This window comes from Crassostrea angulata, chromosome 10, assembly GCF_025612915.1.
Source record: "Crassostrea angulata isolate pt1a10 chromosome 10, ASM2561291v2, whole genome shotgun sequence".
Taxonomy (NCBI): domain Eukaryota; kingdom Metazoa; phylum Mollusca; class Bivalvia; order Ostreida; family Ostreidae; genus Magallana; species Magallana angulata.
In genome coordinates this window covers 40,987,652-41,276,009 of record NC_069120.1, presented here as the reverse complement: position 1 = coordinate 41,276,009, position 288,358 = coordinate 40,987,652, and the positions used below count along the sequence as shown (strand labels likewise).

The 288,358-nt window shown below is 34.3% G+C and overlaps 22 protein-coding genes, 1 long non-coding RNA gene and 1 pseudogene across 35 annotated transcripts in view; 13 read left to right on the top strand and 11 right to left on the bottom strand.

Annotated features, from left to right (window-relative positions):
• Positions 1-6,292, bottom strand: part of LOC128167835 (autocrine proliferation repressor protein A-like) — a 13,334-nt gene extending 7,042 nt beyond the window's left edge. Inside the window, exons 1-6 of the mRNA XM_052833763.1 lie at positions 5,889-6,292; positions 3,918-4,032; positions 2,678-2,789; positions 956-1,069; positions 774-866; positions 526-615 (exon numbers count right to left, since the gene is read on the bottom strand). Of these exons, the coding sequence (XP_052689723.1) occupies positions 526-615; positions 774-866; positions 956-1,069; positions 2,678-2,789; positions 3,918-4,032; positions 5,889-6,069 (705 nt within the window). The 5' untranslated portion in view covers positions 6,070-6,292. The remainder of the gene's footprint in view (positions 1-525; positions 616-773; positions 867-955; positions 1,070-2,677; positions 2,790-3,917; positions 4,033-5,888) is intronic.
• A 1,563-nt stretch (positions 6,293-7,855) lies between these two features.
• LOC128166369 (intraflagellar transport protein 140 homolog) lies at positions 7,856-25,643 on the top strand. Its single transcript, XM_052831480.1, has 31 exons — positions 7,856-7,943; positions 9,254-9,415; positions 9,783-10,004; positions 10,330-10,460; positions 10,908-11,056; positions 11,214-11,389; positions 11,527-11,615; positions 11,725-11,831; positions 11,927-12,069; positions 12,238-12,330; positions 12,427-12,537; positions 12,765-12,843; positions 12,961-13,052; positions 13,160-13,287; positions 13,377-13,494; positions 13,746-13,897; positions 14,209-14,386; positions 14,815-14,946; positions 15,328-15,536; positions 15,765-15,942; positions 16,289-16,479; positions 16,668-16,763; positions 17,115-17,247; positions 17,360-17,503; positions 21,215-21,347; positions 21,716-21,894; positions 22,217-22,423; positions 22,753-22,965; positions 23,299-23,465; positions 23,656-23,797; positions 24,015-25,643. Exons 2-31 carry the CDS (start codon positions 9,272-9,274, stop codon positions 24,225-24,227), a joined length of 4,449 nt encoding a protein of 1,482 aa, XP_052687440.1. The 5' UTR covers positions 7,856-7,943; positions 9,254-9,271; the 3' UTR covers positions 24,228-25,643.
• Positions 25,644-46,237: 20,594 nt separating this feature from the next.
• On the top strand, positions 46,238-47,475 carry LOC128166314 (26S proteasome non-ATPase regulatory subunit 14). The gene has a single exon (XM_052831407.1). The coding sequence runs from the start codon at positions 46,302-46,304 to the stop codon at positions 47,235-47,237; it is 936 nt and encodes a 311-aa protein (XP_052687367.1). The 5' UTR covers positions 46,238-46,301; the 3' UTR covers positions 47,238-47,475.
• A 1,385-nt stretch (positions 47,476-48,860) lies between these two features.
• On the top strand, positions 48,861-54,405 carry LOC128167346 (uncharacterized). The gene is made up of 4 exons (XM_052833022.1): positions 48,861-49,910; positions 50,761-50,896; positions 52,607-52,736; positions 54,296-54,405. The coding sequence occupies exons 1-4, from the start codon at positions 49,201-49,203 to the stop codon at positions 54,379-54,381; spliced, it is 1,062 nt and encodes a 353-aa protein (XP_052688982.1). The 5' UTR covers positions 48,861-49,200; the 3' UTR covers positions 54,382-54,405.
• Positions 54,406-70,173: 15,768 nt separating this feature from the next.
• Positions 70,174-78,209, top strand: LOC128165973 (uncharacterized). Its single transcript, XM_052830901.1, has 3 exons — positions 70,174-70,889; positions 77,714-77,849; positions 78,111-78,209. The coding sequence occupies exons 1-3, from the start codon at positions 70,189-70,191 to the stop codon at positions 78,207-78,209; spliced, it is 936 nt and encodes a 311-aa protein (XP_052686861.1). The 5' UTR covers positions 70,174-70,188.
• Positions 78,210-81,421: 3,212 nt separating this feature from the next.
• LOC128166290 (growth factor receptor-bound protein 2-like) lies at positions 81,422-93,202 on the bottom strand. 2 transcript variants are annotated; one of them, XM_052831371.1, is made up of 5 exons: positions 93,060-93,202; positions 87,547-87,644; positions 86,463-86,606; positions 84,256-84,415; positions 81,422-82,982 (listed from the first exon to the last, which is right to left on the bottom strand). In XM_052831371.1, exons 1-5 carry the CDS (start codon positions 93,135-93,137, stop codon positions 82,806-82,808), a joined length of 657 nt encoding a protein of 218 aa, XP_052687331.1. In that variant the 5' UTR covers positions 93,138-93,202; the 3' UTR covers positions 81,422-82,805. The 2 variants fall into 2 exon arrangements, with proteins under 2 accessions (XP_052687331.1, XP_052687330.1); XM_052831370.1 differs by lacking the exon at positions 84,256-84,415 and adding an exon at positions 84,024-84,189.
• A 3,723-nt stretch (positions 93,203-96,925) lies between these two features.
• On the top strand, positions 96,926-105,539 carry LOC128167631 (mitochondrial uncoupling protein 4-like). The gene is made up of 10 exons (XM_052833450.1): positions 96,926-97,211; positions 98,097-98,207; positions 99,765-99,827; positions 100,034-100,118; positions 101,061-101,183; positions 102,273-102,385; positions 102,529-102,613; positions 102,897-102,986; positions 103,906-104,008; positions 104,431-105,539. The coding sequence occupies exons 1-10, from the start codon at positions 97,109-97,111 to the stop codon at positions 104,500-104,502; spliced, it is 948 nt and encodes a 315-aa protein (XP_052689410.1). The 5' UTR covers positions 96,926-97,108; the 3' UTR covers positions 104,503-105,539.
• An 8,760-nt stretch (positions 105,540-114,299) lies between these two features.
• LOC128167853 (polymerase delta-interacting protein 3-like) lies at positions 114,300-119,836 on the bottom strand. The gene is made up of 8 exons (XM_052833791.1): positions 119,735-119,836; positions 118,102-118,615; positions 117,765-117,836; positions 116,939-117,460; positions 116,616-116,687; positions 116,319-116,448; positions 115,805-115,904; positions 114,300-115,137 (listed from the first exon to the last, which is right to left on the bottom strand). Exons 1-8 carry the CDS (start codon positions 119,797-119,799, stop codon positions 115,020-115,022), a joined length of 1,593 nt encoding a protein of 530 aa, XP_052689751.1. The 5' UTR covers positions 119,800-119,836; the 3' UTR covers positions 114,300-115,019.
• A 969-nt stretch (positions 119,837-120,805) lies between these two features.
• LOC128168077 (protein fem-1 homolog CG6966-like) lies at positions 120,806-123,983 on the top strand (annotated as a pseudogene).
• A 1,603-nt stretch (positions 123,984-125,586) lies between these two features.
• LOC128166272 (calmodulin-A-like) lies at positions 125,587-133,087 on the bottom strand. Its single transcript, XM_052831335.1, has 5 exons — positions 132,560-133,087; positions 131,408-131,447; positions 130,053-130,196; positions 127,625-127,867; positions 125,587-125,836 (listed from the first exon to the last, which is right to left on the bottom strand). Exons 1-5 carry the CDS (start codon positions 132,560-132,562, stop codon positions 125,808-125,810), a joined length of 459 nt encoding a protein of 152 aa, XP_052687295.1. The 5' UTR covers positions 132,563-133,087; the 3' UTR covers positions 125,587-125,807.
• Positions 133,088-134,123: 1,036 nt separating this feature from the next.
• LOC128166273 (troponin C-like) lies at positions 134,124-138,765 on the top strand. 2 transcript variants are annotated; one of them, XM_052831338.1, is made up of 5 exons: positions 134,124-134,244; positions 134,370-134,403; positions 135,441-135,584; positions 136,957-137,199; positions 138,082-138,765. In XM_052831338.1, the coding sequence occupies exons 1-5, from the start codon at positions 134,242-134,244 to the stop codon at positions 138,108-138,110; spliced, it is 453 nt and encodes a 150-aa protein (XP_052687298.1). In that variant the 5' UTR covers positions 134,124-134,241; the 3' UTR covers positions 138,111-138,765. The 2 variants fall into 2 exon arrangements, with proteins under 2 accessions (XP_052687298.1, XP_052687296.1); XM_052831336.1 differs by having other exon boundaries at positions 137,597-138,765.
• Positions 138,766-141,611: 2,846 nt separating this feature from the next.
• Positions 141,612-150,675, top strand: LOC128168329 (tolloid-like protein 1). Its single transcript, XM_052834560.1, has 18 exons — positions 141,612-141,956; positions 142,846-142,933; positions 143,778-143,899; positions 144,171-144,288; positions 144,388-144,566; positions 144,655-144,882; positions 145,264-145,476; positions 145,566-145,679; positions 145,775-145,920; positions 146,191-146,386; positions 146,956-147,078; positions 147,791-147,951; positions 148,746-148,926; positions 149,019-149,144; positions 149,242-149,586; positions 149,808-149,988; positions 150,147-150,219; positions 150,397-150,675. Exons 1-18 carry the CDS (start codon positions 141,854-141,856, stop codon positions 150,505-150,507), a joined length of 2,808 nt encoding a protein of 935 aa, XP_052690520.1. The 5' UTR covers positions 141,612-141,853; the 3' UTR covers positions 150,508-150,675.
• A 391-nt stretch (positions 150,676-151,066) lies between these two features.
• LOC128168332 (IQ domain-containing protein K-like) lies at positions 151,067-162,153 on the bottom strand. Of its 3 annotated transcripts, none has more exons than XM_052834564.1 (8): positions 162,030-162,153; positions 155,593-155,683; positions 155,185-155,439; positions 154,583-154,680; positions 154,384-154,436; positions 154,180-154,257; positions 153,748-153,832; positions 151,067-151,345 (listed from the first exon to the last, which is right to left on the bottom strand). In XM_052834564.1, exons 2-8 carry the CDS (start codon positions 155,645-155,647, stop codon positions 151,142-151,144), a joined length of 828 nt encoding a protein of 275 aa, XP_052690524.1. In that variant the 5' UTR covers positions 155,648-155,683; positions 162,030-162,153; the 3' UTR covers positions 151,067-151,141. The 3 variants fall into 3 exon arrangements, with proteins under 3 accessions (XP_052690524.1, XP_052690522.1, XP_052690523.1); XM_052834562.1 differs by lacking the exon at positions 162,030-162,153 and adding an exon at positions 155,833-155,872; XM_052834563.1 differs by lacking the exon at positions 162,030-162,153 and adding an exon at positions 155,775-155,829.
• LOC128168328 (uncharacterized) lies at positions 159,014-176,703 on the top strand. Its single transcript, XM_052834559.1, has 24 exons — positions 159,014-159,197; positions 159,359-159,493; positions 160,615-160,782; positions 162,039-163,410; positions 165,437-165,618; positions 166,599-166,772; positions 167,184-167,330; positions 167,655-167,782; positions 167,992-168,132; positions 168,528-168,674; positions 169,132-169,269; positions 169,352-169,454; positions 169,562-169,782; positions 169,986-170,195; positions 170,287-170,737; positions 170,952-171,127; positions 171,286-171,519; positions 171,947-172,117; positions 172,290-172,450; positions 172,818-173,475; positions 173,785-173,911; positions 174,219-174,469; positions 174,568-174,742; positions 174,862-176,703. Exons 3-24 carry the CDS (start codon positions 160,674-160,676, stop codon positions 176,208-176,210), a joined length of 6,825 nt encoding a protein of 2,274 aa, XP_052690519.1. The 5' UTR covers positions 159,014-159,197; positions 159,359-159,493; positions 160,615-160,673; the 3' UTR covers positions 176,211-176,703.
• LOC128168330 (E3 ubiquitin-protein ligase SMURF2-like) lies at positions 176,269-192,913 on the bottom strand. Its single transcript, XM_052834561.1, has 18 exons — positions 192,747-192,913; positions 190,120-190,158; positions 189,796-189,904; positions 189,468-189,601; positions 186,060-186,225; positions 185,013-185,096; positions 184,020-184,252; positions 183,302-183,386; positions 182,734-182,904; positions 182,267-182,447; positions 181,787-181,890; positions 181,380-181,494; positions 180,838-181,016; positions 180,411-180,548; positions 179,461-179,581; positions 179,113-179,314; positions 178,919-179,003; positions 176,269-178,805 (listed from the first exon to the last, which is right to left on the bottom strand). The coding sequence occupies exons 1-18, from the start codon at positions 192,793-192,795 to the stop codon at positions 178,706-178,708; spliced, it is 2,295 nt and encodes a 764-aa protein (XP_052690521.1). The 5' UTR covers positions 192,796-192,913; the 3' UTR covers positions 176,269-178,705.
• An 8,764-nt stretch (positions 192,914-201,677) lies between these two features.
• On the bottom strand, positions 201,678-211,483 carry LOC128167427 (G protein-activated inward rectifier potassium channel 3-like). Of its 3 annotated transcripts, none has more exons than XM_052833146.1 (2): positions 211,384-211,483; positions 201,678-205,898 (listed from the first exon to the last, which is right to left on the bottom strand). In XM_052833146.1, exon 2 carries the CDS (start codon positions 205,774-205,776, stop codon positions 204,376-204,378), a length of 1,401 nt encoding a protein of 466 aa, XP_052689106.1. In that variant the 5' UTR covers positions 205,777-205,898; positions 211,384-211,483; the 3' UTR covers positions 201,678-204,375. The 3 variants fall into 3 exon arrangements, with proteins under 3 accessions (XP_052689106.1, XP_052689107.1, XP_052689108.1); XM_052833147.1 differs by lacking the exon at positions 211,384-211,483 and adding an exon at positions 207,789-209,525; XM_052833148.1 differs by lacking the exon at positions 211,384-211,483 and adding an exon at positions 206,026-206,968.
• A 2,479-nt stretch (positions 211,484-213,962) lies between these two features.
• LOC128165297 (uncharacterized) lies at positions 213,963-217,669 on the top strand. The gene is made up of 4 exons (XM_052829692.1): positions 213,963-214,036; positions 214,278-215,934; positions 216,414-216,594; positions 217,008-217,669. The coding sequence occupies exons 2-4, from the start codon at positions 214,741-214,743 to the stop codon at positions 217,136-217,138; spliced, it is 1,506 nt and encodes a 501-aa protein (XP_052685652.1). The 5' UTR covers positions 213,963-214,036; positions 214,278-214,740; the 3' UTR covers positions 217,139-217,669.
• Positions 217,670-217,718: 49 nt separating this feature from the next.
• Positions 217,719-222,145, bottom strand: LOC128165298 (2-(3-amino-3-carboxypropyl)histidine synthase subunit 2-like). 3 transcript variants are annotated; one of them, XM_052829693.1, is made up of 7 exons: positions 222,039-222,145; positions 221,551-221,800; positions 221,226-221,338; positions 219,171-219,388; positions 218,372-219,076; positions 217,984-218,157; positions 217,719-217,879 (listed from the first exon to the last, which is right to left on the bottom strand). In XM_052829693.1, exons 2-7 carry the CDS (start codon positions 221,695-221,697, stop codon positions 217,743-217,745), a joined length of 1,494 nt encoding a protein of 497 aa, XP_052685653.1. In that variant the 5' UTR covers positions 221,698-221,800; positions 222,039-222,145; the 3' UTR covers positions 217,719-217,742. The 3 variants fall into 3 exon arrangements, with proteins under 3 accessions (XP_052685653.1, XP_052685655.1, XP_052685654.1); XM_052829695.1 differs by having other exon boundaries at positions 222,022-222,143; XM_052829694.1 differs by having other exon boundaries at positions 221,952-222,090.
• A 9-nt stretch (positions 222,146-222,154) lies between these two features.
• On the top strand, positions 222,155-230,266 carry LOC128165299 (N-alpha-acetyltransferase 60-like). Of its 2 annotated transcripts, none has more exons than XM_052829696.1 (6): positions 222,155-222,305; positions 222,884-223,114; positions 223,929-224,058; positions 224,163-224,259; positions 225,235-225,469; positions 225,884-230,266. In XM_052829696.1, exons 2-6 carry the CDS (start codon positions 223,005-223,007, stop codon positions 226,005-226,007), a joined length of 696 nt encoding a protein of 231 aa, XP_052685656.1. In that variant the 5' UTR covers positions 222,155-222,305; positions 222,884-223,004; the 3' UTR covers positions 226,008-230,266. The 2 variants fall into 2 exon arrangements, with proteins under 2 accessions (XP_052685656.1, XP_052685657.1); XM_052829697.1 differs by having other exon boundaries at positions 222,162-222,287.
• A 1,551-nt stretch (positions 230,267-231,817) lies between these two features.
• On the bottom strand, positions 231,818-240,526 carry LOC128166858 (RNA exonuclease 5-like). Of its 2 annotated transcripts, none has more exons than XM_052832289.1 (15): positions 240,391-240,526; positions 239,156-239,254; positions 238,313-238,495; positions 237,978-238,141; positions 237,423-237,549; positions 237,102-237,192; positions 236,760-236,975; positions 236,539-236,624; positions 236,296-236,414; positions 235,558-235,696; positions 234,634-234,734; positions 234,266-234,354; positions 233,272-233,502; positions 232,403-232,596; positions 231,818-231,974 (listed from the first exon to the last, which is right to left on the bottom strand). In XM_052832289.1, the coding sequence occupies exons 2-15, from the start codon at positions 239,231-239,233 to the stop codon at positions 231,831-231,833; spliced, it is 1,962 nt and encodes a 653-aa protein (XP_052688249.1). In that variant the 5' UTR covers positions 239,234-239,254; positions 240,391-240,526; the 3' UTR covers positions 231,818-231,830. The 2 variants fall into 2 exon arrangements, with proteins under 2 accessions (XP_052688249.1, XP_052688248.1); XM_052832288.1 differs by lacking the exon at positions 240,391-240,526 and adding an exon at positions 239,388-239,474.
• LOC128166860 (ERI1 exoribonuclease 2-like) lies at positions 239,525-244,220 on the top strand. The gene is made up of 9 exons (XM_052832290.1): positions 239,525-239,678; positions 239,841-239,914; positions 240,108-240,188; positions 240,687-240,814; positions 241,081-241,231; positions 241,537-241,637; positions 241,887-241,968; positions 242,399-242,490; positions 242,789-244,220. The coding sequence occupies exons 1-9, from the start codon at positions 239,653-239,655 to the stop codon at positions 243,842-243,844; spliced, it is 1,791 nt and encodes a 596-aa protein (XP_052688250.1). The 5' UTR covers positions 239,525-239,652; the 3' UTR covers positions 243,845-244,220.
• Positions 244,221-244,811: 591 nt separating this feature from the next.
• Positions 244,812-249,058, bottom strand: LOC128166861 (kelch-like protein 24). Its single transcript, XM_052832291.1, has 2 exons — positions 248,930-249,058; positions 244,812-246,890 (listed from the first exon to the last, which is right to left on the bottom strand). Exon 2 carries the CDS (start codon positions 246,868-246,870, stop codon positions 245,137-245,139), a length of 1,734 nt encoding a protein of 577 aa, XP_052688251.1. The 5' UTR covers positions 246,871-246,890; positions 248,930-249,058; the 3' UTR covers positions 244,812-245,136.
• A 1,232-nt stretch (positions 249,059-250,290) lies between these two features.
• Positions 250,291-259,755, top strand: LOC128166508 (monocarboxylate transporter 13-like). 2 transcript variants are annotated; one of them, XM_052831715.1, is made up of 3 exons: positions 250,291-250,433; positions 252,879-254,901; positions 256,198-259,755. In XM_052831715.1, exons 2-3 carry the CDS (start codon positions 253,059-253,061, stop codon positions 256,416-256,418), a joined length of 2,064 nt encoding a protein of 687 aa, XP_052687675.1. In that variant the 5' UTR covers positions 250,291-250,433; positions 252,879-253,058; the 3' UTR covers positions 256,419-259,755. The 2 variants fall into 2 exon arrangements, with proteins under 2 accessions (XP_052687675.1, XP_052687676.1); XM_052831716.1 differs by lacking the exon at positions 250,291-250,433 and adding an exon at positions 252,527-252,768.
• Positions 259,756-270,631: 10,876 nt separating this feature from the next.
• Positions 270,632-282,844, bottom strand: LOC128168157 (uncharacterized). 2 transcript variants are annotated; one of them, XR_008241302.1, is made up of 4 exons: positions 282,614-282,844; positions 274,043-274,196; positions 273,762-273,821; positions 270,632-271,737 (listed from the first exon to the last, which is right to left on the bottom strand). It is a non-coding gene; the product is annotated as an uncharacterized LOC128168157 (long non-coding RNA). The 2 variants fall into 2 exon arrangements; XR_008241301.1 differs by lacking the exons at positions 274,043-274,196; positions 282,614-282,844 and having other exon boundaries at positions 273,762-274,028.
• Between the last annotated feature and the right edge of the window lie 5,514 nt (positions 282,845-288,358).

Genomic DNA, 288,358 nt, shown 5'->3' with positions numbered 1-288,358 from the left:
GAATACAGATCATATATTAGTTTTGCTCTTGACTGGTGAAATATTAAAAGCAGTATTTTTATATACTCAATGCCATTCTCACTGGTACTGAAGGTATTTCAAAACAATAACAAATAATTAGATGAAGTCAGGACTTTCTACTCCGTGTATTGGAATACAATAAAGGAAATCTACTCGTGTCAATTTTGAATTTTATCGCGTGAAATGTTCGAAAGATATTGAACGGACAATCACCTTCTTATGTCCAGATAAATTTCATCCTTGACTTTTGACATTTGATTTAAATATCTTCATATGATAAAGGAGTGTATGTTGAGAGTTTGTTCTGTCAAGCGAACGGTTTTCAAACTATTGAGTGGGCATTATCTTCTTAAGCTCGGGGTGGTTTGACCTTTGATCTTTGACCTAATAATCTCAATACTCATTAGGGAGACCAGTGCACGACGTTTGATGTTGCCAAGAAAAGGAATCTTAAAATTTATATGGAGCAGACATGGGGGCATAAAAATGATCAAAGTGATTTACTTTAACCATGTTTAATAAGTCCAATACTATGGGTGCCATGGCAACCACTCTTTTGTCTACAGCCGCTGTTGTCCATGTTGTCCACCCTCTCTGTTAAATAGAAATAACTCATCATCATCATCATCATCATCATCATTCCAATTTCTAATATCACAGTCGCCATCATTTTCAATCATTTGATTGCAATAGAATTTAGTGTGTGCTCTTATAGGTGAAATACGTCTACGTTCTATATACAGAATACTTGCCTTTGAGGCACCGGCAATGAAAAATTTTTCAACCTGATTTCCCAGTTTAGCCTTTACAAAATGTTGAATTGCATCCATTGCACGAACAGCTGCCTGTTTAAAAAAAATAACATTCAATATGGCAAAAAACTTATGGTTTTGATAAAGAATATTAAATAGGTGTGTCATCTGCTATCATATACTTTTGTCATGGGCATGCGCAGTAGTATTTCCGGATCAGACGTGTTCTGTATAAATTTCTTCCACGTCCAGGCGATTATGGCATCTTCTTTCCTTTTTCTTTTCTCAGGGTCATCCTTCAAAATATATAAAGGATAAAATCAGAGTTATTTATTGATTAACTTCTTTGTTTGATGAAAACCTCGACTTATGCCTGGGTTATTAATATAAAGCCGAAGGCTGTCGGTGTTAAATTGATGATTATAGTTTTTCATGCAGTTACTCGAAATGATATACGGATACAAAATCAATTCATCAAGCCATTAATACACTAATTATATTCGCCTAGGACATACTTAACAGGTTATTTGCATCATTAGTGACATTACATAATCCGTTTATTACGTAATATAAAGAGGCGGCGACTAGAGCGATAAAAGTGGCTGGACAAAAGAACCCGTTTTGGAAGACTGGTCAATGAAACTGAAGTCAATGGATGTTGAAAGTTATCGTGGGATATAATGACTCGGCTAAAGCTTGTTGGCATTTGGAAAATGTCAAGGGCAGATGACGTCACTAATCAAACCTTGACGAAATGGTCGCCAATTGAGAAAAGTAGCAACTCTACCGCTGACATTTTGCTGCCTTTGCTGAAATGGTCACTTCGAAATGTCATCGGCTGAACAGGCTATTATGACAACTTTACTGTTGGAAAATCCGATATTTTTTATCGTTTGTACATCTGCTGTCTCATTTACCAACATATTTGTTTTTAATTAAGAACTTCGAAGTGTGCAATTTTTACGTGTTTAAAGAAGAAATAAGATAGGGTACTGACGGTAAATGAAAAGATTTGTATATACATTGTAACATTTTCCATTGCAGTCCTTGTCCTAAAGGATATATACAATGAATTTTGTTCATAATTTATCATAAAAAGTAAATCTCTTTTCAATACATTAATACTAGTACTTTAGAGTATTAATGCAAAAATTGTGTTTACTACATTTTTTATTTATACATGATCACACATATATGGAAGAGGTGACCTTTAGAAACTAGAGTAATGAAATCTCGGTCAACATTATTTTTTCAGGCGACACAGTACAACAGTAAAATCTTATTCTGCGTATTTGTTCGATGTTTTATGGGGTGTTTTTAATGCAAAAAATGTTGAAACAAATACCCATAAATTTAATGGTTTTTTTCCTAGATGTAATTTGTGAAATGTTGATGATTAATGCGTGTAATTAACAAAAAAATAAAAACAATAGGCATCAATAATTTCAAAAGTGCGATTCATAAGTGATACAAGTTGTCGTTTTTTACATTAATTTGTGTTTTGTTATTCAACATCCATATTTTTCAGTTGACATGCAATTTGATAAGATATGCATTTGACATCTTTTAAAAGTGAAGAAAGGGAGGGGGAATAACCCAACATATAACAAGCGGGGGAAAATTCAAATGTCATGCCTAATGGCATGCAATAAATTAAATTGATTCGCAAATATCTTCAAATTCTTGATCCGTAGAGGAGTGAGTGTGTAGTAATTTAAGCCTTAAACTTATGCGTGGTAACTTTACTATCTGCTACTTTCCATGAGGTATATACAATTTCTAAAATTTCTAGTGTATGGTCCTGGTCAAAACTTGTTCAACGTTTGATTCGCAATTGCAGTTTTTGTAGACTTGTATAGTAACCATTCTAAATATTTAAAAAAAAAAAAATCAGACATGTCTACCTTAAACAGGATTGGCTGATTGGGAATCATTCGCAAATCGGCGCCAATGGTACATGCGCTGACAGCTACTACCGTTGTCAGGGCCACGAAGTTGTTCGTAATCTTTGGCGGACTGAAAGCAAATTAAACAAACGAAATATCTAAATATTTTAAAACAATCAGATTTAAACATTTTTTTTTCAAAAACAAAACTAAACAAATTAAGTTTTATTATTCATATATTCTGAGAATTAATTGTTCCAAATGACGTTTAAATGCAGCCATCGATTTTACCCCAAAAACCCGCTGAACATAATGAGGCTGTGTTTGGTTACCACAAAGTGCGCATGCCAGTATAGCGTCACGTGACCAAGGTGATGTATTGCTGCACAGCACCGCTCTCATTGTTGCGGGCCATTGTATAGTACACTGTTTGTCAATGGAGTTAGTGAAGATGAATAGGTTTGTCCTAGAACTTAATGTTTTGTGCATTTTTTTTTAAAAACCTTTGTTTCGTTTGAGTCTAAAGTACGTCTTCACTGTTTTAAAAATGTGTTTGTTGTTATGGCTGCCGTTGTAAAACCATTGACAACAGACGTTTCTTTTATTTACAACACCTGACTCCCTTAATGTACACTTTTCCTCAATTCCTGATAAAGTTTTCAACTCAACTTTAATCCTCCCTCAGTAAAATTCCACAACCAACATTTGTGGAAAATACACTATGTCATAAGTATGTTCCATAAAAATCGGAATAATTTCAAATTCATTTCAATTCAAATATGTCATTTCAACTGCTGCGGTGTTAACACGGCCAATTTTATGTGTGCCATCTTAAGTACCTATACATTTTTCATAATCTTTGTATTTTTTTCATCCATACATATATTTGCACTGGTATAATACGCATTACTTTTTCAAATCAATATTATTTATTCAAATACATTCAAACATTTATCAGAATTTCATCACATTCTATAAATGTTTTAGAATAAATACAAATTAATGCCGTTTTTTTCTGAGAATTCTATCTATGTACAGACACCACCTGCCCTAACTATAATTTAGATTTTTGATAATAAAAAAAAAATCTGCACATGACAGATTTTGTTTATCAAAAATCTAAGATTTTTAAAGGACCACACTTTTGTTTTCATTGCAAAGCTTTCAACCTTGAATATTTAGGGTTTCCATAATCAATACCACAACCCCTTCAAATAAATTCATAGGACTACATGAAGTCAGTCAAGAAATGTATTACTCTTCAGTGTTGCTCCCCCCGTCGATAAGCATGAATGCGGCCTGGGTGTAGTTGATTTTGTCAGGGATGGTCACCGTCAGATAGTGCCACCAGATTGGGCTATCCGTTTCCGCCTCTGCAAGACCATAAAAAGAAAGCAATGGTAAACTATCACTAGTGATTAAAATTAACTCATCATTGGTATTTCTATTTTATGATATTTTTGTGGTTTCCTGTGTTGTGGGGGGAAGGGGGTGAAAGTAAAGGCAAATAAAACAACGTACAATTTTACAGAAAAAAACGTTATTTTTTTCTGAATGGAGTTTCTTCCATTTGTTTTGAGAAAAATAAAATCAAAATTTAAAAGATAGTGTAATGAAGAATGAAAGAATGATGTGGTAGTGGGAAGTTAATAGTATTCTTGTAACACTATCTTTAATTTAACGACGGCATTAAAATCATTTAATGTCTTGGGCATAAAGACACACTGCCAGATTTTAATCCTACTATTATATATATAGAGAGAGAGAGAGAGAGAGAGAGAGAGAGAGAGAGAGAGAGAGAGAGAGAGAGAGATCTGGGATTTGTTCTTTCTCAAAGAAAAGTGCACAGTGAATGATATAATGATATAACACACACCGTATAGAGTGCATTATTAGCATAGAATAGATTTGCATTCCTGATTAGCATTCAAAAACAAATCTTGAACAATTTCACTCTCTATATGTTTTAGAATTATCCCAGAAGCTACGCTAATAGCATAAATCAAATTAAAAATCATACATCAATTAATGGAATGAAAGTCGTGATTTTGGTAGCGCATAAATCAAACATTTTTGGCCGGCCTCTTTGTCAATTTAGTTACATAACTTCATTATATTGTATGACCAACCATTCATCTCCCTTCAAAATGAAATTCTTTTTATTGTTATTTAATACACTGTATTATTTCAAATAATAAGTGACGAAATTGTGAATGTTTCCCGATGAATTCTAATTTGTTTTGAATTTACGACATCGTGGCATTTCTGTCTGGAATGGAAAGTTTCGTGGAACAATATAATTAATAACAATTGACATGTAATAAACTTTAAAAACTAACTTTGCGGTATCTCCCATTAAATTAATTAGTGGCATCGTCTCCATTTACGTGTGTTTTGCGTAGGTGCATAACCATGGGTTAAAGATGGGGAATTTATGACAAGCATATTTTAATATCAATGAAAATTCAACTATAAGCAGAATTTTGGAAATGAACCTTAAACATATATTTCTTCTCTGACACTTTTTACATGTACATGTATACATACTTAACCTATAATTAGCGTATAATTAACTGCAGGTTAATTGTAACGCGCAACACACTATTTTTGAAAACTGCTAAATTTATATTCACAATTAAAATTTGTTTATGGCGAGTTGTGAGTCGTGTAAATTAAGCGAAAATCAAGATCTCGCGATATATAATGAAACTGGTATTCAATATATTGCCTATAATAAATCTTGATTTAGCTTCATGTTATCTGTAAGTAACTATAATTTTGTTAATTGTTAATAACAGATTGTCACATTTTAACTGAATTGTCATCGTTACAAGGTATAGTTATTACTAGTAAAGTAAGTACAGTTAAGGGGTCTCCTTTTGAAAATTTAGCAGATAAGTATATCTCAAACTCCGTTATCAAGTTTTTGTTCTACTTAAACAACATTGAGATCCATTTCATCATAACTATTAATTGAGATGCTCTGAGATATGCCCTCCAATAAAATTCACAGGCTCCTTCCTCTTCACCGCAACCAATCTCAACCATGCAGTCCCCCTCCCCCTCCCCGAAAAATTGAAATAACACCCAAACAAAACATCCCTTACAACAAAGCCGAATCAAAAATTTCCCGAGGACATTCTATGAATGTGCATCCATTCATTGACTAATGCATTTAAGTCTTCCTATTTTTTTAATATCATGCATTTTGTAAACAATCGAAACCTACCCGTTTTCCATTTCTGTGATGTCATATTCAGGGTATACATGGTGTATTCGGGGCCGCGGTACGACCCGATCTCCGAGTACTTGTAGTGGGGGTCCTCACGATGTACATAGTCGTCCAGGGGTGTGGCACGCATTGGGGACACCGCCCATAGGGCGACCGCTGTAGTAACCAAGATCCACATGCTGGCTGAGGGGGGAGGTGGTGCATCTATAATCTCTAAGTCATTTGATGGTCTTGTGACCTAATTATCTCTGATTGAGATATCCTGGAAGAAATACAAACATTTCTGATAAACTGTGTCATCATACGATAGGGTATATATCCTCAAAATTCTCCGAAGACCAAGTGTTCCTGAATTAGGGAACTATCCGATCACTTCCTGTTTATTTGTGTTGTGAGTTTTAAAACCCCAAATCAAAGCTTAGTTTCGATATCATTGGTTGAGTGTTAGTTATGACCTTTCCTGTACCTTTAATACTTCTATACACCAGGTTGAACAAATAAGGGAAGTATATAAAACTATAAGCAATAATAAAAATTTATCTATATATATGAATTTTGGTTCCTTCTGAATTGATAGTTTTTTATTCGTTCTGGGTAATGTTTCGTGAACCATGTTTCAATTAAATTTTATAGACAAAAAAAACAACAACAAACAAACAAAAACCAAACAAACAACAAAGGAAGGAAGGAAGGAAAGAAAGAAAGAAAGAAAGAAAGAAAGAAAGAAAGAAAGAAAGAAAGAAAGAAAGAAAGAAAGAAAGACAATATTAAGGGGGAAAATGTATAACGTACAAATTATATGAACACATTTTCTTGTGATTTAAAGATATCGGAAAATTAATTAATTGAGCCATATTGATCAGTACTTCTGAAACATAAAATATTTTGTTAATTTAGTTGATTACAGTACATGTATATATATATATATATATATATATATATATATATATATATATATATATATATATATATATATATATATATATATATATATATATATATATAATATAATATAATATATATATATAGATGTTTAATTTCCCATCTCAGTATTCATTTCCGATATAAAAGGAAGCAAGTAAAAACAATTAAACCCATGAAACAATCTTTGTAAAAGTTTATAATTTGCATTGAAATATGGTGTGAATTTTTGGTATTGGTGTATTAAATAATAGGGATGGGGGTTTTCAAACTATAAAACCCTTCAATCTATCTAATTCACATCTATAGAGAGAGAAGAAAACAATCATTATAAGTTATCATCCCTCTACATCTACGTTAAGTAATATCTACTGCATACGTTTTTGTAGACAGTAATTTCAGTATCCACTGGGGATCCAATAAAATGTTCAGCACATGTCGGTGCATTTTTGGAAATTATTGAGGATTTAAAAAATGTTAATTAACCTAAAATACATGGGAGCAGAGAAACCGAAGGAATGAATGCCATATACAGATGTTGAAGTTCTTTAATTTCAAACTAACTAACATAGAGATATTTTCGTTTGTTGTTGATTTCGTTTGTTAGTTTCTACACCCTTCCCCTGTTGTCTTTTTTTCTTTTGATAGAATTTTTAAAATATAAATATACCCAGGATTATTATACATCATAACAATTTTTCCATCGGCTGTTAAGGAGGCTGGGGGTTCAAAATATAATATAATATAAAACCATCAGATTTATTTGAAAATTTTATATGCGGTTTCTGAAGCTATCAACTACTATTTGATAAAGAAAAATTTCATATATCTTATTATAAATTTTTATCATTTTCCGTTATCTTTATATGAAGCTCTTCTTTTAAAGGAGATCAATATTGTCTAAAATGGCAGTCCCACCCCAGCCCCCTTAAATGTAGAAACGCACAGCATGTAATATAAAAGTATATTTTAAAATCAAATCATAGCTACGTTTCATTTTCATCGGGCTCAATATTCAGTGGCAAGTGTCCACAATCCCAAAATGCATTGCGAACCAAATAGTTTCAAAATGGAGCACATAGCAATGAGAGTTGTGATCCTTGGATAAAATATTTTTTAATTTTGCCCTGTGTAAGTTATTGGGACATGTTATTGTGACATATTTATGTTTTAAGGCTTAATTCCAGTTGATGAATCTATTAATTTTGCAATCTATTTGCAATTTACAAGTTTATAGACGAAGAATTGTTCATTATTTCTTGTTTCCATGCAAGCAACGTTTGACATAAAATAGCTTTCTTTTAAGGGTCGAGATGCACAATTAATAAAAGACTACAAGTATTAGCATATTCTTCAAATATTGCTGCAATTAATCTTTCTAGTCAATGAAGATTTAACATTGCATATAATGATTATATTAATTTTTTGATACATTTTTACATCTTTGTAAATTGTTCTCTTTAATTGAAATTATGAGCCCGTCCTATGATATCGTGGTAGTTCAATAACTTTGTCGAAAAATCTGTCAATACGGAAATATTTCCAAAAACTAATGTTTGTGAGATTCCTCTATCATATACCTCAGTGATGTTCAGCGTACCTCTGGTTTACTATGCCTTAAAATATCCCGACGTCAAATGTCAATTTCAGCGCGTGCTACTATACTAAAGCAGAAATACCACAATACCATAGAACCAGCGATATGATAGGAAACAAGTATGAAACTGCCTATTTATATAAGAATATTTTGTTAAAGATGGTTTACAAATTTGGGACACACCTCTATGTAATTCAAAATTATGTAAAGCGATTTAAGTAATACATCATGGTGGTAAATTGGATTTTATGTTTGAGTATATTGCTTTAAGCATCTGGTCTTCAAGTAAACACACATAACCTCAGACCCTATACCATGTGAAAACTGTGATAATTAATCTCAGTTAGAACCTCAATATCTTATATGTCTTTTTTTTCTTTTGACTAAGCAGTAATACTGCTTAGTCAAAAGAAAAAAAAGACATATAAGATATTGAGGTTCTAACTGAGATTAATTATCACAATTTTCACATGGTATAGGGTCTGAGGTTATGTGTGTTTACTTGAAGTCCAGATGTTTTTGTTAGAGGAGTCTCATATGTTCTAATCATACATATAGATCATAGACCATGAAGGACAATATGAAATCTCCATGATTTTCATATCCCATTTTCAGCTGTACATGTCCAGTTCTCCTTTAGTTACCTTAGATAATTATTGCAAAAAGGCAATCAAGGGAAATATTTCAACATTTTTTACATGTTTGGCAGTACCTTCAAGGTCCTTGGCTTTATGAAAATTAATTTGATGTTTCATTTGTAGATTTTTGTCTTTTGAAATTTTTGTTTTAATGAATCATGAAGGCTGTTGTATAAAAATGTGGATTTTCTTTTATTTTTTTGTAGATTTAAAAGTAGACAATCATGGCTGTGTACTTTGATCATCGATTGGATACTGACCGCAGTGGAATAAACATTGACACACAGTGGTATGATGGCAGTCCAATTCTCGCAGTGAATACATACAGTGATGACACTGGGGGATCCGTAAATCTCTTTCTTGATGAGGTATATATATTATTCTGTCTTTTCTTAAACTTTCTAAACAATCATCTTAATAAAAAAATGTAATTTTGTGAAGAAAACATTGTTTAGAATATGTAGCAATTGTATAGCAACCAGACAAACCTGCAAAGCTTACACTTTATTTGTAACTGTTTCATTGTCTAGTTGATTAAAATATTGAGTATAATTTCGTCAAGTACATGCCATTTGTTTGCTGTTTTGTCCATTCCCACATATTAAACCCCTTCAAAATCAATTATCTGACTCTATTGGTTTGTTTCAAATGTATTAATTACTAAACATATGTTAAACTCTGCAAGAAATGAAATTCCCTTGACTCAGCTCTTAAATTCATGTTATTATTACTCAGGGAGAGAAGCTGCTAAATATTCCACTGACCCGCACATGTCAGGCCACCGCCATGGCGTGGCACCCTACAAAGAAGATCCTTGCGGTAGGCTGGGACAATGGGGAACTGTTGGTGTGGAACGAACATGACCACGAGCTGCACGAGTCACTCCCTCTACACAAGACCAGCATTACTGTCCTTGGATGGAGTTCAGCGGGGACCAGACTTTCATCTGGAGACAAGGTTAAAATATGGAACATTTGGGATCCATATCATGAAATACACTCAAATATTTTGAAAAGTCACAAGTAGTTGTTAAATCATGTTTCCATAATTTCAAAAGAGAGGGCAAGGAAGGGGCAGATTTATAAGCTATTTCTACTCTGTCTCTTTTGTAAAATTTTTTTTATGGAAATGAAAAAAAATTAAAGAGGTTTGTATCTTACTATAAAAGCTTTTACAAGTTTGTTATTTGCTTTATAACACAGAAAAAGAAAAACTCATGAAGATATTAATGCTATGTAAGGTGCCTCTGATTTCCAATCTTAAAAATCTTCTGTTTTTGTAGGCTGGGGTTTTAATGGTATGGAAAGCTGATGCCAAAGGCCGGCTCCAACAGAATCCTTTACATCAGCACCACATACAGGAGCCACTCAAGATCATGTTGTATAGACCGGTCCCTCCTCCAGATCCTAATAAGTAGGTCAACACTTGAAAAAATAAGGGCATTTATAAGTCATAAGTAAATAAGGGCATTTATTAGTTATAAACAAAGATAGTAAACTTTAATCATAGTTTATGATAAAGAATTGAACTATTATCAATTTCATGTAAAACAAATTTTTGCCTGATTTGAATGTCAAATCATACAATTATTACATGTTACCTATCCCAATGGTACCTGGTGATACAATAGACTGTTACAGAGTCTGCTGTTTGGCAGATTACTCTCTGGTCTTCTTCCATGATTTTCATTCTGCTTCTATTTTCTTTGGTACCATGATGGTATTGGTCATCGTTTTTGTTATTCTACCTGCGGCCATTTTTAATATGATGGGTCTTGTCTTAGCATGTAAACTAAGAACTTCTATCTCCACCTCCATTCTATAAATGTATTCAAATTAAATGCAATGATTTTGATTACAGTGACATAGCACAACTTGCCCGGGCTGCTGTTAGTGGGGATGAGAGTGCTTTAGATATGTTTAACTGGAAGAAAGGAAAGAACAATGCAAGAGGAGGGGCACCTTTTGGGGCCCAGGAGGCTCTGACCTTCTTTGTTGGTGGAGCGACAGGTTTGTTCTATAGGTATAAGGGGTAGAGGGTGGGGTTAGACCGTTAAAAAAGATTAGCACATACAGTGAGAAAACTTTCCTTATGAACAATTGAGAGATATTTTTGTTAATAAAAGACAATTTTACCAATATACACCTCTCTTTCTCTTTGCAACAGGTGGTGTGTACTATGTAAATGATGCAGGCCAGTGTGCCCAGATCTTCAATGTAGATGGACCTGTTTTGACCTTGCTGCACTATGATGAAAAGAACATTCTGATCACGGTCACAGAAAGCATGTTGCTGACTCAGCATTTCATTACTCCTGAGGGAGAAGCCAGGGAGGTTCTGAAGGTTTGTTGGTGATAAATAATTCTGATAATGAATTTTTCAATTATTATGTACATTTACAAGCAAGAAAATGTACAAGAACTAAAAGACTCTACATATTCTTTTGGTATAGCTATTGAAATTGGTTCCTATTATTTTAGGTTAAAATGAGTGGAAGAGGAGATTCAAAAACCATCGTTTGGGCAGGGCTGGGAATCTTGGCCACATCTCTTGGAGAAGGTGTTGTGAGGTAAAGTGCAATGACTTTGAAAACCAGTAAAATTACTCATCTTTTATATTTTTGATATATTGGAAGTGGCAGGTTTTGATTGCTCCTAAACCTTCTGTATGTATTGCAGGATGTGGGACTTGGAACATGAAGATAATTACATACTGAGCCTAGAAGGCCACAACAGTTACGATCATAATGAGAGCATCACTTGTATCTCATACTGTCCCGAAAAAGGTAAGACGAGTTGAGTGTTTGAGCTTAAGTACTTTGGTTTGTGCTTTAATGAAATAGTATGCTTGTTTATGTAACATTTCTGCTGTTTTTCACAGGAACTTTGGCTGGAGGAACCAACATGGGAAATGTTGCTTTATGGAAGTATTCTCCACCTCTTACTGGGAAAGTTGTGGATGGAGAGATGAAGTGGAAACTACAGGCCCCAGCCACAGTGGAGGGTCCCATCAAACAGATAAGGGTAAGGTTTTATATATAAAGACTTACCCTAACCCATATAAAACAAAGAAAAGTTCCTGTACAAGTAACATTTTTATTATGAAAAACATAGGTATGCAGCAAGGGTTTCATTTTGTATCACAGATTTTAAAGCAGTGTTGTTTAAATGATGTTCTATTCTTTATTGCAGTGGGGATCCAACAAGCACCTGCTGGCAGTAAATACAATTGCCAATGTGTTCATGCTTAATGAGCAAGTGATGAGTGCAGGCTTCAAGGAGCAGGTTAGTGTAAAAAATGTATAATTCACTACCGGTAATTCCTGATTTTCAGTAGAATGGTTCCAGATATTCATAACACATAAATGTGTTTTATTTCAGACTGCAGTTGTTCAGTATGGACCTAGCTCCTTATCTGTGGAGGTGTTCTCCAACATGGCCCATCACGATCTAAAGACTGATATTCAAGTGAAGGGCATATTCACAACCAAAGTAAGATTTTCACTGTAATTCAGGTTAGGCTTGACAATCATTGAACCCAAAATTATTTTAAGATTGAAGATTTTTTTTTATGAATTGTCAATTTTCAAACTATATCAGGTTTATTAATAAAGAATGGGTGAAGGAATCTTGATGTTTTTTGAGAACTTGTGAAATTGTTTGACAAATCTATTGATAGAAGAGGTGAGGTAATTAGATATAATGTTAAATTTTGTCAGGATGCTTTAGCAGTGTGGAATGGTCGGAGAGTGATTACATATGAATATTCTGCTGACAAGTCTAGCATCAAAGCGGCTGGTAAGTTGATTTGGGGTGGGGGAGGGGCACTTTCTGGAAGTAGAGTGAGGACAATATGTGACAAACAAGTTTTATGAGACTGAGAAAAGTGTGCTGTGAGTATTTTCTTTATTACAGGAACATTTACCACAGAAACCATGAATGTTTGTCTCCATGAACAGAATGTCTACTGCATAGAGGCAATGAAAGTGCAAGTTAGAACCCATCAGGTAAAAACAGAGTCATTTTTAAGAAGGTGGATCAATTTGTATCATTGTTTTCCCCTAGCTTTAACCATCTGTAAGATTTATACGATCTGAAATATTCTGTTTATCAGGGTACAGTCAAACAGACTATAAACTTTTCGGAGCCCGAGGGACAGCCGGTCAGTATAGATGTATGTGGAAACTACCTGGTCATTGGAACCAATATAGGATTGGTCAGAGTGTACGACCTTTCAAGAAGGTAGATCTGAATTCAGTACCATAACAAAATAATATTTGAATATACATGTAGATGCCAAATCTTAAATCTTAATTTGAATCTCTTTGTAGAGAGGCCAAGCCCCACAGTCAGCCTAGAAATCTAGGGGAAATAATTCCTGGATTTGGATCCATTATTTCCTGCAAATGTAACTGTAGTGGAACTAGAGTCAGTGTCTTGGTCAAGTCGGTAAGTTTAAATTCTAAATTGATGCTGTACCTTGTTTAAACTACACAGCGTATCACTGTATATATATGAGAATGTTCAATGAAAATATTTTATTTTTTCAATCAGTGATAGGGAAATTTTATGTGCCTTATTTATTAGGCTTTAGTATATTCATATGACAGTGAAAACCTTTGGATCTCTTCTTCATTTAATCAGTTACTTGTTTATTTTCAGTAGTTTGTTTTCGACTGAAATTTAATTGTACTTTTCAGACAAATGATGCTGTTGACCCCAAGCTATATTTCTGGGACACAGATATAGACCAGGTATCGTACTTTAACTTTGAGACTGGGCGGGGAGAGCAGGATGACTTCCCCCCGGAGCAAGTGGAGGGGGTGGAGGGGGACACCAATGACGCAGAGAGGTAAATCTCCAAATAAACTACTTTAGATGATAGTGTCAGTTCCATAGCTTTATTGTAAGTTTAAAGTCAGAATTTTTATGCTCAACATGTGAAAAGGTTTTTAAAGTCTTGCTAAATTTACTGCCATAATGATATACTTTTGTCAGTCAAAGTCACTGTAGTATACTTAGGGAAAAAAGTCCTAAAGCCGGCTTAATATTCAAGATGGTTATCCATGATAAAATAGTTGAGAGGGTGAATTTTTGCCATTCACTACTCTACGAACCACAATGGTAAATTAACAATGCTACTGATAAACTATGACTTTGTAGAGGAAAAACTCAGGCTGCCAAAGACATTGCTGGACGGTCTCCAATGACCCACTATTGGGATGCTCATGACCCCAAACTCATTGTCTGTGAAGCTAAAATTCTAATGGATATATTTCATAAGAAGGAGAAAGAGGAGAAGAAGATTGTATCCTTGTCCAAGACCATGGATGATGGACCAGTAAGTTCTTCTGTGTTATGACAAAGGATGAAAAAGTTTTTACTCATGCAAAGTACAATGTACTGAATTACAAATTCCTGTTAATTTATAAATCAATGATGTATCAGGTGTAACTGGTAATCATTTTATCAACAAATGTTTTTGTTGTTGACGGTTCATTGTTCTTGTTATGATTTTGATCACATCTGCATCTAATTGTCTGTCTGACAGAAAGATTATTTAGTATATACTATATTAAGGTTATCTTGTTTCAAGCCAAAACATTTTATAGTTATGAAATGTGTGAAAATTGTATTCAGAAATATCTCTGCTTGACTCGCTCTCAAAAAGATAGATTAAATGGTTCAACGGGGCATGACTTGAATGTCTGTTGTGCATTGATGGAATGCACTGAAGTATGAGATTTATCTGATGCTGTCTGTTTTTAGGTGGAGGTGATGATCGTATCTTTGTTCAGCACCCCAGAGAATGGGATTCTGATTCAGGACAGCTTTCCCCTCCCCGAGCAGTACCAGACACTGCTAGGCATAGAGGTCCCCTATCACTACTTTGTCAACAAGGTCAGTATACCCTTGAATGGTTATGTAAGTTGGTATTTCCTCCAGAAGGATACAAATGTTGGCATAGAGATTTAGATCACAGTTATTTTTATATGTCAATGAGTATGTTTGGTTTTGGTGGATATTAAAGATTGTTCAAATGTCCTTGGCATCTTAAAAAATAAAAATTTAAATGAAAATGTTCTAGAAACAAAGTTCATGAGACTAAAAAATTGGAAAATAATATTATTGTTTCAAACTGATTTGAGATCAAATTTAACATGAAATTTTTACTGTGACAGCTCTTGTTATAAAGTTACATGTAGCATTTCATGGTTATGTAATACAATAAGGTAGCGTTTCATGGTCAGATAAATTGCGTTCCCATGTAATACTTGACAGTCCGAGAACACGAGTGATGACGACGGACAGGGAGATGGTCCCCGCCCAGAGGCCGTGTCCCCCAGGATGGTGGCCAGGAGGACAATGAGGGATTTTGTGGGGCTGGAAGACAGCGACAAAAACACCAAGGACGCCATGCTTAACTTTAGCTACTACCTGACCATTGGCAACATGGACGAAGCTTTCAAGGCGATCAAGCTCATCAAAAGGTAGGCATCCTATATTGTAGGTGCTAAGAATGGATACATTATGCATTACTGATGCGTGTATTATTAGATTTAATAAAAGTTTTTTTAAAAACTATTAAGCTCCAAAAAAATTTGGCAACCAATTTTTTTGGTACATGAACTAAGGATAGCTATATTGATGGTGTATACTTTAGAAATGTTAAAGCTTGGAGAAATTTTATCGATTGGTCATTTTTTTTTCTCTGACAGTGAGTCTGTATGGGAGAACATGGCCAAGATGTGTGTCAAGAGTCGCCGTCTGGACGTGGCCAGTGTGTGTCTGGGCAACATGGGCCATGCCCGGGGTGCCCGGGCACTGAGGGAAGCCATGAAAGAGCCAGAACTTGACGCCAAAGTGGCAGTTCTAGCCATGCAGCTTGGACTCAAGGTAGGATTATCTATAATCAATGAAAATAAAAAGATTGCATACCAGATAGTGATGCAATAAAGAAAGTTGTAGAGACTTTGCTGTTTTTGTTCTTCTACAAACACTTAAAAATATTTAGATACATGTACAGACATTTTAACACATATAAATTTGTTGATACATTGTAGTTTAATTTCTATATGACTAAAAATCTATTAACAAGGTCTAAATATTTCTTGTCATGATTTACATTTATTTACTATGTAACCATAATATCCTTTATTGAAAATATGATGCAAAACCACTTTCAACATATTTCAATATTACAAGAAGTTTGAAATTAAAATCCTATTTTTGCTCTTTGTAGGAGGATGCGGAGAGATTACTGAAGAACTGTAAGCGTTATGATTTGTTGAACGAATTCTACCAGTCTATTGGAGATTGGAAGAAAGCCCTGGAAACGGCCGAGATGTACGACCGCATTCATTTGAGGACCACTTACTTTAACTTCGCCAAGCACCTAGAAATGAAGGGTGAATACTCTGAGGCTATTCCAAAGTAAGTATGGGCGTAAGAAGTTATAACTGCTCTTAATGAATAAAACTAAATGTATTATTTTATATGTTTACAATTTTATTGGTAACTTTTAAGAATTTATTTGATTTCTATGACATAAGAATTGTGTTATCAATGCGTTTATTTTAAGAATACATGTACTAAAAATGCAATGGGTTTTTTTCTGCCAGCTATGAAAAATCAGACACTCACCGATTTGAGGTCCCTAGAATGCTGTTTGATGAGCCAGAGGCTCTAGAACACTACATCAGCATGCATAAAGACAAGTTAGTATAGACAGTCCTAAAATATATCAAAGTTTTTTGTAAAGTTGTCAAAGAAAATATCAGACTCCTCACAATAGATATTCATAGAAAATTTCAAAGTCATTCATTGACCTCTCACCTAAAATATGTTTTTTGCTGCGATATTCTAGAAAGGAAGTTGGATACAATGTGCCCATATATTTTTTTTTTTTATTAAGTGTTTATATTAGTTTGTGAGCATTTGATAGCAAACTATGATAATTGTTCACAAGAGGAAAAAATTATCCTGAATAATGAAATATTTATGGCGACTACCTGTATTGTCATATTAAGTTTTAGAACAGAGAATGAACTTGTGTTTCTCTTTTTCAGAGCATTACACAAATGGTGGGCTCAGTACATGGAGAGTACAGGCGATATGGAGAACGCTCTCCAGTACTACGAAAATGCCCAGGATTATCTCTCCTTAGTCCGCGTCTACTGCTACTGTGGTCAGATGGACAAGGTAGGTTTCCTTTTCTTTCCTACATTACCTGTGACTGATCAATTGGTTTTACATACCTCTAATTCCTTGTTATGATCAGAAAAGATAAAAGTTTATATCTACACACTTTTAGGCAGCCGAGATATGTAACAACACTGGTGATCGTGCAGCCTGTTATCACTTGGGGCGACAGTATGAGAACCAGGACCAGATTAAGGAGGCGATTCACTTCTTTACCCGGGCCCAGGCTTACTTTAATGCCATCAGACTCTGTAAAGTGAGTCCACTCTTCTGGGTCTATTCATTCTATATATCTAATTTTTATTAATGTGTATATTATTTTCTTCATTGAAAAAAAATATATCACAATGTGTATAGACCCAGAGATTTAGAAAATTTTGTTAATTTGTTGACTAGTTATTGCTGTAAAAGACAAAAATGTTGAATATTATTGAAGCTCTGCAATAATTTTGAATGTTGATGTGATAGTGATAATATCCATAATTTTAATTTTGTATGTGATTAAGGTGGCTCTATACACCACTTTTTGATGAAGCAGTATGCAAAAAAGTAAATCTGGAAACATGCATTTCCGGTACTGGCTGATTTAAACTGAGGTGAATTGTATGGGAACCGCTATTTTGAAAAATTTGTTAAATGGATAGATTTAATTTGATAATTGGAAAATTCATTACTTACAAGACCATACTTGCCAACTGACCCGCTTTCGTCGGGTCACACCCGATTTTTCAACCCTTCACCCGATTATTTTTTATGACCCGGCGGGTCATGCTTTTCACCCGATTTTTGTCGAACAACCCGAAAATCTCCCGATTTCCGGATTTGGTTCGTAAATTACGTTGCGCGTTTGACTTCCAGTTATGAACCCAAGCTAAGCTGGTATCAGGAGAAAACGTACCCAAGAGAAAACGTACCCAGGAGAAAACGTACCCAATCTCTAGGGTACGTTTTCTCCTGGAGAAAACGTACCCTATGAAAATCATAATTATACTACTTGATAGTTTTTAATACTTTTAAATACTATTTTCATAATAAATATACAGAAATGTAAGAGTTTTATAGATACATGTATATGAATTTAATACTTTATAATTTTAAACATTAAAGGGGTTGGACATATTAAATAATTTTTTAATGCTACTTTTATGCATATTTCAATGCATAGATGTATAGAAATATATTCATTTTATGAATAATATCTTTATAATAATTGTAGCAACTTTTATTTTAGTACGAAATAATTACCTGTCATAAAGTGTTTTATCAGTCTACTTCTTCTAAATATCCATTTTCTCAATGCGAGATCCTCTGATTTTAATTATAGTGATAATGAATTAAATACCTGAGCAGTTAATTTATTATGTAATATTATATATTGCCTCCCCGCGCAGGAGGTAGAAATATTCACTCTCCACACATTATACATGTCAGTGGCGTCGGAAGAAAATTGACATCAATGTTACATTTCGTAGTAGTTTCCATATATATGAATCAAACAAATATTTAAAAGACTTCAGTAGACTTGGTTAATTAAGCAAAGTTTGTTCTTTAGATAAATTTCAAAAAAAATGTTTAAAATAACGCGATATCGACTTCTTGACATACTCATCATTTAGTTCTCCAAATGAGATTGCAATAAAAACTTATTATTTAACGGTTTCTTTTATGGTGTATTAATTGTTGACTAATTAAACTGCTCATGTTCGTGTATGTGTATTTTACAAATATTGTCTTAATAATTTACGTACGTGACCATGGTGACTATGCATTAAAAAACAACAACAACAATTAAATGATACAAATGTTCATTTTAATTTTATTTTGTTTCATTTAAGAATATCTATGAAAACCATTATTTATTATTTTCATAGGGTACGTTTTCTCTTGGAGAAAACGTACCCGGGTACGTTTTCTCCTGGAGAAAACGTACCCTATAAATTGGGTACGTTTTCTCCTGGGTACGTTTTCTCCTGGGTACGTTTTCTCCAGCATTCGCTAAGCTTGGATTTACGTAACGCGTCAACAATGCCGATGGCTATAACAGACACATTATTTAATAAGTGTAATTATTATCGTGAGTTGTTTTGACTAAGCGAAGGTTTAAATCATTAAGTGTGATGGCTTCCAATAAGAAAAGGTCTTCATCGGGGCCAACGGAATCAAAACCAACAAAAAGAAAATGATATTTTTGTACCTATCAACATATCTGGGAAAATGAATTCCCATAGGTAAAACAAAGTAATCGAGTACAAAACGAGGCTTTTGCGTTCTATGTAACGCACATTTGAATATTGGATTTTGTGCTCAAAATGATCTGACTAAACATTCATAAAAGCTAAGTCATGTATAGAATGCTTTTTAATACACAAAAGTCTTCCAAGTCGCTTACAACTTTCATGCCATCATTTACAGAGTTCAAAAGCAAGGTTAATGTAGCAGAAACTCTTTTTGCATTTTTTTTTTTAGCTGAACACAACCTACCATTTTCTGTGTCAGATCACTTTACAAAATTCAAAATCAGCAACTGTTAGTTAAAATGCTTCTTTGCAATAAAGTACATGTATTACACATAAGTTTTAACACATATTTCTATTGTATATACCTTAGTGAAATGCATGATAAATATGTCGTGAATGTCGTTACGCGCTATGACCAGATTTTTTACTTTCCAAATCTGGTCATGACCAGATTTTCACATGTTGGAGGTTGGCAAGTATGACAAGTAATGTTGTATGTGACACCTTCACGTTGTGTGGTATTATTTATCGAAATAAACAATAAAATCAAGTATAAATTTTTAAAAAGTTTCTTTAGCATCATCGATATGTTACACCGTAGCGCAGTGGTTTAGTGGGTTCACTACAAACCAGTAGGTCATGAGTTCGATTCCCGTTGAGATCAATAAATTAACTTTCCAAAAATTTCTAAAACGTATTTTTTGGTTGAATACCGTGAAAGAAAATTCTAAACAGGTGAAAATATTTCAATTATAATAACCTTCAATGCACATTACCGGTAATATCGACACCTAACGGGGATGAGAGGGTTGCTTTGAATTTCTCTCAGGTTGGGAAACATAAATCCTATTAGCCTAGTCAATGTTCCCCTTTATTTATTTAACTTAGTTTTACATTAAAGGGAATTTATTCACTTATACAGGGCAAAGTCTATAATGAAATATGTATGTATTTATCATTCCAACATTATATTTAGGAAATTTTCTTCAACTCAGAAATGAAAAGTCCCCAAGGTGTTTGGGCCTTGGGACTTAGGAACGATAACCCTTACATGAGGATCTTTCATACCAAATAAAATTTAAAAAAAAAAATTGTGTTTATTTGCAATGGTTTTCATTCAATTTTTTATGTCACATTTATTAAAATACATTTTCTTATAACATTAAGCAACTTTTTCAGATGATTTGTCAACAGAGTAAGAAAATATGAAAAATCATGTTTTGGGGAAATACTAAAAAAAATTGCAATAATAACATTTTTAAATGTTAAGAAGTGTTATATTTTTTTTATGTGTCCGAAGGAAATATCCATCATATGACAAAATAATTTCTCTCAATTTGTTGATAGCTGTCTTTTTTAAAAATATTTTACAAAAACATGAAAAAACATTAAAAAATTCTTTAAAATTACCTATAGTATCCCTATCGTCATTTTAATATTTGATAAGTATATGTTTTGTGGTCGGCTATTGAAAATTGGAATAAACTGTGGGTGTATAGAGCCACCTTAAGTATTATTGGTAAATAATGATATTATAATTCCCAATCAAATGTATAAAAGTTGATTAAAAAATGTAATACACAGGAAAATCCACTTTTGTTTTCTAAATGTTGACTTGCTGATGTATACTCATTCTCGTATTATGATTCTCAATCGAATGTATGAAAGATATGCAAATATTCAAGAGAAAATTCACTTTAACTTTCTAACTGTTGACTTGATTTCTATAGGAGCATGGTATGGAGGATCAGCTGATGAACCTGGCTCTAATGGGACGTCCCGAGGACATGATAGAGGCAGCGCGCTATTACGAACAGAAGCCCGGGGCCCAGGACAAAGCTGTCATGTTGTACCACAAGGCAAGTCTATTAATGTACCCTCAATGAAGGAAGCGTGCTGTCTGATTATATAGGGAGTGAGTGAGAGGATTGCAAAGTTTGGTGTGCTGGATGAAAAAATGGTGTGAAACAGTGAACCTTTATAAACTAATCAAACAAGTCTTTTTCCCCACATACTCAATATTTTATGAAATAAAATATGTAAAGCAATATAATAGTCCTTCCTGTTAGTTTAAAATCTGTAAAATACATATAATTTGTTGTATAGAAACCAAGCCGCATATTTTACAATTTCTCTATTGAAAAGAATACCATGATAGTTTAATAACATTTTTCACTAAACCCGATTTTTGTATGACTTAATCATGACAATTTATTACGTTTCTTAGGCAGGAAATTTCTCCAAAGCTTTGGATCTCTCATTCCGAGCCCGCCAGTTTGGAGCTCTGCAGCTTATATCTGGTGAGCTTGACGAGAGAGCGGACCCAGAACTACTGAAGCGGTGCGGTGATTTCTTCATGGAGAACGGACAGTACGACAAGGCGGTAGATCTACTTGCCATCGGTAAAAAGGTCAGGAATCCAGGCAGTTTCTCAGTTTAAAATTTTTGAAATTTATTTTATAATATTGTTCCAATTCATATGCATGTGTATATTGTATTTATATTTTTTAACAAAGATTAAAATACTATGAATTAAAAAGCAAAATTTTCTGAAATTCCAGTTTAATTTTCACGAACCATTTTGTCATGGTATTGTTATTGATAAGAAGTTTCAACTTCACTATAAAAATTTTTCTAGGATTGTTGGGTTCTGTGTAGCACTATAGGCTATACAAATTGAAATACAGTAAAATTTGGAGGAACTTGACATTGTTTCTGACTTTTGATTGCAGTATTGGGAGGCTTTAAAGATCTGCATGGACCAGACAGTAGAGATTAACGAAGACTTGGCAGAGAAACTGACTCCAAGCAAGGATGATGCAGGAATCGACACGATGGAGCGGGTCAAAATCTTGGAGGCCATCGCGGAGGTCTGCATGCATCAGGGAGAGTACCACTTGGCTACAAAGAAGTTTACACAGGCCGGAAATAAAATCAAGGTCGGTACTCTTGTTTGGAACATTTTAGTCATATATTATTGTAGTTAAATTTTTTTTTTAATCAAATGTAAATTTGTAGTTGAAGATATAAATAGTGTATTAGAGCTGCATGTAAACACAGATTTAAAAGCCAAAAAATAATGCATGATTTGATATTAAGCATTGATATAATTCAGTGCCTTGATTGGGACCAGCCGTGCTACTGTGTGTGTTTGTAAAGCTTATCATCTGTTGCTATGCTCATCTATCTAGGAACATTAAATACATCATATGTTGAAGAGTTTTTAATTAACTACATGTAGTATCATTGAGTTTATCATCTATTATAGGCAATGAAAGCTCTATTGAAGTCTGGAGACACAGAGAAGATCTGTTTCTTTGCTAACGTCTCCAGACAGAAGGAGATTTACATCATGGCTGCCAACTACCTTCAGTCGTTAGACTGGCGAAAAGACCCCGAAATTATGAAGAACATCATAGGGTTCTACACCAAAGGGAGAGCACTGGACTCCCTGGCTGGATTCTATGATGCTTGTGCACAGGTAGGAGAGGTTTTGATTTAGGGTGTTGCAATTAGTGTTGATTGAATAAAATGTAATGTCATTATCCAAGAATCACAATAATTAATGCAGTATGCTATGTATTAAATGTGCATGTCAAATTGATATATATAATTTTGCGTACCATATTAAAGATGTGCTTTATGTTTTATTTAAATCAATGCTAAAATGCTGTAAGAGACTAGTAAGCTGAACACACAGTCTCTATATATGTGTAGGAAACATGCCCAATTGATGAACGGTTTTTCATCCTGTCCATCCTATATCTCTAAAATTGGCATTTTGGTTTGCATTTAAATGGTTTATGCTTTCTAGGTGGAGATAGACGAATATCAAGACTATGAGAAAGCTTTACGTGCATTAGGAGAGGCCTACAAGTGTCTCACTAAGGCCAAGATGAATGACGAAATGTTACTGGAAGAAAGATTAGCTCAGCTGAAAAATAAGATGGCACTGATAAAGAAATTTGTCACTGCTAGAAGGTAAGTTTTTTATCCAAATTATCTTTTACATCTCCTGTAAACATTTACAGGTAATGAGAAAAATTTGAATAATGACCAGAATCATCAAATGTTTTCATTGCCCGGTTTTTTACAGACTGATATTTCTTAAAAGTTACATGTTCATGGAAATGGAGATTATAAGTTATACATGATTTGTACATTTTTTCAGGGCGTTTGAAGAGAATCCTGAGGAGGGAATCAAGCAGTGTCAGATTCTGTTAGAGGAGCCTGATCTAGAGTCAGGGGTGCGTGTAGGGGATGTGTATGGGGTCATGATCGAGTATTACGCCCGCAGGGACAGATGGAAAGCTGTAAGTGTCTTAGTCTTCAAGAGGTTTTCTTAAAGCTCAATGTATTTAGGATAACAAAGTTTCAAATCTGTAATTAAATTTCATTGTACATGCTCTCTCATTTTGAATTGAGAAATACACCTGTCTTTGAAAATGTTTTGTTTATTATAAAGTACATATATAAGCAGTATTTGTTCATTTGACAAATAAGAAATATGAAATTTTCTCTGTTTAACAGGCTCATGCAGCAATAGAAGAAATGAAGAGTAGGATCCCCAATATGAACATAGGTTATTATGTTAATATGAGAACTGTAGAAGCAGTGTATCGTGCTTTGGACATTCCCATGGGGGATATGAATAGAGGAAAGATGAATGGAGTGATGGATGAGGAAGATGGAGAGATTGTAGAAGAGGAAGTGGATAATATTTATGGACATGATGAAGTCTGATCTCCAGTGCAAATGCTGCCTGCTAGGTTTTCATTCCAGCCATTTTCTGTGATACTCGACCATGTTGTAACACAGTTGTGATTAATACAGTACTCTTACTGGGGCCACACGCCAGATAGTCAGCTTTACAAACACTAGTATATGAACTTTAAACTTTTACTGGAATTTCTTGTCTCCATCCAAAGTACAGATATTTTTTATGTGTACCCTTGAAAGATGTTTATTTTCTAGACATTTCTGATTTTTTATCATCATAGTTTGTGGAAACGTGTGACATTTTTACATATTTAATTTAAAAGTTGTATTGGTTTTAAACCCAATTAAATTTGCAAGGCTAGTTGTATCTGTAAAATGTGTACATTTGATGCACTGCTATGTAATTTGCTGATTTTGTGGAAGTCCAAGAAAAAAAATATCCCTCTATCTTTACATTTATTCCAATGGTTATAACCCTTAAAAAAGTTTGAAGTGAAGCACTCAGGAAAATATATTTATGTTTTAATAAAGAAGACGAAAATAATGAAGTACATTGCTACAATGTATTGAACTTTATCTCAGTCATATGTGATATTTCATCTTATGAGTTATATTGTGTGTAGATCATGACTGAACTAGTAGATTCTGTTTTTCTGTTCCAATGTCCACCCTTTATACATATATATATTTGTGATGAATGCAGAATCTCACAATGCATATCAGTGGTTGTGTCTGGTGATTGTTAATGTTTTTTGTATTTGACCATTTTTGCTCGGAATTTTTTGTTTTGTCTTTTATGTTATTCTATTTTTTTCCATATATACAACACAGATTTTAATTTCAAGATTTGATTTGGTACTGCATTTGGATTTCGATCTAATGTTCTCAAGTCTATGCGAGAACCTTTCTCTGTCAGTGATTTTATATCCCCATCCCAAACCTCCCTAACAAAATGTTTGAACAAGAATAGGTTACATGTTGTTTCTGTCAGCTACTGCTTTTCACATTTCATAAAGAATCCAGGTATCAAGTAAATTGATTCAGATAATATCGATTTCCTTTTCTTTCTTTTTCCTTTCATTTTATGTGTTCACCATTTTGATATGTACCCATGGATAATGCATTAATAAGTAACGTGATTTTTTCCTCGATGTAGCTACATGTAGGTTGTTGAATGTCCTATTTATATACAATGACAGCATCCTTGTTAGTGTTGTGATCTAATACCATGTGATATGAGGATTCTCTCCTGGTTTGATTTTATAATTATTATCCACTTAGTGCTGATCACATGACCTTTGTCACCAGAAATGTGGTCACATGATACATATAATTGAATGTGAAAGTGATTTATATAGCTCTTAAATCTGGTGCCGTCCATTTTCTTATTGATTGAACTGAAAGTCTCATTGATGCTGTAATAAAAGCTTAAAAAATGAATGTCTTCTTTATATTTTTTATAACAGAAAAGTAGCAGCAATTTTGAGAGTGATCCCCCTTTTTGGTTATGAAGAAACAAGAGGTCCATGGGCATTGACAGTCACCTGAGTAAAATGCTTCCCAGCAATCATTCCAATGTCATATCAGTAGTTACAGTGACACCCGTTGCCATGTATAATTGTAAATGATGTAAGAATTATTACATTATTTGAGCTCACTGGCAGTAAATGGCGTCAGATGGACGTGATGCTGTTTTTGCAAAATAAGACAAAATTTTGATTTTTTAAAGTCTTAAAAATAATTGTTGGTGAGTACTTTGACTCTTATTCCTTGATGTTTTCGAATTCAGACGTATTTGCAAAAACAAAACTTGGAAGAAGTTGAAAATCGGTCAATTATGCATTTGAAAATTATATACTTATAACACAGTTTACTATACACAGGGAAATATTTACTCCCGTTTTATTTTCACCCAATTCTCCCTAGAAAATATTGGTATTTGCAAACAAAAAATGGTTTTATTCAAAGTCATCTTACGCATTTGAAGACAGCAATCTCATACGCTATGAAATAAACTGGGGACTTATCAGAAGCTTGATCTTCCTATTTTTTCATGCAATAAAAAATTATTTAAAGTACTCGATGAATAATGAAGGGATGTTGAACAATTTTGGATCATTTAAACTACATTTAGTTAGATATGAAGTGTAATCTTACAATGAAAGTGAAAGAAAGCAATTACATATTTGAAGCATGGCCATTTTGCACCTATTTTTTTTCCGAAGACTTATTCTCCCTTTATGAAAAGAGAAAAAATCAATTTTGAAAAAGAACATCTGCGGTAAATAATTAATTTTATTTTATATTTCATTAAGGAGAAAGTTTAAGCATTTATTCACCAAGAGGTGTGTATGAAGATCAAATTACTTTTTTTTTAATATTACCTTAATAAAACATGCGCTGTCTATAGATTTCAATGTACAATAAAAGTGCAGTTAATTAAACAATATTGAAAATTCCTTTGGTGGATTATTTCTATCTGATAACACCTTCGAATTGATACCGTGATTTAAAAATATTGACCGGTACAAAGTGTGGTCGTTTTACACTGAATACCTTAACATCTAATGTCCTTGTTTTGCCTGCAGATGATTGAAGTCGCGGATCTCTTAACGATCCACTAATATGCATCAATTCTCACATCATGCAGGATTTTATGGACAGGTCTTTAAAGAAACCCAAATTAGAATGAACGTTTTCACCTCTGGGTGTGACGTACATTTATTTTGAACACCTTAATTACACCTGATACCGCTAGAACTTGGTTTATTATTAAATACATCATCTTTATCAAAGACATACAGGGAAGAGAGTTCTACAGAGTATGGGTTTTCGTACCCAATTACATGAATATGCGAGTTCTACCATATGAGGAAATACTGAAAATTATTATGTGAAACTCATAAGCCAATAAAGACCACATACAAATGACATTGCATAACACGCGAAAGATACGATTGGTAAAAATTTCATTGTAATTAACTCAAGAACTATTATTTTGTTTAATATTTGATAGAAAAAAAAAAGAAAAGAAAAACGCGAAAAATAATATATTGGGTTTCACTTTTGATGATAAAAAGAACGCAAAATTCCTTTAATTTTCATTGAAATAAAAAAAACTATATTAAAATAACTTGCATCTACTGAGTCTTAAAGCTTTAAAATTTGTTGCTGGGTTTCCCTTTTTAAAAGGTGGTGTTTAGACATGTTTAAAAACGTGCGTTATGCCGGTGTTGTATAGCAGTTTTTCCCCCATAGCTTCTCCCCCCGGAAAACCTACTATATAGTAGCCTTCCCCCTGGGGGGAAAAGCTACTATATAGTAGCTTTTCCCCCATAGTAGGGTTTCTCCCTCACGTTTTTGGTTCAGATTTTATAAAAAATATTGATGGAAATCCAGTAAGGATTAAAGTTAATGTTTCTACACTCCCAGGTTGCATACATGTACAACTGCATTCATCTACAAAGGCTAAGTTTCGTTTTGCCGATTTATTATTTTTATAGACTATGCTGAAAATTGAACATGTGTGTAATGGAATTACACATAAAACTTAATTTAGGTAATGAATTGAAAAAAAAATACTTGGTTTTACAAGTTATACACTAATATGCATAATTCTGTGTTCTGAAATTGTACTAAGCGAGAATCTTTCAAGAATTTTTTGATAAATCTATCAGACTGTCTGTCTGTTTTTGAAAATTTCATCCAGGGTAAACCTCTGTTTTAAAGAGATTTTGTTTCCAATGTTTCAGAGCCCGATTTTTAAAATCCTATTATAATGATTATAGTGCATATTTTTAAGGGTCCAATGTCTCATAAACGTCAAAATCATCATCAAAATCGGTCAAAAATTGACATTTTTCTTATCCGTTTACGTATGGGAAATATAGAGCGCATGCTTGAACAAAGGTATTTTTTGTTACTTATTAGTCTTGGCTATGTATATCTCTGATTAAAATAGTTTGTTTGTTCAAGCATGCGCTCTATGTTTTCTGAAAGAAAAACTGCTTGAAAACAAGCTGTTTTATGCTAAAATTGCAAAAATGGCGGGAAAAGGTTGTCTTTACGATGTCATATTTCTTAAATGTGAGCACTTGAATCAAAATGAACATTATGTATAAACATCACATATATATCTGTACAAAGAAAAAAAAAAGAACTGAAATAAAACGACGATGTTCATTTTGGGGGCCATCTATGGCGCCCATATCATATATAGTCCAAAGTTTACGAACAAATTTTTTTAAAAAGGTACGCAGGTAAATTCATTATTCTTCAAAACATTTAATCAATTCATAAGATGACTAATGATATAATAAATAACTAGATAAATAAATCAATAAACTTTTATTCATAAAAGGAGCAACCGAAAATCAAAAATAAATAAACAACCTAAGCGCATACATGTATACGACTTTTTTAACTTGTTAGTTGATTAGAAGACCAAGCTTATATTTAAAAAAAAAATAGGTCAGCTCATCACAATAGATGTGTTGGTTTTTTGGGGGGTTTGAGGGTTTTTTTTAATTACCCTTGTTTCATTGTTCGAAGAAATAATATGATACACAAGTAAATCTTTATTGCAAAAATATGAAAAAAATAGTAATATACGATTTTTAGGTAAGTGAATCGTATATCTTGGTTTATATGGCAACGTTTTCAAAATTGTATATTTATAAATCACGTTGCAAACTTAAAAGTAGAAAATTAGCAAATACTGAGTGTAAATATATACATAAGGTTAGTTCAGGCTCCATTTCACATTTTCCAAAGTAACCAGCAAAGATACCGACATTGTTCTGGTTGTGAAGACATTTCCTTTTTTTTAAACAAAATGTTTACATCATAAAATCTCGCGTTTCGTAAAAAATGTGCTAAAAATATGAATATGCGTAACTTTAAAACAAAATTGGAAATACTAACTTTTGACATGCTTTTAATATATAATCAATTAAAATACCCCTTACCCATGATTTAGAACCCCATCAATCAATATAAAACTAAAACATTTCAGTTCTCATCATATCATTGCACCCTGTCTCCCGTTTGATATTTAGAAGAAGAAATATATAATTGTTTTTAAGATCGTCAATTCGAACGGTATTAATTTAAAATCGATAGCCTTTTGGACGAAGGGAGAAATACATTTCCACTTTTTATTCCCTTCCTCTACAAAATTAAGTCAAGATTGTACAGTTAGTTCCCTCGTCGGAGCTTATACAGAGATGGTAATACATTGGAAAATTAAAGTTCCAAACCAGCGTATTTTTACTCAAATGTGTTCTCACGTGTTCATAACATCGAAGTCAAAACTGTAGATAGGCATCGATTAGATGAAAAAGATTCGAGGTATTCCGAAATCCGTGTAAAAGGTGTTCCAAAAGGGTGTAAAAACAGGAGAAATAAACGATGATGACACATGAATGTTATGGTGGCGCGTGCCTTAGTTCATATTTGGGGTTAAAAAACCATGAAATACTATTTTATTCTATGTATTAATAAATGCCATAATTATCCTTTTTTATGAGAAATTAATATCATATCAATTATTGCAAATTATTGCCACGAATGGTCCACCATATACATGGCCGGAATGTAAAAAAGGGGGGAAATCCACTATAAAGTAGGTTTTCCGTGGGGGTAATCTGGCTATAAAAAGGGGGAAAGCCCACAATATAGTAAGTTTTCCCTGGGGGAAAAACTGCTATATAGCCATTTTTCCGGGGGGGGGGGGGGGAAGAACTGCTATATAGCCATTTTTCGGGGGGAAAAGATGGCTAGGGGGAATAGGCACTATATAACACCAGGCTGAAGCTAGCAGCCACTAACAGCAGCCACTAAGACCGTAGAAGCTAGCAGCCAATAAGGAAATTCATCAAAGTACTGAGAGTACTCGAACAAAAGTTTTTATTTTACTTAATTATCGACATATTTTAATTAATATCAAAATGATTAATGCTCAATAATTTGTACGAGCATTGGCGACTTCCGAAGCAGTAAAGCTCGCCTGGATAAGAGTTATAAATGCGTCTTTGTTGGATAAAAATGAAATACGTTTATACGGGTCATAAGTTATGAAAATAATGTTATCCTAATGTGTAGTCTTATTGATACAAATAGAAAAACTATATACATCGTATAAAGAGATTAAAAATTAAAAAGACATCGTATTATTACAAATATGAGACAATAGAACACCCAGCATTGTGATTTTATTCTCATAAAAAAAATTATCATATGTAGCAGTCAAAAACAGCGAAAATCATCAGGTAAAATTGGGATTATTTTGTCTCAGCCATGTTTTGACGTGAACCTTCGAATACGTGAACCTTCGAATACAACATTGACAATGAAAAGGGTCGGGTTAGCTCACCCGAACTTTGTCATATTTTAGCATTTCACACTGCTATATGGGTGAGCGGCGGGCCATGATCTCTTTTATCTTTGAAGTGTGCATTAAACGGATACCAGGGCAGTGTAGGGGACCTATGGGGCTATTATTTCCCGGTGTCAAATTTGGGCTGTAGGGGTACCACCAAGTGGCTCCCAGGGGTTCTGGCTCATTTCAGGGGTTTATATCTCACTTAAGATCGACCACAAGAACTTGATAACACTGGGGTTAGGTAGAGGACCTCAAGAGGTATTCATAATAAGCGTTAGAGGGCACCTATGGCCCCTGCAAGGGTCGGTTTAGCTCACCCGAACTTTGTCATATTTTAGCATTTCACACTGCTATATGGGTTAGCGGCGGGCCATGATCTCTTTTATCTTTGAAGTGTGCATTAAACGGATACCAGGACAGTGTAGGGGACCTATAGGGTTATTATTTCCCGATCTCAAATTTGGGCTGTAGGGGTACCACCAAGTGGCTCCCAGGGGTTCTGGCTCATTTCAGGGGTTTATATCTCACTTGAGATCGACCACAAGAACTTGATAACACTGGGATTAGGTAGAGGACCTCAAGAGGTATTCATAATAAGCGTTAGAGGGCACCTATGACCCCTGCAAGGGTCGGTTTAGCTCACCCGAACTTTGTCATATTTTAGCATTTCACACTGCTATATGGGTTAGCGGTGGGCCATGATCTCTTTTATCTTTGAAGTGTGCATTAAACGGATACCAGGGCAGTGTAGGGGACCTATAGGGCTAATATTTCCCGATCTCAAATTTGGGCTGTAGGGGTACCACCAAGTGGCTCCCAGGGGTTCTGGCTCATTTCAGGGGTTTATATCTCACTTGAGATTGACCACAAGAACTTGATAACACTAGGATTAGGTAGAGGACCTCAATAGGTATTCATAATAAGCGAAAGAGGGCACCTATGACCCCTGCAAGGGTCCAGTAAGCTCACCCAAACTTTGTCATATTTTAGCATTTCATAATGATAATTTATAGGGGTTAAAAGTGGTCCATTATCTTCCTTATCTTTGAAGTGTGCATCAAACGAATAACAGGGTAGTGTAGGGGGCATATGGGGCTATCATTTCCAGGTCTCAGATTTGGGCTGTAGGGGTACCACCAAGTGGCTCCCAGGGGTTCTGGCTCATTTCAGGGGTTTTATATCTCACTTGAGATCGACCACAAGAACTTGATAACACTGGGATTAGGTAGAGGACCTCAAGAGGTATTCATATTAAGCGTTAGAGGGCACCTATGACCCCTGCAAGGGTCGGTTTAGCTCACCCGAACTTTGTCATATTTTAGCATTTCACACTGCTATATGGGTGAGCGGCGGGCCATGATCTCTTTTATCTTTGAAGTGTGCATTAAACGGATACCAGGGCAGTGTAGGGGACCTATGAGGCTATTATTTCCCGGTGTGAAATTTGGGCTGTAGGGGTACCACCAAGTGGCTCCCAGGGGTTCTGGCTCATTTCAGGGGTTTATATCTCACTTGAGATTGACCACAAGAACTTGATAACACTGGGATTAGGTAGAGGACCTCAAAAGGTATTCATAATAAGCGATAGAGGGCACCTATGACCCCTACAAGGGTCCAGTTAGCTCACCCAAACTTTGTCATATTTTAGCATTTCACAATGATAATTTATAGGGGTTAAAAGTGGTCCATTATCTTCCTTATCTTTGAAGTGTGCATCAAATGAATAACAGGGTAGTGTAGGGGGCATATGGGGCTATCATTTCCCGGTCTCAATTTTGGGCTGTAGGGGTACCACCAAGTGGCTCCCAGGGGTTCTGGCTCATTTCAGGGGTTTATATCTCACTTGAGATTGACCACAAGAACTTGATTACACTAGGATTAGGTAGAGGACCTCAAAAAGTATTCATAATAAGCGATAGAGGGCACCTATGACCCCTGCAAGGGTCCAGTTAGCTCACCCAAACTTTGTCATATTTTACCATTTCACAATGATAATCTATAGGGGTTAAAAGTGGTCCATTATCCTCCTTATCTTTGAAGTGTGCATCAAACGAATAACAGGGTAGTGTAGGGGGCATATGGGGCTATCATTTCCCGGTCTCAGATTTGGGCTGTAGGGGTACCACCAAGTGGCTCCCAGGGGTTCTGGCTCATTTCAGGGGTTTATATCTCACTTGAGATTGACCACAAGAACTTGATAACACTGGGATTAGGTAGAGGGCCTCAAGAGGTATTCATAATAAGCGTTAGAGGGCACCTATGACCCCTGCAAGGGTCGGTTTAACTCACCCGAACTTTGTCATATTTGAGCATTTCACACTGCTATATGGGTGAGCGGCGGGCCATGATCACTTTTATCTTTGAAGTGTGCATTAAACGGATACCAGGGCAGTGTAGGGGACCTATGGGGCTATTATTTCCCGGTCTCAAATTTGGGCTGTAGCGGTACCACTTCAAAGATAAGGAAGATAATGGGCCACTTTTAACCCCTATATCATTGTGAAATGCTAAAATATGACAAAGTTCGGGTGAGCTAACCGAACCCTTGTAGGAGTCATAGGTGCCCTCTAACGCTTATTATGAATACCTCTGGAGGTCCTCTACTTAATCCAAGTGTTTGCAAGTTCCTGTGGCCAATCTTAAGTGAGATATAAATCCCTGAAATGAGCCAGAACCCCTGGGAGCCACTTGGTGGTACCCCTACAGCCCAAATCTGAGACCGGGAAATATTAGCCCCATATGCCCCCTACACTACCCTGTTATTCGTTTGATGCACAAAGTTCGGGTGAGCTAACCGAACCCTTGTAGGAGTCATAGGTGCCCTCTAACGCTTATTATGAATACCTCTTGAGGTCCTCTACTTAATCCAAGTGTTTGCAAGTTCCTGTGGCCAATCTCAAGTGAGATATAAATCCCTGAAATGAGCCAGAACCCCTGGGAGCCACTTGGTGGTACCCCTACAGCCCAAATCTGAGACCGGGAAATATTAGCCCCATATGCCCCCTACACTACCCTGTTATTCGTTTGATGCACACTTCAAAGATAAGGAAGATAATGGGCCACTTTTAACCCCTATATCATTGTGAAATGCTAAAATATGACAAAGTTCGGGTGAGCTAACCGAACCCTTGTAGGGGTCATAGGTGCCCTCTAACGCTTATTATGAATACCTCTTGAGGTCCTCTACTTAATCCAAGTGTTTGCAAGTTCCTGTGGCCAATCTCAAGTGAGATATAAATCCCTGAAATGAGCCAGAACCCCTGGGAGCCACTTTGTGGTACCCCTACAGCCCAAATCTGAGACCGGGAAATATTAGCCCCATATGCCCCCTACACTACCCTGTTATTCGTTTGATGCACACTTCAAAGATAAGGAAGATAATGGGCCACTTTTAACCCCTATATCATTGTGAAATGCTAAAATATGACAAAGTTCGGGTGAGCTAACCGAACCCTTGTAGGGGTCATAGGTGCCCTCTAACGCTTATTATGAATACCTCTTGAGGTCCTCTACTTAATCCAAGTGTTTGCAAGTTCCTGTGGCCAATCTCAAGTGAGATATAAATCCCTGAAATGAGCCAGAACCCCTGGGAGCCACTTGGTGGTACCCCTACAGCCCAAATCTGAGACCGGGAAATATTAGCCCCATATGTCCCCTACACTACCCTGTTATTCGTTTGATGCACACTTCAAAGATAAGGAAGATAATGGGCCACATTTAACCCCTATATCATTGTGAAATGCCAAAATATGACAAAGTTCGGGTGAGCTAACCGAACCTTTGTAGGGGTCATAGGTGCCCTCTAACGCTTATTATGAATACCTCTTGAGGTCCTCTACTTAATCCAAGTGTTTGCAAGTTCCTGTGGCCAATCTCAAGTGAGATATAAATCCCTGAAATGAGCCAGAACCCCTGGGAGCCACTTGGTGGTACCCCTACAGCCCAAATCTGAGACCGGGAAATATTAGCCCCATATGCCCCCTACACTACCCTGTTATTCGTTTGATACACACTTCAAAGATAAGGAAGATAATGGGCCACTTTTAACCCCTATATCATTGTGAAATGCTAAAATATGACAAAGTTCGGGTGAGCTAACCGAACCCTTGTAGGAGTCATAGGTGCCCTCTAACGCTTATTATGAATACCTCTTGAGGTCCTCTACTTAATCCAAGTGTTTGCAAGTTCCTGTGGCCAATCTCAAGTGAGATATAAATCCCTGAAATGAGCCAGAACCCCTGGGAGCCACTTGGTGGTACCCCTACAGCCCAAATCTGAGACCGGGAAATATTAGCCCCATATGCCCCCTACACTACCCTGTTATTCGTTTGATACACACTTCAAAGATAAGGAAGATAATGGGCCACTTTTAACCCCTATATCATTGTGAAATGCTAAAATATGACAAAGTTCGGGTGAGCTAACCGAACCCTTGTAGGAGTCATAGGTGCCCTCTAACGCTTATTATGAATACCTCTTGAGGTCCTCTACTTAATCCAAGTGTTTGCAAGTTCCTGTGGCCAATCTCAAGTGAGATATAAATCCCTGAAATGAGCCAGAACCCCTTGGAGCCATTTGGTGGTACCCCTACAGCCCAAATCTGAGACCGGGAAATATTAGCCCCATATGCCCCCTACACTACCCTGTTATTCGTTTGATGCACACTTCAAAGATAAGGAAGATAATGGGCCACTTTTAACCCCTATATCATTGTGAAATGCTAAAATATGACAAAGTTCGGGTGAGCTAACCGAACCCTTGTAGGGGTCATAGGTGCCCTCTAACGCTTATTATGAATACCTCTTGAGGTCCTCTACTTAATCCAAGTGTTTGCAAGTTCCTGTGGCCAATCTCAAGTGAGATATAAATCCCTGAAATGAGCCAGAACCCCTTGGAGCCATTTGGTGGTACCCCTACAGCCCAAATCTGAGACCGGGAAATATTAGCCCCATATGCCCCCTACACTACCCTGTTATTCGTTTGATGCACACTTCAAAGATAAGGAAGATAATGGGCCACTTTTAACCCCTATATCATTGTGAAATGCTAAAATATGACAAAGTTCGGGTGAGCTAACCGAACCCTTGTAGGGGTCATAGGTGCCCTCTAACGCTTATTATGAATACCTCTTGAGGTCCTCTACTTAATCCAAGTGTTTGCAAGTTCCTGTGGCCAATCTCAAGTGAGATATAAATCCCTGAAATGAGCCAGAACCCCTGGGAGCCACTTGGTGGTACCCCTACAGCCCAAATCTGAGACCGGGAAATATTAGCCCCATATGCCCCTACACTACCCTGTTATTCGTTTGATGCACACTTCAAAGATAAGGAAGATAATGGGCCACTTTTAACCCCTATATCATTGTGAAATGCTAAAATATGACAAAGTTCGGGTGAGCTAACCGAACCCTTGTAGGGGTCATAGGTGCCCTCTAACGCTTATTATGAATACCTCTTGAGGTCCTCTACTTAATCCAAGTGTTTGCAAGTTCCTGTGGCCAATCTCAAGTGAGATATAAATCCCTGAAATGAGCCAGAACCCCTTGGAGCCACTTGGTGGTACCCCTACAGCCCAAATCTGAGACCGGGAAATATTAGCCCCATATGCCCCCTACACTACCCTGTTATTCGTTTGATGCACACTTCAAAGATAAGGAAGATAATGGGCCACTTTTAACCCCTATATCATTGTGAAATGCTAAAATATGACAAAGTTCGGGTGAGCTAACCGAACCCTTGTAGGGGTCATAGGTGCCCTCTAACGCTTATTATGAATACCTCTTGAGGTCCTCTACTTAATCCAAGTGTTTGCAAGTTCCTGTGGCCAATCTCAAGTGAGATATAAATCCCTGAAATGAGCCAGAACCCCTTGGAGCCATTTGGTGGTACCCCTACAGCCCAAATCTGAGACCGGGAAATATTAGCCCCATATGCCCCCTACACTACCCTGTTATTCGTTTGATGCACACTTCAAAGATAAGGAAGATAATGGGCCACTTTTAACCCCTATATCATTGTGAAATGCTAAAATATGACAAAGTTCGGGTGAGCTAACCGAACCCTTGTAGGGGTCATAGGTGCCCTCTAACGCTTATTATGAATACCTCTTGAGGTCCTCTACTTAATCCAAGTGTTTGCAAGTTCCTGTGGCCAATCTCAAGTGAGATATAAATCCCTGAAATGAGCCAGAACCCCTGGGAGCCACTTGGTGGTACCCCTACAGCCCAAATCTGAGACCGGGAAATATTAGCCCCATATGCCCCTACACTACCCTGTTATTCGTTTGATGCACACTTCAAAGATAAGGAAGATAATGGGCCACTTTTAACCCCTATATCATTGTGAAATGCTAAAATATGACAAAGTTCGGGTGAGCTAACCGAACCCTTGTAGGGGTCATAGGTGCCCTCTAACGCTTATTATGAATACCTCTTGAGGTCCTCTACTTAATCCAAGTGTTTGCAAGTTCCTGTGGCCAATCTCAAGTGAGATATAAATCCCTGAAATGAGCCAGAACCCCTTGGAGCCACTTGGTGGTACCCCTACAGCCCAAATCTGAGACCGGGAAATATTAGCCCCATATGCCCCCTACACTACCCTGTTATTCGTTTGATGCACACTTCAAAGATAAGGAAGATAATGGGCCACTTTTAACCCCTATATCATTGTGAAATGCTAAAATATGACAAAGTTCGGGTGAGCTAACCGAACCTTTGTAGGGGTCATAGGTGCCCTCTAACGCTTATTATGAATACCTCTTGAGGTCCTCTACTTAATCCAAGTGTTTGCAAGTTCCTGTGGCCAATCTCAAGTGAGATATAAATCCCTGAAATGAGCCAGAACCCCTGGGAGCCACTTGGTGGTACCCCTACAGCCCAAATCTGAGACCGGGAAATATTAGCCCCATATGCCCCCTACACTACCCTGTTATTCGTTTGATACACACTTCAAAGATAAGGAAGATAATGGGCCACTTTTAACCCCTATATCATTGTGAAATGCTAAAATATGACAAAGTTCGGGTGAGCTAACCGAACCCTTGTAGGAGTCATAGGTGCCCTCTAACGCTTATTATGAATACCTCTTGAGGTCCTCTACTTAATCCAAGTGTTTGCAAGTTCCTGTGGCCAATCTCAAGTGAGATATAAATCCCTGAAATGAGCCAGAACCCCTGGGAGCCACTTGGTGGTACCCCTACAGCCCAAATCTGAGACCGGGAAATATTAGCCCCATATGCCCCCTACACTACCCTGTTATTCGTTTGATACACACTTCAAAGATAAGGAAGATAATGGGCCACTTTTAACCCCTATATCATTGTGAAATGCTAAAATATGACAAAGTTCGGGTGAGCTAACCGAACCCTTGTAGGAGTCATAGGTGCCCTCTAACGCTTATTATGAATACCTCTTGAGGTCCTCTACTTAATCCAAGTGTTTGCAAGTTCCTGTGGCCAATCTCAAGTGAGATATAAATCCCTGAAATGAGCCAGAACCCCTTGGAGCCATTTGGTGGTACCCCTACAGCCCAAATCTGAGACCGGGAAATATTAGCCCCATATGCCCCCTACACTACCCTGTTATTCGTTTGATGCACACTTCAAAGATAAGGAAGATAATGGGCCACTTTTAACCCCTATATCATTGTGAAATGCTAAAATATGACAAAGTTCGGGTGAGCTAACCGAACCCTTGTAGGGGTCATAGGTGCCCTCTAACGCTTATTATGAATACCTCTTGAGGTCCTCTACTTAATCCAAGTGTTTGCAAGTTCCTGTGGCCAATCTCAAGTGAGATATAAATCCCTGAAATGAGCCAGAACCCCTTGGAGCCATTTGGTGGTACCCCTACAGCCCAAATCTGAGACCGGGAAATATTAGCCCCATATGCCCCCTACACTACCCTGTTATTCGTTTGATGCACACTTCAAAGATAAGGAAGATAATGGGCCACTTTTAACCCCTATATCATTGTGAAATGCTAAAATATGACAAAGTTCGGGTGAGCTAACCGAACCCTTGTAGGGGTCATAGGTGCCCTCTAACGCTTATTATGAATACCTCTTGAGGTCCTCTACTTAATCCAAGTGTTTGCAAGTTCCTGTGGCCAATCTCAAGTGAGATATAAATCCCTGAAATGAGCCAGAACCCCTGGGAGCCACTTGGTGGTACCCCTACAGCCCAAATCTGAGACCGGGAAATATTAGCCCCATATGCCCCTACACTACCCTGTTATTCGTTTGATGCACACTTCAAAGATAAGGAAGATAATGGGCCACTTTTAACCCCTATATCATTGTGAAATGCTAAAATATGACAAAGTTCGGGTGAGCTAACCGAACCCTTGTAGGGGTCATAGGTGCCCTCTAACGCTTATTATGAATACCTCTTGAGGTCCTCTACTTAATCCAAGTGTTTGCAAGTTCCTGTGGCCAATCTCAAGTGAGATATAAATCCCTGAAATGAGCCAGAACCCCTTGGAGCCACTTGGTGGTACCCCTACAGCCCAAATCTGAGACCGGGAAATATTAGCCCCATATGCCCCCTACACTACCCTGTTATTCGTTTGATGCACACTTCAAAGATAAGGAAGATAATGGGCCACTTTTAACCCCTATATCATTGTGAAATGCTAAAATATGACAAAGTTCGGGTGAGCTAACCGAACCCTTGTAGGGGTCATAGGTGCCCTCTAACGCTTATTATGAATACCTCTTGAGGTCCTCTACTTAATCCAAGTGTTTGCAAGTTCCTGTGGCCAATCTCAAGTGAGATATAAATCCCTGAAATGAGCCAGAACCCCTTGGAGCCATTTGGTGGTACCCCTACAGCCCAAATCTGAGACCGGGAAATATTAGCCCCATATGCCCCCTACACTACCCTGTTATTCGTTTGATGCACACTTCAAAGATAAGGAAGATAATGGGCCACTTTTAACCCCTATATCATTGTGAAATGCTAAAATATGACAAAGTTCGGGTGAGCTAACCGAACCCTTGTAGGGGTCATAGGTGCCCTCTAACGCTTATTATGAATACCTCTTGAGGTCCTCTACTTAATCCAAGTGTTTGCAAGTTCCTGTGGCCAATCTCAAGTGAGATATAAATCCCTGAAATGAGCCAGAACCCCTGGGAGCCACTTGGTGGTACCCCTACAGCCCAAATCTGAGACCGGGAAATATTAGCCCCATATGCCCCTACACTACCCTGTTATTCGTTTGATGCACACTTCAAAGATAAGGAAGATAATGGGCCACTTTTAACCCCTATATCATTGTGAAATGCTAAAATATGACAAAGTTCGGGTGAGCTAACCGAACCCTTGTAGGGGTCATAGGTGCCCTCTAACGCTTATTATGAATACCTCTTGAGGTCCTCTACTTAATCCAAGTGTTTGCAAGTTCCTGTGGCCAATCTCAAGTGAGATATAAATCCCTGAAATGAGCCAGAACCCCTTGGAGCCACTTGGTGGTACCCCTACAGCCCAAATCTGAGACCGGGAAATATTAGCCCCATATGCCCCCTACACTACCCTGTTATTCGTTTGATGCACACTTCAAAGATAAGGAAGATAATGGGCCACTTTTAACCCCTATATCATTGTGAAATGCTAAAATATGACAAAGTTCGGGTGAGCTAACCCGACCCTTTTCATTGTCAATGTTGTATTCGAAGGTTCACGTCAAAACATGGCCGATACAAAATAATCCCAATTTCACCTGATGATATTCGCTGTTTTTGACTGCGACATATAATAATTTACTTATGAGAATAAAACCACAATGCTGGGTGTTCTACTGTCTCATATTCGTAATAATACGATGTCTTTTTAATTTTTGATTGATGTTGTTTCCGGGGGAGTAAAAAGGCCCGAGGATAAATTTTTAAACATGCACATGTTCAACGTCGATGTAAACAAATTATCTTGCCACACTGAGTTGGCTTTGAGTTTTTAGTGTATTTGTATCGTTTTATGCCTTTTAATTTACTTTAATTTATCATTTCTTTTATATCACAATACGCTTGCATATCACTCAATACGATGCATATAGTTTTTTATTTGTATCAATAAGTCTACACTTAGGATAACATTATTTTCATAACTTATGACCCGTATAGACGTATTTCATTTCTATCCAACATAGAAGCATGTATAACTCTTATCCAGGCGAGCTTTACTGCTTTGGAAGTCAGCAATGCTCGTACAAATTATTGAGCATTAATCATTTTGATATTAATTAAAATATGTCGATAATTAGGTGAAATATAATTTTTCTGTTCGAGTACTCTCAGTCCTTTGATGAATTTCCTTATTGGCTGCTAGCTTCTACGGGCTTAGTGGCTGCTGTTAGTGGCTGCTAGCTTCAGCCTGGTCTATATAACACCGGATCCATTTATTCATGTGAAATTAACTGAAGCCTTTCGGCTGCACGACCGCTTTTTTGTTGTTTTCACATTAATTTTTATGCACTTGGAACCATGTGTCCATTGTAACACATGTCCTAGAGCTTCACTGCATCGTCTCTTAGTTCGATGACGGTTTTGTAGAATTCTTTTCTGCTGTTTTGATAAAATACATTGAAAAAAAAGATCGACATTTTGTTCGCTGCTCTTATTACAGTGATTCTCATGCACCTAACAGGATGCTTGGTTTATAGCCAACACGATTCTTAAACATTTCTCTTTTTACTTACCTTTTGGGAATCCCTCGCCCCCTCGTCGTTTTGCTGGATCTGGTGATTAATATCACCGTTAAGTGTATTTTCTTTTAGTAAAATTATAGTTAATATACATTGCTCAGCAGAATGAAATTGAATATTCTTTTTTTACTAATGGCTTCGTAGATTACAACGATGCATTTTTGTTATGACGAAGCAACAAGAATAGATGGTCTTCAAAAACAGTCTTGAAATTGAATACAATTTATTAATTATTCAATCAATCATTTTGCAAAAATATACCCACTTGGTTCAAAACAAGACAATTATTAAAGAAAACATTCAGTAAATTAAAACAAAAAGTAAGAACTTTTGTGAATGCTGACTCACTTCAAGTTATCCTTTGTATACGATGGTGTTCGAGACAACGAAGTTTAAAATAGAATAGAATGGAATAATTTTTTTTTTCCAAATTAAGGCCTCGTAAAGCACGACATATTACAATTGTGATTACATATAAAAATAATAAATATACAAACATACAGTAGGTTCGTTTTGTACTATAATAACATAATGCCATCATGTTATGTAGTTAATGTATGAATACAATATGCGAAAGTGATTTACTCCTATTGATACACCGAAGGTGAAGTGGAACTTTTATTTCTTAACTGTAGTGATAGTTTCATAGTGCTTAAATGGGGTAGGGTACCAATGTTAGGTTGAGGTACCCAACTCCATTCCTGTTTCAGCGAGTCGTCAGTTTTTCATTTCATTACAGGTGTCGTAGAATAATCAACTTTCCATTACTACAATCGCCACAGGTATAAAAGCCAGCTAGAATCGTGATGCGGACCATCAGACTCAATATCCGTGTCTGGATATTTATTCTCAACTTGCCGTCATTTGGCCTAAAGTCTTCGGGTGATGGAGGGAAAAGGTTCATCAGTAAAGCATTAAGAGTTGCCGTTTGGGTTGTCACATGCAAAAATCATGTTACATCCACTCGTGTAATGACGCAAACAAGATCTGTAGCCGGGGCATATATCAAAGGGAGCTGGCTCGGCAGTTAATGCAAATTTAAGACATTTTCCGTTTGGCGCAATAAATAATATGTTTAGCAATTAGTTTGCATAATTACAATGTGCTTGGCAATAATTTTTATCGCTTGGTGGAAACCATAGATTTCGAAAGAGATTTATTGAGCTTTGATTCCAGGTCCCATTGACGCACCCTTTCGTTATCTCATGGAAATGAGAAAACACTCAAAAAGCCTAATGCCATAGAGATAACAACAATTTCTAATCAGTCACTGACATGTCGACCAAGGCTTTTTTTTCATGGCACGAAACATTCTATTTTTCAGTAACCATCCTATTATTTTCTCCGTGGATTCGTTTCAAATTGAATCTTTTTCTTTCCCTTTTTGACGACTTCCCAGGGAGCATAGTGGTGTCATGGCTAGAGGGCATGTTTCCTCCTGTTCCTCTTTTCTTGATTAGCCATTAATTCCTGCTTTATTCTATATTAGCTATCTTCGACGTTTTTAAGTAAAAATGGCCAAAAAGAATTCATCGAATGACAATTTATGATGAGACTATAATGTATAAATCACAAGACAGAGGGTCGTATTTATATGAAATAATGCAGTATTTCCGAGGAACATTTTGATGATTTACACTATCTTTTCCATAATCTGTATATAGCAGTTGACACGTTGCTATGAAAAATAAATGTACATGTACGAGAATACAGTTCAGTGTAATAAAAGCGTTAGTTTCCTATATTTTCTGCAAAAAGATCGCAATAAAATATGTATCAAATAACCGCACAAAAATCATCGCAGTATTTTGAATGCATCAAATCATTATTAGTATTTGGTATCTGGGACTTTAAATTACTTTTTTATACTACTACTACATGAGCATGAACATTTGTAAACTGACTGTGTTTTGTTCTTTGAACGTTCCTTGCCATGTGACCTTTGAAAGGTTACCAGCACCTTTGGTGTAATTGTCGAAATATGTCATCAGCACTGATCATAGCAGCGGGCATTTCCATGGTAATCAGTTCAAGTTAATTGTTTTTATGTTAGTATGTTTAATGTATGAGGATAAGTTTTAGAATGTTGTTATTTTTTACTTTGTTCCGACAAATTACAGAAAGAAATGCCCATAAACAAACTCTCTCTCTCTCTCTCTCTCTCTCTCTCTCTCTCTCTCTCTCTCTCTCTCTCTCTCTCTCTCTCTCAGTTAATATCATCACTTCAATTCATGATTTTGAGTTTAAAAGCACTTTATTAAAACCTAATTGATTAGGGTATTCTGATAGAATTAAAAAAATCACTACACGACCCTCTAATTCATAGAAGAAATCATAGAGATTTGATTTTTACTGCAAAATGAAAACATTTCCACTGTTTTATTACATTTCGTTTCATCGAAAAACATTTCAATATTATTTTACTAAATGATGCCTACATGAGTTGTTTATATATCTTCCCTGACAATTTGTTATATCAAATTAAGAGTGCATGCACATATTAATTAAAGGACATGATCATTGGTTTGTTTCTGTTTGGTTGATATAATAATATCCCTGCTACTGATAATAATTATAATAATAATACTAATAATCTCCTTTAATTATTCATTAACTATTAGAGTGTTTTCAAACTGATCCTGAATCCCAATTTTATAAGTGCGTACATGTATGTTGATTCTTTACCATGAACCCTTAATTTATGTATGGGTTGTTATTTAAAATGGAAGTAATAACTTTTTGCAATAAATTCAAGCAATGAATCTTTCAGGAAACCTTCGATAAATCAATAATAAATGCTATCAAAAATTATCAAATTGAAGCGGTTGCATAAATTTGAATAATATTAATTTTTAGAATTACACAATATTATTTCAAGTTTGCAGCTTTTTAAAGTTAAATTGGATGATCGATTACTAAGATGTATTTAAAAAAGTTGGCTTAACATGTATTTAAATCCACCGTGAGGGGTATCAGACACGTACGTAGTACCCCCCCCCCCCCCCCCCCCATTCCCATTTTCTCACAGCAAACATTTTTACGAAAGAAGAATAGGGCAGATTAAAAATATTTTTATCTCGTAATTACGAGAAAAGATCTCGTTATTACTAGTTAATTATCGCGTAATTATGAGAAAAGATCTCGTTATTCAGAGAAAAGATCTCGTAATTACGAGATCATTATCTCGTTATTACGAGAAAAGATCTCATTATTACGAGAAATGATCTCGTTATATATTTTGTTATTACGAGTTAACTATCTCATTATTACGAGAAAAGATCTCGTTATTACTAGATAAAGATTTATTTAAAATGGTGCGTTTTTGAAAAGACCTCCTAGTCGACTGCATCCCCCTTTCAGTCTATCTTTTTCTTTCTAGAAACGTTTATTTAATTTGGATTAATTTTTAAATAACAATGATCATTATCCATTAATTTCTATATAAAATGATCGGATTTGACATTTTATGTTATATGAATAAGTGGAAAGAGTTTTCAACTTTTATATTATAATCCCACTCTGAAGTAAATACCAGGTAGTCCTATAGTCGTAAAAACACAGTTTTATTAGTTACAGATTACTTTAATGACTATATAGTTTCAATCATGGATAAACAGGATTTACCCGAATTGTGTTTTATATGTCCATACACAACTTACATATATATTGAAAATAATTGATTTTGGATATTAACATTTTTGAGTCTGAAAACAAATTACATGCATCCTTTTTATTAAAGGGGCATGGAAACGATTTTGGTCAAATTCTATTTTTATTTTTTTATTATTACAATGCTTTAGAAATGTTTTTCTAATGACCAATTACCAGTTTACCAATTACTTCAATGTTCAAAATGTAAACAAAGGGTTTGTTTACATAGCAAAGAATTTCAAGCTCTGTAACTCGCATTAAACACAACAAATGATACTCAAATTTCGGTTGCATATTAAAAATGCCTTTCTGAAGCATTTTAAATATCAAAATCGAAAAAGAATTTTTGACCAAAATCGTGACCATGTCCCTTTAACAAACAGTTCAATGAATTTATTTATCAACCTGCTTTGCTACTTCTTTTAAAATTTCTTTAAAACTGCTTGGTCCAACTTTATATCAAATTAAATGTACGCTTTCAAACGATACTTATGCTAAGGATTTGTATAATAATAAGTATTGCAGTAGTTCATACACTAAAAATACATAAAAGGGAATAGAAAAATGAAATGCACCATTTTAAATAGATCTGTTCTCGTAATAAAGAGATGATTAACTCGAAATAACGAGATCTTTTCTCGTAATAACGAGATAATTAACTCGTAATAAGTTAACGAGATCTTTACTCGTAATAACGAGATAACTAACTCGTTATTACGAGACCTTTTCTCGTAATTACGAGATAATTATCTCGTAATAACGAGATCTTTTCTCGTAATTACTAGTTAATTAACTCGTAATAACGAAATCTTTTTTTCAGTATAATGAGATCTTCTCTCGTAATTACGAGAAAAGTAACTCATAATAACGAGATTTTTTCTCGTAATAATTCAGATCTTTTCTCGCAATAACAAAATAATTAACTTGTAAAATCGAGATCTTTTCTCGTAATCAATATTACGAGATAAAAATATTTTTTTATGGGGCCCTATCGTCTTTCGTACATTTCCCCTAAATTTACAAATAAAAATAAAATGAAGACGTATATACCAGAGACATAATTATATATACGTCCCTGTTATCGTTATTATTACGCTACTCCTCTCCAAACCACCACCAACGCCACCGCGGATTAAGATTTTCATGATTTTGATAAGTTGTCTTTTTTCCATGTCAAGATTTTTTGGATGAGCTCAAAACAGACGCTACGTACGTGCCTATCAATATCCCGTTAACACTCCGACATAATGTTTTTTTTTCCGGAATTCTTTTTTGTGTCCACCGCTCCTCTACTATTATTGTCATGAAAATAATTCCGGTGTTGAATGACTCGGGGAAAATTCTTTTGTCGTTTTGAAAAATCATCAAAATGGATAGATTGTTACGTTTAAGTGGTGGAATGCCAGGTTTAGGCCAGGGTGCCCCACCAACAGACGCACCAACAGTTGACACAGCAGAACAAGTCTACATTTCATCACTCGCTCTGTTAAAGATGCTTAAACATGGCCGAGCCGGTGTGCCTATGGAAGTGATGGGACTGATGTTGGGTGAATTTGTTGATGATTATACTGTCCGAGTAATTGACGTGTTTGCTATGCCTCAGTCAGGAACAGGAGTAAGTGTCGAAGCTGTGGATCCAGTTTTTCAAGCAAAGATGTTGGATATGTTAAAGCAGACCGGCAGACCAGAAATGGTGGTGGGTTGGTACCATTCTCACCCTGGCTTTGGTTGTTGGCTCTCAGGGGTGGATATCAACACACAGCAAAGTTTTGAGGCGTTGTCAGAGAGAGCTGTTGCAGTTGTCGTTGACCCGATCCAGAGTGTCAAAGGAAAGGTTGTCATTGATGCTTTCCGCCTCATTAACCCGAATATGATGGTACTTGGTCAGGAACCGAGACAAACAACGTCAAACCTTGGGCATCTGCAAAAACCGTCAATACAGGCACTGATCCATGGATTAAACAGGCATTATTATTCCATTGCTATTAATTACAGAAAGAATGAACTGGAACAAAAGATGCTCCTGAATCTCCATAAGAAGAGCTGGGTGGATGGGCTGACTTTGGATGATTATAATACACATTGCACTAACAATGAAAATACAGTGAAAGAAATGCTGGAACTTGCTAAGAACTACCACAAGGCATTAGAAGAGGAGGAAACCATGACCAAGGAACAGTTAGCTATAAAAAATGTTGGGAAAATGGACCCAAAACGTCATCTTGAGGAACATGTGGATGTACTAATGACCACAAACATTGTTCAATGCCTGGGTGCAATGCTGCACACTGTTGTTTTCAAGTGATTCATTATGAGCCATATAGATGTACAGTACAATATGAACTTTTGATTCACTGATTGAAAATGGGAAATGTGAGACTTACAATTAATGGTACATTTTGATTGTGCTGTATGTTATTTCTTGTAACATCATAACATTTTTTCTTGTTGTGATATGTACATTTAATTTTATATTTTCTGAAGTCATCACAGTTTGGTTGTGTTATGGCTTTTGTAATGTAAAATAAAAAAATTTAGATGTTGATTTGATTATTTCACCTTTATGAATATATATTGTTCTTAATAAGAAAGGATTAGAAACCTATATTGTTTAGGTGGGTACATGCATGATTTTCAAAACTATTGTGATCCTTGACACACATTTCTTAAATGCCCCATTTTACATTGCTTTCAAAATTGGCAATAATTTTTATAAAAGCAATATTTCTTTATAATTATACATATAAGACAAAATGATGAAAAAGGCATGTAGCAGTTGGGACAAAACTTTGACATCCCCGCCCCCCCCCCCCAAAACCCATAAAAATGACGACAATTGTCAAATTTTCAAAATCCAAATCCGTATGTGTAAAGTCCGGGGGGGGGGGGGGGGGGGGGGGGGGGTATAGCTCGTAGTAGTTAAAATTCTATTATTATGTTAATATCCTCTATAATTATAAATCCCCCCCCCCAAAAAAAAAAGGGGTGGGTGGGGTCTTTTAACATTCTCTCTCTCTCTCTCTCTCTCTCTCTCTCTCTCTCTCGTCCACTTCTACTTTTGAAACATCCACGTGAATAAAGTTAGATATGTTAGTGATCACATTTTTATCAATTACTTTTCAGGATATAATATGAATTTCCATTCACTACAAATATTTCAATTTTCGACTACGTGCAATTTTTTGTAAAAGAAATATTTCTCCTTTTTTTTCATATTAAATGCACCTATAATGTACATCGTGGTTATAATAATATATTGTAAGGTTTTCCTACAATGTGTACTCGAGAACCGTATTAATGCTTTAAGAACGTTAACCTTGAAACCGTAATCCTTACCGTGTATCGACCCTTAGAGGCCGGGTACACTATCCTCCCAGAGTAGTTTATCAATTGTCCCTTAACATTTTGCCCCCCCCCCCCCAAAAAACTAAAATACAGTCATGTAGATAAATAAACAAAAACAAATAGGGCGTTATTATATACTTCTTATTTTTGGATACCAGTGTACCAAGTTTAATGTTTATCCTGAAATGGCTCAAGATTACGATATCTGCGAACAATACCTGGTCTGCCGACCAAGAGGTGCAAAAGAATACACATGTATGCCACTGAGTGTATGATTATGGCGCGGCAAAATTGTGAGGAAAGTGTTTTTAAAATTAGTGTTTACTACGCATGTATTAACATGCATTAGAGTGGAAATTCCTAGTTTCAAGACTCTGCGTCAAAATAATTTGTAACACTTGACACTGAAATATGCTTTTGGTTTAATAGATCATTTTCTGGATCCGTATCCTTAAAGTAGCTACATTACGCCGGATCAGGTGTAAACTTGTGCTTCTTTCGTGTTTTTAAATACCAGGAACACAAACCCATTCAATTCTCTATTGATCCATAACCGAGTACTAAGAATTCTATTTAATCTATTGCCACATATATACATGTATATAGCGGCTAGAAAACAGGTCGTGTGAAGTTGTCCACGGTGGAACTCTTTATCGTCTCGAGAGGTTGGTGACGACACAGTGAGAGGTCAAGGGTGAGAGAATTTATAAGTTCCTTGTAGCCGATATAGTTTATATAAACACATGTTAGTGAATGGCGAAATACCCACTGATCACAACATTTACTCGACACAGGTGAACGACTCTGGACTTCTAGCGCTGTGACGGTGTATGATTAAAAATTTATGACAAGTGTTAAAAGTTATTTATAAGGAGGCGTACGTGTAGAGTCTCAGTGCCATACCTGGAGCGAGAGAAGGAAAGATGAGAAACAGGAAGGAAAATAACGGTGATTCGGATGGACAGAAAGTTAATAACAACGACACCAGCAATGAATGCCGGGAAAAGTTCTATTCAAAATTGTGTGAATTAAGAGAACGGGCTCGGAAAACGGGACTCGAAAAAGACTTTGTTGCCCATGTGTTTAGGGCTCGTGGAAATCTAAAATTCCAACCCCAAGAACAAATATCATGGCCAAAAACCATAGCAATGGCCTTGACCGTTTCATTCCTTGTAATGGCAGGGGTCGCGACCTTTGCTGGGGTTATCATAAAAGTTACCGGGTGGGATGAGGAAATATATGCCTCCTTTCGCGAGTCACATTGCCTTCTAGATAATGGGGGATTTACGATAGAAATCGCCAGGCCTCTGACGAACTGTGATTGTTGTAGAAATCTCAAAGAGTTTCCCATTGAAAGGAATATCTCCGCGGACGATTTTGTGAGGAAATACGCATACACCGCGGTGCCTGTTCTTATTAAAGATGCTACTCAAAACTGGACAGCAATGAGAAACTTCAGTTTTGATTTTTTCAAAAATTTGTACACAACTACGAAAGACGCTTTGACAGTAATCGAGGAAGAATGCCAGTTTTTCCCTTACAAAACAGAGTTTGAGACCCTGGCCGATGTATTCAATATGTCGGTTGAAAGGGCCAATTTTACCCCAGGGGAAAAACCCTGGTATGTCGGGTGGTAAGTGCTTTTTTTCCAAAATAATTACACTGAATTAAATTATCAGATAAATCTCTACATGTTTTTGCATCCGCCGGTCTACGAATCGTATCATTTTTAATCATTTTTCAATGAACGACTTTCAAACAATGGATGAATTAGATTGAAACCCAAAATACAAATCCCCTGATGATGTCATGTAGAAATGACTTTCTCAACGTTAAATTTTATTTGTATATTTATTTTTAGGAATTTTTGTTAGTTTATAAAATTAATAAATTTGAAATTCAGCTTCACTATAATTTGATCCTGGTATGATATTAAAGATATTTCTATGCTACAAATTAAATAGTGAAGGTAAAAGTAGACAGACACCTGTTACAGTTTAGTGTGAACAGTGACTGTGTTTGACACGTAATAGTCAACAGATGCAGAAATGTCACGTATAATTCTCAAATTTTCAACACAATCAATGATCGAATAAAAAACTCGAAATAAAAATTTCATCTAGAGAAATAAAACGTCATGCAATTATTACAGTGCAAAGACACCTTTACAATTGTAACAACATAAACCTTGAAAATATGAAGATGTTTTGAGGTTTTCAAGTTATTTTGCGTGTATACAATACGCCCACTCTAAACCCCTGAATACCACCAACTGTGTTCATAACTCCATAAACGCAGTTACTTCAACCGGCGTTATCATGATTATGAGCTGGCATGTTATAGTATAACATGATGTGCACCATGAAAAATGCAGCAGGTCATTTGCATTTCACAACACCATACCTGAAACATGTTATGAATAAATAAATCCTTTAGGACCATATTCCCAATAGTGATAATATAAATAAGTCCCGTCTTTTCAGGAGTAACTGCCACTCGGACGTGGCGACCGTCCTCAGACAGCACTATAACCGGCCCTACTTCCTTCCTGTGGACTCCGAATCAAGTCAGGTGGACTGGATCTTCATGGGCGGACCTGGACTGGGGGCATTCGTTCACGTAAGTGTGCGGCATACACGAACAAAACAGACTTATACTGTGTCTTTTATATATGTTTTAATGTTACTCTAATTTTTTTAAAGCAAATTTGCACATTTACAAACAACATGAAGTTGAAATCACACTTTAAGCAGATTATATATAATGTGAGACTGTAAAGTACTTTCGAGTGGGTGAATTGAATGTGTGATCAGCAGATGTGCTATTTTTTATGTCAATGTTATGTCTTTATACCAATGGTCCATCAACGTCTCAAAAACCGTTGATTTTTTTTTTTCACAATTTGAAAAATAAGGCACTCCATAAAACCTTTGCTCAGAAATAGATTTGCGGTCTATAGGGAAGAATAGCATGTATTCAACGAGGTCGTTATTTAATCTACCTTTCTTCACCAAGTCTAATGGATTCGCTCGATGCTCGTAGAGCTCTGCGGATTCTCAAATGACTTTTAATATTTATCTTATAAAAGAGAAGTAGCCACGCAAACTTTCGGCAAAATGGTGATAAAGCACTAACTGTTGCCGTTAGGTTTCATTCAAACGCAGAAGTTTTTTCCCCATGCAGCCCTACTCTGAGGAATGGATTGAATTAACAAGTAAATGGGAGAATTCGATAATTCGGACGTGTGGAACGGTTTTTCCCGTTAATGATATCCACAAATGGCTGATTTTCTTTTCGATCTCGCAAATAATGGAGCTCATTGAGGATTTTTCTCCAGAAAATTTCATTCATATCATTTTAGTGCATTTTAGAGTAACTTATTTTAAGTGTGTTAAATTCATGTTACAGAATTATCGTAGTGGGTTTTTTCTGTAAATACAGAAATTTTGTATGCCTGACATTGGAAAGTTTCTATGTATATGATCTAAATACTGCAGTTACTTACAGTGTACCTATAAATTAGAACACACGTATTCTACTTTTGAATGAAAAGAAAAGAAATACCGGTACGTTATTCGCCACTGTAGATAAAGATTGAACTAAACATGGCTTGGTATGGCATGGTAATGAAATAATGTTGAAGGGGGTCCATATCTTCCTGTAATATAAACTGTATTATTACAAAAATTAGAGTCGATCTTCTTTTGACTTTGAAGTTTTCGATTGTTGCTGATTTTTAAAGAAAAAAATATAAAGAAAATCTCATACTCTTCGTGTGAGCAATGCAACCCACGGGCCAAATCCTTTTCGCTCATTAGAGGAAATTTACGCCCACCCACAGACAAAGAGTGCTCTTTAATGAAGAACCAATGTTCCAGGAAGTGACGCAATTAAACTCCACGATAACTTCCTGTTGAAGGTGATGGAAACCGTCCAATCAAACCTTTTCACCAGGAAGTAAGGGGATTATATCGAGCATTCGGATATCACGAATGCGCCGCTCAATTTGATGATTTACGTGACTAGTTACTTGTATTCCAATGTGCATAAATATTGGCATAATTTACGCAATATGTGAACTGTTTTAGTTTTACAAGAGCTGGGAGCACCTGTTCCGCCATTATATTAATGTGTGAAGTAGAAAACAATAAACATAAATCTCAGTTTAACAAACTGTTGAGCTCTTTACTACAAAAGAAGTCATAACTACATCGCAGAGAGTCAAATCGAGTTCATCACGATACAGCTTATCTATATATGCTTTTGAAATTATGATTGATTATAATTTTCAAACTCATCATTGTTATTCTTATGTATAATATTTTACAGCTTGACTACGTCCAGCGACCGTCATGGCAAGCACAGATATCAGGACAGAAAACCTGGACTCTGATTCCAACCCCCGAGTGTGAGCACGTGTGTACGGCGCTAAACGTCACCGTCAGTAAAGGAGATATCAGTAAGTATCGATATCTGGAAGACAGATATCTAATTGGTATCTACTTCTAATATGTATAAAAGCCTTTAAGTTAGCATGCACTTCAAATATGAAAATATATATGATTAGGAAGATATCGTGTGGGGGTTGTCGGTAAGTATCGATATCTGAAAGAGAGATATCTAGTTGACATCTACCTAAGATATTAAAAATCTTTAAGTTAATATTATATACTTATGACGATATGATGCACTTCAAATATGACGAAAGGATGCATATTTATTACGTATCCGTATTGCATATCACTGTGTGTGTTCATATAAAAGGGGCTGGGTCGATATCATGGACTCCATATACTACAACCACAGGGCTTGTCTTCTTTAAATGGTACTTTGCTTCAGCAATCACAGTTAATGTCTCGGTAGATTAAAAATCCAACGAACGATTATTATGTTATACGTTTTCTTATAACATGAGTCAAGACCCAAATTACAGAAGGAGTATTAGTATAATACTCAAGTACATCGGACCATGAAATATCATTAGTTAACTTATCACATTAATAAGTTATCAGTATCAATGACTCGATTTGTACATATTTTTTTTAAGAAGTAGCAATTTTGTTCTTAATTTTTACTTTATGCGAAAAAAAAAGGGAATGACTGTATATAATTAGGCATATAACACATATAGTCTATACTATTCTGTGAGAGTAATATTATCTTGAACAAATTTTAAATCCTGTATGTTGGTGTACAATAAAATACAGTACTATGTTGAAATTATTTGGCAAGAATTTGGTTGTAAAGTAATCTAAGTACATACATGTCATTTTAGAGGTTTAACTTCATCAAAGATTTGTTAACGAGATATGTTAGATACGCCATGCATACTCTGCCAATTAAATCAATACATGTACAAAAGGACACAGAACTCAAGTGTCACAGTACACATACAGTCTGCATTATTCGTCCTTTTTATTTCCCGTCTGATATCGTATTGCATGTCCCAGATACAAGTCAGATAAACCCCGACAAGAACGGAAGTATTTTCTTGTAAACACTTGAAATCACGCAAGACAACGAACAGCCACAATCCCACCGCGTACTTACAACACTTATTAGTATGTACAGTGTATATATACAAAGTACAGACTAGTACATTTTGAAGCGTATTATGATCAGGATCTATGTAATACATTTTCAGAAAGCTGTGTTCTCTTTTTATTTACACTAGATCTTGACCTAAAAAATGAAAAACCATTCCTTTTTCTATGATTTTTGCTATTGTGTCCTTGAAAAGATAAACAGACATTCTGTACTAACCAAACTTATGGAACAATATTCAAAAGACAGTGATATTTATTTATTCAAACACGATTTCACAGATTTTATCTGAACCGGAAACACGACTTTCCTACGGCAAGATCACGCTGAATTATGATATTGTTATATAATTTACATGCAAAAAAATTTGAGTTACACACTTAGGCCCAATTAGTTTTATTATGTCATGTTCTTTTCACATAGTACTTATAATTTCTCTGAGATAATTTGTTGGGGTTTTGTTTTTTTTTTCAGTTGTGTTAGACACGAACCAATGGTATCATGCCACTTATATCCATCCTGGAGAAATAAGCATCACTATTGGATCCGAGTACGACTAATTAAATAAAATGTTATCTCCAGAAAACCTTTCTTAATTTTGGTTTGTTGAGAGAGAGAGAGAGAGAGAGAGAGAGAGAGAGAGAGAGAGAAACTAACAAGGTGTGAATTTGTCATACACGTCATTCTCACGATTAATGGAAAGTACGTCCGTTTTCAAAAAATATTCAGGGTTTTCTTAAATCATTATTCAACTTTGCTGAAATTATCATAATACAGTAATAACAACAAAACAAGAAACTATAATTAATTCCTATTTCCCGTTTTTTTATTTTGAATAATAAAAGGATATTTATCTATGAAACTACTGCATACATCATCGAATTCTATTTACTAAAATATTTTTACCTAACCGTTATGCATTGACAATATATTGCACATATGCATACAATTATATTGTTCGCCTCGAAGCAATTGCAAGGTCTCCCACATGACCGCTCCTCACACACGCACTTATATTGGAATATGATGCACTTTCACTTTATTGTAAACTATACGGTGTCCCATGCATGCTTATGGGTGACAAGCTAGCTAGAGTTTAGCGATGGGTCTGTCACTCAATTTATTTTCTTCTTGTAAGTATGAGCAACGTTAAAAAAAAAACCGAAAGAGCAAATTTTAGGTTTAAAATATGGTCTCCATTTTCTAACGCCCAAAATCACACCAAGAATTCTCATAAATAGCTTCTCATAGAGACATGTTACACTTATTTGTTAGTTTAAAAAAAATGATAAACTAGGCATCCAGTGGTTAAATTGTTATTCGTGATTATATATATCTACCATAAACATTTGATAGTCTTGCTAAAAGGCTTCATCATTATACGCTGAAACTTAAAATCATATACAGATTTAAACCAGGTGGGTTAAGTGATGACATCCCTCAGGATATTTTAACATGACATAAATTTAAAATAAATTAATTAAAGTAATCCCGGATTCTAGTTAACAAATTAACCAGGTACGACTAATTCACGCTGTGCTTTTTGTTGTTGACGATTAATGGAGCTGTCCAGTGCTTTGATTTATGGCTAAATTCTGTATATATATTCTATTTATTGGTACTTCACAGATCTATGGATATAGACTGTAAAGGGCTGTACTCTTGGCGATATGTTCTTTTAAAAGCAAAGGTCTTTACAAATTTAACCAAAACATATTGTGTTGTATATTCAGTTTATGAACTCTGAAAATAAGACAATAAATAGACAGATATGTTCAGTTAATGGTCCAATATACCAGCATTTCTACTGACCCATGGTTAAGTATTCAACATATAATGTATTTAACATTCTGAATTTGTAAATATTCTATTTACAAGTTTAGTTTAAAATGATTTTCATATTCTTACCCTTATAATTTACCATTAGATAAAAAACCATCTACTAGATTTAAATACGTAACTCAAATCTTGGTCAGATTTGAATAGTAATCGAACCAGGTTACGAGAAACCCCAAGCTTGTTGCAAAGGACTCTTGACTTTGTAGTCTTAGGTTCTACTGAATTTAATAAATTTATTGCATGATGGTGAGGGAATTAGGAAGATTTATTTCCCCAGGGAAAATTATATTTCCGTCGGCCATTGCCCTTAGGGAAATACATGTATGATTTTCCATGGGGAATAAATCTTTTTATCTCCCTCACCATCATGCAATAAATTATTTATCATGCCACTTAATACTAGTATTACAATACCTGAGAAGTTGAAAAAGAAACTGTCTTTCCAGCATTTATATTGTCACACCGACAAATGTTTTGATTGTATTGCATTGCAATAGTGAATTTTATCAGAAAATAAAAATTAACATTCATGACAATTGGTGCAATAAAGTTACCAATATATTAAAGCGAGTTTATTCAGGATAATAAAACAACCAATCAAGATACAGTTGTAGATGATCAATCAGATGATTACGACTCGGATAAATTCTGTAAATTTGAAAGCAGTGGACAGGATGAAAATTGTGGTACGCTACTAGATAATGTATTGTATAATATGAATCAAACTTTCACATTTGATCGATGACAGGGCCAGCGCCCATTAAGTTTGTATCAAGATCAAATGGCTGAATATTTTTCAGTTCAAACAATATTTTGCGGGAAAGTAAGAATAGAAGATGATCAACATCAAGTACATGTATCATAAGCTGATATTGCAAAATTGAACGTGGTAGTTTTGATATAAGGGTTGCATAATCAGTTCCAAACCTGTTTATCAAACTGAAAAAGATTCAACTAAAACAAATTACAAACAAATGCAACTTGACACTTAAAAATTGCTAAAACAAAGAGGGGAAACTTATACTGCAAATAAATGAGAAATCCTGATCCACTTAATGACACTGTAGGACATATTGAGGGATTTTATGTATTTAAACAGTAGCGAAAATCTCCTTCTTATCTTCAAACAAGACAGAAAGAGATGTTTTTGGAATGGTACGACAACTTGATCTGTCAGCATGGTTCATGTCGTTTTCTGCTGCAAATACTTAGCGTCAGGAATGTTAAACAATCAAAGGGATGCATATATATGCTAAAATTGAAACCATGACTTTGGCTGAAAACTCGCGGTTGATGCAGAAGAATCCAGATACATGCATTAAATATTTTGATCATCGCTTAAAATGATCTTCATCCCAGTGGCAAAGTACAAGACTATTTCTACAGGGTTGAGTTTCACCAGAGAGATGACCACATGTTCATATGATTGTTTGGATCGAAAATGCTCCAAAAACACTTTAAAAATGATAGTCAGGAACTTTGTTAATAAATACTTAAAATATGTCAAAAGAATTCAGAAGATAGGTAGTTAGAGTTACATGTGCATAAACACTAACAATCTTGTAGAGAAAGAAAAAAGGCTGTATATAGATTTGGATTTCCATTGCCACCTCTTCAGACAGCTTTGATACTAGAAACTTTTGACAGTTATATTTGATAAATACAACAAAATGCATAAAGCTATGCAAGGAAAAATGAATGGTTTGATAAATGGATATGACGAGAAATGTAGCCCCCAAAATTTTTTGCATAATGTATTACAGTCATCAGAAAAAGATTACATCAAATGCATCAGAAGTTCTTTGAAAGGACCCAAGGTATTTCTGAAGCAAAAACGATGTGACATCAAAGTCAATGCTTACAATAGAATACTCCATACTTGGTCAGCTAATATTGACATCCAGTTTGTTTTGAACCCTTATGCTTGTGCAATGTACATTGTCACCTAAATAAGGGGTATGCGTGATCTTCTGAACAGAGCTGCTGAAGAAGCAAGGGAAGGCAACCTTGACATATAAAGACAAGTTAGAAGCATTGAAAAAAAATCCCTAAACAGTGTTGGTGTTGGAGCAAAGGAAGCAGCATACCGTTTTGCAAAACCATGTACAAAGGCATCAAGAGATACTATCTTTATACATACATCACCAATTGATGACCGTGTAATACTTGTTAAAAAGGATACAGAGCCTAAAAAGTTGAATACTAACTCTACATGTATTGAATGCAGTATTATTGTAAAATGATATTTAACACGTCCAAAGCAACTTGTAAATTATTGTTTAACTTACTAGTATTATGTCTCTCTACCAATTAGATGTAGTATTCCCCAAAGAAAATGTAAGTATGTCCTACAATTTGGAAATAAATGATGATGAGAGACGTGAATCAGAGAATGATGAGAGCGGACGTGATATTGGAAGTGAATTCAAAGATGACAGCACTTTTATTTTGATGAAAAATAGAATAAAAATCAAGCACAGAAGAAAGGAAGAGTAATCAGATATGTGCGTTTTAATCTAAAAACAAACACAGGCAGCTACTACAGAGAGAACCTAATGCTCTTCACTCCATGGAGAAATGAATCTTCTGACCGAGTTGCTTTCTCGATTTGAAAAAAAGTCTTTCTAGCTAACAAAAATGAAGACTATAAGCACAATGGTGATATGCTTGACCAGGCAGAACAAATGGTACAAAATGATTTGAATGAAACATATGATGAATTGGCCCCTGGTACCCAACAAACAGAAATGAATAATAAAATTAACGAATCAGAAATGTTTGTGCACTTTAATGCTGGAACAGAGAGAGAGAGAGAGAGAGAGAGAGAGAGAGAGAGAGGTTATAGTTACGTCAAAAGACAACTGACTGAGCAAAGTTCTGATAGATTACCTGATGATGATGATGATCAGGTAAAGTTGCATTTAACATTGGTCCTTCAACAACTGCACCTGCTTGTTACCATAAAATTAATCAAAAGCAGCATCTTATGCATTGTGATGAGTTTAACAAATTTACGTGTAGAACTAAGTATAAAAACTTGTCAGTTGTCATTATGATGAAATATCAATGGTCGGGAATGCAAAATTTAAGTTTATCAATCATTGACTTCAGCTTTCAACATGTGTGAAGAGACTATTTGGTGACATGAACATTATTGCTGTTGGAGTGTCGGAGATTTTTTCAACTTTAACCAATTATGGATGACTGGACTTTTCAGAATCTAAAACAAAAAGGTGAAATAGTAGTAGAATTGTGTCAGTCAAGAGTGAAGAAAACCTCACACAATCATTAATTGGCTCCTAGTAGAGTTAGGTCTGTATATAAGTTGAATATTCTGAATTTCATCGAGAAAGCATTAGCCGTGGATGAAGAGGTTTTACAAGAAATAGAAAGAATGTGGAAGGCAGCGCTTCTGTGTTATGTTCCATTGTACAAAGCAGGAAAAAAACAACTAAAAAATAAGGTTCAAAAATGCAAGATCACTTTACAAACATTTTAATGAAATAAAAACATGAACCCATTAGTGTAGGATGAGATGTCATAATGTTTATTTTTTCAGAAACAAGATTGACCAACGATAAATTCAAGATGATTTTATTATGGAAGGTTACCAAACATTGTTCAATCATGAAGAGAGAATTGACAGAAATTGTCCTCATCACAGAACAGCGTACTATAAGTTTAACGTGACCATTTGATGGCATGCATCTAAAAAGCAACAGTTTGCTGCCTGAATTTATCATAGCTTAAATAGAGTTAAGAGCGTTTTGAGAAAACAAATTGTTTTTCCTACAAGGTCTACAGCACGTTCTCTTAAAGATTTTGAACATGAATTTATGGTACACCTGAAACTTTTTCTAGATACAGGAAGCAAATTGATTATTTGTGCAGATTTCATTTTCGATTTGTTTACAGTGACAAAGATTTTCTTGATTTTATGACGTTGAATTTAAAATGTGAACAAATTGGATAAAAAAAAACTTATGATGCAGGATCACAGCTTGATTTAATTTTCACAAACTCCCTTATCGTAAAACTGAAGTTATTGAGGCATATTGGACTAATCACAAAGTTATTTATTGCACTTTTAAAATCTGATACATGAGCCCAAGTATATTAACATGGGGGAGATACTTCAATTGTTCCCTCTTCCACAGACCAATATGCCAATGTCACTTAGAGTGATATTGTGTTAAGCATATATATAGTATATATCTTTCTGATGATACTACTACTTGTTGATGATTTCCATGTTTAATGCTGCATTAGTATAATCATCATGTATCTTAACACCTAGAAAATTGCGGTACATGTACGTTAAAATTATTCAGTACATATAATAAGTTGTACAAGTCCAAGAGCTCAAAAATGTTGATTTTAACCAAAAGAAAAGTATTATTACAAGAAATATACACATATGTAATATAATACTAGTAGCCCGAGTACCAACCATTCACAAAATATATGTATGGCCAAGAATGGTTCATGATGTACAGATATTCATTGTTTCTGAGGGATTCTGATCGTGGTGATGCACTGATATACATGTTCACGAAGTAGCACGATATACTAATTCTAGTTGTTCTTGAACAATTGTAATGAACTTTCTTTAAGTATTTGGTGCGCCTTATTGTTCACAAATTCTCTATATCTTATTTTGCGTACTGTAAGCCAATTACTAGTATATCAAATATTCATAGTTAATGGATTTATATTCATGTAAATTTAATCTGGGATGAAAATTGTCAAAACCCAAAAGTTTATGAATTGAGTTGAGACCTTCAGTTATATTTAATGTCAATTTCTCCACCTAAAACTTTGTATTTCCCTTTTTTTTCACTATTCGCAATAAATAACGAAAGTAAGTTGCGCTATCTTATACAGCTTATAGAAATCCAGTGAAGTTGCAAAAGATAGTGACACAGCTTGTTACTAAAGGAAGCATTTTTATTCGTAGGGGTCAATGTTCGTAGGTAGCCAAAATTTTCCTGGTTCGTGGAGACGTAATTTAGTTGATAGAGTAATCGGGATAAATTTATTGAATATAAATCAGAAGATTGAATATAAGTTCGCGGGGATGTAAATTCGTTGGCAAGGATTACCCACGAAAGCCACGAACATTGACACGGTCCCCAGGAACAATAATGATTCAACAGTATACATGGTAAGGACCTGGCAATGCCAATCTTTATAGCATTCAACAAAGACACATGTTAGGATTAATGTAACTGAATGTATTTATTTTTGCTATTTCATCAATTTACATACTATGCAGAATTCGAATTTATTTCCTAAGTATTTTTATGATTATCTTGTACAATATGAAAATTGGGGGGTTTTTTTTGGCAAAATTGGAATACCAGATTTACGTGAAATTTAGATATGTATAAATAATGGAAAACTTTGTAAAATGTATAAACAGTTTTATTCAAATTTTTAAGTTTAATAAAATGTGCATAGCAAAATTTATGTAATAAAATAAAAGATCTTTATGTACATGTATTATCTTTTGAACAGAGAAGATACATTTATTCAATTATTATAAATCAATTTCAACAAAATATATAAAATTTTCAAGTACATATGCAAACTTATCTTTTTGTAACAGTAAAAATCATCACAAACTTAGCCTTTTCTCTCGTCTTTCCGTATAAAAGGAATTCAATAAAGTGATTTAGCATGTTATATTAAAAATTTTTAAGGATGGACTTTGATGGTACAAATTTATTCAACAAACATGACAATGTACATATTTTTGATCATTTATTGCCAAACTCAAACAAGAATCCAATGTTTGATGAATTAATGCATGCAATTAAATGCACATATGTATATACATGTATTTTGAATTCTTTTAATGAAATGATCCCTTAACACCAACCCTTTGATGTATTATCAGCTTATAGCTTAAAAATAATGTAATCTCATAAATGAAGGTTAACAGCATAGTTGTCCGAAAAATGAAATATTTCAGAGATACTGCTTTAGATCCGCCACAATCTTCTTTATTTGTGTCTTAAATTCTGACACATTTAGCCACCGGACAGAACAAAACTACCCCTTGTCACGCTTTATGTACGTTTTAACAGCTTTTTTTTTATGCCACTGGATTCTTTTACCAGCTCATCAGATATTACCTTTCTGTGTCCAAATCAGCTGTTGGACTGCCCGTTCGGGAAGTTGCCTCCCTTTTATCTGCCTTGTCTGTAATATTTCTATTGTTGATTTTTCATCCATTCGATTGACTTAAACTCATTCGATCAATCCAAAAATCATTTTTACCACCATTTATAGACGTTTAGATCTACAGTGCGTTTTGTGCTGCTACTCAACAAGAGTGGACACTCAATTTGCAAAAGTATGATAAGGCCACCGAACATATTACCTCACTCTATTTCGAGCTTTACATAGACATGATAACCTCTACTTATTGATATTGTAGACTTACACCTTGGCATGCTTTGTCAAAATAATTCGATGATGAGTTATGCAGTTATATGAGTTTGACTTGAAACGAGAATAGATGTCAATGAAAGCTGAACTGCTGTTGTACAATAGTCTATATTGTATTCAAAGTGGAGCTATAGTTTTAATCTTGTAGGATGTAATCTTGTTTTGCTCCACAATAATAAACTATAGTATCATAAAGTTTGTCATCTGTTGTAGACAATGAAGGCATATTGTTGAACTCAGTAGATACAGAAAAAATCTGTTTCAAGGAATTATACATCATAGCTACCAACAACCTTTAGTCGTTAGACTGGCGCAAGGATCCTGAGATCATAAAGAAGAAATAGGGTTCTACACCAAGGGGAGAGCACTGGACTCCGTGGCCAAATTCTATGATGCTTGTGCACAGGTGGAACATTTTCTAATGTGGGATGTTGTAATAACAAAGTAAATGATGATTGTGTAAAATGAAATTTCTTTTTTTTTCTTCAAGAATTTATGCAGTTTGCTATTGAATTAATGTGCATTATACCATATTGAATATGAAAGTAATGTTTTATGTTAAATCAGGGCTTTGTTGCTGTAAAAGACCAGGAAACTGAACATGCTGGTTTTGTTTGTTGGAAAATTATGATGGACATTTTTACATCCTATTTGTATTTAGCTTATATTTTGAATTATGAATGTTTTCAAGGTAGAGATAGACCCTGACAAAGCTGTCCGGGTATTAGGACAGGCCTACAAGTGTCTCACTATGACTGGTGAATGATTAAAAGTTACTGGAAGAAATATTACCTCAGTTGAAAGATAAGATGGCATTGATGAAGAAATTTGTCACTGCTAGAAGGTACGTTTTTCATTAAAATGTACTTTGCAATGCTTTAACATTTACAGGTAAATGAGAAAAAATTGAGAAATCACCAGACTGTAGAAAAATAATCAGCAAATGTCTTCATTATCTAGATATTTTCAGACTCACATTTCTAAAGATGACTAGAAATGTGGAGCATAAGTTAAACATTGATTTTACTGAGCAATCGATCGAAGAGGGAATCAAGATTCTGTAAGAGGAGCCTGATCTAGAACTAGGATGCGTGTCGGCGATATGTACGTTGTCATGATTGAGTATTACGCCCACAGGGACATATGAAAAGTTGTAAGCGTATACAAGAAGTTTGTTTTTGAATATTAATGATAACAACGGATAAGACAAGTCCATCCTTTATGTAAAGAACCATTTTAACAAGGCCTTGGACTTTCACAGGACGTTATAATCTATTTCTTGCGTCAAAACAAGTTAAAAATGACGCTGGTTTCAAGCGAAATATACACCGATCGCGTAGTCTTAGCTCAAAAGCCAGACAAATCTTGTTGATTTCAAAGAGCCATGGCTGAGTGGCAAACAATGAAACTGACATGCCTACGTCGCATTGCTATTTGACACAACTACCCAAAGTCCAAGCTTGTTAAAATGGTTCTATTTGTGACGAATACAGAATCTCTAGATGCACATAAACGGTTTTGTCCAGTGTTTATGTGCGTTTTTGCATGGAACTTTTTGATTTGTCTTGTTTGCAATTCTGATTAAATTTTTCATATACAACACGGATTTTTATTTCATAATATTTGTACTGTATTTTTGAGCTTGATTGAGTGTTTTTGCAATACGATTTTAAGTTAAAAAAAATGACATCCTTTTCCTACCCCCACCCCAATTAAGCAAGAGAAAGGGCTACATGTTGTTTCTGCAAGCTACTGCTTTTCACATTTCATAGAGAACACATGTTATCAAGTTCAGTTTACCCTAAATTGGCTCAGATAATATCAATTTCTGTTTCTCTCTCTTTTCGTTCTATGTATGTGTTTACCATTTTGATATGTACACATGGATAATGCATAACTGTGGAATCATTTTTATTCGCGGGGGGGGGGGGGGGGGTCATTGTTCGTGGGTAGCCAATTTTTCCTGGTTATGGTATCGTAATCGGGGTAATTTTATTAAATATTAAACAAATGATTGTTCGTGGGAATGTAAATTCGTGGGTAAGGGTTAACCACAAAAGCCACGAACATTGGTCCCCCACGAACAACGGTGATTCCACAGTAAATGGTTATTAATTTTTCTTAGGGTGCAAAACAAAGTTTTATATGTAACGTTTTAAGGATGTTTTCAGATGAGGGGCAAGCAAAACTGACCCCTAAAAAAATAAATAGTAAAAACATGTTACATATATATCTATATATCAATAGAAAGATAAAATGGTGAATTTTTAAATTATTTAAAAATAATGCACATGTAACTTAATGCTAGCATTTATTTGGCACTCAAAACATGCGGAAAATAGACAAAAAGATGCCTCTAAATGCAGTACACCCATGCATTTTAGGCTCCCCCTAAAAGCAGAATGCAACCAAATCAGCCATTTCAATTTCTGTACATTTTCAAGAACAAGTCCTTAGGCATCATTTCATAGTATTTTCAGGGTACATTCGCCAGCTTTTTAAAGAGCTACGTTACCCGCTAAAAAAATCATGAAATTCTGCATGTGTAAAATCCGGATGTTTTTGGAGTTACCTCCCTTTATTTTAGAGTCTCACAAAATTAATTTTTAAAAATTTTCTACATACTTTTTCATGTATTCGAAAGATAATCCACTATATTATGCAACTGAGAATTTAAAGAATTGATTTTCATGTATACCGCATAAAAATAGCAGGAAAACCCTTACCCATCATGCTTTTCCCCAGAGAAAAACCCCCTGGATTTTATACGAAACTGTGTTTAGCTACCTTAGAGTAGATAGTTTGTTGAATTTCATATTCAATGACAGCATCCTTGTTGTGATGTGATTGAATACCATGTGATACAGTATTCTGTTCTGGTTTGATTTAGTGATTATCTTCCTTGTGCTGATCACATGACCTTTGTCACCAGAAATGTGGTCACTTGATTCATATAATTATAATTGAAGTGATTTATATATCGTTTTTAAATCTAGTGCTGTCAATTTTTTTTATTGATTCAACTGAAAGTTGTTTATTTTTTGATGCTGCAAGAAAAGACTAATTAAAGATCGGATTTGGCATAGCTGAATATCCACACGGACGCAAGGCAATAAGGCATATTAGGGCGAAGACCACATCTCCAACTAATAAGACAATAGATTGAAGCTATAAATGGATAGTTGCATAGCACAGACACGTGTTAAATAATAAGAGAACTGTGCATGATTTCAATATTTTATTCTACTCTTTAAGTACACTTGTTTTATATACCGCATCCATAAATTATTTCTAAAATTAAGTTGTTATAGTTCTTTACGCCCTTTAGGTGCCTAGGAACTTTTGGGTCGGCGTAGAGTGAAACTAAATTATGTTCTCTGTTCGCATGTTCATGCCAGTGCAAAGTTCCAAGAAAAGCTCAGGATTTTGTTATTGATTACTTGTTTCAACAAATCGCAAAATCTTTCTGAAGACTGAACTGCCAAAATAGGTCATTGATATTGTTCACTTAGAATGGATACATTTCTGTTATGGAGATCATCACATACAAAACTGTATGTGACGTTTCATATATCACTGCTTATACATATCTACTCGATCAGTATCTAAAGGGACTTGGACACGATTTTATATCAAAATTATATTTTCTGTGTTTTTTTTGTGTATAAAAGGGTTTACTTGGGCATTTTGAATGATTGACAATTTAAATGTTAGATGTCAAGTTATAAGAGAGATACAGAGGTGAGAATTCAATTATGTAAACAAAGCTCGAGTCTTATATTTGTTTACAAATAATGTAAAGTATGGACTTACAATTTCTTTGACAAAATGACTCGTGGCAAACAAGATAAACTGATTAAATGTGTTCATGAATAATATTATCAACAGAAGAAATCCACCAAATAATTTTAACAATTTATGTTTATGATTCCCTGCCAATTTGTTTGATCAAACGAAGAGTAAATACAGAGATTAACGGACATAAGTATTGGTTTGTTTCTTATTGGTGTTTACTGATAGGAATTAACTACCACTACTACTTCTACTACTATTTCTACTACAACTTATAATAATAATAATAAAAACTAATAATCTTTATTTATACTTTATAACACTGAACATTAAAGTGTTTACAAACTAATGAAAACTGTGATCCTCAATACAAATGTGAATGAACTCTTAATTTATGTCGCAATTAAAATCTTAAAATAGAAGTAATAACGTTCTTACCATAGATTTAAGCAATAAGTTATTCATGAAACCTTTGGATAAATTAAAAATGATTTATGCGGTTGAATTCATTTAAATAACATTTCAGGATTACACAATTATTTTATTTTTAATAGCTTGATAAGATTAAATTTGTGGATATTACAAAGTAATATGTATTCAATAAAGTTGCTCAACATGTATTTAACGCCACAAAGGATATTATGGATTACCATATTTCCAAGATATTATACATGTTGATACTCCTACATCTCGCAAGTAGCTCAAGGTTTTCCAGATTAGTTTTGGTCACTGTTACTTTTTTCATATCTTATTTAGTTGTTGAAATTATATGGTTGGCTTCTGTAGTCTGCTTCCAATTTCTTTTGATGTTGCATTGCTTTTACTGCTGACATTTCCTAGATTTGTAAAATCCTCTACTTCTTCTTACATAGATGTGATTGTCCACCTTATTTCTCTCCGCTTGTTGCCGACTGTTTTCCTCATGATCCAGTCTATTGCAACAAGGAATAGCAATGGTGACATGATGCGTCCTTGTCTTACTCCACTTGTGATGCTGAACCAATTGCTTAATTTGTTGTCTTCAATCACGCTGCATGGGAAGTTATCGTAGAAGGCTTTAAAAGTTAGTTTGCCTGGGCATTCATATACTGAAAGTATCTTCCATAGGCTCTCACGATGTACACTATCAAACGCTCTTTCAAACTCGATAAAGTTCAGTTGCAGTTTGCTGTTCGTTCGATGTATTGCTCCATAATGTTGTGCAGATTAAAGATATGGTCTATGCATCCTTCACCTGGTCTAAAGCCGGCTTGCTGTTTCCTTATTTTGCTATCGAGAGCTTAACTTTGCCGCATGCAAATTATTTTGCAGAATATTTTACTAGGGATCGAGAGAAATGTTATACGACGCCATTTTGAACAGTCCATTCTATCACCCTTCTTTGGCAACTTTACAATAAGTCCCTTACACCAATCCTTTGGAAGCACCTCCAACTCCCATATTGTATATATCTTGATATCTATTTTAGATTAGTTCACTCTCCAAGCTGTCTATGCCAGGAGCTTTGTTGCTGTTTTTAAGTTTGTTAATGGTTTTCTTAATCTCTTCGAAGGTGGTTCAAGTTCTACATCTAATTGATCACCAAAGTTCTCATCAACAGTTGCAGTTTCTGTTGGTTTGGGGCGATTAAGGACTTTGGTGAAATGTTTTGGCCAACGTTCATGTTTAAGGTTTTCTGATATTATTTCATTGCCGTTTTTATTTTTTACAGGACCACTGCCTTTCGAGTAGCTACCAGGTAGTTCTCTTGTGATTCTCCTTTTTGGGTCTCTCTTTCTCCCCCATTTGATCTTCTGTCTAAATATGATCAACAATCCTGCCCAAGTGTGTGTTTCATTACCTTGTTGGTTTGAAACACATTCTACTTGGAATCTGTTCATAAGCAAGGTGGTAAACATTTTGCTTATAAAAGGATCTTTCAGTTTGGTGGTATTAAATCTCAGTTTTGTTTCCTATTTCAATTTCGTCATGTTTAATTTGACCTTGACAAGAAGTAGATGACGATCATATCCAAAACTTGCACGAGATTTCCAATTGAGTGTCTCCATTGAAAAATGATGATGATATGGTCAATCTAATTTTGGTCCCTTTTTTGCGTGAGATTCAAATTTTCTTGTGGATATCTTTATGAGAGAAGACTTTCTTTCTCCATTTGCGTTCATCTCTCCACACCCATGTTTCCCCATAGTATACTCTCTACTTTCATTGCAGCTTTCAACTTTGGCATTAATGTCGCCATTATTGAGTAGAAGATCATTAGCTGGTGTTGCATCAATTTCATTATGCAGTTGTTAAAAGAAGTTGGTTTTAAACTCATCCTCTGCATCATTTGTAGGCGAATAACTATTATGAAAGTGTGTTTTGAATGTCTTTCATTAAAGCGATATGTTATAATTTTTTCGGTGACACGTTTCCATTTTATTATGCATTTCTTTGTTTTTTGGTGTCATTGATGATGTCAAAGCCTTCTCTACGATTGTTATCTTCTCTTCCTGAGTATAAGATGGTATTCTAGAGCTTGTGTCATCGCCCAATTTCCTGTCCATCTTCTTTCCCTTTTTATAGGTGTTAAAATTTCTTATTTTTCTTTCTATATATGCACACCTTCCTCCCTCGTACATGTTTTGCACATCCCATGCCCTAATGTACTGGGAATGTTTTGGGTGTAATAGTGATGATGGTGATAATGATGGTCTGTACGTGCTTTTATCATTTTTGAAATGGTGATCATTAGTATTGCTTATGTTTTAAAATTTCCCTGATTAGCAGTTTTCGTAACTGCATGCTTTTACTGGGAAGAGTAGTTAGCTGTCTGTTTGACCGGGTTTATTCTCTTGGAGTGACCTTTCCATGGACGATTGCAGGTCAAACTGCTTTCGATCTCCATTTGCCCTGGATTCTGTCTTGATTTACTCCCACAAGGCAGTGAGTCTATTCAACCCATAACGGGGGGGGGGGGGCAAGGTTGGTGGGAGCCAGGGCGTGTCCACACACCAATGGGCCTGCAATCCGCACCTCGGTGGTCTTTGATACTCCGATATCACTACAAATTTCGCCTGAAGTCGCCTAAGTTTCTTGTGCATTGCGACGTAGAGGCATTGCAGGAGTCTAGGTAGCGGATATGCTATATACTGGCAAGGAAAGATTTACGTACTATACTACTCTCCATTTTTGACGAAGCTAGCCAGCGGCGGAGACAAAAAAGTAACTGCACAAAACGCATACCACTACCGTGTGACCAGGTCACCAATACACAAGTGGATGTATTGATAACAACAAATATTGTTCAATTCTTGAGTGAAATGCTACACACTGGGGTTTTTTCTTCAGTGATCTATTTTGAGCCATATAGATGTACAGTTAAGTATGAACTTTTGATTCACAGATTGAAAATGGGAAAGAAGATATTCAGAATTAGTAGTATATTTTGATTATATGCTATATCTTGATTTATTTTATTTATTTGTTTTTTGTTATTGATATTTTACATATTTAATTTCTCATATCCTCTGAAGTCATCACAAAATGATTTGTTATGGCTTTGTACTGTAATCTAGATAACGTGATTCAATAGGGATAATATACGCCTAAATGGGTTGTAGTTTAGCAGGGTTTTTTCTAGCAGAAATATTTTCAAGTTGTTGTCAAGTGCTTCCAAATTTAAAACGGTCGTCTAATATATATGAAAAATAAATTTTAATTGTAAATGTTTTCAAGATGTTTAGGTTAGTATATACATGAGTTTCAAAACTGCATAACGGCTCTTAAAATAATTTCCTTAAAAACTCAATTTGAATATTGCATTCAAAATGGGCATCAATTTAAGTAATGTTTCTCTATAATTAGCCGCTTAGCCAAAATGAAAAAGACGTAGCAGTTGGGACCAACACTTACCCCTGTCCAACCTACCTCCAAACATAACGACAATCGTCCATCGTTTGGGCTGGGTGGTTAATTTCCGCAATGATTTTAAACTCTTTTTTTTTTTTGGCTCTCGAAAACTCGTAGAGGGGGAAGGGGCAGTTCCTTCAACATTCAATCAACGTTCAATTTTCTATATATAAATTTAAGGAATATATGTCAGGGAAAAGTTTACATAAACACATGGCAGTAAATGGCAAAATATCCACTGATCAAACATTCAGCACAGGTGAGCGGTTTGGGACTTCTAGTGCTGTAACGATACATGATTAATAATTCATGACATATGTTTTAAAGTTGTTCATAGGGACGTGTGCGTTTAAAGTCTAATCAGTGCTTTACCTTGAACAACAGAAAGGAAGATGAAAAACAGGATGGAAAAGTACGAAGATCTGGATGGACAGAAAATTAATAACAACGACGCTATCAAAGAATGCCAGAATAAGTTTTATTCAAAATTGTGTGAATTACGTGAACGGGCTCGGAAAACGGGCCTCGAAAAAGAATTTGTCGCCCATGTGTTTAGGCGAGGAAAATTTCAACCACAAAAACATAGATCATGGCCCAAAAAAGTACCAATGGCCTTGACCGTATCGTTTCTTGTCATGGCAGGGGTCGTAACCTTTGCTGGGGTAGTCATAAAGGTTACCGGGTGGGATGAGAAAATATGTACCTCATTTCGCAAGTCTCATTGCCTTCTAAAAAATAGGGGTTTCACGATAGAAATCGCAAGGCCTCTAATGAACTGTGATTGTTGTAGAAATCTCAAAGAGGTCCCCATGGAAAGGAATATCTCCACAGACTATTTTGTGAGGAAATATGCATACACCGCAGTGCCTGTTCTTATTAAAGATGCTACTCAAAACTGGACAGCATTGATGGATTTCAGTTTTGATTTTTTTAAAAATGTGTACACAACTATGAAAAATGCTTTGACAGTAATCGAGGAAAAATGTCAGTTTTTTCCTTTGAATACAGAGTTTAAGACTCTGGCTGATGTATTCAACATTTCCGCAAAAAGGGCCAATTTTACCCCAGGGGAAAAACCCTGGTATGTCGGGTGGTAAGTGCATTCTTTACATCACTTGCATTCAATTCCCACAATTAAGTATGTTTGTACAGCATGTATTTGCACCAGCCAGTCTATGAACCGTATCCTTGTCAATAATTTCTCAATGAAAGTCTTTCCTACAAGGTTGAATTAGATTAAAACGCAAAATAAGAATCCTCGATGCAATCATGTTGATATGAATTTTCGAACGTCAAATTGTATTTGTATGTTTTGTTTTTAGGAGTTTTTGTGGCATTATCATAAACGTTATCCTGACATTCGTATATTACAGATGATTTAGTTAACAGTATACAGCACAGACAGTGAACTGTCTAAAGAGTTATCCAAAATAATCACACAAAACACATATTTCATAGGGCAGAAAAACATGCAATAATACATAACAAAACCAAAATGATAAGGCAAAGACAATTAATACTTCATTCCTAACCCCTTGAATTAATTTCATAATGAATAATATTGAGTATACACTCAGTTGTGAATAAAACATCCAAATGCTATATAATGCCAATATCGTTCAAAAAACCAATTCAAACCATTGTCATACCGTTAACTCAAACAGTTCAAAGATGTGTTCAAACAACATAAACGGTCTACCAAATTACACAAAATCCGTCCCTTTCCTTTAAGCAGTTTGTTTAAAGAGTTACTTAGTCGTCAAGATAGGTCCATTTTTAAATAGAACAAGATGATCTGCGTAGAATGGCTACAGGACCAGGACGATGGTGAGATGGTGGATAATGGTAGAGTAGCATTGCCTTCGTTTAGGATGAAGGAGTCTCACCTACGTATGTCTGTATATCTGCTTTCATCAGGATTGTATGGTATCACTGAGGGCTTGAAATATCTTTGTTTGATATAATCGACTTGTCTAGTAGCGCGATTTTTTTAATACTGGTTCCGTTGTTATATAGTGCCTTTTCCCCCTAGCCATCTTTCCCCCCGGAAAAATGGCTATATAGCAGTTCTTCCCCCCGGAAAAATGGCTATATAGCAGTTTTTCCCCCACGGAAAGCTGACTATATAGTGGGCTTTCCCCCTTTTTATAGCCAGATTACCCCCAGGGAAAACCTACTATATAGTGGATTTTCCCCCATTTTTACTTTCCGGCCATGTTTATTGCGGACCATTCGTGACAATAATTTGCAATAACTGATATGATAGTAATTTCTCACAAAAAAGGATAATTATGGCATTTATTAATACCTAGAATAAAATACATGGTTTTTCAACCCCAAATATGAACTAAGGCATGCGCCTTCATAACATGCATGTGTCATCATCGTTAATTTCACCTGTTCTCACCCCTTTTTGGAACACCTTTTACACGGATTTCGGAATACCTCGGATCTTTTTCATCTAATCGATGCTTATCTACAGATTTGACTTCGACGTTATGAACACGTAAGAACACATTTGAGTGAAAATACGCCGGTTTGGAAATTTAATTTTCCAATGTATTACCATCAATGTATAAGCTTCTTCCAGGGAACTAACTTACCAATCTTGACTTAATTTTGTAGTGGAAGGGAATAAAAAGTGGAAATGTATTGCTCCCTTCGTCCAAAAGGCCATCAATTTTAAATTAATACCGTTAGAGTTGACGGTCTTAAAAACAATTACTAGTATATATTTCTTCTTCTAAAGGCAATATCAAACGGGAGACAGGATGCAATGATATGATGAGAAACTGAAATGTTTTAGTTTTACTTTGATTGATGGGGTTCTAAATCATGGTTAAGGGGTATTTTAATTATGTATTAAAAGCATGTGTAAAGTTAGTATTTACCATTTCGTTTTAAAGTTACGCATATTCATATTTTAAGCACATTTCTACGAAACGCGAGATATTATGATGTAAACATTTTAAAAAACAATGAAATGTCTTCACAACCAGAACAATGTCGGTATCTTTGCTGGTTACTTTTGGAAAATGTGAAATGGAACCTGAACTAACTTTATGTTAATATTGTCACTCACTGTTTGCTAATTTTTCCCTATTTAAGTTGGTAACGTGATTTATAGATATACAATTTTGAAAACGATGCTATATAAATCAAGATATACGATTCCATTACCTAAAAAAATTATACTATTTGTTTCATATTTTTGCAATAAAGATTTACTTGTGTACCATATTATTTCTTCGAACAATTAAATAAGGGTAATTAAAAAAAAAACAACCAACACATATATTGTGATGAGCTGACTTTTTTAAATATAAGCTTGTTCTTCTAATCAACTAACAAGTAAAAAAAAGTCGTATTTGCGCTTAGGTTGGTTTTTGATTTTTGATTTTCGGTTTCTCCTTTTATGAATTAAAGTTCATTGATTTATTTATCTAATTATTTATTATATCATTAGTAATCTTATGAATTGATTTAATGTTTTGAAGAATAATGAATTTTACCCACGTACCTTTTTAAAAAATTGTGTTCGTAAATTAAAAAGAAAGCAGCAGAATTAAACGTAATTTTCAATCATTTTGATAAAGATATTTGAGTGATTGTGTATTTTTAAATGATGTTTTAACTTTTAAATGACCGTAAAAATATGTTCACGTGGTCATCTATAGTTTTTGAGATATGGGGCCCTAAAAAATACATATTCTTTATAATTGGATTTCAAACATCAGACTCAAAAACAACAAAGGCTCGTACCCTGCATGGGGGCTTAAACTTTCGGTGTCATCTACTTGTGGTATACCACTATCACTGTGAAAATATGGTTAATTGGTCATCTCTAGAATTTGAGATTCGGGTCCCCACTTATAGAACACTATTCAATCATTATAATGGGGTTTTAAACTTCGGGCCCAGAAACATCAAGGGCCCCTACCCTGAGGGCTGAAATTTTCAGAATCATCTTCAAGTGGTAAACCACTGCCACTATCAATTATGGTGATATGGTCATCTCTAGTTTATGAGACATTGGACCCTAAACAATATTCACTATAATTATTATAATAGGATTTTAAAAATCGGGCTCTGAAACATCGGAAACAAAATTTCTCTAAAACAGAGGTTTAGCCTGGATGAAATTTTCACAAAGAGACAAACCGTCTGATAAATTTATCAAGAAATTCTTAAAACATTCTCGTTGAATACAATTTCAGAACACAGAATTATGCATATAAATTGTATAACTTGTAAAACTTTTTTCAATAAATTACCTAAATTAAGTTCTATGTGTAGTTCCATTACACACATGTTAAACTTTCAGCAATGTCTATAAAAATAATAAATCGGCAAAACGAAACTTAACCTGTACAAATGAATGCAGATATACATGTATGCAACCTGGGAGTGTAGATACATTGATTTTAATCCTTACTGGATTTCCATAAATATTTGTTATAAAATCTGAACCAAAAACGTGAGGGAGAAACCCTACTATGGGGGAAAAGCTACTATATAGTAGATTTTCCCCCCGGGGGGAAAGGCTACTATATAGTAGGTTTTCCGGGGGGAAAAGCTACTATGGGGGAAAAACTGCTATACAACACCGTCTTTTGAGTTATTTCTCCTCATTTTCACTGTCTATCTGGAAAACTTCTATTATAAAGGCATCTCCTTTTATAAATGTTCGTCTGCTTGCAAATGAATCATGGCAGTGCTTGAATTTCTTTTGTCGGTTTTCCCCTCGTTCTCGAGTTTCGGGCATGACCAAGTCTAGCTTTGTACGCAATTTCCTATTTATGAGTCGTTCGGTAGTTTAACAAAAACTTTTGCAACCTGGCCATTAGTGATCGAGGGCCTTTAACCATCTTCTTCATATCTTACTAAAAAAATTCAAACCGTCTGCTCCGCCAACCTATTGGAGGCTGGATGATACGGTGAGGTCTTCACATGTACAATACCATTCTCCTTTGTAAAACAGGAAAATTCATGACTTGTAAAACAGGCCCCATTTTCCTTGACAAGTATATCAGCATAGTTGCAAATGCCTGTCTGAATTTTTCGATGGTCACTTCAGATGTAGACCTGAATGTAGACCTCAATGAACCCTGAATGTAGATGTAGACCTCAATCCACTTGCTATAAGCGTCAATTAGGACAAAAAATAACATGGATCCAACAAAAGGTCTTGCATAATTTGCAGGTGTCTTAGACCATGGGAGACCTTTACATACCCGTACCTCGGTCTCAATAGCTTCATCAATTCCTGCCTACCATAAGTGGCTCCTTGCCAGGTTTTTCATCTGTACTAACCCCGCATGTCCCTCATGCAACAGATTCAATACTTTCTCCCTTCCTTATTCTGGAATCACCAAGCGAGCCCCCCCATAAAATACATCCGTCATGTGCACTAAGGACGAAGTTTCTTGTCGTTGTTCTTCTATGTCCATTAATTCTGTATATATCAAATAAGTCACCTGACGCAGGAATTGGTCAGACCTTAGTGTCTTCTTCAAATTCTCACCAGGTAAAGGAACCTCAACACACTTCAACCAATCTGCAATACCATTCTTTTTACCTTCCTTGTCCAAAATTTCAAACTTGTAGGGTCAGAGCATATCTCTGAATTCCAGCTGCATTTATCGTTAGGATGGCTCAGTCATGTTTAAACACACCAAAGAATGGTTTGTGGTCAGAATATATTACAAATCTATGACCATACAGGTACTGGTGAAAAATTTTCCACTCCGAATGTAATTGCACGTTGCAATTTTCCAGCTGAGAGTAGTTCTTTTCTGCTGGAGCAAGGGTTCGTGACACATAATCTATTGGCTTCTCTCCTTCTTCTGTAATGTTTGGCAAAACAACATCCAACCCGATTGGAGATCATGACAAGCTTCTTGGTAGAATTAAAATGAACCACATCTGATGAAGATCTAAAAATGTTTTTCGACTCTTGCATCACGTAGAAACGTATTTTCTAAACGTTATAGTCACCATAAATACGTACTGTCTTGTCACTTACTCTTGCATGGTACAATTGGCTTCGCTCACTATGAAAACTTTTCAATGGTAACAGTTCCTTCACTATCTAATCTGTCAAATTCTTGTTTAATTATATCTTCCTAAGCAAAAGGTGGTGGACGACTTTTGAAGTACATGTGTCTCACTTCTTCATGAGATTCTACATGTATATTCGCTATCACACCTTGGACTGTCTCCAATCCTTTCTTGAACACAATTTCATACTTCTTCAGAATCTGATCCATATCAGACTGCACTTCTGTTTTAACCTGAAATACATGTACTTCATCTCAGCATAGTTTAATGACATTAAGCCAACTACGTCCAAGTAAAGATGGTGTCTTTCCTCTAGCACTTCCGCTTTGAGGTCATACCACTGTTTATCTTTGTAGGTCCATTCAACTTTACTGTTCCTGGAATGGGAATAAGTTTCTCGGTTAGCAAATTGTACAAGACGGTTCTAAGTTCAACCGTTTTCCTCACTAATTACGGTCTTACTGGCTCCCGTACACTCCAACTCCATAGACTGATCTTCTCGTTTCAATGCTATGGACACACGGCTTGGTGGATTCTTACCTGGCTCCATCATGTGAGACTAGGTATACTCAGTATGGTCCTAGCTTTTCTTCATCAGATGTGTCACCTACATTATGCACATTTTCCATTATGAAATAATTCCTTGGTCTGTAACTTCCAAAATGAACTCTCGAGTTTCCTCTTCCTTTCCCTCGATTAGCAACTTGATCGGCCTTCCTTTTCCTGCACTCTGCGGCAAAGTGACCGATCAAGTGACAATAATAACAACACTTCATAATGCTTTTGTCTTTTAGTGGTTTTTCATCATCATTCACTTTGTTTATTGTTTCAACATGTGCAGTTCCACTCTGTAGATAAAGAAATCCCTTCGCTGCATTTACCATTGATATTTGGGTTTTATAAAAACCTTCTCCGCTAACAGACGTTTCTGTATCTTATTGCCATGATCCTGCAAACCAGACGATCCCTAACCATCAAAATTGCAATGTTCCGTTCCTTTTTCGGAAACGGTCATAAAATTTAAACCTTTGGACTATTTCCGATGGTTTAGGTGTATGATGATCTTGCACGAGACTTGCAAGTTCATCGAAGGTTTTAGTACCTGCTTTTTTACTGCTAATAGAACACCCGTCAACTCTACATTTCACTTCTATGCCCCCCCCCCCCCTTGTTTCTTTTTCTTCCTCGAAGGAATATATCTTCCCGAAAACTGCTGCGATATTGACGTTTTAGTCCTCGTCGTCACTGTTTCGTCTAAAAAGTTAGTCAGAATGATCACACAAAAAACGTCGTTTATTTCATAGGGCAGAAAAACATACAATGATAAATAACAGACAAAACCATTAAGATAACGCAAAGAAAATAACCATGTGGTATGTTTACCTTAAAAGTTTGTTCTCTTACAACATAAGAGATGCAATAATGTCACAAATATCATTCTTATATTTTCAACACAATGAGAGGATGAATAACACGAAATAAAAAATTTCAGAATACAGAAATGAAACATCAGCTTATCAATAAGGTGCAATGGCATTTTAACAACTGCTATGTTCTTTACATTTTTCTGTAAGCCTTGACAATATGAAGATGATATGAGGTTTTGAAAGTTATGTTACATCTACAATACCCTCTCTCTTACTTACCTTTAAACCACAACCTGCGTTCATATTTTTATGAACGCAGTTACTTGCAATGGCGTTACTATGATTATGAACTACAAATGCTCCGCTGGCATATGATACGACATGATGCTTACCAAAGAACATGCAATAGAGTAAATGCAGCTCACAGCACCATATTACTCAAAAAATGTTACGAATGAGTAAATCCTCTATAAACAATTCCTTCTTTTAGGAGTAACTGCCACTCGAAGGTGGCGACCGTCCTCAGACAGCACTATAACCGACCTTACTTCCTTCCTGTGGACTCCAAGTCTAGTAGGGTTGACTGGATCTTCATGGGCGGGCCTGGACTTGGGGCATTCGTTCACGTAAGTGTGCAGTATATACCAACTAAATGGACTTATTCTGTGCCTGTTATTTCCTCTTTTTTTATTTTAACAGAAAACTTTTTGAAGGGGGTTCATATCTTCCTGAAAAATAAACTGTGTTATGACAAACAGTCTATCATGTATTTGAATTTTATCAAACGCTAGTATTGCTGACCTTTTCAGAAAAAATATTCATTTTGAAAAAGTTATACTCCTCGTGTGAGCAATATTGCACACGGGCCAATCTGTTTCGCTCATTAGAGGAACGTTAAGGCCACCCACGGACAGAGAGTGCCCTTTAATAACGAGCCAATGTTCCAGGAACTGACGCAATTAAACTCCACGATAACTTCCTGTTGAAGGTGATGGAAACCGTCCAATCAAACCTTTTCACCAGGAAGTAAGGGGATTATATCGAGCATTCGGATATCACGAATGCACCGCTCAATTTAATGATTTACGTGACTAGTTACTTGTATTCCAATGTGCATAAATATTGGCATAATTTACGCAATATGTGAGTTGTTTTATATTCACTGGGAGCTGCTAACACCTATTGATGCGAGAAGTAGAAAACAACAAATATAAATCTCGTTTAAAGGGGCATGGTCACGATTTTGGTCAAAAATTATTTTTTCGATTTTAATGTTTACAATGCTTCAGTAATGCATTTTTAATACGCAACTAAAATTTGAGTATCACTTGGTGAGTTATAAGCGAGTTACAGAGCATACAATTCTTTGCAATGTAAACAAAGCTTTTGTTTACATTATGAATGTTGAAGTGATAATTCCAGTTTTAGACCTAAAATGAATGTATTAATCGTTAGGAACTGTTTAATTATGCTTTAAATGAATAATCAGATAAACTAACCAGCCTGAAAAAGATTTTTACTGGTATATTGAACCTATATAAACAAAAACAGGGCACGAGCCTTGTTTACATGACGAAGAATTGTGAGCCCTGTATCTTGCTTAAAAGTCAACGACTGGCACCCACATTTCATTTTATCATTAGAAATGCATTCCAAAAGTATTGCGAATAATAAAACCAGAAAAATAGAATTTGACCAAAATCATGACCATGCCCCTTTAACCAACTGTTGAGCTCTTTGATACACATTTAGTCATAATTACATCACAAAGCAGTAGTCGCGTCAAAACGAGTTCATGGCGATTTAGCGTATCTATATGCTTATGGAGTTATGATCCGGATTAGGATTTTCAGGATTTTGGAAAGTAACATTTTCCCTTTTATTTTTTATTTTTGCTTGTAAAGATTTTTTGGATGAGTCTGCCCCCCCCCCCTCCCCCCTCCACCTTCAAAAACGATGCTACGTGCCTGCAATTGATATCTACCAAAAATCTCGTTAAGTTAGCATGTACTTATGGCGATATGATGCAATTCAGATATAACGGTATGATGCATATTTATTAAGTATCCGCATTACATATCAATGTGTGTTCATATCAAAGGGACTGGAGTTCAATAATTGGGACGATATCATAGACTTACAGTTCTTGTCTTCTTTATAAGGTACTTTGCTCCAGCAATTACAGTCAATGATTTTGTATACGAATGATCATCATATTATAATTTTTGTATTCTTATCACGTGGGTCAAGATAAGTCAAGAAGAAGTATCAATATAATAACCAGTATATAATACTTAAGTAGCGGTATCAATCACTGGATTCGTTGTATTTGAATTATTTAAGATTTAGCAGTTTTGTTCTTAAAGTTTTCACCTTATTTTGCGCACGTTACAAAAGAACGTAAGGACTATATGTAACACCATTGCTGCCTCCACTATTTTGTAGGAGTAATTAATTCACGTGCTTTAAGAAACAGCAAAGTTTTCATAACCTGCATTTTTGTGTACAATAACATACAGAACTATGTTTATAATATGTGGCAACGATTTGGTTTAAAATTATCTGAAGTAGATGCATGCATGTCATTTTAGAGACTAAATTTGTGACTGAGATAGTTAAATAAGTCAGCCTCTGCCAGTTGCAATTCAACCGAATAGGAAACAGAATACACATACAATCCACGTTACTCTTCCCTTTTTGTCTCCTCTCTGGATGTCGTATTGAACGTCCCATATACATGTCGGATAAACCTCGACAAAGAACGGAAGTCGTCTCTTGTAAACACTTGAAATCACGCAAGACAACAAACATCAACTAACTCGCCGCGTACCTACCCTATCCTACTTACTATTGTGTACAGTGTATATACTACTCAGTATGTACAGGGTAATGCATTTTACTAGGATCAAGATCTATATAGTAAATTTCCTAAATCATTTACTAGATATTGACCTAAAAAAAGAACCATGATCCTTTTTTCTGTGATCTTTGCTATTGTGTCCTTGAAAATATAAACAGACATTGTGTTCTAGCTAAAATTATAGAACAATTTTTTTCTTCTTCAAAAAACATTTATATCATTCATACACGAAATCAAGAATTTTATCTGAATCGAAAACATGACTTTCCTACGAAAAGATGACGCTGAATTTTGAGATCATTATATAATTTAAATGTTAATAGATCTGAGTCTCCACAGACATAATTTATGTCCAATTAGTTTTATTGTTTCATGTTCTTTTAACATGCTTATAATTTCTCTGAGATAATTTGTTGGGGGTTTTTTTTTCAGTTGTATTAGACACGAACCAATGGTACCACGCCACTTATAACCATCCTGGAGAAATCAGCATCACTATTGGATCTGAGTACAACTAAAAAATTAATAAAATTTTATCTCCAGAAATCATATTTGTTGTTTTGTTTTGGAGAGAGAGAGAGAGAGAGAGAGAGAGAGCACTTGCAAACTAAGTATGAATTTGGCATGCACTTCACACTTGGTAAATGGAAAGCACCTCCGTTTTCAAAAAATATTCAACTTTTTGAGAAATTCATTATTTAATTTTGTTTTGCAAACTCTGTCAGTGATCTTGATGTTGATATCCTCATACATCGGAACAAAAACACAACCCTTATATATTCTTACTTCTTGTTTTTTTTTTGTGCGCGTTTTTCGTTGTTTTTTTTTGGGGGGGGGGGTATTTTGTTTTAGAAATTAAGAGGATATTTATCCACGAAACTATCGCAAACATCATCAGATTCTATTTACTGGAATATTTTTACACCAGGCTGAAGCTAGCAGCCAAAAGTGAACAGACTCGGGGATCAATTTTTAAAGTATACGTATAGAACAGACTCGGGGATCAATTTTTAAAGTATACGTATAGACAAATACCAATATTCAATTGAATTTCATTAGACTCGAGCACAAGCACATAAAAAATTATAATTTCATCCAGGCGAGCTTTACTGCCTCCGAAGTTGTCAATGCTCGTACAAATTATTGATGCATTAATCAACTTGATATTAATTAAAGTATGCCGATGATAGTTTAAAATATAACTTTCTGTTCGAGTACCCTCAGTATTTTAATGATTTTCCTTATTGGCTGCTAGCTTCTACGGGCTTGGGTATGGCCATAAGCTCTCCGAAACTTTGTATCAGTTAAAGCCCCCAAAAAACGAAAAAAGAAAAGAAGTTAAAAATTGCTAAAATTTATTTAATGACATTTGTTTGTACAATGTTGTTAAACAATCTTGTGTATAAAACATGGCAGAGGACACATTGTTTCTCAGAAACTAACACCTGACCACCAGTGTCACTATCGGTTACAGCACTTAACAAGTGCAGAGAGGTCATGACCAGCATTCTGATAATGGAAGAGCAAAGAAGTCGAAATCAGAAGTTCCGTCTGCCAGACAAAGTATTAAATCAAACTGCAGAAGAATTTCACAACTTGGATATCAAAAGAAATGAAATTAGAATAACAAGATCACATGACAAAAAAGGTATTTATAGTATATAAATATATATATTCATATATCAACAGCAACACAAACATGTCAAAAATAACCAGTGACAGATTTCATTTCGTATTTCTTGGTGAAGTCAACGCTAGTTAAGTCTCCAATTCAAAACAGTGATTGCGATGCATACATAGAAATCTTTCCTATTTGGGTACCCATAATGCAAGGAATCCCTTACAGAACTTCCCTCTAAAAATTTGTACACATTAAAAAAATATATGTGGAACATCTGATATCAAATTGAATATAAAAGCATATTTAAGCATTAAATCAATCGTTAAAAAGACTACGAGAAACACTGTTAGACACTAAAATATTAGGAAGGAGAAGTAGAGTAGAACTTTTACTACTACTTTGATTTTTTTTTAAAAGAAATTATTACAAAAAAAAAAAAAAAATCTTGGTCTACAAGTTATCTAATCATTCTCGCTTCATCAGATCTACATCAATTTTCAGCACTAACGCCAGAGCTTTGTTTTGCTTTTGACTCTCAGCAATGAATTCTGGATATCTTGTCTTAAAATCATTACAAAATCAATGCAAGATTAAGACGTCACAGCCTCGAATCAAATGATTGTTGAATTTCAAATGATTACAAGACTTTCCTAATAATCATTATCAGAGAACACAGCTTACAGATGAACTAAGCAACATACACTGTTAATTATGTTCTATTATGTACAATGAGTATCCATGAGAAATGAAATATACAATTGTGTACGCCGTTGATCCTTTAAGAAGAGAAAAAATAATCTTAAATAGTTGATTGGAAAGGAGTCATTCTCTGAGACTTTTGAAGGGAAAAAAGCCTTCTATGGTACACTATTTGAAGATACATCTATGCAATAAGGCTGGCACACGATGGCTAACAAAATAAGTTTATTCCTGGAGCGCCAAATTATATCACACACTATGCCGACATATTGGACCAATGGTTATCCATCAGAAAAGACGGGGGGTGAGCAGCTTGTCCTTACAAAATGATGACTTTACGAAAACAGTTATTCAAGCTGATATTTCAACATGCAAGAGTCATGATTAATGGAGAGGGGACTTTTAACTGTCCAGAACTCGGACGTATGCGGCAGGAAACAATCCTTCTTGGCCGTGAAGCTCGCCTTTCCACCAGTTGCTATCCACTTCCTCTAGAATCGTAACTACGTCCCCTTTGCTGAACCCTAACTCTTCCTCTGTCTCTGCTTTGAATTCATACTGGGCCGTTGCTCGCTTTTTCTGAAGAAGAAAAATCAAAATGCAGACTTGTGTATTTGTTATTCTCTCAATGCTAAATCATAATGAATTAAAGACACTACCTAGCTATATTTTCAAAAAGACATGAATGAAAATTTGGCATAATTTAGAAATTTTAAACAATGCTTCCTCAAATAAATAAAGTTTGATTTAAAATATGTCATTCAACTACATGTATTAAAATGTGATCATCATAATGAAAAATTAACAAATTAACTTAGAATTTGGCATTAAAAAGCATAACGCTAATTAATGTAATATTCATATTTTAATAAATGTAAAATTCATATAAATTTTGACATTAAGGCAAATGAAATATTCATATACATATTTTTTTTTATAGAAACTCTGCATCAACCAATTCAAATTGAGATCAAGATACAAAATATAAAATTAATCAACAGTAAACTTTTGAAGAAAATACAATGAAGCTAAGAAATATTGAACAGTGATCAAAACACTCAACAACTTGTATGAATATAAAAAAAAATGCTAATGTGTACACAAAGTTATGCATACTTATTTGCTTTTATATTCATTTCACTTGGCTGTAAACAAAAAGGTGCCCATTTATATCAATACAGCCTTCAAAGAATACCTTAGTTATTCCCAATTTCATTCCCACTGTCTGTCACCAGATGGGGAAATTCCAGACAGGAACGACTTACTAACAACTGGATCAAGCCGAAAACTTTCCCACTTAACATTGATTGGATCAAAATTTGATCATATCATTTCTCTATAAACCCTGGGCACAATGCTAATGCATGCATGCACACAAAAACAATACAACGGTAACTACCGGCATGACCAGGAAACTTTAAAACAATTAAAATTAGTCAAAAGGAAAAAGGCACAAAGGTCAGAATTAACAAGAGAGTTAGGAAACAACACAGTTTTCGACAAACTAGGGAAAAGGAAGAGATCCCAGCCCCAAAAAAAGTTTCCATGTATCAGTAAACAACACATCAGTAGAGGTCCAGCTACTCTAGGAGTCATGCCAAGGGGTGTGATGGTACCAACCCTGTTAGTCGCCATATCTTTGAGTACAATGGTCTGTCCGCGATTGACAGATGACATCCGATGATATTCAATCAGTTCGTTTATAGAGTTGAACTTGACAACCCATAGGAAATATTTGCCTGCTCCATCCCTTAATACTTTAAAATGCTGGATATTTTCTTGAAACCTGGAAGAAAAAAGCATGCACATTTTGAGAGAGGAAGGAGAGAATAATATGCACGTATATTTTTACCTTGCCCAAATCAACAAGCTTTATATTTTGTCCTCGGACCACAGATGAAGTTTTGTGAAACTCTATTAAATCATTCACAGAGTTGTACTTGTCAACCCAGAGGTAATATTTGCCCACTCCGTCCCGAAGGACCTTGAAGTGCTGCACCGCCTCGCGAACTCTGAAAGATAAGGTGCCCATGTTTGCATTGGAATACATCTCAGTAAAGCTCTTCCAGGTGCGGAATTAACACAAAGAATAAGCCATGCAATATAATGGAAGTATCTTTCTGAACACAAAGTGATAAATAAGATGAATCAAAACAGTGGGTTTTTTTTTTCCAGATAATGCACTGGTAAAAATGTTGTTTTTATTGAAGAAAAAACACCCCTGTTTTAATTCAACTGGTTTATAACAGTAAGTTCAGGAAAACACTTACATCCATTAAATTTCAATTGATCCTTAATCATCTTTACATTTAAAATAACAAAAGGCCATAATGCGATTCAAATTAACTGAAGTTTGACAGATAATCTACTTACCCAGAAGTGCTCACTTAATGTATAAGCATTACACAGTGTGCACTTTGGTTGTAGGTAAAACTCTCTGTGCATGATCATCAAATTAACATTCATTAACAGTGACAGAACACATGTATTTTTTACAATTTTTAAAATTCCTAGGAGTTTTGAAGTCCTGTTATGAATATAATCATGTTCTGACTTTTTGGTACTTTTGGGCTTATTGTTTCTTTGCAAATATGATTGTCCAGATTTCTAGAAAGGGGCCTGTGACATTTGAATCGAAAATTCTGGTCAAACTGGGAATTTTATTTTTTTTAAAGTTGTTGGGGTGAAAAATCAGTTCATCTTTTCAAAAAGGTACTGAAATTCTGACCTCTTTACTCGTTTTAATTTGCTCCTGTTTGTCAATTAAACTGCATGTTACAATCAAAATCTATTCATAAAATGTCCTATACTTGAAGATAATAATTGGTGATTGCTGTTTCAAGGTTTCAGATTTATTAGTTTTAAACAGACCACTTACTTTACCAGTTTCCTTCTGACTCATCAATACAGTAAAACTGTACCGGTAATAATATATTTTTTGTCAGTCATCATTTCATGATCTATAAATTGCCTTTAGCTTATCCTATAGAGACATCTAACCTCTTGGAGGATAAACATTTTTATAAATTTAAATACAACCCCTTCCAGATACTCATGGCGATATTTACAATTTACATTTACGAGAAATATACCGGTATATATAAAAAAGTTCAGGCTTGAATACTTTTGAGCATATTAATGTAATCAATGACTTAAATTGCTGGCTATTTCCTTGAGATATTGCACAAGTTAGGGAAATTCAACATAAAAATAGACATAATTTGGTTGATTTTAATTTACCCATGATGTAAGATTTTATTGATCAATTATAATATTTTGATAATGTCCTGGTTTTATAATGACATTTGACCAAACCAAGGAAATGTGAACAGTACATGTACTTAATAAAATTCCAAAAGTACATCGCTCAAAATCAGTCACATTAGTTTCTTGTTGAAGAAATCTCTGAGTCAAATGAGACGAGATAAAGTAAAGGAAGATCCTGTTTTCAAGTACATATAGATTTTCTGAATGTGATCAGCATGACCTAGCCTTGTGTAATAATATGTTCAGTTATGGGCCATTTCCTCACAAGTGGCTATTTAAAAAAAATACCATTCATATAGAACATCTGAAGACTGAAGGCTGATGTTTCAGAAATGAGGTCAGAGATATACACAGACACTACACATAAACTATATTTTTAAAATGCATTGGATTTGGAATATACATCTGTACAAATATCAGCTTATTATGGTCAGTTCTTGATAACCAGTACTGGTAGTATATATTCATGTTATCTTTGTATAGTAAACATCAATTGAACTCAACTACATGTACTTCAATGGCCTTAGCATTAATCAAGAGATCCCCCACCTATTTAAATTTTTTATTAAAAAATGCAGGAAATTCCTTACATTTTAAAAACCATAGTGTATGCATAAAATTCAAAAAATGAATTAAGTTAAAGCTGGCAAACTAACTCCCAATCTTAACTATGTTCACTTAGTTATTATGACATTCAATTTTCGATGTGGCAGATTTTGAATTTTGAATTATAAGTTTATAACACCCAAATTTTTTTTTATAACAAAACAATAGCAGTACAATAAGACTTACTTTACTGAGATTGAGAATTCCCCTGGGGCACTCTCACTGTTTCTGAGCAGGAATGCCCCATCTGGATGAATGTAGTTTCCCCTGGCGTCTTTCTCCAATAGCCTCCTCTCTGCTTCTAGTCGTGGAATCTTTCCAGCAAACCAGCTAGAAAATCAAAATTACAATTATTACTTTTCTTCTAGAGCAGGAGGCACATGAAAAATTTACATCGCCACAATGCACAGGAATCTGGTTGAAATAGTTTGAATGTCATAATATCCATGCATGTTAAGGGGATATCAATAGCTCAAATAAATTTATCTGGTGACCAAGAAGAAATTCATACACACATACAATCATTAGCAAAACAAGACTAAAGGGAAACTGTGAATTTGAAGATACACTTCTTTCCGATTTTCGTCAGTGTGTCAACTGTATTTTTTTTTTTTTTTACATCTTTCTACTATGAAAATTTTATAATCATTAAAGATAACAGGCATCATAAACTAATTATGACTGTCACCTATATTTTGCATTTATAGATACCCCACTTGAAAATGATGCAAACATTTCCACATCTCATTTATTAATTATAGATTAGCAAAAAACTTATTTATACATATAATAATAGTTAACACCCTATTGTGTCATTTCCATACTTGGAATTAATATTTCCCATTTTCTGTTAACACCTCTATGTGTCTGTAAATAAGTCTTAGTTAGATCCTAATTTTGTTTTCCCTAACCTTTAACTTTACTGCATTCATTGAGGAAATGAAGCTTCTTTATATGTCAAAGTGTCCATATTTGGTATCAATGAAATGTTCAGATAATAATAACAAATCATCTGGACACAACATTAGCTGCAATGATTTCAAGGTGGTGGGGTGATTTCAATGACATTTTAAATCACTGACCAAAATAGAAATAATTGTGAACAATTTGGCAGACTAAAAATTTATGAATAATGTTGCATAACTAATACTTCAAACTTTCAATTGAAAGGGTACTTAATTTTCAACATCAACTTTATTTATATTTTTTTTGGGGGGTGGGGGTGTCCTCTGAAGGGAGTGGTGATGTTTGCAAGCTATTTCATACTTACGGGTGCGGTTTCATTTCTATATAGTTATTTGGTACATATCCCTCTTTACCATCTAGTTCTGCTTTGAACCAGTTCTGATCATCATCCATACTTAGTATCTGTAAAAAAAAGAAAAAAATCATCTTTAATGTTCAAAAGTTAATCAATCCCAATACCTGTATGCATGTATCAAGATCATGAAATTAAAATATACAGGATGCCTCTTCGATCATTTGACATAGACATGCCCTTAGTTTGCCTAGTGCCCAGAAGAATAGATTTTTAAGAGCCCTTGGCCCTGCGTCTGTAAACTCCACAGTAAAGGCCTCTTCTTTGCTCATAGCTATGTGCTTAATTTGTCTTCTGAATGTCCAGTTGTACAGAGGAAGATTTAAGAAGAAATGCAAATTCACTTTTTGACCCAAAAAAGCACCACATTAACATCAGAAACCCTGACCCTACTGGCGTGCGACCAGTTCTCGCCGAGTACCATTTCTCGCCAGTACATTGTGACATCATTAAGGTCTTCCATTTCCAACGGAAGACCTTCTAGTAATTGTAAGGTTTTTTATTATTATCATTATTTTTTTCCCATTTTTTGTCCACAAGATTTCCCAGAGATGGCTGGATAGATTTACTTTAAGTTTTCAGGACTGATAGAGAATGATAATATCTCGAGGTGTTTTTTTCATTTATTAAAAATACATTTCCTGTCCTCCGTTTCCTGTCCCGCGACAAAAAGCTTGTCACATCGAGATAAACGATAAAGACTTGAACATCCAAACTTTGAGGAATGATAGACCTTTAGTTATAGATGTGTTTAAACATTTTTGCTTTGTTTGGGGTAACTTCCGGTCATCACCGGAAGCACTTCAAAAATTTTTCTTTTTACATATTTAATTCATTTTCCGTAGAATAAAGATATTAGTATAAATCCTTACATATGTCATCTATGCAATGTTAAATAAACAAAAAAATTCTACTTCCGGTAAGATATCTCGATTAATATCTCACGAAACTTTTTTAAAACATATTTTGTACCCGCAATATCTCAGAAACTGTAAGCGATCAAAGCACGAAACTTTCACTGATGATAGACATTTGATTGAAGATGTGTTTAAACAGTTTCATTTTGTCGACCGTCACTTCCGGTCCGCACCAGAAGAGTTCAAACAAATCAAGCTGTTTATTTGTTTAACTGTTTTTATTCGATAGTTTTAGTTACTGCGATAAATAATAATGTAAGATAGGCAAGTAAACAAGAAATATTAAATTCATTTTTCATTGAGCACTTCCGTTTGCCCGTTTCTTGTCCCGAGACAAAAAAAACTTATTTCGACGAGATCTCATAAACGGTAACGACTTGAACAACCAAACTTTGTGGAATGATAGACCTATGTATGTACATGTGTTAACACTATTTTGTTTTATCCGGCGTAACTTCCGGTCGTCACAGGAAGTACATCCAATTTTGATTCTTTAAAAATATTTTGGTTATTTAGCATGGAAGTAACATTTTAGCTAAAAAAATACAAAAGGTCATCTACACATGGTAGATATGTTTTGTATGATCCGGCGTAACTTCCAGTCCTTGCAGAAAGTACTCAAAAATTGACATTTCGTCTTTTTGTTTTATTTATTTTTTGGGAATTCCTTTACAGTATATATTATATCCATTTTTCTGTTTACAAGAAAAACGGATTTTTTTTTGTACAGATTAATACATAAGGAACGGAAGACCTTTTTCTTGCTATAGCAACAAGTATGTGTTGATAAAATGACGTCACAATGACTGGCAAGAAATGGTACTCAGCGAGAACTGGTCGCATGCCAGTAGGGTTATACAGTGTACAATTTTGGTAGAGACCCCCTTGCTCATCACATCCATGCATGTGCTTTGTTTGTCTGCTGAAAATTAAGTAGAAGAGAAGAGGGTTATTTAAAAATTACATCAGTTCTTTTCATTTACAATGTTTACCCAAAATTTATAGCCCCATGGGGAGGGGAGGGTCAGGAATTATACAAATTTGGTTTCCTTCTTCCTATAGAAGCTACATCACAAACCAAATTTGTTCATGAAATTACTTGTCGTTTAAGATCATAAAAAGTTGAAAATGTTCAAATGCTTATGACAATTCACATGGCCGAACAAAAATTGATAGCAATAGGTCACCTGTGTGACTTGGGTGACCCAAAAATTCAATTTTTCCTCTTCACTCAAAGAAAATTTGTGTAAAGTTAAATTGAAATTGGCCCATTAGTTCTATTTCTAAAAAAAAATTAGTAGACAGTGGACAGGCGGATGGTGGACAACAGGCGATCAGAATTGCTTACTCGACTTTTTCAGTTCAGTTGAGCTGGAATTTCTTTGATCTACATGTACATATGGTTCCTGACTATTTAAAATCTAAATATATCTACAAAACTGAATACATCACTTGTTGTTTGGAAGTAACTTGGTTAAGTTACGAGAACAAAGCATTTGCATATACCAGTGCAGTGTACATATATGGTGAAAACTCCTTTTTCCAATGAAAAAGCGCTTTACATACTACAAATACTTGTACATCTGTACTCCAGTTCATGTTTCATATTCTGGTATAAAACTAAGGAAGTGAATACAATACCACATGAACAATAAAACCACAAGTGTGCAACTTCAAAGTACACAAACATTACTACACGTCTAAAAGTGTGTACATGTAATTAGAAGATCAAAATCATCAAAACAGACACGTACATGTAGCAGTTATCTTACACAGCTGATAAAAACATGTACACTTGACTGAGATCAGAAATGAATGGATAAAGCTATCTTCTGTGTTGTGTACATATTACATAAAGCAGTGCACTGTCAGATTTTTCAATCAGTTACTTAAAACTGGGCCAAAAGATCACCTTTCTTATCAAAGCCACTGAAACGAAAGACTTCCTTGATGGTTTATTGTAACATTAGAAAAATGCTGCATGACATAATCAGGATTGTTGCCATCATTTATTATCAAATCTTGTAAATGGGGAGTAAGACTTCTGCAGCTGATTCCCACAAGGAAAAAAAGATTCTGAAGATATCCCCTTAAAGGAGAGCATCTTGAAGAAAGATAACTCTTTAAAAATCCAATTTTTGTACCTCATGAAAAATTATCAAGCCGGTGTGTAATTTTTTCAAACACTTTGATCAGCAGTTTTCACAAAATCTTCTCAATCTTCAGGCTTGTTATAAAAAATTCAGAGCACATTTCCACAAATATGTACATTAGAGGGAATTTGTAATGCTGACTAAAAGACAACATAATTTTATGACTTGAGATCTCCTAATGTTAATAATTATGCTTATCACTTCATACTAACCGAAATATTAGCTGCAGGTCTGTAGCTCCCAGTCTGAAAAAAATTTTGATGGACGACTTGGAAGCAACAGTTCCATATGTGTTAAAAAGTTGCAGTTTTATCTCCCAGATTGTCTATCCAATATTTCTCAGACCAGGAGCTACAGACCTGCAGCTAAATGAAATATGTACATATACAAAGAGATTCTTCAACAATTAACAGTGCCACTAGTTATACAACATTCACCTAATAATTTTATTACATCCTCATGAAATTTGTGAAAGTCATTACCTGTAGTTTTAAAATATCTTGCCATAAATTCCACTGTTTTTATGTAAACAAAACTTGAAACCTCTTTGATGTCTTGCCAAGGAATTAATAAAATTGGACTTTTCAAGAATAATCCATACCAGGACAAATACTGTGTATCTAACCAGTTATTTTGGTATCATATTGTTGGCATGATAAGAGACCCCATTTTGCCAAGCACTAGATTTAGCATTAATTGTCTTAAATATAAAAACATCTGATTTAATTTTTGTTTAAATCATGTCGACAATCAGGTATAAGAATTAAAAAGATGACAAAAACTGAATTCAACAACATCCTTACAGTTGTTTTAAGTGTTTATATAGTTCTATGTCCTTCCTCAAAAGCTGAGAAATTCTAGAAAATCTTTCATGATGTCTTTCATCGCATCTATTTTTCCACAGATTTTATAAATATACAGTTGTAGTGCATTTATAAAGAAAATTTGTTTCAAACATCACTTGAAATAAACTTCAATATGTAACAAGACTAACAGTCACATATGCCTACACAGCTTTGATATTTAGGATACCAAATTGTTGCCTTCTCAATAATCATGATTCAATGCCATACACTATCAATAACCACTCGCATCAAGACTTTGATGAAAGAAGCCAGTCTTAGACTTTACATAATGACAGTACTGAGAGACACTAGTCAAATAGAAATTCCTGTTAGTATCAAAATAAAGGTTAAACATATATATATACATTTTCCATTTAAAGCTGCTTGGTCTGAATTTTTTTGTTATTACAGTCAGTATCAATTTTTTTTCCATACAAACCATTTATCTTAAAAAGTTATGGACTTTCTCCTATTTACATGAGCAGAATCAGTCTCCTTTCAAAGTTAGAAATATTCAAAGTAAATAAAAATAATTTCTGTTTGGGCAAACGAAAAAACAAACCAAAGTGCATCAGGGGAATTTTTAGAAAAGGAAACCGTCTGGTTTCATCCCCCGAATGATTGGAGTTACTAGTATTCAACCCGCATGCTATGCATCGATTGTAAAGAAAGCAAACTTCAGAAATATTAGCGAACAAAACGTACACATGTTTATTTGTATTTTGTCTGATTATTTCCACCTTTATTTAATACGATGTCAAAGTCGTAATACAACCATGATACCCGTCTCATCGTCAGGGGTGAAATTTGTTAGCAAATTTTGTACCTATTTTTCTTCATTGAAATTTGGCATAATTGACTAGAAAAAACTACTGCAAAGTCTACTATTAAGCATATACTAAGCATAACCATCGTTTAAAAGAGTGCATAAAATTTGATATAAAATCGGACCAAGCAGCTTTAATTATATGGACTAAAGATCTTCTAGTTTTTTTTAAAGTGCATCTATAAAACTGACACAAACCAATCTCAAATAAAACAAGCTTCATGACAATACCATCCCACTTTCACAAGTGTTACACGTTCACTTGTACTTTGATCAGTTTGGAGATGTAATTGTATTCGTGCATATAGTTAATCACATCAAAATACCTCTAATTTGACCTGCTATTGTTGATATTTGATCCAAGTTGTTAAAAAATGCACGATGTTTCAGTTTTATGATGTACATGTGTATTAACTATAGTATAATTGCGTACCCTGCCATTACGTTATTGACGAGTGACTCATAGTGTTATTGTTCCCCAAATATCATTAGAATCAATCATAAAGAGTCAAATCATTTACAATACAGGATCATGTCAAAACAATTCATTCAAAGAAAAGATATCAACAACGATAATTAAAAATAGGAAACTATTTTTATGTCATATTCTTCCAGGAAGTCAACTCGCCCATACATCCAAATCTGATAATTATCATAAAAAATGACACCGGCATGTGTGGTTAAAATATTGTAAAGTATTCAAATTATTAAAATATATCGATACCTTTAAGATATTATTTTTGGCAAAGCTTAATTCATCATCAGCAGTTGCTCTGAAGTCATGTTTCGCTATCGCCTCCATCTTGACCCTGATATGGGGAAATTACTACGCGGATTGGTGCTTCAACACAATCCACTTTTCCTTTTGACTCCTTGGGACAACAAAAATAAAAATTTGAAATATTTTGAACTGTAAAAAGAGTTACAAGAAATAAATCAATTTCAATCAATTAAAACGTTGCTTTTATTTGTTTATAAAATTTAATAATAGTGTTATTTCTCATTTCGGAAGGTAGTGATTAGTTCAAGATGATTCAACAAGCATGTCGAACCCGATTTCATTATTTTCAAAGGGGAGGAGGTGTAAGCAATTAAAAACTAAATATGCGCTCTATTTTCCCCTTTGATACAATTATAGATTACACTTTCATTTTAAATCGATATATCAATCAATCAAGAAAAAAAATTATAATTTAAATCAGTCTAGGCCTAATATTTAATTAATTTTTAAAGCATTATATATACATGTATATTATTTTATATCCTAAAATCAATTTAATAATTATTTACTAGCATGTGCAATAAAATTTCACAAGTAAATTTAGTTATAAAAACAGATAATTAAAAATAGAGTTAAATACATCGGGCATATAGGAGGGGAGACGGGTCTGATATCCCTCGGACCTCTTTTCAAATATATTTTTTTTCTTATTTTTATACAGTAGATAATCAACATTTTGTCGTTTATTTGTGTTTATTATTAATTGAATGATGATTTAACATTTACTAGATTGAGGTTTGCTGCTACTCTAAAGGCACTTAATCGACGATAACCGGTTACAATTCAATTCAATTTAATTTCTTTATTAACCAATTGAGGGCCCTCAAGGGGCAACATGAAGACTGTACATACAACATCAAATGTACAAGAGACATGTATTACGGGAGGTAACCCTTCCTTAATTATACATGTAAACACAGCATGTACATTTATAATACAGCCTATACTGTCAGTGTCAGATGCCAACTGCTCACTGTCACTGCTTCCTGCCTTCTTAACAATGGTTGCACAACCAACATGTATAATAACAAAGAACATTACAATAAGGCCATTCCAAGTTTTTTTCTTTGTGCGTCCCACCAAAAGTTTAAAATCTGAAAAGTGTCACGTTGATGGCTCTTGATGAGTTCGCGTCATATGGGGATTTACTCGATATTTTCCTTATTTGGTCATTAAACCAGCTCTACATGTAGGAGCTTTCCAAATCTAAAGTAATCAATATAACTTTTATTTTCAAATAATCATTTGTGTGAAGACAAAATTAAGGTCCATATTCCCGTTTTGTCAAAATTAAGGTACTGAGCCCACTAGTGGCAGTGGGAGGACAGCATCTAATGAGTGGACTCAGAATCCCTAGCCAGCTCACGCTGTAATGACGAAAGATTTTAAATACGTTTTGTTTAGTGTGGATTTTTTTATTTAATTTTTTTTTATCATTACCCATTATATTGTTTATTGTATTATATTTACACATGTATTTACTTTGAATATATAATTTTAAAAGGTTTTGAAAGATTGAAAAAAAAATCTTTCCAAGTTACATTGTAACTTTACTATACAGTGAACTTTATCTGACTTATTTACTCAGTTATTATCGGTAGTGACTTGTTCTTAAAACACCAAAAATTTGAGTGATGAATTTTACTTATATAGTTTTATATCTATAACCAAATCATAATCAATTCGATCGCAAAGGTATATTTTCTTATGATGTAATCATATTTACAATTAATATTATCTTCATTAAGAAAGACTGACAGGAACGGTGTAAACAAAAAACATTTTATTTTCCGTTTAGAAATGCACTAGGCATTATGCAATTTAAATCAAAGCAATGGCAACATTTTCACTGGTGCATTGTCTCAGAAAAAAAAGCTTAAAGCTGCTTGGTCCAATTTTTAAGTTTTTACAGTATCAAATAATTTTCCATACAAATCAATTATCTAAGAAAGTTATGGACTTTCTCCTATTTACACCAGCAGAATTGGTCTCCTTTCAAAGTTAGAAATATTTAAAGTAAATAAAATAATTTCTTTTTGGGCAAACGAAAAAACAATCCAAAATGCATCATGGGAATGTTTAGAAAAGGGAACCGTTTGGTTTCGTCCCCCAGATGATTGGGTTTATTCAACCCGCATGTTATGCATTGATTGTAAACAAAGCAAACTTCAGAAATATTAGCGGATAAAATTTCCCCCTTTTTTTAATTTACCTGAACATTACGACCTTTATTTATAGCGATGTCGAAGTCGTAATACAACCATACCGGTCTCTACGTCAGGGGTAATTTTAACATGAGGCGAAATTATACGAGATGCCCTTTATTGTTGCTTGTTTTGATCACAAATTTTGTACACATATTTTTCATTTAAATTTGGCGTAATTGACTGGAAAAATTTTTGAAATGTCTATTATTATACACAAACTTAGCATAACCGTCGTCTAAAAGCGTACCCAATTTTATATATTAAAATCGGACCAAGCAGCTTTAAATTTATATCGCAGAATGTACTAACGATCGAGAGTTTATTACATTAAATGCATTTTTATTGCATTTCAAGTTGCTACATCGCTACATACATCAATGATCGCTGTTCATAACCCGAATGAATTACCAATTAATGAAATCTCTCTCTCTCTCTCTCTCTCTCTCTCTCTCTCTCTCTCTCTCTCTCTCTCTCTCTCTCTCTGTGTTTTTTATTATATACAATGATTTTGCATTGTATTTCTAATGTTCATGTGAAATTTGAGAGTCAGGCATAGAGATGAGCAAGATATTACTAATTCTTTGTCATGTAAACAAGGCCCGTGTCCTGTTTTTCGTTTACGTCAATTCAATGTAACAGAAAAAAAATCTTCTTTCAAGCTGATTTGTCTTTTTCCTTATTCATTTTAAGCATAAATAAACAGTTCCTAATGTTTAACACATTAATTTTCGGTCTAAAACTGGAATTAAACAAAAGCTTTGCTTACAAAGCTAAGAATTGTAAGCTGACAGTAACTCGCTTATATAACTCAAACACCTTGCTGGATAATTTGCCAGTGCCATATGGTGACATTTATTCCACCCAAAATGCAGTTTCGGGAAAATCTATATATATATATACAAAATGATAGACCATTGCCTTGAGAGTTAATAACCACTTTTAATTGTTTTTAGTGTGCTTCACCTGACAGATGAGATATTTACATATATATATAACTTTGAAAAATAATATCCCATAGGAAAGTGATTATTCCTTTAGGAGAAATGATTCTCTTACAGGAAATATTGACAATCCTTCAGAATTTTCTAAGATTCCTATAGGATCGAAATATATTTCCTTTACTGAGGAGAAGGGGTTTTCCAATAGGAATTGATTCAGACAGGCCGTTTTCTAAATTAAGGGGATGTGCGGCCATCTTGTACATTTGAGGATTAGAATATACATGTAAACATTTCTTGAACTGGCTTGTTTCTGCCCGAAACTGGCCAAAAATGTTGCCAAAAGATATAAAAATAATATATGAATTTTTCGATATATGCAGCTTAAAAGGGTGCAAAAATGCCATAGATCTTGGCACTGGCATAATTATCCGGCACGTACAGTGTTCTCAACGACTGATACTCAAATTTTGGTTGCCTATTTAAAATACCTTACGAAAGCATTGTAAACAGGGTTAACATTTAAATCGGAAAAATAATTTTCGACCAAAATCGTGACCATACGCCTTTAACCAATTGAATTTTAGAAATCAAGTAACAACCGGACGCTGAACCGGTTGTAACTCGAGTCCTATACAGTTGTACATTTTACCCAATTTTACACAGTGCCCTCGATAACAAAAATCACTTCCGGTTCAGTTTTCCCCATTATTGCTACACGTGAAATGGTATAGACGATGACACTATCTCGTAGTGTTTGTGTAACAGAAGAGAGTGTCATATCAGTGCCTACTAAAAGTATAGATTTAGCTTGTGTTGTAGCAGAAGGCGAAACCAGTGTGTCAAAATGACGGGCGGGAGCAAGCTAGCAACAACAACAACAACAACAGCTGATTCCTTTTGGTTCAAATACGTCCTGTCATCACTGGCTGCAGTCTGTGCAGAGACAGGTCTGTCGTGATTTTGCACCATTGATTTCAAGTCATAAATTTCTTCTGTCTCTTTTCTTGGGGAAATTTTTGGCAGTATATTTAAATGATTTATTAAACTGTTGTGTTCAAGGTCAGCTGTTTATCAAACTAGGCCTATATATAGTGACACTAGGGATTATATTTGGTTTCACTGATAAGCATGCATGGTGTTCTATAGTGATAGGAAAATATGCTGTACTTTTAAATTTTTTCGTGGCAAAAGTTTTAAAAATATCTGTATTTTCCATAGATCATAATTTTTTAGAAGCTCATGCATGTAGATGATGCAATATTTAATTAGCCCATTCTGTTAATTAGAATATGTATTTTTAGTAACTAGCAAGTAGAACAGAGAGCTTTTCAATATGTACATAATAAACAGATGCAGATTTGGAATTTTGGTGATTTATTCATACAGGGAGGTCTGGACAGGTCATGGGGTTTTTTTTTTGGGGGGGGGGGGGGGGGGTGGGGGGGGTGAGGGGTTTTGAAAGGTGTTGAAACTTCCTAAGTTTTTAAAACTGATATTAAATAACTGACTTTCCACCCCCACATACCAACCCACACACACATTAGATTCATTTATAAATATAAATCACTGCACAATTTGATTTCATAAATACGGCTGTAGATATATGGTCTTTTAAAATCCAGATGTGTATGTTGCCATGTGCTAGATTGTTTGCACATTTAATTTCTGACTTCGTGATATTGAAACCAAATTATATAATAAATTCTTTAATTGCAATGGAGAGTAGATGTTATTCAATCCTGGTGCAAAGGCTGTTACAGGAGTTGAATGTCAATGTACATTGTATATTTTGTATGAGAGTTGTGTTTCGATTTCTATATCTTATTTTACAGCAACGTACCCATTAGATCTGACCAAAACCCGCCTACAGATCCAAGGGGAAATATCAGGGGATGGAGCCATTGGGGCACGTAGAGGAATGGTCAGGACAGCAGTAGGAATAGGTAAAAGTAGTGTCAATTATAAGTAACTTCAATCAGTTCCTAATTAGTGATGTAGAGCATTATTTTAACATCACTATTACAGTTTTTGGGTTGGATACCTGTAGATGTGTTAAATGCTTTTTGAAGAATGGATTTTGGAAGATTCATTGACTTGTGTTAGTTGTGTACGCTTCATGAACACTGCCCTAATAAATAAAAAACAAATATTTTTGAAGTGTGAAGTGGATGAATAATTCTGATAGATTGGCAGCAATCAAATGATCTGTATTTTTAGTTATTGTAAATTGTGCATGATATATATAAGTTATAATTTTATTTTAAAATCAGTGTCAGTTTAATTTTAATTTAATTAAAGAGAGACCAGGAAGTGTTATTTTTAAGCGCAAAGTGCTTCATATGAAATATTGTCTAGCCTTTCATAAATTTCCGGTCAAGCATAATTTATACATACGCCTATAATGTAATCATCAGACTGGAATCTTATGGAGACATTTGTGACGCAATACATGTACTTTGTATGCATAAAAATTGGATTCATCACATTTACCAGAAAATATGTTCTTAGGGATGTTTGTTGTATGAAAGAACCTTGATCCGATACATCTGGTCAATTAACTTGAGAATACAGAGGTTCAAATTGCAATGGATGCTTATAAGGAAACATGTGCTTAAAAAATCACATGCTGTTCTATGACTATATATATCCACAAATATGACATACTTGACCAAGAAATTATACAATAGATTCATTTACCATCATTATCTCTACCACACGTCTGCCACAAGAACGTCATTGATCAAAAAATGTTTACTGCAAATGATATTGCTGGAAAATGAAGCATTTCCTCCATGGTATTTTTACATTCTGAAAATTTGGGAACATTGGCTAGGATCTTGATGGCACAAAATCAATTCCCAAAAGACTTATTGCCCAGAAAAAAATGTAATCTCTTAATGCAAGTTTTTTATAGCAAAATTATAGGAATAGATGCACTATGTTTTAGATGAATTGTCTGCATTTATAAGAACAGAGTAGCTGTTTTCAGAAAAAGATTAATTACAAGAATGAAGTAATAATGTTGGTTTTGTAATACATGTATTGCTATTCAAGATAGGAGCAGTTACATGACTTCATAAATTGTACAGGCGTTGAAGGAAAAAAAACAACAACATTTTATGTAATAGAATATGAAATATCCTTTGTAGAAAGTAGTTATCACACAATGCAACAATGAAAACTGTAATCCATAGATGGTTTGTTAGATTTTTACACAACTGTATATTCAATTAGTGATGAAAAATAAAAAAAATATTTAGATATTTAAAGCACAAACCGAAATCATAATTATACTGGAATAAGAATGTTAAGTTTGTGACAAGTAATGTAAATGGATTTCATGATTCTGATGATCCTGACCTTGAAACCAGCATGTACATGTATAATGTATGTTATATCTATTTGAGGAGGGTCTGGGAATATTTTCAATATGATGGCTTATTGTTATTATGTGTTTCTTTATAGATGTACTGTATTTCTATTGTCTGGGTTTTTTTCAGTGCAGGAAGAAGGGGTAGCATGTCTTTATCAGGGTCTACAGCCAGCATTAATACGTCACATAGGTAAGTCAGAGAGAGAGAGAGAGAGAGAGATCTGATATAATTACCAGTACACTTAATAACTATTCTTCTACTGTATTCCGTATTTGCTGTCTGAATTTTAGCTTTGAAATACATCGCGGTTGACTTAATAGCTGGATGGTTACAAAAATCTGCATGAAATGCTTGCAATTAGGTTTAATTGATTTGTGTTGTTCTTGTTTTGGCAGTGTACACCGGTAGTCGGATGTCTATATATGAACTTTTTCGAGAACACATTCTACAAAGAGAGGCAGATGGAAGCTTCCCAGTCTGGTAATGTGACATTGATCTTTCAATGGTATTTATTACTGGTACATAATACAAAGAGGTTTGATTGAGCTTATTACTTCATGCTAATCATGCTCGTGCAGGTGCAAGGAGAAAATTGCATCGGTAAAACCTAATTACATGTAATAGCTAATTCTATGTTGCATATTATGGATCTTTAATTTCTTAAAAGTCAATTATCACTTCGAAATGTTGACAGAAATTCTTTCTTTTCTGTTTTTTTAAATCTTTAATCAGCAGCATTTAGGTAGTCATGCATGTATTAAGACCCAGATATGTTGCATAATTTTTAACCAGGTTTTTCAAGATGGGGCAGACGGCTGCCAAAAGGGTACCAATACCCCTATTGTACAGATAACTCCTCCTACAGTTTTCTCGATAGAAAGTTGTTGTTTTGCAGATCAATTGAAGATATATCAGAAATATGCCTATTACTTGGATTTTGACTTTTAATAATTCATGAAAAAAAATACCTCTTGTTGATTTTAGTCATTTTTTGGCATATACATAGGGTACGGATTCAAGTTAGGATATTGTTGTTTTGCTGTTCAATTGTACATGTATCAGAGACGTCATGTTACTTGGATTTTGATTTTTGTTATTTTATGAAAAAATACCACTTTTTGAACTTAGTTTTTTGGGGGAAAATATTGCATATGTAGAGTATATTCTCTCTGGATAGGTCGTGTTTATCAATTCAGGGTTGACAAATGGGTTATGGATACTGTTCACTCTTGTTTATTATAGTGTGATTGCTTTGATTGAATGAATTGACCTGTATTTTACACAAAAAACATTTGTTAGTTATTACCTACATGTATGTTGTGAACTGTAGCATTACAAAGCAGAAATTGTGAAGGTCATTTATTATTTAGACAGAAAGTCTGGAATGCATGAATTCTATGATCGGTTTTCAACATTTGACAGGAAAGCCTCAGTTGGGGGTTTATGTGCTGGAGCGCTGGGACAACTCATAGCGAGTCCAACCGACCTAATTAAAGTTCAACTGCAGATGGAGGGCAGGCGAAAGTTGGAGGGGAAGCCTCCGAGGTAATGAAAAATCTAGAGAAAAAGGGAATTATTTTTTTTGGAAAGCATTTTTGTTAATAAAGTGTATAGAGATTGTGTGGCCCACATGGGCGATCAGAGTTATGCATAGGTATTTAAATCTATACATACCCTGGTAACTGCAGCAAGTTGTTCTGGACTGCCCATTATCTTAAGTAAACAAATCTCTTGCATACTGTACATTCATACTGAAATTCTCAGAAATATAATCATAGAATGATATTTTGAATCAACTGCAATGTAAGCATTGCCAATTAAGCCCAAATTTTTTTTTCTTAAAGAAAAATCATAAAAAAATTATATAAAACCAGTTTTATAAATAGTAAATTCTAGCAAAAGCTGTTCACATGAAATCTATACATATACAAAAACTTGTGCCTCTCTGCATTAATGTGACTCGGGACTCCTTCTCAAAGTTTACACTGTTGTTTGGACAATTTTCTTTAGAAGAAATAGCTCAGTAAATGGAACTAATGTAAATGTAGGTTCTGTGCTGAAAGTTTAAGGAATGTATGCTACTCGGTAAACATAACAGCAATGACAAATTTGACACAGGTCATCTCTAAACTTTGCCAAATTGGAATCAGGAAGTAAATTTCCCTCTTTACAATGCAGTGTCAAAGAGAAATTAAGATTGCATTTGCATATTCAGTGACTTCACAACAGAATATTACATAAACTTTTACTTGTAATGCTTCTATATTGAAGAAATCCTCTAAGCTGTAAAAACTTACAATGATGTCATTTAGGTCGCTTATTGTAAACCAACTTTTAATCGTGACAACTTTATTTTGCAATCTACACAAGATAAATGGGTTTATCGCAGGCAACTAATTTTCACAATTAAGATGTAGATTATCTAAATAATAAAATACCAAATAGATTTAATAAGTGGTTTGTGATGAAAAATATTCTTGATGTTGGGCGAGGCTTAATTTACAAACCTGGCAAAAATCTTCCTTGTGGATGAATAAAAGTTGATTTTCATTATTCAGAACCATTTAATGTTAATTGTTTTAGACCAATTTGACGATACAAATACAATGTACTGCTAACTATATCTCATTTCAGAGTGAAGGGTGCATTAGATGCATTCAACAAAATCGTGGCAGAAAGTGGAGTTAAGGGACTTTACAGAGGAGTGATTCCAAATGTGCAGAGGGCAGCACTAGTCAACATGGGAGGTAAACACATTTTTCCTGTGAAGAGCTGTGATGAGTTACAATGCAGAGCAACATTATTTTCAGATTTTCTATGGATATCTTTTTCATACATATATATTGATGCTATATTTTTATTTTCTAGCTATGTTATAGTGTCTTTTTAGACTTGTGCACTTATGATACCGCCAAGCAAAACCTCTTGCGGCACACTGATCTACAAGACAACTACGTTACACATTCATTAGCAAGGTTTGTATTGACAGTTAAAATGTTTATTGAAAACTACTTTCTATAATTTAGTAATGTATTGTTTTTCTATTCCCCCCTTTCCCCCAAACAATCAAGCTATCATAATCTAAAGATTCAAGGCTTTAATGTAGTATGTATTTATGCCAATAAGATGGTCACTTAATTTAAAGAGCTGTCTTAGTATAAAGGTTTTAGTTTATGATTGATCTTGATACCTGTATTATATATGTACGGTACACCGTTGTTTGTTTTCAGGGTTGACTGTATATCTTTTTTTCTGCAGTGGTTGTTCAGGTCTTGTTGCTGCAACCTTTGGGACACCAGCCGATGTTGTCAAAACCAGAATAATGAACCAGCCAACCAAAAATGGAAAGTAAGTAAAGCGGTTTTATTTTTACCAGGAAGCAAATGCCTTTTAGCTCACCTGGAAAAATCAGACAAGTTTTGACATTCAGGGTTAAGTCTCTGGAGCAGGTCTGTTGCCAAGTACAGTCATGTAATTCTATGCCTTAGTGGTCAAGAATTACATAATTGATGTGAACAGAAAGTTTACATAGCCTGATATATTATACAGGTATTTTGAAGTATTTTAATGCTGCTATATTTTGCAAATATACAATTACTCTGTACCATAAAAATTATCTTTAAATTTTGATTAGATTTTTATACCCCACTCCGAAGGAGAAGGGGGTATACTGTTTTACCCTTGTGTGTCTGTTTGTCTGTCTGTCTGTCCATAACACAAATTTTTGTCAAAGATTTCTCAGCAACTATTTATCGCAGATGCTTGTAATTTTAACACACTGTTTGTTTAGGCATGCCATATGGTTGGATCTATTTTTGTACCAATTGGACATCAACTTTCTGTTAAATGACGACTTTGTTTATTTTCAGCCAAAAAATTTTTGTCAAAGATTTCTCAGCAACTGTAAATTGCAGATGCTTGAAATTTTAACATGCCATTTGTTTAAGCATGCCATATTGTGGGATATATTTTTGTACCAATCGGATGACAACTTCCTGTTAAATGTCGACTTTACTTATTTTACAAATTCACATCAGAGCGGGGGTATCACTATTGATCATTGGCTCACAGATATCTTATTTCTAAATTTGAGACAGGTGTAGCAAAGTTTGATTGGAAAATGTGGAACACTAGCATTTTCTTTTTCATTTACTAACAAAATCAATATTTCCAACTGTTTTGAACTCTATGAATTATGATATAAACAACGCTTTATGTGTATTGACAACATGCCTGAATGTTAATTGTTCTGATCTCACTTCTGTAGGGGTTTACTGTACAGCGGATCAATGGACTGCCTTATAAAAACAGCTACAAAGGAAGGAGTGATGGCACTCTACAAAGGATTCATACCTATCTGGTTAAGAATGGTAAGGTCACGGGATTTATATCATTAATCTGGATAAAAATGGTAAAGTCAATTATATTTATACCAAACTGGTTAAGAATGGTAAGATTATAGGATTTATACCAATATTGTTTAACAAGAATGATATCGTCATAGGAATATTATACCAATTTGGTTTTGAGTGTTAAGGTCATAGGATTTATACTAACCTTGCCATGAAAGGTAAGATCATAGGAACTGGTCTTGAATGGTAATGTCATATGATTTAAACCACCATTCTAGTTTTAAAAAAACCCAGTAAGATCATAGGGTTTATACTAGTTTGGGTCAAATAGGAATTGGTTAAGGACGATAAGGTCAAAGGTCAAATATTGTCCGTCAAGATTCTATCTACAGATACATGAAACTGGTGTGATGAAAATATCAACGTCTTTCTCGTTTTAGGCCCCCTGGTCTCTTACTTTCTGGTTGTCCTATGAGAAGATCCGACAGCTTGCCGGAACTAACTCATTTTAACGAGACTGTGATTTATAGCACACACTGAATAATCCTGCCTGTTGCATATCAGATGTCATCTTTGTTTTTTACAAAAACAATTACATATTTGTATATATATTTTGCATAGAAATATACCAATGCATTATAATTTTCTCAGAGTATATGTATAGACAATCTTCGATAATAATCTATGATGAAATTGTACATAATTTATAGTTATTATATTTATATATCCTAGGAAAAGGTCATTTTATCATTTTATACATGTATTATTCATCATCTATTGATGTACACAAGCTATCATTTCTCAGATCTGAACAGCAATGCAGGTTTAATGTACATGTATATAATTTACTAGTCCAATTACATGCATTAAATACAGATCACCATTTGTTTAATGATATCATATATGATTAGTTTTTACCACACTAAAATAGAGGCAGGGATTGTTGTGAGCACACCACAATTAGACACTGCGTAGACAATTTGGTTACTTGGTAATACAGTACATGTATTATCATAATTTTTTTTCTAATCCACATCAGTCAATTCGCTGGATATAAATCAGTGATTTTTCATTTTTCATGTACATTGTAAAACATTAAGGGTATAATTTAGTTGTCACTTTTCACCCATGGTTTACTAAGCTTTTCATACATATGAAGGTTTTAATGGATCGCTTTCAACAGGCCTGATATGTTGAATTTTTTTTGTCATGCCATGAAAATGGGGTAAAAATAGGTTTATTCAAATCATACACCATTGAATGTGCATTTGTTTGGTGAGAGCATTTCTTAAGTATAGTCAATATAAAATTAGCATTAGTTATTTATGATATTAATGATGATATTCACACCACTATGTGTGTATCAGAAATCGGTCACCTCATTTTAATACATGTATGTGAATTACTGACATGCGTTGAGCATCGTGAATTTTAATTATTGTGATTAAATCACCTTGTACACCAGAAATGCCTGCAACATGTGTATGTGTGTTGTGCAGATTAATTTCACACAGGGCAGAGTGTGATGTTTGCCAAAATTTATAAACATGTGTATAAAATGCATTTATTTTGATTAGTTTTTTTTTTTTTTTTTATTGAAAATGGAATGGTTTGTGACGAATCAAATTGCAATAAAATTTGAAATATAAATGAATTTGTTGTTTAAAAAACCCACTTTTGCTATCTACTGGTGATTTTTTAAAAAAAGATCACCTTTGACTTGTAACAGTTTCTTGAAGGAAAAAAATAATGAAGGGAGAAAAAAGTAAAGATTAGTGTAAGATTGATTTTATTTTCTAGCAGATGATCAAAAAGGTAAGGGGGGGGGTGGAAGAAAGGAAGGAAAATAGGGAATTATATAAATTTCTGATAGCACCCTCCCACAGATGCGTGCATCCTATGATTTACAGTCACGTTTTATATCTGACAAAACTGTATTCAGTAGCGTCGGAAGCAAATTGAAAGTGGGGGGGGGGGGGCCTTAGTTTTATTAGAAATCCGACGCCTATGGATTTTTTTTATTCACAACTAGTGGCGGCTTGTATAATGCAAACAGGTTGTAAATGATATCACAGTTTGTGTGTGAATATTTATGCAAATTTAAACTACTTTTCGATAAAAGTAACCTTAAACAAAAGAGAGACAGCTAAGACCCAACAGGGGAAATTTGAAATTGGGAAGATGAACATTAAAAAGATGGTTAGGGAGGCACAGAATATCCACCTCTCGATACGAGTAAAATCAAAATTTTGATTACAAGTAATTCCTACAATTTAAGCCACTTAAGTCCTAGTTTTCGTGCTATAGCGACAGAGACTATTTTTAAAAACAAATTTGAAAACTTGTTTTCAAGATACTAGTAGTTAGACTGTTAACTGTACTAAATTCTATATCTAGAGCACATCTTATAAAAATCAACACATGCATAAAATTATGTACATATTCATATGCCTTCTGTAATCAATTTCTTTTGAAAAACCGCGGTATTTACAAGACATTTCGATATTCATACTTTTGACACTATAGAGAAGGGGTGAATTTTAGAAGTCTTGTATTTTGGAAAGTCAAGAGCTGATTTATAAAAATAAAAAGTATAATGAATCTAAAAACGGGTACATAAAGGGCCCACAGAAAGGAGGGTTCCAACCTCCAACCCCCTGAACTCCCGTTTGGAAAAATTACCGCTAATTCCCCAAAAAGCCCCCTTCCAAAGGCCTGCACATAACTATGAACCATTACATAAATTAATATAAAATATGATAAATAAGTAAAAAGAAATACATGTATTATATGTGTAACAACCCCCCCCAATTTAAGCTATATAACTAGCTCCTATTCTGAAAGAATGACAACTGTTAGCGCCTCTGAATCATGAAATGAAGAGATACATTCGTACATGTAGTTTTAAATGATGGGGTTATATTTGTCTTACATGTAATAGAGAATGAAATATGAATTTCTTATCAGTTTCAGCCGCTGTAGATTTCGACCAATCAATAAATGGGGCATGTAGATTTCAGTCTGGCTGTTTCTATAGAGCTATGAATTAACTATAGGTTTCCTTAAGAAATAGAGGGAATAATACTTTGTAGATGTAAATATATGACAATGTATCTAAAAGTTATTTTGATATTATTGGTTGTATTCGTCCTTACTCATAATGAAGAGTGGTAAAAAAGTTTCCATATTTCGGTATCAAATGTACCTGTGATGATGAAATTATAGCGTAAACACATCAATATAACAAGATAAACAATCTATTTTGTTTGTACTGCAAATTGCTTAAATTTACACTTTTAGAACCATTTTAACAAGAGCTTGGACTTTGGGTAGTTGTGTCAAACAGCAATGTGACGTAGGCCTGTCTATTTCATTGTTGGCAATTCAGCCATGGCTCTTTGAAATCAACACGATTTGTCTGGCTTTTGAGCTAAGACTACGCAATCAGTGTATATTTCGCTTGAAACAGCGTCATTCGTAACTTGTTTTGACGCAAGAGTAGATAGCTACGTACTTCTAAAAGTCCAAGGTCTTGTAAAAAGGGTTTTAAGTATGACTGAGTATGCTCCATAGCTTACTCGGAAAATCGCCGTTTTGTACCCAGTCGGAGTATGATTAACAATGATGAGGTTTTATAACCTTGAAACCCTGGGTACAAGTAAAATTTGGAGTACTAAATACAATTTGGAGTAGGAGTTTGTACTAAATTAAGAATGTTTTATAACCTCGGGTATAAACTTCGGGTTACTTAAGCTCCCGAGGCCTTCCGATTGTGCAATCTCTTCGGAACGCTTCTGTAACCATGGACGCTTGTTCGGTGACACTACTCACTAGGCTGGGGACACACCAATCGGTGAACTCTACTCACTGGGTTAGGGACGCCTGATCTAGCCTAGCTCCCGAGGCCTTCCGATTGTCCAATCTCTTCGGAAGGCTTCGGGAACCATGGATGCTTGGTCGGTGAAAAGTATTTATTTGGCTGGGGACACACCAATCGGTGAACACTACTCACTGGGCTAGGGACGCCTGCTCTAGCCTAGCTCCCGAGGCCTTCCGATTGTGCAAGTTCTTCGGAAGGCTTCGGGAACCAGTGTATGATTGGTCGGTTAACACTACTCACTAGGCTGGGGACACACCAATCGGTGAACACTAACCACTGGGCTAGGGACGCCTGCTCTACATGTAGCCTAGCTCCCGATGCCTTCCGATTGTGCAAGTTCTTCGGAAGGCTTCGGGAACCAGTGTATGATTGGTCGGTGAACACTACTCACTAGGCTGGGGACACACCAATCGGTGAACACTACTCACTGGGCTAGGGACACCTACTCTAGCCTAGCTCCTGAGGCCTTCCGATTGTACAAGCTCTTCGGAAGGCTTCGGGAACCAGTGTATGATTGGTCGGTGAACACTACTCACTGGGCTAGGGACGCCTGATCTAGCTTAGCTCCCGAGACTTCCGATTGTGCAAGCTCTTCGGAAGGCTTCGGGAACCAGTGTATGATTTGTTGGTTAACACTACTTACTAGGCTGGGGACACACCAATCGGTGAACACTACTCACTGGGTTAGGGACACCTGCGTTAGCCTAGCTCCTGAGGCGTTCCGACTGTGCAAGCTCTTCGGAAGGCTTCAGGAACCAGTGTATGATTGGTCGGTTAACACTACTCACTAGGCTGAGGCACCCTGATCTAGTCTGGTTCCAGATGCCTTCCGATTGTGCATACACTTCGGAAGGCTTCTGGAAACAAGCACACTTAATGGTTGAATACAACTCACTAGTCTAGGGAAACATCGATTGGTGAACACTACTCACTGAACTAGGGATGCCTGCTCTAGCCTAGCTTAAGAGGCCTTACGATTGTACAAGCACACCGGAAGACCTCGGGAAACAAGGTGCGCTTGATAGATGAACACTACTCACCAGGCTAGGGGAACTGACATATACTTTATTCACCTTAGTGATACTCTTAGTGAACACTCCACATCTGGTCTCCTCTACACGTAAACTATTGATAAAAGAGCACAAATCAATGCACTATATTGGAACTTCATTACCAACGACTTATTTCTATAAGAGTTTGGTCCACTGCAATACATGTTATAAGCATGAAAATAGGAATTTTATCATTGCAGAAAACGGGATGTTCGTAAACGACAACACGTTGTTACGGTCTTGGACTTAATATCTATGGCACGCCAAATTCACAAAAATGAGCTAAACATAGTTTCACAGTCGATAAACTAGGTTTATCGACTGTTAACTATAGTTAACGGATCGTAAACTATAGTTACCGACGTTAATCTATATTTCACATCTGTAAACTATAGTTAACGCGATAATCTATGTTTCACATCTGTAAACTATAGTTAACACTGAAAACAATCATTTGCGGTTGTTAAACATAGTTTATCTGATAAATAGGGTTTTATGATCAGTAAACTACGGTTTACAAATCTAAAGCACGCCAATTACACATTAACATAGTTTCACAGTGATAAACTAGGTTTATCGGCTGTTAACTATAGTTTAGAGATCCTAAACTATAGTTACCGACGTAAATCTATATTTCACGTCTGTAAACTATAGTTTACGAATGCAAATCTATGTTTTTCTGTCTGGAAATACACGTTAACAATAGATTTTGCTGATAAATATAGATTCACATCTGTAAACTATAGTTTACATTCGTAAACTATAGTTTAGAGTTGATAAATATAGTTTCACGATTGTGAAACTATATTTATCAGATAAACTATGTACAACTTGCATTCGTGAACTATAGTTTAGAGTTGTTAATCATAGTTTCACAATGGTGAAACTATATTTATCAGATAAACTATGTACAACTTGCATTCGTGAACTATAGTTTAGAGTTGTTAATCATAGTTTCACAATGGTGAAACTATATTTATCAGATAAACTATGTTTAACAATCGCAAATGATTGTTTTCAGTGTTAACTATAGTTTACAGACGTGAAACATAGATTATCGCGTTAACTATAGTTTACAGACGTGAAATATAGATTAACGTCGGTAACTATAGTTTTCGATCCGTAAACTATAGTTAACAGTCGATAAACCTAGTTTATCGACTGTGAAACTATGTTTAGCTCATTTTTGTGAATTTGTCTGATAAATATAGTTTCAGGATTTGTTTAACTATAATTAACAACTCTTAACTATAGTTTACGATTGTAAATTATAATTAACAAATGTGAATCTATATTTATCAGCAAAATCTATTGTTAACGTTTTTACAGATAGATAAACTATGATTATCATTCGTAAACTATAGTTTACATTCGTGAAATATAGTTTCACAGATGTAAACTATAGTTAACGAATCGTTAACTATAGTTTAGGATCCGTAAACTATAGTTAACAGCTGATAAACCTAGTTTATCGACTTTGAAACTATGTTTAGCTCATTTTTGTGAATTTGGCGTGCCATAAATATCGCTTATTTATTACGTAGGACGTCGTGCGGCCGGGGTCTACAATATGATGCAGACGTTATGCATTCTTTATTAACGTAACACGTGTTCGATGCGCACGCGAAGTAAGGCAGCACTTTCTGAACAAAATAATGCGGATGCCTACTAATTATTTGATAATATAATATATTTTTTTTAAATATATCCTTTTCTATTTTTGGTTGTAGCTTCTTTTTCTGTTATTTTTCAAACATAGATGAATTTCTGCAAAGTGTAGTTCATGCATTTAGAAGACCGTGCAACCTGAATGCCTGGATAGGAAAGCAACCGACCGTAATCGGTATATATTTACAATGTACATCTAACGAGTATGATTCTTCCCGCTATTTCTTACGGAAACGTATGGAACGCCATAGCTGCCTTATGTGCCTATTTCATGTGAAGATGGTGCTTTATTATATTATGCTGTGGTTATTTCATGTGAAGATGGTGCTTTATTATATGAAGGTGGTGCTTTATTATATGAAGATGGTGCTTTATTATATGAAGATTGTGCTTTTTTATATGAAGATGGTGCTTTATTATATGAAGGTGGTGCTTTATTATATGAATATGGTGCTTTATTATATGAAGATGGTGCTTTATTATATGAAGATAGTGCTTTTTTATGTGATGATGCTTTTTTATGTGAAGGTGCTTTTTTATGTGAAGATGGTGCTTTATTATATGATGGTGCTTTTTTATATGATGGTGCTTTTTAATGTGAAGGTGGTCACTCGGAACTCCTCTTATTTTTGAATACTGAATTAACCATTTATGTATTATCTCGAAATATTGAAAGTAAAACAAAAAATTGATGCGATCAAAATCCATTTGATACACTATTGCTAGTTCCTCTTTTTTCTAGCACAATTAGTATATAAGCTATCGAGAAGATCTAGCTTTTTACGACTTTACCCCAACCGAACATACATCTATTAAGTGACATTTATATAATGACGGAATATTACAAGAATTAAAGCCTAGTAACGTTATCCTGAAAAGCAGAAAATTGAATTTAATAATTATTTGTGTTTAAGCGAAGGTTATGCCCTAGCAATCTGATTAAAATAAGATCTTTGATCCGCTCTTAATTGGGAGTTGATTTTAATCAACTCTCCTATGCAGTTACTCAGACAAACCGAAAGTGAAACAGTGTTTGGACCTCATCACAAATCATCGCTGCTGACAAGACTTATAGTTCTTGAACATAATTGATAAATTCGATGTAATGTATGCTAAAGCATTGTTTTTCAAGGAAACTTATTTATAAATAGCTTGAAAATAGTCAGATTTTAAATGGTACGAACAATTTAGATATTTTTTGTAGTCGTATGTATTCCTACGCCAGAGTTCAATATAGTCTCGTTCAACTCAACGCTCGGCTGTCTCCGTAAATCTCCTACAAGCAGAGAGTCTCCCTTTCTTGTCGGAGATTTACGGTGTCAGCCGAGCGTTTGGTTGAACGAGACTATAGAGTTCAATATTGCTTGGATCCATACAATTTTCGATAAATATTTCTATTACTGAAACATAGTTTGATTGAATTAATATTATTTTTAAATATTATTTAAGATGATTCATATGGGGGATTTCTCGACATTCTTGTCGAAAAAGTACAAAAATTCATATTATAAAAAAGTGCGTAATTCAAATACAAATTAGAAACTACATGTACTTGTCATGCAAAATAACATATTATTGATTTTAGAATAAATAACCATCGACAAAATCAACTCTCGTCAGTTCCTCAGTACTTTGATTTTGTTATTGTCATCGCCCAGTCGGTCTTCGTCATTGATGACCGTTCCTCTTTAACCTAAGTGGTGAGCTGGAGGAAGAGCTCACATTCTGAGTGTTTCAAAACAAAATATTATTTAAAAAAAAACAAATAAAGGAACGGATTGAGGATCTGATTTTAAACAGACTGATGCTCTAGGTGATAGGATTTGACTTGAAGATAAAGTAAGGGAAAGTCACAGGGAAAGGTCTACTATACTATAAAATAGCTCAAAGAAGGTCCTTTTATAAGTGGTAAAGGCAAAAGTAAAATGTCAAGAAATACTTACAAAATATTGTATTATTCAATTAATCACATTCGTCAATTCAGTTGAGATTAAGTCGTACAGTTCATCTCGTAACATAAATACTTAATATGCTAAAAAAGAGAAACTAGCAATTGTGTATTAAATGGATTTTAACTGTATCAATTTTGTTCTAGTTTCAAAATTTCGAGATAATAAATGTTTAACTCAGTCTTCAAAAATAAAGTTCCGAGTGACCATCTTCACATTAAAAAGCAACATCACATAAAAAAGCACCATCTTCATATAATAAAGCACCATCTTCATATAATAAAGCACCATCATCACATAAAAAAGCACCATCTTCATATAATAAGGCACCACCTTCATATAATAAAGCACCATCTTCATATTATAAAGCACCATCTTCACATAAAAAAGCACCATCTTCATATAATAAAGCACCACCTTCATATAATAAGGCACCATCTTCATATAATAAAGCACCATCTTCATATAATAAAGCACCATCTTCACATGAAATAACCACAGCATAATATAATAATGCACCATCTACATATAAAATATCCACATAAGGCAGCTATGGCGTACCATAGAAACGTATTGTTAATTCATAGCTCTTAAGAAATAGACAGGACTGAAATGTAAACGCCCCGTTTATCGATTTGTTGAAACCTACAGCAACCTAAGAAAAATCACGGACTGCACGAAATAATCGTGATAAGCTCAGCCTCAAATTGCCATAGGAGACTTTCCTTGATGATTCATGCGGGTTATGAAGGTAGCGATCATTACAGAAAAAAATTACTTACCCGATATTGCGGATTATGTATATTTTTTGTTTGCAATATCGCCACTTTCATATTGCGCACGAATCACTATAAAAGAAAGAATTTTATTGTTTAAATTACACCAGTAGCAGTTGAGGAGCAATCGAAACTAATAGGGCGACCGAATACTTGTACCAAGGTCTATAAAGAAATATTCCAGCTTTTAGGGGCCAAAAAATTCTTTTAAAAAAAAATTATATTAATTAATTTAATTAATTTTATTAATTAATTTATATTAAATTTTTTATGAAAAGGGGAACAACTACATGTGACGATCAGATCGGATCCAGGGGGTCAGGATTCGGTCTGGTCCGTCATTTTTTCTAATACATTGATTTTTTTCCAAATCAAGTTCCTTGTATTCCACTTTTCAGTATGTAGATCAATGTGGTGGTGTTTAGCCTAAAAGGACAGTACCCAAGACTTTTTTTTTCTGGAAAGGGGGGGCGGCATTGTATTAGAACCATTTTAACAAGACCTTGGACTTTCAGAAGGGCGTAACTATCTATTTCTTGCGTCAAAACAAGTTAAAAATGACGCGGTTTCAAGCAAAATATGCACTGAATGCGTAGTCTTATCTGAAACGCCAGACAAATCTTGCTGATTTCAAAGAGCCATGGCTGAGTGGCTAGCAATAAAATAGACAGGCCTACATCACATTGCTGTTTGACACAACTGCACAAAGTCCAAGCTCCTGTTAAAATGGTTCTAATATAAAAACTTTCTTGAAAATCCACCTTGTCTGGAGATTGAAAATTGGACACTTGTATAGATTTCTGTTTCATTTAAAAGGTATATATACTAATCTGTCACTTTAGGTAAGATCTAGTTAAAAGATAAATACCAAAGCATTGCAAGTGATGTACACCTACAATTCCCATCAATTCCTCATCCTCAAATTCAACAAGATGAATATGACTTCAAAAAGTCAACTATAAGGAATAAAAAAAACCCAGCTCCAATCTTTTCATAATACATTTAATCCAATCAGTGTACATCATACACATTCAAGGATTAAAACAAAGCATATCATCATGAACAAGAAATGAAAAAAAAAATCTAATTACATGTACTAGATAAATGAAAATGTACATAATGAAAGCAGAATGAAAAATGATAATCAAAAAATTAACATTCACTGTCTTGAATTCAATTGTCCAGGTACCATCTCATCCCAAAAACAGCACTGGGCAGAAACGTGTCTAGTAAGAGCCTACATTTATAAGTGTCTATAAGCTAGCTGCAAAACTGTAAACATGGAATGCATGAGGGGTGGTCATCATAAAGAACAGAGTTATGGGTGAGTAGGAAATGACAAGTATGGTAGAAATATGCAATGTCGACAAACAAGATTAGAATGAGACAATGAGGCAATTCTTGAGTTCTATGTGGGTAATGAAATGAAAAGATGGTCATCCTAATGGGCAAAAATTGACTGCTACAGTCAAATGTATCTCTCATTTTTTCACAGAAGGATGAATTTTTGCTTAATCGTTGTTTTATTTAAACAAAACAAAACAGAACACACAGATTTACAGTAACACACAGTAACTTCAGATGATGATTCACAGTACAGTCCTGTTTTATTGCGACATTTATCTGTCATTTTGGTTGATATTAAAGGCCATGTTCACAGTTTTGCAGCTGAGCGAGGTTGAAGTGTGAAAGTCCTTGACATTGCTACACTTTGACTGTGAACGACACTTTGGTCTTGTTTGGAGCGCCAGTCTTGAACAACGCTTTGTGTAGTACTCCTAAATCAACATCAGAGCCTTTTTTCGGGTTGTCTTTTCCAAGTCTGTAATAATGCACAAAAACTAGAATAGATTGAAGTATTCATATTCATTCAAGACATCAAAATAAAAATTCTCCTTTTTTTTTTACTCATGAAATGTTAAATGACAGGTAATTCCTTTTGGTTTCAAGACTAAGAGTTCTACCTTAATTTACTTTTCTTTAAATTTTTTTTTTTCAAATGTAGATTTATATATGTAAACACTTGTTTGATGATTCGATAAGAACTAAAGAATATACATGTACATGTATTGTTTTGAGTGCTTGCATTTTTTTCATTGATATCTGTACAAATATGTAAAGGGGAGGTAAAGTGCTTATTCTAAATTAATAGCCTCTGACAAATTCAGAATAAGTACTGTTTACAGGGTTATTTTTGCCCTGTGTTTTTTTTGCCCTTCTACACTTGCCCACAGTCTTGCCTCTTTTTGATTTCGACTGGACACAGTTATGTACTTTTTTAATAGATAATTTTTTTTAGCTAACAAAGAAATTGCAAAATTGTTTTAAATTTACCCCATTTTAAAATTGCCTGCTGACATCAAGGGTGAAAGGGGCAAAATTAAAACAGGGGCGAATATTTCCCTGCATAAAGCCGTATTGTTTTATAAATGCATTATGCATCTATCAAATCTATCAAAGATACATCTGTAGCATTAATGGATACATACTTGAGTGGACCCTCCACATCCTTCACATTGCCTACAATATTCTCGGGAGCTGCTTTCTTAGGCTTTGGTGGAGTATACAATTTCACCTGCATTGGCAATCCTACAACACAATACACATATATTTTTTAATGATAAACCATTTATCATTTTGAAAGAAAATAAAGAAAATTTTATTTATGATATGCAACTATGCCATTGGCAAAAAGCTTTCCATACTTTAACTATTACATACTGGTAATTATCTCTCTTGTAAAAAAAAAATCTGTGTAAATAACTTTAGTTTTTAATCATAATCAATCTCACACGGTGACACCTCCAAAAGTAAAAAAAATTGCTATAAATATATATATATATGAAAAATGATATTAGTGAATGAAAAAAAAATTATAAAATATTTTATCAGAGAAAATATTGACTCTCAGTCTATAAAGCCATGAAAGACTGACAATTTATGAAGAGGTTTCTGGTCATTGAAGGAAGAAATGCCTCCTAGCTGTGCCACTAACGTCCTTACCATCCAGCTCTCTGTTGTTGTACTTCTGGATGGCTTTCTGGACATCTTCTTTATTCAGGTACACCACTTCCGCCACCCCCTCCTTCAACAGTCTGGCCCTCTTGATTGGTCCAATAGCACCAAACAGTTCCTGGTAAGAAATATATGTCACGTTTTATCATAGGGTTACCACAAATTCACATACCAGTACTGGTATCTTAGTTAGATGTGCCAACCTGTCATATCTAATAAGGAACCTATACTCCCAACAAAGAATCATTGCATCAACCTTGAAGACATTTTAAAAAAAATACTTACTATGATATCATTCTGAACGACAACAGTGTGAAGATTGGATACAATGACTCTAAATCCAACTGTAGATGCCAACTGAAATTACAGAAGAGGCCATTATGAAATGTATATTATAATAAAATTTCAGCAATATCTTGGAATAGATTGTTTATTTCAGAATTTAAAAGTTCAATATTACAAACCGCAAATCACAAACTTCATTCATTTTAAACAAGTTTAAAGGTACCAAGAGTTTAGGACCAACATTTTAAAATATGGAAGTTACATGTAACAACTCTTCATGCCAATTTCATAATGACAATAAAACCTGATATGAAGCGTCATACCTGTGTCTCAGTTAGGAGGTCGTCTTCTGGTACACTGGCTGACTTGAAAACTTTGGGTCCATCCAACGACAGGGAGGGAACCCCAGGTCCATACCCTGCTGACTTGGCCAACTTCAGGGGCCCAGAGGAGGGGGCCGAGGAGGCCTTACGTTTCAACTCCCTGTGAGTGTCATCTATAACATCGCTATCCGAGCTGTCAAAGCGAATAGGGGTAGGTTTCTTTGTCGATATCACTGTTGATTTTTTCACAACTTGCGGCTGCCGTTTCGGCAGGGTTTGTGGAAAAGATGAAGTAGGCAAAAGTTGGGGTGTTTTCACAGTCAGAGTCTTTTCCACTAAATATGTCAATGGCTTTTTCACCTGTGGAACATAATCCTCTTCTTCTTCTTCCTCTTCATCTTCTCCTCCATAATAAAACTTGTTAACCTTTACCGTTGCTGCTTTTGCTGGTTTGTGGAACTGATCGTTCTTTATTTGGATGACTGGATTTCCACCTTGACCAAAGCTCACAGATGAAGCAGGCTTTAAAAATATGAATAATTTGATGGTTTGAAGTCCAGTGAATGGTATGGTATATCCCAGTATATGCAATGCAATTTATACTTCAATAAAGTACATGTGAACTACAGGTATTTCAATTTATACATTAATAAAGTTTGTGTGGATTTATTGATGGGTGTACCGGTATGTATATTGATAAAGAGGAATAATCAATTTCAAACTACCTACAAATAATTTTAAAATTGGCTTTGAACCATTGAGACAAAACTTGAACAAAATAGGACATAAATATGAATACATATGTATTAGGGTACTATACAATTACCTCTCCTCCTGGTATTGTACGAGTAATTGATCCATCCCTTAACTGAGCAGAGCCTTGTGGACCTGTTTGAAGCTGTTAGAATTTTCAAAGACATTATTTGAGGAGTTTCAATTTTTCAAAGCATGTTTTGTATAACATACAAAGTTCAATGAATATGATTGAGATTGACAATCATTTTTTTTTAAGATTTGCAAGTTTCATATCTTCAGACTCTTCTTCTAAAGAAAAGTGTGAATTCAAGAAAACTTAACAAAATGTTTGCTCAGGCAAAGCAGTTCAATACACAATTCCTATTAACACAAAAAGAAAGTGTAAGTAGCAGAAATGATAAACTTACTGTTCTTTTGATTGAAATATTGTCTGTGATACCTCCAGTCCCCAATCTCACTTTATTTCCTCCTTGGCCAGTCTGTAATTTGTTTGAAATAAACATTCTGGCATCATTTGTTGTTTTTCCTGTGTTCTTTGCTTTGAGATTTGCAATCTTTGACCTGGCATCAGTCTGTTTTGCTTTTAAAGATAGTTTTTCTCGAGCATCTAATGGTTTTTTGCTTGCCAATATTTTTGCTCTTGCGTCAAATCCACTCGGTCCAGTAGAAACTGTAAGATTTCTGGATATGTTACCAACATTCACTCCACCCCTAGAAAGTCTTGATCTACCCCGCAAATTTCCAGTACTTATTCCTCCCATTGGAACTTTGGACATTCCAACAACTCTTCCTCCTCTCAGATTCCTGGGCTGAACTCCGCCCCGCCCCCGACCACGCCCCCTTATATTTACATGACCTTGAACATTCCCTCGTCCAGAAAATCCAGCATTTCCACCAACATTTCTCTGAACTGGAGTATTTCTAAACACAAAAAAATCAATAACACCCAGTCAACAGTTGACAAGTACATGTATATCTGACAAGAACTGATACACGATTTGAATAAAGAAGATAAAATTTTGGTTAGTTTGATGTTAAAAACTAAGTTAAATCCTCATAAAGCCTCAGTTTCAATGGTGCTAAGTGGATGAGCTTTAACTCTCCCTGGATAGGACACCAGTCCATCAGGTTAAGTGTAAGCTGGTACCACATTTCAGCTGAGTGAACTGAGACAGAGTAGCTGGTACCCAATTTCAGCTGAGTGAACTGAGACAGAGTAGCTGGTACCCAATTTCAGCTGGGTGGACTGAGACAGAGTAGCTGGTACCCAATTTCAGCTGAGTGAACTGAGACAGAGTAGCTGGTACCCAATTTCAGCTGGGTGGACTGAGACAGAGTAGCTGGTACCCAATTTCAGCTGAGTGAACTGAGACAGAGTAGCTGGTACCCAATTTCAGCTTGGTGGACTGAGACAGAGTAGCTGGTACCCAATTTCAGCTGGGTGGACTGAGACAATGTACTGGTAGATAAAGTGTCTTGTCTAATTGCACAGCACACAACTTGTAGGTATTTAAGACCAATCATATAAAAATTTGGGCGAGATACAACGCGATATAATTTTTTTATTTGCTACGAAGCGAGTATATGGGACGAATTCGATCGTTAAACCGGATCCATAGGACATCTGTCATTTTAACAATAGAACATTCTATCTAGGTTTGAACCATCGACCTTTCAGTTACTGACCTAATGCCTAAAAAATTTGTTTCGAAGTATTTTTGAAAAAAAAGAACATAATACTTCCAAGTAAACAGTTTTACTTTCATTTCAAATTTCAAAAAATCTTCAAGTGCGGCGAATGACTAATGTTTGATTCAAGTTGTCAAATTTCACTGCTTAAATATCAATGTCTTAATAATATGACCAAGGGAAGAAAGTTTAGATAGTTTTTCATAAATGTGATGAAGATGGACATAATTTCTTGTCAGCGTGGCCATCATTCTTCAAACAGCTACCACGTGTGAGAACGGTAAACTAATTTAAAAAAATATCATATGGACATTAATACTACTGTAAGGAATACATTATACAGTTTGTTACCTAATTTGAACACGAAAATTTGCACCAGACGTACTGCCAATATATTCATCTAGAGATACGTCCATGTTCGACTAAGTTTACCGATGTGAAGCGCGATTCCATACTATTTCTTCCTATGATGTTTGGGACCACCTTGGCTTTTATCAATTTCAAATGAAATAATTTTAACTTCATTAAACATGGTTTTAAAAAAATATATATCATATGAACATCAAAAGATGTATAATTATCATTCATTATTGCTTCTGGTCAGTGGGTTTGTTTAATTCATGCTTTTCTGAAAATTTATTTTGCGGAAAGATAATGTAGCTTTGTAAAATACCTTAAACGATTTACAATTTTACATGTACAAGCTCTTGTATAAGCAATTTGTTTTGATATTCACCAGTAAATGCGTCGTCTTATTGAAGGTAAGCCGAGCCGAATCCCATGGTGCATATTTCTCCTCGAAACCTACCGTAACTGGTTCTCAAAAGATTTCCAGACAAAGAACCAGCAATACGTATTTTCTTTTTCTTTTCTACTTTCATTTTGTGAAAGGGGGTAAGGACTTTGTAATACTTCATTTTATTTTAGATATTAACAAAGTCGTTAAGCAGTGTTTAAAGACAAAATATACAACTTTTAAAGGATATTTAGAATCCCAGTCTCTTATCGTTGACTTAATTATTCGGCTCGACTTGAAGTGGGAACGGTTGCCAAGCCTTTTCATTTCTATATATGAAGAGAAGGTCGACGCTTTATCATGTGTCTGTGTGTGTATGAAGGGACACGCCTGCCGCTGTAGCTACTTGTCAGTTTGATGTCAATTTTTTAGAGTTCATTATTTGAAAAAGGACCAGGATTCGACCCCACATCACCCAAAACATTTGTCTTTTATCAGGAACATAGGCGCTCCCCAGCTAAATTTGTAAATGACGAACGATATCTATTAATATATGTCTATCCTCTTATACTATAAAATCAACAACATTGTTCGCTATTTACAAATTTAGCTGGGGAGCGCCTATGATCAGGAACTCTACCATTTGAGCCAATGCTATCCAGCGATAAAAAAGCGATTCTGACTGTCATTGTTTCATATACATGTATATTTTGTGTATTGATGAGAGCGCCGCTCCATTAAAATGGTCATGGCTTCGACTAAAACATCTTCACAAGCCAAGGGTTTACGATCCACTCTGCTCCTCTAAAAGAGGAGCAGAGGGGCAGATCGAGTGAGTGGATCGTAAACCCTTGGCTAGTGAATATGAGGCTAACAATCTGTCGTGTTCAAAGGTCATAAATTAACTATGGATGTCTGTATTATAATTAAATGTTACATGTACTTAAAAAGTATACAATTACCTATACTTCACTAATATATATATCGTGGACCATACAAAAAATTGTATCTTTATTGCGCACGGTTTTGTCTTATTAAACTAATTTATGAATATACATGTATTCTGTAAATATTTTCGTGTTAAAAACTTCAAAGATATTTTACTATTGATTCTTCACTTTGCTTGCCTCAAAAAATTTCTTAAACACGCTAACTGACCTCGGGAATTGAAGTCTGTTAAATTGAGGTCTTAATCAAAAGTCGCCATTTTTACCTGTAATCAAACCACGCCATTTCATTTTATGGGGCTGGTGAGGATGATTAAAAGATATCCAGAAACAAGTTAAGTAATAACAACATCATTTCACTTTACGGGGCCGGTGAGGGTGTTTGAAAATTATTCAGAGGCAAGTTAAGTAATGACATCTAAAGTTAAATGTGTCGGGATTTTTTTGGTATTCAAATTTTTACAAAATATATTTCTAATTTAGGTTAATAAGACCTAAACCTTGCGCAAAATTTGTGCGGAATAAATATAGTTTTAGTATAGATAGAACTGTAGCCTTACGGTCCGTCAACTCGAATTTCCCGTTGGGTATCAGTTCTGCAGCTAACATAGTGCGAGCTTCCAACCTCCTGACAAATTAACTCTTATAAATGTACATTAGATTTTTTTAAACGCAAGAACTCAAGTCCATTCTATTGCTTTTTTTTTGTCAATCAAATTCAGTTCTATGTATTTAACACCGAAACATTTTATGATTTGCAGTTGAAAATGGTTTTACAGCGCTTTTAGTATATTTGTATTGCACTTAATATATTTCTTTTCGAATATAATGTAAATGATAACATTAATAATTACTAGTGTATTAAGATACAATATTATAATTCAGTAATTTGTATTTGTTTTCAGTTGAGATGGACAACCTTTTCAAAGAATTCCGGGATCAGTGGTGTAGTTTCAACGTCCAAACCCTGAAAGATTTTCTAGAGAACTTAGATAAAGAAACCAGAAGAGATTTAGTCAACAGAAAATGTCCAAAAGAAGATATGAATGTACTGTTTTACTATTGTGGTCTAAAGGATAATTCTCGTTTAACAACAAAAGAGCAAATCGAAATCGTAAAATATCTTTTAGAGGAGTGTGGTGCGGATGTGGAAATGACAGGGAAAGAAGTAGTGGTGGAAGATAACAATTCCGTCCACCACGCTCCACCATTATGGGTGACGGCCATTCGCGGAAACGTGCCGCTTGCCACCGTTTTATTGGACCACGGGGCTGACGTCAATGGTCGCTCGAATTCCCAATCGGCGGCTGTGAGAACGGCGTGTTATAAGAATGACGAGAAAATGGTCGGATTCCTCATTTCAAGAGGAGCAGATATCAATATTCCAAATAAATATGGATCCACTTGTCTAATGAATGCTGTCAAATCCGCACCTCTCGTAAAGTTGTTGATTGAGAAAGGCGCAAATATAAATGCGCGGGAAACTAAAAAGATGAAATTAACAGCTTTTCACTACTCCATACACAATGAAAGCATAGACTCTTTCACTCTTCTACTGGGTTCAGGCGCAGACCCCACCATTCCCGATAAGTATGGCGATTCTCCTTTGAGGAATGCTGCGTGTTTCTTACAACCTGCAATGACAGAACTACTACGTCTCAAGACCCAAGTTAGTGAATATGACGTCATCGAGTCTTTAGAACTATTAGGTGCGGCTTCGGCAGACGATGAGGAGTTTGTGCAGTCGGAGGAGTACTGGCAGAATGCTTTAGAGCTCAGAGAGAAGCATGGGATCCAGAAAGAGGTTAAACCCCCTCTCCCGATCCTGGGATCAAGATTGGAACATACAAATTCCGAAGAACTGGAGGAAGTTTGTGATTTTGATGAGGATCAACGGAGAGAGTCTGTGTTAATCAAATGGAGAATTCTGGGTCCACTGCATGAAGAATTTCTCTATACCTTGTTGCAGTATGGATATAACAGAGCCGACAATTATAAAACGCTGCAAATTTTTATATGCGCCCATGACTTGTACATAGAGAGAAATAAACCCTTGCACGAAAACAACGTGTATTCCTTAAAGGTAATGATTAAAATTGCAAGAAACATTGTAAAGCAGGCATCTGTTGAGGAGAGAAGCATGATCATCGAGGACATTTTTGGCAAGTTTATGGACGTTATCACCCAAATCCAGTCTGTTGTCCAAAAAGGCAAATACAAAACAACATCAGAACGCTCAAATGTTTACAACAGTTTGCTATTTACCTCCATTAACTTTGCAAAATTTCTACTAGATGTGGAAAAAGACAGTGAACGATTTTTAATAGCATGCAAAAAACTTGTGGCCATCAACCCTAAATTTGTCTCCCCGTGTGAGGGAACTTTACTGCATGCTCTTATCGACCCAATTTTTTTTCATGAAAAAGGAAAGGGTTTTTCAAGCATCGGGTACGATCTATTGCTTGATCTAGACTTAATAGATTTACTCCTGAAGAGCGGATTGGACGTGAATTCCTTTGACAACGACGGACTAACGTGTTTGCATCGGTTTTTGAGACAAGCTCCCGTAAGTAAGGATCTTGTCCTGTTCCTAATGGATCATGGCGCCCATGTGGACACGGTGGCACGCGATGGAGAGAATTGTCTGGATCTATTGAGAAAGACCACCATATTGTCCGACGAGCTCAGGTATCGCTCTTTGAAATGTATGGCTGCTCTTGTGATCGGGAAATTCAAGATACCTTATGATGGCATCATACCATTCACTTTGAATCCTTTTGTTGGTCTGCATCATCAGAAAGAATAGTATTCATTGTGAATTACCTATATATAGCCATCATGACTGCAAAATTTTGTATTATTTGATAAAAGTCTGTAGTCTGTCGACAGTTACTGTATCCGTTTAATTTTATGCAATTTTTAAAGCTGCTTGGTCCGATCTTATATCAAATTTTATGCACGCTTTTAAACGAAGGCTATGCTTAGTATATGTATAATAATAGACATTGCAGTAGTTTTACCCGTCAATTATGCCAAATTTCAATGAAGAAAAATACGTACAAAATTTGCTAAACAAAACAAACGACATAAAAAGGTACCGCGTTATTTCGCCTCATGTTAAATTTCACCCCTGACGACGAGACGGGTATGGCTGTATTACGAATTTGACATCGCTTTAAATAAAGGTCGAAATGATCAGACAAATTACAAATAAACATGTGTACGTTTTGTTTGCTAATATTTCTAAAGTTTTCTTTCTTTACAATCGATGCATAGCATGCTGGTTGAATAACCCCAATCATTCGGGGGACGAAACCAAGCGGTTTCCTTTTCTAAACATTCCCGTGATGCATTTTGGTTTGTTTTTTCGTTTGCCCAAAGAGAAATTATTTTATTTACTTTGAATATTTCTAACTTTGAAAGGAGACTGATTCTGCTGGTGTAAATAGGAGAAAGTCCATAACTTTCTAAGATAAATGATTTGTCTGAAAAAAATTTGATACTGTAATTGCAAAAAAATCGGACCAAGCAGCTTTAACAAAACGCATACCTGTCGTTGAAGTACAATTGAATAAATTGCATCTTTAATCATTTGGAACTTGCAGAATAGCTCAATAATTGAGGACTTTGGAGTTGAGCTAGTATTTGACCTTATCAAATGGAGAGTGAACAACACTTACGTTTGATGACGTCGTTGACCCCCCCCCCCCCCCCCCTTTACCCCCACTCATGTACAACGTATTAACGGTACTTTATTTATGTATGCCTAAAACAGTAAAAAAGGATAATTTTATTTTGAAGTTTCCTCGGTATTTTTTTTAACGCGGATTACATAGAGAGATGTACCCAAGCTGAATTATGTTTGTTCTGAGACATATTTGGGTAATGGAAGTTCCATACAAATAATAATGTTTATAAGAATAATGATAATAAAGTTTTATATTTTCATTCTACTGCGTTTTCCATTAATTTCTGTGATCTTTAAATGCATTTAAATGCAACAACCTAATCACTGCGTATTAATTTACATGTAATTTACATAAGTATTTCCCAAACATTGATTTTTATGTTATCAGTTAAAAATATATTTCATATGTGTTGTAAAACCCCATGTTTTACAATTATTCAACAATAAAGTTGATTTTATTGTTAAAGGTAAAATTTCAAGAGTTATTTTTCATGGATTATATTTACATGCTCATCTTAACAGTCTAAGTGATAACCAGTTTAAACCGGTTTTACAAACAGCTGTTCTCGCTGTTACTAATTTACTCCCTCTGTGATCTGCAATTTGTATCAATTTATTTAATGAAATTATTGATTTCGTCAGTAAGGGAATGTAAATATAAGCATTCAATGATTTATCTTTGACGTTTTATGGGCTCTCCTTTTAAAGAAGATTTATAAGGTCTAAAAACTTCCACGGCCATCCAGCTATCTTAAAGTCCATATTCTACAATATTCTGCTAGAAGCATAATGATATCATTATTAATTGTAAAATAACCAACAACTGATTACAATGGTTAATGCGACTTTATTGTTTACAAATGCAACGTCAGAATGTACACAAAAGACAGATCTTACAAGTTTCGAACATTTTAAACAAATATACAACACTGAAAAAAAATAAAATAAAATAATCACGTGTTCGGTTTCAATGCAAATATTCAAGGTCTTCTGTAGACAAATATACAAATAACATCCGAATTTCTTCGTCATTCACAAACCAATCCTGCCATGCTATTTGGCCGTCATCATCGTAACGAATTCTGGGGAAAGAAAAATATGTATATAGAGTTTAGACAATACACCATAAAAAGAATTATGAAATCTGATGTATTTTTTTTTTTCATTTGAAATTTGAAAACAACTATGATATAAAAGATGCATAACAATGCAATTTTTAAATATCAATATTCCAGAAACACAAGGAAAGAAAATATTTTCGTTCACAATAGTAAAGTAACGAATGAATAAAGACTGTGTTTTTTCTAGATTGGAATTGTTTATTTGAACAGTTCAAATTATTGATTGGCTTTTTAGGGCCATGAGAGAGTTCACTATACTCCAAACCTGAGAAGAACGTTGTAGTTCTAAAGTATGTAACCGGCAAATGCCGATTTTCAGTCTCTATTGATATTTTTTTCAAATATGCCTACTCATCATTAAGACTTGATTTTCAACTAAATCATCATTGCAATCGCAACTTCTCGGGCCTTTCTGGCAGAGCTTGGAAAAAACACCTCGAATGTATTAATAATACCGGATGTTAGAATTTTACACAAAATGGAGTCGCTTCCTATAAAAAAATAAATATCGGTTACACATTCTTATATGTCGCTTCTGTGCTATATTTTTGAGTATATCATTGATTTTAATGAAGTCTAGCACACATCTCAACAGATCGTAGAATGTGTTGGATTTTTATCAAGTTTTATAAAAAGAGGGAGGATGGGTGTCATGAAAGCCTATGTAATACATTCAAGGTGTTTTTCCGAGCTCTGCCGGAAAAGCCCGAGAGGTTGCAATTATCATCATTGCAGTCACAATTTTCGAAGGAACCCAATGTTTTGGAATTTCAAATAGATAAAATTAAGGTGACCCCCTGAAACATATCTTGTCATCTACTACAACATGAAATGAAATCGCTCAATCAAAGTGAATGTACTTTCCATGTAAGTATAGTACAAGTCACAATGTCTTTATGTAAATTAAGGACTCGGATGTATTTCACATAGTTGTATGTTTATATAGTTGGTGTATTTATTGGTCCAGAATTTTTTTAAAGAGGGCCGATATCAAAACGTACTCTGCAAAAACTATCCATCGAACATCAACAATATACACTTCTGAAGTTGAATTTTAGTAACGATAAAATAATTGGTATATTTCTTGCAGACGACGGTCCATTGCGGAGTATATTGACCGTTGAGCATGCGTTGATTGTTAGTGTGTTTGAGCCAAGTTTTAAAAAAAATATCCTTTCGCTTATAAGCAGACATTTCATCTGATGACGTCATAATGAAGGGAAGGGAGTGGTGCCCAGAGGATACATCATTTTGATTGATTGGAAAACAAACCGGAAGCATACGTCCTGAAATCTGAAAAAGATAAGAAGGAACGTACGGGCATGCGTGTTATCGAAGTAAATTTCATTGAAGTGAAATGGAAGAGAACGAGAGAAACGTTGTCATGAGACTTCGTGAAATATCTAGAGCACATTTCAGAGACAGGTTTCAAAACATAAAGAATTTTATTTGTGCAAAATAGTTCTTCAGTAAAAAAAATTGTTGCATAATAAATCATTGGTGAGGATTGTGTACATACTTTTTGCAGTCAAACAATACTTTGTAAAAATGTTTAAATTACAAGCCAAGATGCAATGTTATACCAAAAAATGTTATCAACAATCGTATTAGAGTAGAGCCACAGTGACTGTTAAATTTACATACTTTCCAGTTCTCTGGAAGAGCGTGTTTAATTTCGTTGATGCTCCGTAGATTTAAAAATACCCAAGATGCAATATCAAGAAACGGGTGCCATGCTGCATGCCTTACCTTCATAGTTCACCATGCCGTCACCGTCGAGATCGGCCTCTCGAATCATTTCATCCACTTCTTCATCTGTCAACTTTTCCCCTAAATTGGTCATGACATGGCGGAGTTCGGCTGCACTGATAAAACCGTTACCGTCTTTATCGAACACTCGGAAAGCCTCCCGAAGTTCCTCCTCACTATCTGTGTCTTTCATTTTTCTGGCCATCATTAAAAGGAACTCCTCGAAGTCTATCGTACCATTGCCTGCATGAAAATATCTTCAAATCACTGCACACCAAGCTCTAGGCACGGTCTAAATTTGATATTTTATGCAGTGAATAAGAAATCTATCTTTACATCTATATCTATCTAAAACTGGACGTGCAAAGTTGTCTATTCTACAGGGTATTGTCAATGATGTTTTTTCTTTCGATAAAACGAGATATTTCATTCCGTTTAGTTGATGATATTTACAATATAAATTTCCTAAGCAACGCGAATCTAGACAGAATTCACAGGACTTTAATTTTGTGTTTTTTTCATATTTTCGGGTTTTAAGAAAACTTTAACAGAAAGTTCTGTCAGAAAAATGAGCCGTCTAAAATCTTATGTAATTTTAGTAAAACTAACTAGTAATTAGATGTGAAATGTTCATATTTTGACTCATGTCGTTTTATACATGAATATGAGACTATTCTAAAGAAATGCTGGAAAATTAAAAAATTAAAAAATGTTAAATAGCTCACGTGTTTCAGCTTTAGAGGTGTTTAAAAATCACTCAGGGGTCAAGCAATTTTCCCAAGAAACCGATGACTATAAGTACCGTGTGATCCACTCACGAACCAATAAATTTCAAAAACCGCCAAAACCTCTGCTCTCTTGTACCATTGAAAAAGCAATGTTGTGAAATGAATTCCGATATGTATTAGCTTTAATAAAACATTAAAATTAGGAAATTTCATCATTGGTTTATGAATTGAAGTGGATCATACGATTGCGCAACACTTTTTCTCATTCTATTCACAACAGCACCTAACCAAGTCAATCCTCTTTGAAGCGGTGTTAATGTTAAAAAAAAAGTTGCTAATAAACGAACCGTCTCAAAAAACCCACTCTTAAATATGTGCCTCCTAAAATAACTTACCAATTCCACAGCAATTGGTTTGTATTGGTCCAAAATAAGCAATCGCTTGATTCGAAAAAGAAATGCAACTTTATTTCACCCCTTGAATTCGGTGAAAGTTCAAATTAGATAAGAAAAGAGAGAAACTAACTGTTATTAATATTTGGACATGTATACATGTATCTTTTTACAAAACTCTGCTTTTTTTGTTCAATTTAATATTTCATATAGGAACACCTCAGCTGTACACAAGGTTTTAATGAAACCGTGACTATCAAAACTAATGTGAAGCTTACAATAGATGCAGTAAAACCTTGAAACCCCTCTTGATCTAATTAAAAAAGATTAACAACACGTGATTGGATTTCTATTTTTAGACAAAGTGTGTGATATAAAGGCTGTGAGGGGGTGGGATTTTGTAATTAATCTAAATAGTTTGCTCCTTAGAGGAGACATTTTGTTACTGCATTTTGAAAGAAGACACATGTCTTCACTTTTTTAGAGTTCACCAGTATGATGCAATTAAGCGCAAACTCTCATGGCTTTCATAGACAGATGTTGGCAAAGAGGTTCAAGATCCTTGATCGATGACAAATTACTCAAAGAAACCGAGTCTTACATTGTTTATTGAATTCAGATTGTATTACTGAAGTAAAACCTATCAGTTGCCTTACAATGCTTACTTGAGAAAAATGAGCATTTCATGATTTAAGAATTCCTAAATATATCTTCCTACAATCATTACAATTGTTTTTCTCTCTTTAAGAAACAATGAGAACGAATATCAAACCGTGAAAATTTTGAGCAATGTTTTTGCAATAGGTTCGCTATAAATCAAAAGCATTTCTTTATGCAAACATTTTTATTCCAATTTACAAATCATAGAAATGCTTGAATTTTTTTTAAACAAACTGGTTAAAAACACTAGTAAGTTATATAAGATACATTTGTATGCTCTTTGAAAAAAAAAGCCCCGAATGTAGGTGTACTTTAAGATAAGTTGTTTGCAACTAACATTTATCTAACATGACATGTACATGTACGTGGAAAGTACATTAACTTATTTAAGTGCATGAAATACTTAATGAAACAAGTCAAGTCGTACCACAAGAGGAAAGTTCAAGTTATGAAAACCTCGAAATTGTCCATAGATGAGGTAGCCAATGGTTAAACACCAAGCGGCAGTTAATTTGAAATAAAATACAGCAAGCACTGAGTTTCTTATATATGACAACAAGCCAAGGAGCCCCATTTTCAAACTCTTTTGAAAAGCTTTGTTTTTCGTTACTTAGCAACCACAGAAACAACGAAAAACTCAGCACTCACCATCAGCGTCCACTTCGTTTATCATGTCCTGTAGCTCGGCTTCCGTCGGATTTTGACCCAGACTGCGCATGACAGTTCCGAGTTCGCTGGTCGTGATGGTCCCGTCGCCATCTTTGTCAAATAACGAGAAGGCCTCTTTAAACTCTGAAAAATAATTGAAGACAAATTTTGGTAAAAAAAAAAAAAAATGTAATATTTTTTTAATTTGATAATTATTCAGGGTTTTTTTTTCAATTTTAAAACGAATATCTTGGTTTCTCGCCAAAAGAAACAACTGCAGATTGCAGATGCTTGGAAACAATAGAGATGCAGAATATTTTATAGTGTAGCAATATGAATAACAACAAACGTGTTAAATTCACCGATAAATGGACGCATGCGACTATCATTAGGTTAATTTTGGATTGATCATATATTTTACCTAAATCCTCGTTTTACAATAAGATTTATTATATTATCAGAGCAAGACATACCAAGATACCAGTAATAATGCAAAATAATTTTGACATAAATGATAGGGATCGAACGTATTTCACGTTATTTACCCCTCTACCAAAGACCCACGCCCTTCCTTCTTTTATTATCGCTGTAATGACCATATGATCAAGTACTGTTGGACTCAAGAGTACATATAACATTGATAATTAGACAACGTTTATCAACCATCATGGCGTCCGGCATGAAAAGTCTACTATGATCCATGCGATCGTGAGATTATGTTCTCACTTTTTGCTGGACATGCTCAAATAGTCTGGGCATAATTAGTTTGCCTTCATCTGCCAAAATCAATGCTATAGCTTCGTCGCTGTTGTAATAATACAACCATGTTCCCACAACAAAGATATTCTTTTTTCGCAAAAACAGACTGAATACAAGCCTGAATAACTATGTCGGAAATAGGTTAAGGTAATTTATTTTCTTTGACAGAGGGAAGAAATGTTTGAAACTTTTCCTCGCGGCCAGACTATCCTTTCGTGATCTTATCCGGTCTAATTACTTTATCACTTTTAAATTTACTCTAAGCCGCGTAAGTTTGAAATTGGCATTTTGCCGCCAAAAGAATGATAGCAAATACCGGTATTTCAATTCCCAAGAAAGATGCAGTTGATAAATTTTTTATGTATTCAAGTAACCATTATTCTAAAAACTCAAATCTACAGATATCAGTTTATATAATTGGCCATCAAATAGCATACTGTCAGGGGGACTGACAACAAAATCAAGCATTGCATTGGCTAAATCATGAGTTGGTTATAATGATGTATATTTCATGTTTTTTTTGTATAGTTGCTCCAGCATCATTGACTTTTGTGTTTACTTTGCTCATTAGCTTGGATAGAAAATAGACAAAATACCTGCTATTTGTTCGTCTGTCAAGGTAATTATCTGCTCCGTCTGAAAGCAAAAAAAAAAAATGTTCTAAATCACGTCTTGTTATAGCACAAACCAAGCCATCTTCGAAGTATAGTACGTGCAGTTCAGATTTAAAAAAAAAACTTCTCTCCAAAATATTACGTAATATCATAAACATTTAACGGAAAGGAAATATGGACTTTCTCTCGAGGCTTGTAACAAATGGTGAATATTGTAAAGAAATAAAGACTTCAATATCCAAATATAAGTGAAACACATTTTGTATAAAAATTACAAATGAAGAACTATCTACTAATATTCACTTTTTCATTTGATTAACTGCTCACGTTATGCTCGAATTTAACTGTCTCACAGTTGAATAACGTGTTAAAAGGACGGGTCGAATTTCAATGGGTTGGCTTTCCTGGTGAGCATTATTGCACTGCATAATTAAACAATGATTCCAACCGTTCGCGCGATCCTTTTTAGAAAATGTAAAGTAAAGATTGTCAATATTTCATGCCTGTTCCAGATATAGAATGATCCAAAAGATGTGTTACAAGAGAACAAATAAGAAATGTCTTTTTGAGGATCGTTCCTCGCAAATTCTCTGTTTTTTCTCACATAAATACACAGGGTCAATATGGGGACATAGAGTCCTAATTACTCCATTCTACATCTGAGTGCACGCGAAAAGTGGGTAGTTATATGTAGATAATTTAACACAAATGTTTAAATATTTTCAAACTTATTTATTTGTTTTTCATTTAGAGCATCCTTTTGATGTGGCTAATTCGTTGCTACACGAATCCTGGCGGTCGGTAGTACAGAGATATGCAATACGAGAGTGTGTTCTGATTAATGAGATGAGACTGGCTACACAGTTCTGAAGATTAACTGCATTCCAACGCTATCCAATTACATGTGTATTCTACTCACTTCTTGTTCTGTCACACCCACAAATCACGACTTTTCTCAAAATATTTACAAAGTTGAGTCATTTAAACACCTCCTTTTTTATTTTATCCCAGTATATGATATTATTTTGAGATCCGAAATCATTCAAGCAATACATCACAGAGCATTTTTAGCAACTATGATTATATGATTATTATATTGCGTATTAATTAATTCGTAATTAATCTAATACTAACCATGGTTGACGGAACAAAAAAGTTTCCTCCTCTCTGGTTCAATAATATCGCCTAGTCTGTGATTATTATTTCACTTCACCTACGGACAGACTCCACATACGCGGGGTACATTCCCAACCCCCTTAGTCAAATCAGTCTTCTTCAGGAGAAGAAAAAAAAGGTATATCCAAGAGAGATAACTCGCTATCCCTGTAGTTGGAACCCTTTAGTGACAAGTCGCCGAACAGGTATATTCCGTGAATAAAAAAAAACCCGGATATTTCCTCGGTGCTTCTTCGGCACGAGATGTCTCGACGATGGTGGTGTCAGAAATCACCAACAGAGGGGATACTGCAGCAGACCCCTGGATTAGATTGCGTCCTCTTCGCCACTAGTATATCTCCCTCGTGTTGCATTGCGGCACTTACCATCTGAAAGATATTATCGCCAATACCTATCTACAAATGGCGCCCAGTAATTACACAAGTAGCATCTTTCCCATCCCCGCTACACGAGCATTATGTCCCTCATGTATAGCTTCGGGTTCTTCTACAACTTGAACTTCATACATGTATTGCTTATATACCTCAAAATATCTAAATTCAATGATCGATTCTCTCTCTCTCTCTCTCTTTCTCTCTCTCTCTCTCTCTCCCTCTCTCTCTCTCTCTCTTAACATTCCAAAGACATAATATCAACGAGATAAACAGACTTTGGTATGAAAAGTGAATATTTCAAAGCCTTACTCACTTTCCTACACTCATCAGACGAGTCACTGTGCATCACATTCATTTTTATCCTCTTAATTGCAAAAAAAAAAAAATTCCCCAATATTCCTATCGTTTTACGAATTACTTTTTTTTTTTTATATTTTTCTCTTTAGATATAAAATTGCTATCAAATGTTAAATACCCTGAAGCTTTCTTCCATAACTGTCAAACTGGGACGACAATTATCAACTGGTGGCACGGAAGAGAAAAAGTTTTAAGGGATTACTCATTCTGTGAAATCGTTGCTTTTTATCCATCCCCGCTGCACTTTGCAACTCTAAATTTCTTGCATTCAACCATCATGAAAATTCTGATAGCTGGAAGATGGCTTATTCATCGTATATTTTAATGGAACTTTCATTTCAACTTGTCAATATATTCTTGAAGCTTTGCTTAAACGGATAACAATTTTTTTTTTAATTCAAAACTGTATGATTTGATTTGATAATCAAATGCTTTTAGTAGCAATATGACACTATATATTGTTTCAACCTTTATCACCAACATATGAAAAGTATTTGGAAATCATAGATGTAATTATACGATAACAACTAAGTCTGGAAAACAGAGCTCTACTATCCAAAATTGATCTCCCACCCTCCCCCACCCATCTGGTGTAAATAACTGTGCTTAATGATTATAAATTATGTCATAATCGGGGCCGGAATAAACAAAAAAGCATCCTGACCCTGAAAATTGTGTAATGCTATCATATTTATGGTGCACTGGGATATTTATAATCTAGCCCAGCTGTTCTATTAATAAATCTAGACAATCACGTGATCTACTATCCGTAAATGGCATATGAGATGGAGAGATCGAATTCCAAGACATCTCAGCTGCGCACGCGTGCTTTCTTTCGCAGCAGACGATTTCCAGTGAGAAAGAAAAATAAAAATTTTCTGTTCTTAGCGTGGGGATATTAGAAACAAGATGGTGAGTAACTTGTTTGACATTTTTTTTAAAAAAGTTATTCGTTATTTTCAAACAACAGTTTATGATGGGAAAGAAGTAACACTGATTGGAGATGTTTATAATTTGACAACCTTATTTCTTTGTAGTCGGAGTTCAAGATTTCTGAGAAACAGCTAACCGGTAAGTTTACTATAATTACACTACTTCGAGTAAGACATACATTCATTTGCATTTTCAGTGATGCTGAGGAGTTTAATTATAACTTGGTACCGCTTTGTGGCAATTAAGTTCTGTAAGAACCAAAGAATTTGGTTTTTAAAAACTTCTGATGGTTAATTGAATTGTACTTATGAATTATTCTATGAATTTGTATCGTGAACGTACGAGAACATTCGTAATATAACTGCACGCGCGGCCAAATATGGCGACTGCACGTACTCTAGATGTAGAAGACGAACGAGCATGATGCTATCCACACAACCTTGGCGTTTCTTCTTGTTTATATCTGTTCTCTGCAAGTGAATAAACATTCATCTGGCGCAAGATTATTTGTACAGTTTATTAATCGGAGGCCTTCAAATCAAATTTTAGAGAAGTTTTGACTGTTTCGGCTCAAAGCCTTTTTTTTTATTACAAGGAATGCAAAAAACACGAACGAACAGAGATCAAAACGCTGTATTTTTGAGCCTAGATAATGAAAAGAGGAAATCGGTAATGAAAAATTTTCATCGTTATCTCCAGCATAACTGTAGATCGTAGTGATGGGTTAATACGGAACATGTGGCCCCTCTACATGTGTAACAAAACGAGTAGGCACCGCTCGACATCCTCTGTTTGCAGATGTAGGAGGCAAATACATGTAGATGAAATGCATCTGTTTGCATAATTATGTAATTAAAACCAAAACACCAGGTGTGTCTACGACAAGGGGTGGTTTTGATACTAATCCTATTACTGAGGGGAGGGCTTGAATTACTAGTAGTAGAACACATGCACTCCAAACTTGGTTATGTGTGTGTGTTATATAATATTATTGATAAAAAAAAAATTTTAATTTAAAAAAAAATTACGTTTGATATTACGTTTGATATGTTTCTGATATTTTCATGGGTAGATAATGAAATAATATTTGAAACTATCATTGAAGTTTCCAACCTTAATTTGTGTATTATCATAAAATACGTGCAGTACATAGCAGATTAACAATTGTTTTGCAGATGCACACAATACTTTTAACCTTTTCGACAAAAAGGGCGATGGGCGGGTGTCAACGAAGGAACTGGAGAAAGTCTTTAAAAGTTTGGCTCTCCAAATCAACGACGAGCAGCTGAAGGAATGGGCCGACGAGATGGACGAGGAAGGTATGACACTGATCAAGGTCCTTATAACGCTTACGTGTGAGATTTCATACGTATGGTTTTCATCAAACATTTGTATTATGATCTGCGCCGTCTTTGCACTTTAGTACATGATTACTGGTAAATCATGTTAAGCGTTAGAGTTCAGCTAATTTTGGTCAATTTTATGTTCATATGAATGTACAGTTATTTAAGGAATTTGTGTTTTTATACATACCCCATTCCAGGGATAGTTTTAAGGGAGTTTACTACGCAGAGTAGTAAACAAGAGAATCACGTCATTCGATCAACAGCAGGGGCTTATTTGCATATTTATATTAATCCGCATCGGTGCGTCTTATCAAGCGTCTCCAGCATCCCCGAAACTGCGTGATAGAAACTGCTGCATCAGTGATAACAAGTGACCGACTTCTTGTTTCTAGGCAAGAACACACTGGAAAATACCTCATGACGCATGTTATCATCGAATATAAGCAAAGAGTTAGGTCAATGACATTACAAATTCTTCCTCTTACATATCTTCATAAATTTTGAATTTCGTTTCCATTAATTAGCTCTCTCTCTCTCTCTCTCTCTCTCTCTCTCTCTCTCTCTCTCTCTTCTTTTCACTGGCTGTTAATCGTTTTTTTATCAGCCGTTGTAAGATATACTGCAAAGTATGTGCCTCTCTGTCAGCCAGGCAGCTGATGCGCGGTCCCCCTGCCCTCCCTGATAGCAGCTGATTTATAGAGAGGTAAAAGTTGAAACCGAGAATACCAATTGTATTGACACTGTACTCTTGAAAACATAATAAACATAGATACACAGAAGGGCAAATTAAAAATTTACTATAACACCAAAGCGAAAAAAAATTCCGGTCCAGTACTATACTTCTAAAGAAAAACATGATTCTACAACACATAACATGCACAGCCGTTTGCTAAATAGATGTTCGTTTTCTAGTGCAAAACTCTTCTAACTGAAAAAAAGAAGTTTAACTGTTTAACTGGTTTTTGAGATGAACCACCTAAAGTTGCTGACTCTGCAAATCTTTTGAATCTCTAAAGACTTTGCCAATTCGACTTTTTCTTTTGTGAACCAATTGCAGTAGAAAAAAGGGGCATAGGCATAGTCTACATGTCTCCAGATGTTTTGTTGTATTCTAAATTTAGAGACCTGCAGGTTACATTTTAATCTAGATGTACATTATCTTTAGGCATAGCCTACATCCACTTCTCAAAAGAGAATACATTTTAATCGTATTCCCATAAAGCACGTTAAAACAATTCCTTTAGAAACAGACAAGGTTTATTTTGAACAAGTATTAACTGCAGTACTATGAATATTCCAGATAGCTTAATCACTGTTTAATTCACGGTCACCGCATCTTTTTCAGCCGAGGGCTATTTGACCTGGGAACAGTTCAAAGTTTTGTTCGAACGTAAAATCAGGATGGATGAAGACGAGAGAGAACTTCGTGAAGCATTTAGAGTATTAGACAAAGGAAATAAGGGAACAATTCCTGTAGAAGATCTACGATGGATTTTAAAATCAATAGGAGACGATTTCACGGAAGAGGAATTAGATGATATGATTGCTGAAACCGATACCGATGGTTCCGGAACTGTTGACTATGAAGGTAAAATTTATATCACTGTGTATAGCAGTAAGATTTTTAGTAAAAAAAAATATACAACACATGATTAATTGCGCTGAATTTCAATATTAGTGGTTTGGTAGTGGTGTCCTATGCATTGACAGACTGCTGTGTTTTGTAGAGTAAGGAAGCCACGCTTCCTAGTACCTAGAGATAAAAATTGTTCTTTTCTGTATCCCCTTTGGTAGTATAGACACATTGTTCCATGTACTTTGAACCCTCAAAACTTTCAACGTAAAAAAAACATCGATGCACTTTTGTTTTGCTCTTTTTCTTAATTTTTTTTTTTTTTTTTTTGGATACAGACTTTTTGGAATGTGACTCGATAGAATTGTAATGCATGATCAGTATGTAGTATATGAGTTTTTGTTTTTTCCAGAATTCAAAACCTTGATGACCTCAGATTGAACGTTGGATACAGTTTTCGTCCTTTTTGCATCAGGCAACACAATTCTATCGTACGCTCGCGTCCCGTTCGTCAGCTTGCTGATTGCATATTTTTGAAGGAATTTACATCAATATGAATAATAAAAAGCAAAATATAACACACATCCAGCTCCTGACGAATTTGGATCATTTTTTGGCAAGAAATTGCGGCGTACCCCAGCCTTTTCATTTTTGCAGTTTATATATCTATGAACTGTCCATTGACTTCTTCCTATCATTCCATATTGTCTTAACACATGCGCACTAACCGCTTGTAAAAGATATTTTAAAAAAAATAAAATTATTACAGAAGAGTAGCTTAACCCATGTGTGTTTTTTGTGTATTTTTGTTGCTGTTACGCTCAATGATTTTGCGCATTGCTAACTGTTACCAATTATTTCAGCTTCTTATGATTGCTCTTCTTATATCATTTCCAGAATTCTTAAAACTGATGATGGGCGATTAAATTTGCTGATTAAGGACTTTTGATTTTGACCGACTAATCACCACAGCAGAGGAAACACACACCTCTAGGAATTGCACTTTATCTGCCAATTACTTGCAGTTGAAATATCAGCCCTTCCAACTGTCACACTTATTAATAATTTCTATCATTGCGACATGCACAATGCTTGCAAGTTTTTAATCTCTCTTATTTTTTTGGCCAATTTGTTTTTCTTTTAAAATTTTAATAGCAGTGTTATCTTAACTGATGTAAACACAATTTAAAGCACGCTTGTTTGCTTTGCACATTTTTTTTTGGCGTTTGATTTTTCACGGAATAGTTGTGTTTAATAATAAATTGTTGACCTTTAAGTTCAGAGGTCAAACCGGATGAACCTGCCAAAAATATCCGGATTCCATGTTCACCTCATGCATGATTGGTTCCAATGTGACCAGACTGCCCTGGAACCTCCCATTATAATTAAAGTACTAACTTCTGTTCAGTTACCCAACGGCCCCATCATGTTGAATATGTGGTTTAAAAAAAAATCAATAACTTATAGATCTTTGAATGTTTTAAAATTGAGACGTATATATGTGTAGTTTTTTGTATGAATGGAAATTGTATGTAAACATACTGAATTTTCCACTAATAAAATTTGTTACTTCCTTCAAAATGTCAATGTTTTTTATTTGCCAGTTTCATATCGTTGATGATGGCAAAGGAAAAGGTTGCATACTTATTTTACAATTTTTTAATATTCATCCGCATTAAAAGATAAATATCTAAACAAATTTCCTCAAAATTAAACGTCATCGTTATCTATATTACTTTATAGTCAAATTGAAATTGCTTATTCCACATCAAGTGAATAATGACCGTGTGGTGCTTGTTAAATATCACGGGGGAATTGGATTTGCGCAATGTTATTTTAATTTCTCATTTTGGATAGTTTCCACAAAAGCTCTGCAGTGTACATGTAAAAAAATCATACTGACGATCTGATAGGAGAAGTTTCGTCATGTTGGTGTCCATAACGAAAACACTCGATCTTGATACATAAATGTACGTTGATTGTAATTCAGGACCCCCCTCCCCAGACACACACTTTTTTTGCAAAGTTATAAGTTGTACATAACCATAAACAAAGACCTTTTTTTATTTATTTATTATTTTTTGCGAGTCAAAATTTTAGATCAGTCTAGCCCCCCATCACCCCTTTCAATTTGCTTCCGTCGCCACTAATGCGCTTTGTCTTCTCATGTACTTCCATGGCAAAAAAAAAAAAAAAAAATGAACAGAAATTCGTGAAGTATATCAGAATTTACAGCAACATAATTGTCCATTAACATGAATACATGTACAACGCAAATTATAAAATTATATATATAAAAAAAGCACTGACGACCAAAATCTTAAATATACGTTAACGTGATTTAATCTTTCTTAAAAATAGTGTTTAGCGAAGTTCTTGCTTATAAAATGATTTGATTTGGAATACGTTGGGTAAGGGGATAGTAAAGATACATTCATTATTTTCAATGCAATGTTAAATATTTTATTACTCGTGCTCACAACCGTGTTTTATGAAAGACCTTTAACAGACGGTAATAATGGTAAGTAGCGCGAATACGTAGATATGTTATTTAACACACTGATTGAATGTTCTTATATTTATCAATAAATGCAGTTTCTGTATCTTGCATGTTGCAATTTCTATAATTTTATCGATTAAAACAATCATTGAATTTTTTACGCGTAAAAAACCCCAAGACATGAGCTTGTACATGAAGAGGTTTTCGTTACATTTTTATTTTTGAATACATATATCAAATGAGTATTTTCTTCCGTATTTCTAAGAAATCTGATCGTGTGTAACCAATGACGAAGCTGAATCACGATTTCACAACTGTTTGAATATAGTATTTAAAGGGGCATGGTCACGATTTTAGTAAAAAATTATTTTTCCGATTTTAATGTTCACAATGCTTCAGTAAGGCATTTTTGATAGGCAACCAAAATTTGAGTGTCATTTGTTAAGTTATAAGCAAGTTACAGAGCTTGCAATTCTATGCTATGTAAACAAAGCTTTTGTTAACATTTTGAGTGTTGAAGTGAAAATTCCAATTTTAGACCTAATGAATGTGTTAAACGTTAGGAACTGTTTCTTTATGCTTAAAATGAATAAGAAGATAGACAAATCAGGTTGAAAAAGGTTTTTACTGGTAATATTGAACCTATGTAAACACAAAAAACAGGGCACGAGTCTTGTTTACATGACAAAGAGTTGGGAGCCCTGTATCTTGCTTATAACTTTACAACTGACTCTCAAATTTCATTTGATCAGTAGAAATGCTTTCCTAAAGCATTTTAAATAATGAAAGCAGAAAAAATAGAATTTGACCAAAATCGTGACCATGCCCCTTTAAGGATGAATTTAAGTATGAAATGAACACAGCACGTGGCACCCTGATGCTATGTGACTGCAAAATGACGACACGGACTGCACGGACTTCCTCATTGAACCTTCAATCATTCGACAAACCTCGGATTCTTTCGTTGATATGATTTGTACGTTGTGACCGAGGAGTACCGAAGGAATTTTCCATATAAGGCATCCGGAACACCTCGAGTCTATACCCATGTATGGAAGACTTTTCTGTTCCTTCCATGCAACGTTCTGTGCAACTATCAAAATTCACTAATTTTCTCTTTCTTTTAGAGAGATTGAAAGATAAATTCTACAAATATCAATAAGGCAGTAAAATGCTTTTTAATGTTTCATATGGTCTGTGAACAAAAAAGATCATTGCAAAAATTTTACATTAAAATTATCAAATTTAAACTTTCAAATTGAAAAATATTAACCTTTTAATGTAACCGAAATTTACATGTCCACGGACTCGAGTTTAATTTTTTTTAAGATGTTGGCTACCGTCATACCCACATGAACCATCGAAGAAAGTTGTTTATTGTTAAAGTGAGCAAAATAATTTTATGGTCGCAAAAATAAATCAAATCGAAAGTGTTTTGTTATCTCTCTCAGCTTGAGGTTGCCTATTTAATAGTTTATATGAGTGATTTCAACACCGTCTTAAATCACTCTGATATACTCACATGCCCATGTTATTTCAACAGCAAATCAGTGTAGCAGATATCGAAAGGGTTCACTGCTGAAAGAAACCGTAGACATCAAATCCCAAACCGCTCTAACTATCTCTCTCCACATGCCAGAGAAATTTAACTGCTTGGAAAGACTTTGTCTTTAACACACATAAAAGCCACATCGAGTGGGATTTCTACAAAGGATACATTCGTAGCTTAGCACGAACTCCAGAACAGAATAGACAAAAAACAAACCGCCATCATGGGTTTTTCGCTTTTAATTATAATTTATTCGTCTCACTCGGGTGTAAAATTTCTGTCCAACCACGTGCGTTTTAAATGATCAAAAGTGGCCAAAACATATTATCTTCAATCTCTCAAAGAGACTGTAGTATACATCAGTGATAATAGTGTGAAATGAGATAGAAAGCATGTGCGCTCGATCTGATTTTTTATCTACAATTATTTATATTGCCCACAGCTGGTTCAATACCGCTTCGAGCTTCGCCAAGGACATTCTGAAATCGAGGTTCTCGCGAGATCTGACATCAGTTCACGGGGCTTTAGTTTTCAGAAACGGGTGCTTTATCACTTAAAAAATGAAAATGTCAGAAATCAGGAGGTTTGATTAAAAGAGTTTGTGTGACTCTCGAAGAACAATGGGTCTCGGCCTCTTGTGTATCCTTTGTGTGACCCTGTTCAATGCTGTGTGGTCATCTAGTGTAATATCCAGTGGACTTTATGCGGATCCAAGCAAAGCAGGTAAGATTTTCAATAAGTCATTGAGATTTTTTTTTCTAAATAACTTTATTTAACCAAATATGATAAATGATAATATCATTTCAACAAAATATGATATTTAGAATTCAAATTGAATAAATGAGCGATTCATTTGCTTGGTTTTTCTCATATTGTTACACTGATATTATTAAATTATTCATGCTTCTTCAAACTATGACATCACACGTACATACAATATCAGCTTTTAATTGTTATTCGAATGATATTCAGTCTGTTTCTTTTCTGATTTTGCTGATCAAAAATAAATATCGTTGATTTTTTTTTTCTATTAGAAAAATGCATACATGATAATTTTATCATTATACTATCAACTTTTTGCTATATCAACGTATTATGGACAACATTTCAACATACTTTGCTTTTCAAATGGGATGAGAAAAAATGCCATGATAAGCCATTTCATAGTAACAAAGACTTTGGCAATTAAATGTAGAATTTATATAAAGAGTCACCAAAGGTTACTATAACACAATCATTACCCGGTTAATATCACTATCACTTCTCGCACTATCAATCTCACTGTGTGGATTTTTCTTATTTTAAAGAGAAGGGGGCGATGCATTTAATTATGTTTTGTTTATACCCAGAAATAAAAAGAATCATAATGCAGAATTGTACAATTGCAGACGCATTTATTTGAACAAGTTTGTTTGATTTGTTTATATGATTTCTTTTATTTTATCTATGAAGACCTATTCGATAAACTGTTTCAGAATATGTTATTCAACAGGCTTGTTTCAACGTTTGTTTTTGTTTATACATGTATTTTAGCCAATCTTTGCTGCACTATTTCCCTGATGTTTTGTCTTATTAAACTCGGTATAAAAACATATTTTTTTTTATTTTTCAGCTTACCGAGATGCGGACATCGCGTGCGATACCGGGGGACTGGCGTTTTACCGGAACCTGCTCCGGTCCCGACAGACCACACGGATTCCGTAAGACACCGCGAAACACCGGACGGTGTGGTGCCCAATAAATTAAATCATTACTGAAAACAAATTCAATTAATTGATGAAGCTTGAGTGGCAATTTAATAGAGAGAAAAAAAAACAGACCCCTTGTTTTCTGTTTTGTTTAAAGGTTTTTTTGGATAGCCGGGGAGTGTTTAGCATATGTATCTTACCAGCTGAACTCTCTCGGAGTTGAAAGAGGCATAATTTGGTTGTTGTTGTGCTGTTGTGCAATCTTTCATTAAGTTTCTATCACGCTGCTTCCTTTGAGTGGTGGTGACTTAGCATGTAAGGTTAAGTTTATTAGAGGATTGTCAGATGGGAAAAGAACCTTGTCTATCCCTTTGTTTATTCCTTTTTTCTTGATATAAAAATCTTTAATGAGGAAAAAGGGGCTTTAAGGAGGGGTTTATATAGCCTTTACATGTACCTGTTACTCAATTCATTTGATCTTATCGATGAAATAACTTTAAATTAGATTGAATTAATTAAGTTTAGCTCGAAATTTTTGTTTGACAGATAGTTTAATATATTTTTAATTCTTTCGACTTTATGTAAAATATTGTCATTTTGTGATTTTAAAATCTCTAAGGTGGGTCTAAATACAAAACCGCTAATATGACCAGCATTGACTTCGTATGCACAGTACAGTAAAATTATAACTTACATTATTATGGCCTACAGGTAAACCTACGTGGTTTGACGTTGTTTTGATTATTTGTTTATACATATGATGTGTATCAACTGTAAATGAGTGTTCGGGAATTGTTGATATCTTGATATGAATCATTCTACAGTATATGTGATTTGAAATGTCTTTTCTTTGCAGCCATATCCCGTCCTACAGCAGATTCCCACGCACGTTTCGAACACGTCGCGCCGCCACGGGGGACCTGAGTCGTCTCTGGCAAGATGGCGTCATTCCATACCAAATCCAGTCCAACTTTACAGGTTTTTTAATGATTCATAAACAAAAAATATATGTATGTTTTGCAAGTAAACAAAAAATCAAGGCATGTTGGAGTACGTAATTAATGATATACTAATACACTGTTTCACTCTCTTTCGCTGTATAATTTATACAAAGTCCCATATATAATTATGTCGTTTTGAGAGGTTTTTTTTTAAATGAGTCAATTCTAAATTCACCGGCCTATTATATTTTTGTAAAGATGTGCATCTTTTTGACATTTATTTCTTTTGTTTACGTACCAAACGTTAGCCCACCAAAAAGCCATCTTTGTGTCTGCCATGCGTCACTGGGAAAACTACACATGCATCACCTTCGTGGAAAGAACAACCGAACCCGACTTCATCGTATTTACACAAAGACCATGCGGGTGAGATAATAGTACTATATTTCCCCCCTCCACTTTATTATTTTTTTTGAATGATAACATAAATTACGACTTAAATATAACATGGCTCGTCTTTTGAAGATGTTGCTCGTTTGTTGGGAGGGAGTTACGAGGAGCCCAAGCCATTTCCATCGGAAAGAATTGTGATAAGTTTGGCATCGTTGTTCATGAACTGGGTCATGTGATTGGCTTTTGGCACGAACACACTCGGCCAGACAGAGATAACTATATACAAATTCTGAGCGAAAATATCAAAGAAAGTAAGGCGTTCATGAAAACCTCTTTTTTTTGGTGGACCTTTTGCATGACTTGAATCGAAGAGAAATTATATTCTTCGTATGCTTGTAGATCATGACAATAATTTTGCAAAGATGACCTTGACCGAGATCAACTCTCTTGGAGAGGAGTATGATTTCTCGAGCATTATGCATTACGCTAGAAACACGTTTTCGAAGTCGAGTGACTTGGATACTTTGGTTCCAAAGACGCTAACAGCAGATATACCAGAGATCGGTCAAAGGCAACGTCTGAGTGTAGGAGACATCATCCAAACCAATAAACTGTATAAATGTCCAAGTGAGTCTTCTGCAAAATCACAAAGAGTCGTAGAACACACACTTAATTCAACTATATGTAGAACACACACTTAATTCAACTATATGTAGAACACACACTTAATTCAACTATATATCTTCGTGATTGCTATGACGCATTTTACAAATATCGAACAAAATAAAAGAAAGTGATTTTTGAAATATGATTACTTTGAAAATTAGCTTTCAAAACTTTATTTATTTTCTATGATAATAAGTTTTGTATTTATTAAGATATTGAAAGAGTTGAATCTATTGACCAAGATTTCAAATGTGTGAAATCACCCAAACTATTCTATTTTGGAAGTGCATTGCATGTATTAGTATCCCATATTAAAACACTACACGGGTTTTTTCTCTCCAGGTTGTGGTGCGACGCACCAGGAATCGTCCGGCACCATATCTTTCAACGCGTCTGGAGGGGTCACCAAACAGTGCCAGTGGCGGATCACGGCGGCATACGGCGAGAAAATCAACCTTAACATAACCTCACTTACCATAACAGACACCCCCGATGTGTGCTCGAATAGCTTTCTGGAAATTCGCGACGGACATTTCAAAAAATCACCCCTGATCGGTGAGATTAAAAACTAAACAAAAATTAAGTGTTTACTCTTGCTCCTATTTTTATATATATTATACTGTTTTAGCATTCTAAATTGCCAGGTCGTTACTGTGGAAGTAAACTTCCTCCGGCAATTAAATCTACCGGAAATAGACTGTGGCTTGCATTCGAAACAAAATCTTCCGAAGACTCCAGATTTGCAGCAAGTTTTGAAGGTATCTTTGAAGCTTAACTCATTTCCTCCAACCAAAAATTGCATTCTCTGTCAATTTATCCTTTCTTTGGCACAACCCTTTTATTAAATTTTTAGCAATGTGCGGGGGAAAGATCAACAACAATGCGGGTCACCTGACCAGCCCTAACTACCCGGATGACTACCACCCTAACAAGAATTGTGTGTGGGTGATAACTGTCAGTCAGGGTTACACAGTTGGTCTAGTGTTTGATTATCTGGAGGTGAGTTCGATTGGAAATTCTCCATGGTCCAAAGATAAACTACCTATCTACTGTCATGATGTTAATTTTAAATTTACAGGGTGTATATGGTGTAAATACAAAATTCACAACATGACACTACTTTTACTCCTCGTCGTATTTTCTATCTGTCTCAGCTTGGTTGGGTTTTTATTTATTTTCAGTTAAGATTTTTGATGCTCTGTAAACACAACCACGTGCCATTAAACTATTAATAAAATCAACGTCATCTTCTTTATTTTTATTTTGAAGATTGAAAGCCATGATGACTGCGTGTATGATCACTTAGAAATTCGAGACGGAGGCGATAAGAACGCGAATGTCCTCGCAATGCTTTGTGGGTATAATCTACCTGCTCCGATAAAATCAACTTCAAACCAAATCTACATCAAATTCTTCTCCGATGACAGCGTCATGAAGCGCGGGTTCTCCTTAAACTTCATTGCTGGTAAATCTTGGCATGGTTCAAACAAGCGCAAGGAAGATAATCATGTAAAAATACACCAGGCTTGTCTGTAAATTCAACAAGTAAAAATTGTGGTTACGTTTAATAACCAGTTTTGAATACTTTAAGGTGGAAAGTATGAAATCGTGCTCACCAAACTTTTAAGGTGCTCAGCATAAAAAAAAACCTCAAAAGATATAGGGTGAGGACTTTTTTAACCTGTTTAAATATCGACTTACAATTTCGCTTGGGTTTTTTTTTTCGCAGGATTGTCTTTCAAAATATTGTGGTACTAGAAAATAAGATAAAGTACAATGAAGTACATTTACTACATTATGGTTGTACGTGTATAACCATCCATGATAAAAAAAATTGTTATGACTATTAATTGATGCGGTTTTCATTATTCAGAATTTGAATTTCTTTTAATCATAGTATGATATGTAAGGAAAAATTACAAATTAAATAAAGTTGTATCTCAAACATTCTGTATTAGAATATGTTAATAAATTTTCAGTCTTTGCAACACCAATATGATTGAAGCTGTATTTTAACCATTTTTTCGTTACCAGAAATTGACGAATGCGCAACCGGAACTCATGGCTGTGAGCAGATTTGTATCAACACGATGGGAGGTTACAAGTGTGATTGTAAACTAGGCTATGAACTCCATTCTGACGGCAAAAAGTGTGAAGGTCAGTTGTCAGGTCAATGCATTGCCCACACAGATCAATCTTTACGGGAAAACAACAATAATAAAAAAAAAACAATACAACAACTTAAATACTAGTAAACAGGTTTTTAGAGCCAATATTACACTTTCTTGTTGGAATTGTATCATAATATGATTTTATTATATGTTTATGTTTTTATCGTTCATTTTGTTTTGATATAGATTAGTTTTGCAAACACTGCTATTGATATTTCATTTCATTTACAGTGATATTGTGGTCACTGGTATTATGACAAGTATGTTTTTTTCCTTTATCAAGTATTTTATTTAGCCTTAAGTCACCTTAATAAAATTGAAGCAGTATTTTGGTAAAAAAATGTTTCCAAATTCACCGGGATAACTTTCGCAAATGAAATGAAAGAGTCGTTTCTTTTTAATGGTTGTTTGCCCCCAACACCCCCACCCCAATAAAATTGGTTATAACAATTCTGCAAACATGATAAGATATAAAACGAATTATACGCTTGAAGAGAATGAAGAGAATTAGTTTTTTGATTTATCATAATAAAACAATTATAGCCTTTTGATATCGGTCAATACATGGTTTTATGGATCTGATGAGAGTAAATCAACCTCAGACTTCGTCATCGGTCGATATACTTTCATCAGTTCGATAAAACCATGTATTGGCCTCATCAAAAGGCAATAATTGTATAATATTGACCTCCTGACAGATGCGTGTGGTGGATATCTGGAGAGTCAGACCGGAACGCTGTACAGTCCGTCGTTTCCGGACACGTACCCGCCCTCCAAAACCTGTGTGTGGGAGATCAAGGCCCCGGAACAGTACAAAATCACCCTCACCTTCACACACATTGATATGGAGGGAAGAAACGTAAGAACTATTTACTTACAATCATGAATGCTTACATACCGGAACCGAATTGTTTAAGGTTAGCGGTCCTGATGATGACGCTGTCTTGGTAAATGTACTAGTACGTTGTTAGAAAAGTTCGCGAACAGAGTGATTTCCGTGAAAATTGCTGTGTACTTTGTAGAATGACATATGTTTTATAAAATGACTACCAATTAAAAATAAGTATGCAAAACATCATATGATTTTGAAGTAGTAGTTTGGGCCACTTTGAGATAAAACTGTTGATGAAAGCAATTATATTCAAAATGCAATGATCTGAACGATGCCGCATTTTTAAATAAAACATTCGTTCAGTGGAAAACTTTTATAACACTCCAGCTGGTTTCGAACTCGGTGGTTACAGATCCATAGCTTACGCTTTGACTGCTGATGCTCTATCGTTAGACATCAAAGTTGTGAGAGAGAGAAAAAATACATAAAGTTATAGATTCTTTTGTTGTTTGTTTCGAAAGAAAGTACATGTACATGTACGTCTTATTACCGGTATTGAAGTGACGCATTCTTGCATTTTAAATGATCGTCGCACTGAAGCAGCTTTTAAGCCCGCATTCTGAAAGATTTATTGAACTGCGTTGGTTTGCTCTCTACGTATTCATGCTTTTCTTTCGTACATAAACTTTTATTTATACTTTCAATGGAATCAGAGATTGAATTTATTCAAAAGAAAAGGAAATTGATAGACATCTACATCTTTGACTCCAAATACTGTAATGATGTACATGTACAATGAATTATCGTCTTTTGTGTCTTAGCAAGAATGTGAGTACGACTATGTGGAGGTAACTGGAGGGGCAGGATACAACAAACCGTACGGACGATTCTGTGGACGGGAACTTCCGGACGCCATCACTTCCGATTCCAACTCCCTCCAGGTCAAGTTTAACTCCGACGATTCCGTCCAAAGTACAGGCTTCCAGGCAGAATACTTCATTGGTACGCAAAACCAGAACCATTTTTAAAAAATAAAAAAAGCAGCAACATGTGATACGTCGAATTGGTCATTTCTCTCATCCTTTTAATTTCAGACAAAGATGAATGCGCAGTACGAAGAGGAGGCTGTCAACACACCTGTATAAATACAATAGGAAGTTACATGTGCGCATGTCATAACGGATATACGCTCCATGAAAACAAACACGATTGCAAGGAAGGTATGACATACATCTTTGGGTCTTTGGTAAAAGGAAAAATGATCTTTGAAAACATTAGAACTTTCAAATTTTGAAACAATCAATTTTCATCTTTCAGATGTTGAAGGTTGTCGACATTATCTAAACGATCACAAAGGCGTAATAGTCAGTCCGCTGTGGCCAAAATATTATCCTAGCAAATCAAACTGCGAATGGAGGATAACAACCGCGCCCGGACATCGCATCAAGTTGACCTTCGACGAGTTTTCTATAGAGCCCCACGACCAATGCGTTTACGATTACATTGAGCTGTTTTCCGCCCCTAGCAAGCTCCTCGGGAAATATTGCGGGGGCATTAGTGACGTCCCGAGCGACATCATCTCTGACGAAGAGGAACTGATCGTCAAGTTTAAGTCCGATGATTCAGTTCAAAGACATGGGTTTCAGGCTGCATATTCTTCTGGTAAAAAGTTTGCAATCATTGTATATGTTGAATTTACAAATTCAAAAGAAATTATAGATCGACAATTTCACAAAGGATTAAGATAATAATGATTTGATCATAAATATTACATTTATTATTTGATTAACTGTCAATTCCTTAAGATTTCTAATGTCGTGAATTCAAACGATCACGTACGTTCGCTACTTTATGCAGTAGGTGGTAGTATTTACATTTTATAGTCTGCGGAGGAGACCTAAATGCTACATCAGAACGAAAGACAATCTACTCTCATGCAAAGTACAGTGACCAGAACTACCCCAACAATGCCAGGTGTGAATGGACCATAAAGGCATCCCCAGGGGCCAAGGTCAGCCTCAAGTTCACCACCTTTGACCTCGAGGATGGGAAAGATGAGTGTGGGTACGTATTAAAAGTCAAGAAGGTCATTTTCGGAAATATCCTTTTTATTTTATTTTGGGGGGGGGGGGGTTAGAGAATGTAAAAATAATTGTCGAAAATGGGGAAAAAACGACACTCAATATCTGACCAGATATACGTCAGTCTTTTCTTTTATGTAGGTATGATGTTGTAGAATTGTATGATGGCGTGAAGGAAAAGAACAAGCTTCTTGGATCTTATTGCGATGTTCAGGTATAAATGCGCCAAGCATAGAGTTTATCTTTTTTGTTATGTTTTTGTATTTGAAACTTATAAAGTAAAACGCTATATACCAATTAATTTATCATAACGAAATATCTTTCGTCGCGCGCTTGCGTTCTTGTGTACCAAAAAAATCCAATATTTTATACAAATGTCTTTCAATTGTAGCTTCCACCGAAAACTGTCACAACTTCAGACAAATTGATCATTGTTTTTAATACTGACAATACAGTCACGTGGAAAGGATTTGCCGCGGAGTACCAGGAAGTGGTAGCATAAAGCGGGAATGACGTCTATAAAAGCATCGTCTGCTGCTTTGTAAATACTCGCCTCTCCTCTCTGAAATGGCAAAAAGGACTCTTCAAGTGTCCCTAAAATACACCAAAGAACCCCAAAAACATACACTGTACGTGAAAATATGGTCACATTTACCATATTTTCAGATTAATGTAAACCAATGTACACGGCTGACTTGCTTTTAATGTAATTGACCTTTTCGTTTAAACTACACAGGTTCCATTTCCTTTTATCAAAATTTTTCGGTTTTCATTCTATTTAAGTTTACATTTAAACAAAACGAAATATTTACCATAGATTTTATGTACTTTTTATTACATGTATATATATAAAAACAATATCAAACAACATGTATGTATACATGAACATGTATCTTAATATATCACAGTCACTATAGATTTTAATTGCCCACATAACTTTCATGCTTATAATTGTTTTTAACTTCAATCTTCATAACATTAAAATAATAATCTGATGTTCGTTTTTTTTTCAAATAAATATACAAGTGCAAGTTTGTTGTTGTTTTTTTTTTTCTTATGAATTGACAATACTTTTCCCCTAGTGAATTAGACAAGAAATTGACCAAACATCCGCTACTAATGTGGATATTTCCACTTTAACTCTGTTTGGTGGGCGACTCCACGCGGATTTCTTTGTTGTCCACTTTGAGCTGGTCCTCCGAGGCGTTGGGGGTGGGGCGGTCCCAATCGGGCATCCTCTTGTCCCAGAACTCGCTGACCTTGGTGCTGATGTTACCGTTCTCTTCGCGCCATTCCCTTTGCCATTGGCGGAGCTCCTGGACCTCGCCATCTTTTCTGACCTGTCAACAGATTAAGAATTCTTTTTACAAAACGAAATTTTAGCCATACATCCATGCACGGATGCAGAATGATTTTTTAATCATACACGTACGACGAGTACAAAAAAAAAAACATTCCTCAGGACAGGATGTTCCGAGGGATATTTTTTTTGCTAAGGAGAGAAGGGTTTTTGTAAGGCCTAATTTCGGCAACTTCTATACTATAAGAGCAATTAACAAGTCTGGTCCGTTCCCTCAAGAATCATGCATGCCATTGAACCAGTTTGTATAACATAACATGCATTTCAATGAAAAAAAAATCATGGTGCATAATTTCTTTAAGTCCCACGTTGTAATTTTTTTGCAATGTTTAAAAGTAAGTGCTGATAGTAAAGTCCTTAATCTTTATCTCCGTTTCATAATCTAAGATTTAAAAAAAGTTGAGACAATTTTTTTTGTTTTCATTTTGTAAACCGTTTGAAAAAGTTTCTACTCATATATTTAATAATTGTATTTTTTTCTTCCCCCCCCCCCCCTTGTACCGCGTGTTTTGCCATTTATTTTATACATGAGTTTAAAAGGTTATTGGTATTTATTTCGCTACATCATTAATATCCAATTATAGATATTCTGACGAAAAATTGGCAAATCTAACCTTTTCTAATAACTTACAAAAATACTCCGTAGTTACCTTTACCTGATAAATTTCAATATCATATTCATTTTGCCGGTTTCCATGATTGCTACATATGTATATTTATTGAAAACTGTTGGTTATCGCTTTAATAATGGTTTTCTATTCATTAATAATTCATTTAAAAAATTAATGTGATGACAACACATAAAACAGTACGATTTAGACAGACTAGGGTTCTTAAAATCTATGCATGATTTTTTCCTTAAAACTGTTGTACTTTTAGATACTATTTCAATCTCAAAACCACTTTACAATGGTCTAAAGAGACTATAAAATACATAAACATTTTAAAAGAGTTTCTAATTAAATAACAACGGCGTACGTGAAGATACATGCATAAATAAAGGTAACCCTGTGTTTTGAATAAATGATATCCAGAAACTACCGGGGGAGCATATTTTATTTATTTTCCTAATAAATAAACATAATTTTCTTAAAAACAGTGTTCAATATTAGACATTATACTAGTATGTTTAAAACTAATAGCATTTTTTTTTATTTTGGTATAACTTACTGATAAGTATTGATTTCTTTCTTGTTGTAATGACGGACAATTAAGAATATAATGAAATTTATCCCCAATTTCGTGTTTTGTGCATTATAAAGTACAATGGAAGCACTTCCCTTCTTTTATACAGAATACCTTGATAGAGGTGAATATACAGTTCAATCTAAATTTAACAAGGTCCAGTTTAAATGTGTTCTTCAGTTCTTAATCAAACAGGACAATTAGCTATGTCAATATTTTCATTATCACCGTATTTGATAAATATGGACGGCATCAAAGGCGATGAGGGCTCCATTTAACTTCATTGTATACATGCATAGCATATAGGTACATTAGGCTAAAAGCAATAGCCCATGATATGCCAAGTATGTAGATTAAAACAATTCTCCATTAAATGCATTTGCTTAGCTTTATAGATGTTTTATTGGTGTAAAAGCATGTATGTCCTTTATTTCTACATGTATCAATAATCAATACATTCTTAAATACATGAAATATAGACCCCATAACTTAGTTTGTAAGGTGGAATATTTTTACATGAGAAAATGGGAACAGAATACCGATACATGTAAACAGTAATATGAAAGTGTTTATGAAATTCTTGGGACATATTTCCATTATCATAATAACTATTATTTATATCAAAATAAGACACTGCTAAAATGTCTAAATTTGTGCAGCCAATTTCAAATACATGCACATTCAATTATTTGATTAAAACATTAGCATATGGAACCTAAGCAGTTAATGCATTATACATGATTATGTTTATCAGTTGGAAGCAGAAGATTGCACTTCTTGTCAGAGTGTGATAATTCCTGAATGTCTTAGATATTCATTTACTAACTAGATATCCAAAATTCTTGAAAATAAGCTGCGGCTCATTTTTAAACATTGATTAGAAAGTTGGGCCTTCAAATAAAAGTGGAAGGCTGGAGACGGAGTTAAAATGCGGTAGAATTCTGTGCAAAGCCGTAGAATAAACATGTATGGCCTACTGTATGCACGGAAAATACACCCGTTTTATTTTCTTCGTTGTCAGCAGGCAAATTTAACACTGGGCGAATTCCATTCTTGCAAATAATATCTCTTTTAACACAATTACACTTGGCCAAATTCAAGATGGGACGACATTTTTTGCAAACAAGCTTCTTATTAAAAGTAAGTCTAGCAAATTTTCAAGATTTTACAGGTAGTGACAAGTATTGGTATACTAACAAGATATCCCCTCCACTGTGATTGGATGACAAGGGCCGCTTCCTCCTCCGTCCAGATGAGAGACAAGGGTAGTGGGGGGCGGGGACTGTAGTTAAAAAAAATATGTGTAACTAACACGTTAATCAAATAACTTTTGTTTCGACAAACATTAGACAATTATAGCTCCTGGTAACCTTGAACGAACTGAGCAAATGTCAGTGCATGTAGAAAATGTATCTATAAATATTGACAGTTTTAACTTTTAAGTGATGATAGTAAAATAAATATGGAATATATTTGTGCTATTAATATTTTTTATCCATAGCATATTTTTTTCATAATTTTTTAAATTTTAACTTCATTACTTTGTATAACTTGAATATACTTTAAACATAAAATTTAAAAATAGGTTGATATACCGTAGATTTTAAATGGAAAAATAAATTTTCTTACTGAGTTTCCCAGTGTTTTGCTACAAATGGAATCTTCTCAAATGTGATTTCCTTTCTGTCATCAAACTTTGGATTATTTCTTTTAAATAAAAAATTATTCAAGGTTAACAACCATAAACTTGTATCACAAACAATATATGGTCCATTCCAAAATGAATGTAAAAAGAAATTGTTTGAAATGAATATTTAATGAAGTCATAATTACTTGTACAAATGCTCTGTGATGTAATCTAAAGCATTAAATGCTGTTCTTTTTCTCTGAAATTAAAAACAAGATGTTAAAAAAAGAACTGGAGATTATTGTTAATTGAAAATCAGTAAGTTTTATCCATTTTCTTAAAACACAAGACATCAGCTCCATTTTGACAAATGATAAAGAATGGGATTACATCTTTTTTTATTACCTCTAAGCATTTTTCTTTCTTTGCTTGCCTTAGCATATCTTCTAAAGCTGGCAACAACCATGGGAAAACATAATGTTCTAAATACTCTCTTGGTGTACCTAAAAATTTAATTCAAATTGTTGATCTGTCATTTAAAATGTTGGTAGATGTATTCATAATATATAATTTGTCTCTGAAAGAGATAAGCAAGGAAGCTTAAACACAGTGAATATAAATACTAGTAAGTAAATATTTTTACAATACAGCAAGGATGTCTTGAATATTCATAAGATCTACACGTTGTTCAAAAGTTTTTCATGGGTCACATTCAAACTGAAGTTGTCTAATTACTAAGCATTCTTTTTCTATGATCATAAAGACAACATACTCAGACTTATGAAAATTGAATCATTTGATCAACTTGTGTACATCACAAGAATCACATAACCTTGTGCAGTAATCTACATTAGCACATTCTCACATCATCCGCCCATCAAGGGTCCTGAGTCCACTGGTGTCTATGGAAGGCCATGAGTGGACTCCGGACCACTGAAGATGCGAGGATGATTTGAGCTGAGCAAACAATCTTGTTTTCCATCAGATTGAAGAAATCCTATACTCACAGACATCTTTATGGGGAGGTGTCGGGGGAGGAGAGGGGGGTGTCTCTGGGGGTTTATCTGTGAATGTGTATCCTGCACAGGATGGATGACTGGTAGCAGCATCCAATTCCTTCATGACATCTTCATCAGCTTCAACACGTTCATGCATCTTTCCATAGAAAACAGGGTTGTGTTTGGCAGGATCAAAATCCTGGTACTCTGTCTTAACTGACATTTCATCATCAGACCTTACTGGAGCTGATCTTGATGCAAATTCTAAAGACAATGGGAGGAATACATTATATACAATCAAAATCTTTTGCCTGTCAATATAATGAATTGCACTGGTGCAATAGATATAAACACTTTACATATTTCAGTATGTAGAATATTAGGCTAACATAGCATGTATTTTCAGTTGTAAGTTACCTTTACATATCTCCTCCCACAAGTTTTTCTCCGGAACTCGTGTTATGACCGACATTGTTTACATTGGAAGCGATACAGTCTTAGTAAGTTTCTACAATACACAAATGCAATTTTCTCTATTTAACATGAAAAACTGGAATATTTGTAAGAATTCATTCTCTTATTCGGTAATTTTTTTTTACCATTAAACCATTTAAAAATGAGAAAAACTTCAGAATCAAAAACGTAAATAATGGTTACCAAGTGGATTTAGAATTTTCACATTCCGATCCCGATTTTATTGCCACAGCCGTGAAAATCCGCAATGACGGAGTTAACTTAAAGCATACATCTATCAAGTTCAAATTTTTAAAGAATCGCGACTTTCAAGTTGATTGAGTTAACAGGAAAATCTATGAATATATAAATTAAAAAAATGAATTTGTTTTATAATTTAAACTGATATTGATTTAATATTGATTTATTGTACATGTATGTCCCTGCAGCAAAAATAAACACTGGGGATGTGATTGATTTAATCGCTGGCTTCAGAACGCATGCCAAAGCAGGCTTCTAATAATTCACTAAGTAATGTATCTTTATTGTTGTTACTGATAAATAATATATTGAATACGATCTGATTAAAATCAACCCTTCCAGATAGGGGCTTTAAGAAATGAATGGGAAAAAACAATTGACTTCATCCCACCCCCCCCCCCCCCCAAACAATGACCACTGTCCCCGTAGTTATAGATCGTCAGAATATAGGTGCATATGTGAGATAAATGTCGAAGAAAGCTAATTTGTATACATATTTTTTTCTTGCCTTGGGTGAGGCGAGTGTGCATATAATATTTAATATTATCTTCTCTTTTTTTAAATTATTTTTTTTTATATTCCGTTCTTTCCATTCTTGATATCTAAACTAAATAATCATTCGATTATATTAAGAATTAGAATATTTGATAAGATTAAATGAAAATAATTATTTTCATATTCAATTTTATAGTCATTCATTAAATCATTTTTTTAAAATTGTTTATTCGTTCGTCCCAAAGACATCGACATAGATTTGTTATTCAAAGGAAAGCTCGCAATGTAAAATCGTGGGATTATTCACAAATCAGGTTCTATAAAAATATATATACGTTTAAACTTCATAATTATATATAAGTGTCGAAATTATTTTCAGGTCCAGAATAATCTATTTCGTAATTCATGTCAGCACTAAATTCTGTAATATTTACTATATTTTATTCTTTTTATTTTTATTTATTTTTTTTTTTTTTTTGAGGGGGTTTCAGGGGATTTTGCCGTTTTATAACAGAAATTTAAAACTGAATGTACTTGTTTTAGAATTCCCATTCTTCACATTTGTAGATGTATTAATATGTGCTTCATTTTATAGAATTTTTGTTCAAACATATTATCACTATAATATTAAGTATTACTTTCTACTTTGTTTTCAGGAAATATCGGCACACAATTGTATATATATGATGTTGATTAGAACAATGACAACACCATGTTGAAAGTACTGACCGACAAAGACGAGATCACGGTTGCTGGAGTACTCGGGTGAAATACATGAAAATACTTTTCAAGTATATAAAAGGATAGAACAAGCAACATGCCTTCATTTACGAGGTACAACACTAAACATAGTTCACTAAACATGATACATGCATTGCTATATATCGTTTTAGAAGTTACAGGTACATGCATCAATAATATAAAAAAATGGCATTTTACATTAAGGATAGAAAAACTACAATAAAAAAATGTAATTGAAAAATTTAAAAAAAAAACACACACACAAATAAAAAACGACTCGAAAAACACACGCACAAATTGAAAAACTATTTATAGAAAAATTGAACTGCATCGTTCAAATCCACGGCACAGTCTGCATCGATTGGAGAGGATCGTACATATATTGTACCAAATAAATAATGAATTTTATTAAAGAATTATAAGTCATCTTATAATATTAGGATTGCGAATTCTTAACTGTGATTGGTATGTTTTTCATATTTATACACATAAAAGAGACTGATTTAGTGAAGCATGAAATGGACAGGGTAAAAAAAAAGTGTTTTGTGTCTTCCACACCTAAAAACACATTTACTACAGTGTCCAATCAACAAGGCGATAAAAATAAATGAAAATAATTTAATCAAGATTAGTTCTGAAACATTTCGTTTGCAATTTAAACCACGTCAAATACATGGAAATACTTTCAGCGCTTCGACATGTTTGAAAAACAGACAAATATTTCACGCTGTTTTCTTTTAAGCTTCGATTCCGCGTTCATATCAATATCGTTTTAAAATTTCACAGGTCCTATACAAAAATAATTACTATACCAATGACTGATAATACAAAATCCATACCGCCATTGTGTAACCACAGAGAGTTCGATTAATTGGATTGACATTACAAAGCTTTTGTCCTAAACTCTTCAAATTGTTTTACCTGTAATCACACAATCTAATGGCCATGTACGTAGATATAGGGGTTGTTATGATCCTGCCCTCGTTCAATTCTATTGACTTGATCTTCAAAGTGACCGGGGGTTTGTTTTTCCTACTAAGTGGTCATAGTTTTCATAATTGACTTATTCAGTATTCCGCATTTTTATGGGCCTACAATTTGATGGCGCGGACTTTGTTTATGAGTATTTCATGAATTTCAATTAAAATGGGCTTGCATTGATTTTTTTCCACTTTGATTTATAAGAGAGTTGCTTATGGTCAAAATTTCCAGTTTTGTTCACTGTATCTTTTCGAAATGTCCGAATAAAGTGTTTCAATATGATCTGGAAATGTATTTTTATTGTTACCGGGTTGATTTATATACTATCAGTCATTGGCACCTCAGCAGGTAATTCTGTATATATACATATATAACCATTTTTTATTTTTCAGTGGGAAATGAATTTTTACCAAGTTAGCGTAATACTATAAATTTGGTTAATTAAGCCCAGTTTACATTACACCTAGGTATAACATGAAGCTAAAAACATGACGCTTAGTTGTTTTCCTATTTTGATACTTTATACCATAGTCTTAGACTTACATAAGTAGTGATTCTGTAATATGTCTTTTTTATTCACATCTTTTTGCTGTATGAAAATGTACCTGTATGTATGTATGTATTCTGACGATTTTTTTAAATTTTGTGTATTCTATATATATATATATGTTCCTCTTGTACCAAATTATTTGGTTTAAGCGAATTAACTGAACGGAACTGAATAAAATTTACAGCTAATGTAATACTTTACAGTATTTTTTTTTTACCACTGAGATGTGCAATATTCAAAAAGATAATGGGGGGGGGGGCATTAATCACTTTGTTATTCAATCAAAATTCGTTGAAAATAGTTGGAGATGTTTATATTATAATAATGATAATAATAATAATAATATTTTAAGCTACTTCAAACTACACCATTTCTGACTGGTCCCCGTGGACGGCATGCATTGATGTACCCGGAACTAGCAGTAAGCGTGGAGAGAAGACCAGGGTCCGCACGTGCGTGGACGACCTTGGTGACACTGTCGCATGGAGTGAGTGCAACTGCACGTGTTTGAATAACGAAACCAACGGCTGCTATCTTCCGGGTGAGTTTAACTTCTTTTTGTTTTTTTTCTCTTTTACTATCGCATAAAATAGATTTATCTAATCAAAATTGGAAATATAATGGTTTATTTTATACTCTTGAAGCGTTAAAATTGACAAAATAAATTATGATATTATAATGTTATTGGTAATTAAACGACAGTTGATGGAAGCTGGGGGAAATGGGGAGACTGGAAGTGTATTAGCAACACGTTTACACGATTTAGATCCTGTTCGGACCCACGACCAGCACATGGCGGCCAAGACTGTGTGGGAGACTCCCGGGAGGAAGATCCAAGTAAAATACCCCTCTCTCTCTCTCTCTCTCTCTCTCTCTCTCTCTCTCTCTCTCTCTCTCTCTCTCTCTCTCTCATAAACCAGATATGAAGGCATTAAACCCTAGCTGATGACCTATTGTAATTGCATATTTTTCGCCTAACCGTAAAATATGCAAGGGCATCGTGGCATGTAACTTCTTTTGTGATGAACCATTTATGAGCGATATGTTTTGATAAATGAATCTTGTTTGATAATTGTAACAAGCTTCGGAACAATTTAACACAAAAAAGGTACATACTTTTTTGGTAAAGCAAAATTGTTGCGGATACTTTGAAACTCTAGAAAAAAGAACACCCTGTTTTTGAGGTAACGGATGAATTTTATCAATATCGTTTCAAATATTTTATATTTCAATTCATCCACTTTGCCATAGAGGAAAATAAAGATTGCATGTGATCCCGAAACATTTACAGTTAGAAAGAAATATTGTTTTATACTTAAACTAGTTTACTACAGAATATCACAAATATAGGTATACCTTTACATGTAATAAAAAAAACCAACATATGACTTATCAAAAGTGGCCAATAAGGCGTTAATAACCAAGTTTTCTCATTTAATAGTATAAGTACCGGTATGATAATACAATGTAAAACACAATAGTTCAAGAATATACATTGTATGCATAGTTTGAAAACATTATATTGTGATTTTTTTTTCACAAAATTATGTGCATTTATAGGTCTATTGGTCTGAGAGAAGCATTTTTTTTGTCTTGGAAAACTTTATAGAATGATATTGTAGTTGTGCCCTGAAAAAAAAATTAAATTATTGTCTTCGATGTATGATACAATGTACATGAAAGTCATTTTGCTGTATTTTTGGATTATAATTGCCATATTTTTTTCTATAAATTCCAATAACACAGAACTGTTTATGATAAAAATTCGGAATTATCATAATAGCACATTTTAAAGTTTAACAGAATTCCAAATTATATGGCTGAAATTACTTTTTAAAGCAATATTAAATATAATATATAGAATATATTTACATATGTTAATAATTTGCATGAAGTAAAAAGAAACGGAGAGAAGAAATTAAAATCAAATATTCTGATGGATGTTTCATGTCTTGTAGCTTTATTTCTTGACGGCGGGTGGACGTCATGGACCAATTACAGCGCATGCTCGGTTCCAATGGGTCATGGGACTAAATACCAAACCAGAGAGTGCACCAATCCGGAACCTTGCGGAGTGTTAGCGCAGCATTGCGTGGGAGCTAATTCTTCTGGAGCAGATTGTGAAGGTTATTTCATAATTTTAGTTCGATTTATTAATTATCATAAATGATAAATTCTAGGGTTATTTTAAAACGTATGTCTCGCTCATTCAAAGTCATTTCTTTCTAATAACTGTAATATTGTATGCCCTCTGTGCCCAAAATTGGAAACAAACTATTATCATTATTATTTTTATTAGGGTCCTCCGTTTCCAACGGAAGACCCTCTTGTTTTTCTTTGGTTTCTTTTTATCATTATTTTGTTTATTTTTTTCTGACTCCTTCTCGGCTTTATATCTCAAAAAGTTTTCATCCGATTTCGATGAAATTTTCAGAGCTTTTGTAAAGTTACCGTGCCTCAACGATTTTAAGTTTCAGCATAAACGTCATTCCATTTAAATTTGGCGGCCGTTTTTAATTTTAAAAAAAAGTGATTTTGTCCGGAAGATATCTCCAAAAACTTTAAAGACATCGCTTTGAAATTTTTAATGAAGATAGATGCATCAAATCTATAGTGTACTGGAGAATTTAAAATTTTAATCATTAATTTTGCTCAAAACCGGAAGTAATTCCAATTTTTGGAAATTTTTGCATTTTTTTAACTAAATAAGACAATACTACAGTGCTATAGAATTTGCCATTGTGAATTCAAATCTGAAATCTGTTCTATAAACGGACGATGCATGGCAGAGATATTGGGGATCAAAAATCGATTTTTTCGCAAATTTTGATGCCGCCTTCTAGGTAGATAGCGTAAATTTCAAAGTGAAATTAACTCGTACCAATTAAATATAATTCGATTTTTGTTAAGTCTTACTTTGACACGTTCGGATTTTTTGTGAATTCGTACTCAGAATCGTTCGGATTTTGTTAAGACGTACCTAGAATTATTCGATTTTAAAAAAAAATTGTTTTAGTTACCTTTGTTATTGGTTTAAGAACTCTGCTTCTTACAGGAACATCTAGCTTTTCTCTCGACATTAACGGAAGATCCACTCGTTGCTTTGCAACGAGCTTTGCTCTAGTTATTATTATTATTATTATTGTTATACATGCACGTGTGAAAATAAATATGTTATAAATTTTGAAATAACATCTCGCGAAATTTTATTTTTGCGGATTTTTTTCCAGTTTTGTTAATACTCGTTATTTTTTGCATATCGCATATTTTTGTATTTTATTTTTTTGCTTCTTTCAACTTTTTTTGTTGACGAAACAGTATTTTTGATCTAAGTTTATTAAAAAAAATATTTATATGTTTTAATGTCAAATACCTTTTTCAGAATTTCCACCATGTCTGCAAGGATCAGTGTTCGGGGGCAATTACATGACAAAAGACGACCCACTGGTTCTCTACACCTCAGCCAACATTGAAGTTTATCCAAGAACCCAAATCACATGTTCTCATCTACACGTCATTAGTAATTGGACTTTATACTCAGTTGATGATAAAACAAAAAACGAAACTCACATCTTGAACACAACTCAATCGGCGCTGTACATCCCTCGAGGGGAGTTCCCGCAAGGCCTGTATCGTCTCTTTGTCTATATGTCCTACACAAAACACTTTGAGTACGGATTTGTGGAGGGTTATATGTACTTCCGGTTACAGTTGCCGCCTCCCAATGTTTTCATCCAGGGTGGGTCGGGAAGAATGAGCAATCCTGGGACCATTACGGTCGATGCCTGGACCGGGTCGTACGATCTAACTAAAGGGCCCGGGTATAGAGACGGCATGGATTACTCGTGGAGCTGTTTTGAGTTTCCGACTAATTCCCTGGACATGCTGATGTCCTTTATTGTCCCGGATTACTTTGCGTTCAAGTCCAATGTAACGACATCTCGAATTTCTTGGGATTTTATGAATAGTTTGGTTGATTTGTCAAATAAGTTCTTGGACACGTTTCTCTTAGTGAATCAAGTTTTCTTCAACGAGACGTTCGTTTATCAGCACGTTAACTTAGAAAACATCTCTAGCCCAGATACCTGCTTGTCCTACAATGAAACAAGTGGGAATCCTTGCTACCTTGACAATGTAATAAATGCAGAATCATATGCATCATTGCAAGAGTTTCTAAATCCTAGTTTCATTGAGGAAATCAAAACTCAACGGTTAAACGCAAAATCAGTTACAACAGATGTCGAGAATGTATTGCCGATGTTGAAATTGGACGAAAATACAACGAGCTCGGATATCGGAACAATAGAGAACGATTTCTTGCCAGCAATGGATGATATGATAAGATACTCACGAATTTTGTCAGAACTATTGCTTAACTTCAACACATTACAGGCCGAAACACCAAAAGAGAATTACACCATTTCAACTCTTCAGATCCTCGACGAGCAACTCGCAAAAATAGCAAAACAGGCAAGCAACCTGGCAAACACGAGCTTCCCAGACTTGATTTTACAGGAGATGCAAATATATGCACTGATTTTCAAAATGTTCGAAAACAATAATTGTGAATCCTTCTCCACAACAAGCCCGGGATACGCCCAGTTGTATGCCGATCCCGACCATCCTAAGAAAGCCCTGGGATACGTCGTGACAGTCAAAATATCCATTAAAGGAGCTGAGAACACTTACCAACAGAGTATACAAGTAGTGTTCCCCAAATCGGACAATGACACTATACCTGAGATAAACTTAGAGTAATTTTTTTAAAGCTATTAGTACTTGGGTAGATATTTCAGCTATTTAAGCTTTTAGATTTTTAAACAAACTAATCATATCTCCTCGAGTTTGAACATAAATTCTTATACCGCTCTATTGAATGAACCTGTAGGCCCATTAAAAGGCATATAACGATGTTGTCAAACTACTCCCTTTATGGGCTAAAAAATGCATTTCAAAATCAATTTTAAAAATTGAAAGAAGCGAGTACAATGATACACAGACGTATATACCGGTAGATTCAAACTAGTAAATCGGAATTCTGTCTTTCACATCAAGATTTCTTCAGACACCTAGTCGTTGCAAACAGCTACATGTTGTATCTAATATTTAGAACCATTTTAACAAGAGCCTGGACTTTGGGTGGTTGTTTTAAACTGCAATGATATGTCGTAGGCCTGTCTATTTCATTGCTGGCTACGCAGCCATGGCTCTTTGAAATCGACACAATTTGTCTGGCTTTTGAGCTAAAACTACACAACTGGGTATATTTCACTTGATACCAGCGTCATTTTAAACTTGTTTTGACGCAAGAAAAAATAGTTACATCCTACCGAAAGTCCAGGGTCTTGTTAAAATGATTCTTATTAAATTCTATACAGTAACTGAGTTGTCGGATTGGTTCAGATGTCACGTGACGGGGAGAAGAACACGTCGTTTCTCGTTTATGACCCCTTCAAATCTTAATAATTCGGTTCGTTTCGACCGTGATTATTTCTTGTTTGTTCGAATCTATATATGCACTGTTTCTTTTTTCATAATTTAAGCATTAAACGCTCATTTTAGCGCGGTTTTCAATTTGTCTGCACATCCTTCGTGTTTTAAAAGACCGAAGACATCCAAAAATAAGCATTTAAAGCTTGCATTTATATTCAAATTGACGTTTATCTAATTTAAGTATTTGTGAATAGCAATATTTCACATTTTTTGCATGATTGTGAGGGAAATATGAAGATTTATTCCCCGATGAAAAAATCATATTTCCCGAGGGCAACGCCCGAGGGAAATATGATTTTTCGGGGGGGGGGATAAATCTTCATATTTCCCGAACGTTCATGAAATAAATTGTTTATTATACCGAACGACAGATGATAATTTAGAATACATCAGTTTCCTATCGTTTTTCAATTCTAGTAAAGCAATAACGTGGTAAATGTTTACCGTTTTCTTTCTCTAACAGTTTCTGAAATAATAAGGATTTAAAACTAAATAGAATTAATGATTTAATTGCATCGAATGCTCATCCTAGGGATTTTCTATAAGCATGGAATGAAAACTCGAAGGGGTGAAATATGCTGAAAAATATGACGATAACAGCGAAATATGAAGTTTTATTGCCCTGGCCCGTGATTGTCTAGAACCAATCAGATGTCGGGTTATGTAGAATAATCATATTAAGGTATAATAATACACATTTGGTAGTTCGCTTACGCGACTTCAAATTAAGTGCCAGAAATTTTATCGAGAAATTTTTTTTGTTATCAATGAATAAAGATAATTTAACGATTATTTTTCGTTAGTAAATATCAAGTTTTAACGTTTCATTTAATCTGACAAAAATATATTAAAAAAACGCAATTACTTTTACATCTGTGACCATGCACCGTGACAAGGCTAAGTGTGTTTACAGGGTTTTGAAATTGGCAGATTTCCAATGCAAACAAGAAGGGAAACATACACTGAATGCAGACATACATGTACTCACTAATTTGAAGCTCCATACTTAATATTTGCATTTAGAAATGTCTGTGATTCCCTGAGGAATATGAGCAATTTTAATCCCCATTGAATAGTCATTACGTCCAAATATTATAGTTGCAGTAATTGTTATCGTAAACAAAGTACCGGTATTGCATACCCGCCCCCCCCCCCCCCTCCTTCGAATACAGTTAACTTCTGCATTATTGTAATACCAAAGATAGACCAAGCTGTCGGACAGAGAAGCATCGGTGTGAACAAATCTTGTCAACGAACATGTCAGCTAATTTTTCTCTCTCTCTTCAGGTGCTATTTGAATTGCAAGCCGAGAGTCGCAACCTCCTTGATGATGTCAATCCGAGTGAAATGTACGACTTGCTCAAGAGACGACGAGAAAAGAGCCGTCTACAAATGGAATCTGGTGGAGTATGACCCAGCAACAAAAGCCACCAGAGCCATCAACGAATGGGAGAATTGGTTAGAAACAGGTCAGCTATTCCTCTTGATTTTTCACAAAAATGTTGCTTGTTTGGCTCTTGATGTAAACAATTGTTGTTGGGTTTTTTTCTCGGTTAAGGAATTCAATACGAGGGTATACTTCAGTTTTTTGGTTTTGTGTATTTATCTTATATTGTGTATTTACGTATCTACACAATTGTATGAATTTATGTTAATTTAGACATGTTAATGTTATATAATTATCTACTGAGACCAAAGCTGGATATTGTTGTTCCGTGTGCAACGCGGCTTATTTTGGTGTGAGGAAGGGTTTGTCGTATAAAGTCATCCATTGTCGGAAACCCACAGTTGATAACGCGTCGTTCCTTTCTCCATCACCGGGTGAAGGAGAGCGAACACCGCGTAATTAACCGTACGTGGGTTTCTGACGATCAAACTTCAAAGTCATCATGATTCAATTAAGCTTATATGTTTTACTAGCATTTAAAGATAACATTTTGATGGTATTTGCCAATTGGTAATGACATAAGAAATACGGTGTCACGTTTTACCGGCGTTGTCTTATTTCTCGAAAATAAGACGTTCGCAAGATATGTGCGATTGCTTTTTAAACAAAGAATACCAAATAAAGATGCGAGTACTATAAGAGCATTGGATGGTCATGGCCAAGAATACTACATTATTCTCGTGCAAAGGAGAACTTTCTTAGAACCATTTTAACAAGACCTAGAACTTTCATTAATTAGGACTTAACTATTTATTTCTTTCGTCAAAATAAGTTAGAATGATGCTGATTTCAAGTGAAAAAAATACATAGATTGCGTTGTTTTATCTCTAAAGCCTGATAAATATTGTTGATTTCAAGGAGCCATGGCTGAGTGGCCAGGAATGAAAAATACAGTCCTGCGTCACATTGCCGTTTGACACAACTACCCAAAGCCCAAGCTCGTGATAAATTGGTTCTATTCATTGACCCTAAGCACAAAATTCTCTCTTTCCTTCACTGCAGATCCCTCTGAACCCAAATTTGTCGTGAAGGCCAATTCCTTTCGCGGGCTGTCGTATTACCTTCTTACGGTTAAGATGAATGTCTCGAACAGTTGGTCAGAAATGCAAATGATCTTGGAGACAACGAATCCCCCTTATGGAGGGATATGCGGAGTTACGGAAGTAACAAAATCAGGTAAGTTTTGTGATCTCGTGGAGTAAGTTAACTGGAATAAACACCATTGTCATGGGACTCTGGTCAATATCCCCTTGAAGTATTACTCTACAATATCCGAAAATATCATTAGACGATTAAATGAAAAAAAAAAACAATTTTTTATAAAGCCATTATTTTTTTTCCATTAAAAAAACAAAACAGGAAAAAACATCAATTGAGATAAACGGCGTAAAAGAACTTGTTTTTCAACATTGCATTTATTGCTATATTTACATGAATCAGAGACTTTAACACCTTGGTATTAAAATATATATATATATATATATATATATATATATATATATATATATATATATATATATATATATATATATATATATATATATGGAAGCTTTGTTGAAACTGGTGTAGAACTTCGTTTTGCTTCAGGTCAGGTTGATTTAGAACTGAGGGGGTGGAAAGACGAGGGATTTAGAAGACAGCAGAATGTGGAGTTAGATTGGAAGGAACAGATAAGTTATCGTATATTTCAAGAGGACTCGCAAACTAAAGAGAAATCACTCGTGTACGAAGGCTGTAAGTTATCATAGTAAAGTGGAGTAATTCAGTGTTTCAGACATTTTAGAAGCATATAAAGAGAAATCGGTGTTGCACAAAATTTTTACTTATATAAGGAGAACCTTCCACAACTTGTATTACGTAACTTTCTCACAAGAATACTAAGTATCCCCCTTATATCAAGACATAAAATATTACAGCTCAAAAAGCTTATTATTTGCTCAAGAATAAACATATCTTTTCCATATTGTTAAACTAAGAAGGGTCCTTGATTACTGTTAATGTGCATTGCAAAACCAAAAAAATATTGTTAATATCTTAACATTTTTTTTTTCAAAACAGATGAACGAATTATAAGTGGATTGTACTTTAATTACGGATATAAAGAAGACAAGTCGTTTATAACTATTTACGCTGAAGTCCTCGATGTCTTTGGCGATTTTACCACCTGTAACATTGCACCATTTCAGGTGAAGTTTTAATATACATGTTCTACCATGTTGTCTTTTTTTTTAATTACTGAATGTTATGTGGATCTGTTCGTTTTATTATTTGATTTTATCCTTATCAGCCTCCTCCAATGAAAAAAAATTATACTTGTTCTCTCTCTCTCTCTCTCTCTCTCTCTCTCTCTCTCTCTCTCTCTTTCTCTCAGTACCAATGTCTGTATACTCTTCAGATATTTTCGCCGATGAAGGACACCTCGGTAGACGACTTTCTGGTGAATTCCCAGGAGATGATAGAAACTGCGATCGAACAGTCCAACACCGGCCTCGTATCCATGACACTAGAAACAACCATTAGTACCTCAAACAGGGAGGTATACACGTCGTTTGATGAATCTAGTTACTGTATACAGGGAAATATTCGTACTTTTCGCCCTGGTTGTGAGCCCGCGAATTTAAAACTGGGCGAATATCAATGTCTCAAACTATTTTTCTAAAACAAAACTGTGTCTGGGCGAATTAAGGACTGGGCTAACTGTTTCAAAGTTCAGAATGGCGAAAATTACCCTGTGTACAGTATTAATTTAAGCCGTGTGTTTAATTTGATTTGATTAAAAAAAAGTTTAGTAAAGGACACACAAAAATGCTCATCCTGAGTGGAATGAATAAGAAAGGTTTCAAACATTGTGTAGACAAAAAAAGTTTATTTTTAATTTTTTATACTATTTCCTCAAATAAAACTTTACGGAACGCAACCCCCTTTTTTCAGGAACTTCCCGAGACTAGTTTCATTGATGAGTTGATTGAAAACCCGGAAACCTGGAGCAGTATTGGGGAGGCAACCACGTTTGAAAACCTCTTCCAAAACTTGATGGTTACAGATCAAAATTACACAAATCAAGAGATTCTAAAAGAGGTATTTACAACCGGAAATCATCAATACATGAATAGAAGTACACGTAATTATAAATGTATAGCTCTTCAATTACAAAAAAAATAAGTAGTAAGCCTGAACCAAATAAAACAGTGGATTTAAAATATACTCTTTTCATTAAAAGAAAGCTGTAGAAACTGCTTATGTATGTATACTATACATTTTAAATTTTGAATGTAACGAGTTCCTTTGGCAATTAAAAATAAAAGCAAGAAGCGAATCTTAGCTACTCAGGGAAGAAATTGTTTCTGCAATATCGTCTCGATGCTTTGACGTGCAGTCATCATTGGAAAATCACAAATGCAACTACGCTTCCAAAACGGTTCATTCTTAGTCCATGAATATAGTTCATAAACTTTTGACATTTATATATCTACTCGTTCGTCAAAAGATAAAATGGGTGAAGTATGATAATGGCGACGGCCCGTTTAATTAACAGGGAATGCAGAATATGACTGCCTATCTGAAAACGTCGACAACTTCTCTGAAAATTGACAACACGGTCTTACAACGACAGATGGCGTTTTGTTCGGGGTCTTCCATGGAAATCAAACAACTAGTCACACAGGAGGCTATGGTAATATACTAGTCCTTATTCTAACCACGATATCAAAGAAGTGTGTATCACAGAAATAAAATTTGTTGATTTCTGGCTCAAGGTTTCGGCTCTGAGTTCCACCAATGACGTCATCGAGAACTTCATCAACACGTCAATTAAAGCTAACTTCCCTGTCTACGAGGACTATCTGTCAACTTCAGAAGGTGGGCGGCAATTTGACGTTTCGTTTAAAAATCTGTTTTCAGAAACAAAATTATGAAATTATCATCGAAAATTAAAATACCTAACATTAAATGGATATCTGTTGTAGCCATCTTGCGTTCGGTGGACAATATGCTCAACATTTTGATACCAAAGTTAAGTCCTGATATTCCGGAAACAAACGACATCTACAAAATAGCGGACCAGTATAGCTCTGAAGACACAATTAATGCTTATGATGGATTGGGATTTTCGCCACAGGAGAGGGCACTATTTGTGTCAATGTCTATTGATGCGTACCAAGAAAGTGTTAACTCTTCCCTTGAAATGGTAATGTAAAGTTACGGGATGGAATGACAAACGGTTGAACAGATTCTAATAAAATATGAACCAATTTGTATATAGGGGTCTAGAAAAAATAATTAAGCCGATTATAGATCAAAAAGTTTTATACTTTTCGGTATTTATTTAATTATAGCAGTAAAATCAATGTAAATTATATGCTGGCTTTTGGCATTATCATTTAAATGTAGGCAAACCAAACGGTGCCGAATGTTCAGAAGTCTATTCTGGAACTTGGAACGGTATTAAAAGAGATCACACATAGGAAACAATTTGAAGTTGAGGTGACAAGACCGGGATTAAAGACAAGCATGGAGAAAGTGCAGGTGGACCAAGAAATCGATAGGAAAAATCTGAAAATTAAGTTTGATCTGAACACCGATCTGGAAGAAGATTTACAGGTAAACACAGATTTTTGTCTTTAAACTATTTACTATGTAGATCATAATTTGCAAAAACAGTACTCACTCAAGTAAATAATGTTTGTTTAAGGTTACTCAATATTCCAAAACTCCGTTTATTTGGGATCCGGAAGCTAAATATATAGAGTCACCAACGGTCCACATTGCACTGGGAAATAGAACGTCACTTCCGTCTGTAAAAACAAAATTCAGTGTGTCCTCTTCGGTGACCAAACGACAAATTGTGTTAGATTTTCCAGACGATACAGACGAGTATGTTTCCCGGTCATTCGCCTACAAGATTTGGTGGAAGAATCCGGCCGATAATTTGGTCTTCAGTTTTGAACGTGACAACAGTACTCTCGATTCATTTTCGCACGTCGTTTACGCAAAAAAGGATAGCACTCCGACTAGTTTGGATCACGAGTGGACAAAAATCATCACACAGAGCGACTGGATTGATGGGGGCGCTTCTTGTCTTCTTCCGAAAAACTTTTGTTCGAAGCCATGTCTGATGTTTTTTGCTGTTCATGTTACATTTAGTAAGAACTATCTACTAGTATTGTAAATTCATAAAATAAGTTTTTGAAAAATTTTAATATTTATTTTTGAAAAATCAACAAAGTTAATATTTCAATATTTTGTATAATGTAAATAAATTGAAACTTATCTATAAATACTCTTTAATGAAAGTGTTGTTTAAAAGTTCATCACGTTTTTATTTAAAAACATTTTTTTTTATTTAACCTTCTTCAGTTCCAAAATCAGGACATAGTAGAAAACGTCGTTCCGTTTCGAATAGTACCGTCACTTACAGCACGTCGAATATTACCGTCACTAACAGCACGTCATCTGTAAGTTATGACGTCAGCGGATGGACGACAGGTTGTCGAGTATGGGATGGGCAACAATGGGACAAAACTTCTTGCCAGGTTCTACTCTTTACTATTGATATATCGTTTTATTCCATACAGCGTTCCAATGAAACCATAATCAATGTGTTCCGTAGTTATACCAGAATTTGTAAATAAAAAGTTTTCCACAGTGGAATCAAACAAGACGAGATAATCTAGATCTTTTCTTTATACAGGTATCCCCGGAGACAAATAACAGAGAAACTGTTTGTGATTGTCAAAATCCCCCAGGGGATAACTTCGCAACGTCGTTCTTCGTTCCACCGAACTCGATCGATTTTTCGACGGTTTTCGAGAAATTCGACATCATTGGGAACGGAGCGGTGTTCGGCACAGTGACGGCCATTATAGTGTTGTACGTCATTGGTCTGTTGGTGGGTCGACGTTACGACAAGAAGGATCGAGAAAAGGTATCAAATTTTGTTTCTACTATGAGGTTTACGATGGATGCATTGGTGTATTGTTGTCATACCACGGTTTTCGAGTGTTTCACATATAATGATTTGGCCTGTCTCTCCGGTTCCATCTAAACTGAAGAAGGAGGTTTTTTTCTCCAAAAGTTCAAGGTCATTAATTAAAAGTACCATGACGGTTAGGTCTGGAACTTGGCTAAATGGTCTTTACAAGTAAATTTTGAACATATCCCCTTATGATCTGTGAGTAATTTCAAAGTGAATTATAGTTTCTTCTACTGAAATCGGCCACTCTCTGCATGATAAATCATTTTTTTTTATGTTTTTAATTAATATTATTTTAGTTTTAATTTAAATTATAGTATCATATATCATTTATCACCAATGGTGAGATGTAAAACATTTCTGACTGTGTTTACTCTAGTGGAAGCTGTTTTACATGAGTGACAACTTAAAGACGGACAAGCACGTGTACCTGGTCTCTGTCTTCACCGGTCTGTCCAGGAACTCCGGCACCACGAGTAACGTCAGCTTCGTCATCGCCAGTCTCCTCAAAGACACGGGAGTCCGTCATCTCACTGACGGAGTCAAAAAGGCACCACCTCTTACGCCATCTCTACAACCAATTAAATCTTTACAATAAGCGCATTAAAAATATATTTTACTAAAATTGAGCAGGGTTTCAATTTCTGCGCAAGGTTACACGTATATTTCTTAGCAGGATTTTATTTGCAATACACATGTATATTTTTTTTTACATTGCGCAGGGTTTCGAGACAGGAAGTGTCTTCACTTACGTCATGACCGTTCAGGATTCCCTTGGTGACCTGACTTTTCTGAACATCTGGCACGACAACAGCGGGAAGGGAGGGGACGCCTCGTGGAATCTAATTAAAGTTGTCGTAGAAGACGCACACACGGGGAAAAGGTGTGTTACAAGGAACTTCCTGTTGAGAAATATATGTAGAGTAGATTGACGCGTTTAAAATAATCAGATAGCGTTGACGTCAATTGTTTATAAATTCTGCAATTTACAAAACCATTGCCATTACATGTAGCAAATACAGATATAAAACGCATCATTTAATCTGATAGAACGAGTCTTTGACGATGCATACTTCGGGTAAAAATTTGATATGGTTGTACATGCATAAGTGATAAGAAGTCAAATAGTCGCTTTGCAATTACAGTATCAGACATCTCTAAACTTCATCATCGGTAAACTCATGTATTGTACTATAAATCAGAATTTATTAATGGAGTGTGAATAACAAATAAGTTTCTCTTTTGTGCAGATTTGTATTTTTCTGTAACCAGTGGTTGAGTCTGGATTCACACGAAAGCTCCATACAGTGCACAGTTCCCGTGGCAACCTCCGAATCTCTCCAGACTTTTAATTTCAACTTTAATGAAAACACTCGAGAAAACGTCACCGACAGCCATTTATGGTTATCCATGTTCATAAGACCTGAAAAAAGCACCTTCACACGCTGTGAACGTCTTTCATGCTGCGTGACTCTACTTTTCTTAACAATGATTTCTAATGCCATGTTCTACGGAAAAGACGAAGCGGTAGAGCAAATTCGCGTCGGTCCTATCAAATTTGCTCTATCCTCTATTTACATATCATTTGTTGGAATTATCATGACATTCCCTATTGTTCTAACAATATCAATGATATTCAAAAAGTCAAAATGGCAAAAGGAAGCTGAAGACAGAGACAAAGACAGAGAAAACGTCGAATCCTTTTTGACACAGAAGAAAGAAATGAAGTTTCGAATGCCACCCAAATGCTTATACGTCGCATACGTCCTTGTTGTTCTGTCCATTCTGCTGTCTGGGTTTTTCGTGGTTCTGTACAGTATGGAGTGGGGAAAAGCTAAATCCGAGGAATGGCTGAAAACTTTTTTCATGTCTTTTCTGGAATCGTTGTTTATTGTTGATCCCATTAAGGTTCGTTTTGATGATCCTTTCGTTTTCTTTCCATATTAACGTTAAAAGGGTTGTGAGGTCATGCCCAATTTTTATAATTTAAAAACGATCTGGAAAAGAAGAGCTCTTGGTAAAAATACTAACAAATTTTCAAATAACACTACATAATAAAAGAGTAAATTGTGAATACATTAAAATAGTTTCCAAGTTTATTTGATAATTGATTTATTTGTTTGACTGTGCAGCCTCCTTCAATTAAGTCTTGAATACATGTATAATACTCCTCAAATTAACCGAAAGCTCGGAAACCACATGCAAATTTTGTTGTAGGTTATAGCAGTTGCTGTGTTCTTGTCCATCATTACCAAAAAATCTCTTGATGACAGTAAATACGAGACAACGAAGCTACTGGAACAATCCCAGACCAGGGCACTGGCATTTGCTCGAGACACTAAAAGTTTGTTTGCGTATTTAAAGAATTACTTACCTACAATAGTGTCAATAGTCATGCGTGAATGATAGTATATTATCTTTTAATATTTCTTTTTTTTACGGCGCAATGCATAAGTATATTCGTAAAGTTAAACGTAATTTTGTTCCGCAAAGTACATGTGTGCTAAAAATGTGTACGATTTTAATTATAACTGAGATTTGATTTGATGTAATTTAGTGAAAATTATACTAAAAAACATATTCACTATTCAAAAGATACGTATAAAAAGTCTACAATGGAATTTTAATTAAGATTTTTTTTCAATTGGCAGACATAGCCTGTTACGGAAAACCTTACGACGAGCAAACGCTGGAGAACATGAAACGAAAACGGTTACAGGAACTGAGAGTCAAGAGCATCCTTGTGGAGCTCCTGCTCTACGTCTGCTTCCTGACCATCTTGTACTTCATCAGCTACAACAACAGAGATTTCAACTCATATCACATAACACGACATTTGAACAATCAACTTCTGCAGAGCCCGACCAAAAACAGCAGTTTCCACACACTTCGATATTTAAATGTAAGAACAAATCCATCTAAAAGTTATCGTATTTTCAGATTTGTTCCGTTTTTCAATTAATGTAATTGATACATTGTCGTTGTTCCGTTGTCTGTTAGGTGCGGAGTACAGAGTATTTCTACGACTGGTTGAGGAACACCTTGATTCCATTCGTTTTTCCATTAACATGGTACAACGGACAAGCACTGAATTCTTTTGAACGGCAGAACACTAAAGATCAGGCAAATTACAGGCTAGGACCTGTAAGGCTACGGCAACTTCGAGTCAAAGAGAGTAAGATTGTTAATTTGTTCATTACTAAATTCCGTAAGCCTTTTGGTTTTTTTTGTTGTTCTATATTTGGAAATTTCTATGTGAACCAAGAGTATGTTCCAATGAATTCTTTATTTCAGCTAAATGTTCTATTCCTCTGATTCTGGATGCCACCTGCTACGCAGATTACGGAATCCCTACGGAAGATGAGCGCAGCAATTGTCAGAGCTGGGGATTACCTTTTTGTGACGTCACTAAAACACGTTGGTCTTCTAAAGCTTGGCAGTTTACCAGTGCCACTGACATATGGGGTGTTCCAACCATAGGACTCCAGGGGACTTACGGCGGAGGGGGCTACGTGGCGGATCTAGGGATCCACCGAACGTACGCCAATGTCATGTTGGATGAACTTTACAATAACCTATGGATAGATAGACAAACTAGAGCTGTATTTGTGGAGTTCACCCAATATAACAGCAATGCCAACCTGTTCACGTTTGTATCCCTTATGACCGAGTTTCCACAGACTGGCGGCGTGTTGACAACTGCCCATGTGTATCCTTTGAGAGTTTATCAGCATGTTGGAAACTTTGGGGTATTCATCTTTCTGTGCGAAATAGTCCTCATGATCTGCGCTTTGGCTTTCTTCGTCTATTTCGTCGTGCAAATCGTGAAACACAAGAAAGCGTTTTTCAGAGATACATGGCGCCTTTTTGATCTCGTCATTGTCGTGTTGACTGTAGTTGGTGTTGCAATGTATCTTACAAGAATGCTTTTCACGTCGTGGACGATCACAAAATTTACGGATCAGAAACTGAAGTTCGTCAACTTTGGACATATTGCTCTTTGGGATGAAGTTCTCAATGCTTTCCTGTCCTTTCTTGTCTTTTTATCGACTATCAGAATTCTTCGAGTTTTGAACTACAGTCGAAGCATTACTCATTTAGCTGGAGTACTGTCTAATGCCAGACAAAACCTCTTGGGTTGCTTCTTTATGTTTGCTTTGATATTCGTAGCATACGCAGGTTTCGGCTACCTCCTGTTTGGCTCAGATCTTGAAACCTACAAAAACATGTTTGTTTCAATCACAACTATAGTCAATTCACTGGTTGGCCGAAACAGCCTCCATGGGTTGATAATGGCGCGCCCTGTGATAGCTGAATTCTACTACTTTACATTTGTGACGTTTGTCATTTGGATTGTGATGACAATGATGTGCGCTACTCTGAACAGAAGCATTCGAGAAATTCGAAACAAAATCGAAAGTCACGAACGGATGTACGAAATAGACGACCTTCTGCATGATCTTCTGAAGGATTTCTGGCACAAAATTCATTTCAAACTCCCGTCAGTCTCCAAGGCAACGCATGAATTACGTCGCACCATAACCTCAGTGACGTCAGGAGACGTCAGTCTGATCCTACAGGAGTTTGAGGAAGATTCCTGCAGCGAGGATGAACAGGAACCAAACACAATAAGCAATTGCTGAAGAATGAGATCTTCACTGCAAGTGGACTCTTGTTAAAAACAAATTCAAACACAATATCTTTGCTTGTTGAAAAGTTTTTATTTTTATACAACTGATGAGGATACTACTGTTATAGTACATGTTTGGTCTGTTAATAACAGAAAAAGAATCACGTTGTGCTGCCAACTTTACTCAGACATAACCACATTCAACACACTTGTAAATTTGATTGATGAAGGCACGTGTACAGTCAACACAATTACGTAAAAATCTTTTTAAAGACTTACAGCAAATAGGGAGAAGAGGATTGTGACCATTCAACTGAAGGGATAAAAACACATGCAGTTTAGTGAGAGATAAAAGATGATTTGTGTTTATGGTAGAAATGTAAATATATAATGCTAGTTATCTATAAAATAGTCGAAAGTACAGTTTATGGGGAAAGTGCATTGATCAACATGTATGTACAACAATTGTAATTTGAATATTAATAAATACATCATAACTGCTATGATTTAGCTAAAATATCTTTGATTTTTTCACCAGGAAAAAATGTATATTCACCATTGTAACTTTGAAAATTATGCCATAAGAATAAATATCTTATGCATGGAAAATGTTACTTGAAAAAAAAAAACAGGAAGGAAAAGGATTAAAAACTTTCAAATGTCCTCAATCATCACAACCATGTCTCAAAAACCACCTCTCTAATGGAGTAAGCTATATGGTCTAAATTATATGTTAGTCTTATTCAATGCTTTCTTTTTTAATTTGTAAATAATCATAACCTAAAGCACTGTATGTTTAGCCCATACTAGTTTTCCCCATGGAAAATACAAATTCTAGTGTTATTTGTTAAATTATTTTAAAATTATACATATTACAAAAAAATACATCCAAATATACATTTACAAGTCTTAGTAGGAAATACACATATCACTGTTAAAAATACACTGGAAACTGGATAGAAAAATTATCTCTCTTTTTGGTTTTTTTTTCTAATGTAAACATTTAATCAGATATGAAAAATGTAAGATAAACAAACTTTATTTGTGTGAATCAAAAGTGCTCTCTCCCTGCATATAATCCCTGACATTGAATAAGGAAATTATCTGACAATTCTGAAAATATGCCAATGGCAGTTACAAAGACGAAATCTATATCACAGTTCTGTACAAAACTATGTGGAGACTTTTTTTTGCAAAGAAAAAGGTTAAGGATCCAATGCTGGACGGTTTTTTGAATAATTTTACAAAGAAATTTTCAATGCAAAGGAGAGTTTCTAAGAAGTGCTGGTGAGAACAATGCCCATTGCAATTTTAACTGTACACTGAAAATCATATTACAGTTGTTTTAAGTAAAAATCATCTGATTTTATAAATAATTTTGTGTTGATACAATTGTCTAATAAAATCACAACCAGTTCTCCAAAGAAATATTAATGCTCAAGAACTTGTTCTAAATTTAGAAATTTCAGACATGAAAGCCAGCTCCACTGCAGTAATATTATAATCATTTTAAAATACAGGAAAAAGGGGAAAACATTTGCCCATTTTCATCCAATTTGAAACACTTAATGCATTGCATTCACAACCATCTGCTATAACAATACTCAATGCCTTCTGACTCACAAAGTCTAAGAAAGTTTGTACAAACATATGTCATGTATTCGCTAAAAATCACAGTAATCAGATAGAAGTCATTTCTATCCATTGAAGAAAAAAAATGACATGAAACATTACATACATTTCAAGTAAAATATACAACATTCATACATGTTTGAGTAAAAACCACCATTTTTCTTGAAATTCACTTTCTCCATACTGACAGTAGAATCTTGAAATAAAAATCAAATATTCCATGTACATGCATGATCTCAACACAGTGGATATAGATAGATGTGCATACAAGAACACTGTACAGTTGAAGGGGTAATATATTTACACAGGCAAATTAAATTATCAACATTTTGGGGTTTACAAAATAATTCACAAATATGTTCATTGGGACATTTGGTAAATTTACACTGGAAAGAATACGGTCTGACTAGCATGTAATCAAAGAATGAATTTGTATTCTGGGCAATCAGTATGACAGCAATTGTGAAGTATCTTGTATCAACAAAGAAAAATACTCTTGAAATGGCCCCCAAGTACTTCCATATACACATTCAATTCAATATCCCCAAAAAAGCTTATACTGGGAAGAAAAAAATACTGTTGAATAACTTTTATATCAATAACCAGGACTACTGAAGTTCACATTCATTTTCACACTTACAAAAACTAATTTTTTTTTTGTAATAAAAGTGACATCCACTCGATTAAACATTGAAGATTACATAGACTACATTAACATAGAGGCATAAAACGGAACTAGTAAAACTATGAACTTGTCAGAGTCAGTCTGATCCATCACAACGCGTTATACAGCACCAGATACTGATCCAACTCAAGGTCAAACTGAAGGTCACACTCAAGGTCAAATGGAGGTCACTTTCAAGGTCACACTCCTGATCACTCTACAGCGAACCCGCAAGTCTCCTCTACTGCACAAGTTAACTTGGAATACAGTTTCTCATAATTTTCATACGGTGGTATGTCGATCCTATTGAAGCTGAAAACAAATGAAAATTTAGCCAGTGAATAAAACGGCAAAATCAAGGTAACAGATCAGTTAAGACAATGAGAAGTAATTGAATTCCAATTCTTTAATCAATTAGATCCTACCATGTGTGTGCCTTTGGAAGATTGTCAGTGTTAGCATCCACCTGATGAATAGTGAACAGTCTTGGGCCTGCATTTCCTGTAGAACCTGCAATAAACAATTAATTCCCAAGTTATTCTAAGTTCCTAAAATCATTCAGTATCAATAAAAGATGAAAATACATTAAAGCGCAGGTACAATGAAGCCAAGAGTTTACCCTGCAAGGCCTTGAAGCCTTGTAATGGAACACGAGAGCTTCCTGTAACAAACTGAAGCAGCCTGGCTCTCATCTCATCGTCGAACTCGTCCACAGAACGCCAGAACCACTTGACGATGTTACTCTCTGTGGTGCAGTGTTTTAACCGAGTGTGCTTCTTCCAGTCATCCAGGTCTATCTTTCCCAGTCCACCAATCATTAACTAAAATGGAAGAAACAATGAAAACCCTTAAACCCTTAAACCAAAATAATTGATCTTTAGGCGTTTGAGGTAAAAATACTCAATGTTACTTTCACCCAAGTATTCTCTAAGTGCATACCTAGGACAAACACAAATTAAAATATTACCTCAAGTTCCCTTTCATCAAAAGGCTTCAGTAAATGTTGTGGAATGATTTCATTAAAACCTTTCTGCAGGGCTAAAAATTGAGCTTCAATGCCCCTCATAAATCTCCACTGTACATATAATCTACAAGTTCAACAAAATTCACAATAAAGAACCAGTACATGTGTAACTTATTTGTTTATAAACTACTATGGAATCATTTAAATTCATGGGGGCAAATTTTCATGGATTGTGAATTTTTTGCTTATTCGTGGGGTTGAATTTCGTGGATGCGCCGGTTTTCAGTTTCAGTAACAAAGATAACTCTTTCAAGATTTGTTTTCGTTGAGGATATAATTTCGTGGGGTAGGGCTACCCATGAATACCACAAAAATTGAGCCACCACGAATTCTAATGATTTTACAGAATCGTCTAGCTAGCAGTACAAGCATCATGTTCATCAGTACATTGTTTTTGTCACTGATCGTCAAGATAAAAGCATGCTGTAATACTGTAGATTGGCAAATAATCCCGATGGTTTTAATTTCACTATGTTCGCGATTTAATATTTTCCCGCGAAATTAAACCAATCTTGAATACTATCATTAGATTTCAAAAACGTTTTAATGCTTATATTCTGATCAATTGATTTTTAAGCAGCGTGAAATTAAAACCATCGCGATTGGTACTTTAATAGATATCGTGAAATTTTAACTCCATGGAATTAAAATGACTTACAGTATTCAATTGAAAATATCAAGTTTCAAATAACAATTTGTTAAAAACATTACCAAGTACAATCCCTCTTTGACTAAATTGATCTACAGTTAAATAAATGACTCGCCCTCTGATATTTTGCTATTCTCTGCTAATCTAAATGCTTGACATATTCTAATATTTCTGTGATTTACTGGACATACTCTGACCTGTGTGTAATTTCTGTCAGATTTGAGTTGCTCTTTTAATGACTTACTTGACATATTCTGGCTTATTCTCCTCAGTGACTTTAATGTGTCTGCCTCCAGGCTTCAGCTCATACTCCTGAACTTTACCAAAGGAATTGTGTTCCACCGAAAATGTATGATCTAGCACTGCCTCAATATTGTTCTCTCTGAAATACATTTTGCAAAAATAGTTTAAAATTCAGTAAAATCAAGAGGGTATTTGATAAAAAACAAAATAAACAAATTTTTATATCATACTGTTTCTTTGCAAACACAGCAAATATATACTTTTTTAAAAATGCAAAAAACAAATCAATTAATCGCTCATCAGATATGTCAAGATTATGGTCTGGTCAAAATTCAAGACACTCTTTGAAATTATGAATTTATTGAAAACATGAACAAAAATTTCAGATATTGGCCTGAAATCAGTATGACGCTGGAGTGTGTACTTACAGTAACCAGACCAGACTCCTGTGAAGTTCAGGGTCCACGTTCTCAAGGTCATTAAGGGTCACGGATTTGGCAAGTAATTGTTTGTAGAATGGTAACGTGAACCCCCCATCTAGGTAATGACCATGGAATATTGCTATACCAATGATTCGGCCCACAAAATGGAAGTAGGACAAGTGTTCCTAGAAAAACAACAGCATCAACTATGTTTAATGTAGGACAAGTTTTCATACAAAATGCAACAAAAATCTATCAATTATCTTCTGGAGGAAAATTAATCCTTTTTGTTCTATATGCATTTGTTTTAAATAACTATTTCCTCTAATTAATAAACTAGTCTCAGAAATATATTTTTTTTAAATCATTACGAGAAATGGATCATATTGCACATAATTGCAGTCTTTTATAAACCAATGATATGTCACAGGCAGAAATAAGGTTAACTTCACACAAAGAAAAAAAACATTCATTTGAAAAAGCTTATTATATTGCACACAAAAAAATCATTTCAGTTGCAATACACGGAGTGGTGTGTATAGACTTACAGGATTGACTCCCGAGTCTGCATTGATCTGCAGTGTATAAATATCGTCCCTAGCGTACTGGAAGAGGCCATAGTACGGGTTCAGCATCTCATGGGACAGCAGGTACAACCACTCCCTGTAAACAGTCGATTAAACCAACCCCGTATTACCTCGCTGCATTACATTCATGTCAATACACAAACCTGACATTTCAATTACATGCTTGAAATGAAATTAAAAGGCATTAAAACTGATTGAGTGAATATCCTCTCTATTTCTCTCATGCTAAAACGGAATAAAACTACCAAATGATAAAAAAACAAAACAATCTTTTTATTTCTAATTAATAAATATCCTGCACACAAGGACCATATTGGCTGGTGTCTGTAATTTTCCCCACCATAAATTCGTAATAAAGTTTTCCTTACCTAGCTACTCCTCCATAATCAAGTCCCTCCTCTCCTTTGAATTTCACCATCAGCCTCTTTCTGAGGTCTTTGGCTCGTAACTTCATGACTGTTCTATATGAGTCCTGTCAAATACAAAATGCTTTACTGTTTACTTGTTCAATTTATGTAACATTAAATGTTCATGCCACAATAAGCAATGTTCACCATCTGAAAATCTGATAGATTGACTAAAATTCCTTTCTATTGAACACTACATGAATGTCATGTGACATTGTAAACCATAGAGGGTTTTCAAACAGAAATTAATTAACTAAATCAATTATAAGGCTGCTCATGTTCATGATTACCGGGTATAATAATTTTTTCAAACATGCAACTGGAACATGCAACAGGAGCTCAAAACATCAAATACACAAAGTTACAAGAGAAAGCAGTGCATGAGGACAATTTTTACAGGAATTTACAGCAATCCTGTATAGGGTGTTCACAGTATCTTACCTCAAATATCTCCTCCCTGGAGACCTCCATCCTACAGTGTCCTCCCTGAGGCTGTAGGTTCTGGAGCTCCAGTTTTAGGATCTTCAGCTTCTGCACCAGATCACGTTTGTATTTTGGGACTGGGGAATCATTCTCTTTGTCGATGATTCTTCTAATGGGGACTGGTGCACTCTCTTCTATCCTGGAAGCATGAATCAAGAATACAGTCTTAAAATACCAGCTAATTTGACAAAGAAAATTGAGTCAAACAAAAAATGGATATAAGGTGACAAATGTGTTTCCAGCAATAGGATAAGAAATTTTATTTTTAACTTGACAACAATGAAAATTTTACCAAAACTAAGACAGGTGTCATTTTTAGTGATGGGATAAAAAATTCATACCAGCTAACTTAACAAAATATGATAATTTCATTAAAATTTAGACTGATATGACGGAGTGACCTTTAGCAACATATAGGGACTTACGTTCTAGTCTGAAGTCTTTGGATGTTGGCCGAGAGTCGGGGATCTGTGAACTGGGTGGTCCTATTGTTGTGGTCCACAAAGTACACCCTCCCACTCCCCGTGTGGCGAACCTCCCATCCCACAGGGAGGTTCCCCAACTCCTCATCCTGGATTTCTGATCCGGACAGATCCCTGAAATCAGAGGTCAATGTAACTATTTTGTTACCATCGTGAAAAGAAGAAAATTGAAGAAAATTTCTTACACTTCATAAAACTTTAAAGTGCAGCATGTGTCAGAACATTGGCATGCATCAAACAGTACTCTGACTAATCTGACACTATTCAGTGACATCCATATTGTAGAAACAGAAATACTTGTAGAGGCTTATATATCACTTATTTGTGATTATAACTGATATTGGGAGCACTAAGCGTTTTGATATTTACAAACACTTGGAATTCATCTTAAGACTAGGATGAACGGATATCCATTCTGTTATTAAGTGCAGCATTAATTAGAGCATTGGCATGCCTTACGCAGTGGCTTTTAATCTATGATATCAATATCTGAGCCCTCGCCCTGACTGACCTTGGGACTCTAGGATCATGCCACGTGCTGACACCTGTTCTGGTGTGTAAGAAGTAAACTTGTCCTTGCTGGGTAGTTCTTTGTTCTGTAAAACAAGTTCATTTGATGTTACATGTATTCTCACTGGTTTTAAGGTCAGACGACATGTTCCTCAATTTTATATAACTTTTTCCAGGAATTTGTTATTGATTTACTATGACTTTAAGAAGCTTTCTTGCAAAAAATTAGGATACCTTACCAGGAATTTCTGCAAAATACTAGAGTATGCAACTTCCTATATAATCGTCTTGAAAATACACTTGAATTGCTGATATAAAAATTTATATATCAATATATACAGCCTGGGCTTGCATTTGAACTCACGACCCATAGAACCTACAGTTCTGGCAATGTGCGGCCACCGCTCTAACCACTCTGCCATCGTGGTTTACAAATGCAAAAAATAAAAATTCTAAACCATTTTAAAAATGATTATAAATAAAAAAATTTATTTGAACTCTTTATTATGAGGAGATACAAAAAAATGCTCAAGGAACGTGTCGTCTGACCTTAATTGCAATGCACAAGAAATGAAAACACAAAATAAAAAGATCTTAAAACTGCATAATCATCAAAATTTCATGGGGATAAAAATTCATACATTTTAATGACTCCCCTAACCCAAGAATTTACAGGTTCACTGTTTACATTATACAAGGATTATCCTACAGCCCCTTACCGTAACCATCTGGAAGCTCAATGGCGTTGTGTAGCTGGGACCTGTTGAGATAGTTCCGATGTCTGGTGGAACGTCGTCGTGGTAACGGCGGGTTACTGGAACAGTCATTGTCCTCATTGTTGTTGTTGTTATTGTTGTTGGGGACGACACGATTGTTGGGACGACTACTGGGTGCGTTAGCACTCTGAAGGCTGTTACTGGAGGTACTTCCCCTCACAGACTCCGAGGCTGGCCTACAATAAAAGGCTCAGGGTTAAAACATATACTATGCATTTTGAATATATATCTCTGTTGACCAGTCTTTGAGATTGTCTTCCCACAAGACTGCAATGTAGGAATGAAACCGAGTTCAACCCCCCCCCCTTCCAAAAAAAAAAAAGAAATGCAATGTCAAATATCAGATTTTGATAGTTTTATTTTGATATATTTTTAGCCTAAGTTATCAATAACATAATAGACAAGTGTAGTAAGAAACAGACCAAGATAAAAACATACAAAAGGGGATTTTTTTTTAATTTTGTTTGATTTCTTGCAAAAGAGAACTAACAAATGATAAACACCATAGCTGACTACAATCAATTTTTTGTTTAAACTTTTGTCACTTAATCTTTAGAACAGTAAAAATACAATATACATATTTTACAGCTTTTAAATTCTTCATAATCATCTATTATTATTTTCCCCCCTAGAAAGCAAGGACCGAATCTCCTGATCGACCAAGATAAACCTCGTGAAATGAATTATCACTTCAGGATCAAACTAACCCTGTAGACACGCAATAACATTATCCTATTAACACTTGAACAGACAGCTGACCTGAAATCAATCCCACCAAAAATGGCATAAAAATAACCTCACTAAACGAGCAATAAATAAACAATAAGTGGACACCTCCCATAAATGGACAGGCATTAAGACCCTGGGTCAGGTACAAGAAGTTGTTTATTTATTAACAGTAAGAGGGAAGACTTTGGAGTAATTAATAGTTGTCACCTTGTGGGCCTCTCCCATTGTGTTGTCCTGGTCATGTGGTTCACATAGTGGACCCGTCCACTTGCCGTCCGCCGTTCCTCCCACCTAAAGATAGAAAGAAAGGAAAACAGATGAATGAATGAAATAAAGAGAAAGAAGCAACATGCAATCATATAAATGTAATCTTAAATCACACACAGTAAAAGAAAGATGGTAGCTACTTGAAACCATATTATCTATTACATACTAAATATTTAGACAAAAGAGCATATGTGAAAAAAAAAAAAAACAATACTCCTGGATATATATTTCTGGTACAAATAATTACAAGTCAGCTTTTTCTTAGTAATTCATACAGCTCCTTTTTAATTCAAATTTTATTTTTCCCCCCTTAAAATGACAACCAAGTGTTAAATGTCATCTCTCCATCAAAGATATATCATACGCAGCTATCTGTTATCCAGTGTATCTTCTTACAATTAAACTGACAAAATATATGTGAAGTGTTATATCGGTAGACATGTTCTATTCAACACCTGCAATACAAAGATTTCAACTAAATATCATCTTTCCACCCACTGAGGAAAAAAAACAATTAAAACTTATATTTTCTCAAAGTCAAGACAAGGACCAAATGGCCGAGATGATGGATAAGAAAAATTAATAAAGATGAGAAAAACCAAAAAAAAAGAACCCCTAAATATATGCCTTTGACGTAGGTAATAGGCCAAAGACTGGTACCTGCAGCTTGTAAGCTAGTTCATTAATTGCCATCTTTTAACATCAACCACTCATTAATTTATTTAGCTAGGACGGAAATACCTTTCCAAAGTTAAATTATTAGTCATAGACAATGCTAAAATGTTTAAAAATAAAAGATCTTTAAATAACTTGTCAAGGAAACTTTTACAGGTTATTAATATTTTTTTTTACAAATCTGATCATAAAAAAACTTTTCTTTCGATCATTAACACCCCACTCTCCCTCAATAAATCAATTCATTATAAAACTTCCCTGTGATCATAGGCATTTCTATACCAACTAATCTGAAAATCCTTCGATACTTACCCTTCTGGAAGTTCATTGGGATCTTGTGGGATCAGAGCAGGAGCGTCTGTGTTTACAGGCCCTGATCCCGAGCCCCCTCGATCCCTCGAAATAAGACTGATGACGATCTGACCCCGGACATTGTCACTATCGTCAGCGTTGTTCCTCTGGAGATCTAGCCGCTGAACTGCAATAGAAATACGAGGTTGGGGAGACTGAGCAGTGAGAGCACTTTTTGGCCTGTGCACACACACAGACACGGTGTGTCCCTCCCGCGACCCATTCCCCGGGATCTTGACCCGTGTGCAGTGGTGGGCAGTCATACATCAAGGGGGACTTCCAAACACCAAGGATGCAACAGTTACTACCGGTACTGTCAGTGAAACAGATCCTTGTATCTGAAAATCTCCTACCACAGTTATTTTTACTCCATTTTGAGAACAGGTCCTGAAGCACTGTTACAAAAATTAAATCTTTTTCTCCTCTGAACAAACATACAAACAGGAGTTCACACCCAACTGATCAACATCTTAATTCTCTAAATTTAGGTTCCTTTGTGAGGCTGTTTGGGCCATGTACCTAGATAAACTTCACTGCAGGGGACCACAGTACCACAAGGTAAAAACAAAGATGTCATTGTAATTTATTGGTGATATCAAATGTAACATGGACCAGCACTCAAGCATGACCATCAGAGACTGCAGGCTTTATACAGTAGCGATAAGGTGGTAAGCTACTGCGATAAAATTCACGGGTATTGTAACCCACCTACTCTATCTATTCTTTCACCTTTCATATTGTATTACAAAAAGACTTTTTAAATATAATGCTAAATGCACAATGAAAACTGCATTTAAACTGCCTACACGCTGTCAAAATTCTATAGCTTTGTCCTAGACAGTGAGTCTACCTTTGCACTTGTAATTTTCTCACCGATCTAATTCCACAGTCATAAATAAGAAGGATTTCAAACTTGACATTTATTTTCCTCATTATGTGAGAATACACTAAGAGACGTCAAAATCAATTCCGACTTCTTTTTAGTCTCAAGATGCACTTTCCACATGTATCTGCAACTTTGAATGCCTTCGTATGTACGTGATGATAAGTATTTCATTTCTCTCCATCCCGACAGGAAAAGAGGGTCAACAGAGGCTTTATCTGATGCATAATAGCTTGATAAACTGTAGAATTCAAAGCGTTTAAGTAGTGATGGCAGACGCTGTCTCTTTCACCGGTAATGGGTCGTAATGACTACATGACTCCTATAGCACTGTCACTAAGTTCATCTGTCGTCTCAATATACTTACGACAGTCTGAATTCACGAACAGAGATCAGAGACACACACTCACAACAAAGCACGAAGAATGCAGCAAAGTTCTGAACTGTATCCATGAAATAATTACTTCATGAAAAAAAGAATTACGAGCTCCCTTCAGTATTGTAGTGAAGTATATTGGTATCCATCACCAGTGCACAGAAATGTCAGTGTCTGCTGTGACATGTGTTTTCAATGCATTGTCTTACACCACTACACATCATTTGACAGTTAAGACAAGCGTTATAGCCTGTAACTTGGTGTCCGCGTATAAAGATTGGGGTTTTTTGAATTATAATTAAGGTAATTCACTGTAATGAATGCGATTCCTTGAATATCATTGTCATTAATAATTTTCTAAAATTGCCATATTTACATTAGACAAATTTTTATTTTCTATGTGTCTCCAGGTATACATATACAAGATGACTACAAACGTATACTACTGCCAGGTAAAACTTGTAATGTTTAAGCAAGAACAGCCTACAGCAGTTAGTACTTATTTCACACTCTACAAATCATTGACTTAAATTTTTCACTCAATGCAAAATCTACCTTACAAAGGAATTTCTTTTTTATAATTGCAAATACACATAACTTTTAATAAACTATAATTCCTTCATAATCTAGTAAAATAAAATATATAATCTTCAAATTTGATTAATTTCAATTAGATGACAAAATTCATTGATTCTGGTTCTGGCACCTAATTCATATTTTCTTATTTTCCGATTCCTTTACAATATGCTGTATACCCTGAGTTGTTCATGGATCAAGTTAACTTGCACTTTATGCTAATATTCATCTTAACGTCATGAGAAAACTGACAGTAAAACAACTTCAAGATCTAAACCATTCACTGCAATGGATATCTTGCCTTTAAATTGCAGGTAAACCCGAGAGCCATTTTTACATGCTCTAATAAAAACTAATTTTGTTTATTATATAACTTGCATATAAAATTGATTTTAAAATTCCTTTGAGCCTTATCAACAAAATAAGTGATATGTTTCTTGAAAAGTTAACTATAAAATAAGCAATTATTTCTTATTTTTTCATGAATGTCACATTACTAAATCCACTTCGAAATCTGCCAGGCTTATCATGGAGCATTTACATTGTAACCATCTCAAAAGGCGCTGCTTTAATAAGTGATGTTAGTAAAAAACTAGGCTTTGGCCTTTACCTCTGAGATAACAACTTAGTTCAAGGTCATTACAAATCCTAAATATAAAGTATGATGCAGATAGGGTCAAGGGTAGAGATGATATACTCTGGTCAAGAATTCTAAAGACATTCACAAAGATATTGACATTTTCCTAAATAACTTGATTTAAGGTCACTGCACATTCCTTAACATCAGGACTTTTTGCGTTAAGTGTGAATCAGATCAGGCCAAGGGGGGTGAGAAAATACAGTCTGGACAAGAAATTACAAGAATTTTACAAAAAGATCTACAATGACTGTGGACTGGAAACTAGGTTTCAGTCACTGCACACTCTTTACCCAAAGGCACTCTGTGGGTAAAGTATGAGTCAGTTGGGCAAATGTGAGAAAAATATGCTCTGGACAAGTGTTGTCAGATGGATGGATGGACAAAGGACATATAAGGTGTCCAGGAGAGTGAGTCTTATAAAATTTGTAGAGGAACACAGCTCAACAAAGTCTGTATCGGTGCATAAGAACTCAGAAAAACTGCATAATAATCTGTCATGGTTTCCTATTGACAGTTTCAACAGAAAGAGAACTCAGCATGAATACCATTAAGCCCACCATTACTTGCAATACACATGTGTACTTCTGGTACCAGTAATTGTTCTCATTCATCATTCCTCCAAACTTAATTCACATATCCCAAAGGAAGTAAGTTACTTGTGTGCATACAAAAAGTCAGTCAATGTAATACATTATCCCATTCAACTTATCTTGAATTAAAAAGATGAATAACAATCAATTTTAAAATAATAATATAACTTTCTACCAGGTACTTTTAACACTTTCTTGTAATCACCAATAAAACGCTTTCAAACATAATTTTCTACAATTAAGCATATGTATAATAATTCTCTCTCTCTCCTCTCCTCTCTCTATTCTCTTTCTCCATACTTACAACCAGTATCCTTCAGTTGCTGGATGGCATTTGACTTGATTTGGACACACCCAAGAAAGCCTGCTCCCTGCTTCTTGTGGATTTTTTTATGATTCCATACACTTATTGTAATGGAGTCTTTCAGACCAACATACCTGAAATTATTAACTCAACTTTAGTCTATTCTTCTTTAAGCTTCCTATTTCATAATAACTTCAAAATAAAAAATAAATTGTACAGTGCTTGCACTTATGTATTTATGACCAGTTCCTTAATAATATCATAACATTTTCAATGGTTATGGTGCATTGCTCAAAAACATGATTGAGCTCCTAAAACAAACACTTACAAGTCATAATGCTGGTTCCATTTTGGATCTAGCGTGTTTTTACATGTGTCTGTTGAATGGCATTGTCCGGATCCATCAACGCTTATCTTAGAAAACGGATCAGGAAGACCTGAAAATAGAAGAACAGAAATAGTATACTCATTGTGGTCACAGGTAAAAACATACACAAAAGTGAGATAACTCTTACTTTTACTTCTTCCAAAAATTTAAATTACTGTGTTACTTTTAGATGTTTCTTTTATGAAATCATAGATTTTCAACAATATTAATCTATTATCAAATTCTAAAATGCAACTTTGTGACCATAGTTGAAAGAGTACTTACGGAAAAAGTCCTTCTTTGCCAAATTTTTGGCACATAACACTGAAAATAAAAAGAAAGAAATGTAAACTTATGGTACCGGTAATTTACTAACAAGTGATAAGGCGTTGGAGCATTGACAGCCTCGAAACAAAATGATGAATGAGTTCGGAGTGACTGTCTACAAAAAAATAAACAGAGAAATTGAACCAATTGGTAAACGGGGAGTAATTGACTAACAAATGATGAAGGGATGGGAGCATTTGCCAGGAGTAAAGACCCAATAAAGAATAATAAAGGAGTGAAGAGTATCTGACTATAGATGATTGAAATGTTAGGAGTAACTGACTACCCAATGAAGAATAATGAAGTAGTGAAGAGTATCTGACTAGTAGATGATTATAATGTTAGGAGTAACTGACTACCCAACGAAGAATAATGAAGGAGTTATGAGTATCTGACTATAGATGATTAAACTGTTAGGAGTAACTGACTAGTGACTACCCAATGAAGAATAATGAAGTAGTGAAGAGTATCTGACTAGTAGATGATTATAATGTTAGGAGTAACTGACTACCCAATGAAAAATAATGAAGGAGTTCTGAGTATCTGACTATAGATGATTAAATGTTAGGAGTAACTGACTACCCAATGAAGAATAATGAAGGTTATGGGAGTAATTAACTACCAGGTGATGGAGTAACTCAAAAGGAATTGACTTTCAGATGACCAGATGATAAAGGAGTTAGTAGATATTGACTACCTAATGAAGAATGATGATGGAGTAAGAAGTAATTGAGTTTTTAGGGTTTTTTTACTTCACACACATTGCACACATACAGTGATACATATATATATACATGTATATACTGTAGGAGTTGATATTGTTTGTCGACTCTACCTGATTTTAAAGAAGTTAGGAGTAACTGACTCCTTACGAAAGAGTTAAGATAAATGAACAACATGTTAATGAAGAAATTACTTGAAATTTATGACCAGGAAATGAAAGAATAAAAAGATGTTGACTACCAAATGATAGGAAAATACAGAATCATTATCCTTGTCTGTTTTATCTACAAACCATTAAAATTGTATAATGTTTATTCATTTAATACACTACTTCAATGGAAAGTACTTTATGTTAAAGAAAACTTCACTATAATTTTACTTTCACTCTGCACATCTCAAAGGCCATCACTAAGGGAATGACATTATTCTTCATAATTTGACATATGGCTATTTCTTGCATGACATTCTCTAGGTTTCAATTCAATAATTTAATCTACCAGGTAGCTCTCTTATGTTGGTAATTTTTTTTCTAGTCAATTACAAATAACAATAATACTATACAGTAACTCATTTTATGTGTACTGGTACTATCTTATTATTGCTCAAGTCAATATCATACACCTGATGAATTATGATACACTAATTAACAATGACTACACATGCATGCTGTCACAAAAATGCTCTTAGTTAAAACAATATCATTACGTCACAATCTACTTTTATACCAAAGTACATGTATTGCTGAATCAATATACAAATTTATTGAAACATATCAATATTTCATAGCATTGGACCATTGAACTTCCTGGCCAATACATATGGGACCTATAGGTTAGTACTGTTTATACGTTATGAATTCTTTCAAGATGTGTATTTTCTATATATAAAATCAAAAACATTTTGCAATTGGTTGGCAATGATTGCTTTGAATCTAAATTAACCTGCATTACAAATTATCTAAATTTATATAATACCAATGTATATTTTCATTTAAGAAAAGGCACATAAGCTATTTACTTTATTAAGTTTACATTTTGATGCCTGTATAGTCATAGTAAGCAAAGATAAAATTCCATCTTTTGATGGTGAATTGTACATGTACAAATTTACTCTCAGATCTTATGTCGTTTTTAAGTGTGAGAGGAGCTAATAGACTATACTACTTCTCATACCACAGAGATCCTATCCTTTGCAAATATCCTATTATACTGATATTATTTGTTCAATTTTAACCTATAACAGATGCTGAAAATTTTAAACAAATCATGAATCATGACTAGCGATCACCGTCGCATCTCAAATCAGCTTTTCATTTATTGTATATCTGTTATAAATGCTATGCAACATTTAGTCATAAAAATAAAATAAACCTTACATATCAAATCATAATCTACCTTGAATAATTTTAGTGAAAACCTAAAGTATCTTATTCTTAATCACTGGCTAGACAAATGATTCATAATATGATAGTAATAAAAATAATTTTGAAATTGTAGTAGAAAGATGGTTATATTTAGGAAAGAAAATCATACGCATAAAAAAAGCTCGACCCCTGACTCATGAATATCTCCGTCTGTTTTATTTATATCGAATTGAAATGATATTTTAAACTGGTGTATTGGTGAGATCAGCAATTAAAAAGTCGTTGGGTGGAGCTCCGCGCTAAAAGCGTTTTATAAATAAAATTTGATTTGTCATCAACATTCCCAAAACTTGAATTTTATTAAGAATTCTTAAAAAACACATATATACGGGTGGCTTTAATCAAGCTTCAAATAAATGAATGCAACGAGTTCAGGCAAGGCAGCCATGTTTTACTTTCATTGTGCTACAATTTCATAATTCTGATCATTTCGGCGTACCTGTTAATCTGATCTTTTGGACATGTCGTCTAGGCTCGTTACTAGCCATATCTCTGTGTGGAATTCATGTTCATTTCTTTGTCATAGTCTCTCTCTCATTTCCCGTTGTTGTCTTCTTGTCTCTCATGCAAATGAGCTCTTCTAGACAACTTCCGGTTTTTGACTCGGGAATGTGATGACGGTGGGCAGGTAGTCCCCACGGGAGCCGCCGCCGCAAACAAAATTGTGTGAACGGGTAAACAGCTCACAGCGTGTCCAGCTGCATTGATATTGTATACAGAATGGACACATGGAATAAATAAAAATTAAGCGTAGAAGGTTAAGTTACAAACAAAGATTAATGAACATGATGAACATTTGAACATGGGTAAAAGTAGTTTTAGTTAACACCCCCCCCCCCGCGATTTATAAAAATAAAAATAAACATTCCAACAAGCTTCTTTATGGCCTTTAACGTTAGGCAGTTTTTAAAGGCTTTATTATTCTTCCTTTTATGAATTAAATTTCCTGGTAAAATTTGAAAACATATTTAATTTTCAACTTTATACTTTCTTTCAAAACTCAAAAAATATTTGGGTTAACTATTACACTTTCAACTAATGATTGGATGTTATACATGTACAAATCAAGCGCTAACGATCTTGATATGTTTTGAAAATAAAGTAATAGATAATGCATAATTGATAAACCGGAATATATAACCAGGGGGTGCGCGTGGATCTCGGATATTCATAATCGATACGCTCTGATACTACAAGATTTGAAGAGTTACCGATATGAACTGAATATTACCAGTTAATCATTGATCTCCAAGGAGATTTGCCTCTGATATTGGAAATAGATGGAAATAGAGCATTTTAAATGTGAGGTATCGATATGAACTGAATATTAACAGTGAATCATTGATCTCCAAGGAGATTTGCCTCTGATATTGGAAATCATAGATGGAAATAGAGCATTTTAAATGTGATTTAGAATTGAATGATTTTATCAATCTACTTTAACATATGAAGAAGTTATTGAATGTGTTTAAACATTAATTCATGTGATAGTGGTTAAATCTAATCAATACATTAAACATTTATGCGACTACATAACGACCATTTTATAACTTGAAGGACAGGGGCGTACACGGCGTTGTATATATCCCCAAATTGAGCCATGAAGAATGACAAGAGAATTTCAATTTAAGTTTTAATGTTAATTTTTTGTTTGTATGCATTGTTTTTAGTATAAATTTCACAATGGAAGTCAATATTGCGCTTTCATTCTATAAACACGACAGGTATAGGTTTCCAAATTAAGCTGCACAGCGTTTATGCCCAAAACTTGGATCATTTACTGTTCTAAATTGCAAAATTTAGGTATTAATGGGCCCCGACTCCATCCTAAAAGTTTTTTATTTAAAGAATAATTTTTTATTGATTTTTATTATTGATTTATTAAAATGGAGTCTAGACCGTAATGGGTCAAATTCGTGGTTTTCACCAAAAACGATTTACTTTATTCATTATTGTCAAACAGTTAAATTTATTCACCTATAATCTAATGTGTCAACGTAGCTCACTTGGATAGGCGGAGGCTCGTACTCCACCCTTATCGATTGAGAGGGTGTTCGAATCGTACAGAAGAATTTTATATTGAATTCATTTGCTTTTAAGTCAAACATTTTATTTTTTTGCTTTTTATTGATTATGAGAAAAATATATAATACCATTTATATAATGACAACTATTACGTACTGTTCGTGTATTGTATACACTATATCGGATAAAAATAGTGCTAGCACAGATATATGCTGTAATGTTTAGAAAGCAAACAAATAAACCAACGGAAATAAGTACCAAGTGCATGTATTAATGTATAATACTTATGTGTCAGAAAGTGCAGTTCTATATTATGCATATACATGTTCTAATGTACACTTTCAAATGTAAAGATATTTTTTTATATGTTCATATGCCATTTCAAAATCCTGGGTACGGGGAGGGGGATTTGTCAGGCCTTGTATTCTCTTGTTTTTGTTTTTTTTATTTCATGATGAACTATGTGTATTAGAAAAATATTAATTTACTAAAACGTAAAGATTGCTATTAATAGTTGGTTCATTAAACGTAAAGATTGGTATTGTTGGTTCAATAAACCATTGAAGATCGAGATATCAAGGTCGTTCAAATGTAGATCTTGCAAATGGAAAATATCATTCAGGAATGTAGCTGTTATGCAGCGGGAGGCAAATCTTATTATTAAATATTAATACATGTATATTTACATTGTTCATTGTCTTTGCCTGTGATAACTCTACGAATCGATTCTGTACTATACAGTCCAATAAATTCAAATGACGTCTTTGTTGGGACGCAAGGAGGGTTTTCATAAGTAAAGGAAATGAAAATCACATAAATATGTCAAAATCATATAAATATAAGTAATAAGGAATCATTCTTTGGACTTAATTGGATTTGATCACGCCCCGACCAAATCATCACCTCATAATACTCAAAGAGTGATTCTTTATTCCTTAACTATTCCATATAAGTTTGAGCTAGAGCTAAGTGTGCGATATTGAGAGGATACGTATGTTATTGTCTTAAAATGTTAATTTTATCTATATTACAATTTAATTCTTTATTTCATATTATAACTTGTATGTAAGAATTCTAATTCAAATCTACAGTTCAAAAACCGTGTTTTGAACTCATGTTATGTTAATATGTATAATGAAACGTTATGTAAAAACAAATGTAACAAGAGGCCCATGGGCCACATCGCTCACCTGAGCAACAAAAGGCATGATAAAATCAGCATCATGGAGTCATAATACAAAATATCTTAACAATGTGGTATAGTACATGTATACATGTAGATCCTGTATTAAAAAATATGTTTCCCCCTAGGTATTCTTATGTATATAATCAAGTCCCTTTACTAACAGGATGATTTTATAGTCATATCACATTCAGCATTGCATTTCTCAAAAAGACCCTAAACAATTGTTTATATACATGATATAAACTTACATCAAACTCTGAACCCATTGTTAGGCTCAATAATCGTCCAGGGGCCGAAGTTTAAACAAATTTAATGAATTAGCAAATATGTAAAAATGCTTGCATATAAGTTAAAGCATATATAATAAAATTTCAGTTTTTGTGAATGATTTAGATGTCTTCCTTTTTACAACTGGGTCCCCAATGTAGCCCCAACCTACCCCTAAAGATTTTGATTTGAACAAATTTGAATCTACACTATCTGAAGTTGCTTTCACTAAAGTTACAGCTTTTCAAGGCAAATGTTTTTTAGAAAAAGATTTAAAGATATTTCTCTATATATCATTTTCACTACCTGACAATGCTTACACACAAGATTCAGATTTCCTGGCCAAATGGTTCTTGAGAAGAAGATTTTTTAAAGATTTACCCTAAATATTCCTATGTAAAAAGTTGACCACCCATTGTGGCCCCACCCTACCCCGGGGGTCATGATTTCACAACTTTGATCTACACTACCTGAGGATGCTTCCACGTAAGTTTCAGCTTTCCTGGCTGATTGGTTTCTTATAGTAGAATATTTTTAAAGATTTACTCTATATATTCCTATGTAAAAATTCAAATCCCCTTTGTGGCCCCACCCTACCCCGGGGGTCATGATTTTCAATCTACACTACCTGATGATGCTTTTACACAATTTCCAGCTTTCCTTGCCAAATGGTTCTTGAGAAGATAATTTTTTTAAATTTCTTGAAAATTTTCAATAATTCCTAAATATCCCCCTTTGTAAAAGGGTGTGGTCCCTATTTTTCACAACTTTGAATCCCCTTAGCCTAGGAATGTTTTGTGTCAAGTTTGGTTGAGATTGGCCCAGTGGTTCTTGAGAAGATGTTGAAAATGTGAAAAGTTTACAGACAGACAGGCAGACAGACGACAGACAAACTGTGATCAGAGTAGCTCACTTGAGCTTTAGCTCAGGTGAGCTAAAATAGGCTGCAGAGATTACGAACATGTTATCACGTATTGGACTATTTTTCAATTTTATATCTTTACTTTTAATTACGAAAAACTCAGATTAAAAAATTCATTTTCGTGTAGTCTGATGAACATTGGACGCAAGGGAAATTCATTTTTAAAGGTCGAATCTTACCTGGTTTCTGTTATCATACTAACAAAAAGGGGGGTCTTTTAATGATTACTTGTTTTTTTTTAATTATTAAACCTGAGTCATTTGATGCCAAAGCACACAAATCCGTGTTTCCTGTTAAAAAAAAACTTTACTTTCATAATAGAGTAAAAGTAAATACACTGATACAAACACTTTGAACACATCCGAGTTTTGTGTATATACACGGTGCGTTGAAACCCCTATTCTTTATGAAACCTGAACGGTTAATGAAAGTTCTCCATCTAATAAAGTCTTAACTTTTAGTCATGATGTGGAGTCTGATAGTTTCAGTTTATAAGATTTTAACTGATCACTGATTTCCATATTCATGATAATGTCAAAGTTGAGGAATGACGCAGCCTCCGCTATATCATCAATTTTCTCTCTATTTTTTTTTCTTTAAAGGCGTAAATGGTTTGTATATGCTAGACTCGAAGGAGTAGAAAAAAAGGATTCTAAATCTAACTCCAATTTTTAATTATATTTTACCCAATGTGTTAGCTGCAGAATGTATATTAATTAAACTAGTATATTCCCGTTCCTCTGCATATACTGCACAAGTCCTGATTGGTCTAGTTGTTTCTGAAAGGAACATGAATTAAGAAAAAAAAGAAGTATTACGTACAGACGATGCACGAGAAGGGACAGACACCATGCGTTTTCAACATCAATTCGGATGCAGATAAAAATAAATTTGATTTCCTCCCCTTTCCCACTAAAGTTTGCACCTCTCGGTAGATCTCTTTGAGATGACCTCTATATACACTGAGGTCACAAGGTAAAGGGTCAGAAGAAGTACAAGGAAATATTTTTTTCTGCTCAATTTCATGATATCGCCTCTGTTGACAGAAATCAACTTCGATAAATACCGGTACCGATCATAGTGCCGAAAAAAGAGAAGATGACCTTAACTGATTTTCATGGACGGCACATATAAAATGTCCGCTCAATACTTTAGAACCCTTCACTGGATTGACATCAAACTTTCTACAATGGTCTCCGTTAGGATATATTGTCCGTGCCCGTCCTCTCAAAACTTCAGTAACTTTTTTTGTCTTCTCAGTATTGTTACCTTTCCATTTCCTGAATGGTCACCGAGAGAGTAAATTTTTTCCTGATATTTTATCCACGAATATCCTGTAATATGAACGTATTTACTGTTCGGTTTTATCATTTCCTTCTGCACACATGGTCTCTCCCAAATTGAGAAAAGCATTCAAAACGAAGCGATGTATTGGCAAATGTCAAGAACGGTGAGAAAAGGTATCATTTATAAAATTGGGGCTCATATATTTTTCATTCATGCATTTTGTTCGTAGCTGCAGGTCGGTAGCTCCCGGTCTGATGGACGACATGCCGTCCATCAGAATTGTTTCAGGATGGGAGCTGCAGACCTACAGCTTATTTTTTTTTTCGATAAAAGTTGAAGACGGCAGTATAAGATTGCATTTGCTATAAACAGCTCAAGCATAGGTTTACATCATTATTCAACATGCTTGCATTTATAGTATCAACGTGCTTTGATAAAGGACATCTTCCGTGGAAAGCTGCATGTGGCCACTACTAGTTTAGCTTTCTACACAAAAAGGCGGCCACGAACAAGCAGATTATAAAATTAAATGAAATGTTCATGGAATACAAATATATTCGATGACAGTTTGTTGACGGATATGATTGACTCAATAGATCAAAAGGAAAAAAAAACCAGATAAGGGCTTCTTTAATATACAAAATCAAGCCGCGATTAGTCATGCAATATACAAATAATTTGTGGTAGTAGACTTGACAAACGCGGGTTTTTAATAGGGTATAGAAATATGAGGAAGATCTAAATATTTTTTTTCTAAAGTCGGCGCTTGTTTACAAGTGCTCATATCACGAGATCTTCAAAGATTACAACCCCCACGCAATGAGGAATTTCCTGATAGAAGACGCGTGCAATGTTAAGGGAATTTGCACTGAAACAAAATACGGGTTCCTAATTAATTTACCCCTACCACCTTTCAAACCACAATTCACTTGTTTTGTAAAGAAATAAAATAGTTTTAGATGTTTGTTCTTTTGTATATATCATACATAGGAGTTAAGAAAAAACCTGGAACAAATGCTACTTTATGATAATTTAGATGTATGTATTTTTTCCTTGGCATATCATTTCATAACACAGATAATAACTGGAGGGATGAAATACTTAAGTTCAAGGTTGTAGAATGTTTACCAATTGTTTGGGAGGATGTTTGCATAATTTTTCTGTGAAAGGAGTCAAATTTAACTTCCCATTACTACAACAATGTATTACATAGTCAGTGTATTTTCAAAGTGAAAATTCGGATAAATCAAAGAGACACCACTATTCATGTTCAGATTGTTAATAAATCACAAACTATCATACTTCTACATAGAAATCTTTTCCAAATAACAGTGGGAATTTACGATAAAGGGAGACAACTTGATAGAGCTGACCTCTTCCATTAGTGAGTTATCTCACCCTATTTGAGCCAAAAAATCAATGACAAAATATATCCATGTATCTAAAAGCAACAAGCAGAATTTTTAAAACTTTTATTTACATTTATTCCTCAACATGCACACACTCATAAAGTGAATATAAAGTCTGATATCACAACTGCATGGTGCATCGAGCAGGAAATGAAGACGATCGCTGTAAACAGACCAGTCATTTTAATTTTCATGTTAAAACTTAGTGGTATCATTTCAAAAAAGCTGATGAAATACATGAAATACAACACTCAACTAAGCAAGAGTGCCCAGTCCTAAAATACTGACAGTAAAAATCAGCTTATCTAAAAATTCACATGACAAAACCACAGCAATTACTTGTCACTTTTACCTTAAAAGTGAAGAATGCATCTTTAAATTGTGTACTGTAATTTACATGTCATATCCCAAAGTTCTAAATAACGGTACATACTCATCAATTCTAATACTGGTTATAAATATTAGAAATTGGATGTCCCTAAATCTTCTGTACAAGGAAAACTTATAGCTGAATTGAACTTTCTTACATAAATATGTTCTAAACTGCAAACACTACACGGAAACACTTAAACTTGATTTTCATTATTACAAAAGTAAAATCAAATTCTAATTATATGAGACAAAACTGTGATATCCCAGCAAAGTATCAAAAAACACAAGGATTGGTTATAAGTAGATACGGGGTCACATTATATTATCAAAGTACCAATGCATGAATCCATTCTTTAGGACTTTTATCACTAATGCTACAAGCTCTCTTTAATATAAGTATTTCACTGTGTCAATTTCATGAATGTGTTGTAAGGTAATTATATACAATGAAATGAAGACAAGGGTCCTTGAAATTTAAAGCAAATATTCTGAATCTAAAGCTACAAATAATGTATATACTCTGTAGTATTAAAATCTGACAAGATTTTTCTATTATATATGTACATTTGACAAAATGGTATAATAAAAATGAAAAAGGTTGTTATATTTTTTTTTCTAAAAAAATACAAAAAGGACTCTCTGAACACAGAGACATAAATAACATGTCCCTGATGAAAGACAAAGATCAAAGAATAAGAATTCCACAAAAATATTTCAAAATCAATAAGGATTTTTATGGGACTTGATCAGGTATAAACATTGAAAAAAAATTAGGTATAAAAAACATACACCCATGGAAATAGCACCACTAAGCAAAGAAACAGAAGAAATAAAACTCCCATAAAGCAAAGAAATATAGAACACGAAACCCCATAAAATGTTTCATTTTGTCTAGAACACTTTCAAAGATGTCCCACCTTGCCTAAAACAGGACATAGATCAAAAACACACACGTAGCAGAAAGGCGATGCTGGTGTAGAGATTCTTTTCAAATTGTGTCGCACACAAAGTGTATCATTTAGGGACAGGAACAACTAGAGGTACTGTGAGCAAGCTCACAATTGATACCCCCCGCTAAGAAAAAAATCATAACGCGTGTATTTTTGCTATTATAGAAAATATTGGATGAATCTATTTCACTGTCCATTTTCTATAAATAACAACTGCTTTATTTTTGAAAACTGTTAATTTTTAGCTTCTAATATTTCCATTAATACAAGACATGACACAGACAGAATTTAGCTTTTTTGAAACAATGACCTTGAACTTTCTCAATTGACCTTGGGTCAAGGTCATGACACACCCTTTAATCATAAGCAATCTTTGTGTAAAGTAAGAACTTCCAATGTTTCCCCATAAGAAAGATATGGAACGGACACGAATTTTGCATTTTTTCTGCCAGTGACCTTGACCTTGCCCAAATGACCTTGGGTCAAGGTCATGACACACCCTTAGGTCATAAGCAATCTTTGTGTGAAGTAAGAACTTCCAATGTTTCCCCATAAGAAAGATATGGACCGGACATGAATTTTGCACTTTTTCTGCCAGTGACCTTGACCTTGTCCAAATGACCTTGGGTCAAGGTCATGACACACCCTTAGGTCATAAGCAATCTTTGTGTGAAGTAAGAACTTCCAATGTTTCTCCATAAGAAAGATATGGACCGGACACGAATTTTGCACTTTTTCTGCCAGTGACCTTGACCTTGCCCGAATGACCTTGGGTCAAGGTCATGACACACCCTTAGGTCATAAGCAATCTTTGTGTGAAGTAAGAACTTCCAATGTTTCTCCATAAGAAAGATATGGACCGGACACGATTGCACAGACAGACGGACAGACGGACGGACGGACAAGGTGATTCCTATATACCCCCCCCCAAACTTTGTTTGCGGGGGGTATAAATATATTACAAGATCTACCTACACTAACATACTATTCAGAAGCCTTGCATATACGCTGCATCTCGAGTTTTTCAGATGAATTTTGAAAAGCATTTAGAGAAATATCAAAGGAAAAGATACCAAAATTACATCAGAGAACACAAACAATATGAAGATAATCTTTTGAAACTTCATTTAAAATACACATAAGGGTTTGCAGAAAATGTACAAATATTCTATATTTTCTACACGTTAACAGTTCTAATTTCTTATAGTTCGCTTTGTTAACATCATAACGTATATAAATAATGCATAAAAATCCCAAACTGACATACATCTAATGTTATGATCAAGAGTGAACTAAAAAAAAAAACAATTACTTTTCATTCGATTCAAATACGGTCTTTTTTTCAAATTAGATGGGACTGTTTAAAAACTTCGAGATATCCAAGTACTCGAGGTATCAAGGGTAAAATACCTTTAAAAAAATGGTTGCGACTTACAAATCACTTCGACATATCCATTGTATTCGAGATATCAGAGGTCGAGATATTGAAGTTCAACTGTAATTCTTAACCTGGTGATAAACTTACCATTCAGTACAATAAACTTATCAATTAAATTTCCTAGTACGGTAGGTGTGATTGTTAAATTTCATTTTACAGGTACCTGTCTATGTAATCAATAACTCAGAAAGAGAAAAAAAAAGCATCTAGACAAATGTTACAACCAGATTAAATGACAATTCACACAATCTTTTACTTCTGAAAATATGTTATCATAAATAAAAAGACATAATACATGTAATGATATTACAAATAATCATAATACAATACAGCACTGTATTCACAGTGTACACAAAATAATCAGCATTAAGATAATACTTTTCATCATCTACAGGTCAAAATTAAAACCAATTTTAACAATTAGGTACAAATTTTAGATTTCTGTACCATAAGCAATTTTCATGACAGAAAGAATATAACACACACACATTTATATCAGTGAAAGAGATTCATTAGCATAGGGGAAAAAATGTAAAAAATACTATTTTTACAATAAAAAATAATCATATTTTCATTTATTTGAAAATATATGTAAATAACTATTTCTATTCACATTGTATATCGTACTGTATGTAACTAAGGAGACCAGCACTTTGAAAAAAAATAAATCATCGGACAGTTTTATTATGCAAATCATAATCATCTTTGGAAGGTAAAAACTTACATGTATCTAGAAAAAATATAAATTATATTGGATTTCAAAGTTAACTGAAAACCCAACAATACAAGTTTATCTTTTATAACAAAATTTGGCAAAAAATATATAGATAATTATATGTACATGTATTCTAACATTATACTAAGCTATCTATTTTGGTGATTTTTGAAAATATAACAAGTAAAACAAATCCAAACTGGTTCATAGAATATGGATACCCACTGTTCACAGAAAAGGGTAATAAAATCGAACAACAAAAATATAAAAATTACTGGCAATACAAATTTTTTTTCTCTTATTTGCCTTTGAAGAAAATAAGAATAAATAATGGAAGTTTTTGGCCAAAGGTATGAATGCTTACCCGGTATATATATCTAGCTGTTCATGTGAAAAATGAAATTCCTTTCATTTTTGAGAAAGAGAGAAAATGACCTTCCCAAGGACTACACCTACTTTGCATGTCATTTGTACTTTGAGTGTTTTTTAAATGCATGTAACTTACTCATTCAACTGCATTGCTGCACATGCATTTCAATTGAATTGGTGCAATTAAAAAAAAAAGAAAAAAATTATTGAACCTTGCAAATGCTAACACTCATGACTGATACAAGTATATTACTTTTCAAAATTGTACAATGAAATAAATATTATGAGTGCATGTTATATTCTGTTTTGAGATCTAGTTGTTGCAAGACAAGAATAAGCTGCATACAAAAATTCATACCAACTGAGACTTGCAATTTTAAAGTTGTATATTGACAACCAATCAAACGATATGACTCATTAAACTATACATAATTATACCATATGTTTTATATTTTATGTTTAAAAGTCAACAGATTTTTTTTTTTAAATTTTCATTTAATCATTCTAACTTTGAATATTAAAAAAAAAACTCACACCAATAAAAATCAAATGCCCCTATTGTAATCGAAATTACCTTGAAAAAAAAAAAAGAGAGAAAGGGGAATGACTTCTTGAAGTAAAATTGAGTGATGTATTTGAAAAGAAGCCTGTTTCTGACCACACAATCTCCAAACCTGGTAAACTGACACAAAAATAGTGTAATTTATAATACTATAAGACCAGCAGCTAACAGAAACATGAAGCCTCATCATACATCATATCTAATAAGAGCTCTTAAACAGCTCATCTTTATTGATGTAGTATGTATGCTTGAGAGATTGGCAATTCAGAGATATAAATACACACGAGCATAACCATCTGAGGTTCCCTGGAAAATAGATAAACCCTGCAAAATGTCATTGAAGAGAATTTCAGCACCGAAAAAAAATATTTCATCTATATATGTTAAAGCAAAAATTATAAGTACAACACGTACTTTTGAGATAAATTTGATAAGTCAACCTAATGATTCATCATGGGAGGCAACAGGGCATCATTTACACACCTTGTATACTTATCTACTGTATACTAACAATATGAGGAAGGTTTAGGGGTTTTGGGGAAGGGGACTTACAAATGTTTAAGTTGTCATAGCAGGGTCTCAGATTCCTCAACAGCAATCCGACTTGGAATTGAACTATCGTTTGAATCTAAATCATCATCAAAGTCTGTCTGGGCAGCCCCATGCCTTTTTATCACATACGGGCTCGGAAATCCATCATTCTTATGTGAACAAAGGGATGTATTTTCATCCTCGTCAATGTATGCATGCTCTTGCAGTATATCCCCCATTTCCGCTAGCTCCTTAGCACTACACTGGGGCGTATCCACAGGCATAGTGTTGTGGAAACGCGAAAAGTCAATTTGATACTGGCCGTTTTCTTTTTGAAATGTGACCAGGCGTTCAAACCTGTGACCCCAGAGGATTTCACCTGGCAGGTATGAACTCCTTGCCTGGGTGGTCATCCCAGTGGATTCCACAATGCCCTCCAGAATGATGATTAATTCGAACTGTTCCCGATGCAAATCCTCAGGAGACATTTCCCAGAACGGACTCTCTTCATTGATCCTGTGACTGATAATGACTGGCCAGACTAAGAAAAGCCTGTCACTGCCATCCTCAAAACCCAAATTTACATCAAACTGATACAGAGGCAGAACCTCTCCTTCTTTAGTTATTTTCTTTTTTATCACTACAGCCCTGACATGAGCTTCTACGATGTGAGATTTTCGCATATCTCCCACCCGAACTAGAAGACACAACTCGCCATCCTGTTTGCAGATACATGCATTTTTGCTGAACATAAGGGTTTCTGCTCGCTTTTTTGGACGAGACAATTTCGCAAATACAATTCCAGTCATCATGGCCTGACAAATGACGCCAAAGCAGGACTGAATCATCATCACCGTGATGGCCTCTGGGCATTCCTCCGTCGTGTGTCGGGATCCGTATCCAATCGTATGTTGGGTCTCAATAGAAAATAACAAAGCAGATGTGAAGGAATGCATTTCTTTCACACAAGGTACATGCTGTGGGTTTTTCATAGTCTGTTGCTCAAGATCTCCATGTGAAAAACAGATCAACCACCAAATCACTGCAAATATTAACCAGCTTAAAATAAAAGCCAGTGCGAACAGTAACAAATTGTACCTCCATTTAATGTCGACCAAAGTGGTGAAAATGTCAGCAAGGAATCGACGGCGACGTTTACGAATATTTGTTTGTGTGATGTTGACCTCTCCGTTTTTGTACACTAGTCGCCTTCGCATTCGTTTTGAGTAATGTCGATCTGCCCGTCTTCCCTGGGTCGGCCCATTGGAAAGAGTGGGTGCACAACGCGCCATGAACTCGGTAAAAGAATCATTGGAGGCAGTCTTCATATTGTGTTTACCATTGTCCAGTAAATCTGGTGAATCGCTCTGCTGTAACACGGTGGAGGTTTCTGAGCTTATCTGTCCATAGCCAGTCTCCATAACCACTGTTTGCATAAGTCGGAAAATGTTAGACAAAGCTTTGGCAATGCCGAACTCCTTGTGTTTGCTGGACTGCTCCACTTTTGCGGGTCTAAGCTACCACCCTAGACAGTTGAGGCCACCAACAGAATCATCATCTGAAAAATACAACACAAAACATCTAGTAAGTCCATCTTGGTAAATCAAATATAAACAGTCTAAATGAAGACCACACAATGAGTCACAACAATTGGAAGTACTGGTAGTTCATTTTAAAATCATTACCACATGTAGAAACAGGATCCTGGTTACAATGGATACATCAGTAGATGAATCTTTTTAACAAATCTGCCGACAGTTTTAAAATGTAACCAGAAATAGTGAGTGAGAATTTAAAATGTCCATCTTAATGTACTTCACAGAGTTATTTTAAAATGATAAAAATACAACTATGACAAACGGTTATAATGGCAGACACATTAAAGAAAATGCATTTTACATAATACCAGCATCTGATAGTATTATTCCAAAGAACAATAATATCATCCACATGAATAAACAATGAACAATGCATTTTCACTTCCTTAATATGAATATTTTATTTATATATATACACACAAAAGAAAACATTGAGAGAGAAAGAGAGAGAAAGGTGAACGGCAGAGAGAGAATAGAGGAAGATTTATATGAAGTGAGAAGATTCTCAATATTCTCAAGTCCAATTACCATCTTTCTCCTTTCGTAAAATCAACAATAGAATTAAGTGCTCAACAACAAAGTGTATCAGAAGCTCCATAAAAATTTTAAATTGCTTAACAACCTCTCCTTCAGTTCATTTGTTTACTTCAATCAAAAGTTGGTGGGGGCATTATCTAATGACAATGCATAGATCAAGCATTCTGGCATCATTCACTTACAAAACCTAATACACATTCAATGCTTAGAATCCCAATCCATTTCTATTTGCGTTTGTGTCAAATATCAGCTGATTTGAAAAATATAACATCGAACTTGACTTGAGTGTCATACTTCAATATCTTCAGGGTTGAAAATAAAACTTCAGCATTGTAAGTGGGATGAGGTTTTAGTTTAGAAATATAAAACATCTGACATGCAGGTAGACTTTTCTCGTGAACATTGGGTACACCAGTTCACCTTATTGCACCATCAGGTTTCTCTTTAACTTAATTAAAACATTTTTTTTCCTTCAACAGCAAATATTTCTCAGCTCTTACATAATATCAACTTCACAGCAAATCGGGGGTTTTTTTGTGCATTTTTTTTTGGGGGGGGGGGGGGCTCCAATATAAAAGACTATATATATACACAGCTTCAAACAAAATCAACATTAGTTGTTTGCGAAATCGTATCAGCATTCACATTAATATAACAGCCTAAGCTCCAGTAGTTTGGTATTTAATGTAGAATTTGATTTTCACAGGACAGTGGAGATTGACTGGATTGTAAAGACAGAATGCCGTGACCCTGGAGTATTCTTAATCAATTTTGATAAAGACTGCAGCAGTTTTGTGATAAAGAGATTGCAGATGATCATGGTGGATATTGCATCATTCTTGGCCTCCACATTAGAAAAAAAAAATAATGTTTCTTAGATACAACACATCTACTGTCAATTTACATTGTATAGTCATCACAAAAAGACAAAAAAGCTAACACATCTGTCATGGATGGGAGCAAATGATGAGGAAAAATCCAGAGCTTTCTAATTACTATTGTACATACACCAGAGATAGTGTAAACTCTCTATTGATATTCTCTTGTGAAGGGGAAAACTTGATCAATCTGCTGAGCAGGTATCCAAAGATTATACAACAAATATATCCACTAACATTCACAACCATTTTGTTTTCCTGGGTGGAAAAAAAAAATCAATACTATGTTTATTTCTACAATATACCAGTATATGAATAAAAAGGAAACACCAGCAAATTCAAGACGTATAGATCCCTTAACAATTGATATCACAATACTCATTGACCAAGGTGAATGTACTAATTAGACTATCTTCTGCTATAAACACAACTTACCTGTAGAATCACTTAGATCACCTAGGTCTAATGACAGTCATAAGGAATTAAAATGATGTACACACTTTTTCATCTCTTTTTCCCTCTGGTTAACCAACAGAAGGTTTTCCTCCTGATTTTCACTGTGAACTTAGCTTCTTTTTTTTTCTCTTTTTTTTTTTTTTTACATGTTTATCTCAAATTATCAATAACTCAATTACATGGAGATGTTGGAAGCTTTAATTTTTCGAGAATTGAACAATACAGTGAGCTTATTTACAACCTGTGTTGCGTATACACGTCTAAATACACTTTCACAGCGAGTACACACGGTAAGCGGCAGAGGCATGAAGTGCTACTCGCTAGGCTATACCCCTGAAGATAACGCACTACAGCACAACAAATAAAAACATCAACTCTAATACAGCTGAAAATTGAAGTATCTATTGTCTTCTCAGTGCCTCCAGATCTCAAAAAAACATTTTTTATGATTTTTTGACAAAACAGGGCGTCAACAGCTTTTTAGATTTTCACGAAAGTGGTTTTTTTTATCTTTAAATAAGGAATACCAAAGATTTATTGTTTGTTGTAACATATTTATTCTATTACTGAAAGAATGAAAAAGAATGGATAATCAGTATTGTGTTTCTGAAAATTAATTGATAAACTGTTGGGTTTCTAATCAACATTCATTTGGATGCAAGCAGTAATTCAAACAACTTTACACTGTAATTATCAAACTGTGAATTATGTGCAAACAAGACCCTGAAAGATTTGCTGTTGTTGTTACCTTAGATAAATTACACTGAAATATTTTTTCATCAACACTTTCAAATAGGCATATTCACTTTACAGGAAAAAGGAAACAATCTGATGATCAAAGTTTGCTCCAAAACAATAGCTCTATTAACCTTTGTTCATTAATTATTAACACTCAAATTTGAAATCAAATGACATCTCAATTTTTAACCTCTCCCATATTACAAAGTATTTGATACATGTAACAGGAAACACTCAAAATTAAAAATTAAAATTAATTAAATCTTAGTTTTCATGGATATGAACAAAATTGAGTGATATAACTTTAAATTAAACCTGATACATACATGATGAATCAAGATATCAGATGCACAGGTAAACACAGGTGTTCCTTGCACAGAGGCTGAGCTAATTAGACACACATTCCTTTTCACTTTGGTGGAGATATTGATTTTAATAAACAAAATTAGATCAAAACTCAGTGATGCTTTGAAAAATTTGGCCTTGACATTAATTCTGCATACTAGTTTTAGTACATTGAGTACGGTTTGAAATTCTGACAGATTAACTATAAGAGATATATATACTAATACCAGTAAACAAACTGCATTTTTGATCAGAAAAGATGCTTATTCTTACACCTGTGTGATTTTAATGTTCTTTGCCAGAAAGAACTTTCATTTTAGCTTTCATTAAAAAATTATTTCATAATTTTTTTCATCCCTTTCTGTTCACTTTTTGTTTTAAAATTTATTCATCTTGTTAACATTGTTATTGCTATATTTGTCTAGTTAAAAACTTACACTGTATGTGCAATTTTTTCATCTATGTAAAATATCCTTTTTTATATTGTAAGTCAGAAATCACCTTGTTTCCATGTTGAACCAAATTCTATTCAGAATTCACTAACAAACATGCAACTCTGATTAAACAGTTACATATGTAACATTAATCTTCTAAAACTTTTTTCTACTTGCCAAATTGTAAGGTTAGAACAGTTCAAAAAGATCAGTGGGGATTACGAGTGCACATATATCAATCTCTGACATTTGGAACAACCCCCCCCCCCCAAAAAAAAACCAAACCAAAACACACAAATCTGGAAAAACAAATACATGTAGATGATATTAAAGCTTGCATGCATAAATAATAATCATGGTTACGCATAACATATTTATACATGTACCTAGAGTCTATGTTATCAACATCTCAAATATCTACTCAAAGCTGTCACAACTTTTTCTAAATATCCTTTTTTCAATTAATTTGTTTACCCTCCTTTACATCTTTTGTTCAAGTTGTGTTTATTGGGGGGTATAAATAGACCTTTAATAAATTTATGAATATAATACCAGTTACAGCAATAGTCATTTTGTCCTATTGCCAACTTTATCTCCAGTGTTAATGAACCAGAAAAAGCCATGTCTTGTATTTGCAAAGCAATATCACTTCACAGTTTCACTACTGCAAAAACATACTGCTGCTTTGCAAAATAAATATGACTTCAATATAACAACCCCTATGAATAGTCCATACAAGTCATACTGATGAATGACTGAACATTATGTACAGTAAACTAGAGAAGTAATCTTCAAAATCTTTTATTACAGGGGTGACCTTTATTTCCTTCTAGATAAATGAACTTGGTGATTTTTATGAGGGCAATAAAGAAATGCAAACAGACTACTGTATGGGAAAATCTTTGAAAATTTCAGCCTGTCAAATGAGTGGCCCATTTAGTATTCCTTGAAAGCAAAAATCATGAAGGAAGCTCTTAATATTTCCTGTCAACATTACAGCTACAATTTCAAAAATCAAACAACAAAAATCCAACAAATATCTCAGTTCCTTATTGGTTTTAAAGTCTTTCTATAAAGCACTTTGGCATAAGTATTTGTCAAGTTTTGTTGTTGCAAATGTTTACTTTTAAAGCTTAAACTAATAATTAAAACACTCAATTTCAAGTTGTTCATTTGTGAAGTTAAACATATAATATAATTTACTTTGAGTGAAGCTTTGTTATTTGAATACATCCTATTTGATAGTACATGCATGTACAATACATGACTAAAAGTATATATAAACACTGGTTGGACCAAATTCTACATATAAACAGAACAAACAAAAAAAAACACTGATACAAAAACTCTATATTGAAAGCAAAGTTTGTCTTGACATAATGATTCATTAATTATGATTTCAATGTGAAAATTTTCTGTAACAATGAAATGTGTATATTTCTGTACAACATTCAAAATCATCTAATCAAATGACATTTGAATCTTCACTGTTCATGAAAACCCTGCAACTATTACACCCTATAAACAAAATGACAATTTCTGTGGTAGTTTTTTAAAGAAATGTATTATATTTTTTATTCTGCTATTGAAACTTTAAACAGATAATGCTCCATTTTAAGTTTCATTCAATCCTGTCCTCTAGAAAATACTACTGTGAATGTATTCAATCAAAATGACTTGAAACAGTTATGAATGAAAATAAAAATTAATGCCAAAAAAATCACATTTTGAGCATTTAAAAGTGGAGCAAAGTGGCTTCAACAAATAATTTTAAGTCTCAGTAAATATAAACTAAAACAAATAGCAACCGTTCAGAGCACTGTATAAATAAAACTGCATGCAGCAAACAGAGAAGCATTATAGAGTAAATCCTGTCCTAGTCACTAGGCTTTAGTGTCACGTTATCATTGTTATGTCAATGTTTATAAATATGATACGGTCCATCACATCGTAAACAACAAAAGGAAACTATGTTAAAATTGCAATGCAGTGTATCAGTTATCGTCTGGTCGTATTAACTGGACTAATTATTCAACTACAAAGATAATAATACTTACAAACTATCGGTTTATTTTCCTGAGTTTTGGCCAGATTCTGCAGGTACCACATTTGCGGTTTTAGTCGGTTGTTCGTAAAACAATTCGACTATTATCTAACATAACCCACTAGTTAATTCGTTCCATGAAATTTCGTCCTGATAACTTCTGGGTTTTTTTGTGTGTGTTTTGTTTTTTATTTTAATGCAGATATTAAGTTAGCGCTTATTGCATGAAATATTTTTTCTTGCAATGATTACCTTCATAGCTCGATGAAACACCATCTCCTTACTTCATATCTCTCTCTCTCCCTCTCTCTCTCTCTCTCTCTCTCTCTCTCTCTCTCTCTCTCTCTCTCTCTCTCTCTCTCTCTCTCTCTCTCTCTCTCTCCCCCCAAAAAATTTTGATATACAGCTTTCATCTTTCATTTTTTATGCACGGATCTATAGGGGGTCGGGGGTCTGAACCATTTAACGAACATTAACAAAATAAATTTTAATAACATTTTAAATGCTATTAAAAGAAAAATTCAAAATATTCTAACTCCAAAAAAGGTGTTAATTAACTTTTCACATGTTCAACATATCACCCAGAACAACTGAATCAATTTCAACCAAATCATCTTTGCCTGAAGGCGGGCTTTCATTTTTTCTTTCAAATGAAAGTACAGACTGACTTCCAACAGGATGTCTTTATGGGAACAAATAAAAATAGCAATGTGTCCTATTGCTTTTAAACCTCGAATTTAGAACAAAATAGCCAGCAATATCAAGACTTAAATTACATATTTAGAAAATAAAACGGGGAGTCGATTAATCCTGTTATAATTACAATGCATACATGTATATATATGCACTATGAAACACGACTTAAATCATGTATATATAATTTTAGCAGTATCAATGAAGCAGGCTATTTTTTTTTTATAATTATCCAGTGGAATGTCCCTTAAAATCTAAAAATATTGCATCTTTATAAAAAAAAAAACCACGATGGATAAGGATTTTCCTGCTATTTTTATGCATAAAAAAAGATGAAAGTTTAATTCAATTTTATACAGTATAATCTTGTAAGAATATAATAGTCTTATCTTTAGAGGAAATGAAAGAATCTATTGCGAATAACAATTGAATTGACCTATAGGACCGTGTCATGTTGTAAATTTTGAATTTACTGGGTGGGTGTAAATACAAAATTTACAACATGACAACCGTATGAGTTATGGTCGCTATACTTGATTATCTTTAACTTTTATTTTCAGTTTACTTTCTATAATACGACACATGTTCTTTACATACGTTTATTTACCACCAGGGACATATTAGCAACTATGGAAAGTCTCGTGTTACGCGATTTAAAACCCCGCAACCTCTTTGCTACAAATATTAAATGCACGTCGCCTTAGTTTTTTCAACAGAAATAACAGGAAGAACGAAGTTTGTAAATGTAGAAAGATTTTTACGAGGCGTTCGGACACTACCATCATTCAACGTACATTCAACTGAACTCTTTTCGCATTAACAGCCGCATCCTTTGTATAAAGGGACTTAATCTGATGCCGGGAAGATAGGGGGACGGATTTCAAACTCTAACTGACCCATCCCCAATTTTTTAAATCTATAAACCTTCCTCCTGCAGTTTTGGCATAAAATGTCACCAATGCACACATTTTTGCAAAGAAAACTGCATCTTCTTTGCAATACTTCTCTCACACTTGAACCATTTTCCTGCATAAAAAAGAAAAGGTGTTTTAAAAAAGTATGCCCACAGATGGAATCGAACCAGGGCACAAAATCTTCATTTCTTATATAGCTAGCGGTTTAACAACCTGAGCTACCCAGAAATTGCATATTTCGGTGTAAATATAATATGATAGAAATCAGTTTCTGAATTTGCAAATTCGACCCCAGGGCCAGGGTCCCCCTAAAAAAATCTATCTCAATTTATTCCTTTGAACAAAACCTATCAAAATATCTTAGATTTTTTTAGGGGCAGGCAGATCTTGAAGGATATCGATCTAGGCCAAAACCCACGAAGAAATATACAATTTTACTGAGAAAATGCTGTTTTCGCCGACTTTGAAGATTAATATTAAAATGGAAGAGCAATACGATAGGTTCAAAATGTAAACTCGAAAATTTTAGAAATATTTTTAAAAATATGTACGATAGAAAATAACAACCCCCCCCCCCCCCCAAAACAAAAACCAAAAAAAACTTTGATTTTCAAAAGTAATTTTTTCCCCAGGAAATCCCTCCTCTATAGGTAATTTCAATTGTTATTCGGAATAGATCCTTTACACGCAGAAAGATTTTGATATAAAAAATAATTTTTAAATTAAAAAAAAAAGGCGAAGAATCCTCATGTGAAAATTAAATAATAGGCTAATGAATACCCTTGATCCGTAGAAAAATGCCGAAGTACAATGCTTGCATTGCTTTCTAAAATGCACTTGAATTACTTTCTAAATTAAAATGTGTACCCATTATTGTTTGATTTTTTTTAATGAAGTATTAGTGAAAGTTCATGATAAGTTTTTTTTAATCAGGAGAAATTCAAGTTATCCCTATTATGATCGGGATCGAAATTGTAGAAGGTGAATTAAAACGCTTGTGAGACATTGATTTTTTCTTGTAACTGCCACCTTGACTCCCAAACAGATCAATCGTCTAAGGTAGAATCATAAAATACTATACTCTTAAAAGCAGCAGTCATACATTCATACAGCAAAAAGTATTTAAGAGTATTTAACCTTAATAAATATGTGAAAACATTGGAATAATCAGGAATGAAATTTCAACGCATTCCGATGTGTATGTAGAAATGCCAATGGTAGACAGGCATGGCAAAGATACATTTTATTTTACATTGTGATTGATGACTTAATTATATTTTTTGCTTTTATTCTTTTGTAGTTCTCGGAACCAACATTCAACATGTAGTGCTTCATGCATATCAGAATGATCAGATCAAATTCTACTGTCTACAGCTGTTCAACTTCTAAGGATTTGAAAAACTTGCTGTCATGTCTGTCTTTTGAGAATTGACAGGTGTTTAAAGTAGTTACATTCTGTGATATCAAATAATCAGGTTTGATCTTTCGAGATTTCTGTGCACATAAACCAGATGGTTCTGCAAACACTAAACCAGTCTTATGCCAGTTTTGCCAGATCTCTGTCCAGGATTCTTTTGTTTTTCTTCCGTTTTGCATGGCAGACTAAGTTTAGTTTACCATACTTGCTGAACAGCACAATGCTTGCGCTGGATTTTAGAGTCAGGGTGGTGATTCTGCTTTGAGAATGTGACATTCATCAAAGTGGTTTTTATCAAATTCCGTCCAAAAATCTGTGATATTAATCTATTTCCTTATTTATAACCATGAGTCGCGGTGTGAGGGACTTGAGAGACCTGATATGTGTGTCTAGATTGACAGTTCGAGATAGTGACGAAGAAGTAATATCCGACGATGAAGTTGTTGTTAAAGACCTTGATGCACTTTCAATTAGTAGTGCAAGCTCAGTGGAAAGTCTGAAACGTACAAACTCTGTAGAGCGTCATGTATCTCCTGATTCAGGATGTGTCACAAACAGCAGCACTCCACCAGAAACTGCCATTGAGGCTGATGTTACCCCTAAAAGAACAAAACCTAAAAAGAGGAAAAAAAGAGATAAAAAACCAATGTTTGATATCATTCCTGGGACCTTTGACCTCCCAAAAGCAGAAGTATTACCTCCTGTGGCTTCAACTTCTTATGGCTCAATCTTGTCTGAAACTCAGGATGTTGATGATGTGTCCTCCCCTGTGGTCGACAAAAGAGTTAGGTCCAAGGGCACAAACTTTGATGACATGATGTGTTACATTGATGCCACTGTTGTGTCTACGTGGCTAGCAAGAGCGAACAAGAGTGTGCAAAATTTGTGTGATTTTTGTCTCAATGCTGAGAAATTTGTTCAGTTTTCTCATTTTTGGCTGTCTGACTTCCCTGATCAACAGAAAAATGAAATATTTGAACTGGAGTATGAAATCATTGTTGAAGAAGCTAACTTTGCATTTGCTGTAGGTAGAGACCAGAGGAAAGTCATAAACCGAGACATCCTCAGCCTTATATCCGCCATATTTAGAGAATATCCAGGAGTGCTGCTAAGTAGCAAAGGGCCATACATGTTTTTAGACTATTTACATGTCTTGTCATCTGACAAACACACAAGCTACAAGCGACTGCTTTCAGACGTGAAGTGTTCAACTCGTAACAAACAGTTTGCTCAGTGGATACTGGCCATGAGGTCTTTCACTCTTCTGAGCGTGTGGAGTGCTATTGTGAATTTTTATCGCAATCTTAAAAGAGATGTTTCACCTGGTCAAGATCGCTCACTTCTTTCCTCGTCCTCCAAGGAATCCATTCACCATCAGAGAGTAGTTCAGGCCATTCGGCTGGGATTTGTGGATGTCCTGCATTATTACATCACCACTGCTCTCGTGAATCCTCACTACAAAGACAGTCACAATAGGACCTATATCTTCACAGCAGTGATGTACAACCAGCCTAGTGTTCTCCATTATTTGATAAACAGGGTAGGTTCCCTCGGTCTGATTTGAGTGGAATCTTATGTTCTCTACTCTTCTTTCTATCTACTGTAATTGGTTCATTTCTTATGGGCTAATTTAATGGGTTGTCCAAAATAAACAGCTTTATGGAAATGAAATATTCAAGAACATGTAATAACTAAAAAACAAAAATAAGATAAATATGAATTTGTTACAGCAGAATGTATTCAATGTATACAGATTCTGACATCGTCTGTGACCCACGTGTGATTCACATCGTTTCTCTCCATCATGAAACTTGTGGACTCAAAACCGTGGTTTGCGACGATGAGATTCTGATTTCCAATGTTAACTTTTTTATGATTCCACTTTCTACAGTGTTTGATTATCATAATCTTTGTCAAGCAAAGCATGAGAATGTTGAACAGGCTTTATTACATGTAGATCTATTGGTCCATGATTTGTGTAAGGAAGTCAAGGTAAAGAAAGATCTGTTTATGTTTTAGGTGAAGCCTCCGATTGATGTGAACTGCCCTGCGGACACTGGAAACACACCACTTCACGCTGCGGCTAACAACGGCAATGTTAATTTGGTAACCATCCTTCTACAGAATCCCCGAATTGACATCAACAGCAAAAACCCACAATGTGAGGATGCAACGCCCCTCCATCTGGCCATCATGCTTGGTAGGTTTATGTTCACAAAAGTTGAAACAAAATTGACTTTGAGTGGGATCTACATAATAGTCATTACATGTAATATAGTGTTTCTAAATGTAGAGAGGACTTTATATATTGTATTGATATGCCTTAAAAATAAATTTTGTTTGTGCACGCCCCACTAGATGCCATATTTTTGGTAATGGTGCATAAAAAAAATTAATTTCAAACCTCTCTTATTGAATAAATAATGAATCTACAAAGTCCTTCCTAAAAAAGAACTGATTTAATATGCTTCCGAGCTGGATATACTGGTATATGTCAGCAAGTTTGATGAGGTGGCTTTTAATGTATATTTTATCAGTTCATAATTGTTTAACTAAAGTGCAATTTTAATGGATAGTACAAAACTGTGATACATAACGGTATTTTATTTACAGGAAATGATGAAGTAGTGGAGAAACTGTTAAAAATGGGAGCCAATGTGCAGCTGAAGATGGGGGATCTAACTGCTCAAGATATTGCTAGAGACTTTGGACATGCAGAACTTTTGCCCCTGCTTACAACTTAATAATATGTCAACAAATAGTATATTTATTTCTGAACAATTAGTCAAACATTTCTTTAAGTTCAACCTAAAGTTGCTTACATGAAACAGGTGGATTTTGTGATTTTCATTATATGGTGTACATATATACATTTTATTGAAAACAACAGTAAAAAGTCCCCTATTTTGTGCCATGCTTCCAATTGTCCCAATTTTAATTTTTCTTGTTTTATACACTATATTATGTTTGCGAGTGTCACTTTCGCTTTTGTAAATATTAAATCATTATATTAATTTGTGTAGTTTGTTCTGTTTTAGTTCATGAGTTGTTTAAAATGAATTGCAAAATCTTAAAGATCAATAACAAAGACACCCAGTACATGTTTTAAATGTACCAATAACCTCATGTAGTTTGTCAGATTTTATTAAAAAAATGTTTCTTCTAAAACCATATATCCTGACTTCTATTTCAAATACAGCTATATTGTAGAGACAGAACTATTTATAGGATGAAGTTTGTTGATTTCAGTTAGTGATTTGATATGGTTTTTGGGTATACTGAATGTAAAAATTTTTGCTTTTACAGTATAACTATATAGAATAAGAAAAGAACTAAGAACAGAATTGCTCATTTCATGTCTTTATTAGCTGGGTTTTCTGTATACCCAGCAGCTATTCCAAACTGCCCTTCCACAGCTTTCACTACAGGGGTCTCTCCTAGCTGCTGGTCCAGACCTTGCCAGGATCTGTTCGACAGGTACTCCCCTGTAAACGAAAAGAAAGGGAATTTTTTGTAAAATATGTCTAGTGATTAGGTTAGTATAAGGACTAGAGGCTTATTATAGAGTAATAACATGTATCTGAACTACCTGCTGACTCGGCTGGTATTGTAGCCACTCCCAGAGCCTCGCTACGAAGAACAACAGAAGACATCGTCTCTGGTTGATCCTTGGACAGGCCGATGTTTCTCATCTTTCCGGTCACTAGGGATACATCTGCCACTTCTTCATCCGGAACCACAAGTTCTCGATAAGATGATCCTCCTGAATTTAATATGTACTGTGTTGATTTCTATTCACAAGTACAGAAAGTACCAAGTGTTCAAACTCCCCTCCACATAAATAGTTTAACTGATGTGTAAATTAAGAATAAAATGAAACATTTTACCGATGATCTGAAATCCCCAAAACGATTTTAAACTCATAGAGAGATTCTAAATTTAAACTTTTTAGAAAGTCTGCAGTGTATAAGTGTTACCTGGTAAAAGTTCTGTAAAGTTGGTGACATAGCTCCCATCCCACTCAAAATTACTGTTACAAGCCAGCTCCATTTCAAAAGGAGTTACAACTGGCTTGTAAAACTCTGAACTGTCTATGAGGCTATTCTCTGGACAAGCCACCAAAACGAACACATCTATCTCCATAAAGTTAGCTAGTTTTGGAACATTCAGCTTGCCCACTACGAAAGTGTAGCTCTTTTTCCCCGCTTTCTTGATCATGACCTTGAGTCTGTTAATAATGTTCAGATAGTTCACTACTCCTAGGGTTCCTGCCACAATACCCACAATCCTTGCATCCTTCGCTTTCTCCACCATGTGATAACGTCTCATCAGTGCTCTACTGCTCCCGACATTTTCTTTCACTATTTCTTTTTGTGCTGGATCATAGCAACTAACCAAGCACTTGTTGAATGTCATCATCAAGTTCGACAAGGACAAACCCTCCTCTCCAATGTAAAATATTTTCATAGATTCATTAAAATCCTGTTCACTCAAATTGGGGAATAGTCTTCCACATTTCCTAAAAGTGGTATTTGAAGTAAGAGCACCAGTATGTGAGTCATTTGATTCAATATTCTTCTCCTGATTAGAACTGTTAGGGGAATTGGAGAATGATGTAGGAAGATCTAGCTGTGATTTGGTCAGATTTTTATAGACTGGAGTAAGATGATTGGATATTTCATCTAAAATGGAATACAGGTATATTGAAGATATTTATTTTAATTCAATTATAAAAAGTTTATCAATTCAAATAATAAATCATATATTTTTTTATACCTAAAACATGACTATATCCAGTGTCATAAATAAGCACAACATTATCGTCTTTAGGGTACAAATTGGAGAACTTTTGCACACAGTCCAGAACGTCAATCTCTTTGCGTCCAAACACATACAGGACAGGGAGGCGGCTAGTGGGGCTAAGGCAGGCGTGGCCGAAGTGAATGATGCTGTCAGCAGCAAAGTGCTCCGCAGCCACTTCATCAACACAGCAACTATCGAAAGTAAATAAATACTTTAAGACCTGTTAAAGATTGCTCAATCACACCGTTTCTCACAAGAAGCAACACCAAGAAAAATCCATAAGTTTTAACATTGTTGTATAAGTTACTAGACAGATAAATAGAGGATATCTATATTGTGTGATTTTATATTTGCTTTATCCAACGAGTTGAAATGGTGTATACATTCGCGAGGCTTGCCGAGCTAATATAACCATTTCAACGAGTTGGATAAAGCAAATATAAAATCACACAATTATAGATGTTCTATTTATCACATGTTTATCCCAATATACGGTGGATATCACTCATGGAATAAATTTTTGATATTCCACTGTGTGTTCTTACGCCACGTGACGTCATAGTTAATCATTACGTAGGTTTAGACGGTTGATTGACTTAGAATGAAAAAGTAGATAATTAATTCAGTTGAAGGGTGTTGAGATATAAATTTGAAACATTTAATGTTGTTTCAGTTATTTGTCATGAATTCATAAAAAAAATGTTCGAAAATGAATGTCTGTTTCTTAAACTTCAAGGAACTTTTTTTCCATGTGTAACGTTGTTGACGTGTTGTAAATAATGTGTTGTGCGGCTCACAATCACAATTTTTACAGAAAAAGTTGGGATTAACAAAATACTTGGTAAAACATGTGATAAAAAGAATCTCTCATGATTTGCGATGGTATATGATTTTTATCCAACGAGTTGTGTGTTTTCTATCCCCGAGCTCATACAATTTGATTTATATTATGAAGCTTTTGAGACAGTCCCTTGTGTGTCCCCATATTGTTTTTTTTTCAAAGATTAAAAACGATGATGCAACGTTGTGTTATGCGGCTATTGTGACCTTGCGCAATACAATTTAGTACGTCATTCCTGAGATAAATCTTACTGTTTTAATGTAAAGTTTCACTGAAATAAACCTTAAAATAATTTTTTAGCTCTAGATAATTTTTCTTAGAGCTTATTCACTTGATTAAATGGAAATTCCGATTAGAAGACTTGAATAATCAGTTTTGTTGACATACAGTGATACACAAAGTTGCGAATGCTCGTTAGTTTGAATTGACTCGAACAAGGAACAGTTGTTGATGCATGATGTTTAATTAAACAAACACTAGCCTTATGATTCAAAATTGAAAATAGTGAAAAAGGATGCTTACTGGTTGTGGAATAAAAGTCTCATGAAACATTATTTCCGTAAGTTCTTGTATATAAACACAACCAGAGCGCTCCGTTTTCATCGCGTCGTCAGGATGAACTCTTGATAGTTAATGTAATTTGTAGTTTTATAAACTTCACAAAGCAAATTGAAAGTTGGAAGTGGGCTAAATTTATCAAAAATCTTGACAAACAAGAAAAAAGGGTCTTGTGGTTACGGTTATGAATAACAAAAAAGGTGGGGGGGGGAGCTAACTATCCCCCCCCCACCTCACAATAGCCCCCCGGTTCCGACGCCTGTGCTACGCAGTTATGTGTTTTCCTTCTTATTTGTAATTTAAATCTTTGACAAAATCAATTTTATACATGTATTAATTTTTGTAGTAGATATAGTTATATTGAAAGTACTAGCAAATCTTCGAAAATAGGTCACTGAAGCGTTGAAGCGAGGGGCTGTGTTAAAAGTAGTTCCGACCGGAAGTATTTGATATAGCATCACCCGTTTGATATAGCAAAGGTTTATCACACGGGTAATATACACCACACGTATGAGATAAATACAGTTTACCACCATGAGTGTCATAAATGGATATACACTGTACATGTTTATTGTCAATCTGTCAAATAACTTGTGCAGAACTGAATTAAGTGAAATAAAGTGAATTACCTTCCATATGAAGTGTCACCAAGAATAGCTATCTTTTGGCTGGTAGCATTCCCCAATTTTTCAGCAACTTGAGCTGCATCTCTCATGATCTCATCTGGGAACTGGAGTGCCACCTGGAAATTTCAGAGAAATAACTCCATATTTACACATTATGCAAAGAAATTAAGCTGCTTTTCACATAATTCTTTAAGAAATACACATGCATATGTATATTATATTTTTAAGTTTTTATATTGTTGTTATTTAACCATGACAGTTTTGTGCATTCATTAAAGTTAACGTAAAAAAAAATAACAATAATTAATGTTTGAAAATTTCATTGAACCTTTTCATAACCATTGCTAATTATCCATTTGGCACATCTTGAAATTTCATACACATTCTCTATTTCCTCTGTTGCAGTTGAGGTAGTAAAATCTCCATCAATTTTCCGGTTTATAACTAGATCATCTGCTGTACTAAAGGCTGTCATTGTATCTTCTTGGTTTGGCTATACAGTAGTTAAGACTGAACTTGGTTGAACTGTATCTTGATACTAACTTTATGCCAGCTTCTGAGATGGTCCCTTATGGCTTCTGTAAAACACACATGGATATTTTATTGAAATATCTTATATTATTTTATTTTTTTCTCTCGGTTATATCATCTGTCTAAAGAAATAAGTCTATTAAAGTTTACAAATGTGAGAAGAGTAAAGAAACAGTCAGATACTTAGTGATCAGATACATTTTTTGTTGTTAATTTTCTCCGAAAATCCAACATGCATATCATATTCAGCTGCTGTTGTAATTCTTACCACACACTGCTAATTACCTGTGTGATACACCCTATTATATCAATCTATGCAATAGCAATTTTTCTATTCACACGTTTTAATCGCCATGCTCTAAATCCCTACTTTACCAAATCCCGTCAAGCGTCTCAGAGAAGCAGACGAAGGAAATTGTTTACAGAGAAAAAGTCCTTCTGCAATGTTTTGTTGTCAGTTAGATCATGTTTTCCGTTGAGTTGGCGTTATAAAGACGTCATTATTTAGGATTGCAGTTTTAGATAGGATATTAGGTATTTCTATACAAATGGGTGAGGAGAGTTTGTTTTTAATTAGTGTTGGTTATTGATGTAATATTTGACTAATGATATCAGTTATGAGCAAAAATAAAAAAATTATAGGCACACCCTATATGTTCATCACCATCATCATATGCATAAACCATGTTCATTATGATCGTATAATGCAAAATGAGTGGATTATTAATAAATGAAAACACGGATGATTTATACTTAAGAATTACATATGTTAATCAAGGAAGGTAATAATAACTGATCCTGAATTATTAATTAAATTTAGGACTCATAAAACACACTGCATACATACATATATCACACTGCATAAATAAATATACATAGTGTCATTTAATTTTATTTAAAAAAGAGAAATTTTCTCCATCAGGTAAAAATATTACAATACTTAATCATTGCAACACTGGAAATGTTTAGAGATGAAATTGTCTTCAAACATTTTGTTTTAATCTTCTACTGGTAGAATTTAGAATTATAGACTTGCACAACTTGCAGAAAAAAGATGTACAACTAACTGCTACATATTTATTGAAATTTTTATAGTAGAAAACAATTCAGCTTTATGAATCCTTATTTAGGAAGATGAAATCAAAGCATCATTGACAGCAATATGAAACAACCTTATTTCATCGAGTGACCATGTGATGTGATTTGGCCTCCTCAGTCACCATAGGTAATGAACAAATTGTGGAAGTGGACATGAACCAACCCATGTCCTTTGGTGTCCAGCGTGAGGTTCAGTTCCGCTTCCTCTGTCCCAATGACATTGATGAAGTCAAAAGACTGTGTACAGAATGGTTTCCTATAGAGTAAGTACCAGTAATACTACTAAATCTGGATGTGAAGGCTTATTTTTCAATATTTTTTAAAATGCCATTTAAATCTAAATCTCTTCTTTGCAGTTTTGGCTCTTGGAAACATGTATTGAAAAACCTTAATTGGAATCAAATTGTTTGCAACTTATACTTATGAAAAAAATCAAACCCACCAATATTGGGATTGTCAAACTCTCTTTGATGGTTCTCTTAAACTTTTATGCACAGAAATCAGTAGTCTTCTCTGTGGTCAATCATGCATATTTGTATGGTCATAATTTTCAATTTCAATTTCAATTTCTTTATTAACCAATTAAGGGCCCTCATGGGGCAACATGAAGACTGTTGACATACAACATACAATGAACATAAAACATTCAATAAACATATACAAGAGGGAAAGAGCTGGATGATTAAAAAAACTATGACAGACATGAACAATTAAATAGTATATATGTATATATATATATATACGTATAATTATGTATGTTTCCATACATTCAATATAGTGTCTTCTATATATTTGTTAAACACTATATACATAAATATGTCAAGATACAAATGCACATACAAATTTGAAATAGTTTATCATATGATTGAAAAATAAAAAAAAAACAATATTTGAATAGGAAATACAAATTAGGTCATATGTAGTATCAACAATGAGGTAAAGGTTGCAGCATTTTTGCAGTAACACTGGGTGAAAATAATGCTGGATACAGTATTTTATCACATACCAGAACATGTACTTAAAAAATGTAAGTTTAGTAATATCATGCAACTTATGATGTATTTCATGCTTTGACAGGTACCCTGACACCTGGTACCAGGAGATAACTTCTAACCCCAAGTTTTACTCGCTGGCAGCCACATACCATTCCAGGATTATAGGGATTATTGTGGTGGAGGTCAAACAGCTGGCCAACACCAACAAAGAGGTCAGCACACTTTTTGTATGACAATTGACTTCAGTGTAATGATATTGCCTTAATTAAGATTCATGGCTTATGATGTCTAATCAACTTTTCCTTTACCGTTGTAGGATGCAGACATTCTGGCTTCCTATAACTCCTCAACTTGTCAGGTGGCCTACATTCTGAGTCTGGGTGTAGTGGTGGACTACCGGAAACATGGAATAGGTATATATTGTGCATGGAATAGGTATACACTTTACACGGAATAGGTATACATTGACAAGGAATAGGTATACATTGTAGATGTTTTTCTCCATGAAACAACATGGAGTAGGTATACATTGTAGATACTTACCTCCATGAAACATGGAATAAGTATACATTAGAGATACTTACCTCCATGAAACATGGAATAGGTATACATTGTAGATACTTTTCTCCATGAAACATGGAATAGGTATACATTGTACGGTAGATTCTTTTTTCCATAACTTCTTTGATTACTGTAAACATATCACATTTGGCTGTGTATTCTTTTTAGTATTTTTGTGCGAAAAGCTGCTTCAGCTATATCATGTACATCTCTAAATGTCATTCACGTATGTATAAGAAAAGGTACATACAGAAATATGCGAATTCTAATCCACGAAAACTTGTGACAAAATCTTTGTTCACCAATAATTGTACATGCAGAATCGCTAAATATAATACATTTACAGTAAGCTGTTTATGGCCTATTGGGTGATTCCCATTAGATTTTGATGTTACAAAATGTGATTAAAATGTTTCAAAATAAAGATTTCTGTCAGTATCACTTCTTTTACTTTTTGGATACTTTGCTGTTATATGATGAAAGGCTAACCTTTTCTCAAATCTGACTGCACATCAATGCCAGGCTGCAGGCAATATGCAAGTATATGTAATTGAATTTAGGTTTTTATACCCACTGCAAAAAAAGGTTCAGGGTTATAAAAGAATCATCAGTCTGTCTTACACATTATCATCAACATGGCTTTTATATGTATATAAAAAAAAAATATACTAAGATTTATTGGGGTATTACATGTGGTCCTTCTTGGAAATCTGTAGCTAGCTTAAAATGCCATTTCCTTGATATTCAGTAAACAAAATGTATTACTGGGTAAATATCTACATATATTGAGTTTCAATTGTTACAAATATCAACTTATTTTTTTCCAGCCTCGTTACTGTTGGATAGCTTGATCTCATACCTCACTGCCAAGGACCGCTACAACTGTAAGGCCATCTATCTCCATGTCCTGGCCACAAACTGTGTGGCCATTAAGTTCTACGAGAGGAGGCGATTCAAGGTTCACAGTTTCCTCCCCTACTACTACTCGATACAAGGAAAGCCCCGGGATGGATACCTCTATGTCTTGTACATTAATGGCGGCAAGCCCCCATGGTCCACTTTATATCCTTTTATTCTTATGAGATGTGTAAGATAGTTCAGTATTTTATTCACTCAAGACCAGTTCATTGGTATAAGACGTACGTTCAACATAAGTAAATGCAAATGAACACAAAAACAGGCATGGATCACAAGTACAAGTTAATGTAATAAAGATAAGAATATACAGTAGGTTGTATAAGTTTTCATAGGAAGAGCAGACCTCGAGAATTTTCTTAAGAAAGTTTGAGTTTTTAGTTTTTCTACATCCTAAGTATTCATCTGCTTTAGATCTTCATAATATCCCGTAGACAAAAACATTTTTCTATCATTTGCAAAATGTGTACATTCTAAAATATATCATTTTTAACAGATGATAAAGTGCTTTTTGTATATTTTTTTTTTTTTATCCTTTTTTTTCTTCCTTAATGAATTCACTGATTATATCATGAACATGGGAGAGATTCTAATGAAGCTACAACCTTGTGCCCTACCAAGGCAGATCATACGGAGCGTACGTGGATGGTTTTGTCGTCTTCTGGCTGGGGCCACCTCTGACTAGTCATCATTCCATTTCCTACTGGGGAGCATCTCAAAAGAATGTGTTTTTATCAGGGAGCATCTCAAAAGTATTCTATGGATATGTATAAGAATATATATCTAGTACCATGGTCTTTCTTCCATTATCCATAAATGTATTTCTCAAAGTGTAACTTCAAAACTTTATGATTTTATTTATTTATGTGAGATATGTGTCAGGAATATTGCAGGATTTATAAAGATTAGTTTTATGTGTAAAAGTTCAAAATAAAACCACTGTATTCTAACATACAGATCTTAGGTAGTAATATTTACCAGTATATGTATTTGATAGGTGATCATACGATTTTAAATATGCACACCAAGATGTGATGGAAAATTATTAGTTTTACTGAAATCATTTTTACTCTGTAATACAAAATGGAATTCTACAAAAAAAAAAAAATCATTGCTTATCAAGTTGGCAAGTCGGAGTATTTCGAAAATTTCTTCTTCTTTTTTTGATAATAATTCAAATAAGATAATTCTCCTGATGTCATGTTACCAATAGTGGTATTTATTTTTGCTCTCTCTCTCTCTCTCTCTCTCTCTCTCTCTCTCTCTCTCTCTCTCTCGTCGTCCTTACAAAATTACATCATCACTGTTGTATACAAGTTAATTGTGTGCATTGATGACGATAGATAGTGCTTTAAGTTATGTAAGTACACATTTTAAACAATCTTAATTTTTCATTTTGATTATTTGATGAAGTTTTGCATGTGTATTAAGCAAAACAAACTTCTTAATTAGTGTGTGTATGGTTTGTATGAAATTTGTGAATGTGTTAATATAACATTTTATTATAGCAAAGAATTTCATTTTTTTAAGGGTTTTTAAATTACTGCCTACTGAATATTCATATATATTGACACATATTGACACTGAACATTCATCATATTGACACATGGCATTATTTACATGTAAAAAAAAATCACACATACAGGCACTCCTAATTGTAATTTCCTCTCTGATACCCTGTGTAGTAGTTTTAATGTCCATTCTAACTCAAAGGAAATGAAGAAAAAAATTTAAAGAAAATAATTCATGCCACAAGTCCTTAACATTCCACATAATTTATCACTGTCAAATTGAAGTCTGTTTTAAATTAGATTGAGATGATTGAGGCACTTTTATATCAGTAAGAAGATTTTAAACAATCCTGTTGAGGATATCAGTACAAAATGCTCTTTTGATCATGTATCATTTCTTCAAAAATTCCACCCATTTTTTATATTTTTGAAACACAGAACAACTAAAAACCCACTGAAACAAAACCAAAGGGTTCCCTTTTCCAAACATGCCCATGGTGCATTTTTTGTGTGTCATGAATGGAAATTAATTTTATTTACTTTGAATATTTCTATCTTTGAAAAGAGACTGATTCTTCATGCCTGTGCAATTTTCTTTGGTCAGAGTGCATGAATTTAACATAGATGTAAACTACTTTAAAATGAGAAATACTTTTATATCCATTTTCGAAACTCAGTATCGATCACCAACAACATCATTTTTTATGTAAAACTTTGGGACATCTACACTTAAGACACATACCGGTACTTACGAATGAGCAACTGGATGAATGTATTGTCTGCAATGTAATAGACTGTATGATTGTGTTGCTTTTGATTGACTCTATTATGAGTGTATGAAAAGAATGATCTCATTAAGGTTCATTAGACAGTTAGCAGGGTATAACTTTGTTTGTTTCCTGGCGTACTTATTTACTGATAAGTATGATCCCAATTTTACTTACTGAACATTTAGCCTTCTTTAGAGAAAAGTGTTAAACTTTTTATTTTAGCTTTCTTAACTTTATATTTATTCCTTTTTTACATTTACATACACTTTTAAGTTATTTTTTGTAGAGGAATGTAAAACTTTTCAGATTCAATACATGTACTGCAATTGCATTGAATATATCGCCATAAATTCAGTATGTTGATGAGATCCTGTAGAGTTTTTTTGTCCTAAAATGATTTCAATTTGTGACATGAAAATTTATGTCATATTTCATGTATCAATTTAATGCATAATAGATTTCTTGATGAACAAATGTATAAAGATTGAACCCCAAACCAAAGTCCTCTGTCAGAACAATTCATATCTTCTTCTCTTGAAAATGTTCCTGAGTCAAAATTTTTGTTTTGATGAAGATGAAGGTCATGATATTTTGAAAGTTCGTTGCTGTTTAAGACTAGTACTTGTAAATAAATTTCATACACTGTTAGACCAGTAGGATTTCGGATTACATGTATAGGAGTCTTGACTCAGCTGGCTTAGTTCAAGGTTATGAAATTAAGATTGTACAAATCGTGTTTCATGCTTTTGGTCTACAGATAGCATGAGCATGACTTAGTTATTACATGTACAAGCATTTGAAAAAAATGTGTGATTTAACAGTGGAATCTTATTTTATTTGTATACCGGTAATTTATGTTTACAGCATTCCTTAAAATCACAAAATTTCCATTTTCAATTGTTCCATTGAAAGAGAGATGATTGATTTAAATTGTATCAAACTGGGGTTGAATTTAGCTCAATTTTGAAAAAGAAAAAAAAAATAATAATAATTTTACATACCAACCTGTAGGTTAGTTCTGAATTAGGAGTAGACAAACAGTTCTTTAAAAATTGTAAATTTTATCATTTTATTGATTTTTTTTTTAAGGAAAACATCAATAGTGTAGAAATAAGGACATTTTCATATCCATTCCATGGCATTTTCATCACATGTAAAACTAATATACATGTAGCCTCTCAACTCTTGATCCTCTTCATGTCACTATCCTACTAAATTGTCACATCTACAACATCTTACATGTATATGTCATGGTATTACATTATGTGTATAATATTATAATGTTGATCACAACGCCTGATAACTCACCGTACCATCTCTGTGATATATAACGTGTTATCACACATAAAGCTGAAATCCAACTTCACATGACTGTATTATGGCTAGAAAAAAAAACAACTGTGTGCCATGAATCAGAAAATATCAATGTGTCTACAAATGTTGTTTAGGTTTCAAGTGCTAACTGACAACACCAATAAGTTGCATTTCGTCTGTGATAGTGCTGAACACCTGTTTGTATTGTACACCAAGATTTTCTCTGTCCTGTACTCTTAAAATTTTGATTTTTGTTCATCCTTAAGTTGTAAATCCATATTATCTGTATGATACCGATTAGTACCAAGTACATGTATGTATATGCCAGTTCAGAAAAAAATTATTATAATTATGGTACATGTAAATTGATGTAATAATGACGTTTGGATTTTTTTATTTTAGTTTTCTCTGTTTAAATGTAAATTGTCTTTTCTTTTAGTAAATTAAATTTCCATGACATAATGTCAAACTTAATTATTTCTATTTTTTTGACATTACAAATATATGCAAAAAACACAAAGGCATCCTGAATATATTGGTTTTAACTAATATTTAAATGAGGGATCTATATGATTAAAAATAAAATTCAATAAAATGAATGGAAAAAAAATTTGTACAGTATTAATTAATATCTATCTAAGTTTCTATGTATATGAAAACTGCTATTATATTTTTCATGTGTTGACCATTTATAAGTCTAAGAATTGGTATAAAAAAGTGCATACATGTATTAACGTCTGTGTCGTACCATCAATTCATTAGCTGCAATCTATTCTGAAACACAGAGTTACATGTACTGGTACATTACAAACTTGATGTGTGTGTACAATGTAGTGTCAAAATCACCAAGCACCTTACCTTGATTTCATTGACTTTATACTTACATATAATACGTCCTAATTACTGCCCGTGCACCTAATGCAATTGAATTTATCAGGTGTAACCTTGCTCTTTCTTCTAATGTTACAATGCTTAAGTCATGAATTTTTATCTTAAATCAATCTAGAACACAAGCAATATAAAAACTGGTAAAATGTGATTGGATTTGCCACATCTATTATTACTCAAGAATTATCCAAAACCTTGAATTTTATTTGACTGGACCGTGTTCTTTTGATGTTTTTTTTAAAACAGAGTAACAAGTTAACCTGTTCCAGTAACAAGGGCAGTGATTGGGACTGATTGGTTGCTGTTAATGTTTGTATACAGAGTGTCCATTGATTTGTGAGGTTCTATTCCTTGTTATCTACACATTGTATGATTTGTTAATGTCTTTGTGTTATTGTTTTGGAGTCTAGCATTCATTACCATATTATTGATGAAATAAAAGAATCGAAATTATCAGAAAATTGACTTAGAGTTTATTCTTACTCTTTTGATATGGGGATTTAAAGAATTATGAGACATAGAAACTTAAAGAAAAATTAAGTTTCTTGGGTAAGCTTATAGAAGTACCTGGGATGATGTTTATCTTAATTTAAAAATGCAATGGGGTCTCAGTTTATTGCATACTTTGGATGGCAACTTTGCTATCTCAAAAATCATCACAGTCAAGAGCTAGAAGACATAAGATAATGATCTCTAAAGCTCTGTTTATGTAAAGCAGGCCAATATGACCTTAACATTTGTCCTATAAACTTCAATCAAGGGAAGTGCTCTCCCCTTGACCATAGACTCTCTGTGAGTGAAGTATAAACTAGATTGGACCAAAGGAAGAGAAGATGTGCTCCAGACAAGGATTTTTCATATAATTCTGCTATGACCTTAATTTTAGACCTAGAAACATGGTTCAAGGTCACTGCACACTCTTTATCCAAAGGCACTCTGTGGGTAAAGTGTGAGCCAGATTGGGCCAAGGAGAGAGAAGATATGCTTTGGACAAACAATTTCGAATGGAAAGATGGACTGATCTGACACGATAGGGTGCCGCAGAGCATGGCTCTCATAATAAATAAATGAGATCGACAAAAATTAAATCTTCAACGAATATTTTTATACCCCCTGCAAACAAAATTGGGGGGGGGGGGGGGGGGGGGGGGGGGGGGAGGTATATAGGATGTCCGTCTGTCTGTGCAAAATTTGTGTCCAGTCCATATCTTTCTTTTGAAAAAACATACGTTCTTACTTCACATAAATATTGCTTATGATCTTGGGGTGTATCATGACCTTGACCCAAGGTCATGGTCATAGTCAAGGTCACCGAGAGGAAAAGTGCAAAATTTGTGTCCGCTTTGTATCATTTTATGTAGAAACATTAGAAATTCTTACTTCACACAAAGATTGCTTATGATCTGAAGGTGTCATGAACTTGACCCAAGGTCATTTGGGCTAGTTCAAGGTCATTGTATAAAAATGCTAAATTCCTGTCTGTGTCATGCTTGTATTATTGGAAATGATTAAAAGGTAAAATTTGACACAAAGCTTGCTTGTGTCAGGCCACATAAAATTAATTGTTAGATAATCATCCCCACTTGCCCCTCTGAAAATGGCCCGCCCCAATGTATGTTATCTTTTTTTTTTAAAAGAAAAATTGTGTAGATATTTGTTTTGAAAAGCGGGCTTTGTAAAAATTCAAAACATTTAATGGCTGCTTGACTTATGGAATATCATTTGATTCTAGTCATGTTTGTTATCATAAGGATACAAGCATTAACAATTAAGTTGAAATAAAATGGAATTTCATAAAAAAAAATGTAGCAGTTGTCATCGATACAACATGGACACAGATAGCATCCATTATTTTCTATAATAGAAAAATAATTGAGTTTTGATTTTTTTCTTAGCAGGGGTATCATTTGTGAGCTTGCTCACAGTACCTCTAATTGCTTTAGCAATTCAATTTTTAGTTGACTTATTACAGTTACATGAAATTCCTCTCATGAAAAAGAACATAGTTTATAATAACAAACAATTTTATTCTTTAATTTTGACAAACACTGTTCCAGCATTTTCCCATTCTGGGTCCGTTCTTCCAGGAACTATCACAATCACTAGTGAGTTCTGTTTCACATTCTTCAGAATCTTCCCCACTCGTTTGTCCATTTTTTCTAAACAATGCTGTGAAGGAAAATCATAATCAAAATGTTACTTCAAAAAGTGCACGGATTTAAAATCACCATTATATATTCCTATTGTTTTGACAGAATTACTGGTACATGTATATGATACATGTAATAACATTTGCATTGTAAATTTGAGTATTTTCAACAATTTTTTAATTGTAAAAGAAAGCAATAGTACTTAAATTTATTTCAGGACTGGTACACTTAATTTACAGATCCAGAATTTTTTTCCAGGAGGGAGGTGGGGGGGGGGGAGGGGGTCCAAGGGATAATTGTGTTTTCCAGGGGATCAAGGGCATGTTTTCATTAGTTTAACTATGTGAATTTAATAAATATGAAATTACCAGTGGTGGTCTGGACCCCCGACCCCCCTCTAGATCCGTGCATGCACTTCAAAAACTGTTGCTACAAATAAGGTCTTACTTTGGCTTTCTCCTGTGTTGTTTCTCCATTTATGTGGGGAAGATAGTTATCAAAACTGCAGTATACAAAGTCATGAAATTGCACATGAGATTTCACAAGTGACTTGGTTTTTTTGTCTGAATCTGATTCTATGGCGACGACTCCATTGTCCATTCCAAACTGATTTATTGTTGCTTGGTCCGTTACCATGGCAGCTACAAATTCATAACAAACACCATACTATTACTGGTCATACTACTGATTTAAATAAAAATAGTTTGTTGAACATCTAAAAGTATTTCTCAAGACATGTCACTATCCAATCTAATGATCAATATTACAAATACCCAGGACATGTATTAATGCAATTAATAGGTATATATTATTATCCTGGGATAAATATATTCGATTGTTTATTGACAATCAACATCTAGGCATACATTAATGAAAGTTAACAATATTTAACTAAATACAGACTAGTACCTGGTAAATATACAAAGTAACTAAAATGAGATAAATAAAATCTAAAATACTGTGAGCATGTTCACAAAGTTGTAAGTGGTCATTGTTTTCTTTCTCTTCTGATGTTAATTAAATTACCAGTTACTGTTTTCCCCATTTAAAATCAATCTTGAAAGCAATTTTCCACAATCCACCTATATCCATATTTATTTTCCCTCCAAATTCAAACTACACGGTAGTATTTCAACTTTATTTTCTGTCATCAATTTTTATGCAAAGCTTTGATATCAATTTTTTTTTTTAAAGAAACAAAAATGTAAGAGTATTTTTACACTTTAAGTTTGTTTTTAGTCCCTTGATGTATGGTAATTTAATTTTTAGTTTGCGTTAAAGCTAAAAGGTTTTTTTATTACACCATTGCTGCTTACCTGTTTTTCTGTATTTCTGTAGAACCTCGAACATGCTGTAGAAATATTTTCCCATTTTGAAGAAAGCGTTCTGCCTGGCAGTTATGTGAGATTTTTGGGAGTCAGGGTCAACATTCTCCTCTGTCTCCTCCATTTTGATAAGTTTAAACTCAGACACCTTTTCTTCTGGATTTTCTTCAGGCTTTGTTTCCCCCACTGTCCATCCCATTCTGACATCTCCATAGTTTAGATCTGTGGCAAAGTAAATACACAATAAATATTTATCAGGTAATAAAAGACTTAACTTTTATTGAAAATAGCTTTTTTAAACCATGGTGAGATATCATTACCATGTAATTAATTCTTGTAGGATTAATACATGTAATTTGTATGAAAATGAAATATTTAAATTTAAACTACCTCATAAGAGATGTACCTATGAAACATATCAATTAAAATCTTTATTTATCTTCAACTCTATAACATGTTCTGCCTGCTCAATCTGACACCTCAATATACATGCACACCTACAGTGGCCTAAGTAAGTTTTGTTTCGTAAGAGAGTCAGTACATTTTTTTATGCTTTGTATTCATACTGATCAATCTGAAGCTTCAGCCTTTATAAGATAACCAGTATATGTTTACAGTGTGTACACAGCTGCTACATATGGTGCTTGAGTTTGTGTTGTTTTACATGTACATGTATATATAGGTAGTGTAGTACATGTACTTGATACATGTTTATGGTTTGTACATAGCTGATACATATTTATGCTTTGAATACAGATTTTACATACGGTGCTTGAGCTTGTGTTGTTTTATACATGTATACAGGAAGTGCCATACTGGGTAAATGTTTACATTTTATACACAGCTGCTACACATATCTATGGTTTGTATACAGATTTTACATATGGTGCTTGAGCTTGTGTTGTTTTATATACAGGTAGTGCAATACTTGGTACATGTTTGTGATTTGTTGTATATTTATGGTTTGTATATGATTGCCACATACGGTGCTTGAGCTTGTGCTGAACCAGCTTCATGGTGGCTGTAGCGTCCTCCACAGAGTCGTGACCCCCAGTTCCTGCCTGGATTGTCTCCCTGTCAACAGATAAAACCACAGAAACTGAGCTTACAGGATACCAAATGCCTCATATAATATACATTTAATCATAATTTAGCGAGTCAATAGTAAATGTACAACAAGTTTGTGGCATTGAAGCTTCAGGCCAAAATATAAAAAAGATTTTCTAAGATTAAGTACATTTTCATTTTGACCAAATGGTCAGTGCTGAGGAAACCAAATTTTAACATTTTACGACTTAGAGAACTTTTAAAAATAAAATCAGTATGAATCATGGAGAAGAATGTAGTACTTACTTGACAAACATCTCTGTCAGTTTTTTCAGACCAGTCTTCATTGAAGTCCGTCCCGACAAGTTGTATATACAGCTGGTGTCAATCACATAGGGGTGGTACATCTGTCAAAGCCAAGCTGAATCTTAGACATAGTGGTATTGTCTAGACATCTCTTTCTATGAGTTTTTAAAACAGCGCACAGTATTCCACTTAATTATATAGATCAAGAGAAACCTGCCTAAATCAACACCTATGCAATCCATCCACTAAAATTTGTATGATTCACAAATCTTCACATCCTATGCAATCTGAAAACTTGGGGTTTTTTTTTAATTTGCTTCTATGCAAGGATTCAGTGTAATCAAGGAATAAAAATGTTAATGGATCAGGTGAAAAAAAAACGTCGTTTACACAAAATCTCCCCCTTAACCAAGTTGGTAAGGGGAAGATTCTCCCACATACTGTGGAATCATTAAATTTTGTGGGGGCCAATTGCTTAAATTTTACATGTTCGTGGGGACGTTATTTCGTGTATTCTTATATATCTATAAAGGAAATATGACTTTATAACTCTAATTTAATAATTCGTAGAGGATGTTAAATCGTGGTTGAGAGGTGCCCATGAATTCCACGAAAATTGAGCCACCACGAAATTTAATGATTCCACAGCAGTAGCTTTGAAAGGTTAACAGGTATGTGGATGTGGTAAACTATATCATGACTTGTCATTCTCCATTTATCACGAATGTACAGAAGATAATTAGTTAATTTTACATGTTTTAGTTTAACAAAATTATAAATCCAATTTGATTTAAAAGCAGATCCTTGATGCTCCTGATTATTGATATATCACCACGAGGCTTCTGATTTTAATCAGATTCTAGGTATTTTGCCGTATCTATATCTGAAATGAATAATAATACATGTAATAGTATTTGTGTGCACCTTAATTGCCCTTAGATCTCCCCCCAGGGACTGTCCACACAGAATGGCATTGGCCGGCAACAGCTCCTGAATCTTTTTCTGTACGTCTGGCAGGCGCGTTGTCACTGGATCCATGATGGCCTTCGTAATACCGCTAAACCTAAAATGTTTCAATTTTTGTGTCAGTGCTGTGAACAGATACTTGTATTTATATTTTATGTATACTGGTCTCAGATGACTGCCAGTACCGGTACCTTTCTTGTTCGGTCATAAAACTGATTTTGAGCAAACAAATGCATGTGTAAAAACTTGATTTTTTCAACACAAGTAAATTCATTTTATCTGATCAAATAAGAAGTTTGGGTAAAAGTCAGTCTGATTAAAACCACCCCCTTCTCCTTACACTTATCAGGATCTGACAGTGACAGGTATCAAAAGATAGGTTATCTTCAAAGAACCTACACTTCTGACCAATCAGGGAAAAACTTTTATTGTTTTAAAAATTTTATTGACACTTTTCAAAAGGAGAAAGAAAAATTAATCAAATGTATATGCTTGTTTTCTACATATCTTCCTGTATTGAAGAGTTACACCTCTCATAAAACAGATAAAAGCATGTCTGAGATTGGTTGGGGTATATTAAGATTGTATTCAAATGTAGATATCCTTAGAAGATGGTGTCTTGTTGATACCTGTCAGACCCTGACAAATGTAGGAAAGGGGGGGGGGGTTATCGTACTGGGTAAAAGTAGGACGTACTCTGTGAGATAGTTGATGATTCTGTTGAATGGTTTGACAAATGTGTCATATATCGTCTCAAGTTTCTCATTGACAACAGACACGCGTGTCAGCTCAAGCTGTCTGCTGACTGTCAGACACTGTAAAAGAAAAAAACAAATCTCACTGTTAAAATTGTTTCAGAATTTGTTTCAATATGATTTTTTTTTTACATTAATATACATGTACATTGGCAAATGAAACAATTATGAATATGATACACACCATTTCACAATCTAACGCAAACATTGGACTTTTGTCATCCACAGGAGCATAATCTTCTTTAGTGAACTTAAAATTCAGAGTTCTTACTGTAAAAGGAGAAGATAAAAATCATAATTCTTACCATACTATTACCACATTACCAGTAACTGCTATAATTAACAACTCACAACTTCATTACATGTATATGATAATTACAGAGGTTTTCAAAATTCGTGATATACCATTGCTATACTGTACAGGTAGAGGATACTTTTCCTGCATTAGTTGAGCTGTGCTCAGTAACAAAGAAGTTCTGGAAAAAGCATCATCTTGATGAAAAGTCGGATGGAGGGGGTTCTCCTCAACAACACTTTCCTCTGGGGGCTCATCTGATTTGCTAGCCTCAGGCTCCTCTTCATTTTTTGTCTCAGGTTTTTTCTTTTCCACTGAACTTTTTGCTTTCATGCAATTTGAATTTTATTTGAATTAAGTATCTACTGGTCTATCGGAAACAAAAGTCAAAAATAAGAAATCATCAAAGTTTACAATACATCGGAGATGTGTCCGTATTTAAGATAGCCTACCCAGAATCCTTTGCTGTTGTGGAGGGAGGATGCAGAATAATTCTGTTGGCACAGTTTTGGCATACTGAGATGGGTTCACAATATCTATATGCTTAAATATTTACAGAAAAATAAGCAAAATGGTATATAAATATCTTCATATATGCATGAATATTTTAACTAACTGAAACAGAGTAAACAAATACATTTAGTTACATTTATATCAATTCATCCATAAATTATGCTGGAATCATCAACATGTACTGATAAAATACACGTATAATTATTTTAACAAGCTATCAGGTTTAAGATCTACAATTTTTGAGCATGTAATATACTTACTGTTTGAAATTCGCTTCTGAGTGTGGAAAATGAGTCAGGGTACTTCTCCAGTTCTGTATTACTAACCCCGTTCATCACCATGACAACAATGCTGGCAACTTTTGTACAGCGGAGTAACTTGCACCATCTGTCAAACATAAACTCTTACTGCATGCTTCATGTAGAATATGTATAAGAGCTATTCCTCTACATAATGAGTAAGACAAACAAAAGACCAAAGCAAAATTTACTAGCACTGCCCTAATCAACGATAAATTTTGATTACCGGGGTATTTTATGCATTTTTATGACTCTATTCCATATATATGGTAATGAAAACAAGACATTGATAATACAAAGATGATTTGCACAGTATGCTTTTATTCACATACATTTCAACTTGAAACTTTTTTTCTCACATTAACATTCAAAAGATAAACATTTTGAATATTAGGACATCTATGACCAAATAAAATAAATACTCAAAGTTTCAGCATGACTCTGATATGACTGGCCAAAGTTACACTTCAATTTAGAGTAAAGCCCCTTTCCAGAAAAAGAAGTAAGCAGTTGTACCTTGGTTTGATTTTACAAGCAGACCCCTGAACTGCAAACAGAATAAGACTCTGTACATCACTGACAAAGAGTGGAGGAATGTCTTCATCCTTAAGATCAGTTCCAAAGTTTGGTGTGTTTTCTTTTGCCAGTTCCTCAAGAGTCAAGAAAACTTTTGGCTTTTCCTGGAATGAAATAAAACTACATGTAGTAAACATATACTTCCTTTAATAAGACCCTTCTGTAATGCTGATTGAAAAATGTGGATTTTTTTTCTCTCATCACATTAGTTGTACAATCTACATTTCTTTAATGATAAAAATAGAAAAAAATATTTGTTTACGATTTTTCTATACCATTGATGCTTTTTGTCTTTCCCTTAAAGCTTGTCTGAGTTTCAGTAGTTCATCCTCTGCCATTTGTTGAAAGTTTTTAGGTTTTTCATTTTTGCTGCTTCCAGAAGATGTTTCAATGCCATTTTCAACATTAGTCTTAGATTCCTCAGTTTTATTCTTTTTATCTGGTGGTGTCTCTTCATCCTATAATGCACATGGATAATTTACAAATTGGTTAAATCAGACAATACTGTAGAATTAACGCTACAGTGAATTTTTCATTGACATTAAACACATGCAGATCTTCAGGATTTAGCAGGTAAGGGTAGAACTTCTGGGGAACCACAGAGGTCCCTGATGCGATGATGAAATTTCCCATTGGCAGCTTCTAGGGATGCCAACTATGAGCATCAGAGAAATAAGAATAAAAAAATTAAATATTGTTTGTACCTTTACCGTTTTGAAAAAATGATTATAATTTTACCTTCATGAGACTATTGTAAAGACAGCAACATGTTCTGTGAATAAATTGTATATAATTTATAAATTTGAATATTGAAATTATATTTTACTTGCCTGTCATGTACTGTGTAAATTTGTTTATTGAGTTCCAATGGGCCAAACAGATATGTACATTGACAAAATACAAATTGACAAATTTCAGACATCATTTTAGAACATTGTTTTGAATGTCAACAATTACCTTGCTATCGTGCAATATAAGGTCTTAAAGTGAAACATTAGTGTTATTTGGAATTGATTAATCCTTTTTGAAAGATGTCGTAAATGTGTTTTATCAATAACTGAGGGATGAAAGATCAATCCGTCAAAAACTCTGGTTGTTAATAAGTTATCAAAACTCACTTCTTTTTTGACAAGCTGTAAGAATGCAGCTGCCTTCCTCTTCTTTGATTCAACTCTAAAGTCTCTTTTCGTCGTCATAGTCTTCAAAACGTTCTCAATCTGAAAGCACGGTGAAAATTTTCACATGTGAGAAAAAATAATCAATGTCACAATATTTATTTCCTTAAATCGGTTAAAATTCATTGCAAAAAACATTTTTCTGATTGAGAATAGTAAAAAGTAAAATACAAACCGTCATATTTCCGGAAGATAATTATTTTTATATACATGCATGATTTTGCGTGTTACTTCCAGTTGAATAATTTTATGCATTCAATTAATTAGATTCTAATAATTGGAATAAATATCTATTTATATGCGAACATTTACGTTAAAAAAATTGACACTTTGAATTTGGTTAACGTTACACGTTTTACCCCGACCCCCCAGCGCCAAACTTCAAAAACTGAAATGGTCTGAGTAGTGAGGATGGAAAGAAACAGATAAATTGCAAGGATATGAAAACAACAAAAGAACTAGCCAGGTGAGCTTATACATTTCAAGTTCGTCATAGCCATAGTCATGATAATAAACGTGAACAATAAAAGTATTGTTGTTATTATCAGAGACATAATTAAATAACATGTTGTTAATTTATGTCTCTGTTATTTTGAATACACAATTATCTCAATATTTTTTTGTACAGAGAGCTTGGGCTGTTAAGACAAAGGAGAAATGTCGGCAATGATCGTTTCTCTAAAAAGAGACCTAGGTCAAATTGTAAGAAATATCCTCTTTGTTATTGTTATAATCACGGCCAATGTTTTGTAAACATGTTCAATCATCAGTTGAATGTTTTCTTTTATACATGTATACCAGGATTAATTAAATTATTTGGTTAATACCTTGACTTTCAAAAATAAACATGAATTTGGGGGGAAATTGTTATGTTTATATACTCTTGTCTTTGTAGGCCAGCAGTTTTCATATTTGATAATCCTAGACTATGAATCAACATGCTGGGAACAAAAGAAGTTTCAGACACAAGAAATCAGTAAGAGATTGCTGAAGTGTTCTGACACCCTGTGACTTTCACTTTTTATAATACATGTAGTATGTCCTAATATTGCGATTTAAACTCATTACGAAACAGTATACAGTTGAACTTCGATATCTTAAACACTGATATCTCAAATACAATAGATGTGTTGAAGTGATTTGTAAGTCCCAACCACTTATTTTTTAAAGTATTTTACCTTTGATATCTTGAATACTCTGAATACTTTGTGCTCAAGCGCACATGCATCTGTAATGGTGGCCTACACGGAAATGGTGAATGCTTAGCTGAATATTCACGGTGGCTAAATGTTCATGGAAAATTGTCTGATCATGAACATAGTAAAATTAAAAACACCGTAACGTTTTCCACGTCTACAGTATCTCAAAGGTTTTAAACAGTCCCATCTAATTTGAGATAACCAAGTTTGACTGTATATCATTTTTTGTTCCATCTATATGGCATCAATCAGCCTTAATATCTTTAATGTTATAGTTGAGTTTCCGGCAGTACTGCTGAATACTTCGACTGGAGTAGTTGAGAGCGAGTTCCACTACTATGTAATGCCCGAAGAACAGCCAATGTTGAGCGATTTTTGTAAACAGCTGACAGGAATAACACAGGTAAAATTAGGTCACCAAAAGTAAATACTCATATTCAATGTATGGATTTTTATTTGGCATTTGATAAGTTTTTGATAAATTATTGAGTAAAATCTTTTCTCTTTATTGTTTCTTCCATGGCTTCTAAAGGAAATGATTTTTATTACCAGGTATCTTGTTGAATACACTGCAGATATATGTATACATTTCAAAGAAGGCTGTCAAATGTATCTTCATACATTACGTTTGGTTTGACTGAGCCCTTTATTTATTTCATTGTTTGTCAGGAACAAGTTGACAATGGCATCCCACTCCGTCTGTGTTTGAGAAAGTTCTCTCACTGGTTGGACAAATTACAGAGGGAGAAAGGTCTTGTGTTTGATCCCCCATCAGAAGATTCCACTGAAGCTTCGTATACCACATTTGTTACTTGGTCAGGTATGCATCTAATGTAATAATGAAAAGTAAAATATAGTCAGTGTAATGAAGAGCATTCAATTTTCTGGTGTGGTAAAAAAATAAATTTTTTAAATATCAACAGTCATATCCATTTCATTAGTATATATATAAACATCAAATATTGAATACATTGTCAGTGTTGCCATTTAAAAAATACTTTCCAAACCATACAATGGTTCAAATATTAAATCGTTGATTGATATAACCGGTAAATACATGTATTAATAGATTTTTCGAAACAAATTAAAAAAAATTTGGCTCTTATTTTATGATAATGTTTATAGATTGGGATCTTGGAACTTGTCTTCTCAATGAGTGCAAGAGGAAACAATTGTTAAAACCTTCACAGTTAAATAACTGGATTGACTTAAGAGCAACATACAGGGTAAGAATAAATAAACTGTTCTTTTATTTGTTAAAAAAAAGATTGAGTTCTTCCTTTTTTTACAGATGGCAAATATACATGCATTTTTCAAAGTGTTTGAGCTGTGGCAGTATGCCTAAGATTCTGAACAAATTTTTGGTCTAATATGATATATTTTTATAATTGTCTGCTCTGATTAATGTCTTTTGTTGAAACATTTCACACTTGAGTGTTAATGCAGTTAATATCTAATTTCCTGTTGCTTTTCAGAAATTCTATGACAGAAAACCAAATGGTTTGAATGGAGCTTTGCAAGACCTTGGGATTGAGTTTGAGGGTAGAGAGCACTCAGGTACACTTTTAAATAGTCAGAACTCATATCATGTGAAAACTGGTACAAACTCTTGCAATATAAAAATCATACATTACCAAAAACTTCAAAAGTATTGAAACAATTGGCAAAAATTCTGTAAAATTGTCAGATTTTAAGAAGAATTCCAAAATTTTAAAGGTGTTTATATGTACATCAATTTACAACTAAAATCACAGATTTAATGCAAAGAGTACTTTATACCGGTACATAAACTTCTTATAAAGCAAAAGTAAGCTCGGATGATAGTAATCTACATTTGACAATTTTGTAGATCTCCAATGGTGTCATATTTTGGTAGTTTTACAGAAAGAAGAGAATAATTCTTTATTTAAAAAAAAACAAAAAACAAATCAGGCATGAATTTAGCCCTCTGTAACTTGAATTTTTGAGCTCTGTTTATTTGTTGCAGGTATTGTTGATGCAAGGAACACTGCTACCTTGGCCTACCGGATGATGTGTGATGGATGTGTCATGAAGATCACCAAGTCACTCAATAAAGAGGTAAAGACCAGTATCATCCAACTCAAGATCTAAACCCTAAACAGCATTTCTGTGTGACACTTCAGTGTGAAGTGTTCTGTAAAACTGTAGAATTTTTAATACAGGAGTGAGCAGCAAAGTGATAAGTAAAGAACAATGTTCTGTTAATTGAAACTCGGAAGCTGCAAACTGATTTTCATTTGAAATTATTTTAATTGATTAATATGTAAAAGTTAATTACAGTTGTTGTAAATAAATATATGTCGATGTGTAAGAATTAATAAATTGTGTTTTAAAAGTGGTTTGTTGTTTAATTCAGAGGAAATCTCAAAGTCACCTGACATCTAATGCACTGGTCACCAAAGAAACAAGAAGTCCCACAAAGACACCATCATCAAAACGAAGAAAATTGACCAATGAGGAGAGAGATGATGACATCATTATGGCCACCCCAGATAAAAACAGTGACAGCTGTATAAAACCAATTCTGAGAAGGTCACCACGGAATTTGAGTAAGATGCAAAATAAAGTTGTCTCCCCTGTCAGAAAATCTCCCAGAGATTCGAAGAAGACACAGAATAATGCAGGCCGCTCTGCTGTTAGGCGATCTCCCAGGTTAATGAAACATAGCAAGGAGGTACGAACTGTAAATTCTGCAACAAATGTGTCAACTCCGAGGAAACATATTGTATCTAAGGGATTCTCAGCTAAACAAATTTATGTGGATAGTAATAGTTTGCAAGCAAAATCAGGCTTAGAAACATGTATTGGAAACGGTGGTTTAACCAACAGAGACAGAAATGCAACAGAAACAAGACAAAATTGTGACAAAAGGCCGAATCAAAATAAAACTGGAGATGTCAACTCTTGTGATAAATTTAAAAATCCTGATATCGAGCTTGGTGTAAGATTTAAAGTACCCAGTCCAAATACCTGTATTCAGACTTCTTTTTGTAAGAAGTCGCCAATGAATATTAGCAATTCTTTCATGAACTCCACCAATTCAATTCTGAAAACTCCAGACATTAATACCTCAACATCAATGAAAGCAACACCACCTATGTGTAAATGTGGTCGTCGATCCAAGAGAAGAATGGTCCAATCTCCTGGGCCAAATCTTGGACGATTTTTCTTCTCTTGCTCAGGCGTGAAATCAATAGACAGAAATGGGTGTGGTTTCTTCAAGTGGGAATCTTCCATTCAAAACAGTGGCTCCTCAGGCCGACATCAAAGTTTTGTTTCCAAGTACAACTTGTCTAGCCTCTCCAAACCTTTCACCCCTGTGTTTCAGCAGGGAGGTGGATGTAACAGCTCTGCTCCTCAAAAACGCAGTCTTGGTGTTAGACCCTCTGCAAACAGAAGCTGCATACGTTGATATTTGCCAGTAGTGGCAGTACTAAAAAGCACACGTGTGAAGATTGTTTGACATATTTTCAAAATGAACATACTGTATACTATACCTGACATTATTTTAGCAGGATAAATGTGTTTGTAACTTTAGTACCGGTAATTAATTGAAAAAATAAACTGAACAAGGAGTTATTATCTGCAAACTGAGGCTGTATACAGGTACATTGTTCAGTGAGCCTTCCCTAACCAGGACTATAAAGGTTGCCTATAAAAGACATGACATTTTTTTAATTTAAATCATTTTAATGACTTTTATTGATTTTGAATTGTACTTCATGTATTTGAATTTATGTTGATCAACATTGAACAGTATTTCTCAATAAAATTTCACAATTTTTAAATGTGTATTCTGTACAGCTTTTATTAAAGGGAAAATGATAAACAAAGATACTTTAGGAATTACTATTTCATCACTTTGATTCAATACTTTGACCATGTCCCATCAAATAAGATGCATGTATTCCCACTGCTTAAGGAGTGTTTAACTCAAGCGCTTAATTCCTTATGAAATTGCTTTACTTCACGTAAAACACATCCATGCAATTATGAGAATGGTACACATGCACCGAATTTCATATATTTTTCTCATAATAAAAAGATCATATATACACTCTACCTAACATAATGTATTAAAGTGTATTATTTGTTAGAGGGTATATATTATGAGAAAAATATATAACGTCAGGTGTCTGTGAAACGGTATAGCATATGCATATGGAAGAGCTCGGCAATGCTTGTTAGAAAGATGAAAAATTGCATCTTCATTACTTCAAACAGCCTTTGTTGAGTGATGTTGGACATCCGAGAAATATATTCTCATTATTGATTTATCTTTAACCCCCCCCCCCCCCCCCCCATTTTCCTGTAAAACTTACGAAGTTTTGAGATATATTAGTTTGCGTCAGTAAATAAAAAGCAACAATTTTTTGTAAATAAAAAATTTTCGTTTGTAATTTATTATAAAAGTGCATGTTAAAAATAAATACAAAATACGTATAAAAGGGTTCAAGACACACACAGTAGTTCATAAATAGACGTACATATTTTAGTAGAAAATATTATATGTGTTGTCTCAATAAATTAAAACTTAAATACGTATAAATATGAATAAGGAGACCAAACTGATTAATTTTATCACATACAGCCATCGCATTCTGTCTTATGTATACAAATATCTGACACATGAGTTAGAAGCGCATATGAGCTACGATCTTTGGGGGGGGGGGGGGAGAGACCCCCCCCCTTTCCACGCACTGATCAGTCTATGTCCACGAACTCCCGGATCAACTGTTGACAATCTAGGAGAGGGTATTTCCTAGCAACGACAGTGCGCATGCAACTGACAATCTCCATTGGAAACGGGAGTTCAAAGGCGTTTAGCGCTTCTGTCTCCTCTCCAGCAACCCTTATCACGTCTGAACACAGTTTCTCGTCGTCTGAATACACGTTCTGGTTCCCGCCAATAACACACAGCGCCCCCTGATGCATGAACAAGCCAAAGTTCTTCCTGGAGAAATTCTTTATTTTTTGGATCACACGGTGGCCTTCCCTAGCACTGAAAGAGATTACCTCTCCGTTGTTGCAGACGATACGAACCGAGTCCGAAAACTTGATAGCACTGGTGAACTTTGGAGGCGTGCGGAGGTTGGCGATCAGCGAACACGTGTATGTCTTGGTGTCGAAGCACTGAATCCCCGCGGATTCCTCTGTGAAGCTCATACATCCACCAACGATGTAAACTTTATCGTCAATAACCACAGCAGAACTTCCGTCCACTCCAAACTGAAGCTCCCCAACCTGTTTCCACGACTCAGACCCTATGTCGTATTGTTCTACACTATTTAAGGTCCCAAAGTTGTAGCCACCAAAGACGAACAAGGAATCTGGCACTGCGACCATTGAGTGTCGGTATCTGCCAAAATGCATTCCAGATCTTTCCCGCCATTGTGAAAATTTAGCTGAGTACCGTAAACATGTGGACATATTAGCAGTTCCACCAGTTATGTATATATCGTGGCCATAGGAACACACCGCAAAATCTTCTCCTATATCGGCAGCAATTGCCTCAAGGGCGACCCACTTCTTGCTTGAAAAACTATATCCAATAAACTCTGTTACAACTGTTCCACCGCTAGCCAGACGTTTTCCTACGACTGCCAATACTTGTTCTTGCTCTGTATTGCTCCTGTACGGCTTTTCGTCCCAAATTAGCTCTTGTCGTCTTGAAGGTAGCGCGTGGTACTTGATGGCATTCTTCACCGCCATTTGGCAAGCAGAATGTTCGACAACCATTGGATGCTGATCGAGATGGTCCAGCAAGAATTCGAGAGAGACGGAAGTAAGTCGAATGTGAGAGAAAAGTTCGGGAAAGGATGATTTCCTGCGAGCTTCGTCTGCTGAGATCCACCTCAGGAGAGCTTTGCAAACAACTTCTTCACCCGAGACACTCAAACATTCGTCGCAAAGTAGAGATTCCAAATCGTCTTTCCCAAGCTTCAAAAAGTCGTCGGTTTCCCAAACATCATCGAAAATGTTAAGAATGAAAGGATAACTTGTTTCAATAAGTGTGTCCACATTATGCGATTTACCCATCTTCCAAATTCCCAGACAGTTGCTGGCATCAATGTTCTTCAAAATGAATTCTTCGCACTTGCACTGTAAGCTCGAGATCTGAAGCATGTAAGCGATTTGCAGCAGTTCTCCAACAATCTCCGCTGACACGATGTCTTTGTCGAGATAGATATACTGTAGAACGTCCTCAAACAGTTTGGAGTCGATATTATGAAGAGTAATGGACATTGTGTTGGATTCTTTCATTCCTGATGAAAACATGGCGTCGAAGTACGTGGATACAGACGACAATATGACGCGATGACACCGGAAAGAATGGTTCTCCACATTTATGATGACATCAGTGAATCTTTGGGACTTGTATATCTGGCGGAGTCCATTTATCAGACAGTTTGTTATGTCAGACGAAGAGGCTTCCATCTTCCGATTCCTTGTCTGCACTGTTAAAAGAATGTACTAGATTAGAATATGGATAAAAAAAGTACTGTTAGAAAATGTAAACGAATCCATAGATAATGGTCCAATAGGATTCTGCAATTGTTATGCTGATATTATCTATGTTAATTCCAGGAACATATCCACATGTTCTTGTATTTTTACGTTCTGGTATTCGATTATGTATACCATATCATATTTCTGGATAATGATGAAATTTTATCCAGTTTGTTAAATCGGAGGTCCGCAGGCCCATAGAACCTGTGGCACGGAACTGTGTTCAACCATAACATGATTTTTTTTTAGGGGGTAGGGTTGTTTTGTTTTTCGTAGTTTTTGTTTTATATGGTTTTTTTGGGGGTTTTTTTTTTGGAAAGGGGGGGGGGGCACTTCTGTTGCTGTTTTCTTTTTTATACCCACCCGTGTAGAACTCGTGTGAGTAACATTTCAGGACAAGCACACAACAATAACAAACGCAGGAAATCAACTACCTATGTACATGTTTTTTGTTTTTGTTTTGTTTATAGCTGTGTTTTTAATTTTTTGGACAAATCACAGAAGCCGTGCAAGCAAAGACAAGTCACATGGGCCTTTCTCCCTGAAAAGTCTCACAAGATGGCAACAAAAGGTATAAATTGCATGGTCAATTGATGCGTTAATTATCATGTCAGTTTAAAATAAACTGTCCCTGTAACGACAATTAATATAACCCGTAAATTGAAGTCAGGGTCTCAATTATTTTTTCCCCAGAGAATGTGAGACATCATAAGACACTCCCCCTCCCCCCCCCCCACCCAAAAGTAATAAATATTTTTTACGGGTCCATGCATTACGTATGTTGTTTTTTTCTTCAAGATAAACTGTTTACATTTTAAATGTATGAATGTATAAAATGCTTAATGACATTCGTTTTCCGCTTGTGTGGTATACAAAGTAATCGTCACGTACTGCAGACAGAACAATTTGATCGCTAATGAGAGCAGTTCCTGGTATGTAACGATGTTATGATAATCTAGATATCAGTAATATATACAGTAGATTACGTGTAATGCAAACAGAACGGTTGATCTTCATCACACAATGCCATGTTGACCGTAACTGGCCTGCTCAAGCAAGGGTGAGGCTTTACCATTAATGCACGGCAATGTCTTTGGTACGACTACAGCCTACATGTGCGCTGATCCAGAAAAAATTCTTGGGGAGGAGGGGGGGGGGGGGTCCGATGGATATTTATGTTTGCCAGAGAGGGGAGGGGGGTCAAATTTATTCAGTAATTTTACTAAGTAAATTTAAAAAAAAAAAGGATCTTTCCAAGGTGCTCCGACCCCCCCCCCCCCACCTCCTCTCCTTTAGATCCACGAATGACATACATTCATGTTTAATTTTCAAAGAAAAGATTGTTTACCATATCTATGTAGTTTAACATTTCTATGATAAAAAAATCAAATATTGATAATCACGATTTATTAACTGTGATTAAATCTAATCATGACACAAAAATCTAAAATCTTGACCCCTCGAGTGTCATGTCATAAATCATAAATGCTTCAGGCTCGTATAAAATTGGCACCTAAGCTTGTTTTACAACAAATTAAGTATTTTGGAATTTTATAACTCTGTCTCATATAATTCCTTGGGGATATGTATATCCATTCAAAGGAAAAATGGATTGGTTAAAACAAGAACCAGGAACACGTAACACATGCCTTGTGGCATTGACCTCGTATATCAAATATGTCAGTGCGTTTTTCAATGTTATTAACAACGGATTTGATTAGCATTCATTGAAACAATAGACTGATGCAGTAAATTAGTATTCCATATGTATACAAGCATGTAAAATTTCAACCAAAACTCTGATATTAAGATAATGAAAAATCGTTTTCTTAAGTCTTTTTTTTTACATTGTATTTATTTTGATGCATGAAAAATAAAAGTCCCAGATTCATTCAATAATATGCAACTTTTACATGTATCTATGTTACATCATGTCATAATTCACAAATCTTCCAAAAAAAGAAGAAACAAAAATCTGCATGTTTACCTTTTTCGTAGAGCCTTAAATATTCCTGGTCAGCTGTTCATTGTTGCTACCCCGCACAGAAACATATGCTCTCTCTCTCTCTCTCTCTCTCTCCCTCTCCTGCCTTTCATTGACAAATCGATCTGTGCCCCGACACGTTTTTATCCTATATCCTTCAGTGACGTAACATGACGTAACGCCTTACGTCCAATAATCCACGGGCTTTTGTAGTGGACGGCAAATAATTACCAAGTGCACATTGTCTATAGATAGGTTATCGATAGTGAGGTATCGACTCGTGTGTGGAGAGTTTTAAATATAAGTGTTTTTGTGGTCAGTTTACATATCCACTCAGCATTTTAAAAGAAAATAAACTTAGGACCTACTATCTGACCAGTTCTTTTTAAAACGATTTAAAACAGGGAAAAGTTATAAATAATTGACCAAAGTTGACATCAAAATCATATATGAAATAAATGATTTATTTTTTTTTATGCAAGAATCTAAAAATTAAAATAGTTATTTCATCTTTTTATGTTAATAATTGCTTTTTGTGTGAAGTTCGATATTATAATGTTTTTTTGTAAATGATATTTCCACCTATATAAATGTAGGCAGCAACAGATCAAGAGTAACTTTTCTTTGACGCTACTGCAACGAAAAACTTTGAATTAATCGAAGTTCTAAATGTATCTTATGTTTTTCTTTGGATAAGAAAAAAACTGGACGGAAATCTGTGTCAACCCATTTTCTTCTGGTTTTGATCCCGATTTACTGAAGAATAAAATCATTATTTTATCATTACACTTCATAATGAAAATCAAAACGAGAAAAAGTATCATTGTTTAATATCAATAGATTAGAATGAATAGGCAATAAATGGATTTGTTGATGCCAGCTATGTTTTTTTTTAAATCTTTAATTAATTTTATTTTATTGCATAATGTAGGTTTTATCAATAATCTGGGGATGTGGAGCGCAGACACTTGTTTTTCAGACAAAGCTACCCAATAATATATGATAATATTTAGTGAAAAATATTTGGGTAAGATTTATCATAGAAACAATTGCGTGTAATTGTCGGAATAATTACCAAAGTGTAAATTATAAAAGGGTTATATATTTATGTCTCTGGTCTGATCGTCAAAAAATATCTAAAATATAAATTTTTCAATCATAATTGAATATATATGTCGTAATATTATGGACAATCTTGTTAAATGTCAGCTTTATTTTTTTATCACCAGTGAAAATAGGGTGGTTTTTGTTGTTGCTGACTTTTGAAAGGGAAAAAAATATTATTTTTGATAACTCTTACGCAAAGTTTGGCCTTGCGATCTAAGGGAAATAACTCTAATATTTTTCCACGTGAGGTCAAAAGGTTACAGGCTGCGCAAAGAGGCTGAATATACTGAAACGCTGTGCACAAAAGACATTCTTACTACAGCTGATTTTTTCGACTTATAGGAAATTTCTGAGAACAAGAACCTACTGTTTAATGTGACGATTTATAAGGTGACATGGGGTAAGTGTGTACGTTATTCAATACACGGTAGTAAACGCACTGTCGACCTGCACGGTTGAATGGTTGTGTATACACTGCCAATGACGTGCTTTTTGTCAACATTAAACAGCTGATAAGCCATTCGTTAAAAAGCATAAAAGATAATTCTCGCGATGTTTGATCACTTTATGTAAGATTAACTACACTCGTGCGACTAACAATGGAACTTATTTCAAAACACATATAAAAAAAAATGAGTGTGAAGGGCGGGGGAAGGGGGGGGGGGGGTATGCATGCAGTACGTGGTACTGTAATATCTCCAGACAGCATCAGTAAAAAGTACTGAATATTGAAGAAGCACGCAAGTGCTACTCATGATCAAAATTGAGTTTTCCCTCAGAAGATAGTCTGTTTTTGTCTTAACTTCCTGTTGTCTAGGATGAAAGACTTTAACTTTATTCAAGCTGTTTGTAAAGACAGAATGTCTTTGTGGGTGATCTAAAACAATGACTAATTAATTACAGAAGACACTCAGATTTCATCAGAATTGCTGATATAGATGCTGTACACAATGACATGAATACCATTCAAATTTCCACACAAAATTCCTTCCATGAATAAACCCCCCACAAACAACAAAGAAATAATTAGGTCATATCATTTTAAGGTTAAGATTAATCAGGTAATAGTTGGGCCTTATAGTTATACACAACTTTAAAATGAAATATGAATCTAACCCTCAATTGTGGGGTTTCGTGTAATGGTTAACCACCAACAGATAGTAATTTAGAAGCCTGCAAAGTTGTTATCTAACATCGGATTAGTACTTCGATGAATAAGTTAAAAAAAAAACCTTTAATGATTTTTTCATGTTTTTGGTGTTTTGAATTGATATTTATTTATAATGGATATTATTGGTACGATGTTTGATTTAGAAAGAAATTATATGAAGATTTATGTTATTTCACTATTTCAGTGCACAGAGAGAGAGAGAGAGAGAGAGAGAGAGAGAGAGAGAGAGTAATAATATTTAGTTTAATAGGTTTAGTCTTTAACTGACTGTTCATGTAGAATTTTTATCTTTAGTGTGCATTTAAAAAGTAGGTAAAACAAAGTTATTTATGGCGTATCATCCTACTTCAGAAATACACAGATACACAGAGAACTGTTGGGAGATATGTTGCTTTCAATATATATTCAAAGGAAATTTAACTTCCCATGTTAGACTTGCTTTAAATAAGCCAATCATAATAATTATTAACAAAGTCTTTATATGAAGTCACTTTTTGATTGCATGATAAAGCATTCTTATTATGCCAACTGAATTGTACATAAATTATTGAAAAAAAAAGTTTTTATCAAAAGAGTTATCCATCCATTTTATGGCAGCAGATATACTGGTAGCTATATTTCTGGTACAATGGGTTTTTACATTTTAAATTTTGTAAAGACTTTGATTCGCATATCTTTGAGAAAGGAAAAAGAGAAAGAGAGAGAAAGAGAGAGAGAGGGGAGGAGTGGGGGAAGGGAGGAGAGAGAACTAATTTTGAACTTATTCCGAGTGCGAAATGGAAACTTGTCTGCATATTATGTCCACAAATCCAGGAGGTGTTGACCTCAGAGTGTATTTAAAGCTGACAAGCTAGCTAGGCTCCGGTGCTACCCTGGTAAGTCTGAACCTTAAGGTCATCAATGGTGTTTAATTTTTGATAAGATCCAAACCAATAAAGTGAACAAGAGCAAAAAGTCTGATCAAGTTCGACGACATTATTGCCTTGAAAAAAGACCTGCAGGTTTTTTTTCATTACATGCACAAGTGATCACTAATACTGTGAGTTTGTAGTTATATCGTTATTATACTCTATGCAAAGGAAGTTTTGGTATACGCACAGCCATGAGACCTTTAAAAAAAAAGAAAGCATTAATTTAAAAGTACCATTGATAGCTCTTATTACTTTATAATTGTAATGAAGATTAAGTAAGTTTTTCAAAATATACTGAAAACGCTTCAGTGGAATCATTCTTTCTATGAAATATACACATAGATCTACTGTCACTGTATTCTGTATATGATGCAAGTTCTTATAAACATGAGACAGTTCACTGTTACTTACAGTATGTTATACAATTTTAGTGCACGTCTACACAAGGATATAGATAATTATTGTTCTGGTTGTTTGTTTTCAAATTTATAATCGAGGTATTTTGGGTTTGATTATTATAAGCAGAGGAACTGATATTAAATGGTTAGTGTGCTGTAAGGAATCAACAACAGTTATAATCTGATTAATCCACATAACCATTTAAATGTGCTGACTGAAGTGGATGTTTCTATTATCAGTATAGCTGTATTCTGGTAGAATTAGATGTACTCTTTTGTAATAGAGATGAGATTAACCTGAAAATCCATGGAAATCTATTTCTTGAATCCATTTTGAAATTAAATTTTTTTCATTTCTATTGCAGAGTTTTCCCACACTGGAATCATATGGCTGGCCATTTATGGGACTATACTCTCTGTGTCCAGAGCATTCTTCATCTGCATCGACCAATGACTAAACTGTGCTTATCTTGTATATTTTCAATCAGCCTTGCCGAATTTTTCAACAGCAATAACCTATATCTTGAAAAACTTTTATGTAAGAAATGCTTGCACAGGAGCAAGATCAAGAAGCCAGAACTCGCCATGAATCCAGAAGCAGTGTGTCTTCCACCTCCTCTACCTCATCTGGAGGATCTTCCTCGTCCAGTGACTCTTCCATTTCCATGCCCCCTGCTCCAGATGGGGGTTATGGCTGGGTGATCGTCTTAAGTGCTTTCCTTGTTTCTTTTATCAGTGATGGATTGACGTTGTCGTTTGGTGTACTTTTCACAGAATTGTTGGAGGTTTTCAAAGAGAGCAAAGGAGTGACTTCCATCATTGCTTCCCTATTCTATGGAATTCCTTTACTGTGTGGACCCATAGCCAGTGCCACCGTTACCAAATTAGGATGCAGGAAAGCCCAAATCTTGGGAGGATTAATCACAAGTGTTGGGGTCTTTGCCAGCGCTTTCGTTGACTCGATAGGGCTTATTTGTTTCACCTTTGGCTTTGTGGCAGGATTTGGGCTCTCCATAGGGTATGTTAATTCATTAGTTGTTGTTGCATATTATTTTGAGAAGAAGAGGTCAATGGCCACAGGTTTGGCTGTGTGTGGGTCTGGAATCGGAACTTTTGTCTTTGCTCCATTTCTGGAGTTCCTTATAGAGGAGTATGGATGGAGGGGATCATTTATTATCCTCAGTGCTGTGACCTTGAATTTAGTTGTGTGTGGAGCACTGATGCGACCCTTGGAATTTACTCCCATGGAAGAATGGAAGAGAAACCTGGAGAGATTTGAAAATATGTCTAGGACTATATCAAGAGCAAGTCTTCATGATAGAAGTCGGCATGCTAGTAACTCGGATGAGTTAGATTCTGATAGCGAGACGGAGGACTTGAGTCGCGTAGAGCAGCTGAGCCATTCTCAGGTACAACTTCCAACTTTTATCAAGAAATCCAAAAATATTCCACCTGAAATGTTGATGGACATAAGAAAAAATGGCAGCAATTTGCAGCATATCTTGAAGCAATACTTTCAGTCTTTGGATGCAGAAAACACCGAACCAAAAAATACATCCAGCCCAGAAATACTGCCCAGCAACAAGCTAATGGTCACAAGCGATGACCATGTTGTCTTTGCAGATGAAGAGGGAAACATCACAGGCCAGGAAGTGAAAAGAAGGAGCAAGAAGAAGCCAAGCCAGAGCATCTCAAAAAAGAACCCAAGCCCGCAGACAATCATGCAGTATTATCCACTGTACAGGAAAGACCTTTTCTATAGAAGAAGTTTGACCCGATTTACATCGACTCCACAAATCCGATCCAAGAGCTGTCCAGAGCTGCACCTAGAGGTGCTGGATGACAGCTCAGACGATGAAGATGATGACTATTGCTACGTGCCCAGACTCTTGAGGCTATCCAGACACATCAAGAAAATGTTCAAGATGATGTTTGATTTGAAGATCTTAAAGACTCCATCTTTTCTCCTGTTTGTGATGTCCAACTTCATCCTGTATTTCTGGTATGATGTTCCGTACGTATTTCTGAACGACATTGCAAAAGAAGATGGAATAGAGAACCCAGCCTTCATCATTTCCACTCTTGGAATTGTGAACACTTTCGGACAGATTATTTACGGGTTCATCGGCGACAAGAACATAGATCTGACGGTACTCTACGGTGTGTCCATCATCCTCTCAGGGCTGGCCATCATGGTTGTTCCCTGGTTTATGTCTTTCATTCCACTGTGTATCTTGGCGGGGCTGTTTGGATTCTTCATCAGTGCCAACTATGCATTGAGTACGGTGATCCTGGTGGAAATTGTGGGAATCGACAAGCTGACCAACTCCTACGGACTGACTATGATGATGCAAGGCGTGGCCAATATCATAGGACCCCCTGTTGGTGGTAAGTCAGTAATTTGCTTTCTGTAACAAAGATTCTACATGTATCTATGTGTAGCAGTCCTTCTAATATTTATTTCCTCCCCCTGGATGCACATTTGTGGCTCTACATGTTAAATTCCTACCCCTGGAAGCATATTTGAGGTTCTACAGATACTTTCTGAGTTGCTGTGTTGATTTCCTTCCCCTAGAAGCACACTTAAAATTTTCTGTGTTAAAATATTTAAATTAATGCAGTTTTTGTGTATGTATTTTTAATAATCTTTTTAAGATCTTGTAATTGCACTGATGTTTAGAAATTTTATTGATTTACCACTCTCTGTAGACTTTCAAAGGAATTTTAGATTGACCTTTTATATCGATTGGTTAAAAAGTTTTGCAAGCTAGATTAAAGCAAAATGAAAGGAATTGTAGTTCATAGTTTTGTGCTTTAAATCTGGAAGTATGAGAAATACATTGTATTTAATAAAAAACTTACGAAGTGCATTTAAATCCATGTTCTGAACTCTAATAAAAAGTCATAAGTGAAGTTTTTTTTTTAGTTGCTAATGGTAATATACCTATCTTCCTTTTGTAGAATAGTAATTGCGTGTTGATTTTCCAATTTATAGAATTTACTCATCCTAGAAAACTTGATATGTCTTGTCCTCGATAAACTGTCTTTAAACATACCAGGCGTTACAGGATTACGATCTGGATACCTTGATAATAGTGTGCTTTTTTACAAAAACCACAAATTTGAAACAGCTTTGACATTTTCAGAGAAAAATACCTTGTTAAGTTTGATTTTTTTTGTCTGAAAATAATCCAAGTCATTGTATTCAGTGATATTTTCAAGCACTTAATATATATTTACTTCTAATTTTATTATACCCGGTGTAAATAATAGAAAAAAATCCCCCAAATTTTTAGTTTTGTAGGCATGTTGCATTAGTTAAATGCTGGCATATTTAATATTGAATAATCTTATTGCAATATTGAAGAGAAAAATTAGGTCAATTTTTAAATTTAAAGTTCACAAATGATTGATTGTAATTTTGTTTATTCCTTTATATCAAAAGTATTTCACTTCTATAACACGTAGCCATATGACACAGTGAAGAGCAGAAAAATGGCCTACCACATTTTAAAATTTTTAATCTGGGGAAACTCCCCTACCACATTTTAAAATTTTTGGCCAGGAAACTCAAGATAATGGATTTTTTTGGGGGGGGGTGGGTGGGGGTGGGGGGTTGGGTCGAGGCTATGATAAAAATTTGTTTATTGGTAGGACATTCAGATTGTTTTTACCTTTAATCAGGGTTATTGTATGACATGTCTGGCTCCTATGACCACACCTTTCTGGCCGGCGGCATCTTCATGGCATTTTCTGGTCTGCTGTTGCTCTTTGTGCCCATGGGAAAATGCCTCCTGTCACTATTTACTGGAAAGAAGGTGGTCAGCAATAGGGCTCCAAAAGAGCGAGAGATCTTGATGGAGGATCCAGAATGTCGGAAAAATCTGACTGAAACGTCGGTGTGAATTGGTGACTATGTCTGGAAGTCTTACCACATACCTGTGAAGAGATATCCTTTTTGAATTTTTTAACTTTATTATTAAATTGTAAATGTTGTGTTTTAATATTTATCTTTGGCAACTGCTTATCCATATACATGTGTATAATTTGAAGAATTTTCATGTTGGCCTTGCTTATATTATTTAATATTGATTTCTTTTTTTTCTTTTACATTTATGGCCTTTCTTAATTTATACCTTTTCAAGAAAAAAGAAATGTTATTTGAGCTTGAATAAGTCAACTTGTTAATGAATGTAAATTTATTTTGTTACTTGAGTTTTGTTATTGAAATATGGAAGATATTTTGATCTTAACTATAATGGTAACATCTGTATTTACGTTACTTAGATATGAATACCAGTAGGTAATCCTTGAATTTTTGTCGTTGTTTGCTGACTGCAGTTGCAACAAAATGCTGCACTGCAGTGCATAATATGTATTTTTATCCTGAAATGCTACAGCTCAGTTGATTATTTATTGTTTTGAGATACAAAGTCCCCACTAGTACATGTACCATGTACCTTACAGATCTGAATTACGAGTTAGCTGACCTCTTGTCAGTACATTTATTATTTATTGAATTTGTTTATATATATTTTATAAATCTCCCATACTCATCATTTAAGTACTTTGTATCCTCATTTCATATGACTCGCCACTTAAAGTAGAAATTTTGTATGTAGGACTCATCTTGATAATAAGTTCTCAAGTACAATGCTGGAATTGTAAGTGGTGCAAGATAGAAGACACTACTTCAGAAGATGCAGGTTATTTTTAAACTGATCTACCCTGTAACTTCCCATTTATCACACAGGAAATGTGCTGTGCCCATCATTTCACACAGTAGCGCATGTACACTGTTATGTCTTGTTGAAACCCTTGATTAGAAAAAAAGTATACATGTATATACTACCATTAGTAGCTGTGTTGAAAAATCTTATTATAAATTCAGTTTCCTGCATTTTACATTAAGTTTTTTTTTTATACAAAGTGCTGCTTTTACACAATCTCTAATGGTTAACACTCATCATACCAATGGTCTTAATGCATGTTTTATGATTTTGTTGTTTTTCTTTATTTTATATGGATGAGAATCATAACAAGTGGGGAATTTTTATTTTTTTTGGCAAAAAGCCAGGCCGCCATTTATCTAGGTTAATTACAATTAAAACCATATGTTTCTCACTAGAAGAAAAAATCTGCAACTTGCACTGCAATGTTTGGTGCATTCTGAAGAATTTGGCAGTTTGATAACATCGCTGTGATCAAACGATGTACTGTCTTTGTTTTTGCCAATGCTGTGTTGGCAGAATCACTTTCTAATATATTGTAATTGAATCTTGCTCTATAGCCACTGTAAGCATTTAATGTAAATGATTGAACACTGTTTATTGATTTCTTGGGGAGCATCTATACAGTCAAAGGATCAAGATTCAAGAATATATCGATGATGCTCCATAGATCTCTCTCTGGTTGAATGTGAAGATTTTCCTACAATAAGAAGGGGATCTTTTATAATTATATTATATTATATAACAGGAATTTGGATCGTGTAGCCAACAGACTCGGTGTGTCCCATTGTGCATTATGAATTATGATCTGAACTTGAAAGTATGCCAACTGTTATTGGCTTGATTGGAATCTAGCAAGAGAGAAAATAAAATATCAAAATATGCATCATGCATGGTACACACTACACAAATTACTGGTAATACATGTATATATAAAGTATACATACTGGATAAATGCAGTTAATTAATTCCTCTGTATAGTGAATGAAAATTGAACATACTACTGAACTTTAACTTCCGAGTTTTAATGTGATCAAATATTGATGCATGTTTTCCAGACAAATATTTCAGCATAATGGGGGGGGGGGGGGGGTTGAATAGTCTGGCCTCACCTGCTGTTATGTTGCATTGTGCATTGTTCTTTATATTAATCAATGATGATTGATTTTTATATTTGTTAATTTCCGTGTAGCTAGGTTGAAGCTTATTTTGAATGTACATGTATATAGCTTTAAATGACCATATTTATGAAACGTACATCATGTTCATATTTTAATTCTTGTTGATGTGTTAATTAAAGTGTGGGAGATACATATTGTTCCTTAATGATATCTGCTACTGTATTTAATATGAAAAAATTACATATATTGATCGTTAGTTACAATGTTATGAGTTAAACCTTGAGGACTAGGTAATCTCATTTGAGCTTAGTAAGGAAAGAATGCATCATATAGACTTTATGTATTTAGTCAAAATTTTTCCTAGAGACAGGTTATTGACATATATTTTCAGGAAGAGATTCAAACTTAAAGAAAAGCCCAAATTTGACTAACAAATGATTTTTTTAATTAGGACAGAATTTGAACATGTTTTGTTCAAGTTTTTATAAATAATTAAGGACGGTGTACAACCGACGGTTGGCCCTTCTTATCTTCACCTCCAGAAGATCTAGGGCTGTTCAAGGTGAAGTGGTCATTATAAATTGTTCCGTCTGTAGCTGCTGGGTATTTATGGCACCCAGGGCGCCTCTCCTGGTCCTCAGCTAGTCGGTTAGCTCGTGTAATTTTTTTTTCTGTGGGTGCATTTTGTTTGGTTTTGTTGTCTAATTACCTACTGCAGGCAGGCAGATTTTTTTTTTTTTTTTTGGGGGGGGGGGGGGTCCAAAAAGTCCTTTTTTTGGGGGGGGGTCCAAAAAGTCTTTTTTAAGTAGAGGAATAGGATCACGGCTTCAATTATATATACAATTTTTTAAAAAAAAATGAAAAATAAGAGAGGATAGATACCCAGGCAAAAAGTCGAGCCCTCCCCCAATCTTTAGCTTTCCATCGCCTTGACATAGTATGCGTTTATTTAGGTTGACGAGGTTATAAAAGAAAACGTGTATATTGCCGTTATAAATCTTTGGATTGAAGTTTACATAGCAGGCTTGCATTGTGTATAATTTGCCATCAATGTTTTTTATTTGCATAACTAAAGAATTGGTGCAGCCAATAACTTCTTTACATAGATACGTATTTTTAATGTATGATTATTTTTTTTAATTAACCCCATTCTACGATGTTGTACATTCCACTGTCAAGCGAAGGAAGAGTTGTCTTTCGTTCTTTCTGTTACATTGATGGTATTGCATGATTTTGATTTTCTGTCTCCGATGTCTATATGTACTTTTATTGTAATGGTTTGTTAACCCTAACAAAGAGTTAGACGGATATAATTGTTATGATATTCAAATTACTGTTACTGATGTTTGCTGTTGTTATACAATTGTGGAATTAAAATTTTACCAATGATATTTCTGAATCGTTTTTTCTCCGAAAGAAATTTTTTAATCGAAAAAATGTGTAAATTCAATGAAAAATTTAAATTTTGACCTTTTTGTTCCTTGAAGCAAAATTTTTACCATAGAGGGCGTAATAAAATCACTGAATCTATTTACATTTTAAAATTGTCCACCGAACATCAATGTTTACGTAAAGGGCAGTTATATTTGCTATACATAAACAAAAGCACACTTTCTCTTTTTGTAAACTTAATGTGAAATCAATGTCTGTCAATTAGATGAGCCATGTCCGATTTGCCCGTTTATATTTTGCTTTCTATACATTCGAAAACATTGCAATTCGATCGATGAAAAACTTTGCATGTCCATTTCTGAGCGATAATATATATCAAAGAATGTGGATGAATTATGCAGCCAATATGTCTTTAGTAGAATGGATAAGATAAATGGAATACTAATATATTAGTTAATATAATGAATCATATATTTTGTTAAAAGGACAACAAGGTTTTCCAGAATATTTTTACACAAATAAAATTGTAAGAAAAAAATGTCAGGCAGATACTTGTACAATAAACTTTTAGAGGATGACTCGAAAAATGCGTATCTTTCCTGTATATAAAGATCAGACAACCTCTGCTTTACAATTTTTAAGAAAACACAAGTGTTAGCCACCGATTATTTTATAAAGAGGACCTGACCTCCATATTTTTGTGAAAATGTTTTTATAAAGTGTGAATGAAAAAGAACCAATATTAGACATCAAAAGTTTGGAGCGATGACCCACTTTACATCAGATATAATATTTTGAGACCCAATTAACATTCGAACATTTCATGAAAATTATTCGTAAAAATTCATTTCTGTATTGTATCAATATTAAATTCTAATTCAAGATGACAGCTTCACCTAAATTCATTATTATGTTATTTTTTTAGGGGATGTGGGGGTGGGTGGGAATCCTTTATCAGTTACATAAAAATTATTAGATAAAATAAGAACCGTCCAAATGAATCTTTTGGTTGTCTTTGATAGAATATTTATATATTTATGACAGCAAATTCAAAATTATTAAGCTAGTGTCTAAATCGAATATTTATATATTTATGACAGCAAATTCAAAATTATTAAGCTAGTGTCTTTTTGCTAGTAAATCCTTTTATCAATTTTCTCAGAACAAATACAAAAAGAATCCATGTGAAATACCCTAGAGCGTATATTCTTTTTAGATTACTGAATTTTAAATTTTAGAAGCAATGTGTGCATTCTAAAAATCAATAAAATAAAATAATGATTTTTTTGCATTCAACATTTATCAACATCAGAACGTCATTACGTATTCAAATATCTTTGCACTGCAAAAATATATTCATTTCTTTCTTGCATGTACACATGTTTCTGTTTGCAAGCATATATCCAACAGAAAAATTTCAGTTCAAAATAAAGATTATATTTAAAACTGTCACTATTTGTTCTCCTTAAACACTCGAATCTCGAGTTGTATTTAATTGTGGCTGGACAACTTTCAATGAAAATGCAGGCAAAATAAACATGACTGGGATCGGGGCAACACTTCATGGCTATATGAATGCATATATTACCTGAATATAGGACGTAGAACTCAAGGACATCAGATACCTGTGGCTTATGTGCACATGAAGTTCACCATTATTTGTTTAAACACGTAAACCTAGTTATGTGCCCGTATAGATTGTTTTAACTTTAAAGTGTTTCCCTGTGAAAATGACAACTCTTGGGCCAGATATTCAAATACGTAGATTATGTGAAATCTCGATGTAGGGATGTCAGTGTGACCCCCCCCCCCCTCCCCATGCAAAACTTAAGCCAGCATTTTTAGAGGCCAGTTATGATGTATCTTAGACACCTGTTACCTAGATACATGTAAATGAATGCATGTAGGTAGGCCATTCTTTGGTGAATGTTTGTTTCCGTAAAGGTAAAACGTCATCCAGAAAACGGCGATTAAGTTGTAGAAAGTCAAGTTGAGTTATTCCTCTTTAGCCCATGTTAATTTTAAATCTACTTTCGCGTAATATTATTCATATGCATAGTTTTAAAAGGGATGTTCAGTTGTGCAGGGGTGTTAGTGAAGTAGTTACACACTCATTTACAGGGCTTTTCCTTTCTTTTAATTTACAAACTAGAAAACCCAATTTCTACCCTACCCAGTGAAGTATATTTATATGATTAAGGTGGCTCTATACACCCACAGTTTATTCCAATTTTCAATAGAAGACCACAAAACATATAGTTATCAAATATTAAAATGATGAAAGGGATACTATAAGTATTTTTAAAGAATTTTTTAATGTTTTTTCGTGTTTTTGTAAAATATTTTTTAAAAAGACAGCTATTAACAAATTGAGAGAAGTTTTTTTGTCATATGATGGATATTTCCTTCGGACACATAAAAAAATTTATAACACTTTTTAGTATTTCCCCAAAACATAATTTTTCATATTTTCTTACTCTGTTGACAAATCATTTGAAAAAGTTGATTAATGTTATAAGAAAATGTTTTTTTATAAATGTAACATAAAAAATTGAATGAAAATCATTGCAAATAAACAAAAAAAAATATTTTAAATTTTATTTGGTATGAAAGTTCCTCAGGTAAGGGTTATCGTTCCTAAGTCCCAAGGCCCAAACACCTTGGGGACTTTTCATTTCTGAGTTGAAGAAAATTTCCTAAATATCACGATGGAATGATAAATACATACATACTTCATTATAGGCCTGTATATGTGAATATATTCGCTTTAATGCAAAACTAAGTCAAATAAATAAAGGGGAAAATTGACTAGCCTAATAGGATTTATGTATCCCAACCTTAGAGAAATTCAAAGCAACCCTCCCATCCCCTTAAGGTGTCGATATTAATGTGCATTAAAGTATATCATAATCGCAATATGTTCACCTGTTTAGAATTTTCTTTCACTGTATTCAAATAAAAAATACGTTTTAGAAAATTTTGGAAAGTTAAAAAAATTATTGTTCTCAACGGGAATCGAACTCATGACCTACAGGTTTGTAGGGTAGCCACGAAACCACTGCGCTATCGTGCAACATGTACATGTACGAAATGGGAAAGAAACTATCTAAAAAATTACACTTGATTTTATTGTTTATTTCGATAAATAATACCACACAACTTGACGGTATCACATACCACATTACTTGTAAGTAATTCTGTTTATTTCGATAAATAATACCACACAACTTGACGGTATCACATACCACATTACTTGTAAGTAATTACTTTTCCAATTATCAAATTAATTAAATCTATTCATTTAACAAATTTTTTCAAAAGAGCGGTCCCCATACATTTCGCCTCATTTTAAATTAGCCAGTACCGGAATTACCTGCTTCCAGATTTACTTTTATGCGTACTGCGTCATCAAAAAGTGGTGTATAGAGCCACCTTAAATGCAGAGTTTTTTAAAACTAGAAAACGCTGGTAGAATCATATCCTTTTCATCGCTTTAAAGAAAATTTATATTTTCCAAACATTGCGTGCATGAAATTTATGAAGGTTTCACACAAAAAATCCCAAAACATGTCGGTATTTACTTTCTTCAAAGCACAATAGGACTTTTGCATCAAATTTATTAGATTTCTACGGAAGCGTATTAGTGCCACTTTGTTTTGGTTTTTTTCTTTAAAATTCCAACTTTAATCTTGGAATTTCCAACTTAAAAGTTGATTTTTCCAACTTTAAAGTTGGAAATTCCAACTTTAATCTTATAATTTCCAACTTTAAAGTTGGAATTTCCAACTTTAAAGTTGGAATTTCCAACTTTAAAGTTAACTTTAATCTTGAAATTTCCAACTTTAATCTTGGAATTTCCCACTTTAAAGTTTATTTTTCCAACTTTAAAGTTGGAATTTCGAACTTTAAAGTTGAAAAAATCAACTTTAAAGTTGATTTTTATTATATTTATATATATAGATAGATAGATATATACTATGATTTTTTGTTCCATGTAAATTAGGCTTTACTCATAAAAAGAATGGGGGAGCTCATTTGCTTTCAAGAAGAAATCAATATAATAATACAACAACTCGAACTCACTGGAATTAATAGAACATGTCATAATTATAATTTCAAATTTATTTTTTGAATTCCATGAAAACAATAACTACCGTTATGTCATAATCAATATATATATATGTGTATAAAAGGTTGCTTGATTGTATCATACACATATAAAATAAATTTTAAAAATCTTCAATAAAGAAAAGAATTAAAAGGATTAAGCATAATGAAGCATAGTACTGAAAAACATTAAGGAAAGTAATTATATGTAAACAATAATCTATTCCGCAATTTTCAACAAAGAATTTTCAGTTAACACATACATATACGGTAGTATGTGCATGATAATCTTGAACAATTAATAAATATGTTGAATTGAATCCCAAGATTAAAGTTGGAAATTCCAACTTTAAAGTTGGAAATTCCAACTTTAAAGTTGGAAAAATCAACTTTAAAGTTGGAAATTCCAATTGAAAATTCCAAGATTAAAGTTGGAATTTCCAACTTTTAAGTTGGAAATTCCAAGATTAAAGTTGGAAATTCCAACATTAAAGTTGGAAAAATCAACTTTAAAGTTGGAAAAATCAACTTTAAAGTTGGAAATTCCAACTTTAAAGTTGGAAATTCAATTGAAAATTCCAAGATTAAAATTGGAATTTCCAACTTTTAAGTTTGAAATTCCAAGATTTAAGTTGGAAATTCCAACTTTAAAGTTGGAAATTCCAACTTTAAAGTTGGAATTTTAAAAAATAAAAATATATATAGAGTGGCACTAATACGCTTCCGTAGATTTCAAATATTTATTTATTTTTTATTTATTTCAACTTTGAGCTGGAAGACTCATAAGTTTTGCATTTATATACAAATGTTCAACAAAAAGAAAGTTAGAGTTGTCACCCTTCGCATAGCTTGATGTCAGAGGTGATGCGTGATTTTTTTTTATCATGGTTCGTCTTCGCTAGCCAAGGATGACGATCCGCTCCTCTACCCTTTTAGAGGAGCGGATCATCACCCATGGCTAGTTAAGTCTACGAATTCGTGAATCACAAACCAGTTTTATGATGCATACATGTAACACCATTGTAATGAAGTTCATATAAATATTGAAATCACTATGTCCATAACCTGAAAAAATCAGTGTCGACGGGTTTAAATATTTCCGATAACCTTAGCCTTTTACTAAATCACGTCTGATCGCAAAAGAACCCTTTCTTCTTTATATACATGTATATCAAAACCAAACAAAGAAATCATGCATATGCATCAGAAATGACATAACTCGAGTTTTAGATATTGGGAAGAAACATCATTCAATCTTTAAAGGGATATACCTGTATTTTAGATTTTTACTTTGCTAGGCATTGCTTTTTACCGCATATGCACATTTCAACTTTAATCCGAAATCATTTTTCTTTTGTGTTCGTTTCACGAAGGTTATATAACATACAAATGCGTCACACAATCTATATTTACATTCTACTGTGTTTTTCCATTAAATTCCGTGATGTTTAAATGCCTCTAAATGCAACTCCTATTCACTGCGTATGAATTTACTAGTAATTTACATAAGTAGTTCTCAAACAGTGATTTCTATGTTATCGGTTAAAAAATGTATTTCATGAATGTTGTCAAAACACCATGTTTTATAATTATTCAACAAAAAATTGATTTTGTTGTTAAAAGCAACATTTCAAGAGTTATTTATCATGGATTATATTTTCATGCTCGTCGATCTCATCTCAACAGTCTATGTGAAAACCAGTTTAAACCGGTTTTACAAAACAGCTGTTCTTGCTGTTACTTATTCACTCCCTCCATGATCTGCACTTTATATAGATTTATTTAAGTAAATAATTGATTTCTTCAGTAAGGGAATGTAAATATAAGCATTGAATGATTTATTTTTGACGTCGTCGTGTCAATAACTGCCGTCAGGTGAGCAGACAAATTATCATAACGCGCTAACGCGCGTTATTCAATTTGTCTGCTCACCTGACGGCAATTATTGACACGACGACGTCAAAAATGAATCATTCAATGCTATAATCAATCCCAATGCAATGACCCCCATGGCATGCTTTATCAAAAAATTCTAAGATTATAATATGAACTCGGACAAGAAACTGTATGCCACTGTTGGAAATAATTTTGTAAAATATAGATTTTGATGAGTTTTTAATTTTATTTTTAAAAAAATCAGTTAGTCTCTGTCTAACAACGTTTTAAACGACCCCTGGGTTTCTTTTTATTTAAACAAACTGATGGCATATCACACTTCCAAGTTACTAGTAATAGAATTATCCGATTATACTTGTACTAGTTAATTTTTTTATAACCTGTTGCAACAAACATTGCCTACAAATGCCCACACTGGACCAAATTGAGAGGATTAGTACAGTAACAAAAGGAATGGAGACATGCAACAGAGCTATTATTTTGCGGAAGCGAAACAAGAGTTTCAAGACAGAAACCAATGGTATAACCTTAATTTACATCTTTTAGAATTTCGCATTATATATGAAATGATACAGATTTTAAAAATCAAACGACATAAATAGATAGTTAATATATATTTCAAAATGATATTTCAACAATAATTTCTGTGGTGATTCATTGCAGAAAAAAACACATACCCCGCAAAGTTTTTTCAGCAAAAAATACATAACCCAAATTACCGAGTTATGTAAAAAATTTTCTCCAATGATCGCTACCTTCATAACCCACATGAATCATACTTAATTTTGAAAATGATACAAGCTTACAATTCTTTAATAAAACATTTTTATTAAACAAATAAAACAAAGAAGTAAAAAAAGAAAACGGAGTCAGTGTTCATCCCCCTAACTTATGGCGCATTTAGTTTGATCTTTTTGCACTTAAAATTGCACTATTTGTCCCCATGACAATATTTTCGACAAATTAAGAGGAATAACTCCATAAACTGTAGTTTCCAGTTTATGGTCTTGGTTTCAGGAAGTCTCCTCTGTTACAGACCATCCATCTATCACGGAGAGAGGAACGACGCGTAATCGACCGAGGCCGGTTTCCGACGATGTCCACCATTTTTACGTCAAAGGTACGTCATATTTGGAATTCAAACGTTCAGGGAAGGAATGGACGTACATGTACATGTATGAATAACAAATGAATTCAGTTTTCAATGAAAAAGGTTGTCATTTTCTTATCACTTTTGCTACAATTTAGAAACCAATATTGAAGCGAGAAGAGAGAAAACCAACCAAACAATGGAATCACATTTTAACGTGACGCAATTATTTTGGTCATTTTATTGAACTTCTCTTCCTCGTAACACTGAAGAATTATGCGATCTGAAGCGGAATTAAAATAAATTAAACATTGATAAAACAATGAATTTCTCAAAGTGAATTTTCTTGCTACACGATGTGCTTAATAATTGAATAACGGTCAATGGGGCAGCTCGAAGATGACTTTATGGACAATTCAATCTTCACTGTACTGGAATAAATATACCGGCACATGTATAACAACCATTTTCAATATCTAATAAAATATATAGGTTGATCATTGGCTTCTTGATTTACTAAATAAAAATGATTAAACCCTGTGAATTTTCAAATTATTGCCATGCCAGATTTATTGCACGTTGAAAGCTATGATATACTAGTATTTGGGCATTTAATTAAGCGTATTTTCTACCGATTGCATATTGTCTGTTAATTCTTCCGGCTTCAAAACTTGGAACATTTTCCCCACACATTGGACTCGTCTCCAAGTTAAGGAGGCTGGATGGTCGTATAATTAAGCGTCAGATCTGTGTAGAATTTTAAAATATTATTTGTTTAGCTTTAAACAATTATTCAATAAAGAAAAAATCCATATGATTCATCTTTTAAATCTGGGTATTTTTCTATTTGTTTATATATTTATATATAACTCCTCTTCTAAAGGAAGTCAATACAGTCTTAAAATAGCTATGACCATCGAGCCCTCTTAATTTGAAATGTTTAGCTTGCAGCCTTGAATTCAGTAATCAGTACTACAGTACTTCTCAATAATTACAGTGGTTATCGACCTACAGGTCAATGCTCACTGTTTATCTACTATTCCTTTGCTTTTTTTCTTTCTGTTTTATCAACACTATATAACAGCCTAAACTTTTCACGGTATGAAGCCAACAATTGGCACAGAAAGTCTTCCATAAACGCTAGTGACATTTCGGAAATATTTGGTCTAAAGATTCAACATATCTCTCAAAAGCATCGAAGATTCCCTCGGAACCTGCCTTTGACCTAATACCCTTCCCCCGAACCGCTTGAGTGGAAAATGAGAGAGAGAGAGAGAGAGAGAGAGAGAGAGAGAGAGAGAGAGAGAGAGAGAGAGAGAGAGAGAGAGAGAGAGAGAAAGAGATATCAGGTATTAATTTTTCAACAATATCAAGCTATAACTGAACAAGGCATTGGGCTTTATTTGATATCGGAATCGATCCATGACCTTGACCCTTGATTTCAAGGTCAATTTGGTAGGTGACATCGATGACAATTATAGCGTGATGTGATTTTTCTAGGACATTCGGTTCACGAGCGGTACATGTTATCTAGGTCAGTGGTTGCATTCTAGAATATGCTTGACATAAACATTATAGCATGATGATACACTATAAGCTAACGCTTTCGAGTACACCCAGAAAACACTCGTTATTTTGACCTTTTACATTAAAGACGCCACTGTCTTGACAACGGGTACAAAATGAAAGTACCCACAGTTGTACTTTACAGTACGCATGGTACTAGTTTTACTTGTACGTTGGTTACAATCATTGAATATGCAGATTACCTTTCAAAAAGTGAAATTGCTTGACAAATATTTGACGGACGATGATCTGCTGTCAGAACACTTCAACCATTTTGCACTGTTTGGCGGTACCACCTCGTAGAAGGTGTAGCTTGTAGGCTTACTACGTCAATTTTCTCAACGACTTGACTTCCATCAATAATGGTGCTTAAACTGCACGTTTATCGTGGAATTATATTTACTTGTACATGAGAGTCTTCACTCCATTTCAATACCATGTCTTTACCATTTGTTCTCGTATTTCAGCGTTCACAGGTAAAATAAAAAAAAGCTCTTGTACCTATGGTTCGCCAAGAACAGCAATCATGTTTGAATTTGCAAAAGCTTTTTCTCTGCATAGAAGTTCTAATTAAATGAGATAAGGCGGGATTCAAGACTCTCCATATTCTATTGCCAGGCAGAAGCCGACATTCTTCTTTTGAAATTTCCAAACTTGGTTTCTTATGTATAGTATTCAATCAGATGTCTACGTATCTAATGCACGAAGATAAACAGCTTGCGAGAAACTTCACAAACTGGGGGCATGTAGCCGCAATTTGACGAAAGGTTACTATTAACTATATCAGAAAACAGTCTACTCATTTTTCCAAACGCCCGTTCTTGTAAATATCGATTTATCTTAGAGTCTTCTTGATTTCGAAACGAGTTTGCATCACGCATAAGACACGGGGTATACCTTTAGCTGTGCGAGTGCATTCTGTCTTAATTGATTGGAACTATGTTGTAAGAGCAATGTTTACCTGTTAGTTACCTGTTGGCATTAAAATCTTACAATCTCAGCAGTGCAGGGGAAATTGGCTAGACGGAGCAAACTTGACAACTGTGTCAAACCTTACTTCATTTAGTTCCATTCGAAAAGAGGGACGAGGGTATTCAAAATAATAGCATTAGTAATATGGGAATAAAATACGATATGGTGTATGACAAAATATGAACTGGTCATATCTGCATCTATCACGAGGGAGGGGGGGGGGGGTATATGTCCTCTTTAGTACACGTGCTGAGGACATTCTTCACAATGTCAATGTTTGTCATGCCACATTGTCCTTCTCTTGTTTACCCTTATAATTAACTGACTAACCCTTGTATGCTTCACCCGACTCTTGATCAGAAAGGTCATCTATGACCCACAGAAACCACCCACGATCAACTGTATTTCCGAGGACACGATCTTAAAAGATTAATTATCATATTCAAATATAATTTTTTAGATACAATTATTGATCTACGCAAAGATGCCAAATCCGAAAGAATGTAAATTTGACTTAGGCTATCGAAGGTTGTGCATATTTACTTGTACGCTTGGACTATCTTATTGTAGAATATTGTCCTCATTGCAATTTTCATCTGATCGAAAGAGGAATAATCCTTGAATCTTGCAAAACAAAACCTATCCAATCAAAGCCACTGGGTCATGCTTCAAAAGTTCATAGCTTCAATTTATTCCGAAAATTTTATTTCTATTTGCAAATTCATAATTAATTGTTTTCACTTTTTTAGTACATGCACATGTAATTCTAAGAGAAAAAAATACACCAGTGAAGCTTGATTTATTATAAGCTACAACAAAAAATGTTTCAAAACATGATTAATTTTAAAATGACCGAGATATTATTTTCTCTATAGATTTTGGTTGAGTGTTTTTCGCAATTACGCAAAGAATGGTAAAAACGTTCATTTTGTGGAATATTCATAGTTGATTTACAAGCATACTTTACATTTATTTAGTTTCCGTCAAGTTATTGTCGCAGATTTCTAGTAATGAGACATTTTCTTGTTTAAATATAATGCAACAATTATTTCGATAATTTTTCGATAAACTACTGCAAGTCGATTGATTAAAATCTCTCTCCCCCCTCTCTCTCTCTCTCTCTCGTGATACTTGTACACTGAAAGACCGAAATATCCTCTATCATTAGTCGTTTGAATACTGTGTCCCAAGAGATAGGTATAATCGTCTTCAGTCTTTTTGAGAAAAAGAATCAACAACACGCATTCGAGTTTGTTATTTTAATAACACTTAAAACATTAAAAACAAAAAAAATATAACAACAAAGTATATGCCATTCTTACTTTGAGAACATTTTTCCAGTGTAAAAAATATATAAAAACCGTTCCCATGTTAATATAACGGTAAAAAAAAATGGTCACTTCAAATTTGAACGTCCATTCCATAAATGTTTATAATGTCAAGTTTCGCAACAAAACAACGATAATCAGGCCTGTGTTACATTGAATGCATCCAGTTTACGAAACGATTTTGCAGCTGTATCTCTTGGAGTCGAACCTCTTGGCGAAACGAGTCACTTCGTATAGACAGGACCCGGGGGTATCCGAGTGTCCTATCCCGACCACCAAGAAACCGTTTTTCCGATGAGCCACGAGAATCTCCTCTCCATTTTTCCCAAGAAGCGTGTCATTATCCTCACATTGTCGGAAGCACATGAACATCTCGTTGCCAAATTTCATTCTCACGAGTGATGAATATTGTCCGGAAAGTGCATAGTTGATGGTTTTCACATCACTGTCTTTGAAAGTAAAATTTGCACTGCAGGCAACAATTTTCCCGGCTTTGTCAATAATTGCAGCTCTCTCGATTTTTCCATTCCTGGTAAGCTTCAAAAGTAGGTTTCTCAAGTCAGAATCCATGGTCTTAAAACTCCTTAATTGTCTTGTTCAATTCTTTTCGAAGAATCCAAATTTTAGAGTTTCGTTGAATTGCAGTTGGAGAAATGTTGAGCTTATACTCTCAAACTGAAGTCGAAGAAAGAAATGAATACGTTTGAGTCTTGGTCGACTATTAAACAAACTTCATCATACCTTTATCATTTTAAACAAGGAGATTAAATTTGCAGTTGAAAGCTCCGCCCACCTGTAACTGAGGGGTATATATGCGGCACCTACGTCACACAATATTCCTGTCACGGCCTCGGCCTTGCGTGGACAAAGGGCACCTGCTTAACGGAAGTCAAGGGGAATGTTTCCGTTGTGAAGGCACATTTTCTTTAAAGAATTTAACTAGGTCTCTGTGTTATCACAATTTTTGTCAGTCCACGGAGGTAATTGATTAAAATGAACTCGAATGATCCACTACCTGCCTTCTGAAAAAAAGAGAAAGAAAAGGTTGATTTTTGCAGTAACAAATTCACTTAATATATTTCAAACCTCAGAACTGCGCGAGTATCATTTATTAATAGCACTAGTAATTACGTATGGTTTAGAATATCAGAAGACGATGTGATAGGTTCAATTTTAACTTGCTGATCTCTTCAACGAAAAACTTGATCAGCAAGAAATGCGTGCTTTTTAGATAGAAATACAGAGAAAGGGAGAGTTCTGAAAACAATCGATTCCATTTTTCCAAAAAGGGTTTCAATCTTTTCCTTTTTAACATTTTGATATGAAATATTAGAATTTCTGAAGTTTTGATGTAATATGCAGTGCTTACATTTATAGGTTTCTCAGTGCACATCGCTATGAAATATAGCATTTTGAGCTATAGTAAGTAAGAATATTTTGTATCTCATGAGATATTTTCTGATATCTGTTGAACTTTTAACCTCGACAAGTAGCATCTTAATATGTAATATGTCCAATTGTTCTACAGATGTCGGCGTAAACACAGCAGGCGTTGTCGAGAAAAAAAACCCCAAAGTAGCTTAATCGGAGGCCTTCCACACCCGACGCAACATTATGCAAAAAGATTTAAAGGAGTCCTTTAAATCAAGTTGGCATTACAATTTCCCGTTTGCAGGGCTTTTGGGGGAGGAGGAGTTGATTATTCATACAGAATTTATATTCAAAGACCTATTATTTGTATATTACATGTTTTTATGAAGTTAACAAGAGTAGCGCTTTGTGATATATTTCCATTTAAATAACAGTTTACGGAACATAAGCGACATGATGGCTTGAATATCCGAGAAAATTATTCTTCATGTGAAAGGTCAACTAAAAAAAGGAGAGGGCCAAAAAAAAAAAAAGGTGGAAAAAACAGCAAAACAAAAGTATATGACTTTTTCACCTTTAGCCAAAACAGATTAAGAATCACATACCGGATTACTGGAGTACTCAACTTATATTCGTAAAAGCAATATAAATTGATAAGTAACGTGTATGAGTAGTTTTCAACAGCATTTGATTAACTGCAGTCAACAATACCCGTGATATATGTTTCTTATTGAAATAGTTATGAAGTGACTTTTATCTTTGTAGTTCTTAAACTCAAAATCTCGAAGTCATTATTGTGTGACCAAGACGGTAAAGAATTTGAAGATATCTTCGTATTATCATTTATTCAGTATCCTTTTTAATCATTTCAAAGAAACAGTTTTTATAATTTCATTGTGTATGCTAGGCCTACCGGTATAATGTGGAAGGAGTCAAAATAAGTTTTGCTTACACGAGCTTACACCAAATTCATTTGATTTGATCAATAACATGTTTAGATTAGACTGACGGTTAGATTACCGTTTGAAGATTATAGTTTGGCCGAGGATCTAGTCTGTTCCCTTACTGGCGGCCTGGCTACGTTTGAACACTTTTAACGAACGCTGTGGGACAATAGCTCTGAACAGAATTCAGTCTTTTCAATGAAGTATCATAATATTTTTGCGAAAATACATCAAAAGTATTGAACAAAAAGCCCTTTTTCGCCGTTTTTTTCTTCAAATCATTGTATGACAAAGTGCTAACCATGAATAAATTTAAAATTTAGGCATTGAATCTGTTCATTTGATAACACCCCCGCCTCATCCCTCCTCCACACTCCTTGCTGGAATCCATCGGTCGTCGTCTCATAAAGATGTCTTAAAACTTAGGGAGACAGATCGCTCAACAAACTTTGCATAAGATCTACCTTAAAAATCTAAGTACCATTTTAACCATAAAGTATATTTTTAGTAAAAAAAAAAACAAATTCAAATTTGAATATTTTCCCATTCTATCGATATCATATACAGAACTCTTCGTCTTAAGAAGATTAGCAAAGTGTAAAAAGGTCATGACCACCCAGTCCTCTTAAATCTCGTGCCAAAAATCAACACGTGCGTGAAGCAAGTTTGGTTACGTCCGTTAGTGCAACCTAAAGTGAATCAAGGGACATGCGTTAGCTTTTTTACAATACCTTACAAAACCTTCTCTTCTGCAAAACACCATCATTCCATCATCGCACTAGCAGCAGTGTCTACAAGTTTGAAGATTGTTAGACCTGATGTAGAGAACACTTATACATACACTGTATTTATATAAGCGCGTCTCTGACACGTTAACTAGATTTTCTCTCTCTTACGGTCAATTAGATCTGCTAATTGCCCTCCAATCAAATCCTACTCTACTTTCACTCAGAAGACCCGGATTGAATAGTCATCACCTTGCTGTGTCACAGAGCAAATAAGAATATAATACCTTTTTTTCCAAAAATCGTATTCTCTGCTCATTGCAAAAGTTGAGGAAACTTTGGGGTAACCAGAATTCGAAACCGGGACCGCTGTAAATCTACTTAGGTCTTCTACAACTCCACGGGCTAGCCACTCAAAATTGGCATTTTGCATTCTGTATTCTACAATATAATATTTTATGCTCTTTTATGCACAGTACCTTTTATTGATCATAAGTATATCATAATTTATGACATTTACTTTCAATCACTCATATTTTCTTGTATTTGGAATTTTTTATATTGTTTATATCATTATTATTATTATTCATGTATATGTACACTCTGACAAAATTACACCTCGATATCTAATTCACATATTTGTTTTAGTTTATCTAACACAAACAGACTAGATTTATCATGCGATAAAATTAGATTTTAAACTAAAAAAAAAAAAAGAATAGTGATTTGAGCTATTTCAATTTGAAGTAATTAAAAAAAAACACCATATTTTTGTAGCTTACTATTGATGAACAGTGTTTCCCAAGATTTTAAAAGCAAGTGTTAGAAAACAATCAAAGAGAAATTATATATGAGTACGCATATTCAGAGAGAGTTGAAAAAACACCAATCGAATTTCTAATTTTCGATGAAAAATAATTCCAACGATTTGATTTGATCTTCAGAACGGTGCTAGAACATTAAAACATGGATAAGGCGTCTCGATGTGGTATATAAAAAACCAAGTACTTAATTTTGGGTACTTAATAATTGGGTCGCAATGCAGTTTCCGGTTTAGCATAAGACCAATGGCACTACCAGTTGTATGCAATGATTTGGTAAAAAAAATTACTTAAAAGATCGTGTCGTCATAGGAAGTAGATCTCTTGTTAAATCTAAAGCTTTTTTAAATGTGTTTCTACGAGTCAGTTCTACATTCAACTAACCGGGCAAAATACACGCATATTTCTAATATTAGTATCGAATCTATGTAATTAAGCAGACTCACTAGGCAAGGTCATTTTTTAAATCCTAGTATTTATATTTCTTAGATGAAATACCTAGATAGATCACAGTCATGTAAACCTGTACTAACCATAAATTATGACATATTTTATTAAACTGGGTAGAGAGGTTACAAAATCTGCACACATGCACTCCGTGAAACCTTATGTAAGTAATGACCTCAAGAGGTCGATTTCGTTAAAATTTGAAAGATAAATGTCCTGTTTACTCCCCGCATACATATATTATATATCGGGGTGTTATCATAAAATAAACAAAGACAGTTCTATATACGTAATAGTCATGGATAAAGAGAACAGGAGTTACGAAATCCGGAGATAAGTAATATATGAGCGGGACAAAACAAGCACTCGATGGCCCCGTGTTTATTTGTGTATTTACGTGATTTTTTACGGGTGGACATCGACCCAAACAACAAATAAAACAGCAATCTCGTGCAGAGCAAAATTTACTAATTTGTAAACGCAACTCAAACCCTGATGAAGTCCCTCTATCGACTTGTGATAAAGCAACGATTGCTGTGCTGAATTGTATTATATTAACTGAAACAGGTATAACCCCCAAAAAAACCCAACTAATATGTAGAAATTTTTCATCAATCAGAACTATTACTTGCCCCCCCCCCCAAAAAAAAAAAAAACACAACATGCGTATTGTTTTATTCTAAACTATTAATAATACCGAGGAACCTTATTACTAGTATAAGGAAAGATAGTAAATTCTGTCTTTTCGTTTGTTCTTTGTGTGCACATGTTCAATGTGCAATGTCCATTTTTAATGCCAGTTTACAACAGAAGCATATAAAGGAAAGGTGGGGCTGAGAATAAAAGTGAGCACATCCAATTATGGTGCCTGACCCCAGGATCATGTATCAGTCTCAGACTTGTCTCGTGGTGATGGAAAACATCGAAAAAATGTCATGCTTTTAAATGTGTCTCAATATTACATGTAAGACAATTGCAAATTTCAAGCGTAATTTTTATAATAAAAGAGAAATATTTCACGAATGACTTATATGATCCAGAGACCTAGTTCTAAATTTGTCAACGACCTTAAAACTTTTTGTAATTCACCCTTATAAGTAAAGTAAAAGTAAATAGTTTATTATAGTGACATGTGTAGATAACATAATTACAAAATTCCTTTTACAAATATACCATCAATACACCCGGCCCAACGGACCTATAAGTCACTTTCAAACTGTTACAATGTGAATAAATTTTACATGTTTTAGGAGCAAGATGGCTTTGTCATATCATATTGTTATAAATATGAATTTTGCTTAATTATTGAAAAATGTCCCAGGTTTTGACCTTTATTAATTAATCCTGGAGCCAAACCATTGAATCTTTGATTTTTTTTTTGACACGACGAAAACAGCAAATTATGCTTTAAGCACGTAACAATATGATTAATGTAATTAGCAATATGAAATACAGTTGTATTAACAAAATCTTTTATTATTTACTACTGCACAACAGTGGGTGATTACGCCCGACACCCGCTCTTATTGTTGTGGAGTGGCACCCAAGCACTCAATTGTTCAAGGTGTCGCAATTGACACCGTGATTTGATTTTCACTATATCCTTCTTTTTGGGGAAAAAACGTGTTTTTGAATGCCGCTTAATTAAGATCAGTGAAGCAAGATTAGCCAATGTTACGTTAATTCTACCTTAGACAAAAATACCGATATTAATAGCAAGTGTCCTCTGTTTTTAGGCTTAATTACACACACCTGTCAGTTTTTATTCTGATATTTAATCTCGGATCGCCTTATTGGACACAGTTAAAAGAATCTAGTATATAAGCAACGCATATAATTGATTTGAGCAGGTTTTAGCTATAATAATCTTATGTCTGACACCAATCTTTTGTCAAAACAATTGGAACAATTACTACAGCACAGTGATGCCGCAATTATCCGGATCCCGATAATCCGGACGTTTTTCTTTCCGGACTAATCATGGGCGAATTTTTTTTTCAAATGGGCCATAGTAAACATTGATTCATTTGTCTGTATGCTTCATTCATCTTGTCGACTTAGTCGATATCGAAAGTGACAGGAATTATCACGATTTAAGGCAGTGGTTAAAATTTAATTTTAATAAACCCGAGGAGAAAAAGCAGACTTAATCAGATAGAAAATAACTGTGTGCAATTAAAAAAAAACTCTCTTGGTTGCAGAAATTTGTTTACATGTAAATTTTCATTCCCCCGCCCCTCTGAAAAAATAGAACGTTGATATTTTATTACGTTTGTTAAAAACACTTTTATTAACATTGTCTGGGGTTTTTTTTAGGTGGACATGTATTGACATTGATTTGGACACCATTAGAAAACCAGGCCAAGATGAATAATATGTTTCTTTTTCCAACCTGAAAATATTAGATTTTATTAGCGCTTCTCAGAGGAAGATGTTGTTTGTAAATTTTCATTATAATCTCATCTTGACTTTTTCTGTTTTTAAAGTATTTTATAAACATGACGAAAACAGTTTATCTTGTTTGTCACGAATCTCTTTGTTCGAAACTGACAGTTTCCGTACAGTATATTATTTGTAAGTCAACCACCCCAAGCTGGTACATTTGGTATATTTCGCCACTGTTTACGGATGTTAACGTTTCTTTAGTTCAGTAGATAACCCCAAACTACTCCCTCTCAGATGTGATATGCCTTTGTTGACACAGATCAATTTGACCAATTTTCGATAAGATAAATCGTACGAATAAATAAAGGTTTCCTATTGAGTTTTATTACCCATGAGTGACCGACCCTGTGCATATACATGAAGATATCCATTAAAAGAAAAAAAATAAGTTAAAATAAATTAAAAAATTAAATTAAATTAAACAAATAAAAATATAAAGGCTCAATTCAGTCACATATTATGCCGATAATGAAGCAAATGCTAATAACAGAACTTTCATTCTAGCTAAATAATTATATTTATTTATTTAAGGGCTCTCAGAGAGGGGTATACACATAAAAACAATAATATAGATCTAATCTAATCATGGTTATGACAAGTAATGGGGAACGTTTATGTTTTATTTTTTTTAAATAATGATATGATATGCTCCTAAAATTTGATACAGTACTTTGATATCATTACTCGCAATTTCATTTCATTCACATTTACTAGTGCATGTACTCAGTATAATGGATTAGTCAAAGTTATAGAATGTCGGAGGCCGAAGAAATTGTCCGCTGGAAAACTGCTCGACTTGAACGTTAATACAGTAATAATACAGTAAATACAGTAAAGTCATTCGAATTAACAAACTTGAAAACATGCGCAGTTTTGAGATAATAGCCGACATAATTGATATATCGCATTTACCTTTTGAATTCTAACAAAATAAATTTTAAAATTTCCTAGTATCAGAGTGGAACACAAAAACCAGGTTCTGGAGGGGGGAGGAGACGGGCCATATTAAGCAGTCCCCCCACCCATTTTTGAAACAATATAAATAGCCCCACTTAATTCCTTCTTTTCTGGTCCAATTCTTGTCGTAAGTGATGATGCAGGATGAAAGGAAATTAAAATAGTATATTTTTTTTTCTTTTTTACCATCATACAACTTGGCATAGAAATAGTAATCAATGTTTAGAATCTAACAAGGACTATATTTTTGGCGGAATGTTGGCGTAGGAAAATATCACATGGTTCGCAATTCAAATTTACTGTAGATTAATGTGTCCGTTTTAGCATTTTTAAAACAATAACATTAATGTTGGATTTTTAAATACTGTGAATTAATATTATGATACTTGGGTTTCAGAATATGTTTTTAAAATATGATTTACCTATCAAATTACATTTTTATAAGCTTTTTAAAGCGCCCATTTTACACATTGATTTGTGTGAAAAAATTACTAAAATCAATTTTTTTCTCTCTTATTTTAAAATGGTCAATTTATTAGCTTTTATGTCAATCTATATCTTTATATAAAGTCTTTATAACACATAAAAATCAAATATATTTTAATATTGGAAGCACAAAACAAAATGATCAAAATATCTTCAAAATCTAAGAAAATTAGAGGAAATGCGGGCTAACCAATATCAATTTTAGTTTAAATATTTAGGCCAAGTAGATTTTGTTTGAATAATGTAACTGTGTCTGGGGAAAGGCCTTCACCACAGTTAAAATGCGTTTCATATACCCGTAATGTAGCAGAAAATTGCAGAATTGCCCCAAAACAATTTTGGAGAAAATAAATTAAGTTGCATTTAAAATAACAGTCAAATTGTTCGCAATAAAATCATTTTGAAGCTGTAAATACCTTTCTTCGAAAAGTGTAATTTTATAATTACAGAATTCAATATTTCTTCAACAACGTCTTTTACAGACCATGTTGACATCCAAAACTCTCAGGTTTTTATTTAGTAAATGCCCTGTGTTAGTGTTATTTCCCGAATTTTCTTTGATTTACAGAAGAAAAAAATTCCAAAGAAAATTTACACGCATATGTTTTATCGTCTCAAAGGTTATCCATGCAAATGTGATATTGTGGAAACAGAATAAAATGCCTTGATTTAGCGTGAATGTGATGCGCATGCGCAAGATTGTAAAATCCAAAAATATATAGATGATTTCCGGAATTTTTTGAGGAATTTTCGTTGATTATTAATTAGCACAGCTTGATTGAAAAAAAATAAGAACAAATTGGTAATCTTGAAGTATCAATGATTTTTAGAATATCTAAAACAAAAGACAGTACTCTTTCGATTTATCGGTATTAAAGCTAAAAAATTCGAGTCTATTATTTTAATATAGTAGTATAGATAGATTTAGTAGTAAAAGCTGATAGACATTCTGATTTTCTACCATTTCATTGAAGAATAGAATCTTCATATCTCATTAAGATATTTACATAACTGCAAAGAACTACATTTATTTTCATTCTCCTTTAAGTTGAGGAAAAGGTAGTGACCTTGACCTGACCTTTATGCGAAAACAAGGTGGTCAAATTTGATTAAATTGATGGAATCATTTGGTTATATGATCTGTTTGACTGTGTCAAAATTTCACGAATTTCTATTTTAAGAAGTATGTTTGATAACGAGAAGACTCCTTCCTGAGGAAGAAAGTTGGAGATTGGCAATAAAATGCCTGTGTTTTTTTTGGGGGGGGGGTTGGGTATAGAGGGTGGAGGTGGTTCCACTAAATAAAGCATTTTACTGTTTATCGTTAAATCTTTTTGAATCTCTTATTATTCTTATAACGTGGGGAAAAATACATAGATAACTGGGTTTTTTTTTCTGTCGATCTGCACTTTTGAATACTGAAGTGACAGTTTTGAGACATGTAAGAAGAAGGATAACTCTCGCTTGAATACCTAAACTTATATGTTATCATTCGCGTGAAATATGAAATACGATTGGATCACTCGAGTTACAGATGGCAATATTGTTCAATCTAATGAAAGGTTAGCCCTGTATGATGCTATCGTATAAAACATTAATTTGATGACAAGGTATTTGTTGGGTAAATCTGAAGGATTGGTTGTTTGAACTTTAGTAATTTGGGTCAAAAGCTTTCGGCAATTAAATCTATATATGGAGATCTTTTCACACCTGAAGTTACTAGTATTGTCCTTTTTATTTGAGCATTCAAAAGACAAATTGGTGACTTTCCTTGTAAAAGCAAATACAAAGAACGATATAAAGAGTCAATTTCAACCTTAATAATTCAACATTAATCTAAAATTGTTTCAGGTGTATCAAATTGTTTTAGAATTTTGTAGAAGAGTTGATATAGATAATTTTTTTTCTCTATTTATCTCATTTAAGGAAGGAGTCTTCTCGTTATCAAACATACTTCTTATTATAAGGAATTCATGAAATTTTGACAAGGTAAAACAGATCATATAACCAAATAATTCTATCAGTTTAATCAAATTTGACCTCCTTGTTTTCGCATAAAGGTCAGGTCGTCAAGGTCACTATCTTTTTCCTCATCTTACAGGAGAATGAAATAAATATAGTTCTTTGCATTTATGTAGACATCTACTTAAGATATGAAGATTCTATTCTTTAATGAAATGATAGAATATCAGAATGTCTACCAGCTTGCACTACTAAATTGGGATAAATATTTAAACTAAAATTTATATTGCTTAGCCCGCATTTCCTCTAGTGTTCTTAAATTTTGAAGATATTTTGATTATTTTCTATGCTTCCAATATTAAAATATATCTGATTTTTACATAAAGACCTTATATTAAGATATAAATTGACAGAAAATCTAATATATTGGCCATTCAAAAAGAGAGAAAAACTGATTTTAATGTTTGTTTTTTTTCCACACAAATCAATGTATAGAATGGGCGCTTTAAAAAGCTAATAAAAATGTAATTTGATAGGCAAACCATATCTAAAAAACATATTCTGTCACCCAAGTATCATATCATTAGTTCACATTAGTAAAAAAATCCAACATTAATCTTACTGTTTTTTAAATGCTAAAACAGACCCATTAATCTGCAGCAATTCTGAACTACGAAACATATGTGACATTTTCCAACGTTAATATTACGCCAAAAATATAGTCCTTGTTAGATTCTAAACATTGATTACTTTTTCTATGCCAAATTGTATGATAGTAAAAAAGAAAGAAAAAATATAATTCAATATTAATTTCCTTTCATCTTGATTTAATGAAAAATTAATCAAATTTACGCTTGACAAGTCGAAAACCAGAAAAGACTCCTTCCTTAATTTCACGCAGTGGCAGTATATGATGCCAAACGCTACTGTTACAATTCAATCAAAATCAGTCAAAAATATTTTTCTCATCCTTTTTCGAATAGAAAATATAGAGCTAAAACAAACACAATTATTTTCAGTTATGAGTTGTGGGTACATAATTCTTTCTTGAAAACAAACAATGTTTTCGGAAAGAAAACTTACTTTTTTAACAATAAAGCTGCATTATGCCTGACAAAAGGTTAACTTTAAGTCATATTTCTAAACTGAGGACATTTGGATCATAAATTGAAAAATTCACATGTCTGTCGTTGTAATGAAATAATTTTGTTCAGTAATTTTAGGGGCCATTTTAGGCGTGTCACGTATGGTTCTTTCTTCTCTCGGAAAGAACATCCCAAAATATACATCCAATATTAGGCCTTATTAGGTTTTATTTAGGGTTAGAGGTTTTGCTTTGGGATAAAAAGTTTTGACCCCCTCCCCTTAAAAGTTTTATGTTGTTTCACATAAATGTGACAGACAAGATTCCGGTTGGATTCGAAATGTAAGCACTTATTCCGGAAATGAATCAGTAACTTACGTCATTGAATTTACTTATATTTCTAATAAATGCGTACTTTGATTAACACTACGAACTAGTTTTATAGAATCTTAGTCATATGTTAAGTTCAAAACATCTATTTACACAACATTTATGGCTATCTGATTTAATAGGGGCATAGCGACTTTAACTTGGGGGGGGGGGGTGTTATGCATATTCAATATTTATATACATATATAGAAAAATATTGAAGAACCTCCTCTTCTCCAAATCTTCTCCTAGCCTTATGAGAATTATTTACATAAGATCAAGCCTACATTTTTCCCCGAGGCCTTCCGACGTGTCCCTAGTCTAATGAGTAGTGTCCACCTATCAAGAGTATCTTGTCTCTAGAAGTCTTCCGAAGTGATTGCACAATCGGTAGGCATCGAGAACCAGTCTAGATCGGGTGTCCCCAACCTGGTTAGTAGTATTCACAGACCAAGCGAACCCGGGTTCCCGAAGCCTTACGAAGAACTTGCACAGTCGGAAGGCCACGGGAGCTTGGTGAGATCAGGCGTGCCTAGCCCAGTAGTCAGTAGTGTTCACTGATCAAGCGTACCCTGGTTTCCCGATGCCCTCCGATGTACAATTATCATCGGAAGGCGTCGGAAACTATGCTAGATCAGGCGTCCCTAGTCCAGTGAGTAGTGTTCACCGACGGATGTTTCCCCAACCTAGTCAGTAGTGTTCACTGATCAAGTGTACCCTGGTTCCCGATGCCTTCCGATGTACAAGTACCATCGGAAGGCCTCGGAATCTATGCTAGATCAGGCGTCCCTAGTCCAGTGAGTAGTGTTCACCGACGGATGTTTCCCCAACCTAGTCAGTAGTGTTCACTGATCAAGCGTAACTTGGTTCCCGATGCCTTCCGATGTACAAGTACCATCGGAAGGCATTGGAAACTATCGAGATCTGGCTTCCCTAGCCCAGTGAGTAGTGTTCACCGACGGATTTTCCCCGACCTAGTCAGTAGTGTTCACTGATCAAGCGTACCCTGGTTCCCGATGCCTCCCGATGTACAAACATAATCGGAAGGCATCGGAAGTTAGGCTAGTTCAGGACTCTCTAACCTAGTGAGTAGAGTTCGCCGATCAGGGTGTCCCCAGCCTAGTGATAGTGTTCACAGACGAAGCGTACTCTTGATTCCGACGCCTTACGAAGTACTTGCACAATCGGATAGCCACAGGGTCTAGGCTTGATTCGGCTTCCCTAACCCAGTGAGTAGGGTTTAACGATCGGTGTATCTCCAGCACAGTGATTAGTGTTGACTTATCAAGCGTACCCTTGTTACCGAAGCTTACCGATGTGCTTGTATAAATCTTACTCGTATTATAAATGGTTCAATTTTTATTAACCCTCTTCTTACTCATACTCCGATTGAGTGCAATACCACGATTTCCGAGTAAGCTATTGAACTTACTCAAAGTCCTACCAAAAATACAAAATCTAATCAAAATGCATTGCGAACAAATTAGATTGTTTATCTTGTAATTTTATCATTATCACAAGTAAATAAAATATCATTTCCTATGTCGCTTATAACGCAAGATCTGATTGGTTAACAAACCGGGTGTATTCCGTACTACCTGCTGAAGCCGGTAGTAAATAAAATGTGACGTCACAATACACTTCTTATTAGACACGATTTGAGATGAAAAATTTGATATTTAATTTTTCTGTATCAAATGATCTATTTGTGAGTTTCTAGTGATTAGCCAAAATTTTAAAGCTAGATTTTAAGTGTTCCTAAATACTTTCATCAACAACAAAATGCAACATTAGAGTGAAACTTATATCAATGCAATGCATGCGTAAACAATAAAAAGATTCGAGCTTTGTTTAGAAAACAAAGAATTCTAAACTCTGTAACTAGCTTGTATCTCTATATTTGACATTTTGAGTTTGGCAAAGCATGAAAAACATCCATATTAACCATTGTAAGCAATTAAATTGAAAAAATAAATTTTGAAAATGTTGAGATCAAATCGTGTCCAAGTCTCTTTAAATAAACAAATATTTTGTCAAAATCTCTATTTCTCAATATTCGAGCTATTGGTATGAATAAATGATTTCGGCAAATTTCAATTAATATTAATTAATTTTTGGTTCTTTGTATCGAACTTGTTTCACTGGTAAAACAATATAATTTTAAAATTTGTGTAACATTGGAAATAAATTTGCTATCCAGGTCCAACCAAGGATGTAAAGGGATTTACCCCGGGTTGTAATTCCATACACCCTGAGGCCGCAGGAATACAGCCCGAGGTAAAACCCCGTACACCCTAGATTGGTCCTGGATAACAAATAACATGGAAACTTTTTAATCATTCTTAATTCATGAGTAAGAATATACAACCAAATTATCTAAATAACGTGTAGATGTATTAAATGAGCATATACATGTACGTACAAAAAGATTTTATTGCAATATAGCTCGACTTACAAAATGATCTCTATATATTTAGCGAAATTTCTTAGATTTTACAATATAGTTATATTTACATTCAGTGTTTATTTCCCCTTCTGTTTGCATTGGAAATCTGCGACGTTCAATTTTCTATGAATACACTATGCTAATTCATGCGTCACAAGCACAAATATAAACGTTTTCACGTGTTTTGAGTATAGATTAAATGAAACTTTCAATCTTTCAATCTTACATAACCAATTTGATATACATCACGGCGATTTTCCGAGTAAACTATTGAGCTTGCTCAAAGTTGTATTCAAAATGATTAATCTAGTAAGCAAAATGCCTTGCAAACAAAATAGATTGTTTTTCTAGTAATATTATTGTGGGTGGGTTTTTTTTCGCTTTAATTTAAAATGACGCAATTAAGTCCAACTCGGTGAGTAACATTTGCTGCTCTTATTGGAATGGCAAAGTAGAATCTGCGCGATAAAGTCCAATCTTGTCTTTCTCACGTCATTTATTGGAACACTAATTTAACGCGATCGTAAATGAGTCACATTTGAAAATTAATTACGTAAATATCTGTTGATTAAAAGATATACAAACCGCGATAAAGGTTATAGCCCCCCCCCCCCCCACCCCGTGTTTTATCGATAGGAAACTAATTATTTAATCACAGGTCAATCTGCGCAAAATAGATACTTTTTCTAGTTTTCAAATCATACAAAGCAATTTACGAAGGAAATGTCTGAAGAAAACATTTGAATGAATTCTTTTCGGTTGATTTGGGTAAAATTGGGGTATACATGTTCTAAAAGTTGTGGAAAGAAAATAAGACTGGTGTGTTAACCCCAATGTATTCGTTTTTTAGCTTTCAAGTCCAACATATGAAATTTAAAATTCTAAAAAGAAAAATAAGCCAGTTAACCATATAAATATTTAAGATATTTCAGATATTAGTGCTAGTGTTTGTTTTTTTGTTAATTTGATATTCTTTCCCTACAAAATGTCCTATTTTTATAAGTTAATAAATGAAAATGACAGCTGTGTTCCTCACATGCCTTTTTATAACAATATAAATTTAATCAAAACTTGTGTTACTTGAACAATGCATTTAGAACTTAAAACTATTGAAATTGGCTGAAAACGGGTTATAAAAATTGCGTATACATATTCTCTTCCCACAAATGTTATTTAAAAATAAAATTTGGTAACACAAATTTTATCTTTGAATAAACATTTGTGGGAAGCAATATTGTGGAGATTTTGGTCAGAAAAATAACCAGTTTAGACATAGTTTTATTAATTTATTTGTTGTTTGTTTCGATTTTTGATTACTCAAGGTGTCAAACTAATAACGTTGAGAGAGAAAAATAATGACTTTTTATTTTAATTCCCAAATCTTGCTCTGTGTAGACCCACATTAAGAAGTGAGTACTATTATACAATTTTTAAAATCAAAACGGACGCATCATTCCACAATGTACCTTCAAGCGATCTTGATCTTAAAATCATGCAAATGATGGACTTCGGGTCAAGACAACGCTACAATATGTGGCCAACGTTTAACATAGGTTTTAAATAGGGAAATTTTTCTTTTAAACATATTGTTCTTATGTGCAGTAAATGTATGTAATTCTTCATGCATGGGTATTAGAAGAAGAGGACAGAGATTGCGTTTGTCAATACCCCTCAGCGACACATTGTAAATCCAAATCGTCTTGTTGTTCTCTATTAAGCAAAGAGTGCTTATGCGAGCGTTGTGGCCCATGGGCCTCCGGTTTTTGTGTTTTTAAAATTTTTGTTTATTTTGTTTTTGTTTGTTTGGTTTTTTTTGTTGGTTTTTTTTTTTGGGGGGGGGGGGGGGGTAGTCTGGTGACTCTGGCCCCTCGATTTTAATCTTTTGAAAAAGCTGTTTTTGCATCTGTTGAAGACTCGGCAATTCAAAATAAACATGGGCGAATAAGATGGCACAAATGCCTTTAATGATTTCATCGTAAGTCACTATTTCAATATTTAAATGTCTTCATCTATTTTAAAATATACTGCTTTATGATATATTGAAATCACGCAATATCAAGATTTTAAACGATAATGTCGGTTCAATCTATGAGTTTTAACATTTTAACAAGCTGATGAATACACTGTACTTATTATGTAGAAAAACTAAAAACATTGTCAATTTTATAGGAAAGTTTCTGCTCTTCCTAAAACATACCTATACAACCTACTGTACTGTCCAATCACTTTTTTTTCAATCTTTAGTACTACTACGTACTTGTGATCCTTGTCTGTTTTTCACAGGGTTTTGACACAATCTGTGCAACAAAAAAAATCGCACATAGATTGTGTCAAAACCATTTGCTGTTTTTTACGGAAACTAGGAGTTAATTCATAGCTCTATAGAAACAGCCAGACTGAAATCTACACGCCCCGGTTATCGATTGGTCGAAATCTACAGCGACTGAAACTGACAAGAAACTGACAGGACTGAAATTGACACGCCCTGTTTATCGATTGGTCGAAACCTACAGCGACTTATAAAAAAATCACAGACTGCACGAATTATCATGATGTCAGACTCAAATTGATCGATCATTGCGGAAAAAATTTCTGCAATGTCGCCACCTTCATATCCTGCATGAATCCCAAAAGAAAGCATTTTATATAGATCTAAATACATGTACTCGTGTTGAACCTCATATACCGGGAACTGCGCGGTCTTGAGTTAATAATAAATTGAACTGAACAAAGACGGGAAAAAAATCACTTAATTGTCAAAGTCTGTAACAAATGAGACATATAAATTAAAACTATAGACGATGTTTTATTGCTATGAGAAATTGTGAACGAGTGTCTGGATACTAATTTTATCCAGAAACGTTCAAATGTTGTGTTACAAAATAAAATTTCTAAATGTATAGTGGGTCAAAACTTTGGTTTTATTTTCGTTAAACTCAAATTAGACATGACAAAAATAAAATGAACTCTGAATTTAAAATAACTGGCACTTAAGTAATTCTAAAAATGGTAGTTCTCACTTTTTTTGTTTCATACTTTACACCAGTTGTATACCAGTCAATATGTTTCATATACAGTATTCAACTTATTTCGGCATTAAAATCAATATAATGCTTCATATACGTTGCCGAAAACGGATTTATTAACGAAATATTGAATATATGCTGATATTGCTTTTTTATGTTTTTAATCCGTTTTTCTGCTAATAAAATTCGCATTAGATAGAGTTTAATTGAATGAAAAACAGAAATCATTTTTCTGCCACCCATTTAAAATCAATTAAAGATTGTCTTAAGATCTGACTTATGAAAATCATTTATTATATATCTAATTAGTAGGAATTTAAACTTAAAGGGGCGTGGTTACGATTTTGGTCAAATTCTATTTTTCTGTTTTTATTATTTTATTGCATTTCTAATGATTAAATGAAATTTGAGAGTCAGTCGTAGAGTTATAACCTAGATACAGGGTTTTCAATTCTTTGTCATGTAAACAAGGCTCGTGTCCTGCTTTTGTTTACACGGATTCAATATACCAGTTCAACATCTTTTTCAAGCTGATTTGTCTATCTTCTTATTCATTGTAA

Excerpts from the sequence above, each read along its gene's own strand:
- LOC128167853 (XM_052833791.1), bottom strand. The coding sequence starts at position 119,799 with ATGGACGTATCTCTAGATGAATATATTGGCAGTACGTCTGGTGCAAAT. Across the intron at positions 117,837-118,101 it reads ATATTTCAATCAAAAGAACA|CTTCAAACAGGTCCACAAGG; the intron begins GTAAGTTTATCA and ends AAATTCTAACAG. Across the intron at positions 117,461-117,764 it reads GTACAATACCAGGAGGAGAG|CCTGCTTCATCTGTGAGCTT; the intron begins GTAATTGTATAG and ends ATATTTTTAAAG.
- LOC128166369 (XM_052831480.1), top strand. The coding sequence starts at position 9,272 with ATGGCTGTGTACTTTGATCATCGATTGGATACTGACCGCAGTGGAATA. Across the intron at positions 11,057-11,213 it reads CTTTGTTGGTGGAGCGACAG|GTGGTGTGTACTATGTAAAT; the intron begins GTTTGTTCTATA and ends TCTTTGCAACAG. Across the intron at positions 21,348-21,715 it reads CATGTTGTACCACAAGGCAA|GAAATTTCTCCAAAGCTTTG; the intron begins GTCTATTAATGT and ends TTTCTTAGGCAG.
- LOC128165299 (XM_052829696.1), top strand. The coding sequence starts at position 223,005 with ATGAACCAACCCATGTCCTTTGGTGTCCAGCGTGAGGTTCAGTTCCGC. Across the intron at positions 223,115-223,928 it reads ACAGAATGGTTTCCTATAGA|GTACCCTGACACCTGGTACC; the intron begins GTAAGTACCAGT and ends ATGCTTTGACAG. Across the intron at positions 224,260-225,234 it reads CTACCGGAAACATGGAATAG|CCTCGTTACTGTTGGATAGC; the intron begins GTATATATTGTG and ends ATTTTTTTCCAG.
- LOC128168332 (XM_052834564.1), bottom strand. The coding sequence starts at position 155,647 with ATGTCGGTCATAACACGAGTTCCGGAGAAAAACTTGTGGGAGGAGATA. Across the intron at positions 155,440-155,592 it reads GTGGGAGGAGATATGTAAAG|AATTTGCATCAAGATCAGCT; the intron begins GTAACTTACAAC and ends CATTGTCTTTAG. Across the intron at positions 151,346-153,747 it reads CACAGTGGAGGGGATATCTT|GTCAGAAAAGATGGCGAGGT; the intron begins GTTAGTATACCA and ends ATCTGTTGACAG.
- LOC128167427 (XM_052833146.1), bottom strand. The coding sequence starts at position 205,776 with ATGCAAACAGTGGTTATGGAGACTGGCTATGGACAGATAAGCTCAGAA.
- LOC128166272 (XM_052831335.1), bottom strand. Across the intron at positions 130,197-131,407 it reads GACAGACGAACAAATAGCAG|AGTTTAAAGAGGCCTTCTCG; the intron begins GTATTTTGTCTA and ends ATTATTTTTCAG. Across the intron at positions 127,868-130,052 it reads AAACGAAGTGGACGCTGATG|GCAATGGTACGATAGACTTC; the intron begins GTGAGTGCTGAG and ends ATTTTCATGCAG.
- LOC128165297 (XM_052829692.1), top strand. The coding sequence starts at position 214,741 with ATGAGTCGCGGTGTGAGGGACTTGAGAGACCTGATATGTGTGTCTAGA. Across the intron at positions 215,935-216,413 it reads TCCATTATTTGATAAACAGG|GTGAAGCCTCCGATTGATGT; the intron begins GTAGGTTCCCTC and ends TTTATGTTTTAG. Across the intron at positions 216,595-217,007 it reads CCATCTGGCCATCATGCTTG|GAAATGATGAAGTAGTGGAG; the intron begins GTAGGTTTATGT and ends TTTTATTTACAG.
- LOC128167631 (XM_052833450.1), top strand. The coding sequence starts at position 97,109 with ATGACGGGCGGGAGCAAGCTAGCAACAACAACAACAACAACAGCTGAT. Across the intron at positions 99,828-100,033 it reads AGCATTAATACGTCACATAG|TGTACACCGGTAGTCGGATG; the intron begins GTAAGTCAGAGA and ends TTGTTTTGGCAG. Across the intron at positions 102,987-103,905 it reads CAGCCAACCAAAAATGGAAA|GGGTTTACTGTACAGCGGAT; the intron begins GTAAGTAAAGCG and ends TCACTTCTGTAG.
- LOC128166273 (XM_052831338.1), top strand. Across the intron at positions 135,585-136,956 it reads CGACGAGATGGACGAGGAAG|CCGAGGGCTATTTGACCTGG; the intron begins GTATGACACTGA and ends CATCTTTTTCAG. Across the intron at positions 137,200-138,081 it reads CGGAACTGTTGACTATGAAG|AATTCTTAAAACTGATGATG; the intron begins GTAAAATTTATA and ends TATCATTTCCAG.
- LOC128168329 (XM_052834560.1), top strand. The coding sequence starts at position 141,854 with ATGGGTCTCGGCCTCTTGTGTATCCTTTGTGTGACCCTGTTCAATGCT. Across the intron at positions 141,957-142,845 it reads TGCGGATCCAAGCAAAGCAG|CTTACCGAGATGCGGACATC; the intron begins GTAAGATTTTCA and ends TTTATTTTTCAG. Across the intron at positions 149,587-149,807 it reads TCAGGCTGCATATTCTTCTG|TCTGCGGAGGAGACCTAAAT; the intron begins GTAAAAAGTTTG and ends TACATTTTATAG.
- LOC128166860 (XM_052832290.1), top strand. The coding sequence starts at position 239,653 with ATGAAAACAACAAAAGAACTAGCCAG. Across the intron at positions 239,915-240,107 it reads AAAGAGACCTAGGTCAAATT|GCCAGCAGTTTTCATATTTG; the intron begins GTAAGAAATATC and ends TTGTCTTTGTAG. Across the intron at positions 240,815-241,080 it reads AGCTGACAGGAATAACACAG|GAACAAGTTGACAATGGCAT; the intron begins GTAAAATTAGGT and ends ATTGTTTGTCAG.
- LOC128166508 (XM_052831715.1), top strand. The coding sequence starts at position 253,059 with ATGCTTGCACAGGAGCAAGATCAAGAAGCCAGAACTCGCCATGAATCC. Across the intron at positions 254,902-256,197 it reads CATAGGACCCCCTGTTGGTG|GGTTATTGTATGACATGTCT; the intron begins GTAAGTCAGTAA and ends ACCTTTAATCAG.
- LOC128167346 (XM_052833022.1), top strand. The coding sequence starts at position 49,201 with ATGAGAAACAGGAAGGAAAATAACGGTGATTCGGATGGACAGAAAGTT. Across the intron at positions 49,911-50,760 it reads AAACCCTGGTATGTCGGGTG|GAGTAACTGCCACTCGGACG; the intron begins GTAAGTGCTTTT and ends CCGTCTTTTCAG. Across the intron at positions 50,897-52,606 it reads GACTGGGGGCATTCGTTCAC|CTTGACTACGTCCAGCGACC; the intron begins GTAAGTGTGCGG and ends AATATTTTACAG.
- LOC128165298 (XM_052829693.1), bottom strand. The coding sequence starts at position 221,697 with ATGACAGCCTTTAGTACAGCAGATGATCTAGTTATAAACCGGAAAATT. Across the intron at positions 219,077-219,170 it reads TGGATATAGTCATGTTTTAG|ATGAAATATCCAATCATCTT; the intron begins GTATAAAAAAAT and ends ATTCCATTTTAG. Across the intron at positions 217,880-217,983 it reads AATACCAGCCGAGTCAGCAG|GGGAGTACCTGTCGAACAGA; the intron begins GTAGTTCAGATA and ends TTTCGTTTACAG.
- LOC128166858 (XM_052832288.1), bottom strand. Across the intron at positions 236,415-236,538 it reads TTGCGTTAGATTGTGAAATG|TGTCTGACAGTCAGCAGACA; the intron begins GTGTGTATCATA and ends TTTCTTTTACAG. Across the intron at positions 232,597-233,271 it reads ACAGAAATACAGAAAAACAG|CTGCCATGGTAACGGACCAA; the intron begins GTAAGCAGCAAT and ends ATGAATTTGTAG.
- LOC128165973 (XM_052830901.1), top strand. The coding sequence starts at position 70,189 with ATGAAAAACAGGATGGAAAAGTACGAAGATCTGGATGGACAGAAAATT. Across the intron at positions 70,890-77,713 it reads AAACCCTGGTATGTCGGGTG|GAGTAACTGCCACTCGAAGG; the intron begins GTAAGTGCATTC and ends TCCTTCTTTTAG. Across the intron at positions 77,850-78,110 it reads GACTTGGGGCATTCGTTCAC|AGGAACGTTAAGGCCACCCA; the intron begins GTAAGTGTGCAG and ends TTCGCTCATTAG.
- LOC128168330 (XM_052834561.1), bottom strand. The coding sequence starts at position 192,795 with ATGGCTAGTAACGAGCCTAGACGACATGTCCAAAAGATCAGATTAACA. Across the intron at positions 189,905-190,119 it reads GGCAAAGAAGGACTTTTTCC|GTCTTCCTGATCCGTTTTCT; the intron begins GTAAGTACTCTT and ends TTCTATTTTCAG. Across the intron at positions 179,582-180,410 it reads AATAAGCCAGAATATGTCAA|ATTATATGTACAGTGGAGAT; the intron begins GTAAGTCATTAA and ends TTGAACTTGTAG.
- LOC128166314 (XM_052831407.1), top strand. The coding sequence starts at position 46,302 with ATGGATAGATTGTTACGTTTAAGTGGTGGAATGCCAGGTTTAGGCCAG.
- LOC128168328 (XM_052834559.1), top strand. The coding sequence starts at position 160,674 with ATGGGTCATGGGACTAAATACCAAACCAGAGAGTGCACCAATCCGGAA. Across the intron at positions 170,738-170,951 it reads TGCTGTTCATGTTACATTTA|TTCCAAAATCAGGACATAGT; the intron begins GTAAGAACTATC and ends AACCTTCTTCAG. Across the intron at positions 171,520-171,946 it reads ACAAGAAGGATCGAGAAAAG|TGGAAGCTGTTTTACATGAG; the intron begins GTATCAAATTTT and ends TGTTTACTCTAG.
- LOC128166861 (XM_052832291.1), bottom strand. The coding sequence starts at position 246,870 with ATGGAAGCCTCTTCGTCTGACATAACAAACTGTCTGATAAATGGACTC.
- LOC128166290 (XM_052831370.1), bottom strand. The coding sequence starts at position 93,137 with ATGGAGGCGATAGCGAAACATGACTTCAGAGCAACTGCTGATGATGAA. Across the intron at positions 86,607-87,546 it reads ATAGAAATGAAACCGCACCC|CTGGTTTGCTGGAAAGATTC; the intron begins GTAAGTATGAAA and ends TTGATTTTCTAG. Across the intron at positions 84,190-86,462 it reads GAATTCTCAATCTCAGTAAA|GTTTCAAGAAAATATCCAGC; the intron begins GTAAGTCTTATT and ends TTTTTCTTCCAG.